This window comes from Pezoporus occidentalis, unplaced genomic scaffold (assembly GCF_034315485.1).
Source record: "Pezoporus occidentalis ecotype Australia unplaced genomic scaffold, CSIRO_AGI_Poc_V1 ctg40, whole genome shotgun sequence".
Lineage (NCBI taxonomy): Eukaryota > Metazoa > Chordata > Aves > Psittaciformes > Psittacidae > Pezoporus > Pezoporus occidentalis.
In genome coordinates, this window is record NW_026915725.1 from 962,097 (window position 1) to 1,250,454 (window position 288,358).

General features: G+C 40.9%; 3 protein-coding genes across 5 annotated transcripts in view; 1 reads left to right on the forward strand and 2 right to left on the reverse strand.

Annotated features, from left to right (window-relative positions):
- The window catches only part of LOC134171418 (uncharacterized), a 19,499-nt gene extending 9,699 nt beyond the window's left edge, over nucleotides 1–9,800 (forward strand). Inside the window, exons 4-5 of the mRNA XM_062633553.1 lie at nucleotides 151–217; nucleotides 5,083–9,800. Of these exons, the coding sequence (XP_062489537.1) occupies nucleotides 151–217; nucleotides 5,083–6,602 (1,587 nt within the window). The 3' untranslated portion in view covers nucleotides 6,603–9,800. The remainder of the gene's footprint in view (nucleotides 1–150; nucleotides 218–5,082) is intronic.
- Nucleotides 9,801–49,824: 40,024 nt separating this feature from the next.
- On the reverse strand, nucleotides 49,825–87,377 carry GAD2 (glutamate decarboxylase 2). Its single transcript, XM_062633558.1, has 16 exons — nucleotides 87,245–87,377; nucleotides 86,928–86,987; nucleotides 86,628–86,777; nucleotides 85,275–85,508; nucleotides 80,316–80,406; nucleotides 79,391–79,503; nucleotides 75,335–75,450; nucleotides 66,616–66,695; nucleotides 62,391–62,445; nucleotides 61,025–61,141; nucleotides 59,831–59,895; nucleotides 56,299–56,377; nucleotides 54,472–54,621; nucleotides 52,622–52,729; nucleotides 50,793–50,882; nucleotides 49,825–50,110 (listed from the first exon to the last, which is right to left on the reverse strand). Exons 1-16 carry the CDS (start codon nucleotides 87,318–87,320, stop codon nucleotides 49,937–49,939), a joined length of 1,758 nt encoding a protein of 585 aa, XP_062489542.1. The 5' UTR covers nucleotides 87,321–87,377; the 3' UTR covers nucleotides 49,825–49,936.
- Nucleotides 87,378–90,182: 2,805 nt separating this feature from the next.
- Nucleotides 90,183–207,953, reverse strand: MYO3A (myosin IIIA). 3 transcript variants are annotated; one of them, XM_062633556.1, is made up of 36 exons: nucleotides 206,163–206,342; nucleotides 200,298–200,480; nucleotides 196,227–196,361; nucleotides 175,495–175,599; nucleotides 174,592–174,691; nucleotides 160,439–160,515; nucleotides 158,951–159,096; nucleotides 157,249–157,314; nucleotides 156,690–156,845; nucleotides 143,746–143,845; nucleotides 141,828–141,944; nucleotides 140,753–140,857; nucleotides 140,586–140,669; nucleotides 139,621–139,823; nucleotides 136,909–137,007; nucleotides 136,694–136,808; nucleotides 133,228–133,354; nucleotides 132,039–132,249; nucleotides 129,915–130,062; nucleotides 122,582–122,735; nucleotides 121,506–121,594; nucleotides 119,628–119,757; nucleotides 119,337–119,507; nucleotides 117,127–117,206; nucleotides 116,419–116,496; nucleotides 114,211–114,416; nucleotides 111,996–112,107; nucleotides 110,337–110,499; nucleotides 109,649–109,735; nucleotides 106,531–106,654; nucleotides 104,434–105,403; nucleotides 103,621–103,759; nucleotides 96,591–96,700; nucleotides 94,147–94,187; nucleotides 92,224–92,364; nucleotides 90,183–90,380 (listed from the first exon to the last, which is right to left on the reverse strand). In XM_062633556.1, exons 1-36 carry the CDS (start codon nucleotides 206,208–206,210, stop codon nucleotides 90,266–90,268), a joined length of 5,235 nt encoding a protein of 1,744 aa, XP_062489540.1. In that variant the 5' UTR covers nucleotides 206,211–206,342; the 3' UTR covers nucleotides 90,183–90,265. The 3 variants fall into 3 exon arrangements, with proteins under 3 accessions (XP_062489540.1, XP_062489538.1, XP_062489539.1); XM_062633554.1 differs by lacking the exons at nucleotides 119,337–119,507; nucleotides 206,163–206,342 and adding an exon at nucleotides 207,773–207,953; XM_062633555.1 differs by lacking the exons at nucleotides 119,337–119,507; nucleotides 200,298–200,480; nucleotides 206,163–206,342 and adding an exon at nucleotides 196,867–197,163.
- Nucleotides 207,954–288,358: the final 80,405 nt, after the last annotated feature.

A 288,358-nucleotide genomic window follows, 5' to 3' on the forward strand; every position in this document is an offset into this window, starting at 1 on the left:
TCTTGTTCCAGCATGTTTATGGGATCATGCTCCCCATCCCTACATATGCTTTTTTTCTGACAGATGAAAGTCACAGACGCTGAAGAAGTGCCTCTTTCAAATTAAAGTTGTTGCATTACAGTGTTTCAATGTGATTCTTTTGATTTTCAGGACAGAGATGAATGCACTGAATCTCCAAGCATTTGTGGTGAGAGGATAAAATGCCTGAATACTCCAGGTAAGTTATATTCTCTGATAATTAAAGAATGAAGATAATTAGATCTGAAGGAACAGGGCAAAGACACAGATAAGGACTCAGGCCTTTGTGTTTGTGAATAACAATGCTCAGCTTGGTGGAATTAAAGGGGCTGAAAACCACTCAGCTGGAAGTTGATAGCAGTTCATGTGGCTAGTAGGCTATTTAGGGCATTATACCCATTAGGGGCATTGGATGATCCCTTTTACCTTATTTTCGTAGGGTTTTATATGCTTTGGTTTTAATTTTCACTTATGAGCTGACTTTCTTCTTGTTTATGCTGGTGCAAATGGGGTCAAAATCAAAGATGTTACTACTAGTGGAGAATAATAGTTGTTATTTTCCTTCTGCACTGGGGTAGATATTTGATTTGATCTAATGAAGGTTCTTATGAAGCCTCCCTCCATCAACCTTATTCTCCTTTTGTAGCAATATTGTCAAATACTGAGGAACTGTCAACAGTTTTATCATGTGCAGAACATTGGGGGAATTTTTCAGACATTTAAGAACAGATTTGACTCAAGTTCAGTAGTGCACGCTTTGCCTTCATTATTTCTTATGACAGTCAGACACAAAAGAGCAAAATTAATAGTCATACTGAGCAGATTATATCCAGGTTCTAGTTTTCTTTCTACTTGTTTAATTTTTGATCAGAAAAAAACCCAAAACACATACTTGAAAGGAACTCTGTGATGAAATAGATGATTTCACGAGTTGTGACCTCTAACTGAGGGCTCTTAGTCAAATAACCAAGGGAGGGCTTATTAGGTTATATGTTTTTCCTGCTCTAGACTTCTTACCTGTAAAAAGAATGTGGTCTCTCTGAGGGGAAGGGGCTGTGTTCAGCTAATTATGAGTGGTTTTGTCCTATTCGCACCCTGCCACTGGTGGAGAAAACAGGGGAGGGAATTGGTTCTAGAAAAGGGTTAAAAGAAGACATGGTCTCTCTTATATTTGTCCTTACTTCCTCTGGGCAGGAACCGTGGTGGGTTGGTTGGTATTGCTACAAACACCACAGGAAACTGGAATTAACTAGAGGAAGAGAGCACTTAGGGTTGCCTGATGTGGTAAATGCTGTAGACAAAATACCATTAGTCTTACAATAGAAGAGGGTGACACTTTTAGACAGCCTTAGTGGTGGGCAGTTAGAGGCAAGACATCTTAGGGCACAAAATTTGAGACAGAGCATTGGAAAGGTGTAAGGCTTTGTCTCGTCTCTAGTAAGAGACTGCATTTGGTTGAGTTGGTGGTTTTGTGGAAGGAAGTGCAGCCCTAGGAAAGGAGAATCACCAATGTGGTAGTCATTTGGTGTTGCTCTAGTCTGTGGCTTGGAATAGTTAAGGAATTTACTCAGTGGGTTCTGAGTGGGGGGGACCCAGACCGAGAGTGGGTCTATACAGCTGCTGGAAGAAAGTAAGTGAGGGCAAAATACTGCCAAGAAACAGATGGATGCTGGTGGTGTGTCAGACCACAGAAAGCAGTAGCAATGTATTTAAAAGGAAAGGACTCTTCCTTTGAGTCCTCCTTTCCCAATTTTAATGGTAACTTGTAAAGATGTGAAAGCAAACTGTTTCTGTCACCTGGATCAGGAATCAATGTCCTGTCAATGTCATCTCTGTCTCACACGGAAGGGAGAGCATTCTTTTATTTTTCATTGGAGAGGACTGCTGCTTTCAACCTGTCTGTTCATGATAGCTCTTTATCCTATACAAGTGCAATTAATGTGTCAAAAGGGAGGCTGAAACTGAATGTCTGTTTTGGGTAATGTAGGGAAGATAGGGGTGTGATCCAACATATGAGTTCCAGATGTTGTATGTAGTTTCTTGAGCTGCACGCAAAGGTTGTTATATCTGTAGCAACTCATGTTCCCTGTACAGTGTGAAGGGTGACCGACCAAATAACAATGAAGAAACATGCAATGAGAAACCTCTCTTTCTTTACTCTTCCAATTTCCTCTACATCATACCTTCTTGATCTTGAAGGTCTTTTCCAGCCTAGCTGGTACTATGATTCTTCCACTTTTTCTCTCTTTTATCTGCAATGAGAGTTATTAGGTTATTTGATTAAAGGCTAATGGTCAAGGAGCAATGACAGCTGGAACTACCTAATCAATGAAAATGGAGTCCAGTGCATCGCTTCCTTCTTAGACAATCATGGGAGATCATCAGACTGTTGTCTTTGGTGTGAATCCATCATGTGGAATCAAACAAAGGCATTCCCCAGAACGCTGTGCAAGCTAGCGCGCTTACTGTAGAACTTACTGCGGAAAGAGTAAAGAGAGCCTAGACAGATAGCTCCAATGATTTGTAATCAGGTGTGTTGATTTGTGATGATCCAAATTTGACATAGAGGGTCATACTTAGAATCTGCTTGAATGTTACCTTTGCATCAGGGAGTTATGAGTAGTAACAGCACAAAAATACATGCTCGGCTTACTCTAATTGACTTGCAATTGCCTGGCATCCATGTATGGCAAGGGTGGGTGAATGTGCTGCAGAGATACTTTATTTCACAAACGGAGCTTGAGTACAGCTGGGCTACTCACTGTGAAACTAGGTGCAGCAGCGACCAGAGAAGGAGCCAGGAAGAGGTGTCAGGCAGTATGGAGAAACAGAAAGCTGTCACAACATGCTGCTGTGCTGGCTTTCTGATGTTTGGCTATCATTTGCTGCTAGACCTCTTCTGAACAAAGGATAGGATGCTGCTCTCGCCACTGTGTCCACACTATAAAGTGGCCTGTGTGCTGCTTTGAAGTCATTTATTTGAAGTATGTGCAGGGGGAACACCTGCTGCTGATGTAACTAACAGAAGACAAGACAGCAAATTGGTGAGAGAGTAGTCACCGCATGTATTTATAAAACTTAACATATATAAAGATCCTCACATACACATTAAAATATTTTAAAGAACCAAACAGCGTAAGAATTATTTCTAGGCACTACTGCAGATCTTTTCTGCTATGTGAATCGTCTGTATTTGTGTACTCAATAGCAGTTCATCCAGTATTGCTCAGTGATGAGGGGGCCATTGATTTAAGAAGTAGAACTGGTTAAGAAGTGTTGTGTGAGCAATTACACCATGGTTAAAATTGATTTCAATAGGAAAGTTTGTTTGGGATTTTTTTTCCCTGTATTTCCTCTAAAATATTCTAAGTTGAAAAAATATGATCTTATTTATTTGGGTTTTGTTTCTCATGAAAGAAAAAAAACAGGCCAGACACTTTCAGCAGAAGAAAGTGTTCAGTTTCTCTTGGCTTTTTTTTTCCAATGGAAACATCTTACTGCTCTACAGTGAGCTTTTTAGACAAAATGATACCTAATCTCAAAGAATGTTCTCATAATAAATTGTGTAGTCCTACATATCGATGTTAGTGGAGAATCACTGCTTAAGTGAATGAAACATAGACAAAGATATGAGGGTGACTATATGAAGTCTGTATAAATTAAGAGTGCCTGGTGTTCTCTGCTGAATAATGTAGTCTTAGAAGTGAAATTTAGCCAGTATTCTGACCTCCCTTGTGGGCCAGGTGCACTGGTACTGCTTGGTCTTGCAGTCTGCAGTATGTGGTGTGCTTTTCTGCCTGTATTAGCAGTCTGCGTAGCCAGCTCTACCCTGGGGTTAGTGATGGAGAAAAATGGCTTTTGGAGTCCATGTCAAATGCTTGTAGTTCCAGTCTGAGAGCAGATCCCAGCCCAGATATATTCCTCCAGATAAGGAATAAAGCAAACATACAACACAGTAAGTATTTGGACAGTAAAGGATATTTAAGAAGAACTATCAGAAAGATGATCATTGAGTTTTGATTGTGGTGGTAAAAAAGCAGAAGTGAGTGCATTAATGATTAAGTCACAAATTGCAAGTGATTGTTCTTTAGGGTACCTCAAATCTTGAGTTGATTTAGATCCTGAATGTTGATTTAAATCCTGAAGGCTTCGTACACAAAGCTTTTGGGCACCAGCTGCTCCAGCTGTAGGCATTGGCAGCTGACAGTGCTCTTGGAAAATTGCCATAGAAAATTACAGGCTGTTTTTAAAACCTCCTCTTTGGGTGCGGATTCTTTGATCCACTGAGGTCATGGCGTACCATTTAACAGGATAAAATTGCTTCATGTCAAATAAAGTAGTTTCAAATGACACCTCTAGATATTCTCTTTACTGTTTGCGGCAGTGTTTTATTTTAACTTTAGACTATCATGACCACTGCTGTCTTGCGTTTTAGGGCAGTGATTTTCCACCTTTTAAATGTGTGGACTTCTGCATGATTTTAACCCTCTGTTTGTAGTTCTGTTTGTTTGGTTTTTTTTTTCATTTGTGTATTGCAGGTTCTGTAAAAACCATACACAGAATAACCCAGTGTCTGTGTCCCTTGGGTTGAAAAGCACTCCTTTAGCAAGTCACAGCTACAACTGTGCTACTCCGTAACACAGCTGGGCAGACAGTGCGCAATGTATGGGGAGCTCTCCATTAGTTGAAAATACCTTTGCTGCTCAGTGCACCAGTTAGTCACCATGCCTTTTACCTCAGAGAAGGGAGTGTCTTTGGAGGAATATCATTGTATCTGATCCGTTGCAGGCTGTGGTTAAAATTGCCTTTATGTAGTAACTAACTCCTTTCCCACTCTAAACCACTGGACTCGGTGTGAGCAAAGTGAGTTATGCCAAATATTTCCTCTGCTTGCTTTCAAGGTTCCTTTAATAGCACAAAGTTATCTAACATCATAATTGTCTTCTGTTTTCTCCTTTATGATTAGATATGTTATCAAAGATACTTTATATGTGGAGCTGTAGAGTTCTTATTTTTTAGTATTTTAAAGGTATGACAAAAATATTGTCTGTTTTCTGTGAACAGGTGGTTTCAGATGCCTTGGAATTGCTGAGAAAGATGCAGCTTTGGGAATGTGTGGAGAGGAGTATTTCTTTAATAAGGAAATGCAGGAATGCCAGGCATGTTTACAGTGTGAAGATGGAATGGTGGCCGTGCCTTGTTCCACTGTGAGTGACACGGTTTGTTCAGTAACCAGTGAAAACAAGCTCTCAGAGTCTTGGGCGGCAAACATCATTCTACCCTATGTAAAGTCTGGCATCTCTCAGGTCTACTCTGGCTTGAACTTGAAGGTAAAAGGGAAGTTTCCCTGTGAAATCCTATCCATTGAAGATAACAACCTGGTATTCAGGCAACACGGTCTGGTGTGGACTGACCTCAACTTTGCAGTAAAGCACAATTGCAGGAATTTTTTGCAACTTTCCTTAAAGCTTAATGGCAGTGAGGAAGGCTATGAGCTGAGTGGTGTTCGCATTGAACAACCAGAAGGAAAGTATTTCCAGAGCACTAGTTTAAGCAGTGCTGCTGAAGTGGAGCCCAGCCAAACGCTTTCTGTTTATTTGAGGAGCCCAAATCAATTCTGCAATCAAAGTAAAGACTTAAATATTTATGATCTTAGTACCCCACTCAGTTTGTTTTGGTTGTCTCATGACACGGGTGCTGTGGCACTCAGTGCACAGATGTCAACAGCAATGCATTATCAAACCAACTATCGACCTACCTTTAAAATAATTTCTGTTTCTGACCCTTACATGCTAAGTTTATCTCATGATGGCAGAGCTATAAAGTTCACTGAAACTGGTGTTGTCAAGTTTGTGTTCCACCAGGCATTGTATTCCATGGGTCATACATGTGTCCGGGAGGGTTTCTCCTTAATTTCTTATATCAATAGGAATGGTACCAACAGTGAATTAATGAATGTATTTAAATCTGGGGTAAATTACAGAGACACATCAATATCTGCTTCTGGGGCCACAAAAGTCGGTGCTGGAGATCTGATTAGCTTTGAGATACTTTCTCCTGCACAGTGCAATGTTCGGTATTTTGGAGATAGCTCTGGAATTAGTATGTTTAGCCTCATCTGGATCCCTTCAGCAGTTTCAAGTGCCATATCAGCCACAGTTTCTGTTACAGGGTTGCCTACTGGAGCTGTGAGAAACAAATTACTGGATTTCACCCAGGTCTCATCCAATGAGAAACAGATACAGCTGGTTTCTTCTGGACAGCTTGCTCAGAAGTATTTCATTTTTACTGAAAAGGGGGTTGCCAGCCTTGCATTTAACTTAAAGCTAATCCACTCATGCAATGTTCTCAAAATGACTCTTAATCAGTTGACCATGGATCACATGCAACCCACAGCAATTGCTCAGCAGATCGGAGGTCAGATGCCAGAGGGAAGCATATGGACCAGTGTGTCCCTCCGTGCATCTTTTGAAGTACATAATGGAACATTAATATCAGTTTCTCTTGACTGTGTGCGTGGAAGGATCAATCAAATCACTCATGAACATGGAACCAGTATATCTATTTTATGGATTTCATCTTAATTTCTGTACAGTGAAGTTAGCACGGAACTGGGGTTTAAATTGCATTTGGATTCCACTCTGATTCTATCTGTGTTTGATACCTTCTACTGTATTGACATGAGCAGATTGTCCCGCTAAAATGCTCTCAGTTTTAGGAATATTTAGATATAATCATAACTGAATGATCAGTATTTAAGAAAAGAGAGCTTCCTATGTTCCAGGGTTTTACTTCTGTTAACATCTTCAGGCAGAGGAAGCTTAAATGCAGATCAAACTCTTATTTTTAATAAAGCATTGTCTTAAAATCGGTTATTTCTGGACCACAAAAAAACTGCTGGTGAGGGTGAATACATACCTTTTAGTACTGCAACCGAAAGCAGCACAGCCAAACAATGGAAACTTGCTTTTGGTTTCTTCACTGCAACAGGCTAATAACAAGTTGAAATGCACTTTGAGGCTAATTTGTCTGCATCTTATAAAATGTGCTTTCTATAAATGGAGAGAACGTGCTTTAACCTAGAGGTATCCTAGAGGATAATACAGTAACACTGGAACAGATGTGCTTAATATGGAAATGGACTTGGTCAAAAATAGAACGTTGTTTTTACCATGAAAACATAGGAACTAATGACTCTTTGAATTTCATTTGGGAATAATCTGCATGTAAGTAATATGCAAAGGTTTTTTCCTCTATTGTAGTTTTGCCAGTGTAAAGTTGCAGGATGAGAAAAAGTCTGTTCTAAAGAGCAGATAAGAGAAAGAGCAGGAAGTCTATGCTAAGAGAATACTTAGAAGAGGAAAAAACCCAGGTATTTAAAGAATGTCTTGAAAGTGAGTCTTGGAAATTAAATTTTTATTCTGTTTCTTATAAATGACAAAATATTTTTCTGACCAAAAGGAAGCACCATTCACACCATATTTATTGTGCTGAACAGGTCAAAAGGGTTGGTTTTGTTGGTTGTTTGGTTTTTTTTTGTTAAATGACCCAGTTCAAAGAAATGGTGCATTCTGTGACACTAATTTTCTGTCTTCTTCTAACTCTTCCATCACACCGTTCTTTTTCTAATATATGTAGAGTGTTTTCTCTCATTGCCTCTCTTTTCCTTCACAAACACTGCTTCACTTTCCTTTTTCATTTCCTTTGTTAGGAGTAAATGGTACACGCTGTCACATAGCTCAACTCTTTCCAGTCTTCTTTCACCATCCCTGCTAAAGAATAGATGTATGTCACATGTTATTATAGAAGAGGGAGATTAATAATGCACTTGCAAGCTGCCTTATATCAACCTTACTGAAAGAAGGAATATTACGCATGATATAGCTTTAATGTAGTTGTCTGCCTGAGTATTTATTTCTAAAATGTATGTACTTTCCTGTGTTCTCCACCTGTTTTGGAGTTTATCACACTGTTTTTGTTGTATAGTCTCCTATAATTTTGTGTAAAAGAATGAACCCAAGTGCAAGGTTTCTATCTGGCAGTTCTGTTTTTACTTACAAGTTTATAACTCTGACCCTAACAGCTGCAGTTATCTTTTCATCATCTGTTTTTTCTTCAAGTGTTTACTTAAAGATGCAGGCTTTGGACAAATTGCTCTCCTGTTCCAAATAGAGAATAGTAGTTTTCCTTGCTTTCAGCTGCAAAGTCTAAGCAGTCCACCACAGGGTGGGCACTGTGGTAAGGCAGCATGAGTATGCAAACCATAGTAAGTTCAATCATGGTGTTCCCAAAGTCTGTGACGGGGTCTCAGTGCCTGTGTATAGCCAGGCTCTCATTTGTTCTCACAAGGTCATCATGAAGGGTGCATTGAAGCTAATATTAAAGGTCTTCAGCATTTGCAAAGCACTGTTGTTGTTACAGACGATATTTTGTAGTGATAGTGAGAAGACGTCTGGAATGAAGGCATATATATCTGTGATACACAGAAGAGCTGCATTACCTAGAAGCACAGGAGTTTTTCTGGGTACTTCACTCTGGAAGTCTGCTGAGACTGAATAAAGATGAAATGCCACAGAGTTAAAGTTTTCTGATCTATCCATCTACTTTCTGTAGAAGGCTGCACATGATGTAAGAGCAGCCCTGCTGGGAGCAGTCCTAGGTATTTCTAAGGTAATATTTCAGGGAAAGACAATGTTAGAGAAAGCTCAAAATGATACACTTGTGATTTTCTTTTTGAGGAAGTTAAGAAAGTCACTATCTCACAAACATAACCCCTTGTTTTCCTTTGCTGTTTCGCGCTATGAAGTTGTGTTAAAGGCTTCACTCCCCAGAACAGTGGCAACTTAAGAGCCATTCTAGATTTAAACCTCTGTAGCAGATACCAGAATCTGACATTAGACATAATATAGTACATTTTAGCAAAGTGCAGATGTTACTTGAATATAGTAACCATTTGCCTATATATAGCATATAGCAAATGTAATGCTATGATTTGTATGAGTATGCTTTAGTTGAGTGAGATTGTGATACCAGTGGAATTGCTTGACTATGGAAGAGACTGATAACTCAAATCCTGTATTATGCACACGTTGCTGGTACGTGCATTTAAGTGCACCGTTATTAAAGAATGCAGAAACTACCATGAAGGTACAAGTGAACATTACTACAGCTAAGAGAGATTTCAGAGAATGAATTCTTCAGTGTAGTAAATCTTTGCAGAAGATTCTGGGGAGAGTGCCTGTAATTACCTTTAAATTCAGAGTAGATTTTCAGATGCACAGTATTTTGCATCCATTTGGTGGTGATAATGCATCTAATATGATTTTGCTAATGTCATCTGTGAAAAGGTATTCACATAATTAAAAAAAAGGTCTACTAAATACGTAGTAATTGCAACTTACAGCAACTTTAGCCTTATTTCAAGCAAGAAAAGGCTGATCATTTGAGCCTCTTCTACGTCTCCCCCTTTTGGAAAATCAAAAAAGCCTGAATCTGTAGTTCAGGCTGCTCACTGACCTTGATTGTAGTAACATGAATTTGGAGGGCGTGCGTTGAAGTCAGTGTCCATTTATGATAGCCTAATTAAAGGCATAGTTTATAGCCTTTGTGTCTATGAAAATGATATATATTGCCTCACACAATGCAGCATTGAGTGGTGCACTATGATCCTAAATAAGATAAAGTTCAAGAGGAATCATAATGTACAATGAAAGCTACTTTTATGGCACTTATCCCATTTGCTGTAATAAATTGCATGTTTTATTGACAGGTATATCTTATTATTTTTACAACTTCTGAACTTCTGTATTTTTTAATATGTTTTCTTTCTATTAGCACAGTATAATACTGTGAAGTATGGAATTAATTTAAAAATTTTAATTTTTTATCTTTTGATACCATGTTCATGAATATGGTTAAAATAGGTGTAGACAGTCTCTCCAGTCCTTTCTGCCAGACAGTCTTTCCAATTGAGGTATTCATCAAGTAATAGAGTAGGTATGAGGCTGGCAGAATCTAACTGTACAGAGAGTTTAAGTTAGTAAGTACATCCAAGAAGGCAGGGTTTTTTTCACTAATGTTATGCAAATAATGGGCAACAGGTTGTAGAAAACTTGACCATTACAGAAGGAAAATAATTTAGGTTGTATAGTGCTGCTCATACAACAGGAAAAAGGATTTGGTTTGCGAAAACCTTCATTGTTTTGTATCGTGAAACATTTTGTGAATTCAAAGATCTTACCTGAGTGTCTTCTATTACCTATGCAAATTTTTTATGCTATGAAGTCAAAACCAGGCAGAATATGTTAAGTCCGTTCTAATATTGTGGATGCTTCCTCTGTTCTGTGGTCTCTGCAGATTACAGTGCACTGTGAAAACTACACAAGTTTCAAGTGGTGCTTTTTTATGAAATTTGCTACTTTAAAATATTAACTTGTTTTAAAAACACTATTCTTAATTCACCTCTGTTAATATTATATGTAATATGTTTTAAAATAATGACTGAAATAAATAAAACAATAAGTCTTCATTGGTGTTTTTGTTCCGTTTTGAGTGAGAGTAATTGTGGCTATTGCGATTTTTACCACTGGCTCTCCTGGGGCCAGGATTTCACAGTTGTTGTTATCTGAATTAGTTACCTGTGTTTGCTGAAGGGGCAAACTAAGCAAGAACAGTAATGGTACACCTTCCTAGAGCTCATTTAGTCTACCTGTTTTCTGTTCCTGTAGTTATAACTGTAGATCTGAGAAAATGGAAATTGCATTTAATGCTACTATACTAATAAATACTTGGGTCAAAAGAGCAGTACAGTTTATCTTAGTTGCACCACCCTAGTAATACAGAAAAGAAAAATGAGAATACATTTTCTTAAAAGAAGAAATTTGTCCTGGCTTGGTGCTTCATAAAGCTTCTGCTGTATGTGGAAACTCTGATGTTGTTGTGGATACTGATTGGACCTTTGCAGTAGCACAGCTATGCTTTTGTCAGGGTTTGTGCAAGTTAAAGCTCATGTGTTCTCAGTAGAGACTCTTTTTGATTATTTTAAATTACAAAACTGTTTCTTCTTTTCAGAGATGTTATTGTTCATTGTATCTGAATGCAAAAAAGGTGCTGTCAAATGACCTCCATTTAGAAATAATTTTGAAATGGATTCCTCCAAAAAACAAAATGAGACCAAATTGATTTTACTTCAGCCTTTTTCATTGAAAGCAAAAAAGAGAAATTTCATCTGATACGTTTTTCATCAATTGCGTTTGTACTGATTTGAAAGGCTCAAATGAATAGCTACTCTAAGAAGGGGATTACAGATGTCATTAACATAGCCTAAATTGGCCAAGGATGAAAATCAGAGGAAGGTCAGGAGAAGTATTGGTGAAATACTGGTGAAAACAATAGCATTGTCCTTGGATGGGCCTAGTTGCCCTTCTTCAGCTTGGAGGGTCTGCTTTAAAATAAGGCTCCAAACATAGTAACTGTGGTAGTGGCACTGCCTGTACTAGTGTGATAGCAGAAAAATAGGTAGGGAGTGTGTTCCAAAATAGCTCTATACATGTCTTTGTCTGGCTGTGGATGAAGGAAAGCCAAATGTCTTCAAAAGGGGGATCCAAGAAACTTGTTTGCATTAAGTAATTGAATTGTTATTGCCAAAACAGTTTCTTGGCTAGTTGCAGTTTATGTAGTTTTCTTCAGACCTTCTTTGGAGCTCTGCTCACATATTGTGACCTGCAGGATTGTATCATTTGTTTTTAGGCTCTTCAGAAGAGAAACTAGCTGCTATCCGGACAGTCTAGTGCAATCTTGTTAAATGGCATTGCTTGAAAGTAGCCTTAAAAGCCTGGATGTAATTTTCTTGCTAGAAGGGTATTAATGCCTGGTTTTTGAAGAAGCTTGAAGTAAAAGCCTATAAAAAAAAAAAAATATATATATATATATATATATATAACCTTGGGTTAAATATTATTTTCTCTAAAAGGAGAACTGTAGAAATAGGATTTTCAAAAGTTTTTACATTTTTTTTTTGAAGACAATTTCTCTGCCTTTCCTTTTTTGCCATTTTTTCTACTGGAAAGGTAAAGGAAAGAAAGGAAAATAAGAAAGTGAAGGTAGCAGGAATGGATGTAGAAGGGGAGAAAGGCAGGAGAAGGAAAAAGCAATCTGTAGTGTTTAGGTAATTTAATGTATGAGATTTTTAAACTAGTCTTCTGCAGAAATTTCTGAAATAAATTCTTGGGGTGTTTTTCCAAACAGTTGTAATTGTAAATTTGTTCAACTGAAAATAATGTCTCTTGGATTTGGATTCATTTCTCTCTCTTCATCAAAGCACTTCCCATCCACCAACTTCTGTAAACTTCAGTAACATTAGAGTGTCCTGAATATGTTTAAGTATTTTGTTGAACTGGAACATTAAGTTGGGTATTTGGGTTAATTAAGTGCCAACTTACATCAGGAACCCTCTCATACTTGAGGGTTCTGGCATGCAAACCTCAGTTTTCATCATTGCCTTTTAACTATGTTTATTTTGGGAACTGCTTCTCATTAGATAAATGAGCCTTCTATAAGTAATCACTTGACTGCTAACGGTACCTTAACGTTGCTCATTTAAGTCTCCTTTGGGTATTTTTCTATTATACTGCAGTCAATAACGTAGATATGTACTGAGTATCTTCAGGACCTCTGTATATGTGGGATGTTGACAGAATGTTCTTGTCACAGTTAGTTTTTCCTGACTTGCTTCATTGTTTTAAATTGTAGGTTGAAATCAGTTCAGGAATCCATATGATAGATACTGGCTTTCAAAGCAAATGTGACCTGGTGAGTGATTTAGACTAGTAATCACATCTGAGTTGCATGATTGAAGCCTTCTCTTGCAGAGTATAAAAAACTTCTGAGAATATTCATAGATTAAATGCAGGTGTCTCAAGTAAAGAGCTGGAGATGTTTTGCATCAAACTCAAATAAAAGCCTCATACTCTACTCAGAAGGTCAAAAAAGTAAAAAGATTTAGTATATACTGTAAAATATGCTATTTGTTGAAGAAGTGTGTTTGTTGGTTTTATTAGGAGAGGAGAATGAAAATGTGTGCTTTATGCCCAGCAGACAAGACAAATTGCTTAGGATGCCTTCATGCCTCAAAATGCTCTGTACTTCACTTTTCCTTGAACATGTACTTAGATTTGTTTAAACCTTTGCTGCAAACTGCTGCCATATCAATGACTTACTGCAGTCTTGATTTGTGCTAAAATCTCTTTGAACCCCCTATATGCTAGGCAAACACAATACACTTTGAGTATGCCTGATTAATCCTTGGACAATAGCGTACAACACTGCAAGTCTCCTGAGAAGTGTGCACCCTGTGGTCCTGGCTGAGGCAGCAAGCTGTTATCCTCAACTGCTTCAGCCTCCTGAAGCCTTTGTCCTAAGGTGTTCAGGCTTTCCCCTACCTTTTGGTATGCTAGAGGGGTGCAGTGACATCTGTCTTCCCTGGGAAGCTGCAAATACTTGTTTTGGATCAGCCATGAATGGTTTTTTCCCCCCTGATTTTGGTCTTTCTGCCTTCCACTCTTCTTTCATGGTTATCCATGAGGCTGAGAATCCACTTTTCCCACATCTTTATCCCTGATGTGCACCTTTACTTCTGCTCTCTCATGTTTTGGTGTGTGGCAGTGGTTTTAATTGTTGTTTTGTTTGCTGTAGGCTTCCCTCTCATGCTAATCTGTGAAGGACCACATACGCTTAAGCACCAGTTTCCTTTGAGAGGCTTAGACATGTGCACACCCAGAGGTGTTTTGTCCCGTTTGGACCTGCCTACGTCCTTGGGAGACCAGAGTAGTGACATTCTGCAGGAATGATGGGAGTCGCAACAACAGCGTTTGTGAAGAGCACAAGATAGTTAAGGCATGTAACACCCCTCCTCCAGTCAAAACTGGGTTTTGAGATTCTGTATTTTGACTGTGCTAGGAGTTTCTTTCGTTAAAAAAGGAGGTAAAACCTCTAATAATTTTGAGAACAAGTATGTTTTGTGTTTGTTTAGTTTGTTTGTTTTGTTTTGTTTTGTTTTGTTTTCCTGGCCATCTTTTCTCCTTGTTACTTGTGCGTTTCAAGCTAAGGCAGCAAACAGCCTGCTTGCCTTTTCTAGAGTGTCACTGTGCTTCATGCTGCAAGCTTTGAGAACATTTTGACAAGTCCGATCCTGCCAGTCTGCTGTGTGCCTTGAAGAAATACTTCATAGCCAGAATAAGTAAGCCAGAGCACAAAGTGAAATGGGTGAAAATCGAGTATACGATTTTAGGTTATCCATCAGCAGCATACAACTCTGCTCCTAAGAATAGTAACTCCTTATGGAAACACACTAAAGATTAATTCAGAGCCTACAATGTGCTTGCTACCGTGACAAGTACACAGTCATTTCTGTTCCATAGCTTGGGCTACGATTCAGAGTGGACTTTGATGCACCATTCACCCATAGGCCCTGTTCTCAGCAGAGGTTTTAATTTCCCCAGTTCCCACTTCTGGAAGTAGATAAATTCATTTACAAATTCCTGTAATTCTGCTTTTCATACCTAGCATCACTTGTTTCTGTAACAGTGCTCTTGCAGCATTTTAGACCTCTTAGTCTAAGTAAGGCTGTCGAAACATTGAAACTTCTTTCAGGCCTGTGTGTATGCATGTGCACTTGAGAATTCACTTATATACTGGGGAAGACGGAATACCTCTCTTTCAATTGCCCCCAAAGTCAGCTGTATAGAAAAGATCTGCTTTCATCCAGTTTTCCTGGTACTTGATTTCTGGAGGCTAAAATACAAAGCAGTGTGTTTCCTATTCTGCATATAACATATTGATAAGTACCTACAATGTTACTGGTGCGCTACTGATAAAATCTATTTCAGAACTGATAACCTTAATTCATCAGATGCTTCAGTTGCTTTAATTATGACTATAAGGTTAATACTCCAAATGTTCTAATACTAATGTTAATGTTCTGACTCATAAGAAACGTAGTTCTTTAAGATTTGCAATACATGGTTGGGGCAATAAATGTTTTAGCTTGTGGTCACAAATATTTTTTATAAAAGTTATTTTGGTGAAGACTATCATAAAGCTGCTTTTTCTCCCAACCCCACTTATTTAGATGTGGTCTCTTGGATTATGGCAGCTACAACATGTAGAACATTTTATGGCTTTTTTGAAGTTACGCCAGAAGACGTTTTATTTCCAGTTGCTCTTAGAGCCATAAAAGAGCACAATTGGATTAAAATTTTCTTTCTACCAAGCTGCTCTGCTCCACACAGCTCATCTGGTCTAAATCTGGCAGCATTATCGGGTTCTGAGATGGATTTATAAACATTTAGATTGCCAGTGGGCAAAATAAATGGAACAATCCTTCATACTTGGTAACAGTGGTTGGATAGTTATTTCGCATGAACTATTCCTTAGCAAAGTCCCTTCAAGTGAACTTCATATGATGAAGAAAATATTAAATGCATACCTTGATGCTGCAAGGAGTTTATTTGCATAAAAGCTGTGCGTAAGTGTAAAAGTCTAAGTCCTAGAAGTAACAGGCATTCTCATGCGTGCAATAAATGTGGCTGATGGTTAGGATCTGGAGAACTTGAGCAGTAAATGTTGGTATTTTATTTACATAAGGCAGATGTGGGAGGTGTATGATGCTCAGTGACTGGTGTGTGACCCTTGATCTGTTGGCTTGATACTGTTGTTTGCTAAAAGGCACTGAAGTGTTAAAGTGCTTTCTGTAACTTTGCCCATGGACACAAGGGGTAGTGAGTTTGGCCAGCTCTGCAGCCAGTACTTACATCACAATGCAGTATCAAATTCTTTCAAGTTTTGTTTCTGTTTAATCTGGGCACAATATTTTTTGACCAGAAGCAGGTCAGAGAGACTCCAGGATATGCTAAGCTTTAGGTATGGTTGGGGGGTGTTTGGGCTATTTTGCTGTTGTAGCATTTTTGTTGCTGACTGCTATACTCCTAAGGGCAAACAATGCTTTACTTGGAAGGTTGCCCACATTCAGTGCTGTATCTAACTGCAACTTAAAGAGAAATTAGTCCCTGGTTTGAATATCTGAGCAAAATACCTGCAGATTAAGATGCTGTAGCACAGAGATCTTGCTGAAGTGGGATGAGTTTTCACAAGTCAGCAGGGGCACAGGGCACATCACTCGACAACAGGGACACTTAGTCTGGAACTCTAACATATACACTTAATTTTTGTATTGTAAAAAATGCCACTGGCAGGCTCACAGTGGCATGTTAAACTATGCAAGTATCCAGTCTGAGGTCTGTGTTAGGGACTAATACAGAGACTAATACTCTATCAGGGGGTAATGTTGTGGGTCGTCCTTGATCAAGAAATAAAAAATGGTTCTGCCATAACTCAAAGAAGACCATTAATTCTGCCTGTGCTGTAGTTACCACATCTGTAGCATGTGCTGCATACCACAGTCCCTCTGAGGAAATCAGCAGATATAAATTCACCAGACTTGAATCTGACGGTGAAGTTTTGAGGAATCCTAGTCACATACATCTAAACTTACGGAGTAAAATTTACAAATGTTCTTCTGCAATCATTATTTCCAGCTATCTAAAAGAACCACATAGATCTGCTCTCTTCTAATAACTAACCACTTTGAAACAGGTATTTGAATTGCAGTATTTTTGATAAATTGAAAATCCTTAAATCAGTAGCCTTGCTGTTATTAACTGACCAGCTACGTCCCTGAGGTCTGGATCCTTGTTTCAGGTGACAGCTACTCAATCCATATTCAAGCTCTCAGCCCAGACTTCAAACCTAAAACGTGTGGTGCCCCCACGAAAAGCAGAAACTCGCACACCTGACACCAGCATTTCCTCTGACCCAGCCGCTGTGCAGAAACGTCCCCCCACATTTCATGTCCTTGCAGCCAGCCACGCGGAGGAGGGAGCCAAGCTGGGCACTGCCCACTGCAGCGCGTGGCCACGCGGTGTGGTACCCTGTCAGCCAGGGAAGGCTGTGGATGGGGGGCTGAAGCAGCATGTTGTGAGACAGAGCCAGGAAAGAAGTTCTCTGTTTTCAGGCCTACTAAGTGCTGATGGTGCCTCTGTGCCCACCAAGGCTGCCAGTAGCAGGTTTGACTGCTAGAGAGGATTTTGTTTCGTTACAGTGAAAAGCTCTGAGCAGGAGGAGGTCTTATTTATCACTGCCGTGGCTTAGCAGTCATAAAAGTGGCAATAATCGTTAGCTGATAAGTGCAGTAAAAAGGCAGGTCTCCAGCCTTGGAGAAGGGTTTGACAAATGGCTGCTCGCTAGGTTGGAGGTGTTGCTGGCCTGGAGACAGATGGGCTCATCAGATGAATGTAGGTAATGCAACAGGTAAATGATAGAGAAATTACTGTAGGCATAGTTGAGGTAGTTAGAGCAATCTCTTTATCTACTGTTGGCATCTTTTACCTTCATAGTTAGCCCATTTTTCTTTTAAAGAGACCTTCAGACACTGGGGAGTGAGAGATGAGTGAGCTCTTTGGGCACAGAGAAAAGGATGTCTTTTGCTTTTGGTGCCATACGTTAAACAGCTGTGTTTGCAACAAGTCTTTGCCTCAGAATGTTTTGTTACAAGTTGCACGGGCTTTTGATTTTTAATCAGTTTATGATAGATTTTCATTTTGGTCTTTGCTTTTCCAAATTTTTTCTTTTCTGCTTCCTAAAGTGTATCATAATTTACATCAGCTGGTATTCACTGTAACCATTTGTTATAAATTTCTGTACAGGTTGAGATAAGTAGTAATTGAATGTTAAAGCCATGCACATTTTCAAAATGGGAAGGAATGCGCAGTCTGCAGTTTGCCTTGTACAATGCTTTGAGCAATACAGATTTTGTTATATTTCTCCTCGCATCTTTCTGAATGATCAAATCATTGTAAAAATTATGCATTGTAAATGTTATGCTTCAGGTAGCTTTTCTCTTGGGCTTGAGTCTGTTTCTGAATGTGAACATCCATGATGACTTGCTTTAGGTGCCCTGAGGTCAACAATGAAGTCTTCAGAGACTGGATTAGTCTGATGTAAGAAAATACTCAGATACAGAGGATGTAAGAACGAAAACAGAGGAGGTCACAGTCACTCCATTCCCTCAATTTCCTTAGATTCCAGCTAAACCCTTAACTCATTTGATACAACAGGATGTGTTGGCCTGCTTTATTAGAAAGAAAAAGTGTGTGTGAGCTAAGAAATCTGGGTGTTTCTACATCACAGGCCTTGAAACTGTTTTGGGGCTTTAACTTTAATGGCAGAAGTACTTAAGACTGTTTCTAAAGCAAATTAGATAGGATTCTGTATACTCTTGACACTCATTTTTATTTGTTTTTTTTCAGCTTGTTCATATTTTAAATTTGGAAAAATATCTGAGAAAAATATTTCTCATGGGCAGGTGAAGAAGTTCCTTAAACAAAAGTAGACAGTAGACATCTTCAAAGATGGTTTTAGGACATAGGTATTTTCCCTTTGTGAGGACTATTGGAGTCAGGTTCAGGTCTGTATTAAGAATTACAAAAGTGTTGTCTTCAGCCATTTAAGTGAATTAATAGTTACCTATTTGTCCAGATAAGACAGTCTAAAAGGAAACAGTACTTTTGACAAGCTAAGCAAAGACTGGCAGAAAGGACATACCATTCCTCTTTTCCGTAGCTCACATTTTGAGATTGAGCCACAGCTTAGAGAACTCCTCTGTTTTGAAGAAAGGATGTTGCCAAGCTTTTGAAGCAGGTTTTCAGAACCGGCTCTGACACACAGAGCTCATAACAGCAACTCTGAACCAGATGTACATCCTGAAATCGCTATGGACTTCTCTATTCACTGAGGACCATTTTTTCTGGTGCTCTTGTTACTTATCTCTAGATTTCTTAAAAGGGCCTGAAAGCCTGTTACCACGGCCTGTGTTTTCAGGCCATCACCTGTCAGCCACAGCTTACCCTGAGAGCCCTGCACTGTTCCTTCTTCATTAGGATCTAAAAAATTCATGTCTCAGCATAGCAATTGCTATTATATGAATAATGAGAAATAATGATTGCTTTAATTGTTTCTTTGTTCTAATAAGAACAAAGTTTGCTGGGCATGTGATAGACTGGAAAATAAAATTAAAATAAAGGGTAAGGAAAATGCAGCCTGAATATTGGGTAGCATATCAAATGGTCTATTTGCCTATGACTGCAGCTTTCCTTCATTCTCCCTGAACAGGGACAACTTCCCACCCTTTCTTCTCTTCCAAGCTTACAGGCAGCTGGTGCTCCTTTGAAAGCAGAACCGAATGCAGCATGATAAAAGTTGGATTTTGATGGGTGATGTCTGCTCATTGCCTTATGTCTAGCTTTCCTTTAATATTTTAAATACATTTACCAGTATGTTTATGATAAGAGATTTTTCCTACACCTTTATTTGATTCTGAAGTACAGAGCCCCAAATCATACCTGTGTTCCCATGCTTCATTTGGGGAAGAAAGTGTCACAAATCTTTGGAAATGAACTTGGCACCATTCCCAGACCTGGCACTGGTCTGATGGCCAATATGAGGAGGTGGACTTTTGTTATCTTTATGTTCTTCGTTAGTAATTTATTGTTGACCCGTATCAATGTCATGACACTGGCTGGATCACAGGTATAACTGCTGTGTTCTTGTTTAGATTTCGGAGGTCTTGTGCTGGAATATGCTGGTATGTGATGGTATGACTGGGCAGCTGGCTCTATTTGCTTTTGCTTTATCCTTTAAAATAGGATAAAGTGCCAGTATACTACAGGGGTGTTACAAGGGTAAAATTCATTATTAAAGACTGTGAGGTATTCAGATGCAGTGCTAATGAGGCTATATGAACGTCTGGAGTATGTGCTTCACTGCACATCTGAAGCAAAACATGTCTGTTTCCTTGACAACCCCTCTGCATCTGTACTGTTGTAGCTGCTCTCCACCGTATGTGCAAATATCAAGCATCATTACTAAAGCTTGCTCACATTTTGCTCCATCCATTTTCAGCTATTAAAAGAAAATCTCTTTGTTGCTGCTCTGAATGGTGAAGGTCCGTTCCTCCCTATTGCTTCCTGTTTTCCTCTCTCTGCCTCTCCAGTAGTGCAGACCTCCCCCTCTTTCTTTACCATCAGAATCCATGCTCACCCTTTCAGGAGGCTGATTCAGTTCAGCTGACTTATGCAAAAATGAAATAAAGGAATAGTTTTCTGCTGAGCTGCCTTTCAGCAGGTTCAGCCCAGCATTTGGTGCTGTGGGGATAGCAGGGGCCAAGCAAGAGCAAAGAGAGGCAGGAGAGAGGGGAGCCATGGGAGCTCATTTAACCCTCTTCTCTGCTTACAGCAGAAGCCTCAGAGTCACCCCACCAAAGGTGGGAACCAGCAGCACTTCTCTAAGTGGTGCGCAAATGTGGTAATATAGAAACACATCATGCCCACGTCCATGCATCGCCCTTGAGAAAATTAAAACAACATGAACTTTCTGAACAACAATTAGTGCTGCCATCTGTTACTGTCAGCAGATGTACGTGATAACCTTGTGTTCACTTCCTTGGGAAAAGCTGTGTGCATTTTACTTGTGTTATCCATAAATGTTTTCCTTATAGTAATGTAGAGATATGTGGTATAATCTGACAGTTTTATCTTGACATGTGTCCTGGTTATATGAATGCCTTTACACAAAACCAAATATCAAAGTGATCTGCAGTTCTGAGATGCCTAAGAAAACTGTTAATAGATAGGTGAGAGTTTATAGCCCGTGGAAGCCTAAAGACTGCTCATGTGAGAAAGTGCTCACTACAGTGCAGAAACTTTGTGCAGCCTCATCCTCCTAATGCAGCCTCATCCTCCTAATGCAGCCAGTGTCTGTGTCCTTCTTTGAACTCCTGCGTGTTAAGATGATTTGTGGCACCTAAGTGAACTTTTGACGCTCTGATTGTTCCCAGCACCTATGTTTCTCTAGCATGATCCCCCAGGGTTCATTGCACCAACCGGTACTTCACTTGCTTGCACTTCTGTTCATGAACAGGTTTGCAGCTCTGTGCATTTGCACTGGGTGATGTCCCAGGAAAAAGTGCCAAAGGAGAAGGTCAAGGTGCTGAAAAACTGAACATGAAAATCTATTTTTGCTTGAGAAACACTTTTTAAAGGAAAAGGAATCAGAGAAAGAGGGCCATAAATTCTTGCCCTGTAATCTTCCCATTCATTCAGTATTTATGTATGTATGAAATTACCACAATTAAATTTTTAGTGCAAGTGAGACCTCCACCATTACGTAAAGGCTGGAATGTGAAAGATGGGGGAAAAAAAAAGAGAATGTTGTTATTTTGGGCTAGCACAGGAGGCAGTTAGAGGAGACTTTTTACATGAGATCTGGAAAGATTAACCTAACAGTTCCTCCTTACAGTGTAAGTTCTGTCTCTTTCAAGTTTATACATCTTATTTTGCCTAAAATAGGTTAGTCACTACTAAGATCTATTTCTTGGAGTAGTATTTGTAGCAAATTAAGACATAAGGAATCACTGGGAGACCGTTCTCCATTTTAAAATCAATGCTAATTAATTGTACATACTTTAATGTTAACATAAATCAGCACCAAATTTACACGTTACCAATACCTTACAAGACAATTTTCCTTGAGTCTAATGAGATCTTCCCTCAGTGTGGTTTTTTTTTTTCACTGAAGTTAATTAAGTGCCTCTGTTTTTACATAAACATAAACACACAGAGGCACCATATAGTATCTACACATTGAATTGATGGGGATTTAGGTTTTTTTGGCAGATTTGGGTAGAAATTTCCCTTAGGTATAGGACCCCACTGAAACCAAATCTTCTAAAAGATCCTAAGTAGGCTGTTGGGAAAAATGACAAATCTTATATGTGTTTGTGAGAAAGCACTGACACAGATGTCTAATTCCAGGGCAGGGCTCATGGTGGCATATCCAAACTGCAAATAGTCACCTTCTATGGGATTCATGTAGGAATTAGAATTCTTGAAAGAGATGGAACTTCTCCCTGTATCTTACTGACTGTTCCATGCAAATCCTCAGTCTCCAGGGATGCTAACTTTTGTTAGGAATGTTCAATTTCTCAGAAAGTTATGAATGGACTTGAGCATTTTCATGCCCAGCAGGTATTTTATACAGCTGAGCATAGGCACAGCAGCAGAGCTGCTCTATAGGAAGCATATAGAGAATGGCAGAATGTTCTTTGCAATTGACATACATACCAGGAAAACACTGGCTACATGAGAAAGAGATCTTATGGTACACATGTTTACTTTAATGAAGGGCAGGGTAGGAGAACATATATATGCATGTCTACAGACAAAAATATACTCCAGAAATGTGAAAGCCATATGAGGAAGCACAGCAATTCCCTGTACTGGGAAAAAGACTCAAGTCTGACAGACCTCAGTGAAAATAAACTTCAGGATTCAGTAGACACTTCTGCAAGGGATTAATGAAGCAAATGTGGCCTTGCCTTTAACAAGAAACAGAGTCCTATCTTCAATGCAAACCAATTAGCCCATTGTGTTTGGGTCACGGCAAAACTTTGAGAAGCAGGGAAGCACTCTCCTTCGTATTATAGATTGCTGTAGGTGTGCACCACATTTCACACTCACTGGACTTCTAGACTGTGCCCAATCAGTAAAAAGCCCAAGACCCTCACTGTGCAGTGCCTAATGGACGGTATTTCTGTAGGGAATCAAGTCAAGCCTGTGTGCTTGCTCCAGTGGGAAGCTGGTTTAAGAAGCTCCTTCCTTTCTGCATAACAGCCATGAAGAAGTGTTGCAATCCTATGCTGAAATTTACTGCCTCTAAGTTATGAAGTTATGGCTGGTTTTGAGGCCATGGTGTAAAACAGGTCACTGAAATGTTTAAAATAGTCACCAGAGGCTCCAGGGCAGATACTTCAGAAGCCAACTTTGGTATCATAGCCAGCACTGCATAATCACAGAATAAATATCATAGCTGAGTGCAAGTCCATGAAGGAAGCATGGAAATCCTTGAAAGAACGTGAAGAATGAAAAATGCAGCCGACCTGTGCCTTCCAGTCATACGATAAACAGCTACTGGCCACAGCTGCAAAGAGCAAATGGAGCAGCATCCAGACCTTGGTTTAGTTATTTACTGCACATCTGATCACATCACATTATTGCCAGCTACAGATTTGTTAGGACCTGTTTCACAATTTTGCCTTGATTGCTGGTGGGAAAACCCCTATGTGATTATCCTCAGGATCCTCTATTTTTGGCTATTCCTGAATTAAATGTTTCCATTGTACTAAATTGATTATTTTGATTTATTCAAAATCAAGAAGAACCAGAAACCTTGTGTCCTGGGTTTAGCAGTAGCAATCAATTTTTCTCTTTCTTGGTAGCTGGTGCAGCATTGTATTTTGACTTTCAGCCTGGGAACAGTGCTGATAACACCGATGTTTTTAGTTGTTGCTAAGTAATGTTTACCCTGACCAAGGACTTTGTGAGCCTCATGTTCTGCCAGGGAGGAGGGGAAGCCGGGAGGAAGCAGAGACAGGACACCTGACCCAGGCTAGCCAAAGAGGTATTCCATACCACAGCACGTCATGCCCGGTAACTGGGAGTTACCTGGAAGGGCTGGTAGACTGCGGGGTTGGACGAGGTATTGGTCAGTGCTTGGTCAGGCTTGGGGGGCGAGTTATTGGTCGGCAGGTGGTGAGGTGTTGTATTCTCTTCCCTTGTTATTTCCTTTATCATTATTATTATTGGTGGTAGCAGTAGTGGTTTGTGTTATACCTTAGTTACTAAACTGTTCTTATCTCAACCTGAGGGAGTTGCATTCTTTTTGATTCTCCTCTCTGTCCCACCGGGAGTAGGGGGAGGTCAAGAACGGGGGAGAGTGAGTGAACGAGCTGTGCCCTTACACATAAAAAGGTGTTTCATTTCATCCCAGCTCATCCCCACCCTTCTGCTGATAAACTTCCAAAACTGTTTTGAGAAAGAGGGGCTTAAAACCAGATGTAAAATCCCTCTCGTATAGAGATCAATTATCTTTCAGAAAGCTGCCTTCTTGCAAATCTAGCAGTGATCCTTAATACATTGACTGATACTTCTGACCTATGATCTCAGCATCTTCTAAATAATAATCTGGAATAGCAACCTTGTTGGCAGACTTCAAATGCTTCTGTAGGATTAAGGAGTAAGGAATGTAGTCGTCCTGTCCACAGCTCTGATTTTGCAGGCAAATCTGCCAAACTCCTAGAAATGTACTGGAGGCAGCTCTGGGGCACTCTCATTTGGGTTTCTGTCTCTACAAGCAGATATGGAGGAGCAAAAGTAAAAAACCTTGATCATCCTTCAGAGTAGGAATAAGTACAAATTCAGTGTGGGTATGCCATAAGACATAACCTCTGGAAATGGACATTACCTTGAACCAGAATGGGCTGCTTGATACAAAGGATACGAGGATGTTGTGTTGCTCACTAGCTGTTCACAAAACTACATCTCGGAGAACTCTTGGTCTGCTTTAATTTGTATGAACTGTATGAATAGTCTATGACAGCTCAGTGTTAGAAGGCTGCAAAGGTGACTTAAATCTCATATGTCTGTCATGCTTCACAGTATTTTCCCCTTTTCTTGCCTGCCATGCTTGGTGGTTAATGATTAGAATTACTTTTAATAGATGCAATCATGCAGTGGTAACACAAGTCCTTTGCTGCTGCTGGGGCTACAAAACTTTTCATGTCTCAAAGAGACTTTAGTGGGTATGATGGAGGCAAGGTATGGGATGTTTAGGTCACTCTCCATGAGTGCGCCCAATTACAATGTTGGGTCATCACAAATGCTGAGAATGGAAATTTAATCATGTACCAAGAGGTATTGCCTTCAGGCTATGTTTTCCTTAATTTCCTATTCTTTTAAAGTGACTGTCAAGGGTAATAATCCATTAACTTGAAAAATATTACTCTTTTGAGTCTATCCTTAAAGAAGACTCATCCATTTCAGCAGGCTGAAAGAGTTTAACATTGTCAGCTGCTCTATTTCTGGATCACTATGTGTGTGTAATTGCCTGGAATCCCAGGCTTTCCCATCTGCTTTCACTAAAGGACAGCACTTTTCTGCCTTAAAGAGATTAAAACCAGACCTTCTAGTTTTTTGGGCTGTGACCATCAGGCATCAGAAGGAGAGGACACTAAAATTTTGTTTGAAACAAATTAAGTGTAACAGGAGCTATCTTAGGAAGAATTGCAGAGTCTGTATGTATTTAACATGAAAATGATGCTTTATGCTTCACCAAAGCCAAAAGCCAGAAAAATCCATAGTATTTGCAGTGTCTGAAAGTGTCTCTGAAGGGGTACTCTAAAAACTGGGGGGATGGTCTACATCTTCATTTTCTAGTTTAAGGATAAAGACTGAGCTTTCTCGGGGACAAGTCTGAAAATATGCAGTTATGAAATTCAGAAGAACACCCTAACAGAAGAATTTCTGTTAGGGTATTTCTTCAATTCACTTGTCTAAAATCACTATAGAGTAATAAAGAGACTAAATGCCCAGTCAGGTAGGGTCCTTACCAATACAGGATGTGATGTTTTGCAGACACACACTGAGCCCTTGAGTAGTATCGGGAAAGAAAGCAAAACACCTGTTAACAAGTACTTGCTGAATCACTTGGTGCACCACTGGAAGATGTTCAGGTTCTTTGTATTATAGGAATACACAGAAAACAACATATGATTTTAACTCTTCTGTTTTTTATAACAGAAGTTACATTTCCTCATTTTATAGGTTTGAATTTATCCTCTGTAATCTAATTCTTCTTGGCTGAACTTAGAAGCAACCATGTTCACTTGCCCAAAGAGCAACTGCATTAGGGCACAGATTATTCATAAATGAATTACTGATATCTCTGAGCCTGAAGGCTTGTATTGTGGACCAGCCCAGCTTTTCCATCCGTCTGCTTCTGGCTGGTCCTTTTCAGTCTAACCTCCAGAAGTTTCACATGCTTCAGAGACACAGCTGTGTGTTTCCCACCATTCTCCTTCCCTTTGCATTTTCTGCTTCCTAAAGTGGCCTCAGGGTATCTTTGTAAAACAGTGGTGATATTCATGATGGCAATACTTGCATAGATTTTTCAAATATTGTGATGAAAGATTTGAGTTTGTGAAAAAAAGATTTTCTTGATCTTCAATAAACTTTGAGAGAGGTGCTGACACAAATTGATAGCTTAGTCATTCACAGATAAGATTGTGCAACACATAAAAGCTTAATTCTGCTTCCAACACAATCAATGTGAAGTCCCCATTGACCAGACCTGGGTAGGATCTGGTTTTGGGTACTTGATCTTATGTCCTATAAAGGCAAGAAGTTTTGTACTGAATATAACAAACACACGAATAGCCACTAGAGTACCTTTACAACATTCAGGAACTAAGAAATTCAATAATCCTTGTACTTAGTTAAAGAACTAACAAGAAAAAATGTAGATGTCTTTTGCTCTGCTTAAAATAAATCAGATTTAATTGTGTTTTCTTAAAGATTTTTTCTTTTTTAAATAACGATTTAAATATCATTATTCAATGGAATTTTAAACATTAACAATCTACATTTTTAATGCAACGCTTTGGCCTCCCCTTGGAGCACACCTACCATGGAACAGCTCTGGAATTTGACAGGAATACTGCCAAGAGCACGGTGTAGCAGCCACCTCTTTCACTGTTCACAATGTAATATTTTTATGTTGTTTATACTCAAGCATATAGTACCGATGTAAAATCAATACTGCTGCCATTTCTATTTGTTGTGCTGCAAAGGGTGATGTGGGTAAGCAAATTTGAGAATGCTGTCAATGCATTTATATGTTCAATACAGTGCAAGCTATATGTGCAGATTGTGTATAGATAGATGACATGGTATATACATACATTAAAATAACATCTGAATGAAAAGACAAAGCCTTAGTTTTATAGGCATGTGTGAATTATTTTTAGGAAATATGCACAGTCATACTAATCTGAGTTAGAGGAAATGTGTGTTACCCTCAGATAAATACATGTTTCTGGAGTGAGATTCACTTACCATCTTTTCCTGAAAATCTACACATTTTTATCAGCAATAAAAAAATAAAAAGAACAGTCCAACAAAAAGCACTTTAACATAATTCATAGCACAAGGTACTTTTCCTTGAGGTGTGAGATTAAAGCTGTTGAAGCAATGAAATATCATTTCCCCATCTCTGACCATGGATGCTTGAATAAAGGACAGAGCAGCGTCTCCATGGGTATTGCTGAACCCCATCTGGTTTTTGTACATGAGGGAAATCTGCAGAAGGAGTCTATGGAATGAGATGGGACAAAGGCAGTTTGTAGTCCAGAAAGGAATACACTGAGTTGAGCACTCACCTGATTAGCTACACCAATGTATTATATACACCAAGATGTAGGTGTTTAAAGAAATTGTTTTCTGAACACCACCTAATAGGCTTCTGCAGACTGACCATAGTGAGAATGTGTGCCTCAAAATTTCTTATGTTTCAAGGTGAGGTTACAGATTTTGAGGCTTTACTGGTGATTAGATCCAGTTGCTTTTGTCCCATGTTTCAGTCCAAAATAAGCCTCTAGCTTGCCATGCTTCTTTGGCCACAAAAGTATTTCTGCTAACCAATCTACTCATTAGGGATCACACTGATGTTCTGAGATTATAGATTTCAAATGCTAATTGTTGTTACAACCATAAAGTGTACAAATATTACTGTCACTTTTTCACACACACAAAAAAACCCTACTGCTTAGAGCTCATATCATGCCATAAATATCTGGGTATGAGAGGTTCTGCTTTATAAACAGGAAGACCAATATGGTTCTGCAGTGATGATTCAAGATGCCTTCTTGAAGGAAAGCACTGATCAAGCAGCTATTGATGGCAGGATTGTGCCTACCTCGCTGACACACAGAGCCCCTGGAGAGCCACCTGAATAAGGGTAGCTTAATACAGCTTCTAAAGTGAAGTTTTTTGTATTGCCCTTTCTCATTACCTTTTCCTACTGTACATTTTTTTTACAGGTGAGAATTTGTTGGTGCCCCTGTGACTCCACCTTTCTGTTGAAGCAGCACAGGAATGTAAGCAGCGATGCCCTCCTTACATACACCTCTAACAACTTACAAGATAAAAAATCCCAGCCCAAAATATCATTTTCATAATAGTGTAATTTAGAAGGATTTGCAATGAATAGTCACCTTGGAGTTTTGTATAGTTTTGGACTGATGTTTTAATGAAGCAAAATTTGCTACTTGCAAAATTTTCCAAAACACAAACCATCATATTTTTCCCACCTAATTCTTCTTCTTGGTAGAAATATATCATTACCTTTGGCAGACCCTGTGTGTGTTCACACTTGCCTTTGCACAGCTAGCTACTTGAGCTTTCTGCAGCAATAGCAGGTAAGATGAGGGTCAGTAACCAGAAATTGGGGTCAGTTTTTCAGATATCGCATTACATATCTCAATCACTAGCTCTTTCTGGAATGTTTCATCTAAAGACATTAAAGTTTAGCTGCCTTTTAAAGCAAGGTCATTCAGTTTCTCCAGATTAAATCACCATCCTTTGGCTTTTTAGACAAAGACCCAAATAAGATTTGCTCACAGCTGGTTCTTACCATATGAGTGGGCTTAGTTTGCTGGGAAGCAATTTGAATATTGACAGAAGGCTGAAACAATGCTGAGTTAGTGCTCCAGTCCAGTGCCTTCTTAATTTAAAGGAGATGGAATTGAACCTGGAAAAAAGCTACACTATCACAGCACTATTTTCAGCTGTGGGAATTTTGCATACAAGTCGCAATAAATGTGTGCAATTCAGAAAACAGAATTTCCTGCTGTCACATTGGAGGGATCAGTGCATGAAGTAATTGGATTATGAATAGAGCAACAGCAATGAAACACTTGTTCACAGTGTGTGAAACTACGGGGAGAACAGAAGTTTCCCTGCTGCGCTGTAGTGTTTGACTTCCCCACTGGGGAAATCCCTAGCCTCAGTCCCTGATCCCCACAGATGAGCACAGAAGGCTTCATAGGGAGCTGCTGTGCAGGGAGCTGCCGCAGCCAGCCAAGGGTGAAGGGCACAGGCAAAGGCAGGGGTGAAGGGCACTGGCAAAGGCAGGGCTGAAATAGCTGACGTGACTCAGAGGAGACTCATGGAGCCAGCTCCTGTTTATTTGCATGCTAGTCCTCAAGCTAGTTGGTATTTTTCACAAAAGTTATATGATGACAAAACCTTGAAATATAGTAATTTCGTGACATCAGAGCAGTGAGATATGGCTCCTTGCAATTGCTGTCCAAATGATTTGTGCTTTTCATTACAGCAATATGATAATAAAATCAGGGCCCGGAGAAGGAAAATGACAGACAAAAGCAGACGCTTGCCAGTAGCGTGGTATAACAGTGTCACTTGCTCTGTCTGGAAATGTAAGCCTTTTACATCAGTAGAAAGCTATTTAGTTCATTCTCATTAAATTTATTGGTAGGGTGACTTTTTATAGGTTTGACACAATGATTCAGTGAAGCTGGCCACTGCATTTCTTTAGCATCTTTTTTTCAAACACTGAAATGGCCCATCAAGCATTAAACCTGGCTTTAGTGAGAGAAAATGGTCAGAATATGCTGAGGTTTGTAAAGCAATTCCTCTGCCTATTTTTAATCACAGCTTTCTGGAGAGACACTGAAAATCTGAGAACATGCTACCAAGGAATTCAAGCTCCAGCACTTCTCTATATGTGTTAGGAACTGTACTAGGGAAAAAAGACAAAAACATTGCATGATTAAATGGTTTGGATAAAGTGGAGAGGCTTGATCTTAAAGCAGAATAGTAAAAAAATTAAATTAAAAAAGGGTCAATCTTTTTCCAGTGGAAAAAAGCTGATGCCCAGCTCACAGCAACCTGTCACATTCTTTTACAGCAAAGATACAGGAAGGAGAATCATCATAGGCGTAAAACTGTAAGGAAGATCAGACAGTGCTTGAGAGAGATGCTTAATGAAAGGGAGCATCTTTAGAGACAGAAAGAGAAGATAAGCTCCTTGAGTAAACATTTGTAATACAATGACATAGTAACCAGGGTCCAGAAGTTTGCCAGGGCCAGAGTGACTGAAGTTTTATATTACACATGATGGAAACACATGGCATGAGGATGAGTTACGGAGGGTAGAGCTGTCTGCCTTTGTGCTATATATCCTGTGGCTTTGTTAAGTGGACAGTAGCAGATTCTCCCTCCACAAGGGAATCCCCAGAGGATGGGGACCCAAACCCTTGGTACAGAGGATGAGACAAGACCATGCCTTACTGCTGCTCTAGCCCTGCGGTGCTCCGGATTCAGAAGGATCATGCTCCAGAGAGTAGTGGGATGGTCCAGCCTCACCTCTCTCCAGCCCTTGGTTCTTACCTCATAGTACTTTTCTTGCTTACTAGTCCATGTCTGTGCCCAGATCTTGAGGCACTGAGCCTGCAATACACCTCTCAGTAGGGCCTGACTTTTCAAAGAATTGTCAAGCTGGTATTTTTAGCTCCACATCTGTCACTACGCACTATTTTAGTTGACATGTCATTTTTCAGACTGATTTCAGTAGCTGCCTGAAATTATGAGCATTTGTTTCAACAGGAAAGCCTGCACTTGTGAGAAGAAATAGCTTTTCTGATTGGTATCCTGAAAAGAGCAATAGGGCTGATGACGATTCTGGCTGAGAAAGGAAACACACACCTGAGCATGGGCCACAGCAAGATCCTTTAGAGCTCCCAGAGAAAATCCAGGAGTATCCAGAATAACCTCCAGGATACTCAAAAGCAGCAAGTGAGCTGAGTTAATGCTGGACAATATTAAAATATCCCACTTAACTCAATGTTCAGTGTGTTGTCATTTTAATGTATGGCAAAGGAAAGCTGGGAAAAGTACTCACAGTGTTTTGCTGTTTAAATGAAACCTGTAACATACACAGATTTCATTTAAACCGCCATTTGTACCTTAAGGAATGCAGAGATTATCTCCTTCCTATTTGTAGGAGAATACCAAAGACTATCAAGCATCAGACAGAAAATGAGGGCTGGTAAGCACTTCTAATATGTTAAGCATTATAGGGAAAATTGCTATACATACTGTGCCTGCACATTTGCTGTGGGCATAAATTGTATGCACAGAGTATCTATTCTCATTAGTTAATTGTGGTAAAGCTGAAGTTTCATCTGAATACACTGATGTGTATGCACACATTGTTGCTCAAGTGGGTTCTGTAAGCAGATTTTGCTTCTGGATCTTTATCCAAATAAGGAGGACAAAAAGTATACAGTAGGCTTTTGTTGTAAAATAGGGGATGAATCTGAAAATAACTGTTTTTCATGCACCATTTCTCAATATTTTAATTTACGAAGCAGATTAAACAACCTGAAATCTATTAAAAAAACCCAAACATATCTCTGAGAAAGTGATTTCCCATACTAAAATCAGACTAATGCAACAGTTTGCTTTTAAAGCTACATATGCAGACAAATTCTCATATTTTTCTTAGAATTCTACAAACTAACTCATGACCATTTCAGAAATATCCTTGTCTTCACTGTCTTTACAGAAGACTATAATGAGTTTAAAACCACCGTTCAAAACCTGAACCACATGGTGTTTTTTCAGAGTTTTAGAACTGTGAGGTTGTTAAAGCCACAGTTTTGTGTTGGGTTTTGGTAGGGATTTTTTTCATTGCATCTCTATGTAGTAGGGCCTCTTGCTTACTAAACATTATGACTAAGTGTAGCTGTGTTTGCCTTTATTTTTTTAAACTGCCACTCTTAGAGTAGCAGCCAGACTAGGAACATGTAAAACTCATTGGAGAAAAAAAAATAAATCCCTGTTCTCTCTTAATTCACGCTTAGAAAGTGTAACGATTTCTTTGTAGTCTTAGCAGCTCATAAAGAAAAAGAAATATTTAGTATATTTGAAAGTATTTTCCAAGTTACGTCTATAAAGTTGCAGAAAAAGTAGCAGATTAGTCACAAGCAATGAAACGCAGCTGACTTAATCCAGTTTGTGTAAATGCTAACAAGCATTAATGCCGGTTGAATAATAGGTCATACATCTGTAATCTACTCTTTTTGTATCCAGAAAGGCGCAGAGGTCCAAGGTTTTCCACATCCTAGTTAATCTTGTCTTGACCCCTGTTCTTTTGCTTAAAAGTCCCAGGCACATTCCACCTAAAGCTGTTCTAATAGAAAACATCTGCTTAGGATAAAGACAATGTCTCATTAACTATGATAGAATTACTTTACTTTCATTTTTCAACAAATGCTTGATTTCCATATATACTTTGTGTATCTGTATCTTAGACTGAGCAGAGCTGATACCCATTCATGATACATTTTCAGAACACTTCTGTTACCCTTGCAGAATGGAATTTTGTAGAAAGCAAGCTAGGCTTCAGAATTAACAGAGAATGTAATCCTGCCATGGAGGTCTGTAGGAGGCTTCAAAAAACACATGCAAGCCCTTGCACTTTCCTTTGGATGTTCCAGTTTCTATTTATTTATATAGCAGTGCAGTGCTTCTGTATACTGTATTGCCAAGTTTTCCAAATACGTTTTCAAACAGTATAGAGTCATCATTTTATAAGTATTTTAAAGCCATTGCATGCATTCTGCTCATATTCAGATGAAACACCTTGTTTAATTTTTGTCAAAGAATTGTCATCCCACGCTCTACCCAGAATAAGGGGCAACACCTCACTGCGGTGTTCAGAAGCTGGATAAACTTGCACAGTTTAAATTCTTCTTTCTCCTTTATTTCCTTGGGGTGCAAATCAGCATGCATGTTTTTGGAGGGTGACTGGCAGCCCTCTCACACCCTTAGCCCCGGAGGATGGACCCCCAGTCTGTCCATCTCTGTGCTAGCCTTCAATTTTCTGCCCATCACTCTGCCTGGAAGCAGCAATATGGAAGCAGCTGATTTTACAATCTCAGATCCTCAGCCCAGGGTGGCTTTACAGTTTAGCTCTAAAAAGGACAAATTGTCAACCTATCTGTGCCAGTCTTGTCTTGAGAAGCGCAGGGTCTGGAGAGGGTACCACCTTATCTATGGTGAAATGCAGTCCCTATGTCACTGTGGCTTGTCATCACACAAAAACTCACCATCAAACCCAACCACCTCTGGTGGGAGCAGCAAAGATGGCCAGTGGGTTCCTGGGACCACTGGAGTCAGCAGTGCTTTTATCTCTGACTTCAGAATGGTCAGGATTTTAGGCATCAACTGAATTAGACAGGTTGTAGGAACTGGAATTAGCTCAGAAGCACCTCCAGTACTTGCAACTTCTTTTATAACACGGTCTTCTGACATACACTCTCTTGATCTAGAGGAAAGCATTACCCCAATGCCCAGCTTTGTGGTGTGCTTTGCTGCACATGGTACTTGCAACAGCAGACTTGGCTGGAGGTGGTAAGGCTGCATTCAGACATCATCTCCTCATCTAAGCACAGCATCCTCACATCTGCTTGCCTTGCCTTTTAAAAAACTTTCTCAAGGTTAATTTGTATTGGAGCAGAATTGTGAAATGAAAGCACCAGGAAGCTCTCTGCTCTTTGTTAGTGCTCACCAAAATCAACCCTCCTGCACTTCAGCTGTTCCTTCTTAATGGACAGTGAATGCCTGAAACGTGAAAGCATTTGTGCCTTGCTGTAATCTTTCTGACTCACTCTTCCCCAGACCAGTTGAGGTACCTTTGTTTTGAGCTTCTCTCTTTTAAGCTACATTATGTAAAATATCCTCTACAGAAAAGTAAATGTTACTAGGTAGAAAGTTAACTACATAAAAGTACAACTGAGGTTTCTTTTATTCACAGCTTAGTAGGTTTAATTCCACGCTGCTATTCATCTCCAATGTGTGCCTCATTGATAAAAACATTATCTTCATAGACATATGGCAGTAAAATTTGGATTAAGACAAAGTTTGCTATAGGTATAAATACGAGAGGAAAAAGAAATAAAAGAAAATGAGGTACTGAGGAGAGACACAGATTCATGCATTAGAAACACATAAGAAAATAAGATGAGAGGAAGTTTCATCTAATAAATTTATAAAGGCTGGTTATTAAAATGCCTAGTTGAAAAATACGTGACTAGGAAAAAAATTAGGAATCGCTGTAATTTTATATAAAACACTGTTTAATTCTATCAGCAGCTTTCTCCAGCTACCAGTGTGTTATTAGTCTGTTTACAGATTGAACAACTTAATTGCACAGTCCTGATTCAGCCTGTCTCTTTCTAAAAATAATGACATCCAAGGTTAGAATGAAGCAAAACATTTCAGGCTGTTAAATTAGCCACCAGGGGAAAAATTATAAGGTCTCCTGAATACAACTGAGGTACAGAGAAATTACAGGAACACTAACAAAGAAATCCATCTACTTAATGATGGCAGTCATTTGCACATTAAGTGGCCTCCCTGCAAGGGTACTGCTAAACCCAGGACACAGTGTGTCAGGTAAATCCTTCAGCTCTTCTAGGTTAGTGGAGCTCTGTGTTATTGCTGTCTGATGTCTACAGCAGGTTTCTGGTTTCTGTCCCTTCCTCTGTCAAATTCAGGTTTCCATTAAACAGTCAAACCTGCTGCTCACTAGAGGTCTGATTCTTGTAAGAACAACCAGATTGCAAATGTGTGATGTAGAAAATAATTGCCTACTCTAGAAACATCATCCTTTTTACAGAGAAAACCCAATCAAGTTCAGAATGCTGCAAGGATATCAGAGAAATCCCACAATCCTTATAATACATGGGAATTTCACTGCTGACGTGGCAAGGCTGAGGTTTCATCTAGCAGCTGGACTGCAGAATCCCTTCCCATAGCCAGGGTGCTACAACTCAGGATATTGTAATTTCTTATGTAAGAGAGAGCTCTTAGCTTGGCATCTCTTTTCCCCCCTTCTAAATCAAAACTCTTGTAGTCTATAAAAATTGCTCATTTTCCGTGTCACAGAGCTGCAATTTATAGGTTGAAAATATCCAGTCTACTGTAAGGGCTGCACCTTCACTCTTCCTGTACAAATGTAAGTTGTCCTTGGCTGCAGGAAAGCTGAAAATTTGCATTTGTGTGAAATACATTTCTGTGTACCTAACTCTTCTCTGTCCCTCTAACGTGGCTCCCAGTCTGAAGCAAGAGGGTCTTTCCTGAGGCCTTGAAGAGGCACCTAGCTTTCTTCATGAGCTATAGGAGCAACTTGTGCACTTAGGTAGTAAAATGAAAAAAAGCTGGAATTGTTACATCAGAGTGGTCAAACCACGTGGCTGTTTGGTACTTTGCTGTTTTACCCTGAAAACACTGCTTGCAGGCAGAAGACTCTTGGAAGCCATTAGCTGTATGGCTGGGATAGGGCATCTGGCTCCAAATTAATGACCTGGTGTTCTTTCTCATGCTACTCAGAAGCAGAGACAGCATCGCACTGGTTCCTTCACTGCTTCACAGCACTGTGAGGGAGGGAACATATCCCCAGAAAGACAACTGGTGGACTCCACAGCATGGGGTAGACATCTCAGCCAGCTGAAGAGGCTATCAGAAGCCCCAGTGTGATGTGAAAAACAGGCCAGCTCTGAAACACGGACACTTGCCAAAGCATGTATCACCTTGTATTTCCCTCCACACTCAAGTGCTGCAAACACCCTCACATGGCAATTGCTATCATTTGTCCCAGTACACAGTTTAAAACCACTTTACGGTCTGCGTTTGTGAGGGGAGAATGTTTTCCTTGGTAAATGAATGTTCTCAACATAATGTGATATTGCAGCATTTTTGATGTGATATGAGCTTTTTCTCCTTCTACTTCTTTGGCCAAATTCTTGAAAACACCCCCAGTGGAAAAGGCTTGAAGAAAATCAAACATCTTCTCCCACCTGCCCTTTTCCTCATTTAGTAGAAAAAAGAAAAAGTTAAAAACACATTAACAAGTAACAGTACCCACAGGAGCATCCACTGTCCTCAGAGCCACCCTGCTTCTGCCAGTGGTTGTGTCTGTGCTGTGTATTTCAGCTTTGACCTCTGATCTCTTACACTGTCTGATAAGTTTTTGACATTAACCAGCAGCATTTTGTTAGTTTCCTCTCATTCATTTTCAACCTCAAAGAGCTGGGTCCAGTACCCAGTGATCTGAGCGGAGGGAAGACTGCATGGTCACACAATGCTTCAGTGGCTCACAAAATCCACCATTTCATGTGGGAGGCAGCCAGACTGCCTCCACCTCTACAAATACACCTTTGGAGCAAGGTAATTGCTTCAAGAAACAAATGTATGACTTGGTGAGAGTGAAAGGAGTGAATTTTCACACACGGTAACTCTGCTTTGATGGAAGTTTATATTGAAGGCTCATGTCTTCAGACTGAGGGCGTACATGAGGAAAACCCCTATCTGGTACAGAGTACTCCAGACCCATTCCTCATCATGGTGCAGTGCGTGGTTGGTTTTAAACTGCTTCTTCTCATCACACCTTTGCTCTTCTCTTCCCTATCCATCACAGGCAATATGGTACAGAGAGAGTTGATTCATTTGCTGTAATTAATGCACAAATGTGGTCCTGTCAGGAGGTAGTGCAAGGCCACATCTGTCACCAGCCACCTCATGGCTGGCTGTGATGGACTCTGTCCGAAGGTAATTGTGTGGGATGAAGCAGAAACTCCTCCAGAAATGAAGTAAGGTCTGGATAGAAAAAAGGGCCATGTGGGCTTCAAATACAAGTTAGATCAAACTGATCTTGATCTATCACTCAGTTATGCTGGCCAAAAGTGTAGTTAACAGTTTGAACATGTTTGAAGTATGTCATTTCTGCATTTTTAAGATGAAAATGTGAAATTAGTTTTGAAATAACATTTTTATGTTGAAAACCTCAACTGTGTTGAAAATATATCAAGTTTAAAAGGCTAAATTATCCCCAAAGGAAGCATGATATTGGTTTTAACATCATTTGGTAGACCAGAAATTAAATTGTGGAGGGACACACATATATTTTTTTTGTACAACAAAAATTCATTTCAGGTTAAGTTGAATAGGTTTTTTAAGAAACATTTTTCTTACTATTCACCTGAAAAATCCATTATTCCTCTTCCAAGTCTCTTCATTCGTATTTCTTAATTTTTCCCTTTTAATTTTTAAAGGTAAATATGCTGTCTTAGTTGGATTTCCTGAGTAGAATAGCTGTTATCCAGTTTCTGGTGCCTATTACAATTCCCTCACACGTACAAACTGAATATTTATATTTACCTCCAAAAATATGTGCAGGTCAGCAACCAGGTAGTTTTCATCCTGTAGGCCTTTGTGATGGTTTGCCAACACCTTACTTGTCCTGAAAGCAGATGAACACCCATCACTGGCCACTGCCTTTGACAGGGCATAGAGACCCATCGGGACAATGTGAGGATGGGCAATCAGCTGCTTCCTCCCTTTCCAGTTAACCCTAAAGGCACATTCAATTGCTTGGGTAATGCCTCGGCTGAGGTTGAAGAGCAAGTGAGGGAGCACTGTCCCCGGGAAGGCTCCCTGAGAAACAGCTATGTCCAAGGAGCTGCTTTGCAGCAGCAGTGACAATCCAGGTTTCCATTTCATGTGACATGACCTGCCTCTCCCCAGCCTCAACCAATTTGTTAAGTGTCATAAATGGCATCGAAACAGATGGACATTAGTTCAGGCAGCCAAGACATCCCGTAAATTATGTGGCTCATAAACTCGGTCCAAGTCCATTTGCAGTCAGTGGGAATTTTGTCACGGACTCAGGCAGGGGCAGATCAAACTCAGCTTATGTGGGTGTAGAGGAGTGGGATTTATGGCTGCCTTTCTCCAACACATATCTGTCAGTAACTAAGGATACAGGGATATTTTATCACCTACTCACCACTGCACTGGGTTAATTTTCAAGGCAAGTCAGGGTGAGAGAGTATCCAAGATCACCCAGCTGGAAAGATGAATTAAAGAGGAGTCACCACCAGCTGGATCTAGTTTCTGCATTTCATCTGGGACTAGACCACAACAGTCCTGTGATGTGCAGCATCAGTGCCTGTCCTCCTTCTCCAGCCCCCAGGGAAGTTCAGCCATCTTGCAACTACACCCATCTATCTCTCCCTTCTCCCTCCCCGTGCCCTGAAGGCGCAGCTCAGTGTAGGAGGGCTGTCAGTTTATTTACATCAAATACTGTAATATCTATATAAACAAATGATTTATGCGCCAGTGCATAGTGAGGTGAGAATACACAGGCAAAACAAGCTGACAAATTTGAAACAAATGCAGAAGACTGAGTTTGTTTCCTCCCTGGTCCTAGTTGTGACGGGTCCAGATGAGCGCCCAGGCTGCTCCTCCAGCAGAGCTGGTGAGAGCAAATCTGAACTCATCCCCTTCTCTCTCTCTTCCTGTTTTTACTTTGTTAGCTTCAAATCTCAGTCACAAGAGTCATCTGGGTTTCTTGTTCTGATCTCTCTTACAGTGCGTAGATTTCAGAATATTTTAAAGGAATTTTCAGATGTGTTTTGCAACAGTTAATGGTTTAGGAGGAGACAACTAGCTCCTATCCTGTAGGATAGCAGCAGTCTAGGGAGCTGGCAGTTCGGAAGGTCACTGCCTTTGCCAGAGGAGGATGATCAGTACAGTTCTTTACATCTGTTATGACACTGATTGCCTGAGAGCTTTAAAGTTCTCCTGCAGCAGTGGATTTCCTAGAAATTAACTTCATGTTGATCCACAGCATTGTCACGGTCTTGAAAAGTGTCATTGAAAAGAGCTACGTCACAGCTTAACCCAGGGCTTCTGCCCTGAGTCACAGAAAAATACAGCAGGAAGGACTTAAGGAGGGTCCCTGGTCCATCCCTCTGCTGAATGCAGGATCAGCTGCTCCTTGCTTAACATTCATTCACTCTGCCCTATAGACCTCCAGCATCCCATTTCTCCCAAGGTAAGCTGTTTTGATGCTTTATTACCTTTATCACTGGAAACTACTTCTAGTATTAAATTGAATCTCTTCTGCTGGAGTTTGAACACATTATTTTTTTGTCTGAGCTTTCATTACCCCAGAGAATAAGAAAATCCTTTCCTCTCTATAGCAAACTTTCAGGTATTAGAGGACTTTCATCATAAATTTTGACATGTTTTTTAGGCAGACAGTTCAGCTTTCCGTATTTCCTTGTAGATTGTATGTTTTTAGATCACTAATAGTTATTGTTGCTGTCATCTTAATGCCTTCCTGGAAACATGATGCCTAAAACTGAGTATTATGTCCCCATTAAGGCTGTACTAGTCATCACTGGTGACCAGATTAGAGAGATGACTCAGCTTGTGATGCAAGCCATTTTCCCAGTCATATATCCCAGAATGACTACATCCTTTTTCTCTGTTAGGGCATTGTTCACTAATAATTGAGCCCCTTTCTTGAAAGGCTGCTGCATAACCCACCCCTCCAATCTGTGACTGTGATCAGTTGTGCTTGAAATGACACCCTTCACTTGCCTTTACTGAACCTTAACTTATTTTTTTCAAACTATTTTTCCAGGTTGTCAGATGGATTTGAATTCAGCTGTCGCCCTTCCCCTGTTCTTTCCAGACTTCAGCACCTCCTTGCACCATACCATCTAGGCACTTGATAGACATAATCTGTATTTCACTGTCCAGATCGTTCATGAGAAGAAGATCAGGTATGGGACAGGCTCCTGCGGAACCACTCTCTGTGTAACTCACAAAAAACTCTCTGGGCACATTTATTAAGCAGTTTTTTTACCAAACCCATCATAGCTTCGTTCAGACCACATGTCACCAGAAGGGATTAAGAGGATTTGCCCCTATAGGCACCAATGAGCACTTTGTTGGAGTGTGCTGGTGTGGATTCAGATCTCGTTAGAAAAAAATTAGTTTGAACCTGAAACTTCATCGTTTGTTTTTGAAGGTCCCAACCACCAAATCACTGAACAGGAGGGGAAACCTCCTCTTCTCTGAGCCTATCTTGATCTTCAGCCTATTTCATCTGCTGCTTGTTGCTCTTCCTGTGGCAGTCCTTCAAGTTTGAGTTAGTTTACACTCAGTGACTATGTAGTAATGCAGCAAAGCATGACGGACAACAGCAGCTAACATCTCGTGCATGGTCTTGGGCATTGAAACTAGGGATGGATGGTCAGAAATGAGGATCCTCTCTTTGTTTTCTAAACTTCTACTTATGGAACTACTGTGGACAGTAAAGAGCTCGAGGGAGGGTTGTATCAGGTGAAGCAATAACAGAGGTCTTTGCCTCCTCACTGACTTACTGTATAGTATTTTATAACACAGTTGTTTCCGTTTGATTATTTTATGGCACTGAGCTAAATCCTTGAGCCAGTGACTGTATACATCCATCTTCCTACATAAAGGGCAAAAGAAAACAAAGTTCTGGGCTCTTCCTTGAGCAGCAACACAGCAGTCTCATAAGAAATGTGCTATCAGTGAGAGCCCCTCAGAGAGGCCATTGCTACCCTGAGGACAATTCTTTCCCCATTTTTGAGGATCTCCTTCCTGTCAGTCCCATGACAACCAGAGATAAAATCAAAACACCATCTTACTGTAGTAGTACCTTTTCAGATACACTTGAACAAAGATATCCTGGCATATCCTAACCCCTGCTATGTGGTGTTTTCTGGAGTGCTCAGATTCCTTTAATGCATTGATCCTGTCACTGTGCCTGTCATTCCTCTGTAGATTGACACCAAAGACTCCCTGAGTCAGCTGGATGAGCTGATTTGTATCAACCCTGCTGAGGGCCAGCACGTTGCCCACATCCACATTACACAGCACTTTGACCAGGTCTCTTTCAGGGTACCATAGGGTAGTCCTGAGCCATAATTATTACTTTTTCATCACTTCCTGAAAGATGTGTGAATGTGAGTTAGGGACATAGTTTAGTGGTGGACTTGGCAGTATTAGGTTTACAGTTGGACTCAGTGATCTCAAATGTCTTTTCCAGCCAAAAAGATTCTATGATTCTATGAGTTCTGAGATTGCTCTGTTACAGCCTGCAGAATGATGTCTTTATGCATGACAGTAGGGTATTTTTTGTGTACTTGAGAGAGAGCAAGGATATTTCTGAAATTGCAAAGTCCCGTATGATGCAGAAGTTAAACTTGGTGCAGTCTGCATCTATGCTGTCTGCTTGGATCAGACCCTGTGGTGACCTATCCTGTCAAATGTGCCCGGTTTCCTGTAGTAAAGGATTAGTTGGTTCACTCTAAAAACAAGCCTGGGAGCAAGTGAGGCAGCCTAAAATGTGAACAAATAGCCAGACTTTCTGGGTGGAAATATGAAAGCAAGTGATCAATAGCTACAATTTAGTTGAGATTCCTACCAGAGTTACTGCAAGAAAATTGCTTTCAAGAACTGTAATACATCAGTAATTTCAGCTGCATTGCAATTGAGGCATCTACAATCAGATTTAATCACTGGAAGGTTTTGAGTTTGATTATTTTTATTTCCTTTTTTTCATAGTGACTGCAGATGAACTAGCAGAAGAAAAGGAGAAAAGTGATTGCAAGTTGTCATCTGTAGAAGACAAAGTGTATCACAGTGGTAAATAAAAGGCTCACTGTTTCAGAAGCAATGGCAAAGTAGTGAGATGATCCGTGCACAACTCTTGGGTTGCCAGTGTCATTTCAACAATACGTGCTTTGCTTGTAGATTTTCCTGCAGCATCAGCTCATAAAAACGTGACACTGTGAATTAAGAGAAATGGCAAAGGGAGAAATGAATCAACACAAATTGAACCATATTATGCACAAACAAGGCACGGAGTGTATGTATCAGCTGACATTTTTGAGCACTACTGTTAATCGTACATATTTTGTATTTCATTTTAATGTGATTATTTTTTCAACTACTGACATCTACTGAAATTTTAGTAAATGTGACATGGAAATAGGCAGACCTCTGTTCAGTTAAGCGTGGAAAACACCTCTGTAGCAAACGGTATCGCAACTCGTTTATATTGAAGGTAAAAGGACAGAGTGAGAGATGGAAGCACTTGCACTACTTCATAACTCTGCCATTTATCATTAGCCTGTTGGATACTCATTCCAGAAGCATCTTGTTGGGTCTGTAGACTGCAAACAGGAAACAATTATTTTTTTTATCCAAAGTTATTACACAAAAGAACCTAACAATAATCTTGCTGTCTAAAAATTTCTATTGAAGCATCTATTCAGAACTGACACAAATCTCATTGAGTAGAAGGAGCTTACTTGAGGCACTCTGCATTTTATTAACATCATCCTTACCAACTCTCATTGGTATCACTATTAATGGAATTTGATTCTCTGTCTCCCAAATTTAATATAGACAGGCTTGTCTGGAGCAGCAGCCCAAACTGCTGATGCAAGAGCTGAAGCCACAGAATAAGGGATGGGGAAGGTATGTGGAAATAAATCTGTTGCAGGAGATTCACAACTCATCTAGATGTGTTCTGCTCCTGGGTGGGACCTTGGTCTCTGCTGCAGGAGGAAGGTGCACTATCACACCTCCCCCAGCAAGGACGGCTTTATTGGCCCAGTCTGTGGGAATCTTTGTAGGCACTGTGCAGAGGTGTTGTCCTGGTTTCTTTGAGCTTTCTGTAGCCAGAAGGATTTATCAAACATGCTGTTGGAAGTCATGCATCTGGGAACTTGTGAAAGGAAATGGAGCAGCTCTGAATACCCTGTGTCCCACAGTCAAGTCCATTGAAAGATTAATCCAAACAGAGAATTGCCTGAAAGCTTCATATTTTATTTCCACAGTCTCTTCTGATCATAAAGAAAGATTAGTAAATGAGAAAAATCATCATGTCAGACAAACTCCTCAGACAAGCTCTGTGCACCAAATCTCTTCTATGCTTTCAGATCTCAAGCTGACAGTGTTACATCTTTTACTGCTACAAGGCTTGGGCTTCCGCTAGTTGCCAACGTAATATAAACAGCAGTGGCTCATCTTAATGGGGAAATCATCTAGATTAGTGTTAGCTGAGTAAGCTGTTTGGCAGGGACTGTTGTGGAGTTGTTTCCCATGGTGGGCATTGCCTCTCAGCACAGGAGCACCTGGGGAGCTCTGCCTGGTAGTCCCGACATGTGTGCTGTCCTCAACCACACTGCCTCATCACTCTTTATAGACTTTATAGACCATCTTTATAAAGCTGCAACCTGCAGCTAACTAGTTTAACACAAGACATTTCCTTTTAGTTTTTCAGAGCAGCAAAAGCGTGTTTACATCAAATCCCAAACATCTGTTCTTTCTTCCAGAACCACTTTCATTACCAGCACAGAGGAGGATGTGTAGGAAATCAGAAGTCCCTCGTGCAGGCAGGGCAGAAGTGTGAGAAAATGGAAATTTACTGATACAGAATTGTAAGAAATAATGAAAGTTTCTAGGATAAAGGGGTGAATTCTGTATACCTGTTTATATACTGTCCTGTGTGTTAGTTTAATGCTTGTGCAGAGCATATCTTTTGGCTGCTGGACGATTAAAATCTTGTATGATTGTAGTGCCCGGTGCAGGTCAGATGCCAGCAGTACGTTAGACCTTGTTATTTGTAATACAAAATGAAGCTGTTTAGAAAAAAATGTTGCTGAGTTGTTTTCCAGCTCTTTTGAGTTGTGAGCCTCTCCAATTTGTCCTTGGAAGGTGAAGACCCCTTTAGAAAATTCACATACTGTGGAGCAGTGACTGGTCACAGACCTCCGGGAAATTATCCTTAGGGATTTATGGGTCACAGGCTGAAAGAAAATAGTCTAGAGGACTGGGATTAAGCAATCTGAGTTCACATCATGGAAGTTAAGTATCAAAATGCCTTTGGAAAACTCAGCACCATGGGTCAGCTGGAGTAAAAACACACAAAGGGGCAGCTCTTGCAGAGCAGTGAGAGGTTTCCACCCTTTCTTGGCTTATGACTTTTCTGTGCCCTGACAAAATAGCCTTTGCTCTGTTCATGCAATGTGAAATTATAGAACAGTTTTTTTTTTCTTTTCTTTGTAATGCAATAATCCCAGCAGCAACATACAAAGGCTTTTATTCGCATACAAAAAAGGTACATAGTCCATTGACTAATCTCAGACTCTCTACTGCTCTGAAGCACAGTGTTGTGTCACATCTATAAACCCACATCCTACAGTGCTATCACGAACAGCCCCGATGACATGCATTAGTTTCATCTTTTCAGTGAAGAGCAAAATCAGGTCTGTAATTCTTCCAGCTGCAGTGCTTGGCTTTCCCTTAATGGCTAAATTACTCCCTTTAGTTAGGCTGGTCAGGTAGAAAGCGGATAGTTCAGACATTATAAATCCAAGACATTAGCACATTAAAGACAGTATCCTGTGGCTTTCTATGGGGCCCGCTTTCTACCTAGAATGATTTTCCACTTGGCAGATAGCCTGGTGTGACAGTTTAAGCCCAGCTGGCAACTAAGTACTATGCAGCCGCTCACTCACCCTCCTACTCCCCAGTGTGATTGAGAGGAGAATCCGAAAAAAGGTGAAAACTCGTGGGCTGAGATAAGAACAGTTTAATATAATATTAAAAAAAAATATAATAATAGTAGTAGGAAATAGGGAGAGGAAGGAATAAACCCTTAATAATGGAAACAAATAATGGAAATAAGATGGAACTTTTTATATAATGGATATGATGGAAATAATGTTTAATAATGGAAACAAAAGTAAAATATAATAATAGTAATAGGAAATAGAGAGGGAGAGGGAGGAGTAAACCCCACTCACTAAAAACCCCAAATGATGCACAGTACAATTGTTCACCACCTGCTGACCAATCCCCAGCCTGATCAGAGCAGCAATCTGCTATTCTGGGAGTTTCTATACTGGGCATGACATGCTGCAGTATGGAATATCCCTTTGGCTGGTTTGGGTCAGGTGTCCTGTCTCTGCTTCCTCCTGGCCTCTTGTGCCCCTCCTCACTGGCAGAGCATGAAAGACTGAAAGGTTCTCGATTAGAGTATTACTGAGCAACAACTAAACCATCAGTGTGTTATCAGCATTGTTCTCAGACTAAAGCTGAAACACAGTGCTGCACCAGCTACTAGGAAGAAAATTAGCTCTATCTCATTCAAAACCAGGACAGCTGGCTGAGTTAGCTAAAAGATGTGCATTTCCTTGGGTTCTGTCCTGCTTTGTTCCTTCCTTAACCATGTTGGAACATGAGTTTAATACAACTGTCTTGATATTTAAACTTGTCTTCCATGGAGCTATGGGCTGTAGTGTAGGTGAGGGCTTCTCTCTCGGTCTCTCCTGAAGACTATTTGCAGAGAAGCAAGCAGCATCCTTGAATAGCCAAAATGGTTGAGACCCAGCCACCTCATCAGCCATGTCTTTGGGTGGTACAATTTGTGTTATCAGGCTAGTTGGCCTGAGAACTTCTCCTGCCTCTCATCTGCCCCTAAGATGCTCCCATGCTCTGACCAACGTGGCCCCAGGGAAGAGGATTTGCAAAAGCTGCAGAAGAGCACAGCTGTGCTGTTGTTTCTGCATTAACCACCTCAACAGCTATTAACTACTGGGTATCAAGACAAACATCACGTCAAGAAATTGCTTTTACATGTTGTGCTGCTGTTCCTTATAGCTATGGACTTCAAAATCATGTGCCATTGTTTGTTGTCCTTCCCACTCCCCCCAGAAAATCCAAACCAACCCCCCCAGGGTTTATGTCATTTGAGATATGGCTTGTCTTGATGCAAACACAGTTCTCAAGTTTCAATACTGCTGTAGCTGGATAGTGCCAGAATTAGCTGTTTCAATGGCTGAATCTGTTTCCTGGTTTCTCATAGCATGTAGGCATCATCAGTAAAATATTCATTTCATTGACATTATACAGTTCTGCACTCTGTCCGCTTCCCAACACAGCATCCATTTAGGTAGGAATGGATATCTTCAGTAGTGGGAGGAGTGTGTCTCTGGATGAAATTATGCACTACTGAATGAAATCCCAGAGGATACCATACACCAGTATGTTAAAGCTCCACAAAGCCATGTACTGGCGCTATTACTTTTGCTCATTCAGCCATTCTCTGCTTTATAGAACTTGGTTTATCTAAGCTTTATTAAACTATATTTTATCAAATTCAGATATAAGAAGTGAAATAAGAAACAATTTATCAAGAGCACTAACCACAATTAGTGGATTGTGGTCAGTCGGGATGACTCCAGGCAGGTTTTGAGACCTCCCTGTGTCGGTCTTCCTTGGCACTCTGCCTTGTTTTGCAGCAGACCAGCCTGAGGATGGGGTTATCCATTGATATGGCGCTTCTCATGGGGTTAGCTTGGACCATGACAAAGGAAAGAACGTGTGACTGCCATGATGGTATGCTGCTGCAACAAACGATGCCATCTCCTCTAGATTCACTACTTCCCTGTGCAGGGTGTTTTTGGGCGGTTTGTGGTAAGGAGCAGAGAAAGCAAACCAGAGCTTTCATTCTTCTAGGACTATGCCAAAGGAGCCAGCCTTTGTGAAAAGCAGACACTCGGGCTGCTGTGCAAACTCCCTCTAGCTCAGCTATTTTATTTTGCCTTCTTTGAGCACAGCCAGGACCCTGTACTCAACTGAGTTGGGCAAATCCATTCCAGCCCCCTGTCTCTCATGGAGACTCCATGAAGCTCTGGGTGCAGCAGGTTTACAGCAAAGCCCAAGCTTCATGCACTCCCATGGGGCTAGTACTCCAAAATGCTAAACCAGTGGTCCCTTTCCCAGTGCCAAACGAAGATCTTTATTGGGGTTGGATAGTATCTTAATTCCCACATCTTCTCCTTCTCTGCAGTTCCTTCCAGAGCTCCTAGCTGAGCTCTGTGTGGGTACTCAGCAAAGGCATTCAGCTCCAATTCTGCTGCAGACTTGAAGAAATGATACAGAAAATCTCATTTCAGGCATAAGCTTTCTGACCACTGTTGCTCTGATGGCATCATTTTGTTTTCTCTCTCTGCTGCTGGCATCTTGCTGGGTAGCACTTAAGAGGGTGGAAGGAAAATACAGTAGACAGAGGCAGATTTTGGAGGAATGAGGCCCTGGACCAGGGGTGACATGAGGATTAAAATGTTGATTTTTATATCAGCTGTTTTGTCTTTTTTACTTCATGGCCTTTTTAAATTGCTGCTATAGTCTAGTCTGTGTTGTCCTGGAAAGTGCCCTGACTGCTTTTGCTGCTGTGCCAGAGGCTGTTTAGAGCCTATGGTTAATTTGAGGATAAGTGCTTGTGGAATAAAAAGACAAAACAAAACACAAAAAATAGTTGAGCCTGTCTGAGGAGAATAAAGCAACTAAATCTGTCTGTAAAGATAAGGTAAAGGAATGCCAGATGGCAGATTTTCACTTGTAAGCTGGTGCTGAACATTGCCTCAAAAACGGTCTGGTGATGGAATTGACTTTTTCATGTTACAGTAGTTAGCAGAATGCATCTCACCATGAAAAAAATCCAACAGGAGCCACAGAAAGTTACAATTAAACATTCTCTTTATTGGGGCCTTGCTCTGAAATGGCACAAGTGATAAACGCTCAAAGTGCCCGTCAGGGCTGCTAATGAAAAGACCCAGAGTCATGTTTTACACTTTTATTTGGATTTAGATCAACACCACAGATAAGACATTTTGGTCAAACACAAGAACAGATTGCTATGCTGCTCTTTCCTGGCTGCAGTAAATACAGTAAAGTGGAAAAAAAAGTGCTGGTTCTCCTGGAACACCGAATGTAAATCTTGGATTAGCACATACAGCTAATAAATGTTGTTTGCACTTAGCACTTCTTTAAAATGGAATTGCACATGCAAGATGTAACCAGGCTACCGATCACTTCATCACTGTCCCTGTACTAGTTTTACTTTTTAAGCTCTTTGCTTGCCTTTTTCCCAGCAAGAAAAAAGGAATCTAATTTGTGGCTCTAAGAATTTCAGTGATTACTCTGCTGATTTTGACACATTTAGCAAAGGTCACATGGAAGGCCTTCCTCATGGAATTGGTATCTCCTCTAGAGCTTGGCTTGCAACACTAGGCATCGCAGGTAGCAATGGAAGTCCACCAAAGCGAGGTGAGAGGTCTACCAAAAAGCTGACGAGGAGAGGTTAATACCAAGCAAAGATATAGTAAAGGGACCGGCATGAATGCAGTTCTTACAATATCAAGAGTCAATACTACTACCACACAAATAATGACATATCAATAATATATTGTACAAGCTTATACAGCAACACATGTTGATTTGCAACATTGTACAGTTTAAATCTAAAGTGCACAGCCTCAATCTGAGGTGACAAAACAGTACTATCAATATAATAAAGGCAACACAATTACAGACACAATTTATTTCCTCTTACTTCATGTCCTCTTGATATTACATTGACTCAATACTCCACTTACTTATCTATTTTAAATGAAATTAAAACCACACTGCACTTTGCTTTACAAACAAAAGTTCAGGCAAAGTTGAAACCAAAACTTTAGTAGGGTTATAAGTAGACAGGCCTGAGCCGCAGAACTCTTACCAACACTTCCAGATGTTAGGGGGAAAGAGGATAAATTACAGTTTTCATGCCAGAGACACGTCTAATATTAAAGAATGATGCAGCACATGAATTCTTCAGTAGCTGTGCCCATGGTTTCCAAAAAGGTTGTGAGGCTCCTCATGGGCTGTTTTAGGCAGATGTAGCCTTATCTCATTTTTTTCTGCAATTTCAAAACCTGTTGCAGACAAGGATGGAGTCCAGCACTGGGAAAAACCTTTGACAAAGCAGTTTGTTACTTAGACCCCATCCCTGTCACTCAGATTAGTTACATTTAATTTAGGCCTTGTCTTGAAGACCTGTACACCTGTAAGAAGCCTTTACCTTCTTAATGCAGCTGTGAGGTTTCATTAGTAAGCATCTATTTCTTTAGTAAGAATTTCAGCCAATTTTAATTTTCAATGTCATTTTGGACTGCTCATAGCACAAATGGCTATGAGGTGAGCATTAATTCAGACATGTGACTTTTTTCTGGATAGGCTTTTTTATTACAGGACACAGAAACCATCCAAATACAACCTTATTTCAGTCTTGGTTAGCACTGTATATTGATTGTGTGTCTGCTTGTTAGGCCAAGTGGGAAACATAAGTAAGAATAATAGCATCCTATTATTGTACTGTAACTGATCTTATTAAGTGGTATTAAGAGCTGCAGTACTCTTGAGGTTTTTCAGTAATCAACCCTGGAGATGTACAATCCATATGATATGAAGAAATGAGGTATAGGAACCTCTTAAGAACGTAGTATGTGGGCTTATATTTTAAAACAAACAGTAATAAATATTTGAGGCACCTCCATCAAAAGAAAAAGGATCCTAGTTAATTTTCAGTTTCTGTCCTCACAGTTTTATAACCCATATAAAATAAAAATATATAGTTTACAAAATAGGATTTTTATATATATATATATATTTCCTTTTGTAAAACTATACCTATTTAAATACATTTGAAATGCTGCTTTAGGTAAATTAGAAATTCTGTTCTAGTACTACGAAAAAGGCAAAACATTTTCACTTTTAAACACACAGCTTTTATACTCTGCTTCTCACTGTCCCCTCCCACTTCCCCCAATGTGATTTTGTTGTCATTTTGGGCAAATTTACATCATTCAGTCCAATTGCTTTTAATTTAAAGTAGTTGCTGTGTTAAAATTGGGAAAAATATTTTCAGTATCTTCTGTTCTTCCTTATTTGTTTCAATGCAGCTTTTATGTAGCTAATTATTAAGGAGGTTTTCTAAAATTCAGGAAAGGACTTTAAAGGAGCCATGTTTTTTGATTTTAAACTGTACTCTACTCCAACGCCACAATATAGAAATAGATTTACTTTGGAACAAACTACAAATACATTCGCACAGTTTGTGACAACTTAATTGTCTACTTGGAAGTCCAGGAACAGACTTTCACACCCAATTATTACAAATCTTGTCCCAGGCGTTCTATTTCATCAATCAGGAAATCAATGTCTTGGTGAGTTGCTGCAGGGTTTGAGATGACCATACGGAAGAAATTCACTTTGTCTCCCAGGGGCTGATAGCTCACCATGGTTGTGCCATACTCCATCATCCTGGCTTTTATCACCGGTGCCACCTGCAGTGTAACAAAAAGCAGGGGATTTTGACCATGTTTATTATCATTATTTTCATTATTACCATCATCCTTATTATTATTACAACAAAACACAGAGCACGTTTTCTTTTTGTTTTTTTTAAAAGATGAAGAGCTACAAGAAGTAGTTTAAACGAAATTATGTCCAATATTGATGAAAACGTTAAACTCCATTATGGAATAAATGTCTCACTGAAAAGACATTTGGTTTATCCTGTTTCTTTGCCCTGTTCTTAAAATCACTGGGGAATTTACTCTCCTTCTTTCACAATATTGCTGACAGGGACACAGTGGCTCTTTTTTTTCTAGTGCTGAAAACACAGTTACAGTAATTTTCCATCTTCTTTTCATATGCGAGATTGCCATAGTATTACTAAGCTCTTGTTGCATTTGTTGGGTTTAGCTACCGCAGTTGACAGTAACTTCAGTAAATACACACACAGTAAGTAAGTGCTCTACAGATGAGGCAAACCAAGGGAATACAAACTTTGAGATCAGAGTAAGGTGGTGCCAGGCTAACCTGCAGTAAAATGACCACAGAGATATCATTTGCCAGAATATTGTGAGGTGACCTTGCCCTGTGCCCTGGGAGATCATTTCAGGGGTTGCCTGCCTTCAAGGGTTTCACTCTTCCCTGCATGATGTCCTGGAGGACACTGCTTACCTTCATAAGGCGGCTCATTCTTTCTTCATTGTCTTCCATACCGCGCAAGCTGGGAGGTATGTACCAGAAGCAGACGTTTGTGTGCTGAGGCTAAACACAGAATAATAATGGTTTACGCTGTAAGAAATGGTCATAATATCTCAATTGCAATTAAGTTCACGCCTTCTCTCCCTCTCAACACATCATGCTGTTGTCAGCAGTCAGTGGTTTTCATTATTGTGGTCCATTGAGAGTCATCATCATTATTAATGCAGAAAAAATAATTTTAGGCAATTTATTCCCAGGGTGTCAGACGCAGAAGCAGATCACCCTGCAGAGCAAATGCATTCATGCCCTACTGAGAGGCATCTAGTTTTCATAGGTGCTGTTCCCTCTAGAGGCAGAAGAGATTGTGCAGCTAAGGCTAGAGTCTCATTTAGAGATAAGGACAGTGTCATTTGCTGTTATTACATGAGAAAAAAATACAGAATGTGGTCCTGTAAACAGGAGCCACAGGTGGTGCAAGAGACAGTCTAAGATTGTCTTACATTTAATAAAATTTATTACTTCTCAGTTTGATTCAGCTAGCTGCGCTATTAATATGCACGCACCACAGCATCTTAGCTAATTTAACTTGCATGGGAGCACCAAGTAGAAAGGTGTAAAACCTAGCTGACATTTTGTGTATTTTTGCAATGTCCCAACAGTTGCTTGCCTTGCTTTGTTCCTCTTTGCTGGATGCTAAATGTATGAGTTACAGCAACCTCTGTTGCTGTTCTCTGCTGCCAGTTCCTTTACTCATCATTAGACCCAGTGGACCAAATTCAGTGATGATGTGTGAGGCAGGGGAAATAAATCACATAGGGGCAAACAGGTATGAGCCTGTGATCTCTGCTTGAAGAAATCTAGTGGCTTTATCCTTGTGCTGTAGAGCACTTAGGCATGCACTAAGTGATCGCTACCAGGGAGCAATGTTCTGAGTGACAAAATCTTCCAGGGCAATTACAGAGAGCAAAAGCTATCACAAATATGAGGAAAAAAGCTAAAATGAGATCTTTTTTTTTTTTTCTGTTTTACAGGCAAAACACCAGTTAACTTTGCAACAGGTCTTCACCAGCCTGTCCCCACCCAGAGAGGGTTGCCCACAAAGAGATGGCCAAACACCAATCTGATGCAGTTCACAGGTGCAGCCACGCAACCCAGGCTGCACTACTTTGCCCTGGACACTGTGCTCCAGCTGAGTACCTGGCACCTACGGTCCCATCTCAGCTTTCCACCCCATATTAAAAACATGCCTAGAGATATTTACACTCTCCACCGTGGCGTCACTTCTGCCACATGAGCCAGCCAGGCTTCCGAGCAACACTAGCCACTCTGCTGCATCCCATCACAGCAGGGACTGTGGTCCCTACAGGTCACCCCAGCTCCCTGCAGGTCTCCTGACTGCCCACTGGAGAACGCTGATAAAAGCACTTTGCACAACTGTCCCCATTCAGAGTTGTGTGGGGCACTGTAACCCACACTTGTAACAGACTCTGCTATTACGAACCGCAACTTCTATTCGTTACGTAAGAGCTGGTTCCAACTGTGTGTGTGCTGTGTTAGCCTGAGATGCCAGTGTTTAGTTTCATCAGGGTGAAACTGAGCAAACTGAAAACGTATGCACAGCTGCCTCAAATCTCTTGTCCCTGGATCACACAAGGCAGAGAGATGGGGAAATGGTAAGATTCGTTACAAGGGACACTGCTTTCTGTCATAAGCTGTTTGGTTTGAGGTGTTGGTAGCATCCCAATAGGTTGGCTAAGGCAAGTGCTGTTGCCCAAATGGGAAAAAGAAGTTGCAATACATACCTTTCCGTCAAACACCATTTCATACCCTTCTCTGTTCTTTATTTTATTGTATAGGTATTCAGCAAGTTCCAAGCACTTATCAATTTGTGCTTCAAATCCTGTGGTTCCCTTTAGAAAGAGAGGGAGAAAACAAAGCTGCATAACTGTTCTGTACACCAGAAGAGTGAAAGAACCATGCAGCACTTGCCGAAGCATCAGCACAAGTCACTTAGCGGAAGTCTCTCTGGGACAGATGAAGGATCTGATTCTGTGAGATGAAGGACTTTGCTAAGCAGAGCTCTTTTGCCTCTAGCTCTTGCCACTGACTTCTCTATAGCCACCTCTACAAAATAAGCACCAGGTACTAGCTTGGTTCTCAGCAAAATATTACTGACACCTTCAATGAAGGGCATCCTTTGTAGATTTTGCAGAGAGCCTGAGCACAGTTTTGGATAGCCTGGACTGGCACAGAAGAGTGTGTCCAGAGGTGCTGAGTTTCAGACATGGGGAATCTCCTGCTATTTTGAAAGTAGGGGATTTTAATCTTCCAGGGGTGATGTGCTGGGGGCTTTTCAAGAATAATTTTTCTTTTCAGTTAAATGCAGAATGGGCAGATGGGCTTTTAAAACCTGGCCTGATGCCTGTGAAAATGCACATTTTGTTTAGATACTGCCCTGCCTCTGTAATGTTTTGTCTCTCTTCTAATAAACTCAGAGGCTGTGGTTTTAAGAGCTGCAGCAGATCTTGGGTTTTCTTCTCTGGCAGAAGTCCATAATCCTTTCCCTGTGACATCATAATTGTTCCTGCAATCACAAGCTGTGATGCCACAAAGAAAGGCTCCAGCTTCATGAGGCAGGAAGGGGAATAAACAGCTGGAATAGACAAACTGTTTAAGAAACACATTATATCATTAATATTACAAGCCGGGTGTGAGAAGAGAAAAAGCAGTACAAGGCATATTGAAAAATCAGGGTTTAGAAGAAAAAATGTCTGAATAATAGATTCACGTCCCTGCTAAATCTGTTCTGGCAGTGCAGAACTGACTTAAAAGGCCACGTCATTATCCCTCTGTGTATTGAGATTTCAAAACAGGGTAGAGCTAGCACAGCCCCAGGAGAAAGTCTTGAAGTGAAAGAGAGACATGTGGCTAAAATTGGCTGCCTCTCTGGAGACACCAGTTAGCACAACAGTTACTGAGACCACAGAAACTTCCACCCTCCTTTAGAGACTCCCACACCTCCAGCGACATTTGATGTCTGCCTCAGAACTGCTTTCAGAGTTTTAATGAAGCACATGAGGATCTTCAAGGCTTTCTGAAAATTAAAACAGTGATGTCATCTCCTCTGAAAAAACTTGAGGCAACTTGACATAACAGACTGGATAAATACATGGAAGAACTTAGCAACGTTCTACAAATACAGATGAATTAATCAGACTTCTCAGAGAACAGATTTTGATGAGTTTTCCTCCACTCCTTCAAAAGATGACTTTATATCTTCTGCATGCACTGAAACTGGGTATTCCAGTCTTGATTTGCCATGTTTAATTTCTGAGTGTTGTTAAAAAATCTTTTTATTTCCAGAAATTTTCATAACAACATTCCTAGGTATATGATTTATGTTGTTAAGACTCCTATAGTTACACAAAGCAAATGCTGTGCAAAGCCATGGAGTTCAAGTTTCAAAATCATGTGTGCTGCTTTGAAGCTAAATCGTTAAAAGTGAAATCCCAGAAAATAATAATGTTCTTTCTTTCATGTTATATACGGGAGATTCAGGTCAGATATTTTCTAAAATGGTGATTGCAGGAAAAAAACCTGTATCTGGTGTGCATTATTTTAATGCAAACAAATATACTGCAGGCAGTCCTACCTTTGCCCTCCACATCAACCATAGCTTGAAGACGTCAACATGCCGCCCACACTGCAAAGCCTTGTCTCCAGTGTCATAAGACAGGTCATAGTGCTTGTCTTGTTGAAAGAGGTAGGAGGCATGCATTTGATTGCAACTCTGCATCAATCCCTTGTAGAAACAAAGACACAAAAACGTGATTTTGGCACAGATGTGACTACTGTTTTGAGGGCTGCTTTGGGCAGGAAATTACAAACACCCAAATTCGCTGGAATATGTGTCGAAGTGCAAAAGGCAGACCAAAAAAAAAAGTGACAAAAGCAGACTTAGTTGGTCAGTAGTGGACTAAGTTTGTCACATCCCATTCAGGGCCCAGGACATTTCGGTAATGTGGAATGCAGTTTCAGAGCCAAGACATTTTTTTTTATTGAAAAGCGGGACATGGTGTTTCTTAACATCATTACACATTAGTTTATTTTTGGATCTTGCCTTTATACTTTTCCTCCTTTCCTCAGAAGGCATCTTTTCTGGTTGAGTCAGACAAAGCCAATTTGGTGACACTACTTTTCTAATTGCTTTGGACTCTGAAATTCTGATTTTCATTGTTTCCTTTCTCTGTAGGCACAGCTCTTTTCTGCAAAGCCCTCAGCTGCATATTGGATGCTTAAGTGGTATAGAAAGCTTTGAAAAGACCGAAGAGCTTATGGGCTTTAAACAGCCAGCTAGAGCTATTTCTGGGTTTCAAGACACCATTCTGAGAGGCAGCTTTGTGGGAGGGCCGGAAGCCAACAAGGTGAAGACACCTGGCTCAGAAAAGCACGAGGTTTCCTTTTTGACGTTTTAAGTGAAATGCAGGGAGCCATATTCTGGCTCTAGTTAAGTCCTTAACCAAGTTTAAGGTATACCTTAGGGCTGTTGCCTAAAACTGCTATTTCCAGTCCAAGAAGAATCAAAATACGGCTGTTTATCATCAAGTCTAATCTTTATGTGTAACTCAAAACCGAGATAGCAAAATAAGAGCAAAAAATATTACTTTCTCCTAATCTGAGCCATGTGTTCTCACTAGAGGTCAAGGATGGTACTTACTTCAGCCAGGCAGGACTTGTCTCAGGGAACTGACCCAGAGGGCAAATAAAAGCCAGCTTCTCTTTTCCTAAGTGCAATCACTTTGTGTGCAATCTGTTGTACAGCTGTTAGCAAAAAAAGGAACCAGCTTTTTGATAGCTGGTCTAGTAAGTGATGGTTGTATAGCAGCTGTCCCAGTAACTGATGGTTATATGAGAATTACAAGCCTGGAGGGTAATTTGAATTCGAGTACTAAATGAAAAGTCTACTTTTTACTCCAAATGAACTTAGTGTTCCATTTTTAATTCCACGTGCCCCAAAGTGGATATCTAGATCAGGGCTGGATGGAAATATCTACCATAAAAATCTAGAAAGTGTAATGATGCCTAGATCCTGAACCAAATGTTCTGCACACATACCATACCATTCACCCCAAGAGGACTTGAATTTGCCTGCAGCTACATTTTATGTTACACAGCAGTTATGCACTGTTACACAGTTATGCACTCAGTATTTATCTATGGACATTTTGAATGGAAAGCCACAAAACTCTGTAAAGATTTTGCCATGGATTAGGTCTATTATTTCTGGTAGACAGCTGCTTTAATTCCTTTTGCAGTCACAGCCTGAGCACTAGAAGTCTATTTCTCAGTTTCTTTCATAACCCTCCTCACATTAGCTAATATTAGCTATGGCACAGTTATGAAGAAAACATCCAGGATATTTAGAAGCAAAATGTCAGAAAAGATCAGGAAAAAAAGAAGCAAGTATACTGGGACATACCTCCTCTCTTACTAGCAGGGCTGAACACTGCAGTGGGACGCCCATCATCTTGTGAGGGTTCCAGGTCACTGAATTGGCCCTGGGACAGTAAACCACATGAAACTCAAACACTGTACTATGGTTGTGAAACTATGCAGACATTTAGAAATAGTTAGAATAATAATGAACAATGTGCACCTTTTTCTGAGCAAGCAAAGCTGAAAAGAGTCATGGTTGATTATTAGGAAAGCAATGTCTTCATAAGGGACCTAATCCACAGCAGTTGGTTTTTGAATGACAATCCTGGCAACTTACCACAGGGTAATTGCTCTGTTCACTGAACTTAATCAGTATTAAGCTTTCTGGGGAGTCACCTATACTTTATAAACATTGGGCAAACTTCCTGAAAACACCCACTTGACTGATGAAATTTCTGAAGTCACACAGCTGATTAAAGATGCAGATAGGAAGCCTGCAAAGGAGCAGATTCCTTCCTGTTGGTTCCAGTTTCAGCAAGATTTTAGAAAGTAGCTGACACAGGCATTTTTAAAAATGACTTTAAATGCTTCTGTGTGTGTCTAAGTCTCTGTGTAACTCGGAAAACCTGGCCCAAAGTAATTTTTGCCATTGCTCTGCTGATGGCAAACTTTCACAGCTGCTTAATTTTAGCTTGGCTATGGTAATTCACACAATGGGAGGACTGGGTCCAAAATTACCACAGTAATAAACATAGAACCGATCCACCCTTCTACAAAAGAGTCTGTCTCCTGCCTCCCTTCAGGACACATTCATTTCAAAAAGAGCTGTCAGCCTAGATCTTGTGAACAAACAGGGTGCTGTTGCAATATAGCCTAGAAAAGAGACATTAGGGACTGTGGCAAGGGCTGAATGGAAGATTGTCCAGTTGTTTATTATTTTAATTTTGTGTTATGCTTGACTGGCTGTTTTTAAATTACTATTATTACATATGATGATTAGCTGATAGATGTATACATTTGCATCCTATTTGGCAGGCTGTCAAGGATTCATAGTACACAGGATTTCATGTGGTGCAGCTTTGATCATGTAAGTTGGCATAAATCAGTCAACTGGTACATAAAAAAACTTGAAGGACCCAGGATAAACTCGCAGGTAACATTTATGTGAACAGAGGTGAGCATGTTAGAATCTGGCAGTATTTTGCTTTGTAGGATTTGGAAACAGTGCTGTAGGTTTATGCATATCTTTACCATTTCCTGCCAAATTGTTTCCACTCCTTCAAAGCAAGCAACTCCAATATTCACATGGACAGCGGGCAGCCCTTCTCTGTTTTCTTCTTTGCTATTTAAATGGAACTGCGCAAGTGCCTGATGCAAACTCTGTAGGGAACCATCTTCCACAGGCAACATCTGGCCACTTGGCTCGTTTTTTTTTGAGTATTTGGCAGCTTTTAATCAGCTCAGAGTCAGTCATCTGATTACAACACCAAAGCTAACGATTCCGAACATGCATCCAGGTCTGTGAATTTCCTTTGATATGTTACTGTTTAATTTTTATCTGTGCCAATGCAGAATCAGGCGGAAATTCTTTTAAGACTTCTAGGTAATAGTAGTGGTATGGGTTTTCTCAAGTAAAAGGATTATCAACAACAACCAGATGTTAATTATCTGCCTAAAACATTTGATTTACCCTCAGGTTGCTCATTTCCCCAATTACATCCAAATACACACAGGAAAAAGAAAAAGTAAAATAAAAATCCACCATTTTTCATTTGTTATCAGTTATTCTGGGCTTCAATCATCATCAGTCTCTGACTGAGCCAAACAGTGAAGTAAAAAAGCTACAGGGATCTACAGATGTTTTTTTTAAAAGCATGCTCGGTACTAAATAACTGAGCACCAAGTTCCTGTGTGATTTTCTGGCTGTGGGTCACAGAAAATAAAGAAGAAATGCTTTTCCTTTAGAAATTTCAAATGGATGAAGGAGAGATTCAAGACTGGCAGAATTTGGTCCTCATACATCATTAAAAACAGACTGAGGTGCATTCACTGACCAGCTGCAGCCCCAGGAAGGCTTCCCAGAGCCTGCATGGGAGCACTCATTCAGCCGCAGACATGCTTTTCTCAGGTAGCTGTCATACCCTGCCTGCGACTCTCGGAGACAGACACCAGACTGAAACCCCTGATGGTGGCCAGACCTATCTGCTGCACAAACCAGAGAACGTGCTTCCTTCAGGGTGCCTTGGAGCAGCTTGAAATCTGCTCTGTGGGGACTCTAGAGCATAGAAAGAATGGTTCTGCAACTCCTCCTGCCTTTTATAGGGGTATTTTTGCTGGACTGCCTGTTACCAGAAGGATGTGAGTACTCAGAGCACAGAGTGTTCCATTTTATGATCTCTCCTTGTACCTTGCTAACCCATCAAACACGAGTACCAGCTCCAGTTCTCTTCTATTCACATCTGTAGTGACTGGGTTGTATTTGAATATCTACCATGAAACAGGAATGCCCATAAAAGTTGTTAGTGTTGTTCTTGTTAGTTTGCTCTAAAGGTATCCACATTTGAGATTTGGACAAACTGAAACAAGCCGTGTCCATCAAGCAGAGGAACAGCACTGGAAATGACAAATTTCATTAATCCATTGCCAAACATATGGAGATGGTGCCTATCAAAGCACTAGATAAAATCCAGTGGAATTCTGGATCTAATGCATATTATTTGGAAAATCCTCCAATACAGATTCAACCTGAACTTCTCATTCCAGCAGAATCTGCACAGCAATTTGGGAGGCAAACTTTTGTTCTCATACTCTGTCCTCATTGGCAACTGGGTAAATTTTTTAACTTGCTGGGTATTCTGATGACCTTTAATGCATAATATGTAAGTTTTGAGTGTTGGAGGCAGTGTTAATTAAATCAAATTCATAGAACCATTGGCAGCTTCCAAATTTTGCATGTGAGATGTATGAGAAAGGAACTGAATTATCAAGGTATCCTCCTAATCTTCAGGAATTGGATCAGGAAGTTGTTATATCACGTTCATGAGCTCATGACTACAACTGTGTATATATCCAGGCACACATTTACTGAGAAGATGTCATTTACAGCTTGGAGAGGCGGTATTCTCTCCAGATATGCGAGAGTAGTGGTCAGTGACTGCCAGGACACTTATCCAAACTGCAGGTGCACCCACCTTTATGCTTAAGACTTCACCATATGAAACTTCTAAGATTAATTTTTTAGAGAAGCGCAGTTGCTAATTCATGCTGGATGCTGAATCAGAGAATTGCAGAAACCACTCTGGGCCTAAGAATTGATGCTGCAAGGAACAGAAAAGCAAACAAGAAATGTCTGCTGTTTTTACTATAAAACAGCTTGGTAGCTGCACTACTGTAGCACTGAACAAAGGCACTCAGCAATGCTCCTTCAACTGGAAGGACAGTTTGCATGATTTCTTCATATTGTATCTTGGAGATAACATTGATTTTTGTTTTTATTTATAGACATTGCTATGGTAATCACAAGTGGGTTAAAATGCACTTAATAAATGTGTTTAATTAACATTAATAAATCATACCTTTCAACACCATTTAACTTCCATTTGTGTTTTCTTGACATCAGGAGGCCGCCTCCCCATGCTCCCTAGAAGGCAAGACACATTATCTTAATGAGAACTCTGCTTTTCTCCATGATGACATCTGTGCTTTCAGATCAGTTTGGGGTCCTTTCCTTTTTCTTGCTGATATGGCATGTTCCAAAATGACCAGGCAAATGGGGCCTGACACATTAACTGTGCTAACAATTTTCTTCCAGTAGCTTGGAAGCAGCAGTTTATATCCCATAATCTGAGTGCCCACCCTTATCATCCTGCTGTTCCCTACCTTGCCAACCTCCTCTGACACACACACACTGGGCTTCCCCATGCTGCAATTACTGACTTGCAGAGCTGCCCTGAGGTGAGCTGCCTTTTCTCCTTTAGTGACGAAGTGATGATAACAAACCAGACTGGGATTTCAGCTGCTCTGGTGAGTTTTCGTCGTACTTCCAACCGCTACTGCTTACTGCTTGCCTCTTACTCATTTGCTTTTGCTCACACAGATCTGGGACAAACAGGCATTTCACATGACTCAAAGTACTTTAAAGTACATACAAATTCTTCTTTTGAATTGGGCTGATTTTGGCTGACACAGTAATCCAAGAGCAAGATGCTCAGCCCTATGGAAACTCAATGACCAAGCTGTTTTGGGGAGAGAATTCGCAAAAATGACACAAAAGCCATTAGAGGGCTGAAAGATGATCCTTCAGAAAGATTTATTGGCAAGAGCTCAGATGAAGCTAAGTAGCCAATCTGATAAATTTCCGTAGCATTTGCATTAACCTGTTCAGCAATTTGTGGTACTTTATTCCAGACAAATGTAGGCTTCTCTTCTGTATTTATTTTGCAGCTGCTGCAGAAATGGAGCCAGTGCTCAGTAGATTTGTTATGTATTTCTTGTACTAATAGCATTTAGAGGTAAAGCTGATGGCCAAATGTACTCAAACTTGGTCCTCTTCAGTGTCCCAGTTGCTTAAAAGTACTGCACAGCCACAGCTCCTAAAATGTCCCCCTGCCCTGAGCCTTTCTGAGTGGAAAGTCAGTGCTTGGATGTTAGGCTTAATTACAGAAACCAAATACAACTGATTTCGTACAAGCTAACTGTCCAAAATGCTAATTAATTAATTAATGCTAATACACCTTATAATCCAGCCCCCCTCATAAAATGATACTTACATCCACATGCATCCAGATTTTGTACTTCTTGCAGATGTCTGCAATAGCTATGAGAGGATCAAATGCCCCATACACTGTTGTCCCAGCTGTGGCACTCACCAGAAAAGGCACAAATCCCTGCAAGAAAGCACAGAGGCATTTGACAAGGTCAGAGTGCTGCACCCTCCTCAGCTTGCAGCACGCCCAACTCCTGTGTGGTGCCTCCACGGTGAGCCCACAAGCGGCACCGAGAGGACATCCCTGCTACAATTACGCTGGTCTACTCTTACTTCAGCTGCTAGTGGTACTATAATTTCTACCTTAAGGTGGCAGCAAACCTCCAAACCAGCATCCTTCATTTATTAGGATGCATGAGACAGATAAGGGCTTAGAACAATTCTGCTCCACACCACCTGCCTGAAACAAACAGGTCTGCTCTTCATGACGTTGCGTAAAACAAACCTCACCCAAGCACCACAGTGCAAGAAGTATCTTTGATGGACCGTGTGCTGGGCTGCATTATTAGCTATCCCAGCGAGTGCCTGAACATATGGTGGTCCAGTCCTGTCAGTGGGAGCACCATGTCTGGGGGAAGCGCGCAGGGGAGGTGTGGAGCTCACCTCTAGCTCCGTTCCTTGTGCAGAGGCAGGAGACAGCTCTTTTTGAAGAGAAGACAGCAATCTCTGTAAGGGCCAGGGACCATCTCTTGCATTCCCCCTGCTAAAGCCTGTGTCTCACAGAGGAGCACTCCCTGTTTTTGCACTATGATGTCTTCGGTCTGCCATTTTTGTATCAGTGTTTCATTCCAAATCCATTTGTACTTATATTGATTTCATAAACAGTACTCTGAGCAGCAAAGGTGTTTAGACTAGGGTTTAAACTATCAAAAAAGTCTAAACTTCCTTCTGTGACTGTCAGCAGGTTTGAGTGGCACTCATGTCATTTTGCCTTATTTTTTATCTACTGTATTGCCTTTCTTTGAAAAAGTGAGCTTTTAATGATGATTTGTGTTATTAATTTGGTAAGTCTATGAGCAATATTTTTCATGTGTTAAAATATATACAAATTCCTCAAATGATTACTCTGATCTTGTCAATAGAGTAGCTATAGAGCAGCTGAGTAACTGTGTCACAGGCTAATATAAAAAAGGAAGATGTTATGCAGAACAACATATTTAAATAAAGCCAAATAGCTCATGGAGATTATAAAGTAGCTCTAAACCTATTTTCTCAGCAATGCTTGCCCCACTAATTGCCAGTCTATGTTAATGGACAAGCCGGTGTTATTTTACCAGGGAAAATAAAACAACTAGCTGTATCATTCATGCTTGGGTTTTTTTTGTTTGATTTTTTTCTTTTTTTTTAAGCAGAAAAGCCAGTAAACTTACCTTCTGTTTGGCTTCAAGAATTCTTCTTTCAAGGTCTGATGGGATCATTTTCCCTCTGGAGCAAGAGAGAGTTGTGTTAATAATTTGATCTTGAAATCAGCTCTTGCTGTTACTTCTTTGCTTAATAGGAAGCCCAGATAGAAACAAAGTGACTTTTTTGCCCAAGGGTTATATATCTTTGAAGAGCACAGAAAGACTCTGCCCATTAGTTTGAGTTTCTACCCTAATTATTTTGTTAACTAATTTGCATCAATATGGTGATGGTAACTGAGAGAAGTTATCTTGTGGCCACCCCCATTAAAGACTGATGCTACTCCATGGAACCTCCTGCTCCTGAAACTACAGTCCTATGAATATGCTCCAGGCTCCTAAGGAGAGGCTCAGCCCACTGTCCCAGGAAGCTTACTGGGTGCCAAATCCCATGGTGCCCTTCCAGTAGGCACAGAAAGTGCCAGCTGAGCTGCATGGCCTTGAGCAGAGCAACTCAGCTCTGGTGTAAGCAGTCACCTCTGTGTTTCCATCCCGGGGATGAACTTGTTTCAGGCAACTCTTCCACAGTTTGGTGCATTACATCTTCGCATTTGCTTGCACCAGGATAGGAGAAGAAGCCACCAGTACAGATGCATTAAATGCACTGTCAGGCCCTTTATATTGACTGTATTTGCAACACCTTTAGTATGAACCATTTACCTGAGATTCAGACTCAGTGGTATAAGGCTTGAAGGCTAATTTATGAACTCCTGTAAATGGATTAGGCGCAAGATAGAACAGTGCTGATACTGAATATTGAAGTTAATATTTTCTTTGCTTTAGCCACAAGCAAGACTATGTAAGAAGAGAGTATGCATAATGGCAATACAAACATTACAGCTGCTCACATTAGGGGAATAATGTCTTCACTGGTTTGGATGTTGTCCATTTAGATTAACACTACCTTTTTTAAGACTTGTTCAGATTTTTTTGTTCACTAAGCATTGATATCCTATTGCTATAAAAAAAGAGCAATCTGTACTAAAACTCGAAATAGTTTCAGGGAAAGTAATAAAACCATTAGTTTTCATTTTGATTTTGTATAAAAGAACCCTGAAGTGTTTTCATGACATTTGGATGGATGGACATTAAAAAAAAAAGAAAAAAAAATTCTTGTAAGAAGATACCACTAGTTTTTCTAAGTGTTCATCCTTACACAGCTCACAGTAAGGCAGTACTATTTCGGTAGAAATAATAGGTTTGTACTTTTGAGTTTTCTGCAAAATCTGGTCTGCATTTCACTTATTCAAAATACTGAAAGAATAACTGAAAACATTCTGAAAATATAATAGACTTTTAGAGAAGCTCTGAAAACCTAAAAATCCCTACTTCTTCTTGCAGAAGTTCAAGGAAGTTCTAAAGAGTATTCAACTCACTGGGAGTTTCCGCCAGTTAAGTTACATGCACATGTTCAGAGAAAAGCAGTAGTTGTCTTATCAACAAAACCTGTTTCTGGCATCATTAGAGGAATAAAAAAAAACAAACAAAACCCAAATCAAACAAACAAAAAACCCCCACAAAACACAAACAAAAAAACCATGAAACAAAACACCAACAAAAACCCCACAAAAAAAACAAAACCAACCAACCAAAACAAAACCAAAACCAAAAAACCCCAACAAAACCAAAAACCCACCAAATCCCATGCCAAAAGAAGGCAGCGGGTTCCTCCTCCAAACACAGATGTTGGTCTTTTAGCAGTTTCTAATTGATTGAGCTTGTGCATAAAAAAACAGGGAGGTGGGCAGATCCCTCCATTGCCCAGATTTTTACCAAGATAAGTGATTATCCAGCCCCTGGTCACACTGAGTATGTGCAGGAATTCATAGTCAGAAGAGTACGATGTCCAATCAGCATCAAGCTTTATCAAGGAGCAAGCAGTAGGTTGGCTTTGAGTATAGTCCAAGCACATGCTGCAACACACAACACCCTCCGGCTCCAAATCTAGCAAGCTAGCCAACAGCATTGCTTACTTTTGCACAGCATTTTCATGTGCTATCACCTGAGCTCAGATGACCTGCAATGCTTAAAATACACTGCAAAATAATAGGTTTGTCCTTTCACAAATCTTACCCAGACAATGTGGCAGGGAGTTGCATGAAATGTGCTAGATGGCAAATGTCTAGAGGCAGGAGGGCTCCTGGGTGAGGCAGAAGAGATTCAGAAACAAAAGGCTGCTGAGTGCAGAATGAGTGTTGGTGTCAAGGCATTCTGTTACCCACATGTGCACACAGTCTTCACTGCTGCCACATCAGACTGAAGTGTTTTGACCCTTCCCAGCTTTCCAGTATCTGAAGGGGGCCTACAAGGATGCTGGAGAGGGACTCTTTGTCAGGGACTGTAGCGACAGAACAAGGGGTAATGGGTTCAAAGTGAAACAGGAAGTTTAGGTTAGATAAAAGGAAGAAGTTCTTTACTGTGAGGGTGGTGAGGCACTGGAACAGGTTGCCCAGAGAAGTGGTAAATGCTCCATCCCTGGAGGTGTTCAAGTCCAGGCTGGATGTGGCCTTGAGCAACCTGGTCTAGTGGGAGGTGTCCCTGTGCATGGCAGCAGGGTTGGAACTAGATGACCTTAAGGTCCTTTCCAACAAAAACCATTCTGTGATTCTATGATTCTATGACCCCAAAGCTGCAGCTAATGCACTACTGCTACCAGTATGTCTACATGGTAGCAAAAGAGGCAACAGAAATGTATGGTTGTCCAGTCTGGGGTATGAGCCAGAACATGATTTTCTGCACATTTTTCTGGCTTAAAATTCATCACACATTTACACTATGCAGCAAAAACAGGCAAATTTTGTGGGTGCAGGTCAGGATGAGGAAGACCCAACAGGAAGTATTCCTGGTTGTGCTAGAAATATCAAAAGGATGTCATGGTACTCCTTCACTCTCCCACAAGTCTACATCTTCATGGAGGGTTGTCTCCATCACACCAGCTCAGTATCCTGTGCTAACAGCCTGCTTTGTCCTGGTGACATCTGTTGGGATTTTGTGAGACATGAAGTAATCCTGCTGTTTACTTCAGGGTGGGCAGGGTAAGCGTTGTGGTCTCCAAAGAAAATTATCACACTGAATTTGCACAGGAAGAAAAGGAAGATACCACTTCATTGATCCATGTCTGTCTTTAGTGAATAGAAACAATTGGATGTTTATTTTGATGTGTGTTGGTTGTGTTCATGATGTCATTAATTCTTCTTCACGGTGTGCTTAGTCTTTTGTTAATAAATAAGTCAATATGCAGGTGCTGTGCTTAGCACTGTGAATTGCTTAATTGGTGCTCTTCTTTTAATGTGGGAGCAGAATATTTTGATAGCAGTAAAATCTTCCATAATTCAGTACCATATAACAGTGATATTTGGGATTCACTGTAAGAGCATTTTGTATTAAAAAGATTCTCAGTAGAATCAATAAAGAGTCATTCTATTAATTTTTGTCACATAGAAAGTTTTTCCCTAAAACTGAAAATTTTCATTATAAGATGTTGATTTTGTTAATATATCCTTGTTTTCTCAAAATGGGTTTTCACAGTGAATCAAACCTTTTTAGTGGGTGAGTTAAGCAAGAAGTTATCTACCACTGATTTTGTAGAGCCTGTGGGACCTGTAGGTTAGGTGCCTGCTGCACTACTCGTTTCCATGGGCCATCATCCTTGGTCACAATGCTGCCAAGACCCTTCTTTCTACATCCCATCACAAGGGTGTCTCCTTCAAGGGCAATGCAGAAAATGTTGTCCAGCTGAGTAAGATGGTGGGGGCATGAATTAATAGAATTACATTTGCCCCTCAATATTTCACTCCTATAAAAGGCCCACTTCAACTCATTTTAATGGCTCAAAATGTGAGAGTCTCTAAACACTCTATTTTGACCAAAACATGGTTTTTCCTGGTTTCTTAGCTGAACACGTAAGGAATGATTGCTAGTTTGGCATTTTGTGTCATTTCAGAATGAAAGAAAAAGAAGTATCAGAAATCCCTGAGGAAGGCAACTTTTTTGATGAGATCCAAAACCTGACTTGTAAAGAAGCTACTGGCAGAGCCAGTTCCTCAAGTGGGGTTGGTCAGTGTAAGGCTGGTGAAGATGACAGTTCTACAATGAATTATACCAACTGCTGACCGCATCCTATACGCTTTCTTTGAGCTGAGTACCTGATGATCCTCTTCCAATAAAAAGAGATATATCTGGCATCCCCACTTACCTTTCATCACATCTAATCAAAATCACACTATCTGTACCAATACCCAAGGCTGCAGCTCCTTTCTTCACAGAAAAGTGACTCTGAAAAAGAACATTTTTTATTATGTATTATTTTTACTATTATTTCCTAATGTCTAGTTTAATATGAAACACTACACTCTTGCAAGCCCTTTAGCAACTAGCCCCACACAGGCAGTAATTCTATTCATATTCATTTTGAAAACTATCACTGTAATTTGAGGCTTCATACCAGGTCACTACCATCAATTAGAGAAACAGCAATCACTCTATAATCTGGATTTACTCCTGGAATATTAAATCCATAACTGTGACTGATAATGGACCCAAATTCTGTCCTTGATGCATACCTGCAGCTTCTATTGCTTGTACAGATTCAGTTATGACCTTGGTTTACTGAAACAAAAAATGTGACATCCAGAGTGATGTGCTTCTGCTGTGTAACTTCTGGCCAAATACTACACTGAGAGAAATTAAGATAGGAAGCCTAATTGTGATCTCATGCCAGTGAAACCTAGTAAAACTCCAATTAATAAACAGAGCTACAGCAGCTTTAAGCCAGAACGGGGCTATTAGTAAGACTATTAGTTAATCTGTATGTATAAAATAAAATGTGGACGTTATATACTGGAATACAAGTCAGCCTAATTTTCTCTAGCTCATAGGACTTAACTCCTGAGCCAGTCCTGGTTTGTAATTTTAAATCCTAGTGATTATAATAACGAAATAGTTTTAGATCAAATTATACCTCCAAGAATCTGATTTTGTATTAACTTTTTCCCAGTTGTAACAATATTGTCCGAAGTAATTTTGACTACAGATTATGAAACTTAAAAAAAAAGGCAATTCTTTCTGTATGCTATAGTACCATTATCTTAGGATGTAGCACTATTAAAAAGATCACAGAAAAAAAATCTAACAGGGCTTTTTAGGTGTCCATGACATTAAAGAAGAAAGGAAGACATATACTCTGCAGAAGACCACAAAGCAGAGAAGCAACCACTACTGCTTTGCCAAAGGGGTATTTGGCTTCAACGGTAATGTGAGCAGCAGAGAGCTGTAGAGAGAGACGGACATAATGGTTGCACGTCTGCTTCACCTTAAGGCTGTGAAGTCAGTGGGATTTCACTGCATGCTAAAGGGCTCTGTACATAATGAACACTTGGAGAAATGAAAATCAATTCTAAACCAACTCGATGAGAGAGGAAGAAGTCTCTTCCCAGCCTTACGGGTGTCCCTGAGCCCCATGATGCAGAGGTGCAGATTTATGAGAGCAGGGAGGAGAAGAGGCCATGAGAAGACTACTGGCAGGAGGTTTATAAAAAATTCTCAAGTTTAGTAAGATACTTTTGAACTTTGCAAAAACCAAAGAAAAGCTAGAATATTGCCACCATAGGGACAGTTCACTGATACATTGTGTGAAGCTGAAACTGGATTTCTATTCTTAAAAAAAAAGTTTTATTTGTGTATTACACAAACTGATGTGCACATACTACATAGTGTAATATATAAATACAGATAGAGATGTAGGAGTGAAGAGTCACAGATACATTTCATTGGGTTTTGAGTCAATGACATTACACTGATAATTTTGCTTCTTATTCCATACTAGTTAAAATAGATTCACTATCGTAATTTGTTTTTCTAATAGAAAATAGAACTATTTAAAGTGCCTTAAGAAAAAAGAAAACACAGATTTGAGTAGTTTACTATGAGAAAGAAAATTAAGCCCATGTGCTCAAAGACATCATCCACTGGAATATGGCCAGGCTCAGCTGCCTCATTGAGAAGTCTCATGGCACTGCTAAAGCAGCACTGGGGGAAAAAAAATTAATGTAGTGCTGATAGCTTGGCTGCCTGGAGGCTTTTTACAGACTGAAGGGAATACAGCAGTCAGGAACTAAAACAGGTTTAGGGATAAATTGGGAAGAAATATAGAAATCTGTGCACAGAAGGGCAAATGCAATTACAATTTCTAAACAAACTTTGAACATGATATTGTCAATCTGTATATACAGTCACAAACATATGACTGCTGTTCTGTTTTTTATGTCTTAAGTTAACATCAGAGGAATTAGTCCAATTGCCTGAGAGGCTCTAAAGAGCTAGGCTGAAAGTGAAAATGGAAAAGATATAGTTTGAAGAGCAAAGAAAACTTTGCTCATGATAATGAATGTTAAAGTTTAGATTAATATTCCTGGGACGGTGCTGGAAATCTGGTTGCCTGTGTAATATAAAGGTAAACATAGAAAAATATAAAGGTCAAAGAGAAGGAAAGGTTTGCACAAATAAGCCTGATTAGGCTGAACTAATGAGGAAAGAGGACATTAATCGTGATCCCTTTGGGAATACGGGGCTACAGACTGTTCAGTGACACAAAGAAGTGGGCTTGAACATAATTTTTCACAACATAGCCATGTAGGAGTTATGCAGATCTAAAGTCTTCAGGTGGGAAAACCAGGGTCAAAGAGGGAGGATGGGTCAGACTGCCTGATGCTGGTCCTGAAGGAAAAACCAGCCTAGGAGAAGCTGGCAAGTCCAGGGTTTCACCACTGTCCTATGATTGTCAGAGACAGGAGGACACGAGGTGGGAACAGGCTGTCACAGCATCTTTCTCCCTCCCTCCCTTCATGCACTGCAAAAGGGTGCATGGAAGGCTACAAATACACCCCCATTGGAGCGGGACCTCAGTTTTTCTCTGAAAAGAAATGTGGTTAAAGTTCAGTGGTTCTCAGAAAATCCTCAGAAGGAGAATGTATAAAGAATTAGCCAATATTAGTGACAAAAGCATATTAGTGATCAAGAAAATAAACTGGTGATTTTGAGCCATTGGAATTTGCCCTTTGTCTAATATTTCAAATGCTGTTAAGAATAGGTCTGCTTGCCTGATAGTAATTTGTTTCGTAGTTAGATTTGTAAGTAAAAACACGGGGGATTTTTACTTATAAAACACAGTGTAAATTTATTACAGGTGCAATAATGAATAGGCCTATTGGAAAAAGGAGGAACTAGAATAATTAAAAATGTTATGATGAAAATATTGAGTATTTATCTTAAATGAACAATGCTTCAATACACAGATGTTTCTATTTTTGTAGCTTGCTAAATTACTTGCTAATAACCTGGCATGGTTGAAGCTGTCAGGAAGAACCATCCTAATTCCATGAGCTGGGGTTTCAGATTGCTGTTTCTCCTTGCTCACATAAATCCGGAGTGGCACAAGCTTTGTGGAGGGCTTATGAGGGGTAGTAAGTTCCCAAACGCTGATCAAGCTGAGCCATCCAGCAGCTGAATCCTCTGGCTGGCAGCCTGGTGCCTGGCAGACCTGGAACCCCAGGCTCACCCCATCAGCAAAGGAGGTGAACACACTTTCAGATCCACCTCTCCTAGACTTTAAACAATGTGGGATCCCTGGATGTGTAGGCTGGGCTCCTTCCATCTTAATTTTAACCATCTAAACGTGTTGCTGGTCTAGGCTTGCTGTCTGGGCTCCTGCAACAGTGGGGAAGAAAAACCACCTGCAGAAGGCACCTCATTCCTAAGGTTTTGGCACCCATTTTAAAGTAGGGTGAGGTGTCTTCTGCAGATCTCACTCTCTTTTTGTCAGCTACAAAAAGTGTATGAACTAATTCAGATTAAATGTTTACACTTCAGGTGATTAAAGTGACGTGGCATTAGTCCTGTCTTTAACATGTAATTGTAAGCTATAGCTTTTCCTTCAATTATCTACAAAAAGAGTAGACTGTGTCCCATCACAGTTTTAAATACATTGCAATGACATATGTTTCCTATTGTTTCCTGTAGCTACTGCTATTCAGTTTTCAAAGCTATTGGCTAATGTCAGGAGAGAAATTAATGTATTAGTGTTTCTGCACAACACACTAATACTTCACATTTTTTAAATGTATGACTTCATCCTGCTTTTCTAACACACTTGTTTTTTACAGTAAGGGTAATTTTACATTATCTGTGGATAAGAAATGTTGCACTGAGTTCAGGAGGATCCTGTAGCAGTGTAAAAGTCACAAGTTGACTCCTATCCCAAATGACTCTTTTGTGATAGGCTGCCCTAAAGCACTGTTTTTCTGGATAATGGTTTTAGATTGATTTGAATGGTGCTATCTGAATTAAGTTGCTCTTCAAATAAGACCAAATTTTCACTGTTTCCCCCTTGCTTCAAATACCAACAAAAAATACTTTTCTAGTTGTTATGCACTGGGTAATTCAAAGAAAGAATGCGCGTATCCATGAGTTTGATTCTTAGTTTCCTTAGGTGGAAACAAAACTACTTCCTACTTGCTCTGTATGCTCCAAAATATAACTTATACCTTCATCATTCATGCTACCAAATGGAAAACATGATCTCCAGGCTTCTCAAATCCTTCCCTGGAAGCCCAGCCACACAGGTCTTGCCTCCGGCTGCTTCTTTCATGTGGCAGTCCTGCAAACGCCCTCCTAAGCTGCCAGCCAGAGGGCAATGCTACCTGCCATGGAAGCAGTGGGACTAAAGATCAGCTTTTCATTCTATGCAGAAACCTACCTAAAATCTCCCGTGGGCTGTGTGAAATTGAGATCTATTGAGATGTTTGATTTGAGACAGAAGTTACTTCTTAATTTCCTTCTGCCTCAAATGCCAAGAACTTCCACACTAGGTTTCAGAGACTGTTAAGACAAAAACTTTTCCAAAGCCACTCTTCTCCCACAGCTATCAGTGTAGTTTGCTGTATTGCCTGTAAGTAATGGGGCTTATCCACAAGGGAAAATCAGCATACACAAAGCTGAAGCAGTGATTTATTGCTAACTGTCTCGTTTGATCTAGTTGCTGTGTAGATGCTGCGTCCACCATTGCTGTGAAGGTGCTCCCCTACCACCACAGACAATCCACCTCACACAGGCGCTCCCCACACTACCTGAGATGAGATCCCTCTGAGTATGTGTGGCTATATAGAATGTGACCTTATACCTGAGCAGCCAACAGCACCTCCCTTCACATGGATTCCAGAGCTGCACTCCCAGTGAAGCCTCAGGCATGAGTTAGGTCACCCCAAGAGCAGTGCAAAGCGGATGCCAGAAGCAGACAGAGCTTCTCTGTGTCCCCCTGGTTCCATAAGTGCATGAAGAGGTCCCTTATTGTCAGATCAGACCCAATCACCTGCCAGTTCTTATTCTGCATTTTCTTTTCCAGGACTACAACAGGAGTTATATTGCTGTTTCTTTGGTGAGCACCTGACCACGCATTCTTCACTGGGGGAGTGCTAGAGGGGTGGGAAATGAGGAAATCTGGACAACATAAGCACTACTGTAAGTCTTGCTGAGTTGGAGAACAGAGGAGATGGAGAAATTTATATGCCTTTCCAATTATGCCCAACTTTTTTCTTATTCTCTGAACTGTGGATTGAGTCTGTACAGCCCCTAATTAAATATCAAATCCATGGAAAAACTGGAATTTTCTTAAGCTATATTTATACTACAAATAAAAAGGCCAAAGGCTGATGTGCAACCCGACTTGTTCTCTACAGCTGAACTTTCCTTCTCTACACCCATTTCCTCATCAATGTAAGATGACTGTCCTTTTTGCCTGCTAGGGGTTATCCCTGCCCCATACTGTTCCCAGCTACTGTTGGATTACTGTTGTTTAAGAGTGCTAGTTGGCCAGGTCAGAATCACAAGAGGGAATGGCTTAAAATTCAGCAGGACTTAAGTTATAGACAAATGGATCAATAAAAATATTCTGAGAAGGCAATTCTCCCTTTCAGCCACTTTCTCCACACTGATAAAGGGATGTGCTCAGCTGAACACTCACAACAACCTAAAGCTAATGTGCTGGGACACAGGAGGAGGCCTTCATCTTACAGTTTTCACTGTGTTTGAAATGACAGACAAAAATAGTTTTTTATGACTGACATCCATCACTTTTACCACTCTGAGTCAAGGTCTCTTCTATCATACGCAGTCCAGAACAGCTTCCCTGAAGGACATCACTTTGCTCCTGCACTGGTGCAGATCAAAGAAGTGCACTGATGATGCACTAAAGAGGACTGAATTATGTCCTGAGCACAAGTGCATCTCAGTGAAATTATACCTGGGCCAAGACCAACCCAAGCAGTTATGGCGTATTTCACTGTCACTGGTGAAACAAAACCAAACAGAATCAGAGCGACAGGTAAATCACGGTCATACTGAACAGATCAGGGAAGATCCGCTTGCTGGGAGTGTACAGAGCTGGAATAGTCACATAACCTGGTTTAGGTGCCTAATGTAGGTTGAGTATATTAGGAGGCTGATCTCTCTGTGTGGTAAATGCACAGAAGTAGGTGAACACCTCCCCACCCCACACCCTCACCTCCCCGAAGGTGGTCTAGAACATCTAAATTAAGGAATATTTAGGCTCCTAATTTGGATGCTCCGCGTTTCTCTCCAGAGATGCCTCTCTTCACTGGTCATGCAGAGAATGAGCCTCCTAATTTAGGAGCATGATGTGCTCCTAAATTAGGAAGGGAATTACTTAGGAGCTGTGAATTACTCTTCCTTTCCCTTCTCCCCCACTAGCAGCTGAACCTATCATGGTATCAGACTGAGGCCAGATTCTGATTACAGTAATACTGGCGGTAATTGTGGCATAACTTAATTCATTTATAATAATGGAAGCTCTAGACTGGTAGAAATGAAAATAAAGTCTGGTCTGGTAGAAATGAAAATAAAGTCTGATCTGTGATGCTGAAACTCTTATCTGAGGCTTGCTGATACCAAATCTTTGCTTTTGTCTGAAAATTTTGAGAGCAAAATCTTCAAGTTTCAAAACAGATACAATAGCTTTAAGCTTTGTTTACTATCATGTCACATGTGCAAAGCAAATGGGAAATGATAGTATCCCACTTACAGTCTGCTTGTTCCATGGCTATCGTCTTACAAGGGCATGCAACTGTGACAGACAGAAACCAAAATCAGGCTGGGGAGTCTAAACTTCACATAGATTGTCAGCATGGTGTGATAAATGAGACAAATGACATTCTCTTATCTTAGTGTCTATTCAGGTTCTACACTACATTTCCTACCTAAAATGGGACTGTACTTCTAGGCCTCTGCAATTCCTGTGAAACAGCCTCTGCTGTTTTGAGGGTGAAATCCTGACCCTATATCCTCTGGGCAATTAAGTGTTAAAGGGTTCTGTCTTCACATTGTGTGGTTTCTTAACTTCCCTAGAAGATGTGCCATTACATACTTTATAAAAAACTTAATAGAAGAAAGGACAAACCTGCAATTTCAAGATATTTCTAAAATTTAACAATTTCAGATGCTGTTCTATGGATTTTCCAGTATATTTGATTTTGGAATGTTTAATTTGCTAAGGGAACTGCTTCTTCCCTGGCATGAAAACACAACTATTAAAGCTCATTTCATTATTTTGAGACTGATAGCACAATTTGGTTCATTGTTTAACATTCCATCACTGTGAACACAATGACATTCTCTAATGATTAATAGGATTTGTTATTTTAAATAATCATTCTGAACCTTATTTGCAAGACTTATTAGGTCTGTAACTTCCATATGAATAATGCATCTGTAGCTGTACAGCCAGCTTTGGAGAGCTGCTACTCATTTGTAGAATACCCTTCTCTTTCACTGCTTTGGGGACAACTGTTCTGCAACACGGTGCCCGGAGTTGTGTTATTATATCTCATCCTAATGCCAGAAAAGGCATCCTCAAAGGGATTTCCTTTTAGATATTTCTGATTTTAGACTTCTTGGGACTCTTTGCTCTTCATACTTGCACAGAATGGAAACAGGTTCTCAGATAAGTCAAAGAAGGCAGCCAGGAGGATGTTACCTCACAGGGACAATATCCTGCTGAGCCCCAGCCATGGAAGCGTCCTTTCTGGCTGAGCCCTTACAGCTAGAGAGAAATTTTGAAAGGGACCATGAAGCCTGAAGAGGGCTCACTGCCTGTCTTGGGTATAACCCTTCCTCTTCCCCTTCCCCCTGCACCTGCATTCTCCACTATAAGATGCAAGGATTTTTAAATGGCCATAAAGCCAAAATAAACTCCCCAGTAAGTATGACTTCTGTATGGCTGTTCAAAGAGCAAAATACTTTGTGCCTCTCCCATATCTGACCACTCCGGTATCTCTTTTGCCCACCTCCCCTTTCTGCTTCCACTGCCAGCTCCCATCAATGCCTGTGCTGAAGCTTTTGCTCACAGGCAGAAATCCACATCAGAGTCTAGTTCCCCACTGTACACCACAGCTGCTCTGCTGTACACACACAGAGCATTTCTGTACCACTCTCTTCATGTATGTTATCATCCTCTCATTAAATAACACCAGGAGTGGTTTCAGCTAGAAACATTTTGACTCAAAGCGATTTTCTGTTCCCCCAGAGTGACCTGAATAAAAGACATTCCTTGCAAAAAATTGCTGAAGCCTGATGATGAGCTCTCTTCCTCTAATGTGGTCCTTACCATTCACATTGATATTTATACAGGCACAAGTGAGAGCAAAATAATGGCAGTGGTTTGTTCAGACACAGATAACAGCACAGCTCATCCCTCTACATACCAAAAAGCCAGCCCCTTCCATTTTTCTATTCCCAGTGAAGGAACAATAGAAATGAGGACAGTTGGCTACAAATTCCCATTCAGTTATTCATCAAAAATTCATACAAGCAGATGCAACAGATAGGAAAAAAACAGAAACACATACATGTTCTGATGTGAAGGCAACCAGTCTGGGAATAGCTGCCATTCCTTTTTCTTTAACTTCTGGGAACATCTTGAAACGTGCAATCAACATAGCATACATGTTAGATATGGCACCACCTGGAGTCCACAGTAATATACTGTTACTTTTTCTATGCATTGTAATATCATTGCAGAACAAACGACAAGTCTTGCTACAGATTTTCTAACTCTAATGCCACATGGCAGAAACATGGGTTCTTCTTCCTGATGCCCCTCACAGCTGGGTTGCACAATAACAGAATCTACTACTCCCAAACAGCAATTTAGGCAAAAAAAAACTACTGCAAAAAGGTGACTGGGGCTTCCTTTTATCCTCATTTTTTCTGCCCTTTCTCTTTCAGTCCCCAATCTTATATTGTCATATACCATCAACACATAGTCCCCACTCTGTTCCACCTCCCAAGCAGACACCTTACAAGGCAACTTCCTCAGGGGCTTTGAAGTGAAACCTAGTCTGTGCCTTCCCCTCCCAAATCAGGGTGGCGTTTCATGTCCCGGCTCTGAGGAAACCCACACAGTGAGTCCCAATAGACACTATCTTTTTGGATAACTGGAGTTTGGGGAGGGAAGAAAAAAGGTAAAGGGTCATTCTAACACATACTTTCCTTCTTATTTGTCCTCTGATGGGAGCAAGGAAAAAAAGCTATATGTCCCTAACATCAACCGTAAAATCTCTGGCATACATTCAATTAAAATACCTATTTTAAGATGGATACTTTGCCCACTTCAAGATGGTTATTGGATGACAGCTCTGCAGTACTTTGTTCCCTTATTTCAATTGTCAATGCGTAAATTAGAAACAAGCACTTTCCTTTTCCTTTAAAAGACTTTTACAAACTGAATCTTTGTGCCCACAGTGGAACAATGTTTGGTTATACGTTAATGCTGCATGAGCACTATGGGAATATAATGCAGAACCTGAGGCAGACTCTGAGAACTTTTATGTATGTATGCACACAAACACACTCTCGCACATACACACACATAAAATCCACCAGTTTTATCCTGCATATATACTATATATATATATACAGACTGATTATATATTGATATGTATATTTATATAAAGTAAAAGTGTACACTGATCATGGTTTTAGGGTTTTAAATGAACAGGTCAGAGTGCAGCTGAGGTAGAGTTCAACTAACCCAACTTTTAACTATCTAAAAATGGAGTGAAGAGCACAAGACATGCACTTCCAAAAGACAGCTCAGCTCATCCTAAGGTAGCCGTTTGTGGTAAGTGGGATGACTTGCCCTGCAGACATATACACCCCTCTCCCTTGAATATATGGCAGCAGCTGTAACCAGCCTGGGTAGACACCCAGCGCTTGGATAGCCAAGTGAGATAAGAAGAGATAATCGACCCTTTAAGCAGATCAGCGTAGCTCTGGTGAAAGCAGCGACATTACACAAAGTTACACCAGCAGGTATATGTGCTGGGAAATTTAACACTGTTTTGATTTTTGTAAGATTTGTATTTATCCCACTGGAGATTTATATACTGTTCCATAGCCCAGAGAAACCATGTCCTTTGTTTCTAATCAGTGTCCTAGCTCCGCTCTTGTAGTGAGGCTACCTCTGCTCTGGGCTTTCCCTGACCCCCCTGGTCCTCCTGTGAATCCAAGGGAAAATGCCATAAAGGGATGGCATCGCTGGCACGGGGGTCAGTACAAATCAGGCTTTTTCTTCCCCTTTCAACTATCCTGAGAGGTATGAACATATTCTTACACTTCTTTTCACAAATGACAAAAGAAGAAATGGAGAGATTAAGAGGAAATGCTTAGGTATCTGTCCCAAAAAAATGCAGATGTCATGTAACCGCTGCTGTTGATGACTTAAGTGACTGAACTAAGGTGACCAAGTTGAAGAAATCTGGCCTAACTTGTCCAAAGTCATTGGCTCAGTGTCAAAAGAATCGAGACTGAAATGTTAAGGTTCCCCAGTAATGGGCTTTCCTATTAGTATTTATTACCTTGCCATTTAACCTTAAGCATATTAATAAGCCTGCATTCTGCCTTTAATTTTGTAGCTGTGTTTACACCCACAGTTAATTACAGGCAACAAAACACACCTACAGAATCTGGAGAACCTAATCAGGCCTTTGAGCTTTGCATGTATTGATACTGTATATTTCATTCCCGAGAATGCAGAGAGTGAGAATCTTTTCAACAGTAAGGTCTTCAGCTGAAGCCGTGACAGCTTGAAATAAGAAGACAGCATAGAGATGATTTTGATTATTGCCTAAAACAGCAGAACCTGAACACTGGGTGCTGCTGAAGAGTGAGTTAGAAATACGCACATAGCACAAACCAGACATTGCAGAGAAAGAAAGGATGAGAGGGGGCAGCACTGCAAACGCCAGCACAGCCACACACACCTGCCAGAAAGCCCAACCCCAGGCAGGTTTCAGCTAGGTGAAGTGAGCTCCCATATCTGACACACTAACGACAACCTGGTCCCCCCCTGTCAGGCAGGGACGTCATGCAGACCTGGGATGGATGGCAGTTCCTCCTGAGGCATGTATCTTCCCTGACTCACACTATCCTGAGCACAGCTTGCCACACTTGGGCAGATCTGGTGCATGGACTGAGCCTCTCTCCCTCCCACCTGCCACCCCAGCTCTGGCTGAGCAGCATTGCTACTGCTCTGCTCTTTCCTCTCAGGTCCCTGACAAACCTGGCTGGGCTATTAGCAGCCCAAGCCTGCAAGGCAAGGAACTTGCAAGTTCCTTACAATTACAGCAAGACCAGCTGCACTGAGTCAGGCCAGGCACTACACAGTAACCAACCACTGTCCAGAGCCTTTGGCTTAGGTCCTGGGCTCGTGATACATGTTTAGATGCCGCTCTGTGTAATGGAGGCCACAGGAGCGAAGTAAAAGCTGTCAGAGCTTTTGCTCTCAGTGCTTTTTAAATAAGGACCCAACAAAAAGTGTAAATTCTTCTCATCCTTTTCTCCAGCTCTCTGCAAAGGCCCATGAAAAAACTCGTGCACCACTACCCACATGTGCATTCACATGTGAAAAGCTGAAGATGAGCTTTGCCTGATCCTCTGCGTAGCATAAACATTACCCTTCACATCTTTGGAGAGCTAAACATACTAGGTTGTTATCAGTGAGGCTTTTCCTTTGCTCAAGAGTCCAAACACTTTCACTCTCCATTAGGTCAATGAACTTTCTCTCCAGAAGGGCTCCCTTCCCATCAGCTATCAGTCTGTTATCTTTTGACAAGCCAACATTCTATGCCCAGTGTCAATTTTTTTAAATGTTTTGCAATTTGGTGAGATAGATAGGCCAAAATTTTTAGCAATGAAATTCCAGAATAAGACAGGAGGCGACAAAGAGCATAAATCAAAAGGCTAAGTGGAATGATTGAAATAAAAGCATGTCTTAACAATGTCATGTTTATCAGAGTCAGTGATTTCTCTACAGTTAACCACGGTCATTTTTTGCCTCACTGACTTGCCCTGAAGGAACCAGATTTCGAGCCTTTAAGCACTTAGGTTAACTAGCCACCCAAGTACCCTCCCTGGCCTCAACAGGCCAGCTCACACATGGAAAGCTAACCACATACTGTAATGTTGGCAGGATCTTGTTGACCCCACTAAAATTACTCTGAAAGGGGTGCTATGTCTTTCCCTCTTTGCTTTAATTTCCCCTGGAGAAATGGAGAGCATTGTTGTGTTTCTTCCCTCCATTATTAACACAATGGGTTTTCTATTTCATGTAGTCCATAAAAAGTGGGGGGCAAAGCAAAACTGCAAGGCAAATGTCTTTTCTGATTATGTTTCCCATGTGCCATTACAGCTGCTCATAATGCAGTGCAATTTGCTCAAACAGACCTTCATAATCACATCCCTGAAATTCATAAACATGCAATAACTTTATCTCAAAGAGGCCACTGGTGGTTATTAGCAAGTGTCCTCTCAAACATGCATATTTAATTATGTTTACTCTTTAACTACAGGGGATGTCATATAGCATAGTCTGAGAAATATAGAAAGCTTGAAATGTCATGTACCAGGTGAAAATATCCCATCGCCACAGCCCCCTGGCCAGCCAACCATCTCTCTCATTTTCCTTAGTGTGACATATTCCAAAAGTACAAACACTGGAGCAATTTCATAGGTGAACCTGAAATGTAGTAATGTCCATATTTAATGCTTCATCTACAATACTAATACATCTTTTTTCCAATATTACATTACATTATATCCATAATATACTCTACGTTGCACTGGTAGAGTTCTGTTTTACAATACTTTTGATAACCTTCCTTCTGATTTGACAAATGTCTAGAAGTAGAAATGCTGAGAGTGCTTTCCATTTCCACCCTTTTCAGTGAAACAAATCTGGTGTGGCTCTTCCAGGCTCAAGGCTTTGTCCTATATTCAAGAACTGCTGAGCAGAGCCAGACCTTTGCCTTGCAAAAACCTGTGTATGTCTAGAAGCATACACATCAGCAGCCCTATTCATGACAAGACACTGCATGAAGCTAAGCAAATGCACAAAAATGCTTCTTAGCCCCAAAGTAAAAAGAAAGCCCACGCTTTAAATTCTGCACCTCTTTCTTACAAAAAGCAATGGCTCTAACTGCTCTGGGTACGGATTGTACGTAACTCCTCTACATGAATGCAGCTGTTAACTTAGCACACCTTTCTTTTTACATATTTATGCGTGCAAAAAGCTAAAATATTTTTTCTGTATATTTTAGGGGGAGAGCAAAACCAACATCATATCAATATGATGAAATTTTATAAGAGACAACCTACAGGACAATGTTGAAAGTCTCCATGTAAATAGCTGTAGCAACCGTTTAAAAAGCAGACAACTGTTTTTCCAGCAACCTTTCTTTCTTTCGTTCAGCTACAGCAGCCACTATTTTAGAGTATAACTGCAAAATTATGTTAAATATTATTATGGGGAAAAAAAAATCTGCTACTTACATATTAGTATTTGCTGTTGATGTCAGCCAGTCTGCTGCCAATCCAACCATGTCCAATCCAGTTGAAAGTTGATTAAAATATCTAGGGTGCCCTGCATAAGATGGAAATTGTTACTGGAAGGCTGATGACTCTGAATGAAACTATTCAGTGCCAAGCGGTGTATTTACCTCCTGATTTCTATAGAGAAGGAAGTGCTTTCAAGGTACAAAACAAAGCAAATAGCAATAAGTACATTTCTTGGAAAAGGCAGGATTTCTCTTCTTTCTCATTGGAAACTCAGTAAAATCAGAGTAATTACACTGAACACAGAATAATGAATTCCAACATTCCTTATTATCCTCTCAATATGCCTTGAAAATTAGCACAATGCTGCCGCACAAAAATAGCTGTTTGCGCCTGTTAGTGTGTCACATGTTGTCACTGGATGTGGTTTTGCCTGGCTAGGTTTGAAAGGCAACCGCGAGACACCATCTGAAGAGGTTGCCAGTACATATAACATCAGTGATGAATGGCTAATGATTATAATAGACAGGGCGAAATGAGAAAATGGAACATTTTGGTGACTGCTTTGCACATGACTCAATGGCTGATGATCGTACGAAGATGGCAGGGAAGGTGAAGGTCCTTGTCATTTCTTCCCTGTCAGAGAGCAATTACAAATAGCCTGGCTGCTCGCAATTGTGATTTTAAACAAACCCCATGAAAACCAGCACTGCTGCCCCAGCAGAATGATGCATAAGAATATACTCAATGAGCTGACAGTCCATTTACCTGGTTAATCTAATTGGCTCCTAATTTTTTCCTAAAATCCTGCTAGAGATTTTTCTTAAAAATGTGCCTGGACACATTAAACCCCATTAAACCCAGGCACCATTAAAGCTGTGCTTTTACTGGTTGCTTTGCGCAAGCCCCTGTTAAGTGACATAATTATCAGTACAAATTACAGATGATTCACAATTACTTAAACACCATCCAACGCAAAGGAAGGCAGACTCTGCTTGGAAAACACCTGTCCTGACCCACAGACAACATGCTGTATTGCCATCAGAGAAAACAAAAGATAGAGCAATATGGTCGGGGAAATGCAGACCCAGCACCAGGAGAGAACTTATCTTTGGTCTCCAGTGGCCTCTTATCAGGCACCGACACATGGCTGGCAGAACAGCACAGGGAATTGTTCCCCAGCTCCCACCTTGCAGCACACAAAGGCAGAGTAATTGGGCTGTGTGGGCAGACCAGAGCAGGGGATAAGCGCTGGGGGTGCACACATGCAAAATCCAGTTCCCTGTGCCCTTAATCTGAGATGAGCCTCATGCCATTGCCATTCAGCCTGACTGCGTTTTGCACTGAGCCCTCCCCACCAGAGATATGAACTGGCACCTTCCCCTGGTCCATACTGACAGGTGGCTAAAGCCCTTCAGGGACAGAGAGACTTTCCCAAGATCCAGCAGGATGAACAGGATCTGGACCCTGCCCTCCATGCTGTCTAGTGGAGTAGGTGGCCCTGGGGCACATGTGCACCCCACCAGCACTGCCAAAGCCACAGCAATCCCAGGGTCTCTGCCTGCAGAGGACTGCATCTCCCCTGATGATGGGATTTTGAGAGAGATTTCAGTATTTGCAGCTCAGGTTCAGTCTCTTAGCCAGACTCTAAGCAGGGTACCAAATTCCAACCGAAAGCAACAGAAAATTAGGAGCTGAAAACCTTAGGTGAATCTGTGCCACAGGAAAGCTTAAAGATGCCAGAAAAATTCCTGCTTTGGAAATAAATCCACACTGAAAAAACGAGGAATAGTAGAATTCATATCTGCAGCTGCAGTGTCTCAGCAGCTCTCTGTCAGCCCTGTACCCAGCCCCAGGCGACAGCCCTGTTGTCACTGCTTGTTTCTTCAAGGAACCTCACAGCACACCTCTTGCTTTGGGAACTGCGGGAGGAACAGGGCTGGCTGCACATAGGGCTCAGGTCAGCTGCACCCTGGAGCAAGTGAGGTGGGGGGGGAGCAGCACTGTGCTCCTACAAAGACAGGGTGAGCAGGAGCTGCTTCTGCTGGCACAGCTGCTGGCAAAGCCTGCAGTGCCTACACCTGTAACATGGTCCCCTACACTCAGCTCCGCTCCCTTCTGCAGCATGGCTTTAACATGCAATGGCAGAGAACACAATGCCCCAATCTGACCCCAGCCTCAGCTGAAAGAGTTTGTCCATCCATGTGACACCCTAATATATAACCGAGCTCTTTTCCTTTGGCTAGATGGCCACAGAAAATCGTGGCTTTCCTTTAAAATACAGGCTCCACTGCCAGGTAAGAAGAATTTGTGAGAGATCCTCAAAAAATCACTGCCCCGGTGCCTTCTGCCTGAAATGCACATCCTTTGTCATGGCTGTCACTGAACAAAGAGGTGCCTGGAAAAGAGACCAACAGGGTGTGGGGAAAGGGATGAGATGTGAAAATAGGAGATTACTGCTTACTGATTGGTTTAGCAGTACACAGTGTATTTACAGATAATCCAGAGTAAATGGACAGATGATGGGCATGAACCAGAGCTGAGGCACTGGGACACCCAGAGCTGTGCTCCCCATGCCAAGGTTGTTGCTTTGCCCTATGCACCCTCCCCTCAAATATGCTTCTTCCTATGCTTGGTTTCAGGCACAGACATCTTCTAGCATGAACATGAAGCCTCCACAGCCTCGACAGGGAAGAAATGAGAAGGTCTGAGCACAGCTGGACAGCACGGATAAAGGTATGGCCAGTGGCACTGTCTTTGGCCTTGCTCACAACCGCCTGGTGCATGGCCTTCTGCCAGCACCAGGGCCTGCCAAGGATCAAGGCTGGACCAGCACTGGCTTCTCTCACCCTTCCCGGGGTTTCCAGGCCATTGTTAAATGCTCACGTTTCAATTCCCCTGCTCAGCATCACACAGGAACTGAATTCCACATCCATCTTTCCCTGCATTTGCAAGCTGCCTTTTGCATTCTCACAGACAAAATTCTTGCTGGGGGAGGATGCTGGTAGTTGGTGAGGGGCAGAAAGCCCTGTGTGACACCCCCCCCCGGAACCCTACTGAGCCGTGGCACGCAGGCAACATCTGGGAGCATCCCACACCTGCCCCTTGGCCAAAAAATCAGCCAGCCGGTTCCTCCAGTCCCAACCGGGGATTGGTGCTTGGACTTGGGGATCCAGCTGTGAGGCTCTAATTTAAGCAATGCAATTTATTTTCCAATCAGCCTCCTGGGTCCCTTCAGCCAAACACAGCCCAGGCTTCCCTCCAGCTCAGAAGGCACCATGTCCAAACGGCTCCTGGAAGCAGGAGCTGGAACAGAACCTTGCACTGCCCTTCCTCTGAGGGCAATTCAAGTGTTTTGCTCTGAAGCACAAGTGAAAGGGCTTTGGGTGTAAATCCCGAGGATGCTGAGGAGCAGCGATAGCCAAGCGATGTGGCTCTGCACCCCTCAGCTGAACCCCACCCCACCACCACATCTCCCCCCCCCCCCGCATCAGCATCAGTCCTTGGGCTCTGAACGCATTATTTTCATTAAAACACAATCAAAAAATGCCAAGAAGAGAAAGCTTCACATATTTTCAGGGAGGGAGACAAATTGTAACGTTCTTCTAAAGGGTCTGCTTTGAATGCACAAAATGAAATGGGTCCATTATGTGAAACAGTCTTTAACAAAAAACGATTAACGAAAATCACTGAAGAAACCCTATTGTTTGATTTCCCAGATCCACAGATCCTGTTTCACAGCATTCCGTGGAAATATCTTTCCTATGCCCTGCCCAGACACATCACATGGATCACTGGACTGATCGACTTTGTTTCAGTGGACATCATTTATCTAACTATTTATTCCAATATTTTATGGGCATTTTGACAGCACCAAACTCCTACATCCAAAATATTCAGCTAGACATTTCCACATCTAAACAGGAAGGATTATACAGATCCCCCACAACCTTTACTGAGATCAGTCTGTTCTGTCCCCAGAAGGTGACAAAACCTGTTTCGTGTTTCCCCTAAACCTCCATTCACAAATCAGCCTTTTGCCTCCTTCAGTAATTGCTACACATTTATTTCTAAGCAATTTCTCAGTAATTCAAATTCCCACTAAGAGCTCCCCTCGCTCCACATCATTTCTCAATCATAGCTACGGGTTTTGTCTGCTCTGCCGCAGTTTATTTAAGGTGACCCCGGGTACTAAGCCGGGGGGAGACCCCCGCTGACCCCCGCCCGCTACGAAGCCCACATGGCAGCACAGCTAAATGGGAGATGAGGGGGGCCAGAAAGCAGGAATCAGCCCACCTTTGCCTCCCCAGAGAAAACATACAGCAACAAAAGGCTATTAAACCATTTCGGGCTTTTTTTTTTTTTTAATTGCTTGAGCCTAAAGTTGTGGGGGAAAAGCCCTTAATACCCTTGTGCACAGTTTCGTCAAATTCTCCTATTTTTGTGTCCTGCAGGTAACGGGAGACACACAGCAAATGGCCGCTGCGAGCTCCCATTTACAAGATGTTTATTGCGATTTTGGCTTTTAAATGGGCAGGTCCTTGCTGCCCCCCCTGCAGGGAGACGCACACCCCTCACATCCTCACCGCCCGTTCCCGTTGCCTCTGGGCTCCGGTCTGCGGGGAGCAAGAGGCAAGCCCCTGGCCATCTCATGTCAGATGGGTGCAAATGGAAGGAGGAAAGTAGCAAAGGCGGTGAAAAGGCGGCTCTGTGTCACACGCGGCACCTCCGTCTCACAGAAGCATTAATTTTAAACGGGAAAGGGTGCGCGGAGCTGCACGGCCAGCAACCGGGATTCCATCACCCCGGAAAACCATTCCTGCCTCTGCTAGGAACTGCTTGGAAGTGACAAAACACAGTCGCTGCTTCAGTCTCTAACGTTTCAAGAGAAAATGAAATGACACCGTTAATCAATGCAGGAGACCACAGAAGGTAGAAAACGAGAGTGGCCATTACCTGTTTTAATTGCATACTTCAGAGTTGTTCTGCAGTTCAATAAAATCTCTTCCAAGGTTTGTGGCTGGTCTGCCAGTTCCCAGTTATACTCCTGGAGCAGCTCATTTGGGTAATGGAAATCAATAACTTTTGTTGATCTATCAAAACTTTTCACCACATACTGAAGTAAAATGTCCACAACGTCTTGTAGGAAAGACATAGTTGTTATTTCTCCATCACATGCTGGCAAAAGATCTGGGAAAGGAGAAATTTAAAGTTAACTTCGTTTTACAACCTTATACACAGGTTTTGGACAAGGGCTTCTTCAGTTTATGTTTAGGAAATCGTTTAATCGTGTTGAATACAGATGGACTTCGTTTTCATTTAATAAGCCAATTGATAAGACTAGTTTAAGGAATGTTCTGAGAGACGATATCTAGGTTTTAATATCCTACCTAAAATGGCAATTTTTCCACACAGTATATTTCAGACCAATTTTTTGGACAATGGGAATGGGAAATAAGAAAAAAAAAGGGAAAACGAATCACAGGAAAAATAAGTATTGGGAAGCAAATGCTACAAGAAGCCCTCTAAAACCTGCCATCTGCCTTGCAATAAAACACCTCCACTGTGACTCTCCGATGCACGTAACTTGTTGATAATTTAAAGCCTTTTTCTGAGGCGACGTTGCACGGTGTCTCGGTGTGCAATGGCTCAGGCGGAGCCGAGCTATGGCAGAACCCCACAATTCGGGTACCCCGGGAACTCTGGGGCTCAGCGGGAGCAGCGCGGATCTGCAGCCGCCCTCCCTCCCCTCTTCTCTCCCAGCTCGGCGGAACCGGTCGCGCCGCGCTGCCCCGCTCCGCCGTGAGAACGGGAATGTTCCTGGCCAGCGGATTTCCGCGCGGAGCAGGCGTCTATGTAGTAGCGGGGACGCTACCTCTAAGGTCAGGAAAGACGAAACGCAAAAATACCTCGAATTAAAACAAATCACCAAGAGAGCGCTCTTTCTCCCTCCTCCCCTCAAACCTTAATTACAGGCGACTTCAACGAGAAGGTCGCTGCTGTCAGTACTCCGTAGAAAGAGCAACCTGCAGACTCCAGCGCGACGGGATTTTATTGCTCTTTCATTTTTTTTTCCCCGGGATCTTTTGCCTTTTGACTTATTTTTCGGAGGGTTTGGGAACTGCCCAGCTCCCACGGAGGCGCAGGAACGGGCCGGGCCGGGGGTCCGGACCTCCGCGGAGCCTCTGCCGCGCACCGTCGGACTCCCCCCAGATCTCTGCCCACGGCGGGAGGAGGCGATTTCCCTACCGAACCGCTGTTTTAATTTGTTAGCTTTAGAGATGCAGCGTGGCCCGGGAGCGCTGTTACCTGTTGAGTGCAGAAAGGCGTAATTCACCGCCGCTTTCTGGCAGCCGCAGGGCTTTTTGTCGCAGGTACAGGCCGGCCGCATCTCCGCTGCCCCCGGGGCTGCCCTGGCTCCGGTTTCCACAGGCTTCTCGGCATCTCCGTAGAGCAGGGCTTGACAGCGACACGAACACACGGCCTCAGCCCTGCGGCCTCACCCTCGCCCAGTCCCGCCGCCCCCCGCCCCGGGTTAGAGCCCTCGGGAGCTCCGCGGTCGCGCAGCCGGGGCTCCGCCGCGGGCTGCCGGGGCCTCTCTCCCCTTACCGCAGAGTTTGTTTCCGATCCCTCCCGTGAACTTCTGGGCGACCTGGCACCAGGCTCTGGCTGCAAGAGAAAATGGAGCGGAGGGTCCGTGGGGAAGGGCGCGGGCCGAGGGCACCTCGCTCGACACCCGGCACTGCTCCCCAAAAACCCCCTGCCCCGCCGAGCAGAGCCGCGTCGAGCCCGGCAAGAACCGCTGCCGGTCCCCGCCGCTCCGTCCCGCCGGTCCAGCAGCCACAAAGGGGTCTCCGGTGACCGGGGAGCGCTGCCTCTACGGCTCCGTCGGGCCGGCCCATCCCGGCTGTTGGGCGCTCCCCTACCTGTGCCGGGGCTCTCTGAGGCGGCGGAGCCCTCCTCGGCCCCGAAGGGCCAGAAGCCGGAGCCGGGGCTTGCCATGGCGAAGGCGAACCGGCGGGGCGGGCGCGGAGAGGCGAACTGCAGCCCCGGCGGCCCGAGCGACTGTGCGTGAGCGCGGCGGGCGGGTGGGTAAGTGCGCGCGTCTGCGCCGGGCGGCGGCAGGAGGGGCGGGGGCGCCCCGGGCACGCGTGGGTGGGAGCCTCTCCCGTGGGCGCCCCCGGGACGCGTTCCGCCGCTCTGCCACCGCACGCTGACCCCCGACCGAGACGGGGCGGGCGGCGCCGGGAAGGGTCCCCCGCGCCCTGCACCTCGGGGGAAGCTCAGGGCAGAGCCGAGCCATGGGGGCAGCGTGATGTGAGGCTGCAGCTGTCTCGGCTGGGGTGGAGGGGAGCGGGGTGCCCTGTGCCGCCTCCAACACAACGACGGTGCTGCGGTCCCTGCGGCCGCAGCCCGGCGGGATGGGAGTGGGGAGCCGAGACCCTCTCGGCGCCGCCGAGCTCTGAGTGGAGGGGAAGGGTGATTTTCTGGGCCTTAGCGTGGTAGACAGCGACGGTCCAGCCCAGTGCCCCGAGGGGAGGGCTGGGACACGGATCACTGGGGCTACGGGGAAGCCACAACAATCCTGTGAGCTACAAAGCACCGAGAAATGGCCCCCTCCCTCCCAAGCCTTCACTCGGGCACACCCGCGGCTGCGAGCAGGGGACTCCCGGGCAGCAGCGCCGAGGCGGGGGAGTCCCTGGGCGGGGAAGGGACAACCTCCCGAGTCCCGGCCGCCCCCCGGCCTCGTCGGCCCTGGCCGCTGCGGCGAAGGCGAAGGGGCGTGTGCTGGGCTGGGGGAACTCCGTTCCCCGCTCTTGCCCCTGAGCTGGACAGAGAGGTTCCAGCTGCGCTCCCGCGGAGGTGGCGGGTGTAGCCCAGCGCGATGCCGTGGTGCTTGGGAAGGTTCCTGGGTCCTCCGCCTACCGACCGGGCACCGTTCCCGGGGTCTCCCCGCAATCCCCGGGGATGGGTAGCCCGGCAGAGCTCGGTCTCGGAAGCGAGACTGGAAGAGAAGGAAAACTGCTCCTTTTCCCTCCCCGACGTCGTTTCTGAGGGCAACCAAACCTCCCCTTCCATCCAGACGGCGCCCCGCTCCGTGTGACCCTGGAGCCCTTCCTTGCCGTGACTGCCTCTCCTGCGGCACAGGAGGGCCTTTAAGCCCTAACCCTTGAAGGGAGGCAGGCCAGGATTCGGCCCTGCCGGGAGCCCTTGTGAGGCAGCCCCCCGGGTCCTCACAGCCAAGCCCGGGGGCTCCCAGCCTGTGGTCAGCCGAGGGCATCTGTCTTAGCATGCACCCACATGGCTGTCCCCCTGTTGAAAGCTCAATGAAATGTTTTGATGCTTTAAACCACCGTCCTGATGGGAAGGTAAAATAACACCAGCCTGGGCATCTCTATGTGAAATTACAGGTATATTCCAGTTTCCAAATCACATCAGCATTAAGGTAAAATAGAGGGCAACTCTGGCTTTCCATGGCAAGAGGCTGCTGTGAGGTCTTCCCGCTTTGGCTTGCTCATGCCCCAGTCCATGGTGTTTTGTCAGCTCGGGGTGTAATTCAGGCACAGCCAAGTGTATCACTGCTATGTGCATTTTTTATTTACATTATCGTTTTACTAGTACACGAGAAAGCAACTTTAAAACAGATGTTGATATTTAAATAGTCTGTCACAAACTTTACATTGCAGCAATTTTTAATCCAGCACCTAGCCTTATAACTAGTTAGAGATGAGGAAGCCATGATTACCATTTTCTAGGGAAAGAAAGGGCCAAGTGTGTGTGTGGAACAGACAAAGCCCAGCCCCTGTGGCTAGCTGCTGCTGCCAATTGTGGGATTTAGGAGAGCTAAGCTAGGGAGCAGGATCAGGCCTGTATCCTGGCATCCTGAAATTTGCCATCACTTGCTTTGCAGCTGGGAACACGCAATTATGAATCCTGAAAGGAAGCACAGCAATTATCTGTGTGGTTTCTGTGAAACAAGGTCTTTTGAATAAGGAATGGGGGGGGGGGATTTGAACACGGTGGCTATTGCTTTTATTTCCACTTAATTTCTAGCGGAACTGATTAAGAATGATCATTAAATTTTGACAGCAATCAACCAGAGACTGTATTTCTATTCTTTCTATTCCTCTCTTGGCACCCCAGAGATTAAGATTTGTAAAAATCTAATGCAAAGGAGAACAAAGCAAACACGATTTAAAAGTTCATCACTTAGTCACAAAGCTCAGAGGCAGAGGAGAGGGCTGGATATACTCCCCATAAATGGACATTGCCAACATAAACATTATACACACAACAGTGACCTTTAAAACTGGCTACTAGCTTTACAGTAAAGTCAATAATGAAATAAACTCCCATAATACGCTATCCAATTAATCATTTATATTTATTTTCCTTAAAGGGACGCTTGCCATAAACAGTTCATCCCAAAACTCAGGCATTGTAAACCTAAAATGAGCAGAAATTCCCCTATGTTCTTGTCATTCCCCCCCCCCCCCCCCAGTAAAACAATTTATTAGAAACAATAACTAGGGTTTTTTTGAAGGTGCATGTGGGAATTTGAAAGCTTAACTAGGGAACTATAAACTAAATGATCTATTTTAATTGGATGAGATTGATGAAATGCCAAAAAGAACCATGCATTGAGGAATGTAAACTAGATTTAAGCTCCTTAATGTCTAATAATTTTAAGATGTAGCAGTCATATCTGAAAGAAAGATGATTTTTATATTAGCTTTTTTTTAAGGATATGATGCGACTGACAGTGTCCCTTTGCAATGGTGTGGGCCTGTAAACTCACAGTATTCACATTCACATGAACACACACGTTGTAAACTTGAAACATTGGAGATTTAAAAAAAGAAAAAATGAGGAAGCACATGGTATAAAGTGATAAAAAAAAGATTATGCTAATAAAAGCCAAATGGCAGCAGGAACAGCAGCAGCAGCTAGAACTGCTGGATAAGGCGCCGGCGCTGTGAGGTCTTCCGCAGCAGTCGTCTGTAGTCATAGGGATTATCTTCAGTTTTACTCTCTTCCAGGGGGCTTTCTGCAACCCTCGACCTAGGGATTCAGTACAGAAGTGGTTTAGAAATTGAAGTCAAAACATTTACCTTGGCAAACACTCCTAATCGACTGCTTCACCTCCTCCCTCAGAAGGGGGAAATAAAAGGAGAACGAAAAAAAACCAACTGACTTTGCTAGGCCTCTTCCTGCGCTGCATAAAGCAGGCACCTCGGAACAAACACACTATAGACTAAAAGCAGGTGAACACAGAAGAACAACATGTTCTTCTACAAAGGGGACATAATAAAAGGACACAAAACCCTTGAGAACACAGGGGTGCTTTGCAGTAGCGTTTGCCTGATGGTTATTGAACCAGATTTTCAGTCAATTTGTTTGCTCTGTTTCTAACCTGCCTGTGGAGCACAATGTAAATGTCCATTTCATCTTATTTATGTGTTTTTTTTAGATGGCAAGATGCACCTTGGAAGCCGCCTCTGACAGGCTGGAATGGTGACCTGGCATCAGGTGTTACCGTGAAGCAAGATTAAAAATAAAACTCAATTATTTTGCAAGTGTATTACTTTGAAATAATTACAAACATTTCTAGTGTTCTACATTAGAAGTGTACCCACCAGTGGTCCTACAACAGCATCGGAGATAAACTGCCAAATAAAAAATACTCAATGCTTCACTTCTGTAGTCTGAAATGATTGTGTAGTATTTAGATATAGGTAACCCCATTTGAGAGATGCTGAAGGCAGAAGTATTTATTAATTGCATTCATCTGCTCTCAGAGATAACAGTGTAAATTTAGAAGTTACACAGATATTTTCGCTATGGGTAATTAGGATGCAGCCAGAGCAGCACCTGAAAAAAGGTAAGAAATTCCTTTTAGTAAGCTCAGTGGCAAAATTCTCATTCATCTAAACCAAACCCCAAGGTAACAGATTTGATGTATTTAAGCACCTTAGAAATTCAACATTTTCCAAGAGATGTAAGTTATACGATAACTCCCTGATATTATTATTTGTAATTCCATGCCTCCATAACACCTTCCTGAAACTAATTTAGATCCTACCTGAAAAAATCCACTCCCCCCCTCCAAAAAAAAAACATAAAAAAGGAAGTGGCACAACATCTTTTATGAACATTTTCTTTATTACTATAGATACATTTTCAAATTCATTGATCATCCCAGGTTTACTGTTTCCCTTAAGCTTTTGACCTTTATACTTCCCAAGTTTTTCTTACATATCTGAAGATCCAAGAAGATATAAATATATCAAGACATATAAATATGTGTTTGCATGGGCAATGTGTGTGGGTACATTGGCCAGAGTGAGAATACGAATTCCCTTAGCCCAGCAGAGGTCACCCTCTATGAAGTCTATGTGGGAAGAGAGGAGGTGGAGTAAACCATCCCTTTAGGTTTCCCCTTCTGGCTGTCCACCTTGGTGGGGTCCACCATAGGCTAGAAACATGAGTGCTGCTATAGAACAGTAGGAAAAGGACGCTGTCAAGCTGGTGTCTTATCTACAGAAAGCAGGCAGAAAGTTGGCACGCATCCACCCTATTTAAAACCTAGATCAGAAATACAACTTTTAGGTTCTCCTTCAGTTTAATCTGATTTTAGAACAGATATACAGCAGGATGTCTGTCCATCTCATCTGGCACTTGGGAAGCCAAAAACTAGCAGGTAGGCTGAGCACCAATCATACCACCATTTGTCCTTACTGCATAAAGATAGGAAATTTTCAGCTACACGTTTTACAAGTTAATTTGTCAAGATTGCGCGGATAAAAACATAGGTTTGAAAGTCTTTCTTTATGTGAATCTTTTGAATATCTCAACAAGGTTATACAACACTTATTTTTTCCTACTATTATTTTGTCTGAATTACCTTTCAGCAGCTCTTAGTATTGAAGTCTTGCGCTCAGCTGGGTGTCTCTTCTTTCTTGTGGTAGAACTGCTGTCCTTTGAGGTGGGATCAGTAGATGAAATTTCTTGATAGTAGATATCTAAATCTAGGACTTTGCTTAGACTGTCAATAAATAAGTACACTAGGTTAACAGTTAAACTTTTGAATATTACATTCAACATTCAAAAACAAGGCAACCAAATATCATGAGTTGTGTTTATCCACTGAGGTTCTAAGGAAAAGCATACGTAAGTGCCATAAATGAGTCTTTGAAATGTGACTGCTGTATGATGCAGATAGATACTGAAAATTCTGAAATCCTAAATACTTTTATATGTTCACAAAGCAGACATATATGACTGAAATTGTTTGTATTTGCCATTATACTTCATGGAGAGGCATTTTTAGGGTATAATTCATCTGACCTATTTTAGATATCTCTTTGAGGAAGAGATGAATTATATTGCTGAAAATGGCCATTTTTGTCTCTCAGTACAAAAAGAGAGTCTAAGGCAAATAGTTCAGATATCAGTGTCAAGAATGCAGATGTCTCATATTTTGTTAGATGAATGCTATCCAAGGTATCATATGTACAGAAAAAAACAATCCAACATTCAGCTTAGAATGACCAGGGAAAAAAAATCTCCTAAAAACAACCTGAAAAAAGAAGTTCAGAATTCAATTCTCACATTGGTAGCAACCAGAAATAACTCATTGATTTCAGTTGCTATGTTCTACTAACACAGAGTCAGCCCACCAAAGAAGATGCAGTCATGGAACTGATATAAGATGGAGCTAGATTTAAGATGATTAAAACCTAACTAAGGTCAAATGAGAGAAAACACTAGATTTGGATTTTTAATTTTTTTTTTTTTTTTTTTTGCTAAACAGAAGACAATAATAGGTGTGGGTTTTTTTTCGTTTTTTTTCTTTTTCTTTTTTCCAGGATGCAACTGACATCAGAAAAAGAGCTGTAACAGACCAGACATGGGGGACATGGACATTAAGTGGATCCTTTAAGCAGTGGCATAATCAAGTGCAATTTAAACTGTGACTGAATGAAGCTAGATGCTCTGAGCACATATTGTGTGCATGTAATGTATTTAACTTCCTTTAAGATATGTATTTTAGATACAGAGTTTGTATTCTGCAACTTCAGCTGAGGATAGTGCTAAGAGTTCATTTGTCTTACATGCGTGACCTGCCTACCATAGCTGGCATTCTGTGGTACCACAGCAATGTCACTGGGAAGCAGCAGTAAAGTACAGAAACACCGATAAAATAAAGCTACAATGTACGTCAAAAGCTGTGAACCATGTCTACAGCACACATAAGGATCTAAGATACAGAAAGGCAGAATATATCTATTGCTTGCTTTATTTTTGCAGAGATCCATCAAAATGGGTTAGTTACACTGTAAAGACTTCTAGTTGAAATTTCAAGGACTATTCTTCTTTACCTGTTATTAATAATTATTGGTTTCTTTTTTTTATGATCTATTTCCAGTCATACATTTTTAGGTGAGAATTTTAAGAGTTTTTGTATTTTTGCTAACAAAAAAGAACTGGTTGCTCATTTGCTTTGACTGGAATTTTAAGCACCTTCAATTATTTTCTGTGTCAGAACTATCTTTGATGTGGACCTTATCTTAACTTATTATTATGCTTGTGTTGCCATGGTAAAGGGCCATGCTGCGGTAAAAACTGAACGACTGAATTGTATAATGGGTTTTTGTGGCTGAAAATTACCTATTTTAACTTTGTATATGATGTCCTTCCTGTGAATCACCAAATTACCATGCTTCTTTTTTTTTTTTTTTCGTGCTTTATTCTCCTGGTTGAAGTACAGCTAAGAACTGTTCTAGAGTACTAAAATGACAATAGAGAGATAATGAAAAAAAATTACCTTTCTTTCCTTGGTTTCCGTTTTTCGTCTTGTATGGATTTCTAAGAAAATACAAAATCATTTAAAAAATACTAAAACAAAAGTTTATGCAAAGATATAATTCATCAGCATGTTAGGTAGGAGGGTGTTGTATATCCGAAGAAAAAAGTATATCTAAAACTTTTAAGTATCTATAGTTGTTTTAATGAATGTTTTAATGACAACACTGTCTCACTGACAGTGATCAGTGTCTCACTGTGATGCCAGAAGAATTTCCATGAATGCAGGCAACTCAGTGGAAGCAGGAATAATCCTATTCTCATTAATGTCCATGCAGTCTTGTCACTTCTTGTGGCATGTCAGGTTTTAGTAAAATAAAATGGACACAGGCCCCATTTAAAAAGTAGCATATTAGGTGGCAAGAGTGCCCTTTAGGACACACGACATCTCAAAATGCAGAGAAGATTCATAGGGAATGTGAGTAATTTCTTGCCTCTAATAGATTTCTGTCCCTACAGCAAAACCAATGTTATATTGCAGCATCTAATGCACCACTCTTCAAAAGCAGTACTTTTAAGTGCAGATGGTCTTAATTTTGGTCTTGTGCTTCTTGCAAATGAGTGAAAACTCACTAGGATTAGTAACCATAAAGTCACTGAGAATCAGAAAACCTGGTGGACTTCAGAATGCAGGCAAATTGACAAGACATATAATTTCAAAATGATAGGCTGATTTAAGGAAATATACCACAAAATAAACTTCTAGTGCCTTGTATGAACAATATTGTCAGGCTTCATTTGTGCCTGTGTATCCCTTTAGCTCATTTGATATGCAAGGAAATGAGTGAGAATGGAAGGTGTCGAATTAATATCTGTGACATGATGTGAGACAAATTCTGTTTTACACAGAAGGTACAGAAAAAATGTCAAAAAATGCACTTAGATTGTGTTCTTTCCCTTTCATGTGATCTGGACCTGATAATCATCTAGAATACCTGCAGGTCACAGTGAATTTTAATAAGGTAAGAAATCCATGATAGCTGGGAAAGCTGAGGAAACCCTCAAGGACCTCAGGTTAGAGCTCAATGACTTACCCAAGGTCTACAGATTTAAGAACTAGTAAGTCCCCTTTCTAAGCTTCAGTGTATAGATGTTTCTGCTGAACCTTTCCCTTACCAGTGAACTTTTGGTCAAGAAGACAGGATTCTCTTTTTCACACCTTCTTGAAAAATATGAGTAATTATAGGTAATACTGATTAATACCTTGAAAAACTGCTGCTAAAAATTAGTTTAAAAGTTCCCTAGTACTAGTGCAGTTTTTGTTTGCACTGTTGTGATGGCTGTTTTCTGATATGGAGCTAGCTGTGTAACAGATCACCTTTCAGAAAATACTATATTCCTGACTGTACAGTATTGGTTTTCTAAATATGCATTTACTTCAGAATTCCCCTTCTCCTCAGAAATTTCCTAACACAGAATTCAGTGTCATGCCTTTCATTTCAGTCCTTTATGTCACCAGTCTTTCTTTCACGAACCAAGTCTTATTCTTACATGTGATTTTATTCTTAAGAATGTAATTTCTTTCCAAAATATCACTGTTCCAAAGCTGTGCTATTTCAAAGCCCCCATAATAAAACATAGTCGTATTTGCCCTTTTTGGTATGCCAGACACAACTATCCCTAAAGGCCCTGGTGACACCTTCTGTTGAAAGGAGAAGCAATTGCTATGGTTAGTTTATTAGCTGGGCTCTCACCGGCTGTTAAAATAGGTCACTCAGATACAGGCACCTCGAGCAAAGGAGTTTAATTGCTTTTTTGTTGGAACTGCTTTCTGAGCTGCTTTTACATTTTCTCTGCTGCTTACTTTCTTGACTTTTTTTTTCTATATTTAAGGGCACTGAAGTCAAGAGTGGAAACCAGCACTTGGTATCTGAACTTGGACCAAAGGCTATATATAGAGACACTCAAATCCATTAGTCTCCTGAGCTGCTGGTGTTTGCCAGTTCCTTCATAATCACAATCTGACACATTTGTAAAGGAAGTTACAGTGTGCATACTAATACAGCCTGTTTTAATATTTCCTCTCTCTGCAAGATCAAGCGCTAATTTAGATGCTCAAAATAGCTCTCCAAACAAACCTCTTTCTCTCCTATGACTTACAAAGAAACTGTGGAGACCAGGCACTTAATCTGGGTATTGAAAGTGCAAATGCTGCTTATGCATATAATGGATGTACGTACATTTAAGTATGTACCAAAAATTGGTCTGACTTAGGTCCCCAGCCAGGGTAAGTGAACCTCAATTTCAAATCTAGTTTGAAATGTGAAGTTTGCGGCCTGCCTCCTTTCAGCAGGACACAGCTTTAATGCTGCATTAGAAAGGAATATAGCAAGTTGGGTGATTAGAAAGGAAGTTTAGGTGGGAATTATCCGGCAGCTTTAGCCCACAAAAGCTTGCTAAACTCACATGTATTAGAGTGTAGTAGGTGGAGTCTTCTGGATTATTTAATGTCTTGGGCTTCCGTGGCCTCCTTGGGGGTCTCTTCATTGGGCGAGTGTCTTCTACTTTGGCTGCAACTGTAAAAAAAGCAGAAGATTGCAATGATTATTTCTTCTTAGAATGGGAGGCTTTTATGAAAAAGGGGGAATTTCACTGAAGAGGAAAAAAAAAAGCATCCATATAGCCACTTTTACTGCTTTCAGTAATTGAAGAAAGCAACTCTTTCAGGCATTTCCACCACTAGCCTGGAAATAAGAATGCTTTTATCCATTTGAGTCCTGACTACCCACAGGGACACATACCATGTAACAAATGTCAGGCTGAGGCAGCCCAGTAGTCTACCTGGCACAGGCTTCTTCTGAAAAGGGCTGGTGCTCCACATTGAGAAAAGGGTAATGATGAAAAAATGGGAAAAGATGTGTAATGGCTACTGGAAGGCTACCATCTTGTAGCTGGATCTGGGTGCTGTGGATGCTATTTTTTTCAGGCCCAAGTTATCATTAAGGTGCTGAATCAAAGCAACAGCATCAGACCTCTGATTCAGAGGTTGGTCCTTTACATTATCATGGTGTAGATTTTCCTCAAGGTCTCCTGCCGAGGCTATTCATTTCAAGCCAAATCATGTACCACTGGGCAACACAGCATGACCATGTCCATTGCATCCAGTGTAACCTAGTTTAGTGTGCTCAATTTCTGGTCTTTGTATCTACAAAAACTTTCTGCAAACATGCAAAAAATGCTTTCATTCTAATGGAAACAAAATTAAGATTTTTAACACAAAATGAAACTGCTGTTCTCTAGCAGTCTCCAAACTCAGAGTTGGACACTGACTCATGGATTCCATTGGTTGGCACACAAGAAACCAGAAGAATCTCCTGGATATTTGCTTCCTTAAAATTTATATGCAATTCTGGCAGTGCTAAGATGTACAGCTGATACGGATTCATGCCTGTTTGTCACAGAGCCAATAGAGTGCAGGGTTCCTGCAAAATTGACTGTGAGGCTGAGGGACCACAAATGTACAGCATGGTGAGCATGATCACCTTACAGTCAGCTTCAGCTACAGGAAAAGTTAATAGGAGGCTATCGTAATTCCTTCATGATGAAGGGGATTGCACGGCAGCAGAACACTGATGCTAGAGGTGGATCATTGGGACACACGCAGGGAGATGAACGATGTCACAACACAAGGTTTAGGCACAGTGAACTGTGCGTCCAGGTATACTGCGTTATCCAGTGAGGTTTTATATTGTCCTTGTCCCATCACAGAAGTATTCAGGGGACGGTACATGAGAGAAAACATCTCCTCAGAAATGAACACAGTGTGAGGGTGGAATGAGGATTTAGCTCCCAGTGAATTACTGAATTGTGTTTTGCTGATCTAATCCTCCTTCACATGAAGCAACTTTAACTCTCTAACCCAGATGTGCTAAATACATGTGATTGAGTCTTGGAAGGAAGGATGTATTTTGTTCTCTAATGGCCATCAGAAACCCCTTTTACATGATAAAAATAAAAACTCTTGCAATGTACCTCAGGCAACTCTTTAATTAGGAGGTAGCACAATCATTTAAAATGAGAAATGATCAGTAATACATCAGTGTTGAAGCCTGCAAAATTAGCTGTGTAAGTTTTTTGTTCTGTGTGATAAATAAAGGCTTGTAAAGGTCACAGATATACACAGGAGCCAGAATGAATAATGTTAATTTAAATTGTAGTTGGATAATGATTACATTTATTGTTTTAGTTTCTTATCTGAAATGCAGACTGCTTCTCATGTAATCAATGAACAAGTATCTTTTAACATTTTGCACTTAAGGAAACAACAGTGTTTCTAAGCCAGGGTACAGATAATTCATGTTAAACAAAGAAATTTAGATGCAATAAATTCATTTCACTAACCTGTGTTAAATATAAATTACATTCTTTGATTTGAATAGGTATAGCAGCCCTGACTGTGCTCTTATGTGTGCTGTTGTTACCTCGCTGCATTTCAAATGGGACACCTGGAGTTACGCAAGTTTCCATTTGTGAGAGTACAGGCATATCTTCCCTATTTTAAACACAACAGGAGCCTAAACTGGAAACAATATCTTAAAAAAAAAAAAGAAACAACAACCAAACTTAAATTTCAGTGTAGTTGAATAGAAACACCCAACCCTTTGTCTGTAGGATGTTTTCAAAAATTGTGTCAAATATCATGGCTGCATGAAAATCTGGAACAAGAAAATGAAGCCAAACTGGGGCTTTAGGAAAATCCCAAGGAAAAGGCTCTCATAACACCTAAAGATTTGTTATTGTTTCCTAAGAATTCATCACTATGTATGCTGTTACATTCTTTAATTCATCACTGTCAAACACATAAAGCATTATCATATTCTAGATTACAATTATTCCAACTGAAATTACTTATATACTTCTTCTGTATGTGCTCTGCAAAGAAGACTCCTATTACACTGAAAACCCAGCATTTTGACAATGCTAAAGGTTTCAGTAAAAAACAGATTTTCATCTCTGCTTATGTGTTGTATATATGTATGAGCTATGCAAAAACGCAATAGAAATACTATGTTGGGTTAGCCAGGCTTTGAAGCTTGGATCTCCGTCATTTCTATTTAGAATTACATATGGGGCTGAAAATGCAATAATGAGTTTTGTCTCCAAATCACATAGTAAGTAAGTAAAACATAGTTTGATGGGCTTAGCTTGCTTTGCTTCACCAGAAGTGAACTTGTGATTTCCTTCCGGACTTAGATTTGTGTTCATTGCCATTGAAATAAACTGATGTGGTAGTTGTTTGTACTGGACAACTCACTGCACAAAGCAAAACTTGTTTTTTTATTAGTTTCCAGTAATTTGAGAAATCATTTAATTAGTAGAGTTAAAGATGGAATGGAAGTTAAATACCCAAGCCTGATACAGGGTGAGTTTGATGCACTTGTTTTTCAGATGGCCTATACTTTCCTGTATTAGGTGATGAAGCAAAAAGGAGGGGTAAAATCATTCATTTTTTACTAGGCCAATTATGTTGCTTCTAGAATCCATGACAAATAAAAGGTTTTATTGAAGCCCACTCTCTCCATAGTAAAATACCTTATATCCTATTTTTCCTTAAGACTTCAAGTATCCCTAGCTAGATCTGTCTGTGTGCTTTATATGTAAAAGGAAAATTGAGGCTTTCTATCTAACAAACATTTAAATACATCCATTACAACATTGATAAGGAAACCATTCACAACAGGAGCAGTCAAAGCACTTTGGAAATATCAGGTTGGTGTTATCATTCCTATTTTACTAACAGGGTAAATAAGATGCACAAATCAAGATACATTAAGACTTGCTTAGGGTTTATGTCCCAGTTAGTCATTAACACAACTAAGGGCTGCACCAAAGGACTGTGCTGAGACTCCTGCCTCTGCAGCCAGCCCATGCCCTGTGATTACATCCACCTGAACAGGTGCTGTCAGTTCCACAATATGTGCCTTGTATCAATGCACAGGAGAAACTGACTCCACCACATTTGATGCTACACAGACGTTCCTTTGTAAAGGTTTTACCAAGAGGAAGACAGGTTAAACAAGTTGAAAGGAAGGATTTTCTTCAAACTGCCCAAATGCATACAGTCAGTACTCAGTCGAAACAAAGAGGTTTTGCTCTTGTGACCTGGATGCTTTCCTTTTGAACATCAAGATTGAATGTTAGCTATGCCATAACCCACACCCAGGAAGTTAAATCTCTCTCTTGCCCAAACCTGATGCAGTCTGTCAAAACATACATTTGATCAAGTGATGATAGAAAGCTTAATAAAAGTTAAGGTCATTCTCTGTCAGAATGAATAAAATACAGAGTTAAGGGTCAGTGAAGGCATGTGGACAGTGTGGCTGCCAGGTAACATTAAAGAAAGTTTAGCAAATCTAAGAAAAATTCCTTATTCCTATCAGTATCTCAGCTAGCTCATTTAACACTACCTCAAAGGTTCCCACTTAAGTTGCATGCATACTCTTAATTCTATAGTGTTCAGTTACAAGGTATTACTACTTTCATACTCAGCCCTCACTGAAAGATCCAGATACACTGAAACAATAAGAAAATTTAATTTAGGAACAGCTAATCTAATGTATGTGTTTGCTGGACACCACCACAAACTATGGGAACTGTGGAGAGCTGCATGTGCTTGAAACATTCAAGTAGGAGCAAGAAATGCTTGAATAAAGATGAGTCAGTATCAACAGCCCTTTAGGTTGAACTGTGTCTGCACATTCTGACACACAATGATAAGCTTGGAAGACAACAATCTCAAGGAATCAACATCCAAGGATACTAATGTAAATTAACTTATGTCTTACTGCAGATCTTATACTGAAGACTGAAGGAATAGTGTGGTTACAGCTGTGATAATCATCTAAGTGTTGAAAGGTCTCTATTTATTAGGCCACCTGGAGAAACAGATAAACCTCTCTTTGGGTCATTTAAGTGAAATGTGACATGTTTGATTCAGCGCTGTTCCACATCTTATGGGGACAGAAGTATAAAGACAAACTCAGAATAAAGTAGGAAGAAAACAAGAGTAAGAGCAGGGTTTTGTAGAGGAGCTTGGAGGAAATCAGAAAATGCAAATATAGTAACTGGAATTCCAGGACTTGACAACAAGAAGTTAATAGGTATTACTGCTTACAACATTTATGTGCACGCATTTTTACTGTCCTAATTATACACAGTGTGAGGATACAATTACTCAAGTTTCAGATTTGCATATAGAAAAATGCTCTTTAGCATTCTGGTTAGCAATTTTTAAGGTATTGTTTGTTCATAGGATGCTTACCTATGTGTAAGTTCTTAGCAATCGGGGAAAAAAATCAAGGGATTATTCTGGCACACATCTAGAACTAGGAACAGGAAGAGACCGAGAACTTCGCAATTGCAAATGCCTAAGTCCCACCACACCCACTGAGAAAAGCAGTTTTCATCTCTGGCTGACACTAAATAATTTCTGAGAGTCTGGTAACCTAGGATTATTTCTATATCAGAGAGGGTGTTTACGGAAAATGGCTGTATTCCGCTTCCGTGATTTCCCCAATTTTATGCTCTGCCATGAATTTGGCCAACTCCCGAAACAGATTTTGTATGTCCTGGCTGCATAGTGCTCAAAGGACCACTCCAACAGCTGAGAACAACCAGGCAGCAGAAGTGCTTGACTACCCTGCTTTCCTCCAGTCCTATGCCTTAGTGTTTCCTGGCTTGCAAAGAAGAAAGACCAGTCAGTGAAAACTGCTGTGCTCTCCCAGTGCTATAGGCTCCCTTTTCCTTGCAAAGGCTGCCCATGAAACCCCTATAAATAGTGCTGGGGCAGACTACAGCAGGGGGAATCCTGGATTAAAATCCTGCCTGTCTCACTGCTTCATGTAGCTGAAAAGGTCCTCAGCTGCAGCAGAGCTACTTGTACCATGTGAATTTTATTCTAAATATAGAAAATTATCTTCCTGAGATTTTGCACTTGAACTGTCATTTAATACTTAGAAGGATGGGCACCATTACTCATCTGGAGAAAAAAAAGAGAAAAAAAGTGCTCCCATAATGATCAAATTCCCCTCACTTCAGGCTTTGACCTCAAAAAACTTGCAGTGGCTGTTTGTGCATTTATTCTGACACCACAGTAACCCAAGGCTCACTAACAGTCCAAAGGTGCAGTCCTTGGATGGAGCCATTATGTTAAGCTGAAAGCATTTAGCAAGCAAATATAACCTACTCAGAAATTCGAGCCACAGGGAAAATTGTTTATTCCAGGAACTGTGTGCAGCTTGCTTTATGCATTTTTATAAATACAAATAAATTCACTTAAGAATAACTTAACCTTGTGGATTTAGGATTTATTTCACCTTTTCGCTTGTATGTTCTTTAAACTGCAGGCTTTGTGTTTTTATTAAAATGAGCAGTTTTGAAAATCTGAACATGCTTCCGTGTGCCCTACAGCTGTCCCACAGTTCCTCCCCTTCTGTGGGTAGCAAGGTAATAAATGTTTTATCAAGCTGATCAATGGCCACCTACCCACAGATGAAGGCAGGCAGGTATTCCTACCTGGCATACAGCTATAAAATACAATTCATGTGTTATGGCTGTAAAACGACGTATAAAACTAGTGAAGCTAAGGAAGAAGTGTAAATAAATGCAAAAGACCAAACTAATTACAAATAGGTAAGTACCGCATGATTTATAGAACAGATAAAGCTCAACAATCCTTGCTTTTATAAGGGTAGGACAGCAAAGGTAGTCCTAGAGGGAAACCTGCAGTAAAAGCCTATCTTTCTTCTGTAAATGTGTGTGTACAAATTGTACTGTAACGTTGTCCTGGGTTTAGCAGTAGCTGTGTGGCTGAGTTTAAACCATGACAAATGTATAATATAGGCAAGAAGACAAGAAGGCTTCTCCCTGTTTAATAGACAGTGGATCACTCACCACATCTACCTGATTCACTTTAGCATGATAATATGCAGTATATTACCCCAAGTCTTTGTTTTATATAGTTATCTTGCTTTAATACCCTGTGCTTTGGTCATAGCTAGAAAGGAAACGGCTTTCCTGTTGTGTGGATTATGTTCAAAAGTGGAAAGAGAAAGCTCACATTCAGCGCCAAGAAAGGTCTTTCAGTGGATCCGTTAGCTATTATAAATATTGCCATGGGGATGTGAGAAATCATGGCTCAGGTCCCTGAAGCCATCGCTCTATATCCTAGACAAGTGGCTGAGCCTAGTGTACACTGTCAAACCTGCTGTGCTGCAGAGTGATATGTCACATCATGGGCAGGAAGGCCAGCAGAAGGCAGTGCTTGACTAGAATCCAGCTGTCCTTTGTGCTTTTTTAAAGTTCAAGTCTGGTAAAAGACACGTTTGTTATGCCTGCCATCAGTAGCCGCAAAAGTTGTATGAAGTACTTGGGTCAGCAACAGAAAAGAGTCCCATTTACCAATGAAAATTCTGCTAACAGGAAGGTTTGACCTTACCTGACTGACAAACATGAGAAGGAAGTCGGCCATTAGCTTGCTTATCTTTGGGCAGCATGACGGGTCTCAGCTGATGTGACAGTATCATTTCATTCAATTTTTGCTGCAATGCTAAGTAGTCTTCGGATAATTTTGATATCTGATAAACATAACACAGGATTTTACATTATTATATGAATAAGTATACACATTCCAAGGTAATCAAAAGTAAAATAGTGGGCTAGAGAATGAATTGAAATGGTATTGCTACACTTACTGTAGTGTAGACTCCTACCACATTTACCTTCCCATCCTCCTTAAAGAGGAAGAAGAAGTAAAGGAAGAAGAAAAAGACTCATAAAGAACTCCACACTGCCACCCACTCCTGCAGCTACTTCATATTGGTTCACGTATATGAGCAGATGATACCTTGATGATGCAAATTAGCTTCTACAGCTGTAGGCATCCCTGCACATGTGTGAGTGACTGACACAGCAACTTTGAGTTTCATTTACAGGATATTTTGCAAGTTTACTGATTTAAGGGCCTTGCCTGGTAAACGCACATTTCAACAAAGGCAAAGCTTCTGCATTTAACTTAAACCAGGTTAAAGCTAACATTTGTTGCCAGTGCTCTTTGTCTTTGTTTCCTTCCTGAAAAGGGCATTTTCTTTTGCAGTCCAAAATATGCATTTTTATAGAACACTCGTTACAAAATCTCAGTCTCAGTTTAGAGAGCAAAACCTTGGTGCCACTGAAGCCAGTAAAAGAACCTTGCCATTCTGTCACTGTTTGGAGTATTATGCTCAACATACGTAGCTTACAAGGTTCTTACCTGTCGTGAAAAGGCTGCCAAATCACAAGCCTCTTTCTCTGAGTCTCCCTTTGGTGTCTTAGGGTCTTCAGCCTCTGTATTAGTGCTTTCCCTATCTTTTATTGTCCGGGGATTATTATTTTGAACATGGACTGCTTCTGTTGGCTCCTTTAGAGTTTTCTCTTGACTTTTGCAAGGTAGTTTCCCTTCTTTTCTGAGTTGTCCCCTCCTTCTGTAACCCCGGTAAGTGCTCTGAATAACCACTGCTGCCTTCTCTTGGTCTTCAGAACTTTGTTTTTCTGCCTCAACTTGCTTCCAGGAGCCTCTTAGTGACTCTTTTCTTATAATTCCTTTACATCCTGTAGGCATCGCTGCTTCATGTTTCAGGTGGTTTCTTTCCTCATCCCTCTTAGTCCTGGGCTGGACCACACCAGGTTCTTGATTTTGCCCATCTGCACTGAGTTTGTCTTGATTATCTTGCTCTTGCTGGGGGCTAGGTTCAGTTGTGACTTTAACAGATTTGTTGGACAACTCTTCCAAAGAAGCCTGCTCTTCACCTTCAACAACATGTTTTATTGCAGGGTTCTGCTTCACAGAAGCTCCCTCTCCTTCAGTAAAGGTTGCCTGTTGGTCCTGTACATTTCCTGTGACACCAGTCCCAGGGCACTCACTGTCACTAATAACATCAGCTTCATCTGGAGTCTCCTCATTTGCTACTTCTTCCAGTATAGCATTTTCAGCTGGCTGCAGTTGTGCTTCAAGGAATTCCACAGCAGATAATTCTTCCTCTGCTATTTTTTTCTGCTGTTCCTTTAATTTTTTACAGACCCTGTAGCTTCTATAATAGCTCTGAACAATGACAGCTGCTTCTTCTTCTGTTTTAGGAAGGGCTCTCTTCATTCCAGCTGGACTTCCCTCATTATCTTGAAGTTTTTCATCTTTTCCACTAATGGATGCTGCATTTTCAGTTTCTTTCTTTCTAAGTGATTCCCTGAATGGAACAGAGTTTAGGGCAAAAATTATAGCTGAAGGAGATGAAAGATAGTGACAACTTTACAACTATCTTTGGTGGTGCTTGTGTACTAAATGGCAATTTGATACATTAAAGCATGGGAAAGATTGTAGTGCATATAGCTGGAATTCAAGGTAGCAAGCTAATTGCTGTCTTTCTGCTTATTACTATTTCTGAAGTGAAAACAGACATCCCTGTTAAACTCTTCATGGAAAATTGCTAGAGGATCAATCTAGGCTGCGTAAGGGCTGGCAAAACAGTAAAAAATTTATTTAAATGTTAACAAGAACATAAGGCAGAAACTTTTTATCACCTCAAATATGTATAAATACACAGAATCCTAAATGTATTCATGAAAGAAAACTGCTTCAAGTCACACTCACACTAGAAATGCAAAAAAGAACAATCCTGACCCCAGGTTCAGGTCAAATTTAAAAGACCTGTTCTCTAAACTGTCTCTGTTATGATCAATATCACTGCAGTGCCAGGTGAAATACCACCCTATTCCTTCCCTCTGAAAGACTCTGGACTCCTTCACAGCTGTTTTTCACCTCCCTAGACTAGTCTTCACCTACTTAAATTCTATCACTGAAAAAAACGATGGTGATGAGCAAATGCTGCTACCTCCATTTCAGAGACTGGTCCTACAACCACACTGTAGAGATACTCAGAACGTGATTCATCTCACCTGACTTCTAGCTGTTTGATCTGAGTAAGACATCTGAATTCCTGCTGTCACCACCTATACTTATCTCAGTGACTTAAGATGACAAGAACAGTTCCTTGTAGATAACTATTTCTTGTTCCTGTCCACGTTTTATAATGAGCTACTTCCAAAAAGATACTAATCTACAGATTACATTAATATTAGAAGTAAGCACAGTATTGTTGATCTTTCCTCTAAATATGCTTTTATTCCCTGGGCTTAGAAGTATGAGAATATTTGCTACTGACATTAAAAGTCTCAACATAAAGGTACATTACCTTTGCATCTATACCTAGAATAATCCTAATTCACTTTACTTTTAGCTTATATAGTTGCTCTTCATCAGTGCAGCCACTGAAAGGAACATTTGAGTGACATAGGACACAGAAAATAAATCTACCTTTTCTTTTTGAAGATCTGCCTCTCGTTATATCCCCTGTAGTGAGACTGAATTGTAACTGCTGCTTTGTTTCTTGCCTCAGTTAGTTCTTTTCTCTTCTTCCTGAGTAAGTATCCTCTGGCAACTGATAAAAATTGTAATACAAAACAACCTTAGGCAACAAGTAATGGGTGTCCCAGACATTTCAGAGAGTCAAATGGTAACAGCATTAAACAAGAAACAGTAAGGAAATACAGACTGGGGTGGTTACTACAATTACGTTTCATCTGAAATTATTCTGTCCCACAAAACTTTTTGAGATTCCCAATTTTACAAACAAACTCTTTCTTTGTGTTTTATTGGACAAAATTAAATACAGGAAGATGCAGAATGAAGCAGAAGCATAGGGCTGTAGAAGTGCCTCTAGAACATAGTGTTGCCAGCTTCATGTACCTGTTTTGTCCGATTCAGGCAATTGATTTGACTCAGTCTTTCATTTGGAAACATGCGATTATCAGACTATGGAGATAACCAGGCTCTCTTCTGGCACAGGCTTGGAATTAGCTGAACATTGAACTGATCAGAAAAAAACCTGAAAATTTTATAGCTCAGCAGTTACAGAAGTCTCAGCTCATGCTTCTTTTGCAAAGATTAATTCAAAATGAAAAAGCTCAACATGAAAGATGTGCTAAGCTCCACAGTAACCACGTACACCATGTCAAGGGTACTCACTACTTGTGTTTTGTGGGAGGCACAGGTTCAAGTTTCTGGTCTGAACCAGGATGAGTAAGGACTCAAAACAGGGGTCTTCCCTGAGACATGAAGGTGCTGACTGCTTGATGCAGTTGCCAGCACATAGGTATCTAGTGCCAGCCGAAGTGCTCCAGGATAGCCAAGGATTCTTCTACATGGAGCTGGCAAAAAAACCAAGTCAGACAGGACTTTCTGGAGAGAGAAAGTCTGGTATACCACATGAAATAAAACTAGAGGCCAGAAAAGATAACCTAGGGCATCTGAAATGATACTAGATACCAATATGGGGGCAAATGAGCTGAGCATTTGGTAATTTTGAATAAAATGAATCGAACTCTGGGCTCTGCTGATTTTAGGAGGAGTTTATACACCTAGGTCACTTTCAGACATCTACACTGAAATGTTTTAATGAAAAACTGAATTGCATTCAGAATGTTGCTTCAAAGGTTCCTGAACTTGCAAAAAATTTCCTTATGGGAACTGGCACAGCCTCCACAGTACTGTGATTTGGACAAATCTGCAATTCCAGGGATTCAGCACAAATCTGCTAATCCCTGGCAAATTAAAAAGAGCATAGTGTTTTCTAAAAATACCTCTGTTGAACTTTAATTCCAAACGCAGTACCAAGGGTATGGGCATAGAGGATTCAGGTGATTTAAATACCCTGAGGAGATGGTAGATATGGGAGCTCTTACTTTAACTCTGCCGAAAGTGGTTTGTATCACAGGAAAAGCCAAGCTCACTTAAGAATGGGAAGGGAGCATAAACAGTCTATTCTAACACATTCATTTAACTTGGCACTTGGCTTTAGTTGCTTTAGCATTCCCTACTCATAATTTAGAACATCTTGGGCTCCACTAGGTGCAGGGGTTCAGTGTAATGAGCACTGTATAAAAGGGACATAAAACAGGGCAAAGAAACCCAAACATTTACTGCAAGCAGCACAACTGTTTTTTTTACTGCAGTCTGGCAGGGCCTTAGAAAAGCGCTAACGGCAAATCACTTGGAACACCAGCTTCTTGGACTTCTGAGGCAGTCCTCATTGCATTTTCATACAAAAGCAACTCAACAGGAGTTATTTTGAAATAAATCAGGTTACATTGTCAATGAACATGCCAATATAAGCTACATTTGGTCTTTTTAGACTTATTCTGGTTCACTTTTGAAGTTTCCTGAGAGCTATGTGATAATACCCGTTGAAGCTTTGTTTTCAAACTGGAAGAGGAGTTTTGTATTGCTTTAGAAATAAATGGGGTGGGGGAAACAGAAAGCTAAGAAAAATGGATAGCCATTTTGTTCTGCCTTCTCATGCACTGAAAAAAGTTGAAATAAAGCTGCACAGGGGACAGAGAAGGTGGACAAGAAGCACTGGAGAGATCAACAAACAGAGCAAAGTGGTAAATTCCTACTTTTGCATTTGTTAAATATCCTAGTATAACTGACAGCTTTCAGATGTGTAATTACCTTTGGCACGTTACCGGATTTTATTCTGGTTTTAGGTTGCTTTGTACACTGATGAAGTTCTACCAACTGCAGTGAAGTGCTCTTCAGCAAATGGTAACACAGACTCAGTGCAATTAACAGATGCATCTGGCAATGATTAAAACCAGTTCTGGTGTACTCATGAAGGCGTATCTGAGGTAGTTTAAATCTAGATAGCCTGGGTACTGGCAGCACTAGCTTATATTTGCGGTTGCCACCTTTGTAATTACTAAAGTGCAGATATGTGCCAGCTGTTTTTAGACCAGTGCCCCTCTAGATGTACTGCTGCTGATTTCAGAGCACCTCTGCAGGGATCAGGGAGACAGAAACATAGGGAGGGAAAAGGGATGTCACATAGCATATGTCTGATTATTTTATTAAGGTGATTATTGCTGCAGAAAAGAAAAGAATATTTTGCTAGACTGGATTTAGCAATGACAAAAAAGAATCAGAGACATGGGTGAAATTACAGGTTGTTGTCTTCTCAAACATAATTATTACTGGTACATAACAAAACATATTTCTAATAGGATAGCATGCATACACAGATTATACGCAGACGGTGTCACATGGAACTTCAACCAGATGTAATACTTCAAGGTATCAGACTAGGAATGAAAAGGCTTGCTATGGCATTTAACCATCCCACTTCACAGCTGTGGAAAGTGGCTTTAAGCCACCCTGATGTACAGGTAACAGAATACACTGACTGGTTTCAACCACTGTATATAAATATATATTTGTATATATATAAATATATATATGTATATAAATATATAAATTATACCTCAGAATGTGTAAATGAGCACAGCCAATCAGAGTGGCTACTCAATAGCAAAGAATCTGGATCAACATATTGTGTATGAAAAGCACATTAAAAGCCAAGAAAGGAAACAATTCTTACTTGCTTGAAGCCTAGTAATATACTGTTCCACTTTTTTATTACGTTTTGCATTTTTGTATTCTTTACGAGCGACAAAACCCCTGTAAGCTGAAAAGAAATGTCACAAATTAAATAACCCATTAGGTACACAAAAAGCTGCAAGCATAAAAAAGTCTGCAACAGACCTCCATTAAAATATTCATAAATATTTTGCAGGCTTTACCTTTCAAAAATAAATGGCAAACAAGAAGAAGCAGTAAATCTACATAAAAATTATGTTTACCCACCAAAAAAGTTATTATGATGTTTGAGATGTATTAAAAATTTCAGTTGATGTCCCCATCAACAGTGTAATTGGTCTTATTATCTAGGACAGTTAATATATTTTATTTTCATTATTATATTACACAACCTTGTCAGATCATGTCAGAATACTGTTAATAACAGTATCATCTGTACAATCATGTTCTTCCGTTGTTAAAATTGCCTTTTAAATGTAACATTAATAAATGTAACATCAGCAAACAGTTTGTCATAACCTGGTTAAAAGAAATTTTTCTTCGTAAGAAAGACGTCGCCAAGTATAAGATATTTTGTCAAATACAGCAGCAGAAAAAAGGCAAAATCCACATCCAGCACACACATCCGTCTATCAACTGTACACGTGCACTAGCTTTAAGCAAAATGTTAAATGCTTTAAAGTTATTACCTGACTGTATTTTAATAGCACTTTGTTCCCTTTGCTCCTTTATCTTTTTGTATCTCCTTGAACCTAGCCACCCTCTGACACAAGCTTGAATCAAAATAATCATGTCAACTGTCTCCTTCCGCATTAAATTTAGTTGTTCCACGTGATAGTATTTGAGGAATACCTTAAAGAGTAGGCAGACAAGCAAAAGTTTTAGTTACCTTTCCAGGCCCTGTATTCACTCAATCCATTAAACATCAACAAGAGTTACAAGTTGGTTTCAAATCATGAACAGACTCTTCAGCTGTGTGTGGTACCTAAAGGATCATTCTTGTTAAAGACAGCATTTTCATTACTTGGGGTATTAGTTTACCTTACTCTTGCTTTCAACATCTTTTGTCAGCCCCTGCTTATTCATGCTTTTGTGGGAAGGTGTTTTAAAGTCCCATTGCAAACTTCAGTCTGTAACTATAAATCTGTTTTCAAAACTATGAGGCTGGCAGTTTTGCTAAGCATGCAAATCTGATGTATGCTACATAAACATGATCCAAATCTGAACTTCTCTGCTTTCCAATTTTGAATCTAAGGCATTGTTTATTTACTGAATTGCTTTTATCAAGCATGAAGCTCATACAACCCCTGAAAAACCAGTCCAGCACAATGTATCCAAACACATCCCTTCTATATATTAGGATAAAATAAAATGTGTAGAAAAAGCTCGTGCAAATAAGACAATATTTATGCTTATTTTGAAGAATTCACCTGACCTTTGGTCACTCGTTGGCACAGATGAAGGTTAAACCTAATCAAAGTAAATGTAAGCCACAGATCTCGCATTTCAAGATATGCTTCCTTTGGCTGCATGCTGCCCATTATCCTCACTAAGACAGCAGAAGGAAATAAAGGCTGAGGAGGAGGTAACTTCATGGCTTCTGTCCCACCTATCAAGGAAGATGTCTCAGAAGGAGAACAGTTGTTTCTTCTACACTGAGATAGTTTCAAATAGTTTAGGATCCATGTCTCTATCCATATCCTTCCTGGGCACTTCTGTTACATTAGCAAATAAAGAGACTTGGTACAGTACTTGTCTGATGCTTCTTTTCTCTGGCAGACCTCCTGAGATCTGTCAGTGGGGGGGTGGGTGGGTGTCCCTCTCTGGCACACTGGGAAGACTAGTGACCTAGAACCAAAAGCAAGGATGGAAACAGACACGTGCTTCTCTTATAATAATGTCTTACTTCACATACGTGGGATCGTTCTGCTATCTCTTTCCCCAGTGCTCAGCAGAGTTTGCCTCAGAGGCCTCAGGATGGAAAGCCAAAATCTCTTCCTCTCCCTCTCTGGGTCTGATTGCTCCAGGGAAGAAGCATAACTTCTTTGCCTTAAGAAAACTCGGACGAAGCACATTTGGATCCTTATTACCACATTTTTTGAAAGAAAATGCAAGCAGTGTTGTTGTCACCTACTGCTCTGCACTTGTGGCCTCACTAAAGCTCATAGAACTTTAACACTTTGCAGGTCAGGACTTTAGCCAGATATGAGGGAACAGCACCCAGCAAAGGTCATTTTTTTTTAAACCAACAGAGACCGACTCCAACCAAAGCGGTAAGAAACCAAATTGCTTAATAAGTTAAGAATGACAGACTGCAACGATGCAGATACAGTATATCAGAAAATTACTTTAGTTTTTCCAAGAACCCAGTTGTCAAGGTGGGCTTTTTCCAAGATGGCGGCACAGGTTTCTGGACTGACTGGAGGATCGTCGTTTGTTTTGTAACAGATGAGGTAATACCTAAAGACAAATATATGATTCTTTATTCCATTAATAATGAGCAATAGTTGCAAATACATTTAAACCATTTATTTAAATAATAAAACAGTTACATGAAAGAACACTGGAAAAAAACAAAACAGCACATGAAATAAATTGCTGTGATTTATATGCAGTACTGAGAAACTCAGTCAAAACTGGATGAATGACATATTGCACACCCTGGAGGATTGATTAATGCTTTATCAACACCGGAAGGAGTTTAAACAGTGTGCAGCCCAAGTAGAGTGCACCAGTTCTATGCTGCTCTGGCTCTCAGCATTCTGTGAAAGTGATTTCAGTGGCAAAATAAAAAAATTTTTAAAGCTTTTCTGCCTAAATTATCTCATTCATATCTACAAACGTAATGGAAATTTCACGTTATGTCATGTGCTAGACCATTTAATTTTGACATAGTTAACATGATGTGAGATGCATCCCAGGTCTTGTTATCTCTTTGGATTTAGTTTTGCAGATACTTTTGGAACATGCCATTATGTCAATATGTGCCATTATGCCACTTCATATATAAACATTTGACCTGGCAAACTCATAACTCAGAATTAATTCTAACTAGGAAAAGAGATTCAAGAATAAAAATTACCCATAACTTAATCAGCTCAGCTGCTGGGTAGGAAAGTTCTTGAGTGTTCCAGGACTTTCCCAAATGTTCATTAACAAAATGAACAGTACCTATCTTGGCGTTTTTAATTCAGGAAAATTACATGAATTATCTGTGCTTCCTGACAGTACATTCTGCTTTCTTTCTTGTTATTCAGCCTCTATACACACAGCTTGAGTTGTACCAGCTTTACATAATGGTAAAATTTTCCTCATGGAATACTAAAAGAAGAGACAATGTTGATTCCTGCATTATCACCAATTCTTACAGCACCTATTTTTTTTTTCCTACACAATGAATTGGCTTATTTTTATTCAAACAAAATAATTTTGCCATTATCTCAGGTCTACCTGTGACTCTCAACTATTAAGGGAAAACAAAAAAGGACAAGGAGATAGATACTTAATAAAAATCCCTTTTTATCTGGGGGCCATATCCTCAGTGCCTCAGTGCTGTTGATCTGCATGGCCTCACTGCAACCAGGGGCATACTCTCTGGAGATCTACTCTGTTATATTCACAGCGTTCCTCTCTTTTACCTGAAAAGTAAATTTTTTTAACAAAAGGAGTGACCAAAAGCCACAGCACATCCTGGCACAGGGATAACTACCTTTTCCCATGCAGCACTCTTCTGAAACAGTAACAACCCCAGGATTATTCCTTCCAGAAACAGTGCTATAAAAATACCACTTTGACCTTCCTCTGTCTCCTTGCGCACCTGCAGCTGCACTCTGCTGCTAGCTCTTTATTTCTAGTGCACTACTACGTTTAAGTGCTTTTTTCTGAAAGGGTGCTGCTTGCTTTCTCCCAGTTTTGATGCCCATTCCACAAATCTCAGTTCTGACTGAGGCAAATACTCAAGGTCTTTATTTGTGAGAGAAAAGTACAGATTAAATGGTCAGGATTAATTTTTTGGGGTGCAAGAAGAAGAGATAGTTAAAGGGCTTATAAAATCATAGTGAGTGCATTACTTTTCTTCTTAACAAATGACTAATACTTAGAAATTGTATTTTAAACAAAACTATGCACTTAATGAACTTCTTAGCTCTAGATGAGCAATACTAAATTATCATCCACTCTGCACAGTGCTGAATGTCAGAAGCTAGAAAAACTGTAGTGCCCCTTGGATGCTAATGCTCCAAATTCTCAGCTTTAATTTGAAGCATTACATTTCTGAACCTCAAGTCTTGGAGGAAAACTTGCAGATTACAAGTAAGACAATTTTTACTCAATGTTCAGGGAGCCTGAAACAATCATCCTGAGATGCATCGTCTTCCCCTACCAGTCCAAAACAGTTCACTAATCTTGTGCCTGAACTACTCTGTCACTCAGTTTGTAATTTTCTTTATCACAGAAAATGACTTTGTATTTTTTTTAAAGACCATGCCAAAGATACTGCTGATGCTTAGCAAACACTGTGCAGCAACGATAGGAAAGGAAAAGGCTTCTTTGCATCAACGTTACCGTTTTATGAAGTTAGCAAACAGTATACGGTGTGAGTAACCCTGCCTTCGAATTCTTGCTGTCTCCAGAATTCCCGTGTAACGCAGCTGAACCAACACTTTTTCTTTATCAAACTTGTTTGCCTGCCGATCATTGTTTGGCTTGATGCACCTGACAAAATGAGGCTGGCCAACAACCATTTTGGATAACAAATCCATCAGAGAATACTGCAAGAAAGTAACAAAATATCTGCCACCAGTTATAAAACTTATACAAAGGTCAGTGTGTAGCTGACATTTTATTTCACATGATTAAAATCATGACCAAACCCATTTAAATTTCAGTGACCTGGTACTTTAAAGGTAGATGAAGCGAATGAACCAACAACAATTCGGTAAGATCTCTAAGTTACTAGCATATACTACTTGAGTGAAACACTGATTCCAAAAGGATGTACCAAGTTCCACCCAGAACACTCTCACAGGCTGCCATAATTCCTAACATATGATAAAAACTCTCCTTACAGTGATTTGTTTCTTTTGGAGGCTTGTTAGGTAATTACAGCCCATTTCTTTTTCCTATAGTCACCTATTTGAAGATGCTTATTCACCCAGAGAGTAAATCATCAGTCTATGCACGGGAAGTGGAAGAGCAGTAAGGCAATATATACCGCCATCCCTTTGTTAGACTGGAGGAAAATAAGGTCACCCCAGAAGAAGGGCTGCGTAAACTGCTCTGATCTAGCACGTCCTATTCACTGTACTACAGCTGCCCTCCCAAGAGGAAACTTTTGAGGAGGGAAAAACTAGAATTACACAAAACCACAGTTCCAAAGTTGCACTTTTTCTACCTCACCAGGGTACCAGGCAGGCAGAGAGCATGCAGTTTGTAGCTCCCCATGCCTACTGAGGTGAATCTGGCTGTAAATAACCTTGACTGGTGTTTTGTAAAATTGCTTCATGGGAGGATCTTATTAAAACACAAATGAAGAGGCTCATTCCTCAAGATTCAACCTGACTCAACAGAAAGAGGCAGCCAGGAGGTGATGCTGTTCAGCAGTAGGTTGGATACATGAAACTAGTCTAGGACGTCAATAGCCATATGTTTCCTATTAAAATGTGCAGTTTCATTCTGGACAGATGCCACACCATGTAGCAAAGTGCATAATTAGCTCTATCACTAGTATGCTAATTGAGCACAAACAAGTGGGGGACACAAATGGATTTTTTTTTTCCTGCTCAGTATAAGGTGGTAGATGCTTTTCTCCACCACCCACAGATTTTTTTGTATGAGTAAGCCAGTGGGACCGAAGCAGAATCTTCATTTAAGAGCATTAGCTAGCGTGATGTGACCAGGGATTTCCACTACAAAAAATAATAACAGAAAAGTGTAAACATAATTAACTCATTTGCAGCCTCTGACGCTAGGTGTGCTGGTAATGCACTGAGTGCATTGAGTGAGATTCAATAATTTTTTCCACCTAGAACTTTAAAATACCATACAGCTTTAGGCCACCATGATAGTACCTAGGCTGAAATTATCCTTTGCAGTCCACAAAGCTGTGTAACTGTACCTACTAATCAGAGATCTTGATCTTTCCTGTTCTCTGTCATATATGTAAATGAACTCTTATAGATCATGAACATCACCTCAGCCATCTTTATGTTTTTCCTGGGAGAGAAAATGAAATAAGAGTTGGAAATTCAGAGCTGAGCCCAACTGCACCACTGGAGGAAAGTGCTCTTCACACTACTTTCTGTTGCAGGACCAGCAGCACGTCCAGTGCTTGGGAAAGTCAAGAGCATTGCTGAAGGAACCTCAAGGATGGACTCAGAACAGCCCCTGAGCAGTGAACATGAAGATCTTTCTTCGGAGCTCCTGTTTCAATTTAACTTTCCCCCCTTACTTCTTAAACTCTTGAAGAAATGCTATACCACTAATATCTAACTCCCTTTATCTCCCTTGGTGGAAAAACAATCAAGAGGGAGATTAGTATCAATCATCATACATCATCATGACAGAAAAGTGGCTGTGTAATCAAGTACAATTAAAGATGAAACATCACAATCTCTAGATATTTGCACTGCACAGATCACTGTGCCATTTATGAACTTCACAAACTCTAAATGGGTCACTGTTGACTCTAAGTCAACAGGTGCATTTCAAAAGGTGAAAGAATAAACATTCATTCTACTCTTGAAAAACTTATTAAAAGATCTGGTATCTTACTCTGAAATAAGAAGCGACTGTCTGTGTTTTCATGCTGGTTGTCTCTCTTGGATGATGTCCGGTATCTCCTGCTTCGTTCTATAAAGATGAAGAAAGAAAATGTCTCCTTTTATCTCTGTGGAGTCTGTAGGGTCTTTTCCAATGCCACAATGAAGCAGCCCTCACAAAACACAATTAATTGAAAAAAAAAGTATTCTAAACAGAAAAAGTTACAGCATGATAACTAGCACAAATCAGTTACACCAGTACATTACATTACTTTGCTACACAATACACGAATGTTCACACACAGAGGACACAATTCAATAACAGAGCATCTAAATAACTTCACAAATAACCTGACAGTGTCTGAGGTCCCGTCTGTAATTTCAACATCCCTGTTATTTTGGTAGTTCTCTAAGGAACTTGGTTATACTCCACACCAATGTTTTACTTTTTCATTTTGCTACAATACAGCTGGGAAATAATATTTTCTCACTTGAAATTGTCACAAAACTATAGCCAGAAAGAAGGGAAATGTTAGTTTTTTACCTCACGGAAGGAATATGAATTGCACAACACAAAGATATCCAGCTAAATAGAAAAGAAAATAGGGGAGAGAGAAAAATCAAGGAAGGGGTTACTCACTTACTTTTAGTACCAATAACAGTATTGCCTTTCTAGTTTAAAGTAGGATTTAATGCAGAATCACAAAATCCATTTTCTTACCTTTGTATGACTGATTGATTTCTGAGGGGTCCACATTTGGTAACTGATTGTAGTTTTGCTTTTCGTGTGTGCCAGGTTACCTATGGGAAAATGAGAGGAAGCAAGCAACCAAAATGCTTACATCTCAGCTAAACAAAAATCTAAGCTGAACCACTTTATTCATGCCCCCAGTGTAACCATATGATTATAAAGGTTGTTGACTCTTCTGGATTATGCCCTCATTTCCCCCTTCATCCTTGGAGTGGAACAAGCTGTGAAGAAGTTGCATGAAGATTGAACATAGACTGGATTTTCCTCCTTCAGCACTTATGTCACCTACTAGAGTAAAAGAATAAATAAACAAACTGCTGCAGAATGTAAGAAAGATACATCTTGGAGCATCCATGCGGTTTTACCCTAATGACGTTACTGTACTATAGTTCTAAGGCTACATATATATTAGTTAAAAGCAACAATAAGTGCTAGCACCCTTCTCTGGCCCCGAGGGCGAGTGACATATCACAACTCAAGTCTATACAGCTAAGCTCTATACTTAACTACTCCTTTAACCTCCTGGTAAAAATAAGGTTCTATCTTTCCACAGAGCTTGCTGGAAACCATTTCTGGCCTGTGTCCTCTCTTGAAGTGTGCCTGTGTGTTTCTGGGAGACTGCTAGCTGACATGATCCAAGACTGTCCCAGGAAGGCATGTTATCAGATAGTCAGAATGGACAATCCTGTGGGATTGTTTCACTGGTCCTGTTTGGTTTATCAGCATGGACCTAGTCTTATGACTCTAACCTTGGAATTCTTGGTCAACTAACACCTTTATTATGATGACTTAGAGGACTAGGTGCATTGGAGTGGCTTACGCAGACACTGGTCTAAAGGAATAATGAAAACTTTGCTGAGCTTTCCATCATGTCACTCTATGTTGATAAACCCCAAACACTGCTGCATGCTGCTACTACTTCTGCTAGTAATATAACACCCCTGTAATCTCACTGTCTTCTGTAATCTCTCCGTGCTCAGCTACCATCACTAAGAGCTGGATAAGAGTTGGATAAACAGTTGCAAATATACAGCATGCTGAGCTAATTCATCATATATTATATAATGATATCAAGTGCTAAACTTCCCTTGGGCTTAGCTGAATATCTCAGGGTGGGAAGAAAAGAGAGGATTATTCACGCCTAACTTTATCTAACTTTAGCTATCTGAAAGTGAGGTGTCTACAGGATCTCTGTTTTATTCAGTGGAGAGAGGCACCTCCAGAGATTATCCCATTCTAAGGAAAATCCCTGAGGTAGGCGAGATGGGTTGGATTCTGAGTGAACCTCTAAATTTCCACTGATTCTAGATAAGTAAGTTAGATCAGAAATCCAACTTTTATCTTGTTGTACCTGGGTGGTTTGGGTCAGTTTCAAAAGGCTACACACAGTGTTTCATGATACTTAATAAGAAGACTAAAACAACCTACAGAGTTATCTTATAAAACATTAAGGAAGACTTGTGATCAGTTCTTGGGACCATTTGAGACCTGACTTTGGCTCTACAGAATTTACAGTTTAGTATCCTAGCAGATATCAGTAAGTCAAAAAGTCCAGGCAAGGACACTGAGTTTAGTGTTTTCCCAGGAACACTGACTTTAAGTAGACCTTCAAGACAAAATTTTCATTCCTCCAGCAAAGCTCCCTTTGTGAAGAACAGGAGCCTTGCCAAAGCCTCAGATTTTGTAAGCTATAATAACATTTTAGAGAAATTTCCATTAGGCTTTTCCAATTCAGCTTTTCGGTTCTGCTGCAAGTACATCTCCCATGTAGTTGTACAAGAAAGTAACATTGTAAAGTACCTATTGTATGGCATCAGTGCCATCACACAGGGAGTAATACAAAACAACAGCAAACTGATTGTAAGGAGACTTACCCATCATCCTAAAACGGCAGGTAGGACACTGTGCAAGGGCATGGTTCAATTTAGGTGCAATTTAGGAGGTATTTCTGCAGAGCCAGTCATACTCCTCCATCCCAATTTATGAACTGCTTGAGGAATTGCTCACTGATAGGACTGCATCAGTTAAGCTATTGTAAAGGCCTAAAAAACTGGGGAAACAGAGGAGTGTCTCCTCATTCTTTGAAGCAGGTATTAAGAGCCCCAACCTTGGTTCTCTACTGCTTTAGACAAAACCAGGCAATTTATACATGCCCTGCCCAAAAATGGCCAGTGACTTACCTGATCCTTTCTGTCCAGTCCTCAACTCAAGGCATGCACTCGATTCCCTGTCTTGCTTCCCTACCCTGAAGAGAGGACCCTGAAAGAAGCCTCTACCACTTCCTTGGCATTTGACCAGACCAATCCCTCCCCTGCAGCTTGAGATGGCTGGGGCTCCATTCTGTATAGATTCTAGGGTTGGAAAGTTAAGCCACAAAGTGTATAATGTCATCAACAAGTGATCTTATGAAACCTAATGGTGGTCATCATGAAGGTTAGAGAAGAATAAGAAGATCACCCCAATAGCAATACCTGTTTTTGTAAGAGGATGGGTTACCAGCTGTCGCGTCAGATTGTTTTCAGATGATCGCAGCAGCAGCACAATATCAGCTGGCAGAGTATCTCTGTTTTTGGCTAGGAATCCACTTGCATTATATAGAACCTGTTTAAAAAGTGCATTTATGCATCTTCTGGGCTTTTGAAAAGTAATTGTAAATTTAAGCACTAAGCATGCTTAATGGAATGTGGCTTTTAGTAGTATTTGAATATTTAATGTTCTTTTAATATTTTCATATTCTCTGAATAAATCAAGACACACAAATAGTTTTTCGGCCATTAGGTTCTCTCTTGCTTACAGTCTTCCTTTTGATCACTGTAAGTTCTAACTTCTCAATACTGAGAACCGTTATGATGCAGATCACTAAAAACAAATCCAGCATTTTGAAGTAGCTTGAGACATTTATTTTCCCTAATGAAGATACCTTGATATTAGTTTTAGCCTGTGTGGATTTATCACTAGGACAAGTGTACTGTAGTCCTCCTTTACACCAGTACATACATAAATGCACAATTAGCAATGCACTCTATTTCAGTCATACCACACAGGATTAGCCATGTGACTGTAACAGTTTTTCTGTCCCATTCAGACCATGTTGTACTGGACTTAGGACCTGCCACTTTTCCTGGAGATCTCTGTATTAATTGAACAGGTAGTCTGCAAAATCACAAACTGCATGTTGAAACTGGAAATCTCTAAAAATTTCAGGAATGGTGCTCCTCACTCAAAATGTACCTTTATGGCTCTATCCCAATGATGCTGTAAAGGATCCACAAGAAAACCTGGCTTGCAAAGAGGGGTAGAAGATACTCACATATTTCATTTAGAAAAAAAACTCACAAAACTACAAAGTTTGTAAAGGAAGAGAAAATAAATGGTTCTCCAGCTCCACAGTAAACAGGATTAGGAGTAATGAACTTACATCACAGAAATGGAGATACAAGCTACACAGTAGGAGAAACTTCCTAATGAAAAGCCATGTTGAACACCAGAAAGGTCTGATGGGGGACAGGTGGAATCTTCCTGTATCAGCGCTGGTACAGGGAGAGCTGGCTCTCCACTCCTCAGCAGTAAGTATGCTATACTGGTGATGTGTAATTCAGCTGCAGGTGAAGTTCAGAGGAGCTATTGCAGGACTTTTGTAGCCGGCTGTCTTACACGAAGAGCAAGTTATCATCTTCCATCAGCTGATGGGCAGTATGTTGCCTCTTTCTAGGCCAGCTGCTCCATCACTGTTTCCTATGAGACAGCAAAGCTCACTCTATACCCTTTGAAAGAGCTCAAGAGGAGGTGGGATATCTTACTTTCAGAAGGCAGGGTTTAGGTGACCTGTGGCATCTTGCTGCAGAGCAACAGCAACTCCTTCTGAGTCTGAAAAGCATGTGCAGCAAGTCACCTTATACAGGAGGGCAAGATGCTCCTCATGAAATTAAGCAGAAAGCAGGGCCTGAGCTATCTATCTGGCTGATTACAAAGTACAAAACTAAGTAAGGCTGATGGGGCAGTAGAAAGAATGGAGGTGGATCCTGATTCGAATCAGTGGGAAAAAGCATACACAGGACTTTGAGGAACTAAGGGGAAGATCACCAAGTTGCATAATGGTTATGTTTTGGTTCTTCTATTATACAGTCATTTACCTGGTGACATTTAAGAAAAATACACTCCTGATATTACTTTTTTTTTTTTTTTATGAGGGAAAATAACTTTTCAATTTACTTTTAATGTGTAAGGCACTACCAACATTTCCATGTCAGGTCTGAATAGAGGAAGGCTGAGAACCAATCCAGCTGACATCTATTTCCTAACAGCTCTACCATTTCACAATCCCCAACTTATATCATTAGGTATCTTACCTTTCCTGCATAATGATAAATCCCAAAGGTTAGATCTACTCTTTTGGGTCTCCAAAAATATTTTGACTTCAAATTATCTTCAAATTTTTCTGAAAGGAAACACATATCTTACTGGAGTTACTGCACAATAATTGTCTTCTAAAGCTGTACCTCTCTAAGGATATTGCCTGACTTCTCAGACAATGCTGAGGCACAAAACAGTGATGTTTTTAAGCATAAAGGGACCATAATAGTTTTGTAACAAAGGGCACTGGGTAGAGAATATGGGAGCTCTTGGATCAGTTACTTACTTTGTACCAATTGAAATAATGTAGTAATTCTTCCTAAGGATTCCTTGGGGAATTGTAAGGAAGCATTTACCAACTGATTGATCTGTACTGTAGACTAAAATGTATGAGGATAGAAAGATAACAACCTCATATAATTGTTTTAGTATGGGCATTGCTACTAGGTTATTGTTATTAGGTTTTGTGATTGGGTGCTGGTTAAAACTCATCAAACAAGGATTTATGTGCACAGAAACCCCACTGAAACAACTACATCAACTGTAACTGCAATTACTTGGCAGCATTGAAATATTCAGGATCTGAATTAAAACATATTCAGGAGTTTTAATTTTAATTTCTGAATAAAAAACCAGGAAACATAATTTGCTGAAAGGCAATGAGGCAGGTTTGCAGTCACTACCCTTAAAAGTACTAAAATTCTTGTTTGGAGACAGGTCATCAAAAATCTCAAAGCTGAACATGACTCAACATTGAAAACAGTGGTCTTGGCATATGAACCTAGAGTTTTAACTCTGATCTTTATCTTTCACGCCTTGCAGCTAAGAATTCTTAAAGGCAGAAGAACTAAAAACCTGGATCAGCAGCCTAGGTTCACTTGTACTCTGGATGTTTCTCTATCTACTTCAAAGACACATCCATTCATGCACGCATGCCTCCCACAAACATACTGTGAAACTGGAATGTGGGCCTGATAAAAACATAATTACCGTATAGCCTAAACTGGACACATCAAACAGAAATCTAGCCAGGAGACATCCTGCAGAACTAGGAAATAAACCGTGAACTTACCTACAAGTGTCTGATCTGTTGCTTGTGGGAATCGACTTTCCTCATCCAGCAGGGACAATAAACCCATTGGTTTCTGCAAGAACATATCCAAGAGGGGCCTGTTGTCCTCATATTCTATAACTCTTGCATCAACACCTTCATACAGGTATTCATTCTGTAACAGCCAACAGAAGGCATGCTTTGTTTATGATACAGAACAGTTTCAGGAAATAATTCATAATCTGTCAATTGTAGCAAACTAAACCTACGTTGAAAAAGTATTCCCTGTGGCTAAAGACATCAAGGTTTTGGAGGAACAAATGTCAGCTGGGATGTAACACTGTCAGGCTATAGATTTTAATTTGCCTTTGCATATGTAGGGGCTTCCTATGGCATAATTGGTAAAGCAAGATACTTTCCAGGAATATGCAAGAATCAAAGAAACAGAGTTGAAGGAGATGAACTATAGTGTTTTCACTATTTACTTCCCTCAGCTGCAATGTAAAAAATATTTCTTAATCATTTAGAGCTACATTTACATTCCCAGTTTGTTGCTCAGATCTATACGATGTACAATGGCCAAGATTTACAAAAGTGACTACAGATTATAGGGGTCTCACTTGTTTGATCTCCCTCTTCAAACACCTGGAAAAGGTCTTATGTAGAGAAGAACGGGGCATACACTTTCTAATAACTCAAGAACGATGCACATACTTTCTAAAAATGAAATAAATATTCTCAGGTTGGCCTCTACAACATTTTCACTCCTTTTAAGGAACCAGGGAAAGGCATTCAGTAAAATTAAAAAGCAGCAGAAAAGCTGGTGGGTGTTTTTTGTGGGTTTTCTGTTTGGTTGCTTGGGTTGCTTTTTTTTCCTCCTGAAGACTGCAAATATCTTTGAATTCCTACTAATAGGCTGAGAAAAGCCTGGTAACAAATGCTGTGTCCATGGTGTGTTGCAATGGTTTTATCTTTAAAACAACTTAAGTTATAGCTGAAGAATACAAGAATGACTTTCTTTAATCCTTCAGCAAAGCCAAGGACAGCCATAGATTTACCAAGAGGAGGATGCCCTAGAGACTGCTGCCCCTCCATCATTTTTGCCTGCATCACATAGTGCAATAGCAGTTATCCTCTGCACAGCGCTCCCACAGATACTGGGGCTGCCTTCAGTCCTGTACAGGCTATAATATGAAACACTTAATTAAGCCTTTTGATCTACTTTAAAAATAATCCCTCTTCCAAAGGATAAGACTTTACAAAATTATTATATTAATGTATAGTGCAAACATCACAGTTGTGCTATCTTGAATTCATTGTGAGAAGTGTCATAAACATGAATGATGGCTAATATTAATGAGTTCAAAGACCTCTAACCCTGAAAGACCTCTCTGTATGTGTCGTTCGCTCATGTCTGAATGAGTGAAGAAGGTGTTTCAAAAAGGAGTTAACTGCCTTATACAACAGAAAAGCACGTTATTAGACTTCATACCTCTTAATCTCTAAGCCTAAGAGAAACAGCAAAATTAATAAAATCCATAGCACTGTCCTCAAAATACAGGCCCAATAAATAAATTGACTGATCCATTTGAAAGAGAACATATATATAGAATATATACCTAAACCCTTCCAGTATCCATATTAATCTAATTTCCAAGGACACTCTTCACCCTAAGGATAGGTTATGGCTCAGTTTATATGCCTGTACAAGCGTGTAAGAAGTAAGAATCTCTGTTACAGCCCCATGAGGGCTCCTCATCTCAGACACATAACATTAACTTCATTCATGTCTCCCCTGGAGCAGTAAACAGGTGGAGTTTTGGTTTTTGTTTTAATCAATAACCCAAGTAGCAGAACAAGAGAGGAGAGTGATAAATGTATCACTGATATAGGCAAGAAGTTAATTATGCACCTGTACGAGCTAGTGGCAGGAAGGGAATGAGCCCATGCTATCTCCCAGTCATAACACCGGAATTGGGGCAGTTTACCTTGAGGACTATGACTGTACTGACACACAGATGTTATGCTCATGAAACCAGCTCAGTTACTGCTCAGGATTATTAAAAGTACACTTACAAAGTGGGAAAAGGGAAGAGATGCTCAGGATCAATCTATCAAAGTGTTCCTGTGACATTCAGATATCCTCAAAAATCCTCTCACAGACAACCTATTTAATGATTAACTTTTTCCAACTTCAAATGCCTGTAAGAGAGGCTGGTTTAGAGAGCTGATGAAAGAGTTCTCCTCTTTGAAACTGAAAGGAGGCATGTAATAGCTGTACTACTACACCATAGCAGCAACATCTGCTCCCCTCCCTGCTCAGAACATGCTGCCCAGTGGGCTCTGACCTCCAAGCCTGCAGCGTATGTGGCCATTCAGTCTTTTGTGTCTGCACCTTGACAACTGAATGAGTACCAGTGCTGATGAGAATGGTCCTGCTGCTGTCTGCCCAGTAGGATACGGAAAGAGTTTAGTCCACACCTTCCCACAAGCTCCTGGAGGATGGCTGACAACTAGGTCTTCCAGCTACCAGTGTAACAGATGGCTCAGAAATAAGATACCATATTACATTGTCTTATGCAATGCTGGTCTTCAAACATATTATTAGGATACAAGCAGTCTTAATGATGCACATCATAAACCTGCAATGGAATAGATCTCATTTGAATTAATAAGCTGAATCAGCTAAAGGATTCTATAATCCCCCATGATGTTTTATGACAAGAAAGCCCCTTAAAATAGCAGCTGCTCATTGAAATTCTAAAGCATAATCCACTATAAAGTATTCTTATGGATGCGATGTCAAAAGGAATGACTGAGTTACACTAGTACTTGGGCTCCTATCTCATCTCATTATTGCATGGTATCTTTTCTGTGATCAAAACTAGGTAATAGCTTGTGCAACTTGGTTTCACTTAATAACAAAAGAATTATTAAATGCATTAAGAAATGGTCTTCATGCTTAATAAAAATAATGGCATTTTGTTGAGAGCATGGTATGGTGAAGCTTTGGTTTAAGTACGAACACCAGAGACTTACTCAGAAGGAACATTTCCTAGCTTAAAGTAAAAGATTAAACTGTCATATGAATGCAAAATAAATATTACATATATTTAATGCAAAAAGTAGCATCATTCCAACTGACAGTAAACTTGCCACTTTCCAAAATGAGTCAGGTATTTGACATTATACTTTTATTTTCTACAGAAGAACCACAAATGAGAAAAATAGGAAATTTGTCTTGCTGGACAATGTTACCTGCAGATCGTGGAGCTATCAGAATTACATCAGTACCTTACATTAAGGAAAACACCCTGAAGGATAGAACTGAAGGTGCTTTGCTTAATATTAACCTGAAAAAACCCAACCTGTGCCAGCATTTATTGCACTTATCTACAGTCTAAGGGACTAAGTTGGGAGCCCACATTTCTTCCCCAGTCAGCAGAGACAGATATAGATCTATTTGTCCCTACTGATTATTTGGGATCTAAACTATCCTTATTTTAAAAAATGCTCCCCTCTTCAGCCTTTCTGTTAAATTAGGGAAAGGAGATTGCATTCAGGCCTAGAAGCTTTTATTCTTTGACACAAAAGTTAAGTCAACAATAAATTCCCTTAATTTGAGTTCTCCATGTTGGTATGCAGACACCCTGAGCCACTGGTGGCAATAATACCACTGTTCCTTCCCACTATTCCTATCACTTCTGAGGCCCTATTTTTGTAGGTCACACTTCAGAGGAAAGCAATCTGTGAACACTTGTCAGATTTAGATACACAACACAAACCACTGACTGCTAAAAACATATCACCTGCAACACTGAAAGTACAATTCAGCCTTATGAGTTCATTTACTATTTGACTTTATTGCTTATGTTGACAAAAAAATATTCACCCCTCTTAGTTATATACTCACTCATTAGGTTGACATGGGTTAATTGGGAACTAGACTATCATCAACAGATTTAGGCCTTGACTTTCCAATAAATATGTCAAATTTCATCTAATTGTATGTGGTATGGAATTGAACAGGCTAAAACAGGAAAAAAAAAAAAAAAGAAGAAATATTGTACCTATACGTTTTACTTTGCTTGAGGGAAGTGTGAAAGAAATTAAATTCTGCAGTCTTTCTTGGGTAGATCTACAGGGGCAATGCAGTGCCACGTTAGAGATTTCTCAGATTGCACAGAGCACACCAACATGTCTGTCTGGCATTGCACAGGGCTGTGGAGAGATACTAGCCCATGCCTTTGAGTTGTAATGCAGAATAATGCATTTGTCATTTCCTGGCTCCAAAATGGGGTGATTTACACCCACACTTGCATGAAGTTAATCTACATAGCTCATTCTGCACTGCTGCAGTAGTATCTTTGGAGACTGCTACAAGATAATATAATGAAGATTCCTATAGTCTGGTGAAGTGGTATCATGTAAATTAGATATCTTAGTTGGTTTATAGGCAGGATGTGGACATTTGTAAAAGGAAATATCAGGACTAGTATAAATGAAGTATGAATGTAAATGTGCATGTAAGCACCAGAAGAGAGAGTCTTAGAAGAATCGCCTATGATTTCAATGAAGAACATTTGTTCACAGCAATAAAATTGAGGAAACTATTGTTTACCTCAGGACCAGAAGGTCTTCACTCACACAAAAACACAGCGCAGCCAGCCAGTGAGTGGAACACCCTCTAAATCTGGCAACAAGAGGATGGCTGCAAGGTTACAGCATATCACATAACACCTTCCCTTTTCCTACAAATCTACCAAGGAAACAGACTGTAGGCATAAAGAAGCATATATTCTAAACAAGTAAAACCAGATAATGACCTTGCCTAAAGATTACGGAGGCTAATGTAAACAATGTTCTGAGGCAAAGAACCACCCCGTAATAACTAATGATTGCTAAATGGTGTAAAAGATCTGCCCAACAACTATATTGGCAAGAACCTAAGAGACATGATAAAGACTTGCAAGCTGGCATCCTTTATTCTCTGTGTCACTCACAGATGATCCTGACCAGACCACCTGAACTCACACATCCTAGTGCTTTCTACGTGGGTGTGAATCCATGAAATCTGTGACAGAATGAGTGGGAGTTGCCAAAACTGAAATATGTCAGATCATCTTCTTCACGGATCATCTTCCCCTTGCATAAGATCTGGAATGTCAGACTAATTTCCTACAGGGAGAAAGGGGTAAACTCTATGTTGTCAAAATAAGAAGTTCAGTTTTAACTCATCTGCTCAGCAGCAAATAACCACTCTGACGTCACTGCAGCAGGACATGTGCAAGAGTGCGTACTGTTCCTACTAGATGATGACATCACAAACTTCTGCATTAATATAGGTCTGGCCAAAATGTCCTCTATTAGGATATCAAGAAACAAGTAGAGGCAGACTCAGTGAACACGATGGAAGTCCCATTAAAAAAGAGAAGGAATATTAAGACAAAATTTGGGAGTACAGGGATAGGGTTAGGAAAGCCAAGCCAAGTCCATCAGCTACAAAAAGGCAACTAGGGAAATAGTGTGCCTGTTGTTGAATGCAAGGATGTGACAGAAAAGAGAAGGCTGCATGGAGACCTCATAGCAGCCTTCCAGTATCTGAATGAGGCCTACAGGGATGCTGGAGAGGGACTCTTCATCAGGGACTGTAGTGATAGGGCAAGGAGTATTGGGTTTAAACTTACATAGGGGAGATTCAGGTTAGATGTAAGGAAGAAGTTCTTTGTGAGGGTGGTGAGGCACTGGAATGGGTTGCCCAAAGAAGTGGTTAATGCTTCATCCCTGGGAGTGTCCAAGGCCAGGACGGACAGAGCCTTAGAAAACATGGTCTAGGCTGATATGTGCCAGCCCATGGAAGGGGATTGGAACTAGACGATATTAAGGTCCTTTCCAAACCTAACTATTCTGTGTTTCTATGAATCTATTATTCTATGATACCCAATGCCTTCTTTGCTGTGGTCTTGACTGATAATCCCAGGTCCCTGAGACCAGAGGGAAAGTCTGGAACAAGGAAGACTTACCCTCCACGGGGGAGGATCAAGTTAGGGATCATGTGAGTGAAGTTGACATATGAAAGTCCATGGGACCTGGTCAGTGCCTGGATTTGACAGGAATAAATAACAGTGCTGCAGCCTGTGCTATTTCCATTATCCAGTTGTTAGAAAAAGCAGTAGCCAGGTGCTCTTTCTGTGTGAATTTATGCACTTTGGAAAGAAGATATCTAAGTAATTATAGTAGTTCAGGCTAATTTCTCTCTGACTTTTTGATGGTATTAAAGAGAAGGAAATAAGTGTGACTGAGAATCTTCCATATAAATCTATAAAAACCGTTACAAGATTTTAGACAGCAAGACAGCATTTCCTGAAATAATTGGAAGCAGAATAAAACATTGATCCATATAAAAAAATTATTCGTTTTACAAACAGATGTATACATCTCTAGACTGACACATGCACGTGAACACCTCCATACACAGACATATTCCAAACTTATATCTGACTCACCCTTAATACATGCAGTGATTAACACTGAAAAAATACTCATTTTCTACTAATAATTACATTAATAATTAGAATTAGTATTTTCACCTATGTATCAAAACTCCCAATAATTTCAATAAAACAGAAAGTTTGAATGTCGACTGCTCAGCTCATTCAGAATTCTGGAATATTTCTATTTTCAGCAAGATTATTATTTTTTTCCCTGGATATGCTATTTCTTCAAATAACAATATTGAATAATGACTTAAAAATGGTTAATTTAATTCTCATGGAATTATTTACAAAGCTATCTTTTTTTTGAAGTTTTTCACTATCCTCTTGAATTTTATAAACTTTTATAATTACAACTCTATTCCTTTTCTCTGTTTTAAACAAAATTATTTACATTAAATCCACCATTATTTAGCTTAGATGATCTAGTTCCTGAATAAGAACAAGACAACTGTGAGATTTTAATTTTTTAATAATGGAATTTCAGTGTTCATTAAGCTTGTTAGCAAGGTATTATGAACACTGCGCTTCAAAAATCATGTCACCACTAATTTTTTTACTGTAGAATCATACATTACATCACTCATGTTATTCCTCAAGAAAACAACATTGCATTCGTTTCAAGTCAGCTATAACTGTGTTAATGTTGCTTAGATACTGTAAATTTCAAGTTTAATGCAGTTTATGTAGGCATTTTACTTGCAAATAGCAAGCGCTGCATCACAGAATACATACTCAGAAAACAGTTGTTATAATCCACAATTTACAACCTATTATGGAGATGGAATGATGCAGTTTCTTGAGACAAGGTTTTGTATGTTCAGCAATATTAAAAGCCTTATCAAACTACCAACACATACCTGTTCCCAGGCAAAGACATGTTGATTGAAGTAGAACTGAATTTGTTCATTGGCAATGTTGATACAGAGTTGTTCAAAAGAATTTTTTTTGAAATTCTCAAAGCCAAAGATATCAAGAATTCCAATGTTCAAACCATCATCGTTTCCACTGCAAAGATTAAATAAACTTTCTATTGCTTTATCTTCATTTTATATTGACTAGCTCCTTTAGTGTTTCACAAAAGAAAATAATGGGCCAAATCGGGAAGCCAGTTAAACAGTATAATTTTTGCTAGAACAGATACCTCTTAATGTAACAATCACTTTTTTGTTTGAAATAGAATAAATGCACATCAACTGAAAGATGACTGTATTTGCAGACCAGATACACTGAATCACAAGTCTGAGTCAAGTGATAGGCGCATAGCAGAATTACAATTTTACTTTTAAACTAATATTTGCTAGTTATTATTCTATTTTAAAACTGACTACAGCACTGAAACAACAGGCAGTTCTTTTTGTTTCTCATGTAATAAGAGGCTTTGCTCACCAGCATCTTTGAAATCGAAGATTGCTGTCATTAAATATTATTTCTCCCTATTATTTATTGGCAACAACTAAATCCACTTATTTCAACATTAAAGGTAAAAAAAAAAAAAAAAAAGAAATGGCTAGACCTTTTATGCATCTAAATAACTACTTTAAGTACTGGCGTGCGTTATTAATTTAAATTATCAATTAAGTTCAGGGAAGTACTAGTAGTAAAAACATTGGTTTGAAATTTTAGCTAAGGCATTCTGAGAGATACATGGTCATTTCTGCAACTGGAAAAAAGTGCAAATTTTGTATTTATTTCCTGAAACAAAAAAAATTAAGAGGACATAATTTTATATAAAACTGAAGTTGACATTAGTGTGTTTTCCCTGGCTAAACTAAAAAAATAAATCACAATCTATCTATGAAACCTATTTGAGGGGCTATCTGTAAACAGTATTTCATTATTTTTTAAAATAAAATAATAAGGAAACTAGATATGAAGAACCAGCCTCAAGATAACTCATGAACAGCAGTTGAACCTTTTTGTGAAGTCTATCTCAAAAATGGAAGTGTTTAATTGCTGAGGGACCAAAAGTATTTGCTGATTTTGACCTGAATTTGGTTAGTATTTTATCTGCCGATAAATTACATTTTTGGTGAATAAACTGCTGACATTTGTCTGTCTGTCTTGCTCCTTCTCAGAGCTAATTATATAAAGGTAGAAAATACAAATTACTTTAATACCACAAAACCAAAGCAGATTTCTGGGTGTTTTTTTTTTTTTTCTATAGTGACTATGTCAGATGAAACCTCCTTCCTCCTCACCAGCATAATAAATATTAAATTGGAAAAGGTCTCTCTAATGGGTATGTGAGAGAGAGACATAGGAATGAATTCTATCCTATCACTTATTGATTAAAGTTCTATTTATTGATGCTCTGCTGTAACCAAATATTTGAAAGTTTAGACAAATTTTAGGATTGCAGCCTTGACTGCAAAACAAAGCTTCTTATTATTGATATTCCTCTTCAGGTAGTTGTAAGTTTGCCCATTTCCACCGCTACTAGCAGGCATAGAGGACTCTGACCAATAGGATCTCCAATGCAAGCCACAAAATGCGTTATATTCTCATTCCCAACATCTTTCTTGTCTCTGTGTTTAAAATGTCACCTTGTAAGGGTATAGGTTGGACATTAACCTCAGTAAATGTGTCTGGAAACTACTATAACACATACTGGAAACCACACTCATAACAGCGACAGAAGCAATGGTGTCATGCCAATAAGAGCAGAATTTCAGCTATGTAATCAACAGGTGAATGTCAAAAGTTGACCCTGAAAAAGTATAAATGAAAAAGTACTTAGTATGTAATTTATGAAGGGTTAAATGAGTAAAGGTCAAACAGGAAAACATCAGATGCTTGCGTTATCCATATCTACAGTATTTGACATAGTCTGAATAAGCTAAAACCTTTTTTTTTTTAATATGGTGGTGTTATAAACAAAAAGGTAACAGAGAAAAAGTGTATGAGAATACTAAATGCTCTAGTGTAGATATTATTCCCACATAAAATCTCCATCTCATTTATTCTTGAAAAGCTTCTCTTACCTTAAATGTTTGTCAGGTTTGAGTAAAGTGTTGATGCGATTGACTATCCAGCTAAAGAGGCGCCCATACAGTGCTTTGGCCATGGCATCTCTGACATCAGTGGCTTTTTCCACAGTGTTGGGACGAATAATTGTTTCTCCTCGAGTCACTACACAATGAGAGGTGAGAGCCTCTTGCAGTTCATCTGCCTGAATACACAGCAAGGATGCACCTAGAAAGGAAGGTCACAAGCATAGCTCAGAAGATTTTTGAAGGAAAGATGAGCATTTTTGCAATCAAAGCTGCAAGTTCACTGTATGATAAGAGCCAAAACGAAGTTCTGAACTATGACTAATGAGGATGTTCATGCCAAACAAGTGTCAGTATCTAGTTTATTCACCTACCTTCCTAGCTTCCACTGCAGCCAACAAATAAGTGATTCAAAGCAGAAGCCTTTAGGTTCTAAAGTGCTTTACCAAGAAGGCTATTTCTCCAGACTTTACACAGAGAAATGCTAGGGAATCTAGGTGACTATATCAAGAGTATGTAAGTTGTGAGGTGTGAATATCTCTCTCAGTTATAATCTATCCACATAAGCCACTGTTTCCCTTCTTTCCCTTTCTTTTGAGCCAAAAACGGGGTACTTCTTTCCCATTTCTACAGTATTTTTCTGCAGGAAAACATTTAAGAAGGTACTGTGAAGACTCTCTTGTCTCCCCACCTATAATTACTGAGAAAGTGTAGCAACTTTCTTGAGAATCTTTCCTTCCTCTGCCTCCTGGCAGTCTGTAACTTAAGGCATCCCTTCCAAAGAATTAGTGATCCATATTTCAACAGACGCATGTGGGGAACAAATAATGAATAATGTGAGAAAAAAACTGGGAAAAAACTATTCAACGTGTTAATGAGGTTCTCCATCAAATGTTCAAATAACCTTGGAAAAATTCTAAAGATTTGATTTTCAGGCATTTGCAGTATTAGTCATGTTCCCTGAATGCCACTGAACTGGTTAGTCAAATGAGGTCCACAACACGGAAAATTTTTTCGTTTTGTATTTGCAATCATGTGACCTTGGAATTACCTATTTTCAGCATTTAACTATTCTTACAAAATTTCCATGTGAATACAGTTTTCACTGATAACTCGCAAGAAAAAAAATTTGTTATCAAAAGTAAAGGAAAATAATCTTAAATCAAGAAAAAATACTCACAATTCTCAAGGGCTACTGGATTGGAAATGTTGCTCTTGTCGATCATATGTTCAGATACTACTGCAGAAAATTCAATGTTACCCACATTTAAAATGGCAGCCAGGACACTGTACACACTTCCAAGTTCCTGAAAAGTACATTAAAAAAGATGCAATACTTAATAGCCAGATAGATATATCACTTTGGTTTGTGCGACAAGCATGTGTATGTGTTCTTCCTGTTGTCGGCCACATGCCCACTACTTCTAAGAATACTTTCTCAGCAGATATATTTCTTTACCTATTCTGTACTCAGCACAGTCTTTCAAGTGTAAGACACCCAAAGAGGGCAAGACAAACTATAGCCTAATCTCTCTTCCACACTTGTCAACAGGACAGGATTGACACTGACTAGGGAAAGCACAAAACAGTGGTGAACACAATCCTTTTACACAGAAAAAAATCAGAGGTTATTTATATCAGCCCTTTACTGTGCCTGCAGGCACAACCACGTCTAAGAATGTTATGCCTAAGTCAACAAAAACATAAAAAAATCTGCATCTATGTTTCTTGGATCATGGAAACAAAGGCACCCCTAAAAATAGGTCTGCAATGGCTCCCACTGACATAATCAGAAAAAGTTTCACTGGGAGAAGAGTGAGACCTCACATCCCTGATTTGGCAAAGAACCTTACCCTTCAAAATGTCTGTTAGGAACTGTGTATTCACCAAAGAACTTAAGCACAGACTTTACTTAAATGTATTTAAATTTCAAATGATTTAGTAGGTTCTGAAGAGGGATTGTGCCTTGAAAAAAGACAAATATCCATCTGAACAATGAAGTGATACATACAGTAAATTATCTTAAGTACTTACATATGACAAATAAAATCAGATTTGTAAATAATGAAACAATGCTTTCATTGCAGGTTTGACTTAGATTTGAACTGTGAATTTTCATCTGTACTGTGAATGTTTCTCAGTATACTTGATGATCTCTTGAATATTTTCTACTCAGAAATGCTGAGTTCCTGTAAAGGAGACTCTGTTTTAAGCTAAGAATCTCTGACACGATATATTTTGAGGTGTGCATTAATAGCATATTTTTTATATAGCCATTTTATAATTTTTATAATAGTTTTATAGGAAGCAGTTTTTGAAAATATAATTGGTATTTTATAATGATGGACTTTTCACAGTATTTTATTCCTTATATTCAATAGTTTGCTGGTACCCTGTCAGGCATCATATACTCAGATAAAATCCTTAATTGCTCTAGAATACTTGAGCTTGTTTTCAACACTTTCAGAAGTTAATCTAGCAGTTATTGAATTAATTATTCTTGTGACAGTAAGACAAACTAGATAAGCTCACTCTAAAACATTATGCTTAGGATAATTGATATGCAGTTTACCTAGGTTTTAAGCAATCATTTTCATTTTAAGCTTAGGGACATAGATGAAATGAAAAGAAATGGATAGCTTAACTTCTACCATTATGCTGTACAATGTGTATATCTGCTGACATTTTTGTGCCCTTTTCCAGAGTGTTTGAAATCTGGCTTGATCTGTCTCATATAGTGTGATTACTGTTCACCTCAGGCAGTCCTTTCCTATTAATTTTGCCATGCAGCCTGAAATAAAGCAGTGTGATTTTAAGACAGCGAGAACTGACAGCAGTTATTATTAAAGCCTGCCAGTCAGTTAAAAAGTTTTTCAAAGAAATCAAGCCCTGTTTAGGTCTCAGTTTTAACTGGAGTGTAGAAGATAATCTGTCCAAGGTTTTCTGCTAACAAAACATGGAACATGCTTATACAGAACCTCCTCCTCTGTGCACTGGCATAAATGTCAAAATTGAAGGCTGCATTACCTAACAGTGAATTTAGAGAAGGAAATCATTGTCTTGCGGTACCTTTTTCTCACTGAAAATAAATTGTCTCTGCACATGTATCCTGTATCAGAATCTCAGTGGGGAAAGGTGACTTCTCTGTTTCTGCACTTGCAAACACAACCTCAGACATGCTAATTCACCCTGTGGAGAATGTAAAACAGGCTAAAATGGATGGGGCTCACACGTAACCACAGTTAGACTGCCTGTGGTACTCAACCTGCTTCTGAAACTGGGGGGTTCTATAGGTGAGTAATTCTTTACAGATTCAGCTCACAGTGCCTTGCTGAGTTAATCAAGACCCATGCTAGAACTGCACAATGCAGCCAGTGACCTAGTTCTACCTGGATCTTCAATATATAGGAAGGTCTCTTTTGGATGGTCGGGATTATTGATTCCATCCATCCAAGTGAACAAAAGAATTGGGAACAAAACCAGGCTTGCTGCTTTTCATGGTATAAATTAGGACTTATCAAGGTCTACAGTGCTGTGACAAAACTGCTATCAGAGCTGAACTGTGCATCCTTCTGGATGCTGCTTCTGGAAAGGTGAAAGTACAGATACGAAAAGATGTGATAGTACAGGTGTGAAATTACTAAGTGCAGTTGTGAATAACAACCATGTAAAGGAGAAAGAGACTGTGAATGCCACTGCTACTACAACTTAATGCAAAATAAGTATGGAGGAACAGAATAGATGAATAAATCTGTTCTGCTAGCTACTCAAATATTTACATTGAGGGAACCCAGAAATATTCTACCGGAGTAATTTTCTGTGAAAAGGTCCTTAAAACACACAGTTTTGTCAAAGAAATCAAAACACACACCCATTTTGCAGCACTAGTGCTGTGTTTCACAGGTCATACCCCTACTATCATTTGTGATAAATAAAGTCAGTGGTAACCTCTAGCTGTGATGCATCACTTCCCCTAAGAGAGAACTAGGATGCAGGATGGGGTTTCCTTCCCCTGCATTCTACTTTATAAATCCAGAGACTTGTTTTTATTTTAATTATACCAAAGACAGCCTGAGGAGAGGAGCTTAATGGCCAGCAGAGCAATTATGTGAGATAATAAAGAAAGAATGGGTTCGGTTAACGTTTAGTGATCAGATTCATTCCAAAGGGATGTAAAAACTTCATTCAACTTTACTCCTGGAGTTGTGAAAATGTATTGAGTTCATCAAAACTCAGATCAACTCAATGAATTTTTAGAACTCACACCATGGATTTCATCTTAAAACAGAGATGAGACTCATATTCACAGGCCTAAAATTATAGGCTAATAAATAGTTGCAGCATCACTTTCTATGCATTTAATTTGCAAAAGCCTTTTTTTCCTCAATTACTCAGCTGTGCTGTGTTCACTAATTTCAAAGTCTTGTTGACTAATACCCTTTTATTAGATTATCAATACCTTGAAACCTTAAAAATTTAAATGTGGTAATATAACAGTGACTTGACCATGCAATATCCTAAATAATAAAAACACCATTGCTAAAGAAAGAAAATAACAAGGGAGATTATTTGAATGCTTTATATAAGTTTTTCCTGATTAAGGTAGCTGTGAAAGTTCATCCCAAAAACGGGTAATCATCACTCACCTCCAGTGTAAAACCTATGACTTTGAAGCACTGTTCAATTAATTCAAACTGCGACTTGTAAAAGCTATTGTTCATGAAATCTTGCACTATTCTGAAATGATCGCTTTGCAGATATCTGAAAGAGTTGATGGATACAGAGTTAGAATATAAATGAGCTTAAGATTTCAACACCTTATTTCTTAGTAAACAATTTATGTACAAACAAACCGCATTACCTGGGAGGTCTATATTCAGGCAGTTTATAATGTGCCAGTTTTTTCTTTTCTGCCAGACCAGCATAAATATAATAAAAAATATGGAAATTTCTCTCTCCTCTGAAACAAGAGAAACAATGAACTGGTTTAGTAATGTAACCCGGTTACATTTACTAATGACATACATGCTATTATTAAACGTTATTTTAGTAATAGGCAAGCCTAATGCAAACTGACAGAACACTCTGAAAGAAGCTCTATTACATAAATTCCTGTGAACACCCTTTGTGTGCCTCTGTGTGTTTGCTCTGAAGCTGCCTGGGTGGCTGCTTGGTGCTACAGACAGATAAATGCTGGTCTACCATGGATGCAATCGGTAGATGCTGGGTGAGATCCTGCAATTTGCTCACCCACCTGTATAAAATGGGCTGCTCAACCTCCAGCTATTTAACAAAAATCTTTTGATCATAGGAGAACTATACATTCCTGATTCACTGAACCCCATGTGTTCGCTGTGTCCTTTAGCCCTGAACCAAGAAAGCACAGGAGCAGACATTCAGCAAATGGCCTTATTACTTGGCATGCTTTGTCTAAAAGTTAGGTGCCCAAACCCAGAAGAGAAGCTTTTATTGCACATTCAAAGTTCCAGTGCACCTTATGAGGAAGAACTGGATGTTTAGGTGGAAAGTTGCTACCACCACTGAACCCTGAGATAGCCAAGTCAATCATTATGAAATGGAAAAAAGGAATTGTGTTCAAACCCCTGCTTTTCGCATGAGCTGATGCATGTGTCTCAGGAGCACTAATACATGCTTCCGTGAAACGGGATCACAGCCCGGTGCACTCTCATCTGCGTGGGGTGCCTAGATCAGAGGCAGCTTAGTTTCTGTATTTTACTGTGGACAGTCAGCAGTAGAAAACAAGATCATTTTAAGGGGTAGGAGCACATCCCTTATCTTCCCCCTCAGTGTCAGTCCCTCAGTTTCCCCCTTATGGTTACATAAGGTTGCATAGCCATGCTTTGCCCAATCTGAAACCTCACAATGTCCTGATGTTTTGTGTACTCTCTGGGAAAGGCAGGAGAACCTGTAGGTTCAAAATCTCTTGGCTTGAAGTGAGTCTGGAACTGGAGTCTCCCATTTTCTGGGTAATCAGTCACTGAGTTTTCTGCAAAAAGTCATTCCTAGCTCTCCACGTGAGTTTGGGACTCCTGCTCTAGCAGAAGAGCAGAAGAGGCACAAACAGCTTCAAGTACCCTTGGAAGTTTATGCCACAAAATATAACCTCTTAGAGTGACTCTCATGCTGAACACTTCAGTGGCATTTTCTTGTGATTTCAGGCATCTAAACACCTATCTAAATAGCATCTGAGGCATGTAAATGCTTTGCTGACTTCCTGTCTCTGCATGTGGCTAAATATAAATTGACAGCCAAAGAATAAACCCATGAAAAATTATGAAAATGGTGGTATTTAAAGAAAAAACTCATTTTATTCTGAAAGAGAAGTATCTGTGCTTATGTTCAACTGTGGGAAAACCCACCACTTCATAAAACTGCTTTTAACTTTAAATTGTTTGTTGAAACATTCCAAGTGATACTCTGATGTTCTTCATGTCACAACTCTACAACAGGCAACAAGATCTTGCAGAACTACAAAATGAGTAAAAATGAGTAAGTGATCAGCAAGGGGAAAAATTTATATCACTGACAACATTCTTTGTCTCAAACTTTGTTTTTTTCTATTATTATTATGGCAGAAATGGAGTTGCCAAAATATTTTTTATCTGGTTGTGCTATGTATTAGGATAGAAAATACATGTCAATAATTTAAATTAATTGGAAATGCCATTTAATTTTTCTGTCATTTTATATTATGAGATACACACAAGGCAGAGATGGGTCTGTTCTGCTTTTGGTCCACAATCCTTAATAATCAGATCCTACTAGATGCCCCAAAATGGAAAATGAGCACTTTGCAAACAAAACTACAATACCAAAGGAAATGTAGAGGAATTAAATCCAAGTAATATACTTAATACATTACTCAAACTTCCACAAAGAAAAGCACAACTGAACTATTAGAAACCTTTTAGAATCATAGAATAGTTATGGTTGTAAATGACCTTAAGGTCATCTGGTTCCAAACCCCCTGCCATGGGCAGGGACACCTCGCACTTAACCATGTCACCCAAGGCCTCTTCCAACCTGGACTTGAACACCGCCAGGGATGGAGCATTCACAACTCTGGGCAACCCATTCCAGTGCCTCACCACCCTCACCGTAAAGAACTTCTTCCTTATATCCAGTCTGAACTTCCCCTGTTTAAGTTTGAACCCATTACCCCTTGTCCTATCACTACAGTCCCTAATTAAGAGTCCCTCCCCAGCATCCTTATAGGCCTCCTTCAGATACTGGAAGGCTGCTATGAGGTCTCCACACAGCCTTCTCTTCTCCTTTTAATTCTTCACACATTATATATTACATTTGCATTTTTATGAGATTGGCTTAAATTACCCAGGAGGCAGCGAAAAAATCAGCAGCAGTTTTCAGCTAGCTTACAGATTTATAAGCTATTCATGTATCATTTATAAGAAAAAATCCCAGTACGTTATTCATCTTCATGTTCTGATCCAAGATAATTTCCTATATTGTAGTTCTACTCTGTAGCTCCCAAATTAGGTCAACTATAGTTTTTTTGGAGCCCCCAAATTCGGTCAAATGTTTTTATACTTACACTGCCTGGTGGACAACTCTGGATTTTTCCAGGAGATACTCTGAAATCTGAGCTCCTACTACAGTGCCACCACAAGTGAATTTCATTTCCAAATACTTTCCAAATCTGCTCGAGTTATCATTGATGATAGTGCCTGCATTCCCAAACGCTTCTACAAGGTTATTCACCTGGAGGATCTTTTCCTGTAGAGTCCTGTTATTAGCCTGGATATGGAAAAGACAATGCTTAAAATTATCAGTAATCATTCAAATACATTAATTCTTGTTTCTTTCCTTTTCTACTTTGTATTGTGAAGTGTGACATCACTAGGGAAGCCATTCCCATGTGAATCGTATGTAAATACAGGCACGCTTAAATCATGAAACTTGTCAGAATATAGCAATCAGCAGGGCTGGCTGGAAGAGATAACATACATAATGATAATGACAACACCAGAAGTAATCAGTTTCTGCAGCCCAGCACTCTGAGATGGCTGGCCTGCTTTTAAGATCCTTGTTAGTAACTGCTTACTGCTGCATTGCACCATATCAATAGATCAGATTGCTTGCATTTCACCTGGGACATGCAAAAATGCCATTTTATTTAGAACACTATGTGGTCACTTCCCAGAATGACCATGTTCCACTGACAGAAATATGGTTGTGGAAGGAGGTGAAAAGCTAGAAGAGGATTTTATTTAGTGCAGTTTGGGTGATTTGAAGACACTCAGTCTAACGAGGGCAGACTAAGTCGCAGCCCTTACTGCAGTGGGTACTTCACTGCAGAATCCCCAACATATTTCCAAATGACCCTAGTTCTGGAGGGAGGAAGGGGTAGACAGATCAGCATCATGTTCCAATCTGAAGTCACAGAAGTTCTTTGCAAAATGTATTACAGTCTTGCCCCCCTACCAATGTCCTGTCCATAGGTTCAGTCAATTATGTCTAAGAGCAAAGCCTTACAGAGAAACCCCTTTTGAAACATACCTTGCCCAGGACAGTGAGCTGCTGAACCAGAAGATGGGCACTTTGTGTCTTGCCAGCTCCACTTTCTCCAGAAATAACAATACACTGAAGAGAACAAGAGCATGACTCTGAGCTCACTACATATCTCAGCCAAGCAAACGATATAATTAAGACAATCTCATGTATACCTGGTCAGAGTTGTACGTCACCATGGACTGATAACCTATGTCAGCAACAGCAAAAATATGAGGAGGGTTGGCAGTCCGTTTGGCTCCAATATACAGTTTGGAATGCTAAGTGTGGGAAAAATGAAAACATTATCAGCTGTCCCTTAACAACCTTTTGTTTTTTTATAAATCACAGTTGAGTTTTATTTTCAGATTAGAGTACAGCATGCTGAGGTTACCAACAGCGATGATTATGCTGTGAAACTCAAATTATCAGAAGAAAAATTAACACTGCCAGACATCAAGGACCAAATTATAATTCTTGTTTTTTTTTCTACTTCTCATCCGTTTAGTATTTCTGCATGATATTGATGTCAAAACTTAAGAACTTTTCTATACCTACAGTACCTTTTGTATAATGGACAGGCAAATTCACAAAAAGTTAAAATTTTACAGGGTTGCTTCGTAAACCGTCTGATTAATTAAATGGCTATGGCTTCCCCAGCTCTCCTGGGAGCAAATGCCCCCAGCTCCTACCTTCAGCCATTTACAATTCTCCAAGAGAAGTGGACTCCCTCCCACAGAGAGGAGTTAAGATTCACATGGAAAAATGTACTTCTCTTTAGAGTTACTACTTCTGAGCTAGTTGCTATGGGCAGCTAGCACCTTTACACTCCATGGGGTTCTAGTCAACAAACCTCATGAAATTTAGCACAATTTACCTCATGCAAGAATGAATTTTGAAAGTCACTAGAAGAATAACAATGTCAAAAATCCATTTCTATGTATTGATCAAAAGGGATGATTTGCTCAGATATAGCTGTTTGTACTTCAGACATGCTACAGACATTATACTATAGACATAAAGATATCAGAAATTAATTTTTTTGGAGTTTCTCATGTCTTTGCTGAAATCCAGTATGTGATAAAGATGTATGTCAACATGCACTTGAAGAAACAACTGCATGGGTAATTCTGTTTTTCAGAGTGAACTGCTGTAATCTCAAGAATGGTCTTACTCTATACTTAACACAAATATTCAAACTTCAATGGAAATCAGTGCTACTTTAGAAGAACCAAATTTAGATTTTCACACCTGTGAAGAATAAATATCTATGTTCCGAAATGGATTAACAGCAATAAGAATGTCCCCAACATAGGTGTAGATCTGATCCTTGGCATAACCCTTCTGCAACTGCTCTGTTACTGTGTTCTGATGGAGAAAAAAACAGGAACATTCAATCACATGAGAAAAAAGAGTATTATAAAAATATATAAAATATATAGTTACAACAAGTAAGGATGGAGATGGAAGGTATTAATAGTCAGGAATACAGGTGATCATGATGAAAAGCGAGTAACACTTTCAAACACATTGCCATTCCTAATTTCTTGAATCCAAACTCAGTTTGAACAATATATACTTACAGATCCACAAGTGGCTGTAGGAAAATGAGCTAATAAGTACTGCTGTAACTCGATTAATCAAAGGTTTCTGTAAGACAGTCCTGTCTTCTTTTCTAACACTACAGATTCATGTAATTCATTATGCAAGAGCCATATATTTGAATCCATAACTGCCATTACAACTGGTCTAACATCACTCTCACTTATGCTAAGACACAGATTTGAACTGTTTGGACCTTTCTATATTAACAGTCACTCTCTGCTGTGATTGTTCTTTGCTGCTGGAGACTCAGTTCTCCCTGAACCAAGAAAATAAAAAGAGCCATAGTGGCACACCCCATTTCTTGACAATTTTCCTCAGATTCTTCTGCACAGAGCTGAGTATGTAATGTGCCTGATTAGGTTTCCAATCAAAACAAGACATAGAGCTGGATGAAGAAATTCAAACCAGCCTTGATACTGTTTTGAGGTACATGTAAAAATATTTAGGCTGTATCCCCACTGGAAAAGAATGACAAGCAGCAGAGGACTGCAGAAGGAACTGCTTTTCCTTCACATCTATCTGTTCACAGTGTTGTGCACTGTGTTCTGGTTAAAAACACTTAAAACCTGAATTCTCAACAGCTAAAGAGGTTACATTTCCTTTGAAGGAAAACACAAGGAGAAAACCTTGATTTACCGTTGCCTTTATAAACTCTTCCCTTTTTGGTTTTGAATGCTGTTTTGCTTTTGGACATCACCAGATTCACATAAACACATTTTTTTAAGGGAAACTTCTGCCCTTTTTACAATTATTTCTTGCACTGATAGAAGGTGTCCTGTTTTGCTGTTCTGATGGGCTACCTAAACTGGAAGAGAAGTTTGAATGGAAGAAAGGAGACAGCTTTGAGAAACTGCCATTTATATGTGAAAGAGGTTTTAAACTGGATTTGATTCAGTAAAATATCACGTAGTCAAATGATGCCTTTAGGTGAAGGCTTCCTGAGAAGGCTCAACCTCAGAAGAGATGAGATACTGAGATACACTTCCAGCTCATCTGTTTTTTTGTGTCTTCTCTTTCACTCAGATTATTTATATGCTTCATGCCAAAAGATAAAAAAGTCTCACTAGCATACGACTACTCTCAATACTAAAAAAAAATGCTTAAATCTCAGATTTGTGCAGTAGATGAAGTTTGGATTAGCTCTATTAATATTACCTAGACATTAAACTACTATAACCGAGCTCTTGGATGATGGAAGATAAGACAATGTGAATTATCATTTATGCACAGCCCAGCAGAGGAAGAATGGCAGTTTGATTACAACCACTGATGGCCGCTAAGACCTGCAGATAATGTGCTGTAGCGTTGTTCTTCTTTCTGGTTTTGAAGCTTCAAGCACAAACACAACAGACTTCCCCCCTTTCCCTTAAGCATGCTCCCCTGCTCCTAGTGGGCTCGTTTTCAAACCTTGACAAAACAGTGAGATCTGTATCAGTAACTTTGTTAAAAGTTCACAGGAAAGCATTGACAGGTCAGAGTGCCTGACAGTACACCAACAGTACACCATCGTGTTCTAATATGTAATTAACCCCCTTCAGGAAAATGTGAAAAAGGAGATTCTTACCTCATCCAGTACCTCCAAGGTTGCTAAATCATCTACCTCTTCCTGGTTTGAAACTAGTGACTTACTGTAGTTCCCTTTCTTTGTATGAATACGCTCAAATCTAGATAAGAAAGAGACACAATTTCCTGATGTAAGGGAACACAGAGCCGATCTTGCATCTGTAACCATCCTGAAAGCAATTCAACCAAAAAATTCTAGCTTTCCATTGTTCTGAATTCAAACACACAAATATTTGAATAACAGGACAAGATATAACTTCTTAGTGCAGTGCACCTGTAATTCACAACTCAAAATCTATGGTTTGATCACACAGCTGATACTGTGAAGAAATTTTTGACTGTACAGATCCCTGCTTGGTAACACCTGTACACCACCTTCAAGACTGGAGCTATGCAGCACAGGGGAAAAAATAACACATTTTTAAAACATGTAACAGTCAAACTCTGGCACCTGCCTGTAAAAAGAAAAATAACCCAGATAAAAATCATGGACAGGACAAATCTAGGGGTGTAGGATGAAATAGCAAGGATGATGTAGAGAAAGCACCCAGGATAGAAACACTTCTAGCTCAGCAATGACAAAGATCTAAAACCTGGCTGAGGTGACCACACTGTAGAGCAAAGTGCTACAGAAGAAGATGTATGTGAAATACATCCTGACCAAGAAGAATTTTCTCGGGCTCTACAGGAAGAAAAAATCATAAAAAATAAGCAAACAAAATTTTAACCCTTTTTCTTATCAGAGTTAAATTTCAATTAAGTTTTTGTTTTAAAGTGAAATTTCTTTTCTCTTTTAATCAAACCAAAGAAAACTTTATGCAGTCTTGCAGAAATTGGCAATAAAATTCCCAAAGACTTGGATTAGTCTCTATCAAAGAGTAAAGGCATTGCTAATCAAAGCGAAAGCAGCAGAAAATGCAAGGTTTACAATTCACATTAATTATACTTGCTTTATGAGATGGGTAAAATCAGGGAAAGAGAAACTGGATAAGTAACAGCAAACTGAATCCAGCTCAGATGTGCAATATGGCACAAGCACAGAAAGACAATCAAGTAAATCTGATCTCCTTATATGACTTCACTCCCCTTAATACCACAATAGGAAGGCACTTCTTAAACACATGGAGCATACACCTTGGCAAATTGAGACAGCAGGAAAACTGTGTTGTGTGAAACACACTCACTTTTTACCTTGATTCCAGACAAAATCCTTTACTTAATTTTGACATTTGGATATATGGCATGAGTAAAAGCGTGTTTTCTACCCAGGCAAGTACTTTACTGTAAAGTGAACAGGACAGCAAGAAAAGGGCAGCTGCACCAAGATGAGGTAGAATGAATGGGCAAGCTGAGAGACTTCTGAACTCCTACATTTTTTAAAGATTTACTGCAGAGTTTAATGGGCTACACCCATTCCATGAACACCACCTGCTTCACAGGTGCCACTTCAGGTCACGCAGGCTATACAGAGATGTGGGATGCAGGTTCAGAAATGTCCTGGGTTCAGCAGTAGCAGTCATTTTTCTCCTCCTTGGTAGCTGGTGCAGTGCAGTGTTTTGACTTTCAGCTTGGGAACAGAGCTGATAGTGATGTTTAGGTTTGGCCAAGGACTTTGTGAGCCTCATGCTCTGCCAGGGAGGAGGGGAAGCCGGGAGGAAGCAGAGACAGGACACCTGACCCAAACTGACCAAAGAGGTATTCCATACCACAGCACGTCATGCCCAGGATGTAACTGTGAGTTAGCCGGAAGGGCTGGGAGTCGGCAGGGTTGGAGGAGGTATCGGTCAGAGCTTGGTCGGGCTGGGGGGGGCGAGTTATCGGTCGGCTGGTGGTGAGATGATGTATTCTCTTCCCTTGTTATTTCCTTTATCATTATTATCATTGGTGGTAGCAGTAGTGATTTGTGTTATACCTTAGTTACTAAACTGTTCTTATCTCAACCCGTGGGAGTTGCATTCTTTTCGATTCTCCTCTCCGTCCCTCCGAGAGCAGGGGGAGGGCAAGAAAAGGGGGGGAAGTGAGCGAACGAATTACCTGACTGGGTTTAAACCACGACAGTTCTTTTTGGCGCCCAACGTGGGGCACGAAGGGTTGAGATAACGACAGATTTGACTGGATTAATAGTCACTCGTCACAATGCTGATTTATTGGCTCTCAGAGTTGTTTCGCTTGATCTCACAGCTTCAGAATGTTGTAACTTACGTAGAGCCGGTATTTGCTGTGATAGTGTTTATCAAGTATGGGGCCTGGGCTAAGGTTCTTGTCTCACTGTGCTTTATGGCAATGACTTGTAATACGGGTGGGCTCCAACAGCAGGGCGGGACGGACGTGGCCGTGGACTTGTACCTGGCCGTCCGGCTGCTCTTCACCGTCCTGGCCCTCACCCTACTCTCCATCTTCGTGAGGCTGCGGGGAGCTGAGGGGGAGCGGCCCCGGGAGCCGGCGGCAGCCGAACCGGCCCGGGAGAGCGGCCCCGGGGACCAAGCGGCGGCAGGAGCGGGGCCGGAGGCCGCGAGGGGACGGCCGCCGGTGGAGGAGGTCGGGGCGGTCGAGGAGCAGAAGGAAGCGGCTGCCGAGCAGCGGGAGAAGGCGGCGGAGGAGCCGAGCCCCCCGGAAGAGCCGAGCCCCGCGGAAGAGCCGAGCCCCGCGGAAGAGCCGAGCCCCGCGGCCGAGCCCAGCCCCGCGGAGGAGCCGAGCCCCGCGACGGCCGAGAGCGTTTCCCGGAAGCCGCCCGCCGAGCCCCAGGAGGATGCAGGAGACCACGCAGCATTTCCCAGCAAGGCAGAGGGGGAAGAGCTGGACTCAGGAAAAGAGAAGCTGGCGGTGGGAGAGCCGGCAAGCACAGCAGCTACACCAGCCCCAGTGACAAGTACAGCAGCTACACCAGCCCCAGTGACAAGTACAGCAGCTACACCAGCCCCAGTGACAAGTATAGCAGCATCGTTTGAGAGTTCTGAAGGTTTTGAATGGCCTTTGGGTATCCTTGGGACCTGCCTGCTGATTGTGATGGGGATCAGCATGTTGGCACTCACACAGACTGTGTTCTACCCACCACCATTTTGTCTGATCTCAAAAGTTAAGCAGAGTCAGGTTTGGGTCTTGTCTGGGGTTAGACGAGGATATAGGGGGACCAAGAGGTTTTCCCCAAGGCTGGACAGTCATGAGTGGCAGGGTGTGTGGGACAGTATGGGCAAGTATCTAGTCCACTGGGCCCCTCCAGTGCTTTGGAAGCATCGGAGATGGAAGGCAGCTGTATGGAGTCCCCAGCAACAAGCTGCAGAAACTGCTGAAGGGGACAGTGAATTATTTTGAGCCTGGTGAGCCCAATGCACTTCAGGCCATCAGAGCAGAGATGCAACACAGAGATGGACTCATGATCGAGGGGTGGACTTAGCAATGGACACTATTGCCCAGGTTATTCACGAGTGTGAACACTGCACACAGTCTCTCCTGCTCTGGAAGACTGTTACAAGAGATGGAGCCTGACATCATGGACCAGATGGACTCAGCAGCTTTATAGGGACTGGTCCATGCACTGAGATAAGAGTGATGGTATACTGAAAATGTGGGATCTGAGCATGACGTGAATGGTATGGAATAAGGGGTGGATAATGTCCTGGGTTCAGCAGTAGCAGTCATTTTTCTCCTCCTTGGTAGCTGGTGCAGTGCAGTGTTTTGACTTTCAGCTTGGGAACAGAGCTGATAGTGATGTTTAGGTTTGGCCAAGGACTTTGTGAGCCTCATGCTCTGCCAGGGAGGAGGGGAAGCCGGGAGGAGCAGAGACAGGACACCTGACCCAAACTGACCAAAGAAGTATTCCATACCACAGCACGTCATGCCCAGGATGTAACTGTGAGTTAGCCGGAAGGGCTGGGAGTCGGCAGGGTTGGAGGAGGTATCGGTCAGAGCTTGGTCGGGCTGGGGGGGGCGAGTTATCGGTCGGCTGGTGGTGAGATGATGTATTCTCTTCCCTTGTTATTTCCTTTATCATTATTATCATTGGTGGTAGCAGTAGTGATTTGTGTTATACCTTAGTTACTAAACTGTTCTTATCTCAACCCGTGGGAGTTGCATTCTTTTCGATTCTCCTCTCCGTCCCTCCGAGAGCAGGGGGAGGGCAAGAAAAGGGGGGGGAGTGAGCGAACGAATTACCTGACTGGGTTTAAACCACGACAAGAAAGTCAAGCAGGAACCCACTTGGCATCAGCTACTGATTGCCAGGACTGAAAACAGGCTAGAAGAAATAGGCAAATGATGCCCTCACAAAATGTGAGTGCAATCAAGACCTGAATGATGGAACTGCAGGCATGAATGCACTTCATCTAGCATTTCTTTCAATTTCTCTTGTCTCTAACTGTTGTTCCTTGAGGGTACCAGAATAGCTTATCCTAATACACATGCCAGTAATGGTGCAGCTGACTCCTCCCTTATACAGATGCCAGCTACCACTGGAGTCTTTCCCTTATCTATAATGCAAAGGCAGGAGTTTCACACCACAGCTGACTAATTCTGCAACCTTAACATCAAGACATAAACATAAGACTTTATTATAAGAGCTAGCATAGTCTCTGTGCCAATATCGCAGCCCAAAACCCAGTGTGGAGGCCAAGTCATGAGCAAGCACAATGAACAGTATGGATCAACAGCATCTACATCGCCCTGGTGGAAGAGAGGAACCAATTCCTGACAGTTTTACACCCAGCTATTTTGCGGACAACTCTCAAAAGGTTTTAGCACCCTGGATCTGCATGAGAAAGCAACCTGCCTCCAAATGTTTTCTTGCTTGCTTTCTTTCTTTCAGTATTTACTACAGGCCCCCAAAAGACTAGATACAGTTGTGAGGATGGTAGTGAGGCCCAATTACATGAGGTGAAAAGCAACACATGGTCCTGTTACAACATAAGCAGTGCAAAGAGACAAAAAGAGACGCAGGAGGAGTGACTGTCTGTGTGAGGGAGAAAGCTTTTGCTGCAAGAGATCCAAAACTGGGCTGTAATCTGTTATGTATTATACTTAAATATAATTGAAGTTGAAGCAGAAAACACACACGAATGCAAGCAGACACCATCGAAAGGGATGAGTCTGGTGCAAAGCAAGCACAATTCTCCTAGGTCTGACCTCTTCTTCCCTTTTCTTTGGAGCCCATTTTTACCATGACAGCTGTCCTGATAGTACTGTCCTTAAAATAACACTATGAGACAATTTTTGGTTGCATGTACACCCAGGTTGTCTTAAAAAGGATATGGTAATATTAAGATTTAAATTCACTCTTCAGCCTTGTATGGTCTGCTGCTGCTTGATTTGCATTTACCAGCTGAAGTACAGTATTGCATTCACAAGCCAGATGTACAGGGAAAATCCTACCCTCTCACTGGAAATGTGTCCCCTCTATAGCCCAAGCTCCCATTGACACTTTTTTAAACAGTTTCAGTTGAAAATTTAAATTTGGACGGTTGAAACAATTTCTCCTTTGTTCCTGCATGAAGGTCATTTTGTGTTCAGAGAATGCATCTAATATCAGTACAACTTTGAGAAAGACCTATCAACATGTACATGAAGGAAAGATGCAGGAAGTGCAGGACTATATCAAGCTCTGCTGTTCTATTTTTACGTCTCCAAAGGAAAACCCAAAACAAGGCATCTGTCAAAGCTATGCTTTACATTTCTGGTGGAATTGTTACACATTGAGTACTTTTTTGTTTGTTTGTTTAAATGTTACTGCCTATCAGTGACAGAGTGATATTTCCCAAGATTTGTTTCAATTACCATTTTTCATTTAATGCAGGAAGCTGACAACTACCTTGCAAGAAGGGATGGGGAATGCTCCAGTCATGGAGACTTCTCTTTTTTCATTTTGTTCTTTTAAGGAAGCGATCTCTGTTTATGGCAGGGAAGCTTAATTACATAAAATTGATTCTCCTGTAATCCTCTTCAGCTGACGTTATGATAACACTAGTGCTTGTTAAACCAGATTTTATTGTCCATTCTCCAGAGTACAGCAGAGCAGCAGATTTGCAGAACACAGTATTTTTCTGCTTTGCTGTCAAAGGGCACCGTCCCCTTAAGGGCAGTTATACTGCTTCTCTTGCTAAAACTCCAACCACTTAACCCCCTCCACATCAATGCTGTTGATATCAATACTGAAATTCCATTATCATCATGCACATAGACATTGTGAACTGAAATAATCATGTTTCTCTGTTCAGAAATTATTAATTGGAGGCATCAGATCTTACAGCCATGCTCAGCAAGCAATTTAAGCAGCTAAAGGCCAGAAACATCATCCCAGTACGGACAAGAAAATGAGTCAAGGCAGCATTGTTTCTGTGCATCCTCCTTCACACCCCCTGCTTATCTTTCAAGATTCAGTTAAATCAAAATGAGGCAACTGCAGCTTTTTCTTCTTCAAATTGTCAGAATGTATTTAAAAGGTTTCTGATAGTTCCAAAAATACCATGAAAAGAAAAGTGTGACTCAAGATGCCTCGTTGAACTCTCTGCTTAAACTGGCTAGAGACTCATCTATAGACTAAAAAGTGACAGGAAAAAGGCTGGCCTTGATCTGGGTGTAAAGAAGAAACTAGAAATAATCGGGTTTTCTGTAAGGTGAAGGTGGGAACAGCTATACACCTCCCAGTAGTTATAAAGAACATTAAAAGTGGCAAACAGAAAAAAACAAACAAAAGCAACACAGAGAAACCTGTCACTGCTGGTAATTCTATTTCTCTGGAGGCTGTACAGAACAATACACATTTAAAATCAAAATTTTGTCTTCAGCAGATGTATCTGGTGGAATATGCTTAAATAAAACTAGTCTTACGTCAATGCAAAATCTGCACCTGAATTTAGAAAAGTGTCTTGATATGACTCCAGCTGTATGTGCACAATGCTCTGCAGGAAAACCTGTGCTCCCTCTATGTTTAAATGATGGGACATCACTGGCTGCAGACTGAGGGAGCTGTGCTCAAGCTTATGCAACGCTGCTGAGAGCACAGTGCTGCCCAGCAGAGCTACAGGGCTTTGGATTCAGAGGTGGTCCATGTCCAGCCAACTAGGTCATGTCCTGCTCTGCACAATCTGTTTGCCAAAGCCCATGCTGGTTTACCATGCCCTCCAAAAGCAGATTATTGGTCCTTCATAATCTTCATAATAGTCTCAAGGGATAGCTGTATCCCTGACAATTTTCAGGGAAAAATGTGTTCTTAACTGAGCAAATAGATCTCTAAAAGGACTCTTTAGGATTAGTTCTTCATTGCCATCATGAGTCAGGTTCATGCTCGATGGTCAGAGCCATACTGAGAAGATGAAGGTGAAGGTCCAAAAGCAAGTGATGCCTGGTGAGGTGTCCCACCTTCAGGAGAAATGAGTCGCTGAGCACGTGGACTGACACAACAGTAAAGTAGCAGTTGTGGACCTTTACTCCCAGGGAGGCCTGAATGTAGGAGTAACTTCTCTCTCCTGTTTTGCTTCAGCAAGCAAACTATTCGTCATTCAGGCATTGCTGCTGTCCACTGTATTGCATGGAAGGAGATTATTATTCTGCTGTGGAGATGTGTATTAACTAGAAGCATGGGACTGGAGTTTGTGTTGCCAGAAACTCTTTATCGCTTCTGCAGCCGGAAAGCAGTTTGCAGCATAGCTGTCCTACAAAGCCCACACTGAATTACAGTGAGACAAAGAAATGGCTTGAAGTGCTAAAGGACTGGCCCGGATCTCTGAACCCTCATGTTTAAGGCTCTACTCTGATAGACGTTTCATCTGGAGACCTTGACCAAGACAGCCGTGGACTCTGCGTGAGCTGTCTTACCCTGCTCCTCACGCTGCATTAGTCAAGCTAGTGTGGTGATTTCTCCTCAGCTACAATCTGCACTGCAGATTTGGGCTTAAAGGATTGCTGTCAGCTGCTTTCCACTTGCAGAATGACTCAGAAAGATAGAAATAGAGAGAGAGAACACCCAGAAAATAAGTGACACAAGTCTCTGCAATCAGGGAAAGTCGTGGAAAGAAACTGTAGGGTACACCATGCTTTTGACAGGGGAGAATAAATTTACCACCACCTTTGTGCATGTTGTACATTGAACTTCTATAAACTTACCTCCCTGAACTTTCCAAATAAATAGAGCAACTGTTTTGCATCCTGTCACTAGATTTTAGTGGTATCCCTGCGTGACCAATACAGAAGTACAAAATCTTAGGAAAGTAATTCAGCTTACCTGAAAGCTCTTGGAATCACTTTGCAGTAGCATGGGTCTCTTTCCTATGTTTACTTAGAGGGCATATAACAATGAGGCTCTTAACCTGGGGACCAGAGTCATTTGCTGAAATCTAGGTGCAGTGAATATCCCTTGCGTATACAGCTCATTCTGGAATGAGTCATAATTCCCAGGAAATACACACTGTACTAATCATTGCACATTTCTGCAGAGATTATTGTAAAAGCAGTCAAGATTAAGACAGCCAAACAACTCCAGATAAAAGTCTTACAAGCCTGACTGTCAGGTGTAGATGCGACAGTTCTGAAGGACATTTCAAAGACAGCTATTTCTGTTGCAAAGTAAAACTCTTTACAATGCAGTTCTTTTCCCCTCATTTGCCCAAGCAAGAAGTGGGGTTTTTTAGAGCAGTTTGGGGGTATATGCTGCAGCACTCATTTCTAATAATTATTTTCATCACTAATTATAAATTCTAACAGCTATAATGTGACTTACAAGAATATAAGTATGTGACTGAAGGATTTGCTAAAAGTGAGGAGAAACATAAGGTGAATGTCTAGGCTCAAATGAGGTTATTGTTTGTTCATTAGAGAATTTGTCTTATCTTTGTTAAAGATTGTGCAATAAATTCCATTATTACGCCTTTTGTGTAACTATCAACATAGAAAAGAATTAGAATATAGTATGTAAAGAGCTAGGTGGTCCTGAGCACTGGAGTAACAGATATGGGATGAAGTTTATTTGTATAAAATCTCAGGATCATACTACTAGGTTGTAACAGAATGTTTTCTATTAGTTGAAAGTTCATCAATTTGAGAAGACCAAAGGAAAAGTAGTATCAAGATCATTATGAGTAATGAACCCCCCTGAAAAGAGGCAAATGCCATGTTGTGAGTTGCACAACGAAAAAGGCTTTCCTTGCCATAGCCATGACAAAGTCAACCCCTGCAGAAGCCCAAGGCCCTTATCCTGAATGTGGCTCTCCTCACCTAGGATTCACAGTTCAGTGAGAACCCAAATACTAAACAAAACCACACAATTGCACTTAGGATGCAACTTTGCCTGCTTCACTTACTTCCTAACATTAATTTATCTCCTTCAGCTTACTTCATCATTCCAAATAGCAAACTTTAGAGACTTTTCAGTTAAGATGGTATTAGAAAATGTTAATGTATCAAGGGATATTTTCTCATGCTCTTGGCATTGTAATTTCAACGTGAGACCTGAATTAGAAAAGGTTAAGTTGCAAACAGATATTTTTAGCATGAAGAAGTGATGACTTCAGAGAAAAAATGTACTGCATTTTCTCAAAGTAAAAAAGTGGAATTCGTAATGAAGCTCATTGCCAGTATACATGCGTTTTTTTGAGCCTCAAGTAGCAGAAGATAAGCTAGTGGTATAAGACTGTTCAGAGGTTACTGAAAAAAACAGTACAGTCTTCCATCACCCACGTTAAGTCTTGAGCAGGTCTATGGCACATTGCCCCTTAAGTTGATGTTTCTGGGTATTCAGGAGGTCAGTGGGCCCTGTTCCTCTTGCTAGGTGTTTAGAAAGGATACAGAACCAAAAACTAGGTTCCTCTTCACTGGAATAACAATAATAGGAAGGTTCAGAGGGCCCAGTGCAATGTCCTAATGACTCATCAGCAGTAGAAAATACCTCATGAACACTGGTGCTAATGGCGTGATTGTAGGGTGGCTCCCCTCTGTGCCTAGAGAACACACACACTCTTCCTGAGTAGTCATAGTGCTCAAAGATTGGATCTGAAGATCTGGCCTTCTGTAAAACTTCTGAGCCTGTGACATAACCTAACAGGATCTCTTCTTTTTGAACTATATACACTGCACATTCAGCAAACAACAAGATAAGGTCACAAGTGCATCAACAGACAACCACTGCAGAAGGCAGTCAGAATCAAATTATACCTCAGCATGCTGGGCAAAGAGGGTAATCTGATTTTGAGCACAAACAGGAAGATGCAGTGGCTGGACCTCAGCTATTAACTTCCAGGCATTTTTCTTTTTCTTCTTTTGAAATACAAAACTTTTATTAATAAAGTTGAATTTGAAGAGGAGAGGAAACACATACTGAGACAATAACTGGATTCCTTCCTTACAGCCTTAAGTCAGTATTACCAAATTTCTTGAGTTTATATGCCATGCCCGTTTATCCAACATGACACAGGTAGGAGGATTTCTTCCCTCAGTGGAAGGAAGAGTTTTTTAATGCCTTGAACTACTTGCCTCCCAGTGCCAAAAAGCAGCAGAGCTTCAAATTATGGACTGAGAGTGTCAGTTGGAGACCAGGAGGGAGCTTTACAAGGAAAGTTGCCAGCAACCGGTGAAAGTTCAGGAATTTCACAAAAGGGCCCTATAGTGCCAGTGTAAAAACAGTCCCATAACAGAACAGTCGAGAAAAAAAAAGAAGCCAGAAGATTTCAAGATGAGCCCCTTCCAGGTGACTTGCCACTACACCGCCTATGCCTTGACTCTGGATCGGATTTACATGCTACTTTTGTACACACGCTGCTTTTGACGCCATTTACTCTGTGCAGATTGAAGGCCAGAAGATACATGTCATTAGTATTTAAAGACTTTAAATATGACCACTGAATTCAAAGATCTTTGTATAAACCTTTTATCATACAGAAAGAACAAATGCCATTCTCCTTTACAGGCCTGGAATTCTAATTTCTTCTAAAGTACATACTTTACTAGTTTCAGCTACCTGAAAATAGTATCTACTTTTCTTGCTTTTACAGGGATAGTAACAGATACAAAGATGGGCACTCTTACTGTTTCTAGGATACAGCTAGTCATTTGCTACATGCACTGCTATGAAAGACAATCTTCCAGCAAATGTAGACAATAAACATGTTAAAGCTGAAGTGACTGTAGGTACAGTGACTGTAAAATGTGATTTTTACTTCCAGTCTTTCATACTGCCTTTACTGATCTCATGTATAGAAAAATTTGGTTAAATCAGTGCAAATGAGATTTGTATTAGTATCAGCCTGATATGAACTATGGATCAAGCTATTAGTTTAACCGCGCCATTTAAATTAATTAAATAACTAGATCTTTTACACAGTTTCAGATAATGTATTACTATTACTTTCAGGGAAAAAAATCCACCTTCCTTTGGGAAAATTTATGTAGAAATTATACTTGATCAACTGTAAAAGCATGGGTAACTTCATCACATGGTAATACCTTCCCTTAAACTGGTTCATGTGAAGAGTGAATAAATTACAATCTAAACAGGATGGAGGAAGTACCAATAGATCATCCTGTTCCTACGACATTTGACTGCTCTGTGGGCATGCAAATTGGGCCACTTTCTTTATGCATGTATTGTATAGGAAAAGAAAGTTCATGCTATTTGCTTTATGCAGCATTTACATAGGAAAAAAAAAGAAAGGATTTTGGAAAAAAGTATAGGACTTACAGAAAACAAATGTATAAGTTCTACAGAATCGGTAAAAAAGCTCATGACAATAGACTTATAAGCCTGTTTTTTAAAAATCAGATAGGCTTTGAAAGGACCAGTGTCACAAATGTTATCAGGATTTCAGTTCATGTAACTTAATGTTTTGGACTAATTTTACCAACATACCATTTCCCTGTGTTTCATAAATTAATACTATTAAAAGTCTGGTGTTCGTTGCTGTTTTAATGCTCAGCACTGACATCTAATAAGCTTATTTCTATTCCAGAATCTTTCTGGATTAAACAAGTATCAAGTCTGCACATACAAATCCAGTCTGAAGCTTAAATTTAAGCCAACTGCATAGGTTTTCTCTGAAATGCCAGAAAAGCGGAAGTACTACTCATCCCACATACATTTAAGGTCCAAGGAAACTTGAAAATTATGAATTATTTAGAAATATATTTTTAATTAGCTTTAAAGCATAGAATAAATAGAAAAATTTCCAGAGTTAAAACTGAAGACTGCTGTATATATTGTTACTATAAATATGTCTGAAAGGAAATGTGGCAGACTTCAGTAAGCTTTTTCCATATCCAATAATGCCAAAATGTCTTTTAAATTTTATGTTCCATTTAAAAGAAAAGAAAAATTGTCATGCTTTACCGTGAATCATAGGAGCAGTCACACCAGTAGTACATCAATACTAATCTGCTACATTTCACATCTGACACACTATTTCAGTATACTGAATTGTTTTTTTTTAAATCGTAAAATTAAGCCAAGCCATTCTCAGTTGTTTCAAATGAAAGCCATCAGGTGCTAAGTGATTTATTCAGAATTGATATTCCTAAATACCAGTGGAAGAAAGAAAATATCTATACAATAAGACATAGGATTTGAACTTGCAATACATTTCATTCAGTCAGTGGTATCCAATTGTTGCAGGAACCTAACTAGTTATTTTTAGCATCCTTGCTTAAACTGAACATTAGCTGACCACGTAAATGTAAGAAAATGACAAACATAATTTCACCTAACCTTAGCTTTCTGAATGCTAAGATCCTAATCTGCATCTTGAGTCAGAGGAGAAAGGAAAGGCATTTCTAAAGACTGTTTCATCCTACGTGTGAATCGTAATGCCCCTCTCTTGCCATTGGCTCTATAGGGGAACCAAAAGATTAAGCTGCCTATTTTTTTGCCAGCCGCAGTTATGACAGGTGAATCTTTCCCTGAGTGACAGCCGTTCTGAAACAGTGAAAGTATCAAAATTGTCCCAACTGGTCTACTTTTTTATCTACTTTTACCTTGCCTTTTCAGTTACTCCCATTTGTTGATGAACGTCAATAAATTCCATGAGTTGTCTTTGTAGCACGTTTTCTTTTCCTTCAATTTGCTTAATAAAATCATGCTGCAAAAGACTAGATACTGTTGGACGCTTCTCATAATCTTTAGTCAAGCACCTGTGCTGGCAGAAAAAACATATCATTGTTGAGGGATTGCTGTTCAGTTTTGAAATGCTTGCCTGTAGTTTACTCATGCCTCCATAATAAATATATCTATCTTAATCACAAAAGCTCTACATTGAAAATTGTTAAGATTTCACCAAATTGATGAGTCCAAGATGTTAAATTACTGCATTTTAAAACTAAATAGTCTGTAAGAAAAACAGAAACATCAAGTGTGTTAGCTTGTTATTTCACATTTTAAATCTGGACTCTCACTTCAAAGCCAAACTGGATTGACAAGGGTTTTTAAGGAAAAGTATTAGTAGCAACAGATTTCCATAGTGAATACAAAGATATTTTACACATGACATTTACACATGTTTCATATTCAGCTACTGTGCTCTCAACTGTTACTCACTTGTTAATGAAGTCATTGAATTCAGGTGACCACAGTTCAGGTTGCTGTAGTGTTGGAGGAGGATTCCTGCAAAGGTCAACATGACGATAAGTTAATAAGCTGCTCACTTGACAAAAACAATGTTTGAAGGCAGGCTGAATAATGAGGTTTAGAAGGCCACTGAAAAAGATATTGATTTTGACTGGTAAAAAGAGGATGGGTATTTGACACACTACCTCACTGGTTCTACTTTCCTTAAGTAACAAGGAGAAATAGCATACAGATGATCTATCACGCATAGCTAAGAATCACTATAATTTTTTCAGTCAAATCAATTATCGGAAGTGAAACTAACAACCCATTAATCACTATTCACTTGTAATGGCAAGTTTCTCTTTAGGAGCCTGAAACAATATACTTTCTTAAGAGACATTTTACAAAGAAATTCTATTTTAGGTTTTCCCAGAAGGACTGAATTAATCAACTTGCTGAACAAAGTGTCAGAAGAAATTAGCCCTTTATTAACTATTTCTCATCCATCAGAAATTAATCAGAAGTCAAAGGAAGGCCTAAATACTACTCCTTTCTTTTTTGTCATTAGAGCTGTTTACCTTAGGTGTTAACTTGGCACAAATTGTTTTAACAGCCAAATTGTTTCAAACAGAGGACCAAGTATAGACACAAAGACAAAAGGAATACCTACAGACAAGGTGACTCTTGTGTATTTTCATTCAATCATCATAACTGTTTTTCTTAACTCTGTCACCTTCAGGTTGCCCTTAATGGAATGAAAGGGTTTTGATGTTACATTTGCTTGAGGGCAAAAAGGTATCCAGTACTTGTAAGGGTATAATCAAATGGTTTTTGAAGGCCCTGCTGAAATGACTGACCACAGCAGTTTGTAACTACTTGTCCCATAGAAAGTAAAGGTAAGAACAGCATTCATGTTCTGCTTCAGTGCCAAGTCAGCCAAGATTTCTTAAACCTGAAGAAAATTTATACTAATCTGGGTGACTTCACTGTAAAGGACTTGAAGCACTCATGTAGACTATGCGGTTTGAACTGCTCTGGCACTTCTCCAACCAGAATGAAATCCACAAACCACTGTATGATCCTTCCCTACTGACTTTGAAATAGATGTTTCCTGAAATGCTGTAAGTGGCAATTTGGGTACTTTTACCTCCAGCTTCAAAGAAAACATGTAAGAAGTTGCTATTTGCACTGCCCAAGAACAGCAACATTGGAACTGCTAGGAGCAGCACAAACTAATGAAAAGTGGCAGTCTAAATGTATGTGAGTGGTGGAAGAACACTTTGCTTCAAAGGACATGAGATAACTCTTGAGGACAGGTATGAGGCTTGTTCACCACAGAGGCATGCTCAGACTCTGTGTTTCTATCATAAATCATTCTTTATGACAAAATATACAGGACTCTGCATGCTAAGTCCTGTGCTCATGTATTTTGTGCAGCAGTCCACACAGAAGTCCTTGTGGCTTTTTCTCAAATGTAGTCACAGTCAGCTCCGAACTTCTCAATGTGTGCACATGGCTGAAGCAGAGCCTGCAGAAGACATAGCTGGACAAAGTATTTCTAACCTCCTCCTAGTACAAATAATACAAAGAAACTCTACACACAAACTTACACAGTCTAAGTTCGAAGAAAGTAACAAACAAGGAAAAAGCTCTGTCTAACCTGGCAGAAATAAGTACATCAAGATATTACCTTGGTATTTTGAAGAGTGCCCTCATAGGGTGTAAATCAGCAAGGGGTGGATCTCCATCTCCCAGCTCTATTGCAGTAATACCCAGCGACCATGCATCACATCTGGCATCATAGGAGCTATCTAGCTGCTGCTCACAGGCAATCACCTATTGGAGTAAAAGACTTGAATGGTCACTCTACGTCCAAATTTAAGAGTACACCCACAGCTGGGGAAATCTCTTACTGGATTGAGATGCTCAGTGAAATTCACAGACTTGCATGCATCCAGCAACCTAAGGCATCCTGCTGCTGAAAAAAAGCAATGCTTAAACTAGAGAAAGCAGGTGCCCATGAACACCAGGTTCTCTGACCAGATGTTCCCACATCAGACAAAGGGGTGCAAATCCTTGGCCTTTTCAACTGAAGGTGGTAAACTACATCCCATGCTTAGGGAAGTAGAAAGAAACTCAGCAATGCTAAACTGTTTTCTAAGAATTATTCCTGCAAAATAACAAATGGAGATATACTGCTCTCTCTATGAAGTGAAACAAGTAGGAACTTCTGCTGGAGTTGAATTCATTGTCTCCTACAGGGTCCTTGTTCAGCCAAATCAGCCAATTTCAAGATGAAGCTATTTTTTCAACAATGAATTTGCCACTGGATGGATTTGATTTCATGTATATTTCAGCTTACCCACAATGCTGAATGAATCTAGAATTTTTCATGCCATTAGCTATGGGTCTAAACCAACATGAATGTTTCTAGCCACATGGGTAGACCAATGTTTATGAATAGAGTGTATTTATAAAAACATGTGTAAACAGAGTAGTTTCATGTGCATGTACATGTATGTATTGTGTGTGCACAAATACTGCAAGTGTATAGGCTTATTTATAACAAAATATCTTTCTTGACTCAGCTTAAGATATATCTTTGTATGCTTCAGTTTCAGACCAGAAAAACCTCCAAAATATGTAGTATCTTATGAATATTATAAATATATACATATATATATATATACACACACTATTATAGTACATCTTATTCATTCCTAACAAATTCTTCCATTTCTTGCTGTCAGTTATGGATATACAGCATTAAAAACTTTACAGGTATAGAAATCAAAAGATAAAAGCTATAATGTATTAAAAAATTACCACCCTGGGCTCCTTCCATCCACGGGTATAAGACATACCTACAGTTTCAGAGCTTGGAGGGCTGAAAAGGATTAATGGTAGTACTCTCTCCCCTTTAAGATTTTAATAAGCAATTTAACATCTTGCTCTCTGTTTTTAACCTTGTAATTTCAAAAATAAACCCAATTTTAACTTAATCCCTGCAAACATGTAAGAAAAAGAAGTTGAAAACGCTTTTTTAAAGGACACTTATATCTCATAAGGGGAACAGACCAGAGGTCAGGAAGAAAGACAAAGAGCAAGCAGAATGCAGAAATACAGAATGCAACCCTTCAAATATCAGTGACAGAACGTTTTGAAACATGAATCTAACCTCTGGAGCCATCCAGAACGGGGTGCCCACGGAGGTGTTCCGGCGGAGGCGAGTGCTTGTCAGCTGGGCAGACACACCTGGAAGAACGAAGGGAAGCCATAATCAGAGCAACTGCTATTTCCATCCAAGACAGCCCTTCTGAGTGTTGACATCCTTGTCTTCATGCTATGACTTCCTCTAGAGGCAAATCTCAGATACATCTGTCTGTCTGAGTCCTCAAAAGTACTCAGCACTTCATCTGAAGTTCTCCACATCCTTCGTTTCCAGTGACTTGAGTAGGGCTGGGATTTAGCCCCAAATGATCACTTCGTTAGTAATCTGATTTATATATTTTGACCGGCTAATTACAATTTTCCTATATCCTGTTTTAGTAGAGCAGTAGAGCACTTTAGGGAAAAGAAAAAAATAAAAAGAGTTCTGTACCTTGCACATATTTACTTTTTTTTTTTAATGCTCAGTACTGATACTAGACCTCAGTTTCATTATCAATACATTTCAGGTTGAACACTATAAAAGATACTTATCCTCATCTCTTAGTGGCTCTGCCATAAAAAAGAAACAGTAAAACCTGAAAGATTCTTACAAAACCAGAAGTCTCTCCATGTTCAAAGCATACTCTCAAAGCAACAACAAATGCCTGGAAATCAGCTTTGTAACATGAGCTGTAGTTTAGAGGAATTAACTAGTTCAGGCCAAGAGCTAGAATGTGAACTCTGCAGTATGAAGATTACTTACAGTTTTAAATTAAAAGACACTGAAATATTAGGAATTCAAGTGGGCTACAGTACACTTCTGACCAGCCTCCCACCAATTTCTTTCCTTACAAAACAAGTTTGTATTGGTTGGAAATATCTCTAGTGCATGCAAAGGAAAGAGCACAACACAGAGAAAAACAGCTAGCATGTCCTGGACTATTGTGGATTTATGAGTCAACTGTGAGGTCCACATATGGAGAAAAACTCCCACTCCACTAGCAAGTCCCAAACTGTTATGGATTTGAGTAACAGCCAACTGTGAGGTCCACCACAGGCATAGTCTAAAATGCCAATATCATGGATGGCAAGAGAGGTGCTGAGTTCTACACTTCTTCCAATGTCTAAGACAGACACAGAAGCTCACTTAATTTGCCTTCATATGCATATCTGCTTCCTCTTCAAAAAAGTAAAAAGACTGAGTTTCACTCTGTGAGTACCATTTCATTTTCCTGAAACCTATGAAGCTCCATACAGCACCACTGGCCAGTTTCAGCCCTGTATTGTCTGGTTTGAACGTGGGTGAACATATCTTCCTGAAAATTCTGCTGATGTTTCTTAAAAGGAACAATTCACAGTAACTGCCCAGTGGAAATACTAACTACCTCTCTGTCTAGGCAGAATTTGATTGGTTTGGGTTTTTCAAAGTAGTGGTCAAGAAATCATGAAGCGCTTGATCTGTTTTTCACTCTAAAGCTATGTCTTCAGCTCTGATTGACAAAAAATATCTGCATTTGCCTGTCACAGAAATGTATATAACTGCTGAAAATAAGGCAGCAAGAAAGATCCTGCCTTGTGTTTGTTGTGAGACAAACACAACCATTACTTTTATGGTTGCCTCCCTCTAGTCTACTTCAGGCTTGAGAAAGTAAAATCTCTCTCCCTGCATGCAGAAAGACCAATACACAGTGTTTACACCATGGAAAGTAGGTCAGTCTTTGCACAAAGTCCATCGGTCCTACTTCAGCTCAGCTAAGCATGGCTTTGTTTTTGGCACCTCAAGGAGTTGTCTGAGGTCCAGCTTCCGGCTGGTTGTTTCGAGCTGTGGCTGTTCCAAGCCCTCAGCAAAACACGTCATTCAGAAAGCAAGGAGTAAGCACACATCAACACACATCTGTCACCGTTGCAGAGATGCCAACAGACATCATTACGTGATCCTCGTTTTTGAAGGGAAAGGAAGCTACTCTTCCCTCTCTCTACGTGTTGTGGGAGTCCCCTGTGCTAAGGCCTTTTTTATAGTCTTGGATAAGGAAACAGGATTCAGATCTGCAGGCAAAGAAATTTTTATGATTCCATTTTCAGATATTCTAAATAATCACGACTTTCTGTAGAGATAAAGAACAAAATATGAAAGGAACATTAATCCGCACATTCTTTTCTGTCTGTGCACTGTTGGGTTTTTTTTGTCTTTGAACTGTAATTATTAAACTGAAGGATTTTTTTCTTCCTCCACCCTTTTTTACCTTAATAAAAAGCTGATTTAATTTAAATTGTTCACCACTACCTTCTTCAGGCTCTTGAGGTTTTTTGTGTGCTTTTTGTTTGTTTTGGGTTTTTATCGTTTTGCTCCTAGCAGTAAAGTGGCATTTCAGATTATGGAGCCTAGGTTTTATGACAAATGATATTTCTTCAGGCTTTTTCTGTGTATAGAGGAAATATGATGTAATTCCACACTTAGTAACATTTCTTCCAGCATTTCAGTAACCAGTCAAGCATGTAGCTGGCCAGCTTTTTTTAATTTGTGCATTTTCAAAAAAACCCATCTTGTTCCTTCCCCTTCCCCTTCACTATTGCTTTGCTGCCATATGAGTCAAATATTCTCCTAAGAAAATCTAAAAATATGTTATAAAAGAGCATTTTATCACACACAAATGGTAACTCTTATGAAAGTGAAAAGCTTAATGAATAAGTGCATTAATAGTACCAATGGAGACCATACCCCAAGGAAAATATTGTTTTCCTCCTCTTTTTTTTTTTTTTTTTGGCATTAGGTTACTAATAAAACCTAGAAATTAGCAGATTTACACCATGACTATTATTCAAGCTTTTCATTGGAAAAACTGGCATATTGGAATAACATTGAAAGTAAAGCCACTTATTTCTGACCTTAGTACTCAGTAAAAGCAAAACAGTGCAGAAATGAGCTCCCTATTATTAGGAAAGCTTTGTCTCATAGTAGCATCCAATCTGAGCAGACACTGTTCTGATCTAAATTGGGAGGCTGTATAGCATCATTTTATGGTTATGTCCTGTGACAGAAGTATGCACATTTTACTGGTTGATGCTAAAGGGGGAATGGTGAGCCCTAGCAAATTCTACTAAATTCACATTCAGCACACAGCAGGGAGACTGTATCAACAATGTGCTAGCCACTGCCTTTATACATAAAAACACAGACCCTACCCCAAAAGGCTTACATTTTAGCTATTACATTCCTCTGGCTACCTCTTTCATAACCTTTCTTCATTTGTCCCTTCAGTGTCCACTTCCCAACCAAAACATCCTCTTTGTGACCTTCCTTGGATTAAGAACCTGCAACCCAACCATTCCTCAAGCTAGTCTCTGGACCAGAAACTGCTCCTGCTGTTAATCCTGCAGACCTAAACAGGCTGAAATGCTTTGAATTATTTCCCAATACTTTTTTCATCTCCCAGAGAAACAGATGTAAAGCAGCACCAGCATCTTACACTGCATTCCCCACAAGCCTGCTAACAGATGCATTTTGGCATTCCTGTTCCATGTTTTTTGCTGCAAAAAGCGGCCTCTCCTTCTTTGTCTTTCTTACAATGGTGTTAAGACGATCCCTCATAAATGACTCAACTTCATCTTTTTACTAGATCTGGAGACAACAGGTCCCAATGGTTTAAGGTTTTCCTTTAGTACCCTAAGCTTCACTTTGAGAAGAAGCCACCATTCTTGTCAGGAAGCAGAGAGGGAAGTAGCTACTTCCCATGGAACAATCGTGGTGTCATAACTCCTCTGTAATTGCTGTTATCCTTGACACTGTCTCATTTCTTTGTTTGCTTCTTTTGGGTTGTATTGGTGTAATGGTACATATACAGACAGGATGCCTTCAGACAGATCAGCTGAAATGCACACAAAATGCTAAAACCATAATACACATAATTCCGTCAAAATCCACAACAAAAGACAACAGAGAAAGAAGATTAAAACAAAGCAATTATGATAGTCCAAATGTCAACATCAAAACGCATCAGGTTTTAACTGTATTGCACTGATGGCAGCATCCCCACTAAGATTGTAAAGGGAGACCAGAATGCTGATCCCAGGTTTATTTACTTGGCATGGATAGAAAGCATAAAGGTATTAATAGAAAGTGTTACTAACAGGCCATAAGGATACATGTGTTTCAGAACATTTTTGAAACAATGTCAATACTCAGAATTTCTTACAGACAATCAACTGACCTCAAAACCAAGCTTTTAAACAAAAATAGCACGATACTCTTTCTTTGGGTGAGCTTTTGGCACAAAAAGACGCATGAGAACTCAGTGATAAGGGCTCAAATATAGAACTAAAATAAGGTTCTGACCAATAAGATGGAAATAAAAATATAGGAAACAAAGTTGAAATGAGGAGCCAAAAAAAATTTTGAATTTTCAGCAGTATTTTATGTTGAAAGGTGTGTGTTACGTTATGTCATGTTATGATGAGGCATTACTTCCTTGTCATAAATCCACACTGTCTACTAAAATCACTTTCTTGTCCTTCATATGTTTAGAAATGATTTTCAGGATTATTTGCTCCATCACCTTCCCAGGGATCAAAGTGGAAGTGGTTCTCCGAATCAAAGCCTGTGGTTCTCTGAATCCTCCTTCTTGCTCTTCTTGAAGATAAGAGTGACAATAGCTTCCTTCCAGTCCTTAGGAACTCACTCAGTCTCCAAGACCTTTCAAGGATTATCCAGAGTGGCCTTGCAATGACATGGGCCAGCTCCCTCAGCACTCCTGGGTGCATCACATCACGTCCCATGGACTTGTGTATGTCCAATTAATTTAAATTCTCCCTAACCTAATCCTCCGCTACCAAGGGTAATTTTGCCTTGGTTCAGACTTTCCCATTGGTCTCACAGATCTGGGATTACTGAAAGCCAGTCTAACAACTAAAGACCATGGTAAAGAAGGCATTGAGTGCCTCTGCCTTTTATCACCACATCCCTGTCTTCATGTGTTATTTTAATGCATGTAGTGTGGTAATGATGAAAACTAAAGTATCCCACTCAGAAAAACATGCACCGCAGATGCAATTTTAAACATATCCCAAAAGTAACCAAGTGGTCCTTTGCAACTTCAGGAAGATCAAAAGCTTGGTACACAAAAAGACCATGTATATGACCTGCCTGGAAAATTAAAAATCCATGCTGATTACTACAAGCCAAGAGGCATGGAGCAAGAGTGGGATAAAAAATTGAGTCTGTACTATGAAATATAGTGTGATATAAATGAAAACAAAGGGAATCAAAGTCCAGTGGCTTTCACAGTAAACTCACCACAAAGATTAAAAGCAAAGAAAAGGCATTTTTAGGCATATAAGGAACAAAATGAAAATCCTAAATCAGATACAGAATCATTACAAGTTACATACTGATAATAAAATTGCAAGCAGTGATTTAAAAAGAAAAAAGCAGAACACTACATCTATGAGATACATAATCTTTTTTAAACAAAAGGTTCTAATGCAGCTTCTTTCTTTAAGAAACTTGAGAAGTTTTTCATAATACAGGAGATTGTCAGGATATTGTGGCAGTGTACTCATGCTTCCCTTAGTCTATGATTCTGATTGTACCCTTTCCATAGCCTTCAGCAGAGCAGGTGATCATGGGATGCCCTCCACATGCTCCTGACAGTTCAGTGTGGCACCAGGCCAGTGATTTTAATCAAATCTCATGCTTCAGGGCTTCAGCTAGTTTCCTGAAAGGGACGCACAGGAACATTTTTTTCCTGATGCACAATTGGCCAGATGTATTTAGAGAGGAGAAGCAGTCTTCTCTGGAGCCTAAGGGATTTGTGCAGCTACACACAATCTGCTGAAGATGATCTTGGAGGTCTTTTCCAACCTAACTGATACTACTTCTACAATATGAATACTCAAGTATGTTGGTGAGGAAAGTCCTCCTTTTTAGAGCCTGCCTTCCTACATATGAGGTTTCAAGCTAACTGACACTTTTGATACCAAAAAAAGATTATTTTTTTTGTGTATGAATGGGAAAACCCTGGAGATTTTTCTCTTTGTTACATGACATGGTGCTCCTGTTAAGATTATCTGGGTTACTGGCAACATCTGTACTGACAGACAAAATGTTTAAAATACATAAGGATGGGAATACTTCAGTACAAATGAATAATTGGGTTCAACTTTCAGGTAAAAATTAATGGATTTTAGTATACACAGATATGACTCATGAGAAAACCAAGAACAAGCCTTTGCTGGCCAGGTAGGGATATCTTCTCACTTCATGTGTCTCTGGCATATGACACCACCTTTCTGTGTCAAGCTTCTTTAATGTTTAAGCCATCAGTGACATCTTTATGTGCCTTAGAAGAAAACACTTGAAAGACCAAGTGTACAGCTTATCCTGGATACAGAATTTGGCCACATGATTTCTTTTTTTTTTCTGTTATTGAACAGCACAAAGGTTTTCATTCACACATGGCCCATGAAATAAGTTTTTAGGGAGTAAGCCTTCAACAAAGAATTAAGCATTCAACAATGAAAATGTTCCACAGCTCAAGCCAACGCAATCCATCTTATCCCTGCTATCCCTAGTTTGAAAAATTTGGAATTATTACTATGATTGGGTTCAAAGCAGTCTGACAAGCTGCTCGTGAGGAAAGCTTTCTTCAAAGTCTCCTACTTCTTTTGGCTTCTGCCACAGTCCCTTAGTAATGCTTTTTAGAAGCGACGTGTGAATGTGACACTATATGGTATGCAAAAATGTCAACACAATAATAGCCTGTTTTTGATCTGAATCGGTGAAGCATATAGCTTTATTACAATGCATGCTAGAATGACTAAGGCAAATACAAGCCTTGCTATGATTCATTGCTTGAAGTAAGCTAAGGGCAGAAAAAATTATTTTATTTTTAATACTTTCAAATGAAATTATTTTAATTAATTGTTTCATTTTTGCTGAATGATTCAGACAACATTTTAGCTAATGCAGGGCAAGGAGAAAGAGACGCAATAGAATATTCTGACTACTCCAGAGTAAGTAATCTACAAGTCTGGAAAATTACTCAAGGTCATGTTGAGTTCCTCTTCAATGGTTTCTCCTCACAGGACATGCGAGGCTGGGAACCATGATATATATTAAAAGGGACAGAGATTAAAATGTCCCTCCCAAAAATGTTCCAACAGTGCTCCAAACCTGGATCAGTCACAATTGTTTTCTCAACCCATTCACTGAGCACAAGGTGGCTCTAGACTCCCAATCTATTGCAGCCCAAATTGTACTGTGTGCATTTGCAGCATAGTCCTGTGAGCCTTCTCTCCCTCTGAAGTGCCAGATGCCACACAAGGCTTGCTAGATTGATCTGTAATCAGTTAATAAACTGCATCTATCAAGTCTGTTCACGGCAGGGAGAGTCCATAGCACTGTGTCACAGCAAGGGAACAGAGTTGTGGTTCCCTCTTCAGCCTCTGTCCCAAGATTTCAGAAACTTTCCCCACATGACCAGCAGAAAATCAGGAGAGGTGAGCAATTACACAGTGGAACTATTAAGATGCAGTCCTACTATGGACTCCTTAATTACTTTGAGATTGTCCCTATATTTTGGACATGCTCTATAGTGTAACTGATTTTACTACTCTTGCTTTGTCATTATAGCAGCTGCTGGCACACCAATACTTCAAAAACTCTACTGCTTAGTACAGTCACAGAATACTAAGTATTTTGACCTGTATTTCTCTATGGGAATAGACATGAATAGAATGCAATAAAACATAACAAAAACATCTATGCATCTGAACTTACGTTGATCAATTACTACTGATCACTACTAGTAGTAAAGCATCACTAACATAATTTGTAAGGAAGAGAAATGTTGGCAAAATTATTAAACACTCTTTCTAGGAGAAAAAAAAACCAAGAAAATTATTTTATGAACTCAACTGAATCATGAAATGAACTTAATATTTTTACTTGTTATCATCTGAATGAAATTATGCATGCATTTTAAAGTAAAAATAGAGTTAATATAAAAATATACTACCAAAAAGAGTGCCATACAATTGGCTCGTTTTAACAAATTACAATTTGCAATTATAAGGCTATCCAGAACTGCCAGCATTAACATTGCCTTAACTTTGGATGACTTCAAGTAGCTTTAAAAGAAGAAAGATAATTCTCTCCGTAACAAAATAATAACCCTATTATATTCCAAACACAAAAGCTAACCTCTGTCTACCTGCAGTTTTCAAAGTACAAGGAAGAAACAGTTCAAGTATTGAACAAAGTAATGTCAGTTTTCAGTATGTCTAAATAGAGCAATACAGTATTCCCTCCCCCAGTTCATATTAAATGTCTAGTTGACTCAGGCCACTATACATTCACGATAAAACTGTGCTAGCTACATGCAAAGTGTGATATCTGAAACTGCTTTTGGAATGCCAAGACAATATTCACATGCAACTTTTACATCAAATATTTGATGTAAAACAAAAAGCAGAAAAAATGCAAACTGAGCATGGTTGAAGTACAAAAATCACCTTACCTTCACTATATATTCCATTAATATTACAATACATGTTTTACTTATGCAATCTCTTTATCCACAGTATTAAAGGAACCCTTGAAAGGGTATCCACAGTATTAAAGGAACCCACTATTCTACTAATTACATGCAGAACAGCTTGTAATTTTCCACCATCTGCCAGCACCAGTGAGATTGCATTACCTTCTTTCCATATCTTCCACTGGAACCTGCTTTACCTACAAACCCCCCCTCTATCTTTCCTATGTATTTCTTACTCAGAGACTAATGATGAAGAGTTTTAAATATCATTAATGAAGAAGAAACTAAAAATAGAGAGTGCCAGTCCTTTTCAATATCCCCCTTTCCACAGTGATAGTCATAGGCAAACCTGGGGGAATCATGGGAACTCTTGTGGTTAAACATTGGCTTGAATTCCAAAGATTTAATGAGTCCTCCAACTTTTTATTTTCATTATGGGAACTCGAGTATTTCTAGTATCCATTTAGATGTCTGGCTTCTTGAATATTTCTAACATCTACTGAGATGTTGAGATGTCTGTCTTGGTTTTTATTTTTCCTATGACTTTTCTTGGTAATAATGTCAACAGTCTAATTACCTGTGGCAAGAAAGCATGTTTTAATTAGATGCATAGAAGGACATGGCCTTCAGTAAGGCACAATACTGCTAGAAAGCTATGCATTTGCCTAGGTGATGGAGTACAATCTATACTTACATTTTTTTGTGGGCATTTCCAAGACAACAGCTGCTCATCATATTTCTAGTCTGTGGCAGCAGGCTCCAGCAGTCCCTTAAGAAGTATGAGCTACCTGTACCCTTGTTCAAGACTGTCAGCCTACAAGATTAAGCCTCGGAAACACAGCTGAAGAGGAATTTTCCATCAGCATTACACTCTCCTGTTTTTAGCTAAAAGAATGACTTGCAACATAACTCTAGATGTTTCAGAACTTTTAGTGGCAAAGTGGTTCTTCCCTCCATGAGTTCCCCACATGCAAGTGTGAAAAGCTCTGGGCTTTAAGCTCTCAGACTCACTGCAGTGGCAGGGGATTTCAGAAACACGTCAAATCTTTCAAAATGAAATGTCACTTGGACTTTTTCAGACCAAAGTTAAAATAATAAAAATAATAATATAGCTAAGATACTCCCCTTTTAAAACAGCATGTTATTTGACATCTCAGAATTTCCAAATGGGGATTGCGTCTTAGACTAATATTGTTTAATACAAAAAAGGCCCTGTGCAGCATCCTGATTTCAAGAAAAGAAATTGAATTGAGAGGGACTATTAAAAGAAGCAAATATTTGTCAGCATAAGCAGATGTTATACACTTGGCTCCCCATGAAATCGGTTACACACTGTAAGATGCAGATGAATATATGAATTTTTATTACAGATGAGGTGTGCTATGCATGCAAGTGACTTCAGGCCAATTTTTTAACTGATGAAACAAGGTCAGACACTGAAAGGTATTTAGGCAGTAAAAGCTGCAGATTAATTTGTCACAAGACTTTCAATAGGTATCTAGCATTAAATTAATTTGGATTTACATGCTAGAAGTTTTTGAAAATTTTAGCAGGTGTTTTTCTGCACTTTTAGTGGTAAAATTTCTTTTCAATCTGGCTCTTTAACATCAATCCACAGCATTCAACCAGACTGCTGAGAAACAGATGTAATAGACTTTCTTCCCAGAACGCTAATAAGCAATTGTGAATATAATTAAGAATATTTATAAAATGGGAATTTAGTTCACACTTTTCTTGCCTCCAAACCTTTTTATACAATATATTATACAGCTGTCTCACTTTAAAGTGCTGCAGGGAATTTACTTTAATGTAAATCTATATTTTTCCATCAAATCTCTATACTATACTGAAAACATAGCAGCTACACTTGAATATAGTGCAGCTATTTATTATTTGTATTGATGTGGTAGAGGATGCTCCTTGCTTAGAGCATAATTGCTGCAATTCCCAGGCGTATCATCCTTCCCCAAAGGTTTTCTACCAGAAAAACAGCTAATTCCCACAAATGTTGAGGTAGCAAAACAGCCTTCAGTCAGTGTTCTCCCATAAGGAAAATACAAACTTTTAATGTATCTAGAAGTTAAAAGAATTCAGGGACTGAATCTGTCATCATGGGATGCTTAGAGTAGATCCCCTTGGTTGCTACTCATTATCTGTAGTAAAAAAAAAGACTGATTTTGTTTATCTTTGCCAATTTAAGATATCATACTGGATGGATGTGAGGAGAGAGGATGCTTCCCTTGTAACAGCATTTCAAACTTCTTGTGGCTTGGACAGTTTAGACTAAAACTTCTATCTGGCAACACCTTTATAAGTAATTGAGATCCAGACGCATTGGTGTGGAGATCTTATAAACTCATTTACTTGATTTCATCATTAATGTCAACAGGGATTGAGTGTTTCTTAGATACGAGAATATTACTGGGGTAATTAAGCAGTATTACAGCAGAATTTTAAGGGAATGCAAAAACTTCACTCTTCAAACCAATCTGTGTGAGGCGCTGCCACAGTATTCTTTCAAAGTCCTTCTCTTTAACTATCAGTAACTCTATGAAGGGCAAACAGTTCAGACTTTTAGCCTGAATTTTGGGAAAGCTTTTCCACACACTTCCTCAGCTACTTCAAGCAGATCAGTCTCTCAAAGTTTCAGATCCCCAACTGTTAACTGGGAATTATAGTAATTTACCTCCTCATAAGAGTGTTGTGAAGGTCATCCGTTACATTACATTACATTACATTACATAGACTGTAATGTGTCCAGAAACTATGGCCACAGCATACACAAATACCTATGACACAACGACAGTAAGGCAACGTGTATAAACTGTGTCACAAAATGAAGCTTCTAGAAAGCCAGTACTGCTATGCAGGAAAGGACTCAGAACTGTGGTACTCTACACCATCAAGTTCAAAGAGAACAGAAAGAACAAAGGAAAGTAAAGCTATTTTCAAAGGTGATTTAATTCACTGAAAGTTAACTGTTCTTTCATTTATCACTCTTAAAAAGTTCCTAACTGTACTTTAATTTAAAAAAAAAAAAAGACAAAAAAAGAAGACACAAGTGCAAACCGTATTACCACACAACACATACAGACAGAGGATAGGTCTTTTTCTAGTATTGTGCTCCATAAGACACTTCACAGATCCATCTTTCAGATACACGTTTTATGCACCTGTTTACATGAAAATCATCATAAAGAGTATCAGGAGAGGAGAACAAAGGGCTGTTCAGGAACACCTCATCATCAACCAGCATGCAGGAGAATGGCACAGACAAAATTATCCTGGGAATGGCTCACTTCCTTTGTCATGTGTGTTTGGTGGCTGAAGAGGTCCTCAATCCACTGCCTCTGCTCCCCTCCCCACAACAGAAAAGTTGTGTGCATGCTAGAAAGGCCAGGGTGGTTATTTGGGTTGGTTCTGTTTGTTTGTTTGCTTGGCCCCACATAATAATTGGTTCAACCTAAACAAAAAAATTTGTTCCACTGAATATTTACTGGAAGAAAATGGGATTGTGCCTGCATGTCTATCTCATTCTGCAGACTGCAGATGTACAGGCTTATATATTAAAAGATGCCTATGAGTTTCAGTCCCTGATCCAATAAATGTTTATGTACAACACTCTATAGTAGTGCCAACATGAGAGATTTTGATCAACTCGCATTTCTGACTTAAAAATACTCTTGGAATCTGATTAATGTGGGTTTAAATCCTCTTAAGTAGAAGACACAAATGTTACAAATCTCAGCTGAATACCTTAAATGTCAGCCTGAAGAGTGAACGGTATGTCTTCCATGATCATTTTGTGAAGACTGCAATGTTTTCCTATTTAACTACTCATTATTGGCTTCATATTGTGCTTTGGTTTTTTGTGTTTTTTTTTTTTTTTTTTTTTTTTGTTTTTTTTTTGGGGGGGGGGGGGGTGTGAAAAAAAAAACAGGGAAAATTCTTTCTATCTCTTCCTAAGTTAAGGTGCAGTTTCTATATTCCTTTAAGATGAAGGACTGCAGATACTACAGGTGCCTCCTTGACCCACATAAGTGTGTGTGTATGTTTGTTTCTTGTGCATATTCTCATCTGTGCCTTGGAATCACAATTTTCCCCAGAAGATTTTAAGGTTATTTTTCAATTACAGCCTTAGCCGCAGACTGCAGTAACTGGGGAATAAAGAATTCAGGTCCTCATTCCTACATTTTGTATGTTTTGACATCTGCATAAGTGAGTTAATTTTCACAAACATTGATCCTCCACGGCTCTAACTGCCTTCAGCACCTTAAAAAAAAATAGTATACACAATACATTAAAAACCTGTGACCAAAAATATTGATTTTGCCTCACATGAAACTTCCAGACTATCAGAAAATACTAGGAAGTGTATAGAAGATAATTTAGGAAGTCTGAAGGCTTTTCAATAGAGCATTCTATCTGATGAATAAAATAGTGAACATAAACACATGAATCTTCAGAATAAGCAACCCTAATAATTGTGGGGATTTTAAATATGAAGTAATGAGAGTTACATAAATACAGTCTACTGGCAGGAAGACACTACAGCAATGGGAGTTAAAATCCCATGATAAATTGCTATGTATCAACTGAATAAATCTTATTAAAAAAAAATTGGAGGGTAAAGGAAAATTTTCAGATTTTCCATCTTCTGAATGGAATCATATTTACAATTGTCTGCTATGCTGTGAAGTAGTTACCAAGAAACTGAATTTAAACATTAGAAGACAGTGTGCTACCAGGGGATAACAGCTCATAATTACGAGCATTGCTATTTTTTACACACACCCCCCCACACACACCCACACACACCCACACACACCCACACACACACACACACACCCTTACATGGAACAGCAGTCAATACACTTTTAAGGCAAATCGCTGTAGTATGGCTGATAAGTAACAGGTTGCATCCACTTACCTGCATGTCTGCTTTTCCCTTTTGGTGGTGAAACCAGATGATAACATTCAAAAATCACTTTAGGCCTAACAGACTTGATCACATCCTTTTCACTTCATGCCAGTTCTTAGGTATAGACTTGCCAAAAATAATCTGTTACTTTTCCAGACTTTGGAAAATGGGGATTACCTATGTAATATCTCCCCCTCTACTGCTTTCTTGCAATATCTCTTGTTTTGTTTCAAATCACACTAATGAAGTATACGTGACTGAGGGGAAGCTCATATATTCTTCACAAGATCTAGTAAGTTCTAAGTCTTCTTATATATAACAGGAAGCTTTTCCCTATCAGCTTCTTATTTCACTGAAACAGCCCATGGTCCTGAAGGAACTAAGTACCAACCTCATTTGACCTCTACTAACTAACTTTGCCATTTCACTCACTGTGTCTGCCCCAAAGCACTTGGCACTTACTCCCACCAAATTATACCTTCTATTTGTTAGCCATGCTATCAAAACAGCATTACCAAAATTGCTGGAAACCCCAAAGTTGTAAAAACACAAATTCTCTGAATATTGTATTTCTATCAAGTTAGAAAAAAACTTTGGTTATCCAAGCAATTTTTAACAAAGAACTCAAAAACTTATTAAAAACATAATTAATCTTTTCTGATTTATTTTATTTTCCATACTTCAGATTTACAACATTAGTTGTATATATAAGTAAAAATAACTTACCAAAATCCACAAGCTTGACTCCTCCTTCAGTGGTCAAAAGGATATTATTTCCCTTAATATCACGGTGGATAGTTTTGTTTTCATGCAAATGCTGAAGTCCCTGAAAGATGAGATGTAAACATGAACTTTCTACTAACACTTCTGTCCTCTAGACTACAAAACAGAAACAAAAAAGTAGCAGAAAAGTGTGGAAAACCATAAAGCAGATTTGTTTTTTTTAATCCAAAACCACGGAGATGTCATTCTTGCTGGAAAAAAAACCAAACCAAACACTTAGCACACCCTAAGAAATAGATGTTTTTTTAATTAGTCCATTTTATCTCAAGTAGAAATTTCAAGATGAAAGCAGAAAAAAAGCACTATAACTCTACATTCTATATGACACCTTTAGAGTATAAACTCAAAGAAAACTGCCAGGGCCTAAATGCCACTGCAGAATATCAAATTCTGGTTAAAAGAAAATGAAAAATAATGACACTTGATCTTGAACAGCAACAAAAAAAGAAAAAAAAAGGATTCTTGTAGTAGTGTTTGAATTCACTCAATCTGTTGATCATCTTGCTATAATATTTCAGATACAGACATAAGAAAATGAACAGTATTTGGGGCATATTTCTGCTATTTCTCAAAAGCAAAGCAATTCTGATGCAGAACTGTGTTTACTGAGGAAATTAAGCAATAGTCAGAAATAAATTTTCATTCTCTTAATAATGAAACATACTAATTCTTCTTCACCTTGCTTGTTCAAAAAGAACCATCTGAATTACACATTACATTGATTTCATTAAACACTGCTATAATACAAGATAGTGAGCCGTGCTAGTGAAGACATGATCTTCATTCATTTAAAGAAAAAAATATGAGCTGAATACTGACAGTCCTTTCACTGAGAGCTTATCTTACCATCAGAGCTTCATGTAGAATGTAAGCAATTATAAGTTCATTCATCCTTTCGCCTCTCTTCAGAAATCCTTTCACAAGATCAGTCACGGATCCTCCATTGCACAGCTACAAAACATGAGGGAAACAGAAGAAGGAATTAAGAATGTTGGAGTAGCCGCCCGGTTGTAGTTTTCAGTGGGGTTTGTATTTGTAGCCAAATGACCTCCTATGAAACTGGCAAACTACAAACTGTCCTCATGTCTACCATTTGTACAAACAAAATACACAGCAACTTTTGCCATTTTTTTCCACTATTTTCTGCATTTAATTATTCTTGCCCAAATACAAGCACAGCAGTCTGTATCTTTGTTTCCCTATATACATGATTGCTTTTCACTGAAACAGAAGTGGCTTATAGTGCAATAACTTTGCTTGAAAGGCATGTTCTGTGGGCCATGCCAATTGCTTCTTATATCATCATGTGCAACTCACCAGCAATGCATTGATTATTACTGCATCAATTCTCAGGTACAAAAGCCACATAAAACACAGAAGGGATTTAAAGACAGGCAGCAGAGAAATTCTCCCAACAGGAAAATGGTCCAAAGGGAAAGATGCCCTCTTTGCCAAGCAGCCCTTAATTCCTAGTGTAGAAGGATGTTATACACAAGGGACGGGCATCACTGAAGATGATGAAAGCACCATGGAAAGGTAGGTCTCAGCTCCCACTGAAACAAGGTGGGCCAGGGGTGTAAGGCTAATTATAGCCACTGTAGTATCAGCCATGTCAGCTTCTTGTTCTAGATGCAAAGCCACAACCTACTCTGGATAAACATTTATCCCATCCAAGGTCCAGTTAGACTATCATGTCCTGTCCCACATACACAGGAAGCAGAGATTTGGCCTTGCTCCCTGAAAAAGTCAGTGCACCCACACTACCAACAGATTAGTTTAGACCTGCAATATTTCATATATTCATTTTTATCACTTACAGTTTTTCCACAGGAAGAAGCAACAGTGTAGCTTTAGCAGCTTTAGCAGCTTACTCTGTAGCAGTTACACACCCGTAAAGAAGAAATTGGTACCTAAGCCCTTAAACTATCCATAATGCACCTAATACTCATTGACTGTACCTCTGTAAACAATACTCATTGACATCACCTCTGTAGAGGATCAGCTGCTTCCAATAGGACAGTGAAATAAATTATAAGTTTAATATTATATCATCCAGTGGCTTTCCAAATGACAATAAATACTCATATACGACATTTTACCAATACAGCGCAAAACAGTAATTCCTTTTGACTATGTACTTAGAAGTCTACTCAGATTAAGGGCATAATTTATAAATAAAGCCTTTCAACTGCATAATTCCAGACATCAGATACCCTTTATATGATGTTTTTAAACTGTTCTCCTATACCTCTACATTTTTTTCTGTGCTGCAATTACAGAAAGACTTGCCCCTTAACAAAAAAGCATTTCATAGCCCTTTGTATCCAAACATTCCAACAATTTTCTGACTACCTTTGGAACCGCTGGGTTGCATTGAATTTGCAGCACAAGAAGGCCCACACAAAAACTATTTAATACGTAGATCTTGGTGAAAGATGTGTGCTGCATCAGGTCAATGAAGGCACTGGTCTGATAGATGCCGAGCTCTATGACAACAATCTTAGAACTCTCTTAATATCAGCCTTACTTCAGTGGGACAACATGCATGCTTAGAGAGGGAAGAACTCATATGCTTAAATGATGAGATTAAGCACTTTGCTGGATTAGGGTCAGATTCCCAAGCAGGATTTAATTTACTGTCTTTAGCCATGCTGGTCTGCCTTCTCCATTGACTTTTTCTAGTTACTTTTTTTTTTTTTCTACAATAACATTGTCTTCCCTGGGTCTCTATTGTTTTAACTTTGTGACATCATTGACACGTTTAATCAAACCAAATGGATGTTGACAATTCTGGTTAATGTAATGTATTTGCATTTCAGGGCACTGAAACTGTTTCACAAGTGACAAACCACTTGTGAAATAAATTACATATATGATATTCTTAAAACTATTTTTCTTCATTATCTAATATTAAAATTGTGCTTTTCGTAGGTGGATATTCTTCTGTTTTCTTTACAGAGCTGGATATCTGCTAGTCTTTCTCTCCAACGTAAGGAAAACTAGCCCAGAAAGGAATATATTCTTTTTCTAGGTAGGAGAAGGAAGAAACTATAGCCCAGAAATTACCTTCTTCAATGTTTAGGCAGTAAAGCCAAGACTGAATTTATTTGCCTGGGTCAGCAATGTGGTTTTTTTTTTCTTAAACATGTCACTTTAAATAATTTTTCTACCCCTCTCATAAGATAGAAATCCCTATTAGGAGATAAATATCAGTATTGTAAGGTAAAACTTAATTAAAATATCAGGTTATTTTTCTACAGGCTAAACAAGTCCTCATGGGTAAAATGTTGCATCTGGTCTCATTTCCTACTTCTACCATCTATTTTTTTCCAGGTGAAGCTGCCACATGTCCCTATTAACTATGCACTTAACCAAAGTTCAAATGGTGATTCTTTCTCCTGACTCTGGCTATCAAATTGCTTGTGTGTTCAATGCAAGCTTATCATAAACACCTCAAAAAGTCCCTCTCCTAACAGGATCCAAAAAAAAAATGACGATGCTCCTGCCTGATGCAATACTGGACCATATTTGCTTGGGAATCTGAGTAGACAGGGCAATACATTATTCCTGGGGATGCCGACTAGGATCTAGTTCATGACTTAACAACTTAAAGGGGAGAAAAATCCCTAAACCATTAAAAAAACCCCACATTTCTTCTGGAACAGATTATCTGCAAGTCTGTGTTATCTCTGTCCCTAGAGATAATTCACAACTTGCATGCAGTCCTTCAATAAGAGGTGATAGGGTCAGCATTATTTAGCGGTACTGCCAGAATGGAAGTTTCCCGGTGTGCTGTTAAATATTGCAGCTTATAATTATGCTTCTTAGTAGCATACTGTCCATAGTAAGAAGCTGTGTAGTCTCTTACCAAAGTTGTTGTGTTGGAGTTAAGCCAACTGTAATTCTTGGATGACAAGGAATCATGAAAGCAACAGAGATGGTTTAAAAAAAGATCTTTCCAGGGAAGCATCTAGAGAAGAGAGGTGCTGGTAGCTGTTATTTTGTTGCAAGCACTGTGAACTCACATGATCAAACAGCTAATCAGTCTGCGTCATAAGTCCACATCATTCAGTAAAAGCTCCTCAGAATACCTTGATGAAGGACACCATAAACAGACAACATGAAACGCATTGGAGAATCTGCGACACAGACACAGAGTAGAAGCTGTGTGCCACAGGGATGCTTCCTAAAGGTCAAAGTAACTCACCAAGTCTAATGCCTTTCAACCTGTCATGAGACATGTTGACTAGGGTCTAGCTCATGACTGTGAAGAGAGTATTAATCCTATTTCCCTCTCCCACACTCAAACCACTCATGCACACATTCTCTATTACGTGAACAGATGCATTTCTTGTGGTTTGTATCAGTTTTACAATACCTATTTTAAGTAGCTAGTAATTCCAGGAGGAAAAATGTGTATGGAAGAAGTGTTGGTGGCATCTTTAGTAGTAGTAGGTGTAAACTGAAAGGACTTTCTCAGTTTGTTTCTCAGTTACCACATACTCAGGTATGTGAAGTGCATAAAAAACCAAAGCCCTTCACTCTGAACTGCTTTTAGGAAGTCTGCAAAGGCTGTATTTTCCCATCAAAGGATAGAAATCCTCTTTTAAGCTCTTTAAATAAACTTAATTTAAAGAAAGAGACTTTTGTAAATGTCCAGCCTGTCAGACATGGTAAGGGAAAATATTAGTGATCCTCCCACAAGGATGCTATTTAGAAATGTCATTGTGATAACTTTGTACATGAGCAATTTTCATCAGTTTAATCTTAGCCACTTTTTCTATTGTTCCCTTGTGATTTACAGGTATTTTAGTTACGGGCAGTGTTTTCAGTGCCTGCAATGACAGAATGCAAATATTACCTGCAAACACAAGCAACTAAAAGGGCGGTAAACTGAACCCTGCAGGCTACCTAAAAGGGGGTGGAGAAGACAGACAGATGCTTCCCAGAGGCACACAGCAAAGGATGAGAGGCAACAATCCCCAAATGCAAGATAGTAGATTCCTACTGAACATAAAGGAAAAGCTTCTCCAACAAAAGTAGTTAAGCACTGGAACAGATTTTCTAGCAAGTCTGTGTTATCTCCATCCTTACAGATAATTCACAACTTCCATGGCAGAGACCCTGTGTAAACCTGTAACATTGGAGTTGAACATCTATGAGCAGGGGGCTGGACCCAATAATCATCAAAGGTCCCTTTCAAACTATAGTTTTCTATAATTCAAAATATTTGGATTTTAATATATTCAGTCCCTAGTTCAGGTATTTAGACAGCAGTAATGGAGGAAAGGACTATGGAAATCTTCCATACTCAGACCAAGGGAAAGAATAATTTGAGAGAAGTCTTGATCCATGTGAAAACCTGCATGCAAATGCTGTAGCTCAGATGGCCACACATAGGTGTGTCAGAAGAGGTGGTTGTGAGCCTTCTACAGTGGTAGCGAAGGGTTCCTCCCTTATGATTTTCCAGCACTCAAAAGGCAAAGACTCATACTGGGATGACATACAGTCCTCCACCCACCCATCTGCCACAATCCTGTACTACTTTAATTGAGCTATTTGTATGCAAAGATTGCTTCAGCAATAGATTTATAAAATAGCATGATCCTAACACATGAAATGTCAGTTAAAATTGCCATCACATCACAGTCATCCAGGTGTTCTTTTTAGGTCATACTCACTCCCCATCTGACCCAGCTGATCTATTTCTCTCTGTTGAGCTCTTCTTGATTCTGATACCCATTGAATAAGGATTCAGCATTGGCTTTGCTTTTAAGAAAACTAGCAGCTGCACCTTTGTTAGGGCTATTATAGCCTTTAATCGTCCAACTGCTCCTGATTTATGCATCTGTACTAAGCTGTCAGGTAACATTTGCTTGCATCCTGCAGTTGTCAAGGTGCTTTCATCTTATTTCATCAGCTTGGATGAGAATAGCAGAGCAACTACAATTACTACCTGCCTTGTCTTTAAAGGCTGCACGGGCATAAATGACTGGGTAGCACATCACATATGCACAACTTAACAGCATGCGCAAACAATAGTTACAGAAAAGTCATATTGTCACACCTCGCTTTAATGTTATCATACATAAGAATGCTAAAAGCATCTTAGGCACTAATCTCTACTTTTTTCTCTATTTTTTTTTTTTTTTAGAATAGACTAATAATCTGACCCGTTCCATTGATCTTGCAGTACAGAAGCACTGCCAGTCTCTGAGCTGACTCTACCTTCCTTTTAGTACTGACAGCTGTTAAGAACAAAAGATTCTTATTTGCTGCTGTTTTGTTGCCATAAAACTACAGAAACATAGGAGTAAAAGGGACTCCGAGAAATAATTTATTCCACTTTATTTGCATTGCGTAGAAATCTGGTACTTTCACAGAATCAGATAATGGTTTGGGTTGGAAGAGAGACCTTAAAGATCATGTAGTTCCAATCCCCTTGCCATGGGCAGGGACACCTTCCACTAGATGAGGTTGCTCAAAGACCTGTCCAGCCTGGCCTTGAACACTGCCAGCGATGAGGCAGCCACAACTTCTCTGGGCAACCTCTGCCAGTGTCTCACCACCCTCACAGTGAAAAACCTGTATCTAATCTAAATCTATCCTCTTTCAGCTTAAGGCCATTCCCCCTTGTCCTGTCACAACAAGCCCTTGTAAAAATTCCCTCTCCATATTTCTTGTTGGCACCCCTTATGTACTGGAAGCTGCTGTAAGGTCTTCCCTGAGCCTTCTCTTTTCCAGGCCAAGCAAACTCAATTCTCTCAGCGTGCCTTGATGGGAACGGTGCTCCAGCCAGTCCTCGACAGATATTTGCCTAATCTGCTCCTAAAAATCTCCCACTAAGAGAGACTCCAATCTTTCTAAGTAGCCTGTTTCTGTGTTTCACTAGCCTGAAAGTTAAAGCGTTTTTCCTACTACCCAACCTGAATATTTTTTGCTTCCAATAAAACTGCTTTATTTTTGTCCTTCCCTCCAGTAGTCTTTGATAATGAATTATCATTATTCTCTACTTAACACTATCTCTGTCAGACTACTGTCATGGTATGTCATTCTTTTTTTTTAGGCTGTACAAACTTAGTTGCTGAAACCTTTTGAAATCATCCATGTTTTCTAAGTTTAGGCTGCCTGCTTCCTCCCTGCTTCCCCTCCTCCCTGGCAGAGCATGAGGCTCACAAAGTTTGCCATCCTGATCAGCTCTGTTGCTGAAAGTCAAAACACTGCACTGCACCAGCTACCAAGAAGGAGAAAAATGACTGCTACTGCTGAAACCAGGACAAGGCTGTACAAACTTAGTTGCTGAAACCTTTTGAAATCATCCATGTTTTCTAAGTTTAGACTGCCTGAAATTTGCCACTGATGTTTGCTCCAAACTGCATACAGAATACCTTTGGAACTCTTGTCTTAGCTGGGAAGAGCTGAACAAAAGACTCTCCATTTCTTCTTCCCACGGATAGCAGTACTTTTCAGACCTTTGTCTTCTGTGATTCAAAAGAATCCCTCCAGTATTCACAACTGTGAATCTGATGCTACCCTCCAATGTGCCTGTAATTACACTAGGTGTCCACTCCCAACTTTTTATGTGGACTTTGTTTCATCACCCAAGTTATTAATGAACAGAGCAAAAGTAAGATGCCCATTTGAGAACCTCCCATCCCAAAAGTGAACAACTGAATCCAGTTTTATGAAAAAGAGATTATCTGCTTTATTGTTTATGTTTTTCCACATTTTCCTCACAAGAATGTCACACGGGACCATATCAAAACCTTACAAAAGACACATCTCATATATTGCTTTCCCCTTGCTACACCAGTTATCCTGCTTAAAGAAAAGATTTTATTAATATGATTTGTTCTGGCACAATCCAAGTCAACCACTTATCACATTACTGGATTCTGAGTATTTCTACAGTGGTTTCTATTAACTTGTGCTGGCATAATTGCGGAAATCACAGTTAAACAGGCTGGTTTGTATTTCCCTAGGTCATTATTGTTTCTCCCTTTGTGTATTAAGCATTCTTGTATCCCATTTCTCTTGTGTCTTAGTAATATAATCTTGTCTTTACCACCCTCCACATTAGCCTCTCTGAGTTTATCCTTAAGTGCCTGTACTTTAGCTGTGCATTTTTGTTTCTCCTATTCGAAGGCATTCTGAAATATTAAAATAAACAAACCCTGATCCATTCTTACTCATCTCATACTGTGGTGGTTTTTTTTTCTTTTCTCTACATCAGCTAATTTGCTATTGTGTATTTAATGTCTTTTAATAACTGCCAGCTACCCTGTTTTCCCTCATTTTTACACTACTTTACTAAGCACAGGTACTTTTCAGTTTGCCAAGATGGGTAAAGCATACTCTCCTGAAGCCCATTAACCTTACCCTACACTTTCCTCAGAAGAGTGAACAAAATTATTTTGGTATATTTTCCACTCAAACTTCCTTCCATCTTCAACTTTTCAAATGAGTTCTCAATTAAAATGAATCAACCTGATACAGCCAGGTCCTCAGTCACTTTCTTTGTCTTGTCTCCAAGACAGAATTTGATGGACTGTCCATCTCACTATGACAGCTGTCACACAGGGTCAGCCATGACCAGATCAACTCCTGTTCTTTGCCTATGGTGTGACATGCTTTCGTAAGTATTACTGCCAAAGAGCACATTCCACTGACAGTACCGGATACCTAGCACAAATACTTGAAGGTCCTTGTGAAGACTTATGGGGAACTAAATCAGTTTCTTCAACAGGCCAAGTGGTTCAATATGCACCTCCTGTCTGTGCAGCACAGATTTAATTTCACCTCAAATGGAAGAAAGATATACACTGGGGTTCCTATTTTTCCTAATAGCAATACAAGATAACCATAACCAAAAGAAACTATAGCAATGTCCTATGCTTTTAGGTAAAGCTGATTATGTTGAATTTTGCCCAAATGAAACATATCACTAAACCAGACATCCTTCCATATTTATTTAGCTTCAGTGATCACAAACCATGTGGTATTTATAATTTTGCTCTCTCACATGATCAAGCACCTTCAGGGCTGTGTTAGTCACAGCCTCATGGGTGTTTTGTTGTTGCTTCTGATTTCTTCACTTTCAGTTTGGCTTTTAACTTCTTATTTTCTTTGTCAAGTGCATGCACTGACAAGACAGCCAGCCAGAGGAAAAATTTGCCTATTCCATCTTATTCCATCTTATGCAATCAGCCTTCACAGATGCTTATTTTTCTCAGGACATAGATATCTCAACCTCACACTGTGGATAAACAGAAAAAGCCGCATCTATGCCCATATTGTTACTTTCTAAATTTCTGCTTTCAACCTCAGCATAACTGAATGAAGTCACTGGACTTTATATAAACGGGAGAAAAAAAAGCAGTAACCCCTCAAGGCAGGATTTATTCTGTTCTAAAGCATTTGTTGCTTTGTCTCTAACAGAATGAAAAAAAAAGCAAGTAAGGCAACAGCGCTGTACAAAAGGTTTACGGGGAACATCTTGGCTGAATTCCCCTGCTAGCTACTTCTGATGCAAACTTCATATTGCACCATCCCATAATTCACATTCTTTATGTTACAGTACATTTACATCCCCATGAAGTTGCTAATGAAGAAATTAATGTTATCACTTAGAATCATAGAATGGTTAGGGTTGGAAAGGACCTTTAGATCATATAGTTCCAACCCTCGTGCCATGGGCAGGGACACCTCACGCTAAATCATATCACCCAAGGCCTCGTCCAGCCTGGTCTTGAACACTGCCAGGGATGGAGCATTCACAACCTCCCTGGGCAACCTATTCCAGTCCCTCACCACACTTACAGGAAAGAATTTCCTCTTTATATCCAATCTAAACTTCCCCTGTTTAAGTTTTAACCCGTTACCCCTTGTCCTTTCACTACAGTCTCTAATGAGGAGTCCCTCCCCAGCATCCCTATAGGCCCCTTCAGATACTGGAAGGCTGCTATGAGGTCTCCACGCAGCCTTCTCTTCTCCAGGCTGAACAGCTCCAACTTTCTCAGCCTGTCTTCATACGGGAGGTGCTCCAGTCCCCTGATCATCCTCGTGGCCCTCCTCTGGACTTGTTCCAACAGCTCCATGTCCTCCTTATGTTGAAGACACCAGAACTGCACACAATACTCCAGGTGAGGTCTCACAAGAGCAGAGTAGAGGAGCAGGATCACCTCCTTCGACCTGCTGGTCACGCTCCTTTTGATGCAGCCCAGGATATGGGTGGCTTTCTGGGCTGCGAGCGCACACTGAAGCCGGCTCATGTTCAGTTTCTCATCGACCAGCAGCCCCAAGTCCTTCTCCACAGGGCTGCTCTGAATCTCTTCTCTGCCCAACCTGTAGCTGTGCCTGGCATTGCTCCAACCTTGCACTTGTCATGGTTAAACTTCATGAGGTTGGCATCAGCCCACCTCACAAGCGTGTCAAGGTCCCTCTGGATGGCATTCCTTCCCTCCAGGGCATCAACCGAACCACACAGCTTGGTGTCATTGGCAAACTTGCTGAGGGCGCACTCAATCCCACCGTCCATGTCAGCGACGAAGATGTTGAACAAGACCGGTCCCAACACCGATCCCTGAGGGACACCACTCGTTACTGGTCTCCAGCTGGACATTGAGCCATTGACCACAACTCTTTGTGTGCAGCCATCCAGCCAGTTCTTTATCCACCGAGTGGTCCATCCATCAAATTGATGTCTCTCCAATTTAGAGACAAGGATGTCATGTGGGACAGTGTCGAATGCTTTGCACAAGTCCAGGTAGATGACATCAAACTGCTCTACCCCTGTCCATCAGTTCCCTAGCCCCATCATAGAAGGCCACCAAATTGGTCAGGCAGGATTTCCCCTTAGTGAAGCCATGCTGGTTGTCACCAAGCACCTTGTTGTTCTTCATGTGCCTTAGCATGCCTTCCAGGAGAATCTGCTCCAAGATTTTGCCAGGCACAGAGGTGAGACTGACTGGTCTGTAATTCCCCGGGTCAGCCATTTTCCTCTTCTTGAAAATGGGGGTTGTATTTCCCTTTTTCCAGTCGTCGGGAACTTCACCTGACTGCCATGATTTCTCAAATATGATGGCCAGCGGCTTCGCAACTTCATTTGCCAGCTCCTTCAGGACCCGCGGATGGATCTCATCAGGACCCATGGACTTGTGCACATTCAGATTTTTAAGATGGTCTCAAACCAGTTCCTCTCCTACAGTGGGCCCAAGGTCTTCATTCTCACAGTCCCTGCATCTGCCTTCCAAGACTTGGGTGGTTTGGTCAGAACCTTTGCCAGTGAAGACCGAGGCAAAGAAGTCATTCAGAACCTCAGCCTTCTCCAAATCCCATGTAGCCAGTTCTCCCGAGAGCTTCCTGAGGGGGCCTACATTCTCCCCAGTCTGTTTTTTATTTGCTATGTACTTGTAGAATCCCTTCCTGTTATCTTTAATACCCCTAGCCAAGTTTAATTCTAACTGGGCCTTAGCTTTCCTAACCTGGTCCCTAGCTTCCCGGACAACATCCCTGTACTCTTCTCAGGCTGCCTGTCCTTGCTTCCACTTATTATAAGCCTCTTTTTTCAATTGAATTTTCCTCAGCAGCTCCTTATCCATCCACGGAGGTCTCCTGGCCCTCCTGCTGCACTTCCTTCTAGTTGGGATACTTGTCTACATATCTTCCCCAAAAGAGTATACAGCTGAACTGGCATCAAGTTATGGTTTGGAACAGTGCTATATAAAGCAACTGAGATCTAATTCACCAGATAATATATTTACAATAGAAAATCTGAAGGAGCTTCAGCTTCTGAAGGAGTTTCAACTACAGCTTTGCAGCCTGACAACAGTGTAACACTGGGTTTAAATTTATTTAAAAAAAAAGAAATAAATGAAAGGATCACTGTGCAAAATCACGACTAACCTAACTACAAAACTGAAAGGCACTAGTCAGTTATGAGCCCAGAACTTTCTGAGCAAATGCAAGAGGCAGGTTATCAAGACAGAACATTTTGATACAGAAAACAGTGAAATTCATCATTTTATTATACACAAGGAACAGTGGTAAAAAAAACATTTACAGTGCAAAACCATTCACTTGGCAAAGGAGAAAAACCAGGGCCTAAGTTAAGGATCAGTAATGCTAACGGAAGTATTTCTACTGACCGCTGCAAGCTTAGCTGAGGCTCTGGAAAACACACAGAATCTTGTAAGCAAATAAGGCAGCCTGTGGTGAGTGAGCACTTCACAGATTTTACTGCTTGCTCAGAATCACATTGCTTTTGTTCACTCTTCACCAATTAAGAAAAGTTTCAAAGCAGCTTCCTCTTTTGTAGCATCATTTCTATATGATTTGGGGTCGAGACAATAGTTCCAAGTACTGCCATGTCCACACTACACATAATTCATTTTATGTCTCTGTTCCTGCATAAAGACAATAATTTAGTGCAATTCACTGTAATTTAAATTACTGCCATAGAAATCTTCTCTATTGAGTTTGAAAGAGTGGCTGGGGAAGCACTGATCCAAACAATGGGGCTTGTTGAAAGGCTCCTTTTAGAAAAGGAGTGAAGCTGAAACACACTCAGCCAAAACGCAATTCTTCTTCCAGAAGCGTGCAGGAGAGGTCAGCTTAACTGCTCTAGGAGTTGCCTGCCTCTCTCTGGTGACTACAAAAGGAGATACCACAACTCGGTAACTGTCATGGGACCCTATCACAGCAACAGGTGTCCTGAAGATCATTCCAAAACATTCTTAAAGAGAATTTTGTAAGAACCAAAAAGATGCTAAATTCAAAAGACCTGGGATCTTTTTAAATAAACTACTGGAATGATTAACTGAGAGACTAGATCAGACAGGACTGAAATTAGAGTGCTCTGTAAACCAAGCTCTTTCTGCTCGGTATGAAGGCAGTTCCTTGCTTCCAGGGTTTGGTTTCACCAAAGTCAGCAGCCTTCTGAACTGCATTAAATGCTGACATCCTTTCTGGAGCCCAGGAAGCTTTTCTTTTTGTCACCACTGACACCTGGCTACTTCCTGCAGGTCCTGGCTCCTTGTTCCTTGCTACACTATTCTTCTTCTATAATCTGTCAACTCCAGCCCTCTCTGGACAACAAAAGACAAGGATGAGACCTTTCTACACTACAGACAAGTCCATTTGCTCCAGTCACTTCCTGTATAAAGGGACCCAACCTGTAAACTGAGAACTAACACAGCAAAATTATATTGTCTATCACACTCGAATTTAAGCGTTTAAACCTCAGATGTCTGAAGCATAAAGAGACAAGCCTTAGCCAAAGCACTCTTAAGATGATTGATGCCATTCCTCACTAGAGCTAAAGAAGGTCTGATAATCTGGAATTTCGCCAAAAGCTATACAAATGTAGGGTTTGGATTTGGTGGTGGGTTTCCTGCGTTTTCAGTAACTTCACATCTTTAGTAAAACTATGATCAAAAATGTATAAAAAATGAAATAATGTTAAATATTAGAATGTGAGAGCATAGTATTCACATGCTATTCAATGTGGAATACATGGTGGAATGGTAAAACTCTGTTTGTTTGTTGTTTTTTTTCTTCTGGGCTTTTGCTTTACTCCACAGTGGCAAAACCTGTTAGAGTTTACATAGAACTAGCTTTTTGTATGTGCAGTATTCTCCAGCAAGGTGGGCCATAATGTATGCTCACTGCGTGTTTAAAAGATGCAGACTGTGGAAACAACAGTGTAAGAAGAAATGCTCATTATTTCAAAAATTACGAGTTTTTACTAAAACTTTGAAGCATGAAATGATAGCTGTAGCCACACAACTTTGATCTTGAGAAAATAGGATATAATTCAAGAGTGAAAAATTGCTATAATTGGGAAGCAAAGAGGGATACATTAGAAATGGAGAAATGAAGGATAATTCAGACTTGTAATGGATCAAAATATTCAGAGTTAGTCTGAATGGAGCAGTTATAACCAAAGACATTACTGAAAAATGATCCATGTTGAGAAATATGAAAAAAGCAATTTTCAATTGTTTCATTTTTTTTCTATATGTGTCATTTGGAAATACCTGATAACATTTAGACAAATGACAACTCACTTCCCCCCACCTCACCCGCTGTAAACTCCAAATGGATGAGTTATTTTCCACCATGCTCATTTCCTGAAAGATTATTGTTTTAGACTAAATCTTCCACACCAAAAAAAAAGATGCATATATTCTTTCTTATTATAGCTCTTATCATATATTCTATTATACAGATCAACTTCCAACCAAAGGCTTTTTTAAACTCCACAAACTTGCCTTTATTCCCTTAGATGGAAAAGTATCTGCATATATTAGCTGCTGTATCTTACAAAAGCACCCCTCAGTGATATGCTTCAGTGGTGATCTTGGCAGTCCTGGTGTAATGGTTGGATTTGGTGATCTTAAAGGTCTTTTCCAACCTAGCTGATTCTATGCTTCTATGACTGTAAACATGCCAAAGGAAAATCCTAAGTAAATTATTCATTTGTACATACCACAAGGTCTTCTATTTCATGTGAAAGAGAAGTAACTGATATAGTAGTGTCTCTAGTTTATCTCGGATAGGCTTATCTCTTTGAAAGCAAAAATGAGACTACCGGGTCCTGCTTCTAGGCATTCCCACAGATCCTGTGGGGCTCACTCCAGCAATTGCTTGTTACTCAGGGAGGCCTTGCACAAAAATGCGTATCACTGAATTTGTTTTTTCCCACTCTTGCAAAAACTGTCCCAGCAATAAGAAAAACACCAGTTTCCACACTCTTACCCATTCCTTATAATTTTATTATTTTTTAAAGACAAAACCTTCACTTGAATGGACTTCAACAACTGAAGTCCCAACAGCTTTGATGACATGAAATTGCCTGCTAAACTTCAGATATGCTAGTCTAAGTCACTCCCACTCCCACCATGCAACATCCAAAAAAGGATATTGTATGATCAGCTTCCACCCAGGCTCTGAGCCTTCCCGAAAGCTGTGAGGCTGCAGATATTTTCAGCCAAATGTGTTTCCACATCAAGAACAAGCACTACCTGCTTTGCAACACTGACAGCAGTTCCTCTCTCCCTCTTCCACACACCAAGAGGTGCCGTGAACAGTGACAATACCATTAGCTGCGAAAGAAGAGAGACCAAGCTAATGGAGAGAAAAATGTTTTACTGCCAGCTATCAGGATTCATCATGGCACTGGAAAGCGCAGGAAGAGACAAGGACAGAACTACCTGCCTTGCTCTGAGCTTTTCTTTTCTGTGCCCAGCCTGCACTGGCACAAACAGCACTCTGAAGCAGCAGTCTGTGCCCAGATGCAGAACAGAAGCAGAGCCTCACTGTGTTGGTCATACGTGAGTGACAGCACATTCTGACCGCAAGAACCATAGGCATCTCCTGTCTCATACATGTTACAGGACTCTTCACCCTTTAGACTGGGATATAGGAATGAGGTGAAGGCATTGATAGCCTGGTCAAGAAAGATTATCAAGATATAAAGTTTTTAAAAATACTGATCTATTTATATAACACAGAGAACTTGCCAGTCTCCTTATAGGGCTCATAACGTCAAAATTAATGAGTCAGAAGTAAATATATTGTTGCCTCCTGCAAAAAGGATCTCTCTTCGGTTTGGGTTTTGTTAGGCAGGGAAGGGTGGTGGTGTTTTTTCCAATTTTTTGTCTCTCTTCATGTTTTACATCACCCAGTTCTGGAGCTTTACATCACCCAGCTCTCAAACAGCTGAAGCTTCATCCACATTAAGCTACAGAACAGCAGTGAAATATCTGGGTGATGTGCCTCTGCCTTTCTTAATGCATGTGGAGGTAAGAAAAGGACCTGAATTTCATTAATACATTGTTGTCCTGATCCTGGAAATCCATATTGTGTTTCTGACCATTTTAGCCTTCTTCTTTAAAAAAGAAAAATATCGATACCTAGAACATTGGACATTGGTTTCTTCTCTTTTGTAGCAAACTATGCTGCAACTTAGGATTGCAGTGTTAGTATATCAGCTCCCAGCAAAAAAAAAAAGATAAATCTCCATTTCTCAAGGCAACTGGACCTGCTGAGAGTGGTATTTTTTGTATTTCTTTAGATAAATATACTCCATAGATAGAATAGCATGGAACAGAGCAGAGAAATTTATTTTTTGCTGTTGTTGTTCTTTAAACGAGAAAGATGCACTTCAGTGAGTTTCACCATATGTTAGAATTACATGTGATGTGGAAAAGGCAACGTGATCAGAAACTCTTCCATGTAGAGTAGGTCAGTAAAGAATCCAAGACTATTAGCCACACTAGATTTGGGCATTAATTACACTATTTTTTCTTTATCTAACACATATGTAAATTATGCTGTCACTGTTCATTTATGATTCTGTGAGGAATATTTATACATACTTCATGAATTCTAGGGCTCTCTTTGTGACCACAGTCAGCATTTGCAAACATCTGGAAGCATCCGCTATGCTAAACTTCTCTCTCCAAACAGCAGATACCACAGTGCAACAGCACAGCAGACTCATTCCAGACCAGATGCAGCAGTTCAGCATTCTTCATTTTACCCAGGATTTACTGCAATATCATCTTCTCTTTGCCTTAGTGAGTTCTTAGCACTAACCAGCCACCTCTGACCATGCCACTCTTCCCCTGAACCCTCATGCTGTCTGCCCCTTCTCAATCTCATCAAGCATGAGCTAGTTCCTTTTACTGTTGAGACCCACAGCAGCCTTTCCTTAGGCAGCAAGAGATCTACTCCTATCCTCAATTAACTGAGTGCTGGCATCCATTACTAGGTAACTGTAGGCATAACATGTTTTCTTTTCTGCTTTGAAGAAGCAGCCAAAACAAACAGAAAACCACAGCACTATCCTCCTTCAAATCCTCCTTAGTAACTCTCCCCTGCTACTGCAGTGACAAATGCTTGCAGCTGCTTGAGATCACCACTGACTTCTGTTACCTTCTTGGCTCTCCATTTCAAAATCCATTTGTTGTATCTGGCTTAAAGCTTTGATGTAAGCTCTTGCTAGGAAGGCTCACTTTTAGGATTGGAAAGGAGTAATTGATGGTCTATACATTGTGCTGAGCTCTCTCTCTGGGCAAATTCAAAAATGTAATTCTTCTAAAGGATCTGCATAAAACCAGAAAGGAATTATATCAGAGGGTCTCAGCTTGTTACATACACATTATATGTGACTCATGGGACAACTGCAACAGCCCCTATAACTGGTAACTGAGTGGGAACTACACTGGTTTCTACTATGCGTCCATCACAGAACAACATTTTCTGTTAGACAGGTTCTTTCTCAGTTCCTATGATTTTAAGCATTTTGGCTAGATATGCAAGCTTTCCTGGGCCAGCCAAGTCACGAATTAATCCAGTAGCAATGGGCTACCATTACCCTGGTACAGCAGGTTGGCACTTTAATCTTTTTTTTCCATATGGGTCTACCCCAATTTTCCATATGGGTCTACACAATTGCTACACTGTCCTCACTCCGACTAAATGGAATCCATACCACGGGTCTGTACTTTGTCTATGTTTCTGAAGAGAGTACCAGGTGAATTGATTCACTAAACTTTTTTGTGTTCTCGTTTAATTCAAACCCTTCTGTTTACTGGGTTCAATGATTTTGTCCTTTCTGAAGAAAATGCAACACAAATAGAAGCTTCCCAAAGATTTAAAAAGAGAATTTAGATATTTCTAAGTTTAAAATTTTTCCTCTTGATGTTAACTTTGAAAGATCAAAGGAAAGTAACAAATTTAAACCACTTCAGGCAAATTTTAAATCAGCAAACACAGCTGCCAACCGGATCACCATAATCCTTTATTATAATCTTTCTGCAATTCTTTTGAGTTCTCAGTGTCTGGTTAGCAGGTTCAATTAATATCAAGAAACACTCAGAAGATCAAAATCAAAGTACACCACTTTGCCTGCAACAATGTAGAATGATACAAGCTACCAATGCATTAAATTAATTAAAACAAATAATTAAAACTAAGTTATTTATTTTAATTAAAATAAATTATTATTTAATGCATTTATTTTCCCATGTTAAAAGGTTGAGGGAATGGAAAGGCTAACGTGCCACTTCAGAAAAGCAGATTCAAGTCACAAGCTATTCTGCAGTTTCACGTGGTTTCTCTGATGAAGGTTACCCTACGACAAGAAAAGGTTTCTGCATGAGAACAAAGATGAATCAGGTTCATTCCAGTCAAGACTGGGCATAACCAATGCCTGTACAGATTGCACCAGCTACTGTCTGTTTGTGAAGGTACTTTAGAGCTGATCAGAAAACAGAGCTAGCAGTCTACTGGTAACTGTAACATATTCTTCCCTCTCAAATGAACAGGATTCTATATTTATTGCCACACATTGAAAAATATTTAGATTTTGAAATGTTTTCCTAATGTTGAAAACATTATATTCTACTATATGGAATATTATATATAGAAATAAGGATATAATAATGACACAAAAATTAAACTTCCACGCTCTAAAAGAAGACTGTATGGCATGGCAGTAGCATCAAGTTTAGTGTGTCCATAAATGGACAGTAACAGAATAGTCTGGGACATCCTTAATACAACAGTCATGGTTGCTGGAGAGCATGAGGGAAATTGACTGAAAAAACTGGACAGCCTCTTCCTAAATAGCATCTTCTAGTGCCACCACAGGAGACAAAATACTGTGCGACACAGACCACTGGTCTAACTCGGCAGGGCACTGTAAATGTTCTCAAAATGGTCATGTACACACTAGGAGACCAAAACCACCTAAAAAGAGTATTTTGTCAGTCTGCTTGACATTCACCACAAAGGGATGCATTTCTGTGACTTCTTGGCAATTCCCTCCACCTCTCCAGAAATGAGGGGTTTCTACAAAATGCTTTGATGTTACAAACCTGTATTTTTGGGTGGGAAGTTGCTCTATTCAAACCATTTTTTTTTTTTAATACCAAGCTAAGGTTTAGCTCATTAACGCATTTTTTTTTTTCCCTGTAAAATAATGCCTGTTCCTTCTATTTCCTATAAAAATATACTGAGCTTACTTATGTGGCTCACAAACCAAAATCCATCTCATATATGGCATGCATAATTTTGTCTTTAAAAAATGGACTAAAATGCTTCTGAAAGGTCTACATTATCTGTGTAGGAAATGAACTATAGAAATACGTTGCATTATGATTCTTGGTCTCTGGCTTACAGTAGCAAGTAAAAGCTGCGTAATACCTACCATTTACCTTGCTGTGGTATTTTCAGCCTTCACGCTGCCTTGACTAGTTTGTTATTTGCACCAGATCTTGGGCAAGGGCTGTGCCACTTGTTCTCCTACCTGCCTTTGACCCACACGCTCATGTGTAGGGCCTAATATGTTTTATCTCTCTGTTCCATCTTCATCAGCTGATTTCCAGTTATCTGAGATCTATTCCCTTCTGAACTAACATCCAGAGCAAAAAGAAATGGTCTACAGCACATGCTGCCTTAGCTGTGTCATCATGCTGGTCATGTCTGCTGATATGAAACTGCTAAGTTGATTCACCCCAAGTACATACTCAAGTGATTTCAATGCAAACTCAATAGGCCAGTTTCTTCTGCTTGCAGCTCTGGACACATGTGACAAAGCTTAACATACATGGCAAACATCCTCCCTCCACAATATTCTTCATTACAAATGTGATTAGAACAGCATCAGCACAGGAGCAGATGTTCAGCAATCTGAGTGCAGCCTATGGAGAGGGGGGATTACTGAAGTGAGAGTCGAGTACTGTTACTTTGAACAGTTGATAACTTTATTGAGAGAAGGAGATGAGAAAGTTTTCCTCCTTGATATCAAACTCAACAAATCTAAATTTCAAGACTGGATTTCCTTCTTCGGAGAACACAACAGTTCTGAAGTGAAAATGCTCTTTTATGATAAATTAAATTAAAACAAAACAAAAACAAAGCAATGGAAACAGAGTTCTCTGTAATCTAAAGCAAAGACTAATCACCACCTTTATGAATTTAGACACAAATTTTTAAAAAACCCTAAAACCAGAAAATCCAAAAAAAAACAACCCAAAGCAACAAGACAGAATAGAGATGATTATGATATTTTCATTCTTATCAACTCTAGGACACCTACAAAACCATTCTGAAAAAGAAACTGCAATGGCTTTATAAAGGTGCATACAAGCTGAAAGGAAGGTGACACTTTAATAGAGGAATCTTTTCCACAACAGTTTTCTTTCACAGATACTTTTACTAAAGGGAAAGCTTCACCAAAATCACCACTGGAATTTATTTTTCTACTTCTGGATGTCTACACACACACCCGAACTGAAATCCATTGTATTCATGGATCTACATGTGCAGTGACAAAAAGCATCCAGGACTATTCCACACGCTCATACTAGCAGTTGCACATGTACAGATTGGCATACAAAGAATAAATATAAAAGTTATACTCTGGATGTAGGTTTGTGGTTTTCACATTAAGAAAATAAATCCATGTGAAATGTAAAAACTAAAGTATAAACACTTCACTGTTTCCTCAGAGTCTGCTCCATCCTGGCAGTTTGGCATCCATCCTTTACAGGCCAGAAGTTTCACAGATGAAGTTTCAACTGCCCAGCAGACACAACAGAAGCTAGATCTTCAAAGATGCTCACTGCACAAAGAGCTGACATCTTTTGATATCAGTCTAGCCTAATAATTTATTATTTCCAAGGCAAACTATTCTTAAAAACATCTTCCCAATGCAAGTTAGAAGAATTTGGAAAAGCTTTTAGAACTTCAGTATTTTTAGAGCTTTCCATGATTAGATAACATTATATCACTGAGATACGTGGCAGGAGATTTGTATTCACTTACCTGACAAATCATAAAATACTATCAATTCTCCAATCTCAACCTTATCAAACACCGATCAAACATCAGCAACAGCTTTGATTGTTATGAAAGGCACGCTATTCCTTTCAGAGACATTCTTCTTTTTCCTCTGGGGAGAGGAGGCAGTTTTTGCAAAATAGGTTATGGTGGATCTATAAAAACTGTAACAATCAAGCTCTTTGCTCCCAGACTAGTCAAAACTAAAGATTGAAACACCCAAATCACAGGCGTTACCTTGCACTAACTCCATTTGTGGAAATCCTGCTGCATTCAGCAGTATCTGGGCAGTAGCCTTTTTTTACTGACTTACCTATTTGTGCATTTACTTACATTAAAAAAAAAGCAATTCAATTGATTAATTTCTATCATTTTATTTAGGAAAAAAAAATCACCATAACTTTCTTTAACTTTTATGCCCTATCTTAGTCATATTTAAAGAAATACTATTAGAGAAAGATTCCCATGACAAGACTTTCACCAAAGAAAGATTTTATGCAGCAAGTTCTATGAAGCTGTATGAGAATTTATATCCTAATTCTGAAGCCATAGCACTATCAGTATAATACCAAAATAAGAGTGCTGAACTCTGAGCAGACCATTAATTCAGGACACTCTAGAGAGACTGAACAGCAGCATTTACCATTTCACATGCAACTACTATTGAGTTTATACTCAACATAAGAATGCCAACTGGAAGAAAACTCTTATTTTTCCAACTTGTTTACCTCAAGAACTAGCCAAAGCTGGTCTCCATTCTTCACATCTTTTTTATAGTACATGCCATAGAATTTGACTACATTGGGATGATCAGAGAGAGCTTTCAAAATGTTGTACTCTGCTTCAATTTCTTCATCAATATCCTAGTGTCACAAATGAGAAATACACAGAGGTTAATAAATAAATAATGGTATCCATTTTAAAAACCCAACACATAACACTTCTGTCTATTCAAACAGAGTTTGGAATACAGCAAGGAAAAAAAAACAAACATGAATTTGCAGATTTTAAAGCAAAAAAAAATACAGACAATCCCAAACCCCACCAAAACAAAAAAAACAAACAAACAAACAAAACCCCAAACCCCAGAAAGTCAAAAGCCAAAAATCTACACACAAAACATACAACAGCCCTGACTGCCTTAGGGAAATTGGAAGAGAATTAGCCCCCTGTCCTACTGTGATTTAATATGGGTTTGTGTCTCTTGAGGGGTAGTCAATTTTATGATATTTTTACTATTATAAGGAGAAATGAAAATAGAATGAAATGAATAGAATACTCATTCTGTGCTATTAAAAAGAAAAATATTCCTCTGTATTTTATGAAAGAAGAAAACTTTAAATATTTGATTGAGTTTAACATATTTACCTGCATAAGAGTTCCTCTTATAGAGATGCTACAGGGAATATCTTCATGTGAACTTAGACATAGGATGATTTGGTTAAAAGCCCTAAAGTACAATGGTATTTACTTAATAGTCCTAAGAACAAGACTAAGAGCATTCTTAGTTCCATCTTTATATTTTCTCATTTCAACACCTTCGCTTTCCTGTTTCAGTTTCAAAAAGCTGAGCTGTTATTCAACACAAAGAATCCAAGAGCTCTAAAGGATTCAACATGAAGTGCTTATTTCAGTCTCACATCACCCACGATCAAATACTTTCCCAGTTTAATGTGGAAATATCAGTTAAATCAAGTGAAATAAAACACATTTCTTCTGCTTATTTTCTTCAGTCTACCTTTCAGGTGGCAGAATTCTGAAACCCTCTTCAAAGAAAAAAGAACTGAAATGTAAAGAAAACATAGAAAGTATCTTTTTCTTCATTGCAATGGCTCCCTCTGCAGCCATTAATAATACTTTCAGTTTAAACAAAAAGAACTAGTTTACTGCTTTCACCCTATTTCTAATACAGGATTGCCATTTTAACAGTAACATGAAGACTCAGAAGCTACCCTACACATCCTGTAAATAAGAGGGGGGAAAGAAGAATACTATTCTTAGAATAAAAACAATATATTCAGATAAAAGATTCAAGCCTTGCAGTGTGATGTTGACTGCATTACTGACTTCCATTTTTTTCATTCAAATAAGGAATCTGGTTTTACCAGTTACACATTTTCTCTCCTTCATTTTCTTATGTTGCATATTTATCCATTGTATTTCTTCTGTGTTCTTTACATTCTATTCCCTTTTCTCCTACTTAATCTATTTCTTTCCTCTAGTATCAGATTTACTACCTCTTCTTTATTCCTGTCATCATCCTTTATCCTTTTCCTATGGCCTCCAAAGTGCACACAATTTCGAATGCGTCCACAATGCCTTCAGTAATCCCTCTCTCCCATAGCCAGTTGCCACTTAAGGATCACTCCTGAACAACTGTGAAACAATGAAAGCAAAAGCATTTCCTGCCATACAAGCATTTGGATGAACACCAACTAAAAGTCCTGCCTATTCATTGTAAGCACATGAACCTTATTTACTGAAAGCAACAGAGTCAAAAATAGTTTCCAATGCACTTGAATTGAGGAAGTGTGGTCTGTATGATCAGATAGTGAGGTGGACTGTGAACTGGCTGAAGGAGAGAAGCCAGAGAGTTGTAGTCTATGGGGTGGAGTCTAGTTGGAGGCCTGTAACCAGTGGAGTGCCTCAAGGGTCAGTACTGGGACCAGTATTATTTAATATATTCATCAACGATTTAGACGAGGGAATTGAGTGTACTATCAGCAAGTTTGCTGATGACACTAAGCTGGGAGGAGTGGCTGACACGCCAGAAGGCTGTGCTGCCATCCAGCGAGACCTGGACAGGCTGGAGAGTTGGGCAGGGAATAACGGGATGAAATATAACAAGGGGAAGTGTAGAGTCCTGCATCTGGGCAGGAACAACCCCAGGTTCCAGTATAGGTTGGGGAACGACCTGTTAGAGAGCAGTGTAGGGGAGAGGGACCTGGGGGTCCTAGTGGACGACAGGATGACCATGAGCCAACACTGTGCCCTTGTGGCCAAGAAGGCCAATGGCATCCTGGGGTCTATTAGAAGGGGGGTGGTTAGTAGGTCGAGAGAGGTCCCCCTTCCCCTCTACTCTGCCCTGGTGAGACCGCATCTGGAATATTGTGTCCAGTTCTGGGCCCCTCAGTTCAAGAAGGACAGGGAGCTGCTGGAGAGAGTCCAGCGCAGGGCAACAAAGATGATTAAGGGAGTGGAGCATCACCCTTATGAGGAAAGACTGAGGGAGCTGGGTCTCTATAGTTTAGAGAAGAGGAGACTGAGGGGTGACCTTATTAGTGTCTATAAATATATAAAGGGGGAGTGTCACGAGGATGAAGCCAGGCTCTACTCCGTGGCAAACAATGATAGGACAAGGGGTAATGGGTGCAAACTGGAACACAAGAGGTTCCACTTAAACTTGAGAAGAAACTTCTTCTCGGTGAGGGTGACAGAACACTGGAACAGGCTGCCCAGGGAGGTTGTGGAGTCTCCTTCCCTGGAGACATTCAAAACCCGCCTGGACACATTCCTGTGTAACATTATCTAGGTGTTCCTGCTCCGGCAGGGGGATTGGACTAGATGATCTTTTGAGGTCCCTTCCAATCTCTAACATACTGTGATACTGTGATACTGTGAATTAATCAAGATCCTTATCACTTGGCTGCAAATCATGATTACTTTGGGAGAGGTACATATTGTAGAGATGTCTCCTTTTGTTGCTTCGAAAGCATGCTGACATAAAAATCAGATGAACAAGAAACACAGGAAAGAAAATGCAAGACGCTATGTTACCACAAACTCATTTCATGGCCATGAGATCTCAGTCTGACACTATGTGATATGCAGGGGTAGACAGAGCCCTGTGTGGCTGCAGCATTTCACACAGACCTGCAGCATTTCATACAGCATGGCATGTTCTTCCCTCCCTGCCCAGAGGCTGTGCAATGGAAGCATATGCCTCACAACCCTGTATTGGAAGTGCAAATGATGAGCTCAAAGGGGCCACTTGAAACAGAACAGTTTTTTGTGCAAGTTTCACAGGTCACTGTTCTCAAGGAAAACCCCAAGCCACATGCAGCACCAGTGGGATATGCCTTTCCAAACCAGGCTGATGTTCTTCCTTACTCTTTGAGCACTTATCTACCACCCAACAAATGTCAGTTACTGAGAACAAAAACATACTCTACAACATATTTCCACCTCCCAATCACCTGTTGCTTTGTGTGTAGGTGCTATTTCCTTTGTATTTTCCATCTGAAAAGATGGATCCCTCTGTGATATCCATGTGATTTGGCACATTATGAAAGCACAGAACCAACAACATATAGTATGTTATTTTATTTTTAAAATATCATTCACAGCACGTAGTCAAAAGCATGTAGTCAAAATAGAAGCTTCCAGGTACATCTAATGCACTTAGAAGCATGTAACTTTTTTACCGGCTAGTGTGCAAATAAAAAAAGAATGGGAGCACCAGTAAAAATAGAAGCAGCTAGGACTCCTGGTACTAAAAATAATCAGATCTGCTTCTGGAATTAAAAGACAAATTCGAGGTAATCAAAAGTAAAAGCAACAAACTTTAGGTATATTTCTAAATTCTACCACATGCAACCACTTCCAAGATCACGTATGGTTCAAAAAATGCATTGATACATAGCCTGATACTTAGCAGGTTGAAGAAGTTTATTTCACGATCACTTCCAATGCAAATGATTTATCAAGATTTAAAAAGAAAGAAACAAACCGAAAAAAAAAGACCACAGAAATTCACTTACAATTAAAGAAGAACAAAACAAGTAATTTAAGTAGCTTACGTGAACAGGATCCAAAATTTTGACTGCTGCTTTGCTGCCATTTTTCTTATTTAACACCTTGAAAACCTTTCCATATGTTCCTTTGCCAATGGTCTCAATTATTTCCCAGGTATCTGAAGGATCAGGAAAACTATCAAATATGATTGTTTTCCCAGTCAATGGAAGCATCTCAAATGATGGCTCCTAGGAAGGAAGAAATGTTAATGTTCACTCAACAACTGGTTAATAGCAATTGTTTTCTTACAAATGCTAAGAGAAATACATATTCCAGTCTCAAACACTAGAAGTGTTTTTGCATGTACTGTGCACTGAAAGCATAATGTCCAGCACTCCCTGGGATTCATATAAGTACAATTCAGCCAGGACACTGACTGCAGCCTCTTCCTAAGGCATTACCTTTCCACCTCATGGGAGCTTTACCACTTCCAGGCAAAGCATTCTCTTCACCAGAAAATGAACACAAATGAGTTACAACATTTTGGGGAGAACTCTTTTTTTTTTTTGCCTATTCTCAAATATTGTTTTGCTCAAAATTCTGTTTTGCTTTCTGTTTTTTCGTGGTGTTTTTTTTTTTGTTTTTTTTTTTAATTACTTTATACATATATAGAAATTCTTGCTATGAGGGACTTCATAACTGGGACTACACAAAATAATAAGCACATTAAGGATGATAAAGGAATTAGGATTCATAATCCCAAAACGTTGCTTTGTGGGATTCAACAATGATGGAATTTCAACATTTCTCTACCTGAGCTTTAGTTTTTAGAATTGAGGTTAGCTATTTGTTTAAGTTTTACTGGATACTCAATCTACAACTAGTGTTCTTGGGGGATGAAAAAAAAACCACAGAGAGCTCCTTCATAAGAAATGAGACCCTGTTTGAGCAGGAAGGGTGGACTAGATGACCTTTGGTGGTTCCATCCAGCTCTGTGACTCTGAGACATGCAAATCCTATCAGGGTCTGTCTACACAGAAATTATTTTCTACAGATTCTGTAGCTTTCCATCAAAATCTAGGGTCTGCTATGCCCCACATTACAAGAGTACACAGTAACAGCCTTTGACCCAGGCAGGCTACGACAGGAGATAGGCAGAAGATAAAGAAAGGAAGACTCATTTCCTGCTCTTCAAAGATGAGTACGTAAGAGGCAGGAATGCAAAGACCAGCCTGTGCCAGAACCAAACAGGGAACTGATACCCTGAATCTCCAAATATACCCTTAAGCAAAGGCCCACCCCTGTGCACAGAGGTTTACAGCAAGAACATTCTAACAGAAAACAATGGACATCATAACCTGAAGCTTCAGACAGCTCCCCAGGCTTTGTTAACTTCCTATACATTAAAAGAACACAGCTGAAATTCATTGACTCCCAGAATCAGTTGCTTATTTGTCTGTTGAGACCAGTACAAGGAGAAGTGTAAAAGGGTTTAGAAAACATGATCCTGTAAGTGCTATTTGGCTATCAGAGAACGTACTAGAGACACTGTCACATGTACTTGCATTTTCCTCTGCAAATCACACCAGTCTTAAGAAAAGTCACCACATACTTAAAAACAATGCATTCAATAGCTGTCATGCTTAGTTCAATAATTTAAGAGTGCCATTCCAGAAAGAATTTATTCACACTAATCCTTTGTCTTTGAATTTACAGCTTCAAAATCATAACTTGAGTAAGTCATACTGAACATCGTATTTCCTCACTTCCACCACGTTTAAGAACAAGCCCCTGCAGATAAATTGTTTAGCTTCCACCTATGTTATTAAAAATATATGAAATGGAATGATTTCAAGTGTTCTGTTCTGGGTGATGAATAACGCTTTATTACATCTCAGTGAAGCTGAGAAAGCTGATACTGATTTAACCTCATATATCAGCAATAAATTGGACTGTCTCTGCAATACGTCTGGATGCCCAAACAACTGGGTAATTTATCATACCCCTCACCATTAGAATTTTCCTTAAAAAACCCAACAACTTACAGCTTGATCCAAACTTCTGAACTGGGAACGTACCCTTGAACGTCTATAAAACCCCTCTGAAATACTTCTGGTGTTCTCAGTGTGACAGTTCACACAGCTTCTGCTCAGATTTTGTCAAACCTGGCTGCTGCTAAGGCCTGATGCATGCTGGGAGAGGCACCATGAGGTCAAAGCCAGAACACCAGGTAGGCAGGACAGGTGGCCAGAAAGAGCTAAAGGGCCAATATGCACCGTGACCACCTCCAAATCACTACGTCCTACAGCCATTATCTTTTGTCTGGCAGTCTCCTTGGAATTTGCTAACTTAGGGAAATGATGTAGGCCAAACCTCCAAGCTCGAAAGCATAAAACATCATCTTACCCAAAGCTTCTGAAGTGGATCCAGCAGCAGCTGGAATGCTGAGGCCTTCCTGCTTCCCCGTGGGATACAGGGGACACCTACACTGTGATGGAGGAGGAAAAGATAAGCACTTCTGTCCTCAGCTTGGTAACTGTCTTCTTCCACCCCCTCACCCCCCCACAGTTTTTCTCCCAGATGCACAAATGAAGAGTTATGGGTTATAAGTTATGAAGCCTGATAACGTGAATGGTGAATAAGTGAACTTGTGCTAAATCAATCTGGGCAAAAGGGGATTGAGCCCCTGTTTGTTGTGCTTGTTTATTATATTTTGTAGTGACCTCATGAAATAAAGTTTAAACCACAGACCACATTGTCCAGTAAATTTAAGAGATCAAAATGGACTATGATAGAATGATTAAACTCAGGGTATTTGAGGCTAGAAAATAATAGTTTTGTAGTTCCAAGACAACAAACCAATGTGGTAGGGTGGTTTTCTTCCTCTAATAGGGGCATCTGATGTTAGTTATAAGAACAAATTGGATTATAATTATTAGAAACCAGCCCCTATATGACTTCTCACTTCCTAGGTCACCTCAAATATACACACCCTATGCAGCAGACCTCAGGTTGCATAGCAGAGATATCCAGTGATAGAGTTGTTTAGGTTGGAAAAGACCTTTAAGATCATCAAGTCCAACCATTAACCTAGCACTGCCAAGTCCACCACTGAACTGTGTCCCTAAGATGCCCTGGTCATCATTAATGCTGGTAGATCACTGCATTCTCCATCATTTTCAGTATCTAGCTAGTTTGGAGTGGGGAAGGGAAGGGGCAGCTTCATGAAGAACAAAGTGTATCTCCTGTGGGCTATCAGATCACTGCAAAGGCAAGTCAGTGAAGCTCATTTATCACACCCAAAACCTAGGTCACATACTAATTACACTCTTGAGGGCTTTATGGTCAAGGCCATAGAGCATTACAGACAATAGAGTCAAGAAGGAATAAGCAATAGGTTTTGTTCTGCAGGCCATGTTGCAAGCACAATGGAACCTGAATTTCACATGGAATATTACACATCAATCCAATATTTTTATTGCTGTTTTATACCACCAAAGTTCGAAGCTTCTATTTCTTCCACAAGGAGCTGAGAAGTACCTTGCCTCATGTCATTCATCCTTCTCCATAAAGGGAGCCCACACGATTACCAAAGCAGATACCTATTCATATATGACTAAAATGAATCCAGCCTTTAGGTTCCCATCAGCATCTTGTCTCCTGAATACCAGAGTCTTCTGGTCTTGAAAATTAGAATCAAGACTGCCTTGGTTCAGTTCAAAACACACCTACCCGGGTTATCTTCGACTTCTTTTATTTGTCCACACCACTCCCCCCTTCTCATTTCAAAGACTACTTGAGTTTAACCTGACGTACCTGCACATACCTTACCCTGTAATTTGCCAGACATCTTCACATGTATCACAGGAGGTAGATGTCAGGAGCCAGCAACACTGGTTTACATTGCCTATTGGGTCTGTTACCTCTGTAGAGGTGACACCTGCACTCTTTCAGATTCTGGAACTTAAACCTCCTGCCTAATGAATGTCAGAAAAAAATCACCCTAATAAAAACCAACACAAAACAACCAAAACCCAAAAAACAATCCACCCTGCCCACCCTCCCCCTCCCCCCCAAAAAAAAAAAAGAAAAAGAAATTGTAGGCAATGTTGATGTAGAGACTGCAGAGGCTTGTTATATCAAAGAAAAAAAAAACTTCTCACCTCACTTGTTCACCACCTGATGCCTTTATACAATATGTGGCTTGTAAGTTCTTTGGTCTGGTACTAATCACAAAGCACAGTGGGGCATTGAAATACTTAATGCAATATAGCACAATAAAATCCCACAACACATGCCCTCTTAATTCATGAGAGTTTATGCCACACTGACAAGAACTTAATAAGAAAGTTAAAGGTTGCTGCATGGAATCCTTAAGACAATCCAAGAGCATGAGGCTACATACACCACTCATCATACTAATACCTAGCACTTTTTGGATAAATGTCCAAATAATTTGATTATTCAACCATGAACATGGATTGCAGCTCAGATCCTGACCTAGTGTAAATGTAGCCATAATGAGCCACTTAGCCAGCATACTTTCTCATCCATCATTCAAATAATAAGTTTTGCACTGGAAATCATAATACCACCCCCACTTAATTCTAGAGGATATTTGGTCTCTGATTTCAATGATGACACAACCTATATCTGAATGGGAACTACAGACAAATCTAAGGTCAGTGTTGACCAGATTATCTAGTTTGGCAATTAATCAAAATCAAGTGCTATGAACACTGTTTTTTGGGTTTTTTTTTTACTTCATCTGTCAAAAGCCAAATACACTCAGCAGTATAATTTTACTCTAAAACATGAACAAAAATATAAATCTGCACAATTACATAACTTATGTATTATCTGTGTATCTATCTGTATTATCCTCTTTGATTGTGTATCAGTTTGCTTACTACTTTCCACTCCATACATTCCCCAGTGTTTTCCCAGAACTGAATAATTGTTTTTCCCATCTGCAAGAAACTTTTCAGAGGGAAAAAAAAAAACAAACCCTCTTTAGCCCCAGCTACGGTAGATGAATAATGAAAATCAACCACCTTCTCTAGCAGCCAGTCCACTTGTGTGCTTATACAAGTAACAAAGACACAAGACCTGGAATTCACCTAACTTGATATGTGTACAATATACTTGTTGGAACCTAAACTAGATACCATAATCCCATTATAGTCAGCCAAAGCAATCAAAAATTGATTTACCTGATCTGGTTAGCACCTCCCTTAGCAGAAGACTTGCTCTCCAGACTCTAATGATTACCCTGGCTAAATTTCCATTGACTACAACAGGGAAATAGTTATACAGCTTCAGGAGTAGATATGTTAGGTGAAATGAATCCTAGTCTACTTACCTTATTGCTGGAAACAAAGTTATACCTTGACAACTGACAAAATTAGTATGAGATCCATGCTACAGTCAGGGAAACTAGCTAGCCACATCTCATCACTTGAAAGCTGGCAGGCAACTTGGACACTGTCTAATGATGCACAGAAAAGGCAAGAACCATGCAATGACATTGCCAAACAAACTTTGAACCCAACAACTGAACCCTAAATTAATGTAATGGTAGAAAGGAATTGTTACTTTAAAGTATTTGGAAGCAAGAAGTGGTGATAAATTTAACTTTACCTCAGACACTGTATTTCCTGGGCTCAGTTCAAAATATATATGTTAACCTTAGGGCTGCTCAAGGGAAAAAATGGGTCCATTTTTGAGGGCACTTTTTAAGTGTTCACTCTTTGAAGGACTGACTGTTTCTTCTGTTTCTAAAAACACTTTTCCTCTCTGCTGACTGGTATCCAAAAGAACTTTCCCAACTAAGCAAGACAGCTTTTAGAGAAACTTGATGCCTCTGGACTCCTTGACCTCTGTAAAACTTCTACACACAGCAGAGAAACAGAACTGTGTGGTGTTGGTACCTGATCTCCTCCTATTGATAAATACATATTGGGTGTCCATACTGACATTTCATCTGCTGATTATTATTCAGCTAATCTTGACATTTTGACTTGCTGCTAACTGAACTGGTCAGCTTGCTTATGGGAGGCTCCAGCTCTTCACTCTTTGCTCTTCAGGAGACCATTGCTGGAAGAGATCTACATCAGTGTGAGGTTCCACCTTGGTTTTATTCCATTCCCCTCCATGCCCTGCAACAGCAGAAGTCCTACTGTATGCTGAGGTTTACTGTTCTCAGGAAACTCTATTGGAGAAGAGGTTTTTTTTTAAGCCATAGGTTAAAGAATCAGCAAGGGCTGTAAGCATCAATCTAATCTTGTGCACAAGGGCTACAAACCTTCAGAGCTCAAACATGACATCAGTACAACATCCCCGTATTTGCAGCCAACCTTTAGCTCTAGGAAGAGGCTACAAAAAGAACATGGGAACAAAATTATGAATTTAATTACTGTAGCCAATTCTAAAAGCTCTGATATTTTGAAAACAAATTGGAGCCAAAGATTTTTGTTTCAATTGTCATTAAACAGAAAATATTTATGGAGGGGCATTACTATTATGAAAGCAAGATTAATAATGGAAGGGGGAATGGTTCATTATCAAATTGTATTTGGACCTTGTGCCACCAGAAGTAATGAACTGACATTAGCAAACCATGAACCGAATCATACCTGGCTCATTTTGTGGTTACCAGAAGAGAGGCGTTGCAAGTGATGAGAATAATTTTTCAATGGCTACACACTAGATCGATATACTAGCAAAGAACATAGCTTTCAAAGCTAAAGCATCACTTAATTTTCCTATTTTAACAAGTAAAATTTTATAAGGCCATAAAAATCAATACAGTGCAATCTCATTCACTCCCTATGTCTCAGAACTTCAAACAGCAGCTGAGTGGCAACTCAAAATTAATTTAGAAGCCATATCAATGAGCTTTGGCAGGGCGATATATAATTCGACAGGAAGATAAGCAAGGCATTACAGACAAGAAGAAAACTTGCCAGCACTTAACATTAGGAGGTAAGAAGCCACGGGTTATGTATGCACCCCGGGACGCTGTTGGGCACGGTAAGACTCCACACATTCTCCTTAAGGCCCACGGTCTGCAGGCTCTAACAGCGCCGGCAGCCAGCCTCAGCACCCTGGCTGTCACCGCCACAAGCACCTCTCCGGATACTCACTTTCCTTACCCCGAAACTCACCCACAGAAAAAAAAGAAACAAAAGTAGAAAGAAGCAGGACCCGCCCCGGGACCTGAACGAGCGATCCCAGGGGACAGGGGCAAGGCAGTGCCAACCCGAGCCCTCAACACGCCGCCCGGGGAGGGGATCCACTCGCTGCGGACTCGGCCGCGCCCGCCCGCCCCGCCGCTGCCTGGAGCGCCCGGCCCGACAGAGGGGCGGCAGCGGGAAGCACCGGCACACCCGTCCTGCCTGCCCGTCGTTTTCCGAGGGCCGGGTTGCCCCGAAGCCCCTTGGCGAGGCGTGGTTGCCCAGCAGCGGCGGAGCCACCACTCACTCTGAGTCCACAGGAACCCCGCTCCTGCCCTGCCCACCCCTCCCGGGACGGGGATTACCCGCAGCGAAACCTCCTGTCCCCGCAGAGCCAGCGCTGCCGAGGGGGCTGGGGCTGGGGCCGGACACCTCCGGGAGCCGTGCCTCGGATTCGCCCTCCTCCGCCGGACGGCCCTGGCCCGGCCGCAGTCCCGCCCCGGGGTCAACGGCGGATGAGCGGTTTGCCCCGCTAATCCCCCGCAAACGCCGCAAAGCCGGGAGGGCTCGGTCCGCCCCGGGAAGGGAAGGGCAGGGCAGGGCAGGGCACGGAGGGGGCGCCGGGGCGGCCCGTCCTCCCTTCGCGGCACGGGAACGGGCGGATGCTGAGCGCGCAGCCGAGCCCGGCAAGGCTACAACCAACCGGGAGTTCCGGGGCTGTTCGCGTGCGGAGAGCGGCCACAGGCGCCCGGGCCGATGCGCCCGTCGGGGGATTACACCGCGCCCGTCTGCCGCGGGCATCCCGGGAGGCTTACCTGCGCCGCTAAAAATAATTGAGACCTGGTGCGTGCACAGAGCTCACGTTAGTACCTGTTGCAGAGGGGTAGCTACAAAGCAGCAGCACAACATAATACATGGTAGCAGGGGGAAGTTGCAAGACAAAGTATTCAAAAGTTGGGAAATGGATGGATTTTACTATTATAGCTGCTAAGTAATATACGAACCAGGCTTCAATTATTCTTCTTACGTTTTATTTGGAGGATGCTTAGCACTTCCACTGCAAAGAAGCAGCCAAACTTAATCAGCATCGTGGAATGTGTGCCTCCATTGGAGACTTCTGCTGACGCACTGAGTTTATCTTGTTCCATTTTCCCCGTAACGTTTGAACCTGGGTTTTGTTTTCAGATAGGTCTGACAGTAGGGGAATTATTTCCGAGCCATCTGTGTTATACGTCTTTTATGAAATCAGTGCAGAGACCAAGTAGTTCATAGCCTTCCCACATGAATATATCTGTGATGGGAAAGGCTGCTTGACCCAATCCTGACATCAAATAAATCACATGGATAAGAAGCCTTATAAAATTCCTCATTGTGGGAAAATAATCAATAGAAACTTATATATCCTTAAACCGCTAACACCACAAGCCAGATATTAATACAGACAAGAGGCCTCCTTAATTCCCTCCATCAAATGACTGCTTCTTTACTGTATAAAAATTGTTAACATTTCTAGACTGTGTGCAGCATTATGCACATAGTAATTCATGAGGAAAAGTTTAAGGTGCCATATAGGCTTTATTAACTCCTTTCAGCTGGATATTCTGTCCCTTCATAATCATTCCTTCTCCCCCATAAAAAACCAAAATGAGCTTCCTAGTTTTATGATCACATTTTACTAACTGGGATTGGAAGCACTAGGAGAATAGGGCCTCAGTTGTAAAAACATCCATATCTTTTAGGCTTGCATTGCTACATGAACAACACTGTGCAAAGCTTCCCTCTCCTTGAGCAAGGCTCTCATTGATTTCAGTTGTGCTTATGAGTGCTTAGAACCCACTGCCTTTCAGCTGTGTGTCTGGCTAGATGGCAGGTTACAGGCAGCAGCTTGACCAGAGCGCACCATGATGAAAGGCTAGAAGCTTCTAGTGGAAACCCAGGTACAAAAAGGGGATGGTGGACCCTCATACCTCTTCTCCCAGGCAGAGCTGGAATGCATCTGAGGCCTGGAGCAAGGAGCTGAGAAATGTTTAGACACAATCTTAAAGCCGGAAATGACAATAACTTCAGTAATTAGGTCACAGATCTCCTTCCACTCCTAGCAGTGCTGTCTTAAAATAAACCCACTCCTGCCTGCCTTGTCTGCTTCTTGACACCTGCATGCCAAAGTCACTGTCCCTTAGCTCTGAAGGCGTAAGATTTCCTTTGAGCACTCCCTCTTCTGTCAAAGGGTCTTAAAGGCAAAAATCCATTATGTGACTCAGCTGAGTCCATTTGGAGTGAAGTGCTGTAGACACTCTGGTCTTCTGCATTAATTAATTGTTCAGGTTAAGTGGTCTGTGAAACTCTCCAAAACTGGTATCTGTTTCATTCAGATGATCCTGAATGATGTGTAAGTAATAACAGCCCATTGCTGCAGAAAAGATCCTAGTTTAAACAAGTAAAAGTCACTGTCAGCTCTTGCAGTCTATAAAGGTAGGCACTGTTCAAACAAACAGGGAGTTGCAGCCCTTAATGAATGACAATTTACATGTCAAACAGACACTGGTTTTGGAGAAAAACTGAGATGTGGAGTGATTAACTGACATTCAGCGTCACACAGCCTAGCTACATTTCTTCTTTCCATTTATTTTTATCCACTCACATTCTTTCTCCATATCAACATGCCATGGCTTTTGCCCCTCTTTTTCCTCAAATTTATTGCTTTGCTTTTCTGTAGGAAGCCTTCCAGGTAAGTTTTAAAAGTTCTTGAGTGAATGGGGGTATATGTACCTTCTCTTCCAAAATAAATTTGAAATAATTAAGGACAAGTATTATTTATTGACAATGTCTAGTAGAAGATAAATAATGATCATCTCCAGCTGTACCTGGTGTGAGGTTAAGTTGTGCTTAATGCCACAAGACAGCATCTTATACTACATTATCTTTTAAACAGATTGCAGTTAGATTGGTTTCAGACTCTCTCCTTGCCTTTCAAAATAGCTCTTAACTTCATTAGAAACTTTGTGGGTGTAAGTCTGAAAACTATTTTTAAATTACTGAGAAACATAAAAGCAGTATGAACAGATACCCTTTCACAGCATCCTCAGCATTAGATCTCACTAGACAATTGCTTACAAAGTAAGTCTAACTTTTCATTGCAGTATGATAGACCAGAAGCCTAAGTAAGCAGCATGGACCTTTCTTACTTCAGAACTGATAAACTCACATTCTGAGAAGCTTCTAGCGATGAGAAGAAAAAGAAGATGCTCCTGTGATTGAGGCACTAAAATTAAGATTATAATTTACTTAATAAAATACTTTCTGTATTGTGGAAGTCCTTACTACATCCAAATAAAGTCAGGATCCTGCTGTGCTAGACATCGTGGAACCACCTACAAAAGCAGCTCCTCCTGTGGCTAGGCTGTGAATCCTGGGCAGAGCTCAGCCATGGAGAGCCTGTGGGACCTAAGACACATGTTCTCTCTTCTCATCTATTTTCTTTTCTTTATAATTGAGCTTTTAATACTATTCTGTGCATGAGAAGGTGTTTCGATGGCTAATTATGGACATATGCAAATAACAAGCAACAGACAAAGATCAGCAGGTACAGAAAAAATAATTTAAGAAAACAAACAAACACGTTCAACTAGCAGAAGAGAGATCATCACTATAGAAATTGAAGAACTTACCTCTCTGAGGAACTGCTTTTTGACCTCCCTAGCTGCTTAACTGAGCACAGCCTGTAGCAAATAAGAGGAACTCCTCCCCTTTGGGTGTTTATTACAGGGAAACAATACTTCCTGTGACACCTGAGTAAATATCCTCTAGGAAAACCACCACAGAGTTTGCCTACAGCTAGCTTAGTATTCCTTTGGTCATAAATGCTATCCACCACAATGAAATACCAAGTATGCCCAAAAGCATGAGTTATTTATTGAATGTAAAGACTTCTCTGAAGCAACCCTGAGCTTTGCCAGGTATTTTCTTTAGTTGATCAAAAGAACTCCGTAACCCCTTTTGAAGGACTTAGATGCGTGATCCTTGTAATCACATTTAAGGGGCCGGTTAGCTCAGGAGATTGTTAATAGGATACAAAACCTTTCACATCCAACCCAGATCAGTGCAGATGGAAAGTTGTGACCATCTAACAGCTCTTTCATGCCGTGTGACCTAACCCAGTTCCTAAAGGAGAACTGTTTGTATTACTTGAAATTTGCAGAATGTGGTTTTCAGGCTCTTTTAATTGCAAATGTAATACAGAACATTTGAGAAACGGGAAAATAGTTAAAAATGATATGGTAATTAATGAATCCAATTAAAACTGCAATCAAAAGAATTTTGAAAATCCCCACTCCAAAACTATCTTCACTGTCTCAAGAAGTCCATAAGCACAGGTGAGTGTTATAGTAATCAAAAAGCAGGAGTTGCTGGGAAGCAGGAGTGATTTAGAAAAGTGACAGTTCTTCACTTAAATTTCACTCTGTCAGCCCCTGTTATTAGACCCAGGAGTTGCACATCTAGCATGAAAGTAGTGCCTTTGAATGTTGGTGGCCCAACGCACACTTACTGATTCATACCAAACAGGGAAAAAATAAAACCACAAGAAAAACAAACAAACATATGCAAGGCATTGTGTTCAAATTTCACAGCTGTTTCTACTCCACAGGGTTTGAGGTAGCAAAGTTGTAGGGTTTTGCAGGTATTGTTTTCCATCTAAGCAAGTCCTAAGTCAGATGCAATTTGAACTCGTATCTCAAACTCCGTTTTTAAAAAAGGTTCTTTTTTTTTTTTTTTAAATAAAATATCAGGGAAAGCGCTATTGGAAATTCTGGAATATAAACCCTTCCAACATGTATTCTAAAAATTGCAGGAGTGAAGATCAGGGGCCAAGTGATAACTGCAGAGAAGATCTATGCTACAAAATGGCTTCTAGTGTCAGCAGTTACTTAGAGAGTACACTTATCCCTTCCTTGGAACATACTGATCACCAAAAGAACCTTAAAGGATTTTGCTTACGTACAGTGATGTGAACTAGTAAGAAGAGGGTGGGACATGTGAGGATTGCAGCTTTCTGCGTGCCTGGGTGTAACGTAGAGCACCAGTCTTGAGAACGTGTTCAGGTAAAGATTAGGGGTTGTAGAACTGCCATTTCCAAGCTTGCAGAACGGATCTCTCATAGTCACAAAGATGCCTTGAAAACTGTGGGATTAAAAAACTAAACTAAGCAATAAACATCAGTCACGTGGTAACACTGGTCATGTGGGTCATCTTGTTAATGCGGCAGTTCCCCTACTAACTGCTTAGAGGTTTCAGGTTTGGCACTTTATATTCTTTTGCAAAATACTTTTGAATCAGGAGGGTCTCCTTGAAGTCCTGGAGTAGCAGTGCCTATATTATTCACAATACAAGTGAACAACAATAAATAAACTGTATTTCTTTACAGCTGTATTTCTTCATAGCCCCCGAATGTTTATGTAATCAGGAGTCTAGCACTGGAAAGATTACCCATTGAACAAATATCACTATTAACATTACTAATGCACTATGTTATATAAATAGGATTGTGGTCTAATGAAGTATAAGCAGCATGAATGTATTGATAATTCAAGCAGTTAGATTGATGTTTGTTATATACATGTAGTTATCTGTGCTGTTCTGCTATGACATTTAAATACATAATAAACAACCAAACAACAACCAAAAAACAGCAGAATCTTTCTATAAGATTATTTATACTTCTTTCCCACCCTGAATTAAAATAAGACCTAATGTCCAAAAGCTATTCAGTGTGGAGGCTCCTACATAATATATACTTGTACAGCATCTAGCATCCAGTCTCTGAGTTCATTGCATTCCAGGTGCTGCCGTTTAACAGTGCTTGTTAATGGGGTAAATAGAGGTCTTTTCATGTAAGGTAATAAAAGAAGACTCAGTGTTGAGCAAATGTGTCTTTTCTTCTGCCTCTGGAGGGGTCAGAGTGCACAAATGGAAGTACCAGCCAGTAATGATAGATGGCATTTTGTGTGAGTGGAAAGGAGAGGGAATCAGTCTTGATCAGTAGCCACAGCACATACATTTCTGTACAAAAAGTTGCAAGTGAGGTCTGTCTGACCAGTAGGTCTCCAAATCACTTGCTCACTTTTCTTCTATCTGACGTGATTTTTTTCAGTCAGCCTCAGCTGGTGCAAAAGATTCTCCATGTTCACAGTTCCCACAGACACCCATCACAATTCTTCAGATTTCAGTTTCAGACACTAAAGACATTCTAGTTTACATAAGACCAACTTCTCTCAAGACTGAATGAGTTTCAATAGCCTTGGCAAGAGTCACAGGGCACCAGCTCCTTAATCTGTGGATTAACTGGATATTGAGGTTACCATTTGGAAAAATTAAGCTTCTGATCTTCATAATATGTAAGGAACTGTAAGATTTAATCTAAATATTCAGGAACAAGATGGACAAGAATGATAACCTAAGAAATCTCACAAGTTTTGTTTTGCTCTGCCTTCTTTTTTAAGCCATGTTTTTTTAAAGTAAGTACCATGATTTTGAAAAGATATGACTTGTGTGGTTTGCAAATTTGAGACTGGAACTACTCAAATTACTATTCTTAGAAAATTTCAAGTTTGGAATATCACATAAAATGCAGAATACTTCCAATGGATACACAATGTCTCGAGTGTTCTTTGTTCTGCTCCCCCCCCCCCCCTTTTTTTTTCCGGGTTTACACTGTTTCAGACATACTAGGAGCTTGCTGTCAGTCTTGAACGTCCTTCCCTTGGAGACAGAGGTAACAAGTACATTGCCAGACTTCACACACTTCACAAATCCACACTTCATTAATCCCAAACAGTTGCAAAACAACAAACAAATAAGTAAACCCTAGAGAATTCTCTTTTTCTGTCAGGCGAGAAAGAGTCAGGTTGGTTGTATCACACTAGCCTCAAATCAAGAATGACAGCATAATATGAGAATAACCTGAAAAGCGTTTCTTGAAGTTTTTCTCCATTATTCTGTTAGTACTGTTATAAATTCCTCAGCCTCCTAATCCGGAGGCACACCACAAATGAGTCTTATAAACAGTTTCCTATTTGTGAGTCTGTCATTAATCTCTGAGGATGTTCCAAAGATAGCTCTTGGAGGATTTGGATTTGTCATCTTTTTAATCCAGTTAGGGAGTGTAGCAAACAGTGACACAAACAGGATTACATTTTGAAGGGGCCCATGCCTGGTTACACGTGTGGCACACAGACATGCTGCGCTCCGGTTTCCTGCTCTGCAGTTTGCTCTCTTCCTGACTGTTCCTCCTCTTTTCTGGTTGATTGTAAACACATTTGAAAAATACATACTTATTTTGGAAAAAAAAATCAGATTTCTTTTATTTTTTAAGAGGAAAGAAGGAGGAAAGCTGTGTGCTATCCTGGTTTTTGGCATCTTACCTGTCTTTATTACCATAATTGTGTCCCAGTGCTCTCCCAGTTAGTTAACCGTATGCAGCATTCCCAGCACTGCATTCTGCTGAATGACAGGACAGCCTTGTAATCTCAGCTGCTAGCAGGAATGGAGGCAATTCTTCCCCACTCCCACAGATGACTTCCAGCATTTCTGTGGTGACAGTTTCTTTGGAGCCAAATTGTCATTAGGACTTTTCCAGGGAACAAGAACTTTTTGAAATAAAATCACTGGTTTTTAAACACTGAGGGTAATCTGAAGACTGAAGTACAAAAGGTACCAGTACTCACAATACCTTCAAGTCAAGGCAAAGAATTTAAAACAATAAAAGGCTGTTAAAACATCAAAAATTCTGTGATCCTGGAAGTATTAATTGCATATTGATTATGGAAGCTGGTGTGCTAAATGGTCCCAATTGCTCTATCCATGACCATCTCTCTCTGTTATTTATAACACCTCCAATTTCTCCCACTAGCTACAAACTTTATCAGAAAATATTTTTGCTTCCTAGCTATTGTCAGGAAAATGTTCTTTAGGACCAAGACCGACTGATACAGACTTCCGTGAGAAACATACCTGGTTTAGAATGGTTAAAAACTTCACGTTATATTTGAGACCTACAAGTAGCCAGTTTCCAATGTGTCCAGTGGTGATGGACTGATTTTATAGATTCTTGGGACTAATATATCTAGAATGACTAGCTTTGTTGTTTTATATAAGCTGCTATAGCTAAGGAGGTTTCACATTTAAGAAGTTACCTGGTAATATACTCATGTTACCTGTCAAAAATACTCATAAGAAAATCAAGGTAAACTTAAAACTCCTCTGTGTTTTTCTGAATAGGTCCCAGTTCTCATACACATCTTAGCTGTGCTGTGTTGTGGTTGGCATTATAAAAAAAATAAGTAATACAGATCACATTTTATAAGTTTATATGTAATTTCTACATCAGGTAGTACTGGTTTTGTCGCTCATATACACTTACACCACAGAGGGTTTCTGAAATGGTTCGGTATGATCTGTAAGTCACAACAGTATGGTAATGTAAATTGTCTAGAGTGAAGTAGATAATTGAATAAGCACTGAAGGTCTCAATAAACAAGATCTAAATTCAATCAAAAAGCCAACTTCAAAACCCCAAAGCCAACAGTCAAAAAAGCTTGTTTTCTCCTTTACATTATCTAGGTAGCAAATAAAACTGTACTCTGTGTGTTTGTTAAATAATATACCTTTGCAAAGCTGAGGTAAACTTATCTGTCTGTTCTCTAAAACATTTAAGTTGCAATTAGTGTAATGGTCCAGCAGTTACTGTGTCTAGCTACTCTTCAGTGCCAGAATCAGATCTTTAGTTTGCGTTTTAAAATTTCTTTTTTAAAAGGATTCCTAAGCAAACGTGCAGAGGAGCCAAAATCGACCTAACCACGTGAAAGTTTTCAGACCTGAAGATGAAAATAGTCTTTATGAAGGTGCACTAAGGTACTGCTTGAGTAGCATAAACTCTGCTCCTTTGTAGCTCTCAGCCTTTGTAGCTGCTAATGCTGAACTGTCTCTGAAGAATGTATCATGCACAGTGAAATTTAATTTCAATGAACCCTAAATTAGGAGCATCATATAGGTGACTGGGTTTCCCTTAGGGTGTCCCTAGAGTGTGAACTGGATTTGAACTAGTTTTGCCAGCACAGTATCTCAAGGGATAAGAGAATACTGGTGGAAATGTATTGCTGAAAGTAGAGGCAGGGATGCTTCATGCACTACTACAAATCTTGTCACCGAGAACAGCTTTTCCCAAGATGTGATCTTGTCTCAGTCCTGGGCAGTTGCAAGCACAGCCTGTGCTAATGACTGTTCTTGACTTCGTAACCATACTAATGTTTTCTTTAGCTAAGCTCTATGTACTATATATGATAATTTATAATAACCAGTGCTATTTCTACCGCCATCACCTGTCCTTACACAATTGTGAATCCACAAACACACTATTTGGAAAGACTGGATGAATTCTCATTTCAGATGTCAAGCCAGTTCCAAGTCAAGAATTAGGATAAGGCACTTTATATGGGGTTGGCTTATCACACCTTTGTCTGTAACAGTGCTTCCTGTACCTTTCTTTGATGGATCTGAAATTGCTCACTGCTGGAGACCCAACACTGGACGGTGTATCCCACAGGTTTGGTTCATAACTATGGAAATTCAGTGTTCCCACTGCAGCCACTCGGCCTCAGGATTAGGATGTTTTCCTACCCCGTTGTTGCTTGCCACAGTCTCCTGTGGAGAACATCCTCAGCACAAGCTAACACTATCTCCTGTTTCCCTTTTTGCTAAAACACAGTACTTAATCATTGCTTTCACACACAATTGAGACAACAATGCAACTTTTGATTGCTTTGCTAAGCCATGCGGAGGTCAGGGTTGCTGCTGCTCTCCTGTGCACTGCCCTCCTCAATCAGCCTGTCTGGTTCAGAAGAGGTTGTTTTTTCCGGGAGATGGCTTTGTATCCTGAGGTTCTAGCTTTGATTGTGGCAACTGGCTTACTTAGCAGGCACCACAGGATACAGAGGGAAAGAGAAAACAGAACAGCGGGGGGAGGCTAGCGCTCGCTGCAGAGGCGCAGCAAGGAGCAGGGCCACCCACTGCCTCCCCTGCATGCGTTTGACAATTGAACTAGGATTTCTACCTTCAATTCTGCTTCAATCCAAAGAAAGGAGCTGTGTGTAGCAAGCAGAGAATTGCCTACAAACTTTCCACAAATACAAACAATTACTATTGGCTTTTTTTAAGGGACTGCAGTTTAGGAGGGATTCAAAATCTGATCCCTATATCTTGCCACGCAATGAAAACCTCCTGACTGCTCCATTTGTAAGTGCTCAAAGGGCAATGAGATTAATTCTTTACCAATACCTGTCTGACTTGAGAAGAAACTCTAAAATTCATTATGTGAAAGCTTCCTTATCTGGCTTAATGTTCAAAACACTGCTGCATGCAAATAACAAACAACTAATCACTGTATTTGTATGACACGATGTATGTGTATGGCATGATTTTCTAGTTGGGGAGCAGATGTGGTTTTCTGGTTATCAGGTGCATCTATTAATATTAATGTTCCTAACCCCCATCTTGTTTGAGGTAACGGTAAAACTTGAGTTGCTTTGGAATGGGCTAACAACTGACCCTTGAAAAGCAGTATCTCTAAATGAAATTCAGTTATTTCCCCTATTGCCTGTTTAGATATATGACAACATAAGGAGCAATACTTTACATTTTCTGGCACTTTTTATTCCTAGGATTTCTGAATGTTCCACAGTCTACATGCACATCATCAGTCCATTGCCAGACGTTGCAGCAGGCAGTAAAGATGCCCATGCTCACTGACAGAAGGCAAGATTTTAATTTTGAAGTCTGATACAGAAGACCTGCTGCACAGAAAGCAATAGGGAAGCTTGGAGGCCTGTCTCAGAAGGAGCAAGGCACAGGGTATGATGTGTTTTGCACCTGTTATGCAACAAAGAACAATTTGCCAATTAATTCAGGTAGTGTTAGAGAGAAGAGATAACATGTCTTGGATTTCCTGCTCTTAATTTATTGAACAGCTAGGCCCTTGGGACTAATAAAAAGTATTTCATCAGCCTGCTGGATGTCTACAGTTTCTGATATAATAGAAAAATACCAACTTTCAGAATGGCAAAGTATCGTTAACTGATGCAGACTGTACTCCCTGATGGGCAAAATGATAGACAATAAGGTACATGGGGTGAGTATTCATTTTTTAGCCCTCTGTTTCTTTACAGTGACCAGTCACGAGAAAACAAGGTAGGAAAGAACCTTCCCGTCACTTTCTCCTGACACATAGGTGACAGGAGACTTTCATTTCCTAGGCACTTCTAACATGGGACTGCCTCCCAGGACCTAGGTGACCTGAAGTGACTTAGGTCCTAAACCACTACTGAAGGAATACAAATGTAGAGGACGCCTATTACTTTTTGTGTTTGTTTAGGAAATAGCTAAGGAAATAGCTCATAGAAGACTAACTCAGTTGTTAGTTTCTTTCTCTCTGCAGCTTCATTAATACAAATTGGAAGAACAGGTAACACAATAGAAAGTCTTTTGGCTTGACAGCAGATTCCCAGAATCTTCTCACTTTCAAACTAATAAATAAATCAAATGTTCCTTATTCATGAAGATGGCACTACCATCTTACAATGCTTGCTCTGATGTCAGGTGCAGTTTAACTAAGACAGAGGGTCTTATTTTTTTTCACTTAGAGGCAGAGGGCTTATTGATGCACCAGCTGCTTTAAAAGTGATGACATTTTTCTGCAAAAAGGGCATTTGAAAATGAATCCATGCTGAGTTAATATTCTTTAAATAACTGTTTTTATAACTACTTCTAGTTTATGCTGTATTTGTTGAGCTTGTCAGCTGGAAGGTCTTTACTAAAGCTTGGATGGTTATGCATCTCCTGATCTGTAGTCTTCTTGTGCAGGTATGCTAAGATAGATTTGTCAAGCAACCAGTGGAGTTGTGATCAATTAGAACAATAAACCAGTGTCCTGCCTCTTCTCAGTAGATGCATTATCTCTTTTCCTCTCTTTTCAAAATAGGCAGCTCTGTCCTTACTAGTTTAGGGACACATTCTCAGTCTCTAAAGAATGCTTCACAATATGCTGAGTTTTAATCTCAGTTTTATCACGAGATATGGGAGTGAAAGCTTCAAATCAAACTGCAGACATGTTGAGTGTTTTCCAGTCGAAGAAGTCAGTTTTCTTCCACAGGGAGGAGGCTGTATCCTCTGAGATGGGAGAAATAATTCATCCTATTTAAAATTGAGAACTAAACAAGATGTGGTTAGTTTGCAAAGTGGATGACATGGCAGGCTGTAAAAACCTTTGGTGCTGAAGTGCTTGTAGTGAAGCCCCCCAGCCCAGACTGAAGTGCTTACAGTCAGGGATACAGTGACAAATTAGAATTATGTTCAACTTTCAGCAGTCAAACAGTTCCTGGGAAGCCAGCATGATTCATGCGGCTTCCAGGCAAACCTCACCTGCAGTACCTTTCTTAAGATTCTGGCTGGAGCTGCTCAAAAAATTCATTCCAACTTCTGTCAGTCTTTCCAAGTCTCCTTCATGTTTGTCACCCTGGGTCAGAGGTAATCCAAGTGGGTTGCTTTTGGTTTCCTCACCAGCACCTTGCAGACTGCTAGCAGGATCAGGGCCCATGCTTTTCTTCTCTAGATAGCTCAAAATACTTTTTCTTCTCGTGTGTCATATGTTCTGCAGTTTCTAAATCCAACTGAGTAAATCGGGTTTACCAATGACATTAATTGTAGTTTATAACTTTGCCTCTACAACTTACCTTACTTCTTATTCAAGATGAGAATTAAGAAAGTGACATTAGATAGGCAGTAGAAAGTTTGAGTGAACATTTTTATTTACTATTTTCTCTATGTTTACTATTTACTATTCTATGTATTTACTATTTTTCCTTATTTCCTGGTTGGGTTTGTTTGTTTTTTTGTTTGTTTGTTTTTCTTTAGAACCAGTAGGACAAAGAGAAAAATGTGGAAGACAAAATTCAAGGCTCATCATTTTAGAGAACACTCCTCAATGCCAAGATTGCTTCCCTCATGGTTCTTCAAGAGGGTAACCTGCAAGGAACCCAACAGAGCACACTGAGTCCACATTTTTATTCATTTCACACAGGTCTGAGACAGTGTACACCTGCCTCTGGAGCTGAATTACGCCTGCATTGCTGTTGAATGACCTGGCTCAGAGTTGTCAAGAGGTTTTCACAAATAGCTCCTATTAGTGCTAATGGGAATGTGACAAATTAATCTCTCATGTAAAGATGAGAGAACAAACCATTTCAATTGCAGAATGAGGAACAGTGTGAGGGACTACAGAAACCTGAACCATATAACAACAACAAAACACAGCTGACAGAATAATACTTTTGGCTTGTTATTATGTGCAGTCTGAAATCAGCAGAGGTACAAAGATGATGCAGTATGTCACTCCACTCTTCCACCTCAGCTGGGATTTTTCTTTGCTGTGTTATACTCGTAAATGGCAACAGTATTATTCTAGCTTCTAATAAAACCTGAGAATGAGTAACATAAATATGTAGTCTGAAATCTACATTGTAAGGGCAGAGTTGAAAAGAAGGCAATACAAACACAAACAACAAAAAAAAAAATCAGGGAAAAATAAAAGCATTGATGACATTTGCTTTGATAAAACAAGTAAATTTTATATTCGCTTGTTTACACTTTATTTAAAGTATAAGCAGGTATTTCCATGATAAATGCAGTCATGCTTATTTGTTGTACTGAGCAAGTTACTCGTCAGCAATTTTGTTTTTATGGTGTGGTATCATGGCTTCTTCCCAATAAATAATTTTTGTTTGCAGTTGCTCCTTCAGCTCAAATAAAGCAAAGTTTCTTCCTGTGTATTTATTGTTATCTGGAACCCAGTCCTATCAGAGTGTCTTTCAAGCTTCTTGCTCCACTGTTTAAAAACGGAAACACTAAAAGGGAACATCATAGGGACAACTGTGAGAAAGATTCAGATCTCTTAACTATTTAGTACAGGACACACAGGTATCTAAACCAGGAAAAAGACCATAAAGTCAAATGTTGGGAAACATCTGAACGTGCTGCAAGGATAAATGACAGTCTGGGTCATGAATGTTTGCAATTTTCATGGCTGCCGTTAAGAAGTAAAAGGCTTATTGCCCTCTTCTGCTACTTGTATATCCATGAGTAAATTACCAGAATGTGTCTGGTGCATGATGTAAACCAACACAAACCTCTCTGAGGTTCAGCAAGTGCAGTGGTGCCGCATGGTTTCAGGAAGGCCATCCTCTCCTGAACATAACTGCCCAGTGAAGGGGAGCAGGATATCCTTCCAGGAGAGTTGCTGGCAATGCCTTGCTGTTTTGGGTGGGACAGGGGGTTGAACAGGGTCCCAGAGAGGCCATACTGTCTGAGGACACTGCAAGGACCAGCTGCTCCTCATGTTTCTCCCTGCCAGTGCAGTGGGAGTCCTAATAGAACATCCCAGAGGCAGCCCTACTGACCAGACAGCAGGACTTGGGAATGCCCTTCAATGACTGTCTGGATCACCCTGATAGGCAGCCTCCCTGAAGCCATGGGTGGTTTCCCAGTGGATATGCAAACTTGATGGTTGGCATACTGGCAGCACTTCTCATTTGAACTGGGGAGCTAAGTCAGCTGATTTTGCTGCATACATTTAAATGTCAAAAATAATGTTGATGCACCAGCATTTGCTAAATATATAAATAATGACTTACTGCTTTAGCCTAATTCAAAGCCAATCAAAACCACACTACATAAGACAACAGCTAAGAAAAACCCTCCCATGGTGCACTGAAATAAAAGTCACCCCTGTGCAAATTAGTGGTTGCCTTGGTGGTCTGCTTTGATGCTGGCATGGTGTTGAATCATGAAGTGCATCTGGAGAGTTTTGTCCTGCTGTCTGAACTGAAAATTATGCCGGTGGGGGTAGAGCTGAGAATGGCTTCTCAATGTTTGAGGACCTACCTCATGCAGCCTGTGTATGCCTTGGAGGTCTTTCAAAATGCTGAGATTCCAGACAGCAAAACCAAGGCATTTCTTGAAGAAATGAAAGCAGAAACAGTGCAAAAAGGAATAGCTGGCCAATCACACTTAAAGAAGCTCTTCAGGCACTAGAATAAGCTGGCAGTAATTCATTTCTTGTCACTGCCACAGCTGCATGAAATTTATTTTTATTTTATCTTTTTAAAAATTTTAACATACAAACCCCAAATAGTCCAGTCTGGTCCCATTGAAGGAACTAAAAACACCTGTGAACTCTCAAAAAAATAGTTTTTAGGTGACAGTTCATCTGTCAGCTTACCTTCATCCACTGGATATTGCTATACTTTCCATGCCCGTAAAATACATTTTTCTTGTGATTTACACTGAACTTTTTGTTTGGCTCCACTTTGACTCCCCCAGTTTGTCTTCTGGCTAGCAATTCAAGCAACATCCATCATGTAGTTCTTTTGCTAGAGCTTACTCTTTCTCCTTCTGGCAGTGTGAAATCTCAGGACTCTGAGAGTTTCGCTCTTTACCATAACCCTGCTGGGCTTGCCCATTTTAGAGCCAAGTGCAGGGCAGCTTCTGGAGCTACATTCACAGACTACTTTATTGGTTTGAAAGATCCAAAATGGGATTTCTAGATTTTGTCTATATAAAGCTACCCATGAACTACCACGTCTTTCTGCAGCTGATCTGATTACTCACAGTGAGTTTTTTCACTATGAAAAATGATTGGTCATTGCACATGAATTCAATACCTTGTCTGCAGATTAACTGCATTAACATGGTTTGCCATACTAGCTCTCCTTATAAAGGTCTAAGTTCATTTCATACAGAAAACACAGGCATTTGCAGCTAGATAGCTAGCAGCTGCAGTTAGGTGCTGCACCCATTGCTTTGGATTTGCTCACCAGCGCCGCATAGATTACTAGCAGGATCAGGGCCTCTGCATTTGGAAGGGGGAAGGAAGCCGCTGCTCGGTGCTTCACCTATCACTCAGATTTGAAGTGCACTAATTAATTTTCTTGCCCTTTAATTTATGTCCTATAGAAGGGCTAGAATTAAAGCACAACCTAGGTAATAATCTTCACTTTCTCACTTCTGCCTTGGAGCTGCAATCTGTCTGTATGAGCTGCTGAGATAATTTCTTTCAAACTGCAGAATTGGGAAGAGGACTTTGTAATCACCTCAGATCTATTTTTTTACATTAGCCTTGGGCTTAAACTTGCATGTGAGACCAACCTCCCAATTTATCCTGCTGCCCCAGTTTTGACACTGTCTTGAGTATGGAGTGAGCCAGGTAAGTCAAGGAACAGCAAAGCATGAGGAGAATGCACTTGGTTGAAGCTCAGGCCCTGTCATGACAAGAGCCATGGCCATAACTGTCATCAGCAATGTCTTGTGGAGAGCTCTATTCAATACTGGACTAAAAGAAAATGGCAATTTACCCACTTAAGAATACCAGACCAAAATGAATTGAAATGGTGATATTCTAGGTAAAAAATATTGTATTTGGGAGTCCCAAGGCAGTGCAGCATTGCAGCCAGGGACCTGGCCCAGGGGATGCGTCTGGAATATTCGTGAGATGTGTGTCACCAGGTAAGAAATGTAGCTGCTGGAGATGGCGATATCCTTGAACAAAATCCAGAGGAAATACAGAATTGTATTCCTCTGTATTGTCCAAGCACACCTACATATCTGTTCAAATTACCAGAAACTTCTCCTGAATAGAGACTAACTAATCAATTAAGTTTGGACAGTCGCACACCACAGACTAGCAGTGCGGCAATGGAGCTTGAACCGCAGTGTGCTCACTCAGCATGGCTTTCCAGATCAATGAAAACACATAATGGCTATGGCTCCTTGTTATTACAATTTCCTTTGCTATGTCAGCCAAAAATATATATCTGTGTCTGCCCATGTGCAGTCATTTAGGACTGCAGAAAGTCAAGACCAATGTGGTGAAGTGCATTTGACAACCAAGGCAGACTGACAGATGAGAGATCCATATATTGAGCAATGTCAGAAATATACGTGGCATTTTTTAAGTGAAATCATCACAGTCAAAGGGCCAAACTTTCACATGCTTTTTGGGTGAGAAACAATAGGCGCTGGGGTAGGTAAAAAGCCATGATATGTCAGGAAACTAAGACAGCAAGGACTGCCATGGGACTGCCTAACAGAGCCTACGGCAGATGGGAAAGAAAATGGCTGTGGAGACAAGACAGAGGGCTGCACCAAAGCTACAAGCAGGAGAGAGTGCTGGGCCTGCTTGATCCTATCTGACAATGCTTGTACCCTAAATGGGGCACTGCAGGCTCACCCAGCCTGTCTATGACTGTGAAATAGATACCAGAGGAACAGGCTCTGTGTGGCAGAATGAGTAATTTGGTCTTTCTGTTTTGTGCATAAAACCAAGCCTTTTAAAATTAACTTTTTAAAATTAACCCAGTGTTACTACCTAATATGTTCAGTGCCACCCCTCTTTGCAGTACTTAATATGCACAGTGTCCGCCCTTTACTCTGCGCTGCTGCATTCTTGGATGATTGAATAACTGATTTTCAGGCAATAGACTTTTACCAAACTTTTACAATTGAAATGAGCTGTGTTAATGTGTCACAAGTCAATGACTGGCCAAGCTACTAATGGGCTTTCAATAAAAATACAGAACAGTTTGTCACCTATCAAGGATAAAGTCATTTACCTAAGGTCTCCATTCCCACAGCCCTCCAGCTGACTACCTAGAAAATGAAACTTGAAGGTTTACCAGCACTTGTATGTACATTGTGCCATATCTACAAGTAGGATTCCAAATATTATTTAACATCCCAGACATAACAGTACAGTTGTTTGTTTTTTTTAAAACCAAACTTTGTATTTAAATGCACACATTTGCACATACACTGCAGGTGGCTAGGGGGTGGCTCATAAATCTGAATGGCATGAACCAAAGCAGTACCTTCTGTTCAGGAAAAATCATACTTGGTGAACCATAAGAAGAAATATTCCAGAGAACAGAATACCACAGAATGCTTTGAGCAATCCAAGGCTCTCTGTGATACCGAAGGACAGAAAAGCCAAGAATCAGCTATTCAGCAATGAATTAATATGTTGTTAAAGGTCTGACCACTCTTAACGTGTTTGTATCCAATAGCTTTTATCTCACTCCTGTCTTGCTGAATCAGCTTTTCTGCCTACATTAAACATCCACTGAACTAATCTAAACCTTATGTGTTCCTCTTCCTTAAAATAAAGGGGTTTTCTCTATTAGTTCTGGCTGAATTTTCTATGAACCAAGATAAATGTGAGTTGTTAACACATTCTTAAAGCACTTATTCAGGTTTCCAGGCTTGAAGAATCAAGCTAAGTACACCAGCAAGAAGTCTACATACAGCACACACAGCATCTCTATCACTGACTGTAATTCCTTCCCTCTGGGATTAAATTCCAGTGGACCTTATCCTGCAAGTCTTGCAGAGAGTAATTCATGAAGAGAGGCTATATGCTAGGATATAATAATCAGCATAAGGATGAAAGATCACATATTTCCTGTCACACTTAGGTTGTAGTTATGTCCTGGGTTCAGCAGTTTTAATCATTTTTCTCCTTCTTAGTAGCTGGTGCAGTGCTGTGTTTTTGACTTTCGGCCTGGGAAAGGTGCTGATAACACTGATGGTTTTAGTTACTGCTCAAATGTTTACTCTGACCAAGGACTTTCTGAGTCTCATGCTCTGCCAGGGAGGAGGGGAAGCTGGGAGGAAGCAGAGACAGGACACCTGGCCCAAACTAGCCAAAGAGGTATTCCATACAACAGCATGTCATGCCCACTATATAAACTGGGGGCAGTTACCCAGAAGGGTTAGACCACTGCTCAGGTCAGGCTGGGTTTTGGTCGGCAGATGGTGAGGTGTTGTATTCTCTTCCCTTGTTATTTTCCTTATCATTATTATTATTGGTGATAGCAGTAGTGGTTTGTGTTATACCTTAGTTACTCGACTGTTCTTATCTCAACCCATGGGAGTTACATTCTTTTGATTCTCCTCTCCATCTCTCTGGGAGCAGAGGGAGGAAGCAGGGGCAGTGAGTGAGCGGCTGCATGATACTGAGTTACCAGCTGGGCTTAAACCACAAGTTACTTGCTGAAATCTTAGGACAGAAAAGGAAGTCCAGGGGACTGTTAGCTATACCCTTTCTCTAAGTGCCAAGCTAAACTTTTGATTCAGGCAGCTCAAACCCCATTCTGCATCAAAACTTCTTTTTAACTACTGGTTACAAGTAAAATTGTAATTTTCCTATGAGTAAGAGATGCAATTTTCCAAATTATATCAGCATATAAAAATATAGATGTTTTCTGGTATGTATTTAGGTTGTCCTTCAGAGCAGTCACTGGGTTGGTTTGGACATTGATTGACTACTTAGAGTTCTGTGGTTCATACTTGGAACAGTGTAAACACTTGTTCAGTGATTTATTTTCCCCTATTAAAACTCATCTTGACATTCCAATCAATAACAAAATAAAGCAGAACTGCAAACACTTCTATCAGCTTTATCAGATTGCTCACTGCCCAAATATTTGTGAAGAGTATCCTAGGGGAATTAGCTGTGAAGTTCTGTAAACTGCTCCGGTAAAATGCCTTGCATTAGGGGCAGGTTACAGGTAACACCTGGCAAATGATGTGAAACAGCCTGGGAAACAGTAGTGATCATAGGCTAACGTGTGTCTTGTATTTCAAGAAATTACTTCTAGCCACCTGCAGTATATTTTAAGTGAAGTACTAAAGAAGTCCATAGTTCAATAGACCTTTGTGAAATACTTTAACAGTCTAAATGTTCCAGATGAGGCAAGGGTAATAGCAAGTTACATTGCACATACACACGAAAGAAATAGCTTCAGCCACATCTGAAATAGAGTTCGATAAAGTAATTCCTGGCAGCTGATTAGTAATGCACCCCACATCTTACAGTTCACACCAAGATACACAGAGGATTAACACTGCCAGATGAAATTTCAGTGAACATTCCACTACAGTATCTTATGCAAAGAGAAAATGGGAATTTAAGCCTAATGATCCTTTTTTATGCCAAATGTGTATATAGGGTGAAGTCACAGACAGGCATTATTATTGTTATTTAGTGCCTAGAGTACCCCTCATTGTTTCATAAAACTAAATGGACAGTAGCACAATGTCCCTAAACCATTCTCATGTGCCACATCAGACAGACAAAGACAGAACACTATCTGCTGTCTTTCTGAAGGATCCAGATCTTCACTCAATTGCTAACCCAGCCTGGCACAGTCTCCTCTCCTCTAGAGGGTTTCCTCAGGCCAGAAAGGGAGCAGTGAGGACGAAGAGCAGACTTCCACCCTGCTGCCCTCTCTTTCACATCCTTTCACAGGAATATGCTAACACACGATAACCAAGGAAGCATTTTAAATAGCTGTGCCACCCATATCCCCATTTAAGTCAGAGTTTTCAGATGGGGTTAGGCTTGGCTTGTGTGAGGTGCACTGAAAGGGCTGCAGTGACAGATGACTACTACAAGACATTATCCACTGAATCAGTAGGATTTCCAGACCCGTGAAACATGGGTACATTTTCAAGCTGCAGCCTCTAAACGAAGAGAACAAAACTTCTCAGGGGGCATGGCAGCCTGGGCTTTCTCTACACCAAACCTGCCCTCTTTTCCCAGTGACTAGGAGGAAGAGAAGCCAAGACCTAAAGAGTCTTTCCTACAGAGAAAGGCAGCTCTGCTATAAAAATCACTGGTGCCATTAGGAATCACTTTTCAAACCATCAAGAAAGGGGGGGGGGGGGGGGTTAATGGCCAGCAATGAGTAGGGAGCAGTGATTTGTTTGCTCTTTGGTGCCTGCTGTTCCTACAGCACCTCATCTGGAGCCCAGCTCTTCCTGACCCAGCAGGGGGCAATCCCAGCAAGTAGCTCAGGAAATCAGTGCTGGGCTTCAATTCTCCTGTAAAAGGAAAAGGTTGAAAAAGTAATAGAGCAACCTCCAGCTAGTTGCTTGTACCTCTCCGTGAGCCCTGCTGCCTGCACCAGCTCTGTGGGTGAGCATGGGCTGGGAGTTGGGGACAAGTAATGTGGAGGAATCACCCTCTTTCTACCCATTTGTGGTCAGCTTGTGAGGAGCTCTGCCCCTTTCAGTGGCTTGCAGGGGCTCAGAGGGTTGGTGGGATCAAGCCCTGCTGGAAAGAAGAGTCAAGAAAAGCAGCCAGATTCTGCAGAATGGGAGTCTGGAAAAACTCATCCTGGGAGGACTGTAAGTTAAACCTTGTTAAAGTCTCTCTTTTTTTCCACATCTCATTTGCACTGCTTCAAGTCTTTTCTAGACCCACCTGGGTGTATCTTTGCAAGTAAAAGAAAATAAGAATAGCTTAGTAGTCAGGCAGTTTCTGGGTGCCTATTTCCTCTACTAAATGAAGTGACTCATTTCTAAGCTTCCAAGTACACTGAGCACTCTTGTATCAGCAAACAGTTTTACCATAAAGCATATTAGCTAGTCATAAGCATTTTTGCCTACAATTCAATTGAATGTGTGCAAGCCCCTGCTCATCTGCAAAGGTATTTGTTTGTTATTCTAGGCATTGTTTAGCATTGAAGGGCAGAGATAACACAAAAATCATGCAATACTAAATCTCACTATATCACTTTTCTATATAGAAGGGAAATCAGTTGTTCATAACACTGTAAGTATACATGACAAATCACTGAAAAGAACCATACCTATTTGAGGTAATTTTGAAGAAGGTGTTTGATGCTCCCTCCATCAGCAGCACTGCTCAGCAAAGACTTAAAGTAGTTGCGCTACAGTAGACAAACCTCATGGAAACAGTCATGGATGACTGCTGTAAGGTCTGCAGTCTCTTGGCCAGCCAAAGGTGATTAACAGCCACACAGGCTTGTGTACTGTTCCTTAAAAGCTGCTGCAGAAAAGCAGGCTGGACGGGCCAGAGAGGATTCCAGGAAGCACCCTTAAGCAGAGATCTATAACAATAGGACCGGGGGCTCTTCTAGTGACATCCCTTGTTCCATACAAGAAGGATGCAATTGCCTGTGATACCTTCTGATTGTCAGACAGGCATTGCTTTATCCCACAGCACCAATGGGTTCGAGAGGGAATATTCAGTCTTCTTTGAGGTAAGTCTTCTGATATTTTATTTCTGATCTACAGTAAGATAGGATCCACAAGAGCCTTCAACAAAAGAGTGAAATTGCTGAACTCTTCTCTCCACCCCATCTTAGGAGTAAGTCTACTAAAATGCAAGTCTTCAAGTAATGATTTGCTCTGAACCCGATACAAAAATGTATGTATATAAAATATATCCTCTATATAAATGTATGTATTCTATACTGTTTCTCTAAGCATCCTGGTGCACAATGTCATATCTGTGTTCACCAATGCACAGTCAGTTCAAATGTTAAAGAGTTTCAAGAATCACATCAGATCATCAAGCCCTTCTCCTAAACCCTACAGAGAAGGAAATAATCACTAGAGAACCTAATTGATACCAGTTGCCTATTGAATTAATTAGTGGAACAACAAGGATGTTAATACAGTAATACCACTAATAAGTTAATCATATACAGAAAGCTTGGTTTTATAAACTCTTACACTGTAATTTTTATCCCAAGAAGTAACATTAAACATTTGAAGACTTCTTCACAACATCTTGTTAAAACAATGAAACAAACATTTTTGCTTCAAGTCAGTGTTTGACATTATTTGGCTTTCTCTTAGAGAAAGAGACACAAAGAAAAGTCTAATGTTGATACAATGAACATAATTTTTAAATGACACAATGCATCATTTTTAAATATGACTATAAAATAAGCATGCTGTTTTGAACCATTTGTAGTTATGCACTGTGTATGCTGTTTTGCTGTGTACAATGACTTTTGCTGAGGTCTTCATTCTGTGGCAAGAAGTTATTTTCTCATTGGAAGGAAGGGGATGGAGAGAATCAGAAGCAGACAAATTACTGGAAATGCCATGATGGGAAAATTGACAGAGAACTGCAAACGTGGATTGTTTCTACTGTTAGAGTTGTATTTAAAAATCAGATACTAAAATTATAATTGTGTTAATAGTTGTTGTTCTGATACCACTGAAAAAGTGAAGAACTGGGGAAAAAAAAAATATAAATACAGTTTTGGGTCAATCTGAGATGTTTTATTCAAGGTGATGTTTGTTTTAAAAAAAAACATACAGATGTACTCGGTTGCATTCCGCCATTATATACTCACCGAATTGAAGACTGACACCTGCATCCCCCCTCCTTGTGTGGAATTGCCCTGTCCCAGTCCAGCATATTCATAGTGTTCTTGTTTTCTGTTACATTCTCAGCTCCTTCATACTAATCACAGTGGGGAGTATGACAGCAGTCTTTGTTGTCATGCCATGACAGAAGAAGGCCCTTGCCATCAAGTCATGTATGTCTCGTGCCACACACAGGTCTGGTGGATGTGCTGAGTCTTGGACATGACATGTGTCTGGTGCTGTGTCAGTGGAGAAGTCAGCTGCTTTAATACAGATGGACATTTGGGGTTGGGGAGTTGACCCTGGAGTGGTTCATATTATTGCACAAAATACTCTTTAGAATTAAAAGTTATTGCATCTGCATTTATGCCTGCCTTTGGTTTCTCTGCTTGTCACTCTGTACTTGCTTTTGCCAGACCAGCGAGCTTAGGGCTGTGGCCCATGCAGAGTGGGTGGACAGGTTGGCCCCACAGCAAACGTGACCTAAAGCAATAGCTCACACTGTTGACAAAGTGGTGACCAAGACCAAAGTTAATTTATGGATGTGGTAGCTATCTGAGAATATCTTCTTATGGTGTTTGCAAGTTAAAGATATCCTGGCTTCTGAGACCCTTTCTCTTTACACTCTCAAGTGTCCTCTCTCTCCACAAACTTTGGTTGTCACCCTTTATTTTGTTCTCTTCTTCTGAAGTGACAAATTGCCTTCAAATAAACATCTTTGATGTTTCTCTCAGAAGTCTCTGAAGAAGATTGAGCCCCTCATATCTAGGGCAGAACATTTCAGTCCCAGCAGTTCCATCCTCCTCTATGGTCTTCTTGTAGACCATCTTAAAGCCTTGCCCTTCTTCATGTGGTGCCTACTGGGGTGCTTACTGGTGCTGAAAGGGTGATCATTATACATTATTTCTAAGTATGACCTTCTGTGATAGGTCCATATCTATTCAAAATCCAGTCAGATCAGATCCTCCACCCCAGTTCATCTGAAGACATACCCAGTGGGAAGTCCAAACATCTCCTCCACACTGGGTAGCTCTGCCTTCAGGGCAGTCACTAGATGAGCAATAAACTCATGCCACTGTTCAAATAATCTGTTCTGAAGCAGGGGTACCTGGCATCAGGGAGGAAAGGGTCAAACCTAGTGACGGTCAGTATAATGCCTGCTCAGAAAGGGAAATGTGAACAACAAGGAATGGTGAGTTTGGAATGCTTTAGGGAGAAAGGAGGGGCAAAAAGGTAAGTGAAATGGCATGAGTGGAAACATTGACTTTCCCCTGTAGGGCAGAAACATGCTATCTGATCCAGATAAAGTTAGAAATGATACTTAAAAATAGGGAGGAGGGGGAGCAAGTTCGGGCAGCATAAGTGGTTTAATGCTTTGAATCAGGTGATGATGTCACTTGTTATGAATGTCTCTTTTCATCGGAAGGAAACACACAGGGTATTTCATACTGCTGCTAAGCGTGGGAACAGTTATTGCAGTACACTGGACCAAACACAGAAATGTTTAAGCAGAAACCTCTGTTAGTTTTATACAGTCAAATACTTAAAGCCTCTTCTAGAAGCTGGTTGACTTCCAGCTGGTTTTCACACAGGACCTACTCACAGGCAATGAATCAAGCTCAGAGTTTTGCAGTTGCATTCTACCTTTGAACTCTATTAATTCTCTCATTTCTTAATCTCCTTTTATGTAGGAACTGGCACCCTGCCTGGCTTTAGGCACAAGCAGTGCCAGTGATTTTGCATTTTTGGCTTTTATTTTAAAATGATGTCAAACCTGATTCTCTCCTACAGTGGGCCTAAGGTCTTCATTCTCACAATCCCTGCATTTGCCTTCTCAGACTTGGGTGGTGTGGTTGGAGCATTTGCCAGAGAAGACTGAGGCAAAGAAGTCATGGAGAGCCTCAGCCTTCTCCAAATCCAGGGTAGCCAGTTCTCACGATAGCTTCTGGGAAGGGCCCACATTATCCCTAGTCTGTCATTTGCTATGTACCTATAGAAGCCCTTTCTCTTTTGGTTTTTTTTTTCACATCCCTTGCCAGATTTAATTCTAACTGGGCCTTAGCTTTCCTAACCTGGTCCCCAGCTTCCTGGACAACATCCCTGTATTCTTCCCAGGCCGCCTGTCCTCATTTGCACCTTTTATAAGCCTCTGTTTTCCTTCTGAGTTTCCTCAGCAGATCCTTATTTATACATGGAGATCTCCTGGCCCATCAGCCACACTTTCTTCTAATCGGAACACAACATTCCTGAGCTTGTAGCAGGTGATCATTGAATATCAACCAGCAGTCTTGAGCCCAAACTACTGTCTAGGGCTATTTCCCATGGAACCTTACTAAGCAGGTTACCGAAGAGGCCAAAAGCTGGTCTCTTGAAGTCCAGCAGCACGCTCTTCTCACTGTCCTAAGAATCTTGAACTCAACAATCTCATGATTGCTACAGCCAAGTCTGGCTTGAAGCATAACATTCCCAAACAGTCCCTCCCAGTTGCTGAGCACTAGGTCAAGCACTACACATCTCATTGTCGGCTCCTCTATTACTTGCAAGAGGAAGTTATCCTACACAAACCTGAAGAAAATCCTGGATTCCTTCTGCCAGTTTTGAGCATCATCCAGTATTTCCTCAGCATGTACTCTTCGGGAAAGAAGGAAGTAGGGAGAAAAAACCTGGAAGTTGGAAGAGACCTACAATGATCATCAAGTCCAACTGCTCAAGCACTCTGGGGCTGACCAAAAGATAAGCGTGTTATTAAGGCTGTTGTCCAAGTACATCTGAAACTCTGATGGGCGTAGGGCATTGGTCACCTCTGTAGGAAGCCTGCTCCAGTTTTTAGCCACTCTCTAAATAAAGAAGAAAGAAGCCTATGGGAGAGAGACCAGTGGTCATTCTGGATTTCAAGGGTTTGAACAAATGGGCTGGGGGGATTTGCTGCCAATCTCTAAATCTCTGCCCTCTCTACAGTACCCTCACATGACGCTTAGCTGAGGCTTCGAAAACTGTTCTACACAAGTGAGTCACCTTCTAGTTTTTCCTGAGTGTTGCAGGGGAAAGCTGCTCAGTCCACACGTCTGAAACCCAGTTGGGATCAAAAGGCTTTATTGAGCTATCAAGAACACGGAATTAGGCAGCAGTCAGTGAAGCGTCACCTTCAAATAGCAATACAAAAAGTAAACCCCTGAAGTAGACACATGAATGTCAATAAACACAAGCAAATATCTAAACAGCCTGTGTAACACACGCAGAAGAAATTTCTGAAATTCTTCTTCTTTCCATAAGCAGTGCAGTAGCAAATGCCACTTGGTGTATTGATAAGGAACGGTGAGGAAATCCTGTTTGCCCTCTATGTTTCTGCAAAGTTCAGCTGCCTTTGGGACACTGTGACTCAAAGGAGCCCCATTAGGGGCTGTGCTTGGCTGCAGAGGAAGGCAAAAAACCCCAGGGACGCTTGCTAGTCCAGCCTGGGGGGAAAAAAGCACTTACACACACACACACACACACAAACCCCCCCCACCCCCCCCCACCCCCCCACCCCCCCCCAGCTGCAGGACACGAGGGGCCGCCTTCGTGGAGCATGAGCACCGGGCGATAACGCAGCCAGAATGGACCGAGGAGCCCTGACAAGGGGTCATGCTCAGTGCTCAGAGGAAGGCAAAAAACCCCCGGGGACCGGTGCCAATCTGCCCCGGGGGAAAATTCCTTCCTGACCCCAGTGCTGGCGGTTGGCTACTCCCTGAGCACCTGAGCAAGACCTGCTCCAGCTCCACACGCTGGTTATGCCTCTAAGGGGACACTGGCACTGCTTTTTCTGCTTCCACCTGAAGTCATCTCAGGGGCTTCCAACAACAGCAAAATGTCAGATTACAGGTGGAAAGACTATTTTATTTATATACAGTTAAGCCCTGTGTCCGGTCAGTTTCAATGAAGGCTTTCATACCCCGTACAGTCATTTGAGTGTGGCAATCCCAGAGATGAAAGAAAGGGGGTTTGGTTGCCTCTGCATGAACTTTGTGGAAACATCAGTGAGGCTCAAAGATCACGCTCTCAGCCTGAAGCAGGATGCGCTCCTGAACTAAATGGTTGCAAATCTTTTGTATGTGGGCAATACCTGTTCTGACAGAAGTAGACCTGCGCTCCTCATCTACTCTCCTTTAGGCATGTACGGGGTGCCACTGGAGAGAAGAGTATTGTGCCAGATGGACTCCTGATGAGCTTTGAGTGTGGCCCCTCCAGGAGCTGGAACTGCAGCAGAGAACCTCTCGCAGCTTCATGCAGCTTCAAGGGTTCCCCCCTTCACTAGGGACTGCAGTGATAGGACAAGGGGTAACAGGTTCAAACTTCAGCAGGGGAAGTTTAGATTGGATATAAGGAGGAAGTTCTTTACTGTAAGGGTGGTGAGGCACTGGAATGCGTTGCCCAAGGAAGTTGTGAATGCTCCATCCCTGGCGGTGTTCAAGGGCAGGTTGGAAGGAGCCTTGAGTGACATGGTTAAGTGTGAGGTGTCCCTGCCCATGCGGGGGGGGGGGTTGGAACTAAATGATCTTAAAGTCCTTTCCAACACTAACTATTCTAAGATTCTATATGCATAACATAGCAGAGCTTTCTCTTGCGTTCTGTTCAGTTCCATTCCACTGTCTCCTGTTCTATTCCATTCCATTTTATTGCCTTCCCTTCCCTGCACTCACAAGTTGTACAATGGGGAGGTCCTTATTTACCTGAAATGCCAAGGGAATTTCGGCACCAAAACCACTTTCAAAGACACAACTCAGAATGGTTACAGGTAGAAAAAGTATTTGATTTATTTCTAAATCAAGTGATTTGATTTAGTTTAGCTTAGTTAATTTTAGTCTGGTTTAGCTTAGACCCTTCAGTTTAGCTGGGAAAACCCTCCCTTGCAGCCTGAGAAAGGAAAGCCAGGGCAGGAGTGGTGCCGTGGTGGTGCGAGAGCAGTGCAAGAAAGAACCCAGCCAGAAAGGGCCAGGGAAGAGCTGACGAGGGCTGGTGCTCAGTACTCCAGAGGACAGCAGCGAGTCCCGGGGCCACGCTGGGGCCAGCCTGGGAGTGCAGAAGGCTGCCTCCCCCCGGATGCGGGGCACGAGGGCCACCTGCGTGGAGCACGAGCAGCTGCCTTTGGGACACCATGACCCAAAGGAGCCCCGTGAAAGGGCTGTGCTCGGCTGCAGAGGAAGGCAAAAAACCCCAGGGACGCTTGCTAGTCCAGCCTGGGGGGAAAAAAGCACTTCCCTCCCCCAGCTGCAGGACACGAGGGGCCGCCTTCGCGGAGCATGAGCACCGGGCGATAACGCAGCCAGAATGGACCGAGGAGCCTGACAAGGGGTCATGCTCAGTGCTCAGAGGAAGGCAAAAAACCCCCGGGGACCGGTGCCAATCTGCCCCGGGGGAAAATTCCTTCCTGACCCCAGTGCCGGCGGTCGGCTACTCCCTGAGCACGTGAGCAAGACCTGCTCCCGCTCCACACGCTGGTTACGTCTCTAAGGGGACAAGGGGACACTGGCACTGCTTTTTCTGCTTCCACCTGAAGTCATCTCAGGGGCTTCCAACAGCAGCAAAATGCCATTGGCCTGATGAATCCTCGGAGCACGAATCCTTCCTGTTCTTGGCAGTGGGGGAGGGCACTGAGCCGCCTGTGCATCCTTTTTCTTCTGGCTACTGCCACTCTCTCCCCAGGAGGTGAGGACGGCGAGCTCCCTGACAACCAAAGCAGGATCCCTCGATGATGCTTTGAGCGTGGCCCCTCCAGAAGCTGGAACCGCAGCACAGAACCTCCTGCAGCTTTGCAGCTTCAAGTGTTCCTTCCCTCAGTCCGCCCCTCACCTAATTCCCTGGTGCCCAGCAGATGAGGACGGTGAGCTCCCCAGTGACTGAAGCAGGATTTCCATCCATCCATCCTAATTGGCCCCTCCAGGTGCCCAGCACAGAATGAGCTTCACAGGTGAGTCCCCCCTCACCTAATTCCCTGGTGCCCAGCAGATGAGGACGGTGAGCTCCCCAGTGACTGAGGCAGGATTTCCATCCATCCATCCATCCATAGATCCGATGAGCTTTGAGCGTGGCCCCTCCAGGAGCTGGAACCACAGCACAGAACCTCCTGCAGCTTCGTGCAGCTTCAAGGGTTGCCCCCATCAAGCCCCTTTCCCCTGCCAGGAATTCCCCCGGTGCCCCAAGGACTGCCTCTCGGATGCCCTCCGCCTGCCAGCTCTGTCCTGGTGGCAGCGCCGGGCACTCTGGCAGTGGGGCAGGGGAGGGCGCTGGACTCATACTGCCCCGGAGCATTGTGATGCTGCGTGGCCGGGTGCCGGCACTATGACACGGGGGTGACGGGGCCCCTGCAGCCCTGCCCACCGCAGCCCTGCTGCTGCTGCTGCCCCTTCACCCAGCATCCCTTGGAGAAAGGCCTTTGTCCTGCTGGCCCTGAGGCAGTGCCTGTGCCCAGGAGGCCCAGGGGATGTCCCTGCCCATGGTGGCCACACACTGGGCATCGCCACGGGGTGTCCCTCTAAATAAATCTGTATGATCATACTGTATCCGTAAAGGCTTTTATACCACGTACAGTCATAGGAGTGTGGCGATCCCCAAGGTGAAAGGAAAGGGGTTTGGGTTCCATCTGCATGAACTTGGCAAAAACGTAGAGAGCATGCAGCATTTCCTCACCATTCCTTATCAATACACCGATTGGCATTTGCTACTACACTGCCTATGGTGAGGTCTTCTTGGAAAGGAGAATTCAAGAAATCTCTTCCACATTTGTTACACAGGGCAACGTTTGTAGCAGAGGGTGTTTAGATATTTGCTTGTGTTTGTTAACATTCATGTGTCTAGTTTGGGCATTTACCTCTTGTGCTACTACTTGAATGCAACACCTCACTGACTGCTGCCTAATTCCATGCTCTCGAAAGCTCAACAAAGTGTTTTGATCCCAATTTGGTTTAAACTGTCTGGGCCAAGCAGGTTTTCCCTGTGGCACTCATGAAACACAAGTAAGTGACTCAGATCTGGAGAATAGTATTAAAGCCCTCAGTGAAGTATCATGTACGAAGAACATGGAGCTAGGAGAGGATCTGCTTTGAGACCATCTTAAGAACCTGAACATGCACAAGTCCATGGGGCCTGATGAAATCCAGGGGGATGACCCAGGTTCATGGAAGGGAATGGAATGTAGTGAAATGGAAATTGAAGTCCAACTGCTTGAGGACTTCAGGGCTGGCCAAATGTTCCAGCATGCTCTTTTCCGAATTCCTCTGAAACTTTGACGGGCGTAAGGCTTTTATCATCACTGTTAGGAAGCCTCTTCCCATTTTTGCCTGCCTTCTCAGTAAAGAAATGCTTTCTAATGTGTAGTCTAAACCTCCCTGGGTGCAGCTTTTTTCTGTTTCCACACGTCCAATGCATGGAATTCAGCTAGAAGAGATCAGCATCTTTCTCTCCGTTTCTCCTCCTTGGGAAGAGCTGAAGAGAGCAATGAGGTCACCCCTCAGTTTCCTTTTCTCCAAGCCAGACAAATTCAGTGTCCTCAGACGCTCCTCACGTGGATGTGCCTTCAGCCCTGTCACCAGCTCTATTGCCCTCCTGAATGCTCTTGAGGACCTTCATTCTCTTCTTAAATGGTGGGGCCTAGAACTGCACCCAGTACTTGAGGTGAGCCTGCACCAGCACTGATTACAGCAGACAATCACCCCTTCCTCCTTTTTTGTTGTTGGGTTCTTTTTTGGTTACTAGCTCCCAGCTTGCTGGATTAACACCCTCCTCCTTTTCTGTATGCGATATGGTGGACGCCTATGTCCCCTGCACAGTTTGGGCCTGGAGCAAGCAGTCCTGCTCCCTCTCAGCTTCCCTGACACTTTTCAGCTACTGACAGCATCCCGCAGCTCAGCCCCTGCTGCAGCAGGACCTCCACCAGGGAGCACCACGTGCAGCCCTGCCCATTCTGCACCCTTGCCTCAAGAGACCAGTGCAATCACTTTCTGCTCCCTGAGCTCTGCTCTGCAGCCTCTCCTCTCATTGGCTTTGTCTGGTGTTGATGCTGCCAACGCCGGGGCAGCCAAAGCAGAGCTCCCAGAGCGGGAAGGTCTTCTTTAGGAAGAACAACAGTAAGCACTATATATCACAGTGTCTGTTGTGGAATATAGATGAACAGGTATTTCCAAGTACCCCACCCTGAGATAGCCACATCTCAATTTCACAGAAAACGGAACATCAACATAATGGGAAATTCTTTTGCTGTTAATTATATGAGTTATTAATCAACAGCTTGGGTCTCAGGGGAGTACAGTGGAGAGATAGTGAAGCTGTTCGGTAAGAATCAGGTTGAATCCAGAAGGCTTGTTAGATATGACCATGCTCTGTCTGTGCCAGACAGGACCTGGCTGTGTGAAAAGAAAAATCGTTGTCTGAACTCTCCAGATAACAGAAGTTCAAAACAGACAGATCTGAGCATCTATCTTTGGTTTGCCAGGGTATATGTGTGCATGCAGATTGCATGGAAGGCAAGCTATGTTTTCTCTTGCTCTGCAAGTGGGTCTGCCATGGTCTAGCACAGGGCGATGAAGGGGTCAGTTACAGTTGATGGGAGGGAAAGGGCCTGTCTGCTGTGGTGGCTGTGGCTGCCCTACTGTGTCAGAGACATGCATGTTTTGGGACAGAGGAGACACCCTGCTGGATCACAGCCAGATGATCAGCTCTCTGTCTGCCAGCATCAGTCAGAGCTGCTGTTTGGGAAACACACATGAGCCTGGCCACATCCTGCTGTCCATCCTCTCACACATCCCCAGCATCTGTGACTGCTGGATTAGGGATGTTAGAAGGACTATCCCAGTCTAAGCCTTTTAAGAACTCCTTACAAACTTGCCAATTTTGATGCGAGCACTTTTAAACCTACTGACACTGTGTGCCTCTGAAACCTCCCATGAGAGCAAGTTCCCACAGCTACCTGCTGTGTAAGGAAGTGCTTGCTTTTCATCTGCTTTAAACTCACCTCCTGCTCATGAAACCCTGCCTTTCTGAGACTCTGGGATTTATTTTTTTTTTCAAGTAACATGTCTGCATTCATTTATTCCATGACTTTCACAATCTTGTTAATGTTAAGCACATCTTCAGCAGGGGAATTACAGTTGCCTTATGAGGACAGACTAGAAGGTTTGGCTCTCCTTCAGTGTCCCATTTGAAAAGTGGTGGTGTTCTTATCTCTCCTTGTAGGGCAGCTGTCCCACCCTTGTGACCCCTCCGCTGCCCCTGCCCCTTCCACGTCTCTCCTGAGATGTGCACACCAGAACTGCACACTCACTGCTGAAGATATGGGTATGCCATAATGCAAAACACAAAGCACCAAAACTCCATCTTGTTCTCAGTATTGTTCCTGTTGATGTGCAACACTTTGCTGGCTTCCTTGCTTGCTGCTGTTCATTGAGCCAAACAATGACTTCAAGGCACCTGAAGATCGAAGACCTTCTCTTGTGGGGCCTGCCATTTCCATTCAGCAGCATCTGGCATGATTTCAATTGTATCTTGCCACCCAGTAAAGCTCTGTTCATCTGCAGACCTGGAGATTTCACTGTGATTGATGAGGTTGTTGAACAAAACTTGCCCAAGAGCTGGTCCACAGTGCTGACTTCTCCACATCCTGAAAAGTGGTTGTTAAATAGTGCCACTTGCTTCTTGCTCCTTATCCAGCTTTCATCCTGTAAAAGGACCTTTAATCCAATCCTATGAAAATTTAATTTCTTTAATAATTTTCAAGAAGAAGCCCAGGCAATACAAACTGTCAAGGCACTGGGACTGATAGGTGGAAGCCTGTGCCCTGGTGTGGCTGGCTCCTCAAGCAAGTTTGTGTCGCCTGGTGTTGCAGGTCTTGCCAAGTGGCAGGTGACACCAGCACAGCAGGCACAGTAAAAGCTGGTATTGTGGTGAAGATACAAACCAGGTCTGAATGAGCAAGACTGGTAACAGGCAAGTCATACAGTGGAGGATACCATCACTGAGAAGAAAATAAAATTTAGCTGCCATCCAGAAAAAGAAGGAGATGGGCAGAGAAACCAGTAGGGTTGGAAGTGTGGCATGTAAAGCCAGTTAGAAAAGCAGCTGCCACCAGTGACTTAGGTACAGCTACCAGACAGTCAATTGTAAGGTTTGAGGAATGTCTAGTCAGCCTCCCTGACATTGTCCGATGAAGTCATAAACACCAGTAGGTCAGCAGGACATAAATTCAATGGGGATTTGTGCACTCAATAATGAACAAAGGCAGTTTAGACCTTTTTTCCACTGAAATTTTCAAAACCATTCATCCAAGAGAATTTTTATTCAGAAAAACATACAGTCTTAAGATTTCAATAAAGGAGAAACCACTACCTTTCTAAAGCATTAATTTGAATCATTAACCACCACATACCATGAAGCATGCATACATTATCAAGTTGATATGGTACAGTTTTAATTTCTCACTATTAGATTGTAACCTGTAATATGATATTTTTACTAAATACCTTATTTTCTGAAAAAAAAATAAAATTAACCTTCTGTGGTGAGAAATCTTCATGCCCTCCACATGTTTACAGAGGCAGTCGGTGGTCTATAAAAGGTAACAAAAAACGTTTCAAATATATTACTCTTCCACACTGTTATATCTGATAAAGTGTTCAGTTCCCAGAGATAAAAAAGCTTTTCTCTCTTATTTCTTCTTTCTCTCTTCTGAAAGTTCTCTTTTTGCCTCCTAGACAAAATTTCCCTACAGGAAAAAAAAAAATGTAAAGCTATATTATTTGTGCATCATCTTGTCAGTAGACACTGAAAATTGCCTTTTCTCAAGATGTTTCTGGGAGATACTTCTGTCAGTTTGTAACAGTGCACTATCAAAGCCTTCCTACCTGGGGTACATGTTATGAGAAGATGTTCCATGCAAAGAGTGTAAAGGTGGAGGATGTCTTTATAAAGCGAAGTAAACCAGTATGTTCTCTAATACTGTTCTTTTTGCTTTTCCTGAAAACATTCACTTGTCCCCAGCTTGTTGCATCCATCAGAGACACAAACAAACAAGCCAGCAAGCGTCTTTGCTTACTGATTACCTTGTTCTTAAATAATCTTTGAAATAGATTCTTTGCTTGAAGCTGTCTCTGGCTTATTAGAAGCATCAACCACAGAAATATATTTAATGATATTATATAGGAGGATGCTATACCAACCTCCCCTGCCTGTCTTGTCTCACACTGGGCACAACTGTGCCCCTGCTGTGCCTCTCAAATACACCTGCTCTGCCATCACACCCTCCTGCTGGTACCTGAGTGCTGAAATATCCCTTCCTCCACAGCCAGCATCACCCTTCTCCTTCCCACTTTCTCACTCATCTCCCAGTGCCCCGCACCAACAGCCAGCCCTGGCCCCAGTCCCTGCCACACCCACCTTGGCATAGGCTGCTCCTTGGCCACTTACCACTGAAATCTCTCTTGAAATACTGGTTCTGCAGCCAAGGAGGAATTTGATTGATTAGTAATAGGTACATAACTAAGTGGGTTAAAATAATATCCTCCCTATTAATTTTGTCTTATTTATGTTTGGAAAATACCTATAACAATCAGAAAAGAAAACCTGCCAGTAATATACTTTTAGCTCTGCATGGCCTCAGTGATAGAAGGCAATTCCATAGAGAGGGAGTTCAGACAAATACCATCCTTTAAACAGGAATTACCTTGAAAAACTAATGACCAAACAGATTTCTGTAGAAGATAGATAGTCTTGGATTGAATCTCAAAATGCCTAAGGAAGACCTTTCAGAAATGTATGAGAAAGAAACTGAATGTCTTCATTTGGATTACAAGTTAAGAATGTGGTGTATTCCTCCAGGCAATTTAATTGCTTTGTTACTAGAAGACATCATACAAATGCCCTAAAGAAGATCTTTACAGGAGGAAGGCATAAATATGATCATGCAGCTGAACTTCTCCATTTGCTGCTTGACGCCTAGAAACTAGAAAAAAGAACAGCAAACCCTACATGACACATAAGCCCCTTTTGGTAAAGGAAAGTCCTTGTTTATGTAAATACTCATTTCTAGCAATTTAGAAGCAGCTGCTAACCACAAGCGTTTTAATTGCTGCTGCACTATTTCAATTAGTAATCTCTCCTTTGTTCTTACCTCTCAATGGACATGCTGTAGATTATTATAATTTGTTATGATGGACAGCATTAGAATGGCATCCATTAACACTTCTATAGTTGAGAGACCCTTATGATGTCTATTAGCAGCCCTTGCAGGTGACGGCAATGATGGAGGGGAGGGACAACATCATATATCTACTCTGAGAAGAAATTTAGACAAGTGAGTTGTGAATAATTGCTCTTTTTTTTCTCGTCTTTTTTCCCTTTTCTTTGTCTCTCTTCCAGACATAAATATTGAAATATGTAAGTAAACTCAGTCATGCTAAACCCCTTATAAATAAGGTTCTGCAATATTTTAAGACATTGAAAACTGTTTAAAAATCTGGCATTTTACAGACAATGAGTTTCTTATATGCTTAATGCAGAATTTTGGTACTTTGTTTCAAATATTGAAAGAGAATAAATTAGCATTTTAAAATATAGCAGGAGCCTTATTATGCAGTGGGTGGCAATACGGAGCAGGCTAAGGAGAGAGACAGCTTCTCTATAACCTTGCTGACCCCTGCAAGCTGTAAAAATCAATAAGAGACTCAAACCAATTAAGGGATACTAAAGAGTTTACAGAGGCTGAAAATGGAACTAAGAGACACAGTCATTGATTTATTGTCATGCACTGATCCCAAATAATAGGTTTATAATTCCACTGTTTGCCGCTGGATTCTTTTTTTTTAAAGCAGTCAAGTACAAGGCCCTCTTCTGATGCAGGTGCATTAGGTAATTATCATTGTGAAAGTTGGGTATGAGGAAAGAGAAACAGTGAAAGGTCATTAGTGCAACTTCTCTGCAGCCACTGCTGCAAAAGTGGGTAGTGGTTCTGGGAAAATGTATTGAAACTCTTTTAAAAGCAATTGTTTCTCTGTCAGTTGTCACATCTTCTCCCTCGGTACCAGCAGCTACCTGGCTGGATCCTAGGGCTCAGCACAGGCAGAACAGGCAGCAGGGTATGGCTGGCAGCCTCCCAACAACCTAGGTAATTACCTACCTTGGCTTTGGGGGTCCTGAAACTTACTTGTAAGGACACAGACAGTTCACAGGATCAACCTGGAATTTGTATGTAGAGAGAAATCCGTCGTCTTAATGCAGTTTTGTCCAAAAATCCATCTGAGCTGCTTGCAGCAACCCTGAAATCTTGCCAAAATACAAGAAAATTCTGCCCTGAAGGTCTAGAAAACACTTTAAATGCCTTTGGCTATGCATGATGGCAAATTCTATTCAGATTGTGGAAGACTATTTGGTTAATCTTTGCAAAGATAAAAAGTGTCAAAAATGTTACTAGTAGCAGTAGTTCTATGTGGTTCTGTTTAGTAGAGAAACAGGTACTTTAGTTAAACCTGAGAAAGAGAAGGGAAGTAAGCACTGATGGACAGATTGCTATCAATTCCACACCACCACTTTGCATTTACAGTCAGCAGAGGTGAATTTCCTCATCTGTTTGGTGATTTAACTTTGTGACTTCTCCAAAGCCAGATTAATCACAATAAAATTCCGGTGCATTTTCCTGACAAACTTCACCTGAAATTACTTTGCCATTTACTAAAATACAGCCATTCATAAATAGTCAATTCATTGATCCCAGTGACCCTGTGTGGCTTCAGCCTTGCTAGCAGTTAAATGGCACTAATGTTATACTGAATTTGGGAAGCAGCTTATTTGCATGGAAAAAGCCTTGTTGCTCAGCTATATTCTGTAAGCTGTCAAAATCAAGCAGCAGTTACTGGATGTGGAGGCCTACAAGCTTCATATTTTGTAAAGCTTTCACTCTGACTGTGCTAGGGCAATACAAGAGCTAGAATAGATGCCACATATCAGGTAGTTTCACAAAGCCCTTGCCTAGCAATTGGCGGTGTCCTGTTTGTAAAATGACAAATATATTTGGTCTTTTGTAACATACAAATGAACTAAAGAAAGTAAAATATCACGCATTCTCCAAAACACACAGAAAGGATTAAAACCACCTCCTGAAAATGAAAATCTTACAAAAAATGGGGTTATGTCTTGATAAAACAGTTCAGAGTTACAACTTCATTTAGTACTATTACACAAAATCAATAGGCATAGCACATTCCTGAGGATGACCTATTTTAGTTTCCTGCTAGATCCTAATAATAGTATGCATTTTCTTCTAATTTAAATGACAACATCTATTACTTTGAAACTATCTTAACACACTGATGCAGTTTCATATTGGCTAAGAATATTCCCCCATTTGTTTCTCACCCATTTATCTGCTACCACTTAGTGTTAGTGAAGCATGATACTGCCAGATGTGCCTGCAGAAATGAAATGAGGGCACACAAGCCGTGAAAGCCTTGCAAGCCCTTCAGCTACTTGACATTACTGTGTGTCCACACAGTAGGAGGGGGAACAGTAGTTTTTTTCTTGGCGAGACTTCCACTGTAAAGCCACAGTCACAGCATCCTGCTGAACTGAAGGGCCCTTGTCAGCAGTCATTCCCTTTAGTTTTGTTTGAACTTTTAAAGATTCAAGTTCTTTATTGACAGAAGGATTTTAATCTTTGCTAAATTTACATGTTTTATTGGAATCCAAGTAATTGTCCTGGGTGAGATTATTAAGTTTTATTCTATCTGGATACAAGGTTTTTGAAAGACAGACCATAAGAAAGACGCTCTCCTCCTTCCACACCCTGTGCCCCTCAACCAAAGTCCACTTTATGGGGCAGATGCCAAATAAGATGCACTTTCTTAAAACCAGTATGACACATGACTGTCTAACCTTTTGTGTTTTCTTTTCTTTTTTTTCACTTCTTAAATATACAGCTGGCATCTGCTTTACATTAGGAATATGTGTGGGCACTGATGCTGAAGTCCAGAGAGGTTATCCATGTTAGCTAGCAGTTCTTCACAGGGGCAGGCCCCAGCTCCAAGGGTGAAAGATGGGTTTGTGTCTACACTTGTGTCTCAGAGCATGGTGATAGCAGCTGGAAACCATTTCCTCAATTACACGCATTGCTTTGCTCTGGGCATCTAGACAGATGATGCCACAAGGATGCACGCTGCCGAACCAGCTGGGAAACCGTCTAGTTGCCTGCAGAGATAATGCACTGCCTTTGCTCTTGCTGTGGTGCTTGAGAAAAGGAACTGACTCTACAGACTACGTCCTTCCTCCCCAAGAACTTCATTTGTTGCATATGGCAGGGACGGCGAAGGCCAGGGGTATAACAACAGCCCATGCGTGAGCTGTACAGACACACCTGGGGCCTGGAGAGGAGCTGGATGGGGCAGCAGTGGGACATGGATGGGGCACCCTCACCAAGATGCCCTGCAGCAGTCCACCACTATCTGGCTGCTACAGGAATGCAAAGGTGAGCAGCTGAAGCTCAGCAAACTGAACAGATTTGAAATGAGGGTTTTATTAAATAGGGAAAGTAGCAAGCCATGGGAACAAATTGTTACAGGTGAAGTCTCCTTGCTTCCACTGCTTGAAAATGTAAACAAATCTTGGGTTTCTTTTTAAATATTTGCCCTGCTTCCTCCAGCTATTGCAAGGGTTATGACTGGGTGGTGCTGATATTAATGGCAGGGAGGTATCTTTCTCCTTTGCAACATCTACCATCATACAACAGCAAGAACAGCAGCCTCTCTTTGCCCTTATAATAGACTGATCTGTCAATCCCATGACATCAGTTACCAGCCATGTCTCAAACAGACCTGTCAGTTGCTCATCTAACATCATTTTTCCTGACATGAGGAATAAGTAGGTAACTGCTGTCTGTGTTGGCAGGAAGAGTGAAACACAGTGGCAGACCTGCTGAGCGAAGCACTTGGTGTTGAGGGCCATATGTCCATGCTGCCCATAGCTGGGGACCACTTTGGACCACCTCCAAGCACCCAAGGGTGGCCAAAGCACCAGACATGTGACTGAAGAGCCCACCTTCTGCTTGGCTTCACCCAAAAGGGAGATACTTTGCAGGCTCTTGTTTACACCACATGCTAGACAGTGGTGGTTTGCTTAAACAGAGTTCTCCTGGTCAGAAACAGTGATGATGTGGACACACACCCACTAACATAACATAGAAATACCCCAGCCAAAAAAGAAGCCCTGTGTAAGATAATGATCAGTTCTGAGTCCTCAAGAAGCAGGAAAAATCACATTTTATGTTTCCCATGGCTAATAGCTTCACACTTTAATATGGACTTGGGCTTCCTCAGCCTTAATATTATAGCAGGATGAATGAGGCACATGTGTCTTTTTGGATCTCTAGGACATATGGGTTAAGCCAGTTATGTAAAAAGAAAACTATTTACATCAGCAGAACTAGAAATTTTGAAACATATGGAACATTATTTCTAACAACCTGAGAGAAAATGTTGCCTAATAACAGTTCTTGTCTTCTCTTTAGAAAGGCTAATCTTAGTCTTCATTTATTTTCCAAATGACATTATTACTCAGTAAATAGAATTTGAAGCCAAGGAACAAAAATTGCTCAGTTCCTGGCAAACTTCTCATCTTGCTCAATAATTGTGATTATAATGATTTTATTCATAAGTCACATTAAGTTTTTTCCTATGGTAAAATTAAATGCAATGGGAAGTGAATGATCTATTTCCAAAATGCAAAGCTAAAAGCAATACATCTTGCTCCTACATGAAACAGTCACATTTATGATCGAGATAGTCAATGACTGAATCAAAAATAACTATTCTGATGAACCCTGGCATTCAACTCTTCCTTTTCTTTTTGTTTAATAACAGAACAAAATGTCAATTGAATTAATTAAAGCATGGAGATCTCTATCCACAGAATATCAGACAGATTCATACTAAGTTGCTGGATGTGGAGTAATCAATGTAATCTGAGAGATCAGAATCCAAGAGTCAAAGACAACACTGAACAGATAGATTTGTGACCTTTTTCATTGTAAAACATGAGGGTTTGGTCTTTTTAAGGAAAGTCTTTTTTGAAAAGAGTTATTGCCGTCAACTCTACGTTTCCACCAGACCGAAGGGGACCAGCTTTAAGACTAAAAGGATACTGTGGTGTGAACATTTTGCTGAATTGGAGTAACCTATAAAAACAGAGGATGGACATAATTTGCTAAGATTTTGTTTCAGTAGAAAGTTAAGTTTTTTTCAATGGGAGCGAATACTCTGAAGCCCAGACACCCAAGGAAAGTACCTGGAGCTTGAGGGTAGCAAGCAAATGTGAAAGAAATTGCACCCTCTTAGTTCACTACTGCCTAGTATGTTGGGTTGCACCAGGACACCTTCTGAGGGAAGCAGGGTAACTGATAAGCCAAATAAACTTTTCCCTTTGGAAATGAACCAGATGAATTTTGGAGGAGGAAGGCAAGCAGCAGCATGCTCACTCGGGGCTTGACACAATCCTGAACCCAAGAAAGGACATGGAGAGCAGTAAGTGAGAAAGACTGCAATGACTCAGATCAAAATCTTGCAGCCTTGGGAGGTGAGTGACTGATGTGCTGAGAGATGAGTGACTGATGTGTTTTTAAAAGGCACTGCAATTGTTTTATATTTGCTTGGCATTTACGGAGGGTCAGTCTTCTGGGTTTATACCTGTCATCTGGAGAAGACTGAGGAGATTTGAGGGAAGAAAACTTAATAATAAGCCTGCTAAGGCTGTATGAGTACAAAAGGTTCTATAATAACAATGGCAGCATTTACCTGAGGTATTTGCATTATTTTGGAGAAACTTTGACATGCAATTTATGGTTGTGATGTTCAGCAAATCACCAAACCTAAAACATGTTTGATTATGCTTGAATAATATATACTGCTTCAATCAAGGCTATGGCATGTTCATGACACACCTCTTGGAGAACAAATGTCCCCACCAGTATTTTGAAGGTAAAATTAGTTAAATGCATGGGATTGTTAAGCATAAAGAAGACATGTAGTCCTGTTCAGGTTACCATAACAGTAATAAAAGGAGTCTGTTCTAGAGAGGGTCTTTTTTACAAGGGCATGTAGTGATAGGACAAGGGAGAATGGTTATAAACCGAAAGAGGTTAGATTTAGATTAGACATTAGGAAGAAGTTTTTCACTATGAGGGTGGAGAGACACTGGCGCAAGTTGTCCAGAGAAGCTGTGGCTGCCCCATCCCTGGCAATGCTCAAGGCCAGGTTGGACGAGGCTTTGAGCAACCTGGTCTGGTGGAAGGTGCCTCTGCCAGTGGCAGGCAGGTTGGAACTGGGTGGTCTTTAAGGTCTCTTCCAACCCAAACCATTCTATGAGCGCAATGCAATACAGCTAGGCATGCTACATTGTGTCGGTCTCATGAAGCATAGTTTTTGTAGTACACTGAATTTTCATGAAGTTTTGCCAGTGAGGTCTTTTTTTAGGATTACTTTTTGTTAGGTTTGGAAAATTGATTGAAATTAGAGACCAAAACCGTCAAAACTGTGCTGGGCCCTGAGCAATACTGCAAAAATGATCACCTGGCTTGCTCAGAATTCTGCTATCTGAGAAAAAAACCTAAGCAAATAGTGATATCTGTGTCTTTATTCATTTATCTTTCTTGTTTCCAGTGGACTAGATGTCAGGAATCCATGTTTGTCTAATTTACGACAAATTATTTCATTTTTATTGGTGGTGGCCAAAGGAAAATGTGATCAGTGTTGAAGCCACTCAAATAAAGGAGCTAATCACCTTATTCAACATAGAACACCACATTTAAAAGAAATAAAAGGTTTTGAATAACTTACTTTCATGCTATGCATATGTGTGTGTAGTATGTGTAAGAGCTTATATTTATTTATACCTGTTATGCCTAGAGAGTGCCAGATACTTCCTTGAAGGAAAGAATATGTCCTCTTTTTGTGCCATGAATTTACCTCTTGAACTACACATGGAAGAACATTAAGATTTACAAAGCTATTATAACTGACAGATTAATTTCATGGGGATAGGTATTTAATTGATAACCATAAAGGCAGTGCAGTAAAGGTTATCTTGCAACTATATTTGGAAATCGCTTTCATAACATCACTTAATTCCTCTAGAAGTTAACTTTAATCAAAGAAACTCTTTGCTGATATTCTTACATATAATTTATCTGAAAGTGACCCTACTTTGCCTTGTTGTGAGCTTATCTTTTGCATGATCCAGCAAGAATGGGAACTCATTTGCTTCCCTCACATCCTTTTACTTCATATATCTTGTGTAGATTTGCTACTCCTGAAAAAACTAACCCAAGCATATAACCACTTACTGTATATACTAAAATCCCCACTCAAAAAATGGCTGGCATGTAATGGTGTCCTCAAGCAAAACACTAAAAAATCGTGACAGAAAGGTGGGGTTTTTTCCTCCTGTTTTTGGGAAATAAACATTTTGCAGGGCAGAAGTGTGCTGACAGAAAACCAAAATAAAATTGTAATGTCACTATGCATAACATAGAATCATTTTAATCATTAAAAGTAGAAGAAAATACTCTATTTTTTGTCTTGCAACACCAAGTCATCTCTCTCCCCACCCACAGGTGGACAGCTTACGTTCCTCCATTAGCAGCACAGTTTGCATCCGCTCACGCTATCAGATATCCTCAACCTGAATGATAGTGTTGTGAGAAAACGCAATTTAAAATTCTCCCTAAGGTGTGTAAAGGCATCCACATTTCAGGGAAACATAACATCTTGGAAGATGATTTGACTGGCAGCTTTGGTGTTTCACTGTGTGTTTTCCCTCCTTCCTTATTAAAACATACTGCTTGTTCAGCTGTGTGGGGCTACAGGGGAGGCAGGAGTGTGTGAAGGCTATAGGGGTGACTTGTGAGCACCAGGGAAGTCAGAGAAGCATCTTTAAAGCTAGAGGACAGGCAGAGAATGCTATGGTTTGCTCTCACTGGGGCTGTTGTTATCACACCTCTGATGCACACCACTGAAGAAGGGCAGTGAGCAATGAAGATAGAGGGCCAGCACCCTCTTATAATGCCGCTGAAGAGGGAGCACAGGGGCAGACATCTGGGGGTGTCAGGGGCATCATGGGCAACATGGGTGTAGAAAACGTCTCTGAGCCAGGACTACGACATGCTGTCTGAAGTGCCAGGTCCATGGGCCGTACATGACAGCATCCTCAGGGCTGGTGGATTTCAGCCTGGTGGGTCTCTGCAGGAGCCAGGAGAACACCATCGACATGATTTCAGCAAGGCACTGCCAACCTTCACTTTGGCACCTCACAGCTTTTGAGTGTTTTTTCCATCCCAACAATATTTTGTCAAAATTATTCATTTGTGTGAGGTATCAGCACACATCCCACATTGTTGGACCATTTTCTACCCTTGAACATCAGAGGAGGACAGGAGGATTTGCCCAGGGAGGTTGTGAATGCTCCATCCCTGGCAGTGTTCAAGACCAGGTTGGACGAGGCCTTGGGTGATATGATTTAGCATAAGGTGTCCCTGCCCATGCAGGGGGGTTGGAACTAGATGATCTTAAGGTCCTTTCCAACCCTAACTATTCTATGATTCTATGATTCTATTTGTACCATTTCCATCACACTGTTTTTTAAATTTTTTTCTATGTGACAGTTCCTGTATTTATTAAGTAACGTATCAAATGGTTAACAAAGAACAAATTAGGCAGTGTATCCATATTGTGCATGAAAAAAACAAGTGTTAGAATTACCTTCATAAATGAGAAGATGCAAAATGGGAGCCCTGGCTCTGCCCAGGTTGTTTTACCTTCAGTGCTCCTGTACATCATTTGTAGAGCCTGTGCTCCACGTGCTCGTTATGAAACATCAGAGACATCTAGTACCAAATACATGTGGAAAAAAACATCACAAAGGGCCAGTGGGAAAAGTTATAGAGCAAATGTGGACAAACTGAAGTGCAACAACTTGCTGAGATCAGATGATTTCCAGCCAGCATCAATAGATTCAGACATCAACATACATGATGTCATGCATTTAGATATCCGGAAATTATTTGACAAGGTCTCTTATCAAGGGGCTTGTCAAGCAGTTCAGCTCTCAGGGAGGAATGTCCTGGCCTGAATAAATTAACTGTTTAAAAGATAGGAAAAGGGGGATGATAGGACAAGGGGTAACGGGTTCAAACTTCAGCAGGGGAAGTTTAGATTGGATATAAGAAGGAAGTTCTTTATTGTAAGGGTGGTGAGGCATTGGAATGGGTTGCCCAGGGAAGTTGTGAATGCTCCACCCCAGCAGTGTTCAAGTCCAGGTTGGATGGAGCCTTGGGTGACATGGTTTAGTGTGAGGTGTCCCTGCCCATGGCAAGGGAGTTGGAACTAGATGATCCCTTTCCAAGCTGAACCATTCTATGATTCCATGATGAAAAATGGTCAGTTTTAACAGCACAGGTGGTTACCAGCGGTGCCTGAGTGGTAATTTCTGTCTCAAGAAGTGTCTGAGGTGCAAATTTTTAGAATCTGGAATAGTACAGGCAGGATGCTTCATTCCAAGCTTGCCCTAGGGTTTTACTGCTCTCCAGCGGCTGGGCACTGCTCAGTACAGAGCCATGGGCTGCCTGTGGTTGTGGTCTGGCCACTATTGCCGCTCTTGTGACAAAAAGCATCAAACAATAAATAAGCTTTTCCACAGTTTACAATAATTATTCAAATACAAATAAAGGAATTGAAAGAGTGCCAAACTGACAAATGTGTTACAGTGCTGTAATGGATCCTGTGCCAGCTGCTGTCCTGCTCAAATCTATCTAGGAGATACATTTCTATATGTTTTGCCCATCTATTGTAGGCTTGAACATTTTCACCAAAGATCAGGCTGAAAAAACAGGTACTTTCTGTGGAGTAAATCTGCACTGCTCAGGCTGGCAAATGAATTCAAACTGGCATTTTGCAACTGGCCCAGCTCCACTACTCTGCTCTGCTAGTACAGAACTGACCGGAGGCTGGAGGACCACTGTGCTCATATTAATTAACCAGCTAGGATAAATAAATAGAAACTTTTTGCTTATATAAGATTACCAAATTAAATCATTGCTGGCCTTTATGCTACTGTTTGCAGAAAGTACACTGGGGCTTCGTTACTCTTCTGTTATTTCTTAGGATTGATTCAGATTAATCAGAAAGCTCCTGAAACCTTTACATAATATTAGAGAGATTATGTCAGTTTATCAGCATCTTTAGCCCCAGTTTTTTGACTGCATAACAAGTATATAGGATTTCCCTTTCCCCTCCGAGAACTGCACTTTTAATAAATTAAATACTTTGAGATGGAAAAGCTCAGAAAAGTAGAGATGTATTAGGGGAAAAAAGAAAACAAAAATGAGTACCTGTCAAGTGACCTCAGAAGCATGTAATTCCCCTTTGGTCCCTGGTTAAAGACTAGCCAGCCTTTGTGAAAACACATCTGACTTGAAAGAGGAACCTGCACACTAAGAAAAATCTGTTGCAAAAAAGGGAGATGTTCCAACACGCTTTTGGAGGAAAAAAAAATGTGTGGTATAGATATAAAGAAAAAGTGGTCCCCCAAGGCTGATATTTTTGCTCATCTTTGATAACGTATATCATGTGATATATTTAACATATATCTTATCTCACAACTGCTGTGGGTTCACAAACCCTGTAGAAACACATCCTACTAAAGTCTGAAGAGCTTTTCCATAAAATAAGTATCTTTCCTCCCTAGTTGTTTTCTCCGTATATGTCTTCTTTAAAGGGTTGTGTTTGACTAAAGCGTTCTCCTTCAAAAACCAGGCATTGAGAAAACAGCTCTGCCAGGAAATCCTAATCAAGATTTAGAAGGGCCTGTTGCTATGGAAATAGCTGTGGCATCGTGTGTTCAATATGACTTCTGCTGTGTTAAAAAGCAGGCTGAAAAAAAACAGAAAAACTCTAGCCCGAGTAAAATAAATCATTAGAGTAAACCAGTTGAATTAATTATATCAATGATACATTAATGGTGGAAGTTTAGCCTTTATTAATTAGGCTTTCATTGGCTCTTTTTGCCTGCAGGCAGAGGGACTGCCTTCCTCTCAGGCAGGGGGATTGCAGCAGAGAACTACCTGTACCTAGGCACCCAAAATGAGTTCACTGTGTTCAAGACACCGTAGCCTATATCTCCAACCAGCCCATCAGACAAGCTGCCTACACCAGTTTTGTCTTTTCAGCCCCCCCACCTCCCATCCATTCACTTAATTTTGGCCTTCTAATATTCAATTGTTATGTTACTTAGATTGAGGTAGAAGCATTATGCTGTACTGCAAAAACTGACCAAAGGTTCAGTAGTAACATGGTCTAATCCTAAGTCTATTGCAACATCAATTCTTGACACTATAGGAACCATCCTTTTGTTTAGTTTGATCCCTAGTTAAAAGATTACTGAAGTTGAAGATATAAATCACCATTTGTACCTGGAGAGTTAACAGCCTTGGAGGTAAATCGGGGTGATTTGCATCTCTCTCTGGTCTTGGCTCAGGATGTTTTCCATTCCACATAGATCACACCAGTGGAGTCAACTTGAAGATGAAAGCTCAGGTTGGGGAGCAAGAGCTGGGTGGCTCTTGTCAAGCAAGATGAGTAGCTGCACATACATTTTAGGCCTGTTCATGGACATATGGAAATAGTGGCTTTACAGCACTTCAATATGCTAGGCAGAGCTCTCCTGTAAGCTCAAACTCAGCTGTATGTACAACGTGTAAACATTAGTTCTCTGGGTACCCTGCACCTGAATATCTGGTTTTAGATACGGGCAATCATCTGACTGCTGCAAAACCTTCCCACAGAACTATATATTTTCGAGAAGGATATGGTATTTGATGTACAACATGGAAGAGCCTGTCTTATACAGGATGCTGAAAGCCAGTGTTGGCAGATGGATCTTAAAAGTCTTTGATCTGTGTGCTGAGAATCCATGCCTTAACCCAAGCTAATATAGTGCAGCTCCTTGTAAGCCATCTTGTGCTAGTGATGACTGCAGTGAAATGGCAATTTTAAAATTAGAACAACAACAAAAATAAGTTACAAAGTAGAACAAAATTGTCTGGTTATCTCAGCTGAAATTCTGGACCTTTTAATTTAACCTGGTATGGCCTCAGAAGGAAACCAGAAACAGGAAGAGTTAAGTCCAATGTTGGTAGAAGGACATGCTCTAAAAGCTTGATTATCCAGACGGAACAGATAAATCTGTTACTCTTTCTCTAAATATCAACACTGCATAATTAGCAGCTGCTAAAATAATAGAAGCCAATTGAAGAAAAACATGGTATGCTCTATATTCATTTATTAAATACCTTATGTTTCCAAACAGAGCTTTCCATATTTGCTGCAAAACTGTGTAGCTTCATGCTCTACACAATTGAGCAAAGATGACAGCACTGAAATGAGCTATTACTATTTCCATCAGGAAGATAAGGGGAACTAGTATGTGTCTTTGAGGCGAAAATATATATTCATCAAATGGAAAAGCTTTAAAAGCAGCACTATCTAAGATATCAGCATCCTGTCTCCCTTGGAGACAGCTAAAACCCACATTTATCTAAATTATCTTGGTAATATGACAGAGTGATTGCTCACTAATGGTCAGTAACAGTTTTCTTTGTCATTTTCCTAGTCATTACCTCCTCAGAATGAACTCCAGAATAAACTGCTGATGCATCGTGACTAGAATATAAAGCATACTGTTACAACAGAGACCATTTCTATTAAACTCACGATCCCATACATTGGACTTCTGACATTTTCATTTATGAAAAATAATACCCCTCTATTACAAACCCCGATGAGCTTAGAGATATTTCATGCTTACAACAGAAATAAAGAAAAATTTATTTTGCACAGCTGTCTTCTATTTTCTTCCTTTTCTTCCCACAGCAGCTCATACACAGGAGCCACATTCTCTGCAAAATGAAGAGCACTGTTCAAAGAAGGTGAGTTTTGTCAATACTGTATTTCATGGCCCATTCAGCTGCATTTTTAAATTTGGATATTTAAGTCTATTTGCCCTTTTTCAGGAGCTGGAGAGAATCACTGATTACACAGTCTGCCTGAATCCCATTTCCCCTGCTGAGTCTGAGAAAAGGCCTCCCAGAACACTTGTGCATGTGGCAGCTGCTTATTGACTCCTTCTCTCAAAGACTGAAAATTTTCAGTGCTGAGATCCATTGTCTTTATTTCAAATTAAATGAAGCTGATCTGCTGAACTGCAAGGATGGAGTCAAAGAAGAACGTGAGCAGATGTAGTAAAGGATCCAAAGTACTGCCATGTGAAACTGTGTGGTTTTTGAATACTGCATCAGCCTAGAAAAACAGCATTGGTGTGACCATAAAGAAGGATCATATCTTCCCCAGTGTCACACCAAAAAGATGTATACTGATCCTTTAGGGATTCCTAAAAGCTGAAGAGTTAAGGATGTGCTGTGGAGCTTCTACGCTGCATTGTCCGACCTTCTATTCTACAAGTGGGGATCTTACCTGTTTGCTGCGAAAGTGCGCATTGACAACTTGGGCAGGCACAGAGTGAGAGAGGTGCTTCATTTGAGATGTCAAATGCTCTCCCAACTTTGAAAAAAAGCACATGTACATATAAGCTATACATACAAAAAGCTATTAATACTTTTGTGGGTTTTTTTAAACCTCTGTTGCAACTAGGAGAAAGGAGAGAATCATCTGAAAAATCTGATATTTCTAAATCATTAGGGTACAAGAACTCAAAGGGTTAGATCAAATTCCTCTTTCTCTTAAAACAGGCCACTAAGCCATTTAATTTTGCTTGTTTTACAGAAAATGCCTTGTATCTTTGCTAGTCTAGCTTGACCATGAATTTCAGGTCAGGACCATGGAGTTCATGACCATGGAGTCAGTGACCATGGAGTTTAGGTCAGGTTCTCAATTCAGGTAATCCAGAGGTGCACAGCGTACAAAAGAAAAACAGGTCATAGGTTATATAAAAGAACGCAGAGCCTCATGAGGTGCCTTTCATAGCTGACACCCAAGAAGAGCCAATGGTTATTTATACGCATTCAAGTGTTTCCACTGGAAAGTGCCATCCGGCAGCATCAAGAATCTCCCTACCCCCAGAGCACCAGAGCAGAGCTCCCTGGGAGGATCAGCCCCAAGCTGGGTTTCTGAGCATAGCCATGTTCCAGGGCTACGTAATGCTCCCCTTGCCAAGGTTTTGGCTTGCTTGTGGCAGTGGATGATACAAAAAGCTTGCTGCCAGCAGCTGTCAGGCACAATTTTCCAAGCAATACAGACGTATTCTTTCTCTTTTAAAGGGAGAGAAAAAGGCATGGAGCTGAAGCCTGACCATGATTAGACTTTTTGAGTCCAGGCTGCCTCACTCCTATTGCCTTTCCCAAATAGTGTTGAAGATTTCCATATTTCTGTGTATATGCAAAGAGTAGATCTTGGCAAGCAATGTATTTACCTGAGAGGACAATGAAGGACTGGCACAGAAAGGAAACATTTTTCCTTGCCAAAGTGTTGGTGCATCACTGCTTGTCATGTCTATTCAACTTCTGTTTTCTTGTTTTCAGAAAGTCATCTACCATCTGAATGTGATCAGTCTCCTTGAGGGCTAAGAAACAAAACAGCGCAGCTGTTCCACATGCTGAATGGGCCATGAGGCTACGGCTGAGAAATCAGCCTGAGCCACACAAGTCCTGTCTCTATGGGGTGAGATGGTCAGGTTTTCAGCATATATAGTAAGAATTCTCACTACATCCATGGATTAGCACGGACTGTTACCTATTATTCTGAAACTAGATGACTTTCTAAATTTTCTAGATGCAGGGTAAGAAACACAACAAGAGCCTGAAGGTGTAAGACCCAACAGGCTGAGCTGGACAAAAGCTCACATTAGCTCATTATTGTGTCTCCAGTGCCCAGCACTATATGGGTATCCACATTTGGCATTTTGTGGCATCAACTGAGTGCCACTGTTTGATTATGCATTCTCTGCCAAATTGCTCCATTTTTGAGACTTGCTAGAAATGTCATTTAATGCCCTTTAGTTGCTGCACGTGAGAAACGGTCTCTAATTTTTCACCTTCTCTATACTTTTTTAACTTCTCTCTCCCATGTCAAGTTTTTTAAGCTGATCTTATATGAAATGTATTCCCCTAGAAAAGATTTGAATGTTAAATGACTGATTTGCAAATCAAGTAACATAATGAAATGTTTTTAAATAAAGCTAATATGCCTAAGAAGAATAAATATTTGAAGATGGAGATCAGTTCAAATAACGCTGAGATGCGTAAGATTATTTTCATTGTTTAGTGCTCTGCTCTTGGAACAAATTCAAACACTCAAACCTTTGAAAATATATATATTGCAATAAAGAAGCAGTAAAAATATCAGCAGGAATGACCTAAGTATGTGTGGGAGAGGTGAGAAGAGGCAGGAGGAAAGGGAGGAGTTTAAGCTAGCACAGAAAATGTTCTCCTCAAAATTACTTGAATGCAATAAGAAATTAATCTATTCTGTATATTTCTCACCATAATGAGTTATTTTTGGCCTCAGGCTGCCAATCAATTCTGCTGACAAAGACTCCAAACCTTCAAATGTCTTGCGTTAACGCTCTTACACAAACTAAAAATTTGCACTTAAATGTAACAGTGTTAGGAAGAGATATTGTAAAATGTTGCTATATTTATTGACTAGAAAAGGGGAAGTGGGTAATTTATAAGAAAATAATTTAATTCTCCAAGGTGATTTAGTCTCTCTGCCTTTTATCACTGTGCCTGAGAATTTAGCAGGCTATGTAAGCAAAATGACTCTTCAAAATGTGCAGTAGAGCCGCAGACAGATATTTTGACCCTTAAAGAGATTTTAATCCATATTTGCACAATCCTGAACCCAAGCTTTGTAGTGGCCTTGCTTGAGGGGCAAAACGAGGTAAACAAAATAGTAATACTACAGAGAAACACCACTATGCCAGCTTGGCAAAAGGAGAAGTTAAGCAAGAAAGAAGCCAGCCACATGCCTTGGGTATGCCCCGCTGGTGTGAAACCTGGGTGCCAAAGGGGATTTTTACTAACAAGCCGGAGGCTGCAGGTACCTCAGGACATCCCCTTTGGAAGTGAAAGCACAGAGTAATCACTGCTGATTACATGCAGGATGCTTCCCTTACCAGACTGGCCTCTGAAGTGGACAAAACATACCTTAATTTTCAGCATTATGCATATGTTGTCTTTGCAGGGATATGGTTGTATTTGCAGGGAAACTGAATTTTAAGGAAAAAAAGGTTTCGGTATGTTGAAAATGAATGAGAGGTCTTTTTGACCTTAAATGACGTGCACAATTCTCTAATCCTCTCAGAAGCACACTTGTCACACAAAACAATAATTTAGAACTCCAGGCCACTCTAAAATCAGGCAGCATATGATTAGCATTAAACCAAAAAGCATTTTAATCCTGCTGAAAGATTAAAAGGGTGCTGAAAAACAAAGTGGTATTCCTGTTTCCCACTGAATGAAATATCCTGTTTGATAACAACAGGAAGATCTACAGAAGAAATACCTGCAAACTGAGGTGAAAGAGAGTGTGGCTGGAGGTCTTTTCAGCTTTTAAACATCCAGCTATTGACTTTAAGGATGTTTCTCCAAATCTGTATTGGCGTTGCTGAGAGCAGACCCTGGTCTCCGGCCCTCAGACCTTGCTCAGTTAACACATGGCTTATCTGTAGAGACACTTAAAAATAAGTGGCTCAGCTTGGTAAAAGCCACTTTATAAGCTGCTTGTTACAATGCAAAGCTTCCTTCTTTGATTAAAAGGTACTGATTTAAAGGAAGACAGCAGTGGCAGGCCTCCCTGTCTCTAAATGGGAGCTCATTGTTTTGTGAGAACAAAGAAACCAATAAAAATCTGCAGGTTGAGTCAAAAGTATTTCAATGCTGCTGAAAAATATGATTTTAGATATCTGTAAGTTATTAACTACATCCTGGACCTAGAGACATAAATTGAGCCTCCATAAAAAGTCCCTCCATACTTATTAATTGTGAACACAGGGCTGAAATTATCCTATTTAATCATACAACTGGCTGATTCTCATCAGCCTGGGCTACCTCTTGAAGAAATGGGATCAAAAATGCTCTGAAGGTGACTATTTCTCTAGGCAGTTCTGGGAGATCCTAGGTGATGGGGCTTCTAATTTCTGCAACACAGAAAAGTACCTAAAGTTCCTAAATCCACTCCATAGGATGAAAATACTAGGAGGTATAACTGCCATCTTGCCATTCCTTTGTTATTTTGTCTGTTTAATTGGGTCTTGACCAAGACTGGACAGAGATTTTCCCTTAGTGTGTTCAGTATCTATAATACACATAACTATAAGAAAGAAAATCCAGAATGCTGTGCTAAGATTGGGTACCTATGTTTATTCTCCCATCCATTTTCCATAGTTCATGGTAGATTTCCATTCCAGCTAATGGAAATTGTAGTATATTGATGGAAGATGATAATTCAACATCTTGCAAAAGAGGAGACAGAAAAACCAAAGGGAAACTTGCAGATTCAGTATTCTTATTACAGTATAATAATATCAGACCATATCTTTTCTTTTTAAGACATTTCATAAACATGTTACCTGCTTTGGATTCTTGGATTTAAGAAAAAAATCTTAACCAGCACTTGACGGGAAATGTGATGCAAGAGAAGCCCTGATGCTATGGTAACAGAGCAGCCTGTGTAAGCCACGCTGATGCAAGAACTGTGAGATGCTGGCTTTTCTCCCATCGAGTTCAATGGGAAGAGCCTGTGTGATTTCAGGTGTTGTGAAATCTTTCCATTTGTTTCCCTGTCAGTGCAGGATAGTCTTTCTCCAGATAATTTTTCTTGAAGGTAAATTTTTTAAGGCAGCATGCATACAAATGACATGATAAATTGACTTCTTTGAAAAGACCTGCTTTATTCAGGGTAGAACACCGATACCTACCTCTGATTCAGCTTCACTTCTATTCTATTTCTATTATTCACTTCTATGATTCACTTCTGTTACCCTGCTTTACAAATAGTCCATGAAAGATCTGAAAAAGTCATGCACATCTTGCCCTGTAGTTACCAAGTGGCCAGTGGCCTCCAAGGGCATTTTCAAGGTCTGATTTCAGGCACCATAATAGGTGTGTACAGGCAGACAGAAATTCTTTCATATTAAGTAAGCTTCAATGATCACTAGTCATTTGTGAAAATGTAAGCTGCTGACTTTGTGCATGGAAGTGCTTGGGGGATCAGGGTCTGGTGGTGACTGAAAACAGATAACTTCTGAAAAGCCCCCAAAGCCTTCAGAAGTTTGCCTGACTTGAACTATAAATCTCTTCAATTATTTATCAATCTGCACTTACTCTCAGACTCTGAGATAGTTTTACTGAAAGAAAGAAAGAAAGAAACTAAAGTTGCTAATTTTAAACTGATTGCAAATGCAGAAGTACTTATGCCTAATGTCATAACTCAAACAATGGGTGTAGACAGAGAAGGGGAAACGTATCTGGTAGCTCTAACTCAGTATTTCTAAAGTAAGTGTGAGGTAAACATAGACTTTAGGAGTTTAATTTGGGTGCAGTGTCCCCAGAATTTTAGGGGAGGGATTTCTGGCTCTTCCTAGCTTCTCTATACCTATGGAGAAAGCTGCTATAGGTAGAGACTCAGCCCACTCATGTGGGAGCTTTGCTATCTGCACCAAGTAGCTGGGGAGGTCTGAAGCACCACAGGGGTTCTCCAGTCCATTGCAGGGTGGGGATTGCCGCTTCCACCAACATAAATAACCATAGGAGTATGGTAGGTGCCATCACTCCCTATGGGTTTGATCTGCTTGGACCTCTTGTGAGGGCTGTGCGCTAGTTAGGGCACTTCTCCAGGGCTACAGGACTTCATCAGCTTGAGTGAGATCAAACCCTGTCTCCCACATTTAGGAGAGTGTTGAACCCACCAGAACAAGGGATTCTCCAATGAAATGAATTTTCTTTTGAGTGTGATTCCCTACATAATATCACACAAGACATGTGGCCCGATGAAGTCCACAGAGGACACCTGACTGAGGATGTCCATTGCCTGAGGCAATTGCCTGAGGGCTGGGGCCCTGCTCCCAGCCTGCTTGCTTTTCATTCACTCATGGTCCCACACAGTCTGTGAAGGTGGGACCAGCAGCCCACCAGAGGTGAACAGGGGAAAAAGCATAACTTCATTGTTGCTTTAACACATCTTGTTAAAGAGAAACTTATGGTCTCATGATTTTAAATTACTCTAGAGCAAGCCTTCTTTCATCTTTTGCCAGACAAGAAAATGATTGTGGTGCCCATTTTTCCCCTTTAAAAGAAGAAGCCAAGCAGAGACTGCGCAAATAACACTATGGCCCTTAAAAAAATGAAGACATAAATACGGAACAGATGTAGCAGCACTTCAGTAAAGATCTCAAAGCACATGAAACCCAGCCCCAGCGTAATATTTGAGGCAGTAAAGAAACGAGATTAATCATTTTCAGAGTTCTTTGAAGGAAATTGATTTCTTTTTGTTTGCAAATTGCTCCTTGGAAAGTTTTGACTAGGTGTGCATGCAGCAGTTGTCCTCAGGGTTTCATGGCAGCATTTTCCTCAGAAGTGGAACAGTTTGATAGCAAGCTGTTTACACATTTGTTGTGTAGCACAGCAAGTATCAGTGCAGAGATGCAAGACAATAATAGAATGCTGTTTGAGCAACTTCATTCAAAGGTTTTTGCATGTTATTAAAGAATAAAATTTGGGGTCCAAGACCTTCAGGGGACTTTTCTTTTACTAAATGTTAAGCAAGTGCAAGGAGTATAGCAAGAAGTGGGTCTGTGTCAAGGTAGGAATATTATAGAGTATCTTGAAGGTATTTGTACTGACTTTCAGCCCTTAGGTTTATGGCTAGGTGCTACCTTCGCTGTCTTCAGAATCCCTCTTTTACCTCCCTCATTTCCTCCTGCAGTGCTGAAGCAGCCATCTCTCTCCCCTCTTTCAGGAGTGGGAAGCCTAGAGCAGGCATTGTGGGGAGGACCTCTGAGCTACTTCAAAAAGTCTCTCACACAGGGATCCTCTGAGAGCAAGTTCTCATCACCCAACACTGTGACTGATGTACTGATCTAAAAATAAACCCGTGCAATCTGTGAGTTGTGACAGTCCATTACACCCTCCACCTTGCCTTTGCTTGCTGTGTCCTCACAAGATAGGGAGCAGCACAGCTTCAGATGATCACCTGAGCTGATGAAGAGCAAGCCTGCCTATGCCCCAACAAGTAAAACAAGTAGTCACTGAAAAATGAAGGCATATTTGTGTGCATGTGTGTGATGGTTGAATGTAACTACTTGTCTAGACAGCAGCCTAAGACAAATCAATACCTGTAATAAGGCTCATCATGCTCCAGTAACTGCTGCAATCTGCATAGAAAAAATCCTGCTGGACAAAAAGGAAATGTGTGCTCCTGAGGGAGAAGGCACTTTAGATTAGATTCTCATTAAGTGACAATTATTTTCTGATGAAAGATTAAGCCAGTTGGCAACTGGACAAAAGATGTGTGTATAGGAGGGTAAGAGCACATAATATTTCCTAATAGATTCAGCCGAGTTTGTGGTGGTGGTGTTCAATATGAGCAGCAAAAAATACCACAGCTTTGCTCCTTTACTGTCAAGCACAGCTACCTTTTAATTCATTTTAAAGAGCTTGCCCACTATTCCTGCAGAAGAAATGAAAGACATATCTATAGGAAAATAACTGGAAAGATTATTTATCTCCTTTAATTAAATATTATAAAGAAGTGCATTATTGAGAGGAAAATGTGCTCATACTACAGTGTGGGGTTTTCCCCAAATGTGTGGTTAGGCTATTATAGATAAGAGCATTGATGATTTTCTATACAGATCTAATGGAATAGCTTTTTCATTTACATTTCAAAGAAGGAATTGGATGGGTGAATCATGCAAGAAAAGAAAATAAGACAGAAGAAAAAGAACAAAACCGAAGAAAGAAGAGCATCATACAGCTACAAATACCTCCTAGAGTTACCCTGGAAAGAAGAGTGTTCACAGCTCACTGTAGCTTCATGCCTGACAATGGGCAATTAAAATGCAACAAATTTCATCCGTTTTATTGCAGTAACAAGAACGTGCATCATGTGTTCAGAAGGCGAGGGGGAGGGCTTCAAAATGCTCTGATTACTGGGTGTTGGTTTGCACCACTAGTTAATGCCTTTTTACATGTGCCTCTGGCAAGCAACTCTGTCAACAAACCCAGGGAGTGGTAGAACTGCAGAGCCCAATTGCCATTGTTGTCTGTGAGTCCTTGGGAAGCTGGACCTGACGCCCCTTGGGACCTTGCAGAACTGATCACCTCTGGCACTGTGGTCCTGCATCCAGCAGGACTTTGCACCGTGATTGCTGGGGACGCTGGCACAAAGGAAAAATTTACATCCCCTCTATTTGCTCTTACCACAACTAAATAGCTGAAAGGCACGGTGGGGAGGGTGTCCATCTACAGCGTTCTACCTCCTGCCACCTGATCTCCCAGCCACTCAGTCCCTCACTCTGCTTTCCAGCCAGCAGCAGGCGAGAGCCAGTAAGCCCCAGCCGGAAAGGGAACAGCCTGGCGGAGACAGAGTGAGTACGATGATTTAAATGGAGAAAGTCAGACAGTTGTCAATGGAGAGGAAATGAGTGGGAATCTAAATCTAACTAAAAGAAGATACCCAGATTACTGTCACTGTAAATTGGATTAAAATTAACTTCTACAAGAAAATCAATGGAAAACGATATGGAGTAAGTCAAAATGACAGCTGAATGAGACAGACTCTGAGAGCTTATTCAAAAGCACTGGTCAGAAGCAGAAAAGAAAATTTAACTGAGCCAATCCTAACCTGAATAGTAGAAAAATAAAGGGAGGTTGGAAGAGATTAGAGAGAAAGCCCAAGGAAAATATTTTTGAGAAAGTTATAAATCAGTATACAAAACAGAAAATGAAGTAAAAATAAAAGAAAGGGGCAATTTTAATTGTGTCTTAAAGCTAGTGAAATTAGATGCCTGGGAATAATTTTTACATCATGCATTTGTTTACACAGAAGTAGATTTTGATTGAAACATGGATGTTATTTTTCAGAAAACAGGCTGGTTGTTTTTTTTTTTCCCCTGTATGTGAAGATACAAAGCCTTTGAAATGCATGTGTTCTCATTCCGTGGTCTAAAAAGATGTTTTCTATTCTTTCTTTCTTTCTTCTCTTTTACGGATTCACCCATTACAGAAGTGCTGCTCCAGGCTGTGGGCAGCTGCCTGTGTCCTGCCAGTTTCCTCCAAGGGGTCCGGACTCTGAAAGCCTGTCCCAGTGTGAGGGGGAGCCTGTCCTAAGGAAGGCTTTACCTTTCTTCGGCTACACCTACAGTACCACTGGATGTCACTGTTGTCTCACGAAAGACAACATCTTACTGATAACTTTCTGACAGATGTTTAGTAAATATATATACATATATGTATTTATATTCCCTTCCCCTCAACTGTTCTGCACAGGCATCGAAATTAAAGGACTCTGCAACCCCCTGGCTCTCATTCACATCTTTGATGACTGTTTTACAGTGAGTGTGTTTCTGGGTCCTTTTGTGGCACTCTAAGAGGCATTGCTTTCTGCTGTGATAGGTGTACAGTGTGGCACAGCTGCCATAATGCATCTCAGTAGTATTTTGATTTTTTGCTCCTATTCGTATCAGTTGCTGGGAAGTATTTTAATTCACCGCAGCTGGACTGACTGCAGCTGTGTTTTGGTGCAGGAGTGAGCTGCCTTTGGGAGCAGCACTACCTGCTGGTGTCTGTAGCTAGGCACTGTTGGTGAGCAGCATTGCCTGTAAATCAGGATTACCCTAGAGGTGTCTGCTTCTCTCCACCATTATAGATGGCCACCTAAGTGGCCACCTCCAGTTCTAAGAAGCAGTGAGAAACTCAGACTCCTTTTCTTACAAATGGAAAAGCTTTTTTTCCTACCAGTTGCCTGAGGTGGATGAATTCAGCCAGGCAAATGAAGACATATAACTCTCTTTAAAGTCAGTGGAGAGGAACAGGCAATTCCAGGGATGTGATTCATCCTATCAGAAAGAACACTTCTAGCAGATAGGTCAGGTAGGTAAAGACTTAGAGGCACCTATTTCTGCTGACACCAGGAGCTGTGACCAGCCGAAGGGTAGACCAGTCAGACAAGAAGAGTCCTACCCATTTTACCTGGTATAGGCACCTCTACAACAGATTGTTTGAAACAGTATGTAGATCTTCCCTACATAACTTCACTCCGTTATTAACCATCCTTAAGACAGCTTTCTACATATTTCTGTAACACTAAACATGCCAGAAAAGGCACCTGATGCTGAATGACCCACTCCAAACTGCCCACCAGGAACTCTGTTATTCCCTGTGGGACTGAAGGTGGTTCAAGAGAGCCCTTGTTAGCCCCTGTTGCAAACACGCCAGGAGCTGATCTGACAATTTGGCCCTATGGACAGTGGCATTCCTGTGCCCAGCATTATCAGTCCTGCAGCCTAGGTGTAAAAAACTATTTCTTACACGCACAAATGCAAGCTTGGTGGACAGCATGTCAAAAAGGAAAATTCTCATTCATAGCACATGTGCATCTACTTTGGATTCCAGTGCTGATACACCTTCAGAAACATGACACTGATGTTGAATGAAATGAGTCCCCCACCGATCTAAAACTTGAGGGCTATATTGACCCTTAAAAGAGAAACAAACTGAAGGAAGACTTAGTATGATTTATTTTCCTTTATAATCTAAATTAATTTGTGTATCCTAGCATATATCCTATTTATTGCTTTAATCTTCCGATATACTGAGATACAGTGACCCAGACTCCTGCAGTCCCATCTCACTTAAGCATTTTGGTATTATTTCTCTGACAAACACTGGTGGTACACTGATTTTTCCTTCTAATCTTCCTTTACTCTCAGGGAATTCTCTCACAAAGTTTTCAATGTACATCTATCAAACCAACTCGCTACTGGATTTGTTGTTTTATGTAGTAATTTCTGCAGTAACAATTTGACAACAGATCCTTGGCTTCTTGTTGGTTACAGGCACATAAACCCAGTTTCAGCACTGTCTCCAGCTCCCAAAAGCTTCCTTTGTATGTTGAAAACAACAAAACTTGTTACCTACAACAGCACATGAAGTACAATCCTAAGGAAGAGGTCATCTATTTGATGATCATGAAAGTAGACTGGCTCTGTTAGCTGTTGTCCATCTCATCCATATGCATTTCAAGCAATGCTGCTACAGACGTCTTTAAAACTTCCATGACCTCACCCAGCATGACTTGTCCATGCAGTGCGGTGCAGCTGTGGACTTCCTTACAGAAGCAGAGTATCAGAATCCCACTCCTCTTAAGAGGTCAGGGAAGTCTGAACATTAATCAGCAGAATAAGAAATTTTTGATAGTTGCCTGAATCAATTCATGTGAGAGAACTAAAGGAAGAGGCAAAGCTGGAGAATTAAAGCCTGATTATTCCAGCAAAGAATTTACAAATTCAGGGTTAAAGGTCATGAATGCAGGCTGGCCTAAGAGATTTGCCGATTTTAATTAAAATGATGCCAAAACCATTTGCTGTGAAAATTGAATAGGAGCACTCCTCAGTCCCGGCTGGTTTTAGCAGTGCTATTTTAATTCTGTACCCGTAAATAAAGGATTGTGGAATGACTGCCACCATTTAATAGGCTCAGACAATGTGTGAATCAAAATGGTAAGGCATTCCCAAAAACACAGCTTTCCGGAGTAATTGCTTGGAATGGGGCTTCTCCGGGGTGTGACAGGTGATTTCCCCATTTCTCCACAGCACAAAGCTCTGTCATGACCCACTGTCCTGGTTTCAGCTGGGATAGAGTTAGTGATCTTTGGGCTACTGGTACTTACAGAGACAGAGGAAGGAAACTCATCTCCCCAGTGTGTGCACAGACACCCTAGTTGCATATTCTGGGTCTTATTTTGATTGCCATTAGTAGCTTGTATTTGCCAGGTGGCCCAGGCAGCTGAGAGCACACTGCTCGTCCCACAGTTGCATTGCCAATCCATGACTGCCATTAAGCCAAAACTGCTGTGCTACCTGCCCAGCTGCAGCCTGTGTGCCCAACGTGCAGAGCTGCATATATACTGCATGTATAAAACTAAGCTGCATGCGCAGCTCTCACAGAGATACTGTGAGGTGTAGGGCAGGCTGAGATTAAAGCCATCTCCTCCAGTGCTGCAGTGGTTGCATGGGACCCCATGGGTACAGGTAGCTGGATAACATCCCCACACCCTCACTTCTTCCCCAGGTGTGGGGCTTCTCAGGGCAGAATGCACAGCTAAAAATGGCAGGCTTTCCATATACACCTTAATTTACATTTTTCCTTAATTTGTTGCTGTTATTCCCCTCATCCGAAGCATGACTAGTGATTTGCAGAAGATGGAGCAAGCCTGATGCTGCCCAGAAAAGCTCACGTGTTTGCTTCCCGAGCTGTTTCATGGTAGGTGTCCCTGTGCAGCCACGGAGATCTGACCTGCTTCGTGCTCGTGTCTCGGCCAGCTGGAGGCTGTTACAGGCAGGGAGCCGGGAAACGTTGCTCCTTCATGCTCCACAGCGCAGCGAGGCTTGGAGACAGGCACAGCCCGCCTGGGTGTGAGAACCCAAACCGAGACGGGAGCTCCTCCTCGCGGCTCGTCGCGCACCGAGAGCCGTGCGACAGGAGCCCCGGCCTCGCTGGGAGCGTTTCAGGAGGAATGACACCTCGAATGGGAGTGGGAAGCCAAGAGCATTGCTGTGCGGCATCCTTTCAGAGAGCTTTTTGCATTAGCTGTTATCTCCATGAGTTAAATGCATGCAAATGAAACACGGCTGCTGGCCGCCAAGTAGGCATTTCTTACCAAAAAATCTGCTCTCTGGGGTCTCCACCTCTTTTGTGTTTGCAAACTGCATCAGATGCCGCGTAAGTCATTCTCCAAAATGTGCTGACACTGATACCGATATCAGGCACGAAGCTGCCAGCCCTCCCTGCATTTTCCCTTTAATCTTTTTTTTTCCATGATTTTAGACTTTTCCTTTTACATTTCTAAGCAATTAATTTTTTGGCTCCCACATAGGATCAACGGGTGTGGAATGACTGGCACAGCCCTGATAGGCTCCATCTGGTTGCTGCTGATAAGGTAATCCTGAAGGCTGAGGGGCAATATCTCCAATAAGCTTAAGAGGCAGCAGTTTAATCTGTTTGCAAGACAGAACAAGCCCTGCAGCCAGCATTGTTATTCCATGGGAACAACTGGGCACACACAGCACTTCCATAGGTGCAGTGGGGGGGCTTTTGCAGAGCTATTTTTCCCCTGGGAGTGATGATTCTCCTGATGTAGTTGCATTCCCTCTCAGAAGAAGGAAAAGCTGTTCTGTGATTTGCTTTGTGAGCAGTTTGTCCCCCAGAGCCATGATTTCTGAATCAAATCAATTATCGCTTTGCTTCTTTACCTCTGTAAACTCTTGGGTACTTACCTAATCTTCCCCAAAGTAATGGGAAAAGATGACTGTTGCCTTTCTGTTAATAATATGTTGGGTGTTTCTTTCTTCTGTAACTTCCATAAAATTACCGTTGGGTCCTGAATGGGGGATGTGATGAAAGCAATGGGAATGTGCTTGGGGCCCTCTGTAGGTGGAGGGCTCTGTCATCTCTCTTGTACAGATTTGGATCTGAGGTCACAGCCAGGAGAGCTGTGCAGGGATTTTAAGCACCACCGTGGCTGAACCGCAATGTGTTGTCCTGTCTCGTGGCATGAATCACAGAATGCTGTGCCGAGAGCATCACAAACCCATGCCTGTGCCTTTCGTGGTGCCCATTTTGTGGGATTTCATCCATCAGCTTTGGGATTTGTTTTACTGATGATTTCTGTTCTTAGCTTTCACTGTGCGCTTACTCTGTTCAAATACATTCTGCCAGTTCCCCCAGCAAAACACACAGGCATGCGCTGCAGGTCTGGGGAAAGCACGGAGGGCTCTCACAGTATTGTTTCCCCACACGGGGTTATCCCAGTGCCGTCACTCAAGGGCAGTGGTGTAACGGAAGCACCTGGCTGGACATCACGCTCCAGCAATGAGCAGAAGCAGCGTCACTGGTAAGCACGTCACTGCTTTCAGCGACGGGAATCTCTGCATCATTGCATCACACTTCCTACCTTTGCGTCCGTCAGACACAGTCACTGCTGCTGCGTGTGCGCACAACGAACACGCTGTGCTGGAGAGGGCAGCGGCCAGCAGCTGTCCTTCGAAGCAGGGGAGCGGGAGGCGCACGGGCTCTCTTGCAGGAGTAATTCGTGTTTTCTTTTTTAACTCTTGTATTCCTTCAGCGGCTTCTGGTGTTGGAGACTGCTCCATCTGCTGGTGAGCAGCGAACGAAGCTTTCTGCCACCAGCTCCCCTCCCGAGGGAGGAGGTGATGTCCTGGCCATTTCTGGTCTGGGAGCCAGCCACCCCACCAGCCCACTGCGGGGATCCCTGTGCCTTCACCCCCTGAACTAGAGAGAGGCCAAGCGCAGCTGCACCCGCAAACGTGCTGGGGAAACCACCACTGAAGGCACCGTGATGCCAAAGTGATGGCCTTGCTGTGAGATCCCAAAGTGAAGACTTGGGGAAAGCACCACAGGAGGAGGGGGGCAGGTGACACGGGAGAGGTGGCCCCAGCAGAGGATGCGTGGTGGGAGATGAGGCTGCTCCTCATGGGGTGTTTGCAGCAGCAATACTGGGCTACAGCTGGTGTAAGCCCCTTGGCTGGGAGGGTGGGGAGAGTGGGGGGAATGAGTCCAGGAGCTTCAGTTTTAACCAAATACACTCTTCCTGCCCCCGTGGTTTGTGGCATTCATGGATTTACCAGATGAAAAGTTAGGATTATTGGATTAAATACACATAGTTGATTCTCCACTTTTCAACCCCCCAGGGAGGCCTGGGCACTGAAACAAGGCTTCCAGGTCCCACTTAAGAAACAGGCAGTGCCTCTTTTAAAACTGACAGCTCAGAGATGAAAAGAGGCTCTCCTTGCCAGTGCCAGGCAGCTGCAGGGAGGGGAACTCCAGCTACATCCCCCCCATTTATACAGGCCACTGCAGTCTCTCCGCTGCCACCAATCCTGTGCTTACAGCAGACGCTCAGCTGAGGTGCTTCTGTTTGCACTGGAGACAACATCAGTAATTACATGGCACAGTTTATGCGAGGCTCATGTACATGTCTTTTGGGACAAGCACAGGGCACGGAGGTGACAGGAGAGGTCTGCATGCTGTCATCCCATCTCGGGCAGAATGGATAAGGCCAAAATTATGATTACTTTTGCACCTGAGTAGCTTCATTGGTGCTAATTAAGTGGTGGAAATGGAGGATCCATGTAAGCAAGATTCAGATCAGACACTGGTATTTATCTCTGCCTCAGGTCCTCTCTATAGGGTTGCTTCTGTCAAAGTGAAGAATGAAACAAAGAGGGAAAAACCTAAATAGTGATTAATGAAGAACAGTCCATATTTAATCACAGCTTTCAATTCAGACTTTGTAATTTAAACTTCAGTAATTGTCTTCACGATTTTGGCATCTGCTTATCCCAGCCTACACACTATCTTTGAGCTAACAGCACGGCTTATCTTTACAATTAAACATTCAGTGTAGCAACAAATCTTCAATTTGGTGTGAGTCACTCAACTGCTAAGTCAAACAATGTGTCACTAAACAAACCAGTTTCCGCTGGCCTCATATGATGATAATGACTTGTGAAATCATCTTTGGTATAATTTGCTGGTACTTTCTGACACACTTGTTTTCATAAACCTAATTGGGTCCTGCATTAGAAACTGGATACAGCAGTACACAAACAGTCGATAGCAGTTATCATGGAAATGAAGGCAGCCCACCTTGGAACTAGTTGCTAAAAAAGCAAAATAACTTACTCAAAGTAAGAGCTGCAAGTACGGGGTGAGGAAAAGTTACAACTGCATCAGCTCCAGTGGGTGTGTAGGGATCTGAACTGTGGCTATGGGGATTAGCTACATTGGTGGGGTGGCTGCTCCTGGTGCAGACAGGAGCCTGGTGCTTCCATACACCAGCTTCATCCCACTGCTCTGCATCACAGGTGTCTGTATGTGCAGTCATTATTAGTAGTAATCCATAATCTTCAGCTTAACACAGTCAAGGTGACACCTGGTGTCAGAAGGTTATGGTATCTAGCAACTCCATCTCTGCACGCAACCGGAGAAGAGCAATGCTGGAGTGGAAGTTGTGATGTGCAGCCCCAGGGCAGGCAGGGCTTCCAGTACGTTGGCAGCACTGCTGTATGACAGTCACACATCCCTTCAGAAATGGGTAGTGTCATTTTGAGTGCTTGCACTTTTAGTGCTCTGTCTCCTCCGCTCTGGAAGCAAGCTTCCAGAGCTCCAATAACTGTATCTGAAAACACATGAGAGGGCTTTTACTTAAAGATCCAGCCGTGGGACACGAAAGCAGCTCCATGCAGGTTTTGCTGCTAGATGCTGACACAACATGGCCAGTGGTCGTCCTCACTTCAGGCAGCAGCACAAGCTGCAGCACTGAGCTGATGCTGATGCCTGCCACCCAAGTCTGTGTCCTCAGAGCCTCTTGAACCTCATAGAGGCTTATCTAACCGATACCCTCTTGCAATCTGACATACTCTCTCCTTAGCTGAAGGGATCCAGGTAGTAAGTCACTTTCTTTCCAATTCCTACCTCTGATACAGCTCTTTGTCCCTTGTCATGAGCTCATTCCCCTCTGTCAGTGAACCTAGCGCAGGCAAGTTCTCATGCCCCCATGTTAGCTGGTGTCAGATGAACTTTGCGTCTTCTGCACAGCACAAAATAAAGATGGCAATTTGAAAACTGTGGCCCAGAAGCTGTGTGAGAGTCAAGATGTCATAGTCATGGTGGCCTCCTGCAACCAGGAGAACATATTAATCTGACTGTAGCATTTAATTAGCTTAGCAGATTTTTCATTGTCCTGCACTGCTTTACTTCAGTTCTCAGAATTATTTATAAGGGTAGATATCCTCCTTTTACCAAAGGAGGATCCTGCATGAAGCAACAGAAGATACAGCATTAGATACGGGCCATCAGCTGCCTGAATGAGCAAATGAGCCCTAATAAATAGGCAGGAGAAAGCCACTTACTAACATGATTTCATGTTTCAATCAATGCAGCAAAGGTGAAAAAAAAAATAAAGTCACTCATTTTCAATAGCAGTGCCAAGAGAAATAGGCTTCATGCTCTGTATTCTCTTTAATTATTGCTTTTGTCTGGCTCAGAAGCTGCATGAGGCACAGTGAATACTATTAGCTACAGTAGAGCTGCTGATCTGTAAAAAAGCAGTATGATCAGATGCCAGCAAGGAGAAGGGGAGAGTTAGATAAAACATCAGTTGTTTCTCATAGAAAGAAAGAAGACTTCAGGGTAGATGACATTCACAGCAGAAAAGGCAACAACTTAGAGAGACCCTGGAGGGGTGACAAATCTCACTTGTTTTGATTATACACGTTTTTAAAGTCTGATTTTGCAAACCTTCACCTCCATTTGTACCGCAGAGTTTACCAGCACCACTTCAGCACCCCCAGCTTTCCTGAAACAGTGTCCCATCGCAGCTATTTGAAGCCTGAAAATACTGCCAAGTTACCAAACCACCTCGTCATCAACACAAGTTAAAATGAACCAACTTATCCCCTTTACAATGGAGTCGTGATGGAAATTTTCAGTTCTGTACCTACAGACTGCTCTTGCATCATGTTTCCATGCCTTCACAACTGTAGTAATTTTTTCCCCACCTTTTTAATTAGCTTATTTGGATTTTTTTTATTCACCTCAACTTTTAGGCGAAAGCAGAGATATTCATATATCCTACAGCTCCAAGAGCTGGAAGAAGCATGCTGCATGTCATAAGGCTCATAGTAAAGGCAGGTCACACAGCCCATGCCATTATATGTAGTCCTAAGGAAGCAGTGCTAAACACCTCTCACAGACATTTCAGAGAGGTGATTGAAAGACACAGATCCCTCCAAACTCATTTCACGCATGTTGAGTAGCAGAATATAAAGACATTTCATGCAACCTCCTCCAGCCCAAATTAGTTCAGCTGTTGTGAGTGGATGTTCCAAGCTTCACTACTTACTCATCCAGGCTACCATACCTGATGTGGTACAGCGCATTATGAGCAGGTGGGTGGCCAGGCAGTGCCACCAAAGTCACATCCCAACTCATGTTTTCTCCATCCCCTCATTTGCCTGAATGCCTCTAGGAACCACCCCTGATGACAGAGCCAGCCTTGGGAGTTCTGGGTTTCATCCACACCAGAGACCGCATGGGTGACCTCTCTACTCATAAACAGCTGTAGCTCTGTGAGGAAATCTACCTCTGTGTGTCCCACCTCTGGTATTCACTTACAATTTATGTATTGTAAATATCCCCTAGGAAAAACTTAATGGTAGGCAGATTTCCTCCCAGAGCTACAGCGGTGAGTGGCAGGCCTAGTGCAAGTAAGTCTTCAAAGTATCCCTTCAGTGTTCTTACAAGAAAAGTGGGTCAGACTTTGCAGCTGAAGTCTTCTGGGGCTTTGACTTTAATTAAAGTGTAAGTAAGATAACAGCACATCACCCTTATCCAGGCATACAACAAAGGGGATATGCTGCTATTAGCTCTTGCAAATGCAAAAGCCTGGGTGGGAGCTCCTCTTCCCTGTCCACCTGCCTCAAAGCACACAACAACAGTACTTTTAACATGAGCAATGGCAGATGATGTGCCACATGGAATGACACCAACAGAGCTTCTTTTTCTTACACCACTGACCAGAAGGAAGCTTCCCAGAGGGAGATGCCATGTTATCTGGACAGCATTGCCTCCACAAAGTACTTGGTTTGGTAGTGGATGATCCTGGGAGAGGTCTCCATGGGGGCTACCAGGCTACTGTAGAGCAGAGGAACAAACTGAACCCCCAACCTCTTCAAGTGGAAACCGGTATTTCAGCACAAGTTTTCATGTAATAAATTTCTGTGTAAAAAAGGAACAGTTATGGGAAAAGTTGTTGAGAATAAAATGGTTGAGGGCAGTGAAAGGCTGACAGGGAGATGTGTGGGATGCTGGAGCTGGTGGCAGGAAGTGGAAACTTACGTCACAGAGTGCGGTGAGCTAATAGATAACCTCAGTTTTATATTTCCAGGACACAAGAGTGATAGAGTAGCCTAAAAGGAAAGACTTTCAACTGCTTTGCACAATTTGTTTTAACTTATCTTTTCAAAACAACACTTTGCTCAGCCTGATAAAGTTAGTACGACTTTATGTGCTTGTTTATACTGTTCGCTACCTGGACGCTCCCAACTCACAAGTTTTTCAGGTTCTTTTCATGTTTTGTGTTCTTCTAAAATCTCAGGTGCTGCAGATAGAGGGCATCTTCAACGTTTTAGTTTCTCCTGTATTTTGTATAGCTTAGCCAAAAATAATTTCAAAAGTCCTCAACTGAAATATTTGAAATTCATTCTCATAATGTGAAGGATGACACTGTATTTTCCAATGCTTAACTTTCAAATTGCTATATTGACACTGCAGAAAGGACTGAAATGCTCAAACCCTATGACTTTCACGCCAAGTGTGAGTTTTTGAGTTCTGGCATATACAACCTCGTGCAAATATTAGCCTGTATCTAACTAGTCTGCTCTAAACATTTGCTGTACCACTGATAACTATCCTCCCTTTTCAGTTTTTAGTTATCCTAAAGTTTTGTCTTTTTGAAGACAACCATGAAGTCTATTCAGCATTCAAAGGAAGCCTCTGCTGATGGCTTTGCTTTCCTCCTCTGACATACATAAGCCTTGAAGCAAAATACCCTGGATACTGTGGACAGGTAGGTGCTGCTTAAATATCAGCAAATGTTGCCTGGTGTAAGGACAGGAGGTTTGTGAGCTTTGCAATTTTATCACGAGTTCCACCTGCTCAGTAATCCAAACACACATATATAATCTGACAGAACTCTCCTGTTTGCTGTGGTTTATCTTCAGCCAAAGAGTAAATGGGTAAATGGTATCAGAATACTGAAAGGGCAGCCAGCAAGGGCAGTGTTTATACACCTGGGAGTATAGTGCAAGAAGGAAACACAAATGCATCATAAATATGTATTTTAGAGCTGCAAGGCACCCATGCTCACAGCTGGCACATTTCAGCATGTTGAATTGCTTGTATTGAATACCCAAAATTGGTGATTACAGCATCTGATTTACACTGTCACCATGCCACACGTCCTAGAACATTTAGTCACCTACTTTACACTTGTACCGAGACGCATCGATATTAAAAGCAAACATTTAAGGTGGTGCTTTTTAAATTACTATTATATTTGTATGAGACAAAGCACAGCAGACTGTATTTGTGTCTTGGGCATTACAGGAAACCTAACTAGGCCAGCTCCATCTTACTGGTAGCACAGAAAATACTTAATATATAAGATGGAATTCAGTCTCTGGGGGCTACTTTAAAATGACAACTTAAGAGCTAGCACAATCCCCTTTTGAAGCCAAAGTACATCAGCCCTGAGGATTCCCTCTCTGCCCTGCGCAGCCCTTCAGAATCCAGCCTTGCTGTTTGTGGAGCGTTTGATGCCATAGTGTATTTTGCAGCTGGAATCACTTACACTCACTTGGCAACTGTATTCTGGTCATGCTGGCATCTCCTCAGGCTAGCAGCCTGCCTCGGTTCCCTTTTTTCACTGCAGTCCTTCATAATGGGAACCAATTGCAGTTCTGCCATTTGAGTGCGGGAGCATTGCCAAGGTCAGACAAGGAGAAGGGCTCATCCTGTTGTCTTCTGATGGTCATGCACTGTCTGGAAGTAGTTTAGCATGTACTTTATGCATGACATCCCAGTGACAGATGAAATTCCTTAGGAGTGGCTCTGGGGAGGGAAGGAAGGAGGTAGGGGGCTGCTGCCCACTGGTCCCCATTCCTGCTGGGAGACCCATGAGTGCATGCCACCCTGGGGTGGTGAGCCCAGACCTGCAGCACGTCTGAGGCCCGGTAGCCACGTTGTCATTTAAACTGATTCATTCACAGCAGCAGGAGACAAAGTTAGCATCCCTCTGGGGAGAAAGAAGGTGGTGAATGTGCTGCCACAGCTCATTGCCATCGCCTTATGAGGGTGACATCCACCTGTGATGACAAGAGTGAATGAGGCAAGTTCATGTGCTGTTATGGCAAAACCATGTCAGGTTTGTCCAGACTTCACCTTTTAAAGTAGAATGTGTTGCTGTGTGACTTCTGTTTTTTCTTCACTGCTGAACTGGGAAGGAGCAGAAGATGGGCATGTAACTGTAAGGGTATAATTTTCTCTGATTCCGGATCAGAGACAATTCAAATGGCAAACTTAAACTAAAGGGGGAACAGGGAGAGGCAGCAGCTGCCAAAGCAGAGCCTGGAATCCATGTTCCTGCTCATGGGGGACACCCTGCAATGCTCTCCCGTATCAGAGGAGAGAGGAAACATGCATCCGGCACTCACCCAGCATTTGCTGCCTGGTGTATGCTTCAGACCATGATTGGCTTTACTTACCTCTCACCCCATGGACTGATGGAGACTGGCTTTTGGGAGCACCTCACACATTCCTGTGCAGTCACATGTTTCCAGTGCTTGCCTTGCTACATAACTGCTTGTCTCTGTGGCTGTTATGACATGAAGGTTTAGTGGTCTTTTAAAACTGCTTTCTTCCAGATAGTTTTGTTTGGCATCAGAATTTATAAGGGTGAAAGCTGACGATGAGAAATGCGTTTTGGGTTATTCTTACCCTGGCCTCTCACTGAACTTCTCAGCTGAATGTCTCTTAGTGAGTTCTTTATTTAAACTTGTTTAAACATGCTGTGGTCTGCCTTGGCAGCATCTTATTAGAATGCCAGGAACAAGATAGAAACAATTAAGATCAAGAGCTGTGCAGCAATTTCCATTTCTGTGCTGCAAGTGTATGACATTCGCTCTCTCCATCCCTCATGCCATCACACACTGGACCTCTGGAGGTCCCTTCCAGCCTAAGTGAGGCTCTGATTTTAAGCACAGGCTTTTTATACAGGGTTCTGCAGCTTGAATTGAATTCCATGTAATGAGGACATTTGTTAAACAATGTCTTTTTGAGGTGTGTTGTTACTTTCCTTTTCACAGATGTTTCCTTGAATAAAATATCCCACAACCTATATTCTAGTCACATGAAGGATTTATGCCTGTCTTTTTCTGAAATGAGTGAAGAGAGGCATTCTGTATGGGAGAAGGAGGAACAAACCTTAATATTTTTCCTCTTTAATTTATCACCATGTTGCCTTCTAAATTACATGTGTATGTGACCTCCTTTGCCCCCCTTAGTGTCTTCTTTCTTCCTGGAAATGAACACATCTTGGGCATTTCCATCACTTTTTTCCCAATATAAGAAAATAATTAATGTCATTTTAACTACATTTTTGGTGTCTCTTTTTCATTACATGGTTTACAACCATGAAGGGGGGAAGGGGGGGAATTTTCCGTAGGGAGGAACTTTCACTGGGGGAAGCAGGCTCCAGCAGATGCTCAGTTCCTAAAAGAAAAGTTCACACTTTGTAAATAAATAAGAAATCAGTCATGACTAACTCAGTGGCCTCAGCCACTGTGGCTCCTGGTGGGAGTGATATGGGTGTGGGTGCCCCATGCAAGCAGCCCTCCCAAGAAGCCAGCCCCATAGTGCACCAGAACTACACATCCCAGGAGGCAATGGGCTGACACCGCGCACTCTCAGGTCATTTCAACAAATAAAGGTGGTTTAGTTCAGTAGTTTGATTTTGGTGGTAAATGATGACACACAGGTTATTTAACATACATGTAGAAAAAATCTGTTTGAAAATTTGTTCTTGTGGGAAAACTGATCCAAATCTTTCTCCCTTCTAAAGAGCTTTTTCTAAACATTGGTCCTTCGGGGGAACTTGTTTATTACAATGAAGAAAGGCAGTCATCTCCATGAAGAGCTACTACCTGCATGCTGGATTAGAGTCTCCATGGATCCTATGGCATCTTGGAGCAGAGAAGGGAACCTGCTGGCTCTGTCTGGCCCAGGTATCTCCCAAAGGTACAAATTTCCTTTGGAGGCAGAATATATGCTCCAGCCCCTCTTCACATATCTGTGCCTTCCTGATTCCCCCTCTGGCCTGTGGGAGAGGGAACGAGGCCAACCCCACGTCTCCATCCTGCTGTCAATAGAAATGTTCCCAGAGTAAATATCAGCCTTTGCATAGACATGGTTTCCAAATGTCCCTGTATTGTGTGGGTTTCACTGGTTAATAAACCTGTTTTACAAAAAGAGAACACTTCTTTTTAAGCCTGTTCTCAGGAAGGAATAGAAGGTAACGCACAATTAATTGCGAGTCGTAATAACTTAGGTACTTAGGGATCATCAACGAAACAAACCATACTGTGCATGTTATTCAATAAGCCACAGACAATGAGGTAAATCAAAGGAACTGAGCTGCTCATAAGTAGAGATGAATAAATTAAAAATTAGGACAGTGTCACAGAGCAACTAGCTCTCTGCAAGCATTGGCTGGGAATAAACATTTTTCATTCACAGCAGAGGACAGTTCTCACTGTGCCAGCATTAAATAATAGTCTTCCTTCAGTGATCCCACCAAGAAAGGAGAATTGATCTGCTGAGAACATTTTGCTCTACATCAAAGCAGATTTGTGGTGTTCTTTGAGGGCAGTCTGAAGGAAAGTGAATATTCCCCATGAATTTTCTGTGGAAACCCAGTTTTAGAGGTGCCTGGATGTGCTCGCCCTAAACCTACATCTCTCTCTCAAAACATAATGGAAATGCACATATAACCATAGAATGCGTTGGGTTGGAAGGGTCCTTAAAGATTCCAACCCCTCCTGCCACAGGCAGGGTCACCTTCAGCTAGAGCAGGTTGTTCAAAGGCCTATGTCTCATGCTCCTAGAATCAAAACATGCTTAAAGACAAAACCTTGAGGTAAAAACTAATATCCCCCCCCAGTCATCTGAAACCTCGCTGACCCCTCCAGCTCCCTTTGCCTCCCTAGGGGACAAAACCCCTCACTTTCAGGGTCATGTACTTCCCTGTCACTTCCCATGCCATCCCCATTCACCGTGCTTCTCAGTTGCTCCTTGTGCATAGCTCAGCAGGCAGCATCCCTGTGGCTCTGCCAGGGCCACCTCTGCCATCCAAACCTGCCCATCTGCACCTTACATAGCACCAAAAATATTCTCATTTTGCTGATTTCATATAAAGTGCAGTTTTTAAAGCTGATATGGAAAGAGGATGCAATAGCTATGAGAGAAACAGCAGCCACTGTGGAAGACACAGCACCAACTCCACAGGTTGAATTTCAAATGTGAAGAAAATGTGTGTGGCTCTGAGGGCTTTGGCCATGGGAAGGAGCAAGGGTTGCTCCTCTGCTCGCCTGAGCTGTCGTTCCCACAGCAAGGAAATACAATACTTTAAAAGCTTTCATTTTGATTTAAGTCCTTTGTGCACAGTTTTGCACAGTGATTCCCACCTCTTGCATGGGGAGCCATGCTGAGTAACTGCTTGCCTTGTGGAAACTCATTTTAAAGAATTTCTAGCATGTCTCCTTTTGGTCATCAACTTTTCAGGCTGTTTATCCTCAAATAGCAGCTGTTAGATACACTGGTCATCTTAAACAATGGGGTTTTTATGCTTTGATAGTGTGGGGAAAGAATAACTCTACAGTACCTACTCTGTGGTACGTGGCATTGTCTGAGTTAGTCACTGCTCTCCCACTGTTGATTCCTGAATAATCAGTTTTCCTCCTTGGCTGCTCTCAAAAATAGGGCTGAGGTTTTTCCAGGACTCTGGGAACTCTCTCTCACTTATTCAGGGACCATTTTACATTTGCAACTTGTATTTTGTCTCCTGCCCATCTTCCATCCCTGCTGCATGAGTAGCACATGCCCACCTGCACCATCTGAGATTATGTGGGCACCTGCAAGGTCTGGCACCTCACTGCTATTGGCAACTTGGCATTGTAAGTTTGGCTATTTGTTGAAAATTAAATCCTCCAGTTTCATTCCCACATCTGCACTCACTAACATGTAGGCTAAATGCCTTCTGCATGTAAGAGGATACGTTGTATTGAAGTAATGAGGAGCTGATGTGTTCTAGGTGGGACATCTCTGCAGTTTCTGCTCTACTTTTCATTCCTTCATCCTGTGCGTTTTGTCAAAGGCCAGCTTTTGCTTCTATGAGGAGACCCAGAGAGCTGTATGTGATGCTCAGATGGATGCTTTTCTTTTTCTCTCTTCGTCTGCCCTTGTTTGGGAAGATGATACCTTAGACAGATATGGTTAAATTGTCCCTTCCTCCCACTTCCTCCAACCAATGTGAATGTATGTGTGTTTGCAGACATCTTATAATGGATGTCAAACTTTTTGTCTATACTTGCAGGGACTCAAAAAGTACTGGAACATGTGCTGTAGATGCTGCTGTTTTGTTCTGTGTGATAAGCTCCCTTACTCCTCATATGCCTTGCACCCATGCAGGGCCTAGGAAGCCCACAGGATTGCTCACAGGAGCTGAAGCAGCAGCAGGCAGCACCTGCAGCAAAGCTGAAGTTAGTAAGAGTCTTTTAAGCTCTCACCTTCATTTTTTTTGTCCTGTTCTTTATCTTTTGTTCTTCAGTGCCTACAAACCCAGAAGCACACAGTGGAGATTTGCACTTCTCGTCCCATGCCTGCTCAGAGGAGGCTGCCACATGGGTGTGATGAAGTGCCTCTCCATGCAGTGCTCTGCACTGGGACTGAGTGCTCAGCTCTTGGTGCCCATGTTAACCCGCTGCAGCTGGGGCCAAGGGCAGCCTCCTGGAGCAGTGCCGTTACTTTGCATACTCATCTCCCAAAACAGAGGTTTTAGGAAGAACAGACAGTTCCTTCTAGTCTGATTACCAAAATGCTACCTGGAAATATGAAACTGGGCAGTAAAGAGGAGAGGCATAGATAGTGCATAGCATCTTTATATAGTCACTCACTTTCCTTGCACTTCTCTTCTAACATTTTAAGATATAAATAAAGGCATTTTTCCTTCCACAGCCACCCACATCTTAATGTTGCAATGGGCTCAGAAACCACTTGGGGGAACTTTTTCCATTGCAGTTAATTATAGATAAGGAAATTGTGTTGTCACAAATACCTACTGATCTGACTCAGCTGCCTTTATGAGCACTCAGTATCATAGAAATCCAGCAGATTTCACTAAGAAATGTCAGATGCTTAGGACATTTGCAAATGAAGCGCTTGAAATTCCCTACTCTGATCGTACAGTTTAGGAATGTCTGGAATTGAGTGAGTGCCTAATTAAGCATTGAATTGGCACTGAAAGACCTTTTTGGTTTTTTAAGTAAGTCTTGAACTGTACCATGACCTACAAAACCAGGGAAGTGTTGTTTAGTTGCTAAATAGGATTTTGTATTACTAGAAGAAAACTATTGTGAACTGTTAGATTGATGTCATGCGAAAAACGGTTCGATACGCACCAGTGTAAGGCTTATAGGGCTTTTTCCTTTTAAACTCCTTCATTTAAAATACCATTTGGGCTCTCGTAAGCAGAAGGTACGAGTGGAAGCTGCAATGAGCACCGAGAGCCTTCATCAGGAGTAAAGCAGTGCCCTTCTCCCGCCCTGGTGAGGCAGAGGCGCAGCAGCATCACCAGGTGGAGCTCTGTCCCTCTGTTCCCCATGCGTTTTACAAAACACAGCTTCTGAGGCATGTCCTTTGAATTCCGTTTTCACGTTGCGCTGCTGTGCCCATGCAGGGGAAGCACACAGCGAGCGAGCCGTACCTGCAGCAAGGGGGTGTGCAGCGAGGATCTTTTGGGAAGGGGAACTGGGGAAGGCGCACGGTGGGAGGCATGGGGACATCTGCGACGGGCATCAGGGTTTGTAGGTGGGCCTCCCTTTCCCTGAAGGAGCCGTAGTGTCTGCAGTGGATGTTTTCAATGGGCTGACCCAGTGGTCCTGTCCCAGTGCAGGCACACAGCAGTCCCAGCCACGCCAGAGCCACCAGCACTAATGTTTTTCCTGGGGGCCAGGGGACATAGCGCTGAGGAGAGGAAATGGAGAGGAGAGGAAAAAGGAAAGAGAAAGGAAAAGAAAGGGAAAGGGAAAAGGGAAAGGAAAGGGAAAGGGAAAAGGAAAAGGAAAGGGAAAAAGAATCTCGATGGCCTTAACTGCTACTTGTGTGGAAAGTGGACTTTCAGCCTTCCGACTGTGTAGCTGTCGGAACGCACCTAGCTTTGAGAAAGGGACAAGCACATAATCACCATTGAATACCTGGCCCTTCAGCCTGCTGCTTTCCATGCTGACACCATGGCAGCCCTCCTCGACACTGTGCACAACACAGGGCAGCACTCCCCAGGATGGGGGAGCACCCCAAGAGATGCTCTGAGTCCCCATTTTAGCCGCCTCTCAAATCATGACCAGTGCTAATGACCCTCTCCTCTGACGTCTTCTTTTCTTTTGGTGTCACTGACTCTTTTAACATTCAGTTTCTCACCTCTACCCTTTCACGTGGTACTTTAGGCAGGAATTATGCCTAACAATGTTTTATCTATTTTTTAGCTGCTATGTTTTACCATGGGAACCACGCTTTTGGAGAATCAGAATCAGGGGGCAGATACAATGCCATGGAAAGGTTGGGGGTGGTTTGTGTTTTTTTTTTTGTAATAAATATGATTTGGTGATCATAGTCAGGTCACTGGATAAACTTCAGGGACTCAAAGCACAGCTGGTCTTATGCAGCTTCCCTTGGTGGAAAGTCATCATTGGGATTTGCACTACGAAGGCTTGGCTTTGACCAGACCATCAGGGGATTTCTCCCCAGGAAAAACAACAGATTGGTGTTTAGTATCTCCCTGGTATGGCTTTACACAGTTTACAGGAATCAAAGGCATTACCATGCTAAAGCTCAGAAGCCTAGCGCTGCCTGGCCAGCTCTTGCTAGGGCTCTGGTTTGCCCAGCAGCATTAGGGAAAACAGCAAGAAACCCCTCAGCATCTGGCAGGGACATCTTGGGAGGCTGAGGATTTACATCATCCTTTAAAATGTTTGAGTCACAGCAAACATTACATCTATTATGACAGATCTTTAAATGGAGATTGAAATGATCATTTTTCTTCTGTACCGTAGGAGTATACGTTTTTCTTTGCCTCCTAGTCTAGAGGCTTAGGGTTGCCTGGTTACTCTGACTCAGAAGCTCTGTGAGGTGTCTCTTGGTGAAGGAGCAGATACAATTTGGCAATTAGAGAAGCTTGATTTGTCATCTAAATGTAGAAATCCTTAGGAAAAAATAACTATTTGAAGAGCAGTTGTACAGAAACTGCAGTGAGAAAACTCTCAGAACGTGCGTTGGTACTGAACGTTGCTGGTCTGCTTATTGTAGAGGCATGAAGGTCATTAATAATATATGCAATAATTGGGATTTTTTTTTCAGTGTTCAATTAATAGAATCCTGTTCATAGCATATATGAATTGCAAATGTGATCAGAAAAGCATTTTTGTTGAAGAACTTCCCCATGGACTGGCGCTATAAAAAGGCTCCATTCAGCCAGCAATCTGTTCATCTTCGGCTGGAGTTAAAGGAACACGATGTATTCATGTAAGGGCCACAGCACAGCCAGCACAGCAAGCTCAGAAGTGTCTTACCTGCTTAAGTGTGCCCGTGTGTACATACATATTTATATATATATTATATGTGTGTGTATAAATGGTGCAGATGTTCTTATGACTATACATGTGTGCTGATTTAGGAAACCTGTGCTTGCAGAAATGGTTTTATTTTGCAAAGTATTCCCTCCAGAACTGAAGCCATGTTGTTATAACAGTTGCTTCATAGATGCCCTTTAGTTGTTTGCATTTTGATGAATGGCAGCAAACACTTTAAGAACAAGGAGGGGCATTTAATGGTCGGGAAGGTGGGGAGTGTTTGTAGAGAAGTGAGATCTGTGGACTGACAGGTTTGCTTGGAGGTCCAGAGAGCAGAAAGGCTCAGCCAGTGTAAACTCTAAAAGGTCAGAATTTGATTTAATGAACTTAACCTTCAAGAAAACAAGCCTTTTTCATGTAGCTATTCCCTTAGGCTTTCTTCATTCAACTAGCAATAAATGCAGAACAAACAGAATGACGAAGAAGTCCCATTTTGTAAATCTTGCCATGTTTTTAATCAAGTGTTGCCAACTCATTTTATAGATGAGTTTTAAGATTAAATTTTGGCTCCCTAATGCTGTATCTAAATAGGGGCAAGGTAAATCTACAGCACTGCATGGTTCCTTTATACCCTCCTGTTACACCTGCTACTGTAAGCTACATCACCAACGTCTGAATCATCATCTGTAACTTCCACACCAGATGTGCTCTCATAGACTCTGAAGTGAGTGAGTCTGCTTAGTTGCAGTAGGGTATTGGCTTGAACACCTCCATGCTGTTGGGATTTCCCACTTCCCACAGTCTGCTTTTTGCAGGTATTAATGCAATGGCTCTAAGAGAGAAGCAGAAAGCAATAAGTGTATTCCCTCTTGTTATTAAAAATAGGAGTAACTCAGGGAAAACATACATTCCCCAGGATTATTTTCAGTAGTATGTAAGTGGCTGTAACAAACATTTTATATGTGAAATGGTGAAATTGTTAGGTAGTCATGATATTATCAGGTTCTCGCTAGAACTTTGCCAAAGAAAAAATATGCCTCACTAATCTGTTACTTGTTTGCCCAGAGAAGCTGTGGAAGTGTTCAAGGGCAGGTTGGATGGGACTTTGGGCAACCTGTGCAACCAGATGTCACTGCCCACTGAGGTGGGAGATGGCATACAGAGTGGTGGAGAGAAATAATGGAAGTCAAAATTAATACCACTAGTTAATAAATAGGTATCTGGTTCATATGCCAGGGGTGGATGGTCAGTGGCCTGCGGCAGCTCCTTGTCAGCTCCAGTCCCACGTGCTTCGAGTGGCCCTCAGACCTCTACAACCCTCCAGGAGCAATGGGGCCCGAGCCTTTGCATTTCTGTGTTGAACCACCACCTGTGCCCTCCACAGTGCTCAGCATGCACTGGCAATGGGAAGGAGAAGGGAGAATTAGATTAAGAAGAAATTGCATAAAACATTATGGTTTTGTTGTTGCAGATCACAAATCAGCAATATGTCCATAACCAGAAAGAGGACTTAAGATCTGGTCACCACAACAAAGCAGGATTAACAATGGGAGAGTGAACATCAGTGATAGAGTTATTCTGAGTGAGCTACCTCCCAATAGGCTGCTTATTCTCTAATGACCTATTAAAGCATTATTTGCATCTTCACATGAGGATCCTCCACTTGCTTCTTTACTGAGCCAATCCACTGGGTGAGATGTATATAGGAGAGATATATAGAAGCCAGTATGGTAATACTTGTGCTTGTATATTAAGATTCACTCACATGTCTAACAACATTATTCCAACCGCTTTTACAGTTTTGATTGATGTATGTCTTATGTTCTATTTGCTGAAGATAATACCTATGTTAACTCTCAGGGAATCCCAAAATAAAATGAACTTCATCAATCTCTTTTGTATGTTTTCACTGACCTCATGTATGCAATATATTTTGTCTCTACAGAGTTTATTTAGGAGGATATAAAGAGAAACTGCAAATCAGATTCATTATATTTTTATACCTGTCTGTAAATCTCTTTTAATTATTAAGATTTATGTTTGTCTTTAGTCAGAAATATGGTCTTTCACATCTTTTGTCAGTCATCTTTTGGCCTACAGAAGTTGCCACATTAAAGAGATAATTCACATCCCCAAGTTGTCTTTCTCCAGCAAATAACCCAAACATGGTATTCGTAAGATTTCAGTGTTCCCTACTGCAGGGGAGGAAAGACACAATAACACTGAAATGGACAGCCCAAGGATAAGAAGGATCCACTTTTACACCAAATTTCTCACAGCAGCAAATGCTTCTTTGTCATACTGCAAGTACCACAGTACTCCAGAAAGAGTCATTTAACAAAACCACCTGAAATATAACAAACACAGAGACAGAAAAAAGCTTTCATATGCAAACCTGAATATAACAAATTTACAGAGTATAAAAGGAAACACAATGTAGAGGAGACTGTTGTTCCCTGAGGGAACAACACTTTCCTTTCAGAAATAGGTATATACAGTTACTGCAGTGTTAGCCTAAACTGCAGCCCTCAGGCTTGTGACAGGCTGCAGAACGTGTTTCTGCACTTTCGAGTTAATTTTAGTAAAAGGAAAAGGATTTTAATATTGTCCTTTCTTGCCTAATGAATGATCAAAGCTTTTCACATCTTTGGATGGAAACATGCTGGGCTCATTTTTTTTCCTAGTCTATGCTCACATGATGCATTCACAGCCTCCCAGTGGAGTAACATTACTTGGGGCTCAGAGAAAGAATAAATAAATTAGTAAGAGGCAGTTGCATGAAATATATATACACATATATAGCTGTGAGGTCCTGGCACCGTACTTGGAGCTCCTTTTTACAGGCTTGGTCCAACAGCCTGGTACACTTCTGTCTTCCTACTGTGAACTAGTTCACCCCTTTTTAGCCACTTCATTACATATCTGGTGCATAATATTAATGATGTTCTCAGCAAATGAGAAGAATTACAAACACCAGTGATGACGGAGAAATAATCAAGGAGAAGGAAATTTCTAATGGGAAAATGGAGCCTCCCACAGAGAATTCTGCTTAAAATACCATCTTTTGCTAATTGATACAGCCACTGGTGCTGGAGATGTTTTGTTTTGCACCTGATTTAAACAGAGTTCAAGGAGTACTTAAATCAGACATGGAATTTGAAGTGTTTATTTTTTTCTAAAGCAGTGTTGTAAAAAGAGTGTTTTAGAGACCCTGGAAACTTAGCAGCCAAGGCCAGTGATGCTCAACCTGTGTGGGAAAGGACTGGGACAGTGCAGTTTCATATCATTAGGAGGCCTAGATACTCACCCGAGTATATCCATCTCTGCATTTAGGAGAAATTGTGATGATTTCCTGGATCCTTACTCCCCAAAGACCAGTGGTACTGGAAAAAGGAGGAGATGAGAAGTAACTCACCTGCCCAGTGAAACCTGCAGTGGGGTGGGCATGGATTTGTAAGAAGATTGCTGAAGAGCGTAACAAAGTCCAGGCTGGGTTTCCCAGGCTCCTCCCAAGGACTAAGCGCACATTGCAGTGGATTTTCTTGTGCCTGAAGCTGTGAATGCGGAGTGACAGTTTTCACACAGGACCCCTGGGGACCCTTGAATCCATTCCTGACAAAAAGTAGGCTGCATGCATGTGTTGCTGCATGTAGGAGTTAGCTGCTCCTCTGCCATGAAAGTATCCTCCTCAAAGTTATTTTTGTATAGCCGCTCTTTTACTCAGTATGTGCAAAGCCTCAAGTTTTAATTGCCTTCTGATGTTTGAGCCTTTAGGATTCATGTTTTTATGATTCTCCTTGCAGCTATTTAATTCATATAAACCAAAGCTGATTTTTTCCTCCTAATAGAGTCCCTGCATTTAAGTAAGAAAACTAAAGACACACATTTCTATGAAA

Coding starts and splice junctions, on each gene's coding strand:
- GAD2 (XM_062633558.1), bottom strand. CDS start 87,320: ATGGCAAGCCCCGGCTCCGGCTTCTGGCCCTTCGGGGCCGAGGAGGGC. Junction 85,509..86,627: donor CGCCTTTCTGCACTCAACAG/GTAACAGCGCTC, acceptor CTCCTTTCCCAG/ATCTTTTGCCAGCATGTGAT. Junction 59,896..61,024: donor AAATCTGGATGCATGTGGAT/GTAAGTATCATT, acceptor CTTGCCTTCTAG/GGAGCATGGGGAGGCGGCCT.
- MYO3A (XM_062633556.1), bottom strand. CDS start 206,210: ATGTCAGTATGGACACCCAATATGTATTTATCAATAGGAGGAGATCAG. Junction 196,362..200,297: donor AAATTTTGGATCCTGTTCAC/GTAAGCTACTTA, acceptor TTGTGACACTAG/GATATTGATGAAGAAATTGA. Junction 122,736..129,914: donor ATGTCTTTGCCTGGGAACAG/GTATGTGTTGGT, acceptor TGGCTGTTACAG/AATGAATACCTGTATGAAGG.